The sequence below is a fragment of the Cyanistes caeruleus genome, chromosome 14 (assembly GCF_971803275.1).
Source record: "Cyanistes caeruleus chromosome 14, bCyaCae1.hap1.1, whole genome shotgun sequence".
Taxonomy (NCBI): domain Eukaryota; kingdom Metazoa; phylum Chordata; class Aves; order Passeriformes; family Paridae; genus Cyanistes; species Cyanistes caeruleus.
In genome coordinates this window covers 4,108,297-4,340,112 of record NC_141714.1, presented here as the reverse complement: position 1 = coordinate 4,340,112, position 231,816 = coordinate 4,108,297, and the positions used below count along the sequence as shown (strand labels likewise).

General features: G+C 52.2%; 11 protein-coding genes and 6 long non-coding RNA genes across 27 annotated transcripts; 10 read left to right on the top strand and 7 right to left on the bottom strand.

Annotated features, from left to right (window-relative positions):
* Window positions 1–1,790: 1,790 nt before the first annotated feature.
* LOC147650514 (uncharacterized) lies at window positions 1,791–8,203 on the top strand. Its single transcript, XR_015276287.1, has 2 exons — window positions 1,791–2,296; window positions 3,245–8,203. It is a non-coding gene; the product is annotated as an uncharacterized LOC147650514 (long non-coding RNA).
* A 2,725-nt stretch (window positions 8,204–10,928) lies between these two features.
* LOC147650513 (uncharacterized) lies at window positions 10,929–12,072 on the top strand. Its single transcript, XR_015276286.1, has 2 exons — window positions 10,929–11,347; window positions 11,726–12,072. It is a non-coding gene; the product is annotated as an uncharacterized LOC147650513 (long non-coding RNA).
* Window positions 12,073–16,213: 4,141 nt separating this feature from the next.
* Window positions 16,214–19,812, bottom strand: LOC111929204 (uncharacterized). 2 transcript variants are annotated; one of them, XR_015276284.1, is made up of 3 exons: window positions 19,749–19,812; window positions 17,328–18,639; window positions 16,214–16,890 (listed from the first exon to the last, which is right to left on the bottom strand). It is a non-coding gene; the product is annotated as an uncharacterized LOC111929204 (long non-coding RNA). The 2 variants fall into 2 exon arrangements; XR_015276285.1 differs by lacking the exon at window positions 16,214–16,890 and adding an exon at window positions 18,744–18,825 and having other exon boundaries at window positions 17,138–18,639; window positions 19,749–19,811.
* Window positions 19,813–24,225: 4,413 nt separating this feature from the next.
* On the bottom strand, window positions 24,226–33,551 carry DNAAF6 (dynein axonemal assembly factor 6). Of its 2 annotated transcripts, none has more exons than XM_086850271.1 (7): window positions 33,484–33,551; window positions 32,321–32,438; window positions 30,567–30,630; window positions 29,379–29,484; window positions 27,423–27,519; window positions 26,521–26,606; window positions 24,226–25,030 (listed from the first exon to the last, which is right to left on the bottom strand). In XM_086850271.1, exons 2-7 carry the CDS (start codon window positions 32,423–32,425, stop codon window positions 24,895–24,897), a joined length of 594 nt encoding a protein of 197 aa, XP_086706397.1. In that variant the 5' UTR covers window positions 32,426–32,438; window positions 33,484–33,551; the 3' UTR covers window positions 24,226–24,894. The 2 variants fall into 2 exon arrangements, with proteins under 2 accessions (XP_086706397.1, XP_023782474.1); XM_023926706.2 differs by having other exon boundaries at window positions 32,953–33,485.
* A 76-nt stretch (window positions 33,552–33,627) lies between these two features.
* On the top strand, window positions 33,628–40,408 carry LOC111929199 (uncharacterized). The gene is made up of 12 exons (XM_086851000.1): window positions 33,628–34,021; window positions 34,870–35,255; window positions 35,487–35,597; window positions 36,045–36,182; window positions 36,364–36,459; window positions 36,879–36,987; window positions 37,104–37,248; window positions 37,649–37,698; window positions 37,821–37,955; window positions 38,342–38,453; window positions 38,975–39,041; window positions 40,187–40,408. Exons 1-12 carry the CDS (start codon window positions 33,726–33,728, stop codon window positions 40,276–40,278), a joined length of 1,737 nt encoding a protein of 578 aa, XP_086707126.1. The 5' UTR covers window positions 33,628–33,725; the 3' UTR covers window positions 40,279–40,408.
* A 1,164-nt stretch (window positions 40,409–41,572) lies between these two features.
* On the top strand, window positions 41,573–48,570 carry RBM41 (RNA binding motif protein 41). 3 transcript variants are annotated; one of them, XM_086851002.1, is made up of 8 exons: window positions 41,573–41,814; window positions 42,147–42,320; window positions 42,972–43,088; window positions 43,197–43,389; window positions 45,461–45,665; window positions 46,598–46,974; window positions 47,542–47,689; window positions 48,185–48,570. In XM_086851002.1, the coding sequence occupies exons 2-8, from the start codon at window positions 42,313–42,315 to the stop codon at window positions 48,340–48,342; spliced, it is 1,206 nt and encodes a 401-aa protein (XP_086707128.1). In that variant the 5' UTR covers window positions 41,573–41,814; window positions 42,147–42,312; the 3' UTR covers window positions 48,343–48,570. The 3 variants fall into 3 exon arrangements, with proteins under 3 accessions (XP_086707128.1, XP_023782467.2, XP_023782466.2); XM_023926699.2 differs by lacking the exons at window positions 41,573–41,814; window positions 42,147–42,320 and adding an exon at window positions 42,453–42,543; XM_023926698.2 differs by lacking the exons at window positions 41,573–41,814; window positions 42,147–42,320 and having other exon boundaries at window positions 42,826–43,088.
* A 225-nt stretch (window positions 48,571–48,795) lies between these two features.
* Window positions 48,796–54,907, bottom strand: LOC111929189 (uncharacterized). 2 transcript variants are annotated; one of them, XM_086850998.1, is made up of 12 exons: window positions 54,517–54,907; window positions 53,283–53,668; window positions 52,941–53,051; window positions 52,356–52,493; window positions 52,079–52,174; window positions 51,551–51,659; window positions 51,290–51,434; window positions 50,840–50,889; window positions 50,583–50,717; window positions 49,791–49,902; window positions 49,319–49,385; window positions 48,796–49,011 (listed from the first exon to the last, which is right to left on the bottom strand). In XM_086850998.1, exons 1-12 carry the CDS (start codon window positions 54,810–54,812, stop codon window positions 48,920–48,922), a joined length of 1,737 nt encoding a protein of 578 aa, XP_086707124.1. In that variant the 5' UTR covers window positions 54,813–54,907; the 3' UTR covers window positions 48,796–48,919. The 2 variants fall into 2 exon arrangements, with proteins under 2 accessions (XP_086707124.1, XP_086707125.1); XM_086850999.1 differs by lacking the exon at window positions 54,517–54,907 and adding an exon at window positions 53,886–53,961.
* Window positions 54,908–66,849: 11,942 nt separating this feature from the next.
* CLDN2 (claudin 2) lies at window positions 66,850–69,107 on the bottom strand. Its single transcript, XM_023918144.2, has one exon. The coding sequence runs from the start codon at window positions 67,984–67,986 to the stop codon at window positions 67,291–67,293; it is 696 nt and encodes a 231-aa protein (XP_023773912.1). The 5' UTR covers window positions 67,987–69,107; the 3' UTR covers window positions 66,850–67,290.
* Window positions 69,093–72,102, top strand: RIPPLY1 (ripply transcriptional repressor 1). Its single transcript, XM_086850997.1, has 4 exons — window positions 69,093–70,991; window positions 71,225–71,300; window positions 71,731–71,798; window positions 71,871–72,102. Exons 1-4 carry the CDS (start codon window positions 70,846–70,848, stop codon window positions 72,100–72,102), a joined length of 522 nt encoding a protein of 173 aa, XP_086707123.1. The 5' UTR covers window positions 69,093–70,845.
* Window positions 72,103–72,390: 288 nt separating this feature from the next.
* Window positions 72,391–82,270, top strand: PRRG3 (proline rich and Gla domain 3). 2 transcript variants are annotated; one of them, XM_086850991.1, is made up of 6 exons: window positions 72,417–72,488; window positions 75,602–75,643; window positions 75,847–76,400; window positions 77,298–77,645; window positions 79,314–79,474; window positions 79,967–82,270. In XM_086850991.1, the coding sequence occupies exons 4-6, from the start codon at window positions 77,531–77,533 to the stop codon at window positions 80,504–80,506; spliced, it is 816 nt and encodes a 271-aa protein (XP_086707117.1). In that variant the 5' UTR covers window positions 72,417–72,488; window positions 75,602–75,643; window positions 75,847–76,400; window positions 77,298–77,530; the 3' UTR covers window positions 80,507–82,270. The 2 variants fall into 2 exon arrangements, with proteins under 2 accessions (XP_086707118.1, XP_086707117.1); XM_086850992.1 differs by lacking the exons at window positions 75,847–76,400; window positions 77,298–77,645 and having other exon boundaries at window positions 72,391–72,488.
* Window positions 82,271–83,918: 1,648 nt separating this feature from the next.
* On the top strand, window positions 83,919–93,890 carry LOC111929194 (mitochondrial fission factor homolog B). Of its 2 annotated transcripts, XM_086850994.1 has the most exons (8): window positions 83,919–84,075; window positions 86,637–86,932; window positions 87,440–87,588; window positions 88,316–88,404; window positions 88,983–89,144; window positions 91,509–91,587; window positions 92,011–92,179; window positions 92,279–92,531. In XM_086850994.1, the coding sequence occupies exons 2-7, from the start codon at window positions 86,737–86,739 to the stop codon at window positions 92,140–92,142; spliced, it is 807 nt and encodes a 268-aa protein (XP_086707120.1). In that variant the 5' UTR covers window positions 83,919–84,075; window positions 86,637–86,736; the 3' UTR covers window positions 92,143–92,179; window positions 92,279–92,531. The 2 variants fall into 2 exon arrangements, with proteins under 2 accessions (XP_086707120.1, XP_086707121.1); XM_086850995.1 differs by having other exon boundaries at window positions 83,988–84,075; window positions 92,011–93,890.
* Window positions 84,687–92,690, bottom strand: LOC147650511 (uncharacterized). The gene is made up of 2 exons (XR_015276525.1): window positions 87,752–92,690; window positions 84,687–87,716 (listed from the first exon to the last, which is right to left on the bottom strand). It is a non-coding gene; the product is annotated as an uncharacterized LOC147650511 (long non-coding RNA).
* On the top strand, window positions 92,011–104,523 carry CNGA2 (cyclic nucleotide gated channel subunit alpha 2). 2 transcript variants are annotated; one of them, XM_023926862.2, is made up of 7 exons: window positions 92,011–92,179; window positions 97,091–97,223; window positions 97,388–97,498; window positions 97,995–98,165; window positions 100,386–100,493; window positions 100,869–100,975; window positions 101,632–104,523. In XM_023926862.2, exons 2-7 carry the CDS (start codon window positions 97,135–97,137, stop codon window positions 103,053–103,055), a joined length of 2,010 nt encoding a protein of 669 aa, XP_023782630.2. In that variant the 5' UTR covers window positions 92,011–92,179; window positions 97,091–97,134; the 3' UTR covers window positions 103,056–104,523. The 2 variants fall into 2 exon arrangements, with proteins under 2 accessions (XP_023782630.2, XP_086707116.1); XM_086850990.1 differs by lacking the exons at window positions 92,011–92,179; window positions 97,091–97,223; window positions 97,388–97,498; window positions 97,995–98,165 and adding an exon at window positions 98,578–98,795 and having other exon boundaries at window positions 100,351–100,493.
* Window positions 104,524–104,812: 289 nt separating this feature from the next.
* On the bottom strand, window positions 104,813–128,549 carry LOC111929202 (uncharacterized). 2 transcript variants are annotated; one of them, XR_015276522.1, is made up of 7 exons: window positions 126,753–128,549; window positions 126,145–126,227; window positions 125,094–125,225; window positions 122,687–124,367; window positions 105,400–116,236; window positions 105,126–105,288; window positions 104,813–105,011 (listed from the first exon to the last, which is right to left on the bottom strand). It is a non-coding gene; the product is annotated as an uncharacterized LOC111929202 (long non-coding RNA). The 2 variants fall into 2 exon arrangements; XR_015276523.1 differs by lacking the exons at window positions 104,813–105,011; window positions 105,126–105,288; window positions 105,400–116,236 and having other exon boundaries at window positions 122,733–122,986; window positions 124,220–125,225.
* LOC111929203 (uncharacterized) lies at window positions 106,485–128,628 on the top strand. The gene is made up of 4 exons (XR_015276524.1): window positions 106,485–106,573; window positions 106,799–106,951; window positions 125,382–125,670; window positions 128,543–128,628. It is a non-coding gene; the product is annotated as an uncharacterized LOC111929203 (long non-coding RNA).
* An 18,160-nt stretch (window positions 128,629–146,788) lies between these two features.
* LOC111929298 (zona pellucida sperm-binding protein 3-like) lies at window positions 146,789–150,294 on the top strand. 2 transcript variants are annotated; one of them, XM_086850987.1, is made up of 10 exons: window positions 146,789–147,111; window positions 147,273–147,779; window positions 148,145–148,263; window positions 148,346–148,449; window positions 148,610–148,787; window positions 148,867–148,987; window positions 149,092–149,183; window positions 149,257–149,402; window positions 149,803–149,922; window positions 150,126–150,294. In XM_086850987.1, the coding sequence occupies exons 1-10, from the start codon at window positions 147,040–147,042 to the stop codon at window positions 150,257–150,259; spliced, it is 1,593 nt and encodes a 530-aa protein (XP_086707113.1). In that variant the 5' UTR covers window positions 146,789–147,039; the 3' UTR covers window positions 150,260–150,294. The 2 variants fall into 2 exon arrangements, with proteins under 2 accessions (XP_086707113.1, XP_086707114.1); XM_086850988.1 differs by lacking the exon at window positions 146,789–147,111 and having other exon boundaries at window positions 147,299–147,779.
* Window positions 150,295–175,171: 24,877 nt separating this feature from the next.
* On the bottom strand, window positions 175,172–209,837 carry LOC111929330 (gamma-aminobutyric acid receptor subunit gamma-4). The gene is made up of 9 exons (XM_086850262.1): window positions 209,725–209,837; window positions 204,473–204,621; window positions 204,304–204,371; window positions 186,140–186,360; window positions 185,667–185,749; window positions 184,009–184,146; window positions 182,412–182,564; window positions 179,539–179,741; window positions 175,172–178,421 (listed from the first exon to the last, which is right to left on the bottom strand). The coding sequence occupies exons 1-9, from the start codon at window positions 209,778–209,780 to the stop codon at window positions 178,128–178,130; spliced, it is 1,365 nt and encodes a 454-aa protein (XP_086706388.1). The 5' UTR covers window positions 209,781–209,837; the 3' UTR covers window positions 175,172–178,127.
* Between the last annotated feature and the right edge of the window lie 21,979 nt (window positions 209,838–231,816).

Sequence of the window (231,816 nt, the reverse complement as noted above, 5' to 3'; positions counted from 1 at the left end):
TTTAGCTCTCTTGGAGTCCCTTTAGGCACTGGAAGGGGCTCGAGGGTCTCCTTGGAGCCTTCCCTTGTCCAGGCTGGATACCCCATCTCTCTCAGTGTGTCCTCATAGGATTCTCTGGGCCCTGCCAGGTGCTCTAACCCATGCTGGGATGTGAGACCTGGAGGGCACTGAGTTACATAGTCTTGAAGAGCAAATCCTTTTGCCATTCTTCATGCCACTGACAACATTCAGGGAATGAAGGTCATTTCTCCAGCACAGCTCTCTTCAGGGCAGGTGCTTCCCTGGCCCAGGAGAGGCACTGACCTCTGTTCTCTCTCTCATACGGGGTTTGGATTTTCTGGTGCTGCTAAAAGGAGCTGCAGGGGTTTCTCCTGCTCTCTCTCCCAGCTGTTCAACTAGTGGTAAAACAGAAGCTGCTGGATCTTGAGGAGAGAATGAATAGCTTCAATTCAGGCATGGAAAGGAGATGGAGGCATTTGCTAGAGAGCATCTGACAGCTTGGGGAGAGACGGCAGAGCTGGCTCTGGAGGAGCTGTGGTAATTAGGACCTGTGTTTGCACTCACTGTGTCATTCAGCACCAGGGGTTGCCATATGGAGAGCAGCCCTGTCACTCCAACATCACAGGGCCCTGCAGCTCACTCCCCTCTCCCAGGATGCTGCATCTCCAGGCGGCTGCCTGTTGGGAGCACCGTGGCAGCTCTGTCCTTGCCTGCTGCACGCTGGCACACTCCCAGGGCACCCCTGGGACCCTGCTCTGCTCCCCCTGCACTGCCTCAGGTCCGACAGGAGCGAGGCTGGAGCAGGGTTACCACAGCCCCGGTTTCCTGTGGCAGGGATTGATTCATCCCCCTTCTCCTGGACCCTGTCACTGGCGGAGCCGGCAGTGAAATTACACCTTCTGCTCCACTCCCCCGCATCCCTTACTGTCTCCTGGACAGACTCCACTGCCTGGTGCTATTTTTAGCTCCTGGGAACTCTGATCTTTTTCTTAATGGGACACGTGTACTATGAAACGTGCACTGGCAGATCGCTCCAGCTGCACTGGCGTGAGGAGCTGCCAGGCTGTCTCCCACCTCTCCAGGCATGGGGAGGGAGCAGTGGGACCCATCTCAGCCAGCACCCCTGGCAGGGACCAGGCTGGCATTGCTTTTCCCCCATGGCTCCCTTTACACAGGGTTAGAGCCCCGGCTGTGTCTCCACGCTGCTGGCCATGCCCGGCATTTTCCCACTGTCAGTGGGAATCCTGTCATGGGATGGAGAGGGGTGGGACCACTCTGGTCCCTGCTGGAGGCTGGGGAGGGCATGTCTGGCAGGGAGGTGCTGCAGGGACATTGCTTTGGGGTATCAGAAACCCCCTGGGGCACAGCCAGGCCGAGGTGCACCCCCAGCCCACCATAGGTAAGCTGGGGCCCAGGGCCAGGCTGCTTTTTGATGATGCTGATTTACAGCTGCTGGAGCAGCCATCAGGCTCCTGCAGCACCAGGAGGGCTCTGTCTTCCAGAGATGGAGCAGCAGCTCCTCTTTTCCCACTTGGGGTAAACCAGGGATACAGGAAGATTTGGGTTTCTTTCACTGGGTGCTGCTGGAGTGCTCCAACCTGCCCGAGAACAGAGCACCTCCCTGGAAGTCTCTGGATGCTGAGCCGTGCCAGCGGGGCGGGGAAAAAGGAATACACAAATCAGCCTATTTTATGAAGTACCTAAATTAGGAGGTGGGAGTCTAATTTTAGGCACCTGGTGCTGCCCTTCAGAGCAATGAGTTAAGGACTGCAAGTCCTTCAGTGAGCACTGCCCCTTTCCTGATGCTGCCTGTGTGTCTGGGGCAGGCTCCTGCTGAGATCAGCCCTCGCTGCCAGCCTGGCCCATTGCAGGGGCACTGGAGCTGCTCAGACATGCTGTAATGGACCAGGGACCCCATAAACCCTAAACAAGGACTTTACAGCCTGTTTTGCAACTGAGCCTGGCTGTGACTCAGCAGCAGGGGAAACCGAGGGCTATAACCACCCGGTGCTGAAGGCACATTCACTCTGTCGAGCGTCTCTCTGGAGCTGAGACACTTCCAGCTGAGCTGTGCCATGGTGCTGCTGCAGCAGAGCCAGGCACACCTCGTTAATGCTAATGAATTAAGTATCTCAACACCCAGAGAGGAAAGCAGAGCTGCTGCTGTGCTGGGGATGAAAACAGCACACAAAGATACTGAAGTGAGGAGGGGAGACAGCAGGGGTGGGGGTCTCCACCACCCTCTGCATCCCAGCCAGGGATAGCTGCAGCTCTGGCTCCATGCCACCTGTGGCAGGTCAGACCCTTCCCATGTTTTACGTTCCTCCACGATCCCCTGGAAGCAGATTTGCTGCCCATAACCCAGCAAATTGCCAGACCTGCTGCTGAAGGAGTCCTTCACTTTGTCCTCTCCCATATGACAGCCCCAGAGACACCTGTGGCCACCCTGGGCAGCACAGGGAGCTTGATATCATCTCTGGCAAGACAGAAAGATAAATGGGGACAGCTGGCAGATTGCTGTTTGACAATTGCCCCTTGGAGGACACCTCCTCTGCAGCTCTGCCAGCCTGCTGCTCTCGTTCAAGACTTTCCAATCATTGTAATAGAGTGAAACCTTATTTACTGCCCTTATCCAGCTTCCTAACACGGCCATGGGCACACAGCAGGCATCCTTCCCTCTGTGCTAACAGGAGCCTTAATGGCTCTTCTGCCACAGCACAAATCAACCCCAAATCAACGTGGGCTCTAGGGGAAGGCTGGAAGTGGGGTCAGGAGCAGAGCTGGGCAAAGGAAAGGCAGGAGTGGTGAGGGGTCTGGCCCTGGGCAGGGGGCTGGGGGCTGGGCAGGGTGGGTGCTGGGCTGAAGTGCTGGGATGTGATGGCACATGGCATTCACGTGTTAAATGGTTCAGCTGGGAATGAATGCCAGCAGGGATGGGGAGATGGGGACGCTGCCCCGTGCTGAGCATGCACAAACTCATCACATCACCACCAGCCATTGCTCTGGGGAAGGCTTGGGCACAGCACTGTGTCCATGCCAGGCACTTGGGAAGCCTTGGGATGTGCTCTGTGTCTCAAAGACATGCTGGGACAGAGTGGCTCTCTGTGGCTGGGAATGCTGACTGGGCAGGACCTCATCACCAGGCTGATGCCAGGAGGGTGGGAAACGTGACAGGCAGCACTGCCTGCACCCAGCCCCCTGGACTTTCTCTTAAAATGGGACTCATCAAAGCCTCTCTTTTCAGGAGATGTGGATGGAACTGCAGCAGGGGCAAAGCTGGCAAGTCCCAGTCTCCCATCCCTGCTCTGGTCCCATGTGGGGCCACGCTGATGAGAGTGGAGGTGCCAAGAGGCCCTTGTGTGTCACCACAGCAGGAGGATGGGGACACATCCCACTGGAGCTGCCCACTGGGACAGAAACACTGTCTTGCAAGAGCATCTCGAAGCTGCTGATTTCCTCTGAGGATCTTGGACCAAATCTCTAGAGCGTTAGAAATGCAAGAACATTTCCCTAATCAGCAGCTCCATCAGCACAGGGGTCGCCAGCTCCTCATCAGTTCTGTTTGACGCAGTCTCTCACTTGCCATGCACTAAACCAAGGCTCCAACGAGAGTTCCACCAGGAGAGAAACTTCCCAACAGGAGTCAGGGTGGAAATAGCCATGCAGAGAAACACTGATGCCCCTGTCAGAAGCAGCACCTCTGGCTCTGCTGTTTTGGCACGGGACAAAACTGCTCCAGAGAGGATTAGAAAATTGGTGTTCAGAGGGCAGAGACACCCTGACATCAGCCCCCCAGGAGGGGACCCCCAGCCCAACCCTGTCTGTCTCTGCTGGGGTTATTGATGTGCCAAGGCTCTTCCTAGAGATTCAGGATTCGAACATCAGAGCCGTCTCCGTGGGTTGCCATGGTGATGTGGAGCACTGCCACCTCCCTTCCCTGTCCCTGTGGTGGGACAAGACGGTGCCCAGGCAGAAGAATTCCCTTGGGGCAGGTTTGGGACTCGTTGTGCCTCCTGGGACACCTCTGGGGTGCATCCCCCATCCTCTGTCCCACCATCAGACACAAGCCAGGGCTCAGTGCTGGAGCTGGGGTGGAGAGGGAAGGAGATGCTGGAGTGAGCCGTGTGGTTTTCTTCCATTTCCCTTCATTTCCTTTCTGTGCTTTTCTCTTCTCCTTTCTTGCCCTTCCCAGGCCTGTGGCTGGACCAGCTCCTCTCCCATCAGATGTGCATCAGTGGTGGCAGGAGGAGAGTGTGGTTTGCAGACTTGTGGAGGGGGCCCAGGAAGATAAAATGCTCTGAGGCACCAGAGACTGATTTGTCCCTCAGCCAGCTAACACAGCTGGTTTCCTCCAGGATCCCCCCTCCTCATGTGCTCCAAAATGCAGACACGTTGTGGGCAGATGTGAGCAGAGGGATGGATCCCAGCCTTTGCATTCCATGGGTGCTCCAGAGGGTGTCTGAGATGTGCAGCTGCCCCAGAAGGGGTGTCCTGATGCCACAGGAGATGTCCTGGCAAAGCAGGGAGTGCAGATCCTCATTCCCCCTCCAGGCCAGGGCAGGCGTGGGAGCTGTGTGTGCAAGGAGCTGGGCTGCCTGGGATGTCACCAGTGCCACCAGGGAGCCGCCCTGCCCAGGCTGTCCTGGATTTTGCCTCTCCCCATACTCATCCTTTTCCCTGGCCTGCACTGCCCTGCTTAGGGTGAACCAAAAGCTCCCTGGACCTGCATCTGCTCCATCTTCTCATTCCTGGACCCTCTCTGCTCCCTCCCCTGTCCTGAAAATGCCTCAGAGACCCCAAGACCAAGGCCCTGTGTGAGTGGCCAAGGTGGCATCACCCTGCAGAAGCCGTACTGCAAGATAAGGCAAAAAAGGTTTGGGCTCTGCAGCACGCACCCAGGCTGTGTGAGAAATGCTTTCACAATTGTTGAACATTCAATGCAAACTAGTCACTGAAGGCCAAGGGTTCTTGTAACAAAATAAAAAAGGAAAGCTTTTCTGAAAGCAAGAGCTGATTCATACTGACAGAGATGGCCATCTATTTAGGAAAGCTTAAAACCTCAGAAGCCACCACTTCTGTTGCATCTAGCAGGGTTATAAGCTCTGCTGTAATCTGTCCCTTCAGTGAAAATAACACATTTACAGCAGTCTCCCTAGTCTTGGTGTCTAAACAACCATAAATCCACATGCAGAGAAAGCGTGGTGGTGAAAGCAGACACGATTCAGCCAGGGCTTGACACAGAGTCAGCAGGGAGGGGAGCGGGAGCCAGCACCATCCTGCTCCTGTGATCAACCAAACCCTCCCCAAGCAAACCAGAGCCTGCCCATGGCCTCCCTTACTTTAATCTAGATTGCAATGAATTAAACATGTTTTAATATCAAAAATGAAAGATCAGGGATCAGCAGTAATAAATCCTCCACACTCATTTTCCGTATTAAGCCGGTGTGTACCCAGGGCAAGTGTGATAATTACAGTCACGCAGTGATTTATTTGGAGGAAGGAACCGAAGGCATTCAGATACTGGCATTCTCAGTCTTGGCACATGTTTATGCCCCAGTTCCCTGCCTGCATGATAAATCCCTCCACGGTGGAGGGCCTGGGGGTGGAAGTGCTGGTGGCAGCAGGATTGTGGGTCTGGGGTGTGCGGGGAGCCTCAAGTCTTGTGTGCTCTCTGCCAGTGTGGATCAAAGGGCACACAACAGGCTGAAGGAAAGGTTGTGCTGGGGGCAGAGCGGCCTTGGCCTGTCCCAACAGGAGTTCAGCTGTGCTGAGGGTGGGGTTACACCCCTGACTGAGGCTGCCTCTGCCAGGAGAGGCCCTTCATGCACCTCTGGGGCAAGGGGTCATTAGTGTTTTGGGCTTTCCACACTTCTGCCCCTTGCTCAAGCGCTTTCAGCACAGGGACCCCTACCCTGGGCTGAGGATGTCACTGTCCCCAGCATCATCCCCAGCCAGGGGTGCAGCATCTTCCTGGGCCATTGCCCAGGCTGTGTCTCCAGCACAGCAGGGCCAGCAGTGGGCACCTGCATTTCAGGCCTGCATGTGGCGAGGAAGCCATGGTTACACAATGGATATTTCTATTCTCAGCAGTCATTTTTGGCGTTGCTTTTAACTTTGTCCTGTCTTTTCACCTTTTTGGATAAGAGGCGGCATTTTTTTATTTTTTATTTTTTTTTCTCAGCGTGGCTGTGAATTCTTGTGGGCACTTTGAAGGCTGGAGAGGTCTCTTCTTGCTGGGGAAATGAGGCTGCAGGCTTTGCTCCCCAGCCATTCCAGCCCAGCAGCAGTGAGGCTGTGGGGTGGAATAGGTGTTCCTTGGGTACTGGGGGGGCTTTTTCTGCTGAAAATCTGAAGATTCCCCAGCAGCTGGGTGAGGCTGTGGGCTTGAAAATATAGAGAGGGTGAGGGGTCCTTCAGCTGGGCTTGCAAATATCTGGAAGTTTCATGCCAGTGATTCCACAGCTTAGGGGCTGCCCCTTCCCTTGGCAGCCAGCAACTGCATGTGAAAGGCTTTGTAGATGCCACTGAAATTTCTCCAGGAGGCACAATCCCCTCTGGAAATTTACCCTTGCACTTCGAGGCTTCAAACATCTTTTTCCTTACCCCAGTAAGTAATCCATGGGCACTTGGGCTCTGTGGATCACAAGCAGAAACCCCTCACCCTGAAGGAAGTGGAGGATTTTGACTTCTCTTAACATGGGAAAAGGGGGAACTCAGTGGCTGCTTAAAGGCTGTGAAAACACTCATTCAATCTACATTATAAATGCCTCAGGCTGTGCAGGCTGTCACTGCCCCATGGGGATCAGCACCTCTGATGGCACAGTCCCACCAGCACAAAACACTGCTGGTTCTGATTGTCTTGGAATGTATGTTTGTTCCACCAGGCCTCAGCCTCCAAAATTCCTGCCCAAGGAATTGAAGTTTTAATGTATTCTTCGAGGATTAAATTTCAAGATCTCATAAACACCCACTGAGGCTTGGGGATACACATCTAGAAGCAGAGGATGAGAGTCCAAGAGCTGGTATTTAAAAGTGAATTAATCTGGGATTTTGAGTCAATCCTGCTATATTTAAAAGCCTCATTCTTGAGGGAACACTGCCACAAAAGTACTCTGTCCTCGGTGTTGGTGCTGGCACTCAGTGTGACACCCTTGGGGGTGGAATTCTGGTGTCCCACTACCAGCAGCAAGGACACAACCTGCTCTAAGCACCAGGGAGTCCAAAATATTCCCAGGGGATGAGGGCTACAGCTTCTCCTGACATGGCAATGAAGGATAATAACTTGGCACAATTCCTGCCGAGGGCGAATTGCTTCAAAAGTTCCTGGAGAAAAGCACGATTTAGACAAAATGTTCCCAAGTCTCCTAAAGACCCCACAGGGGAAAGGCAGAACAGCCCATCCTCCTGAGCTGTGCTGCTGCAGCACCTGAAGCTGGATGGTGTCAGGTCCTAAATTAACTTGAGGAGATTTTTTTTTTTCCCTTTCTTGAAGCAGTAGCATCCATAAAGAAGGTGCAGAGAAGCCTTGCCTTTTGGGTAGTGCCTGCAAAGGTCCCCCTGAAGATGTCCTGGCTACTGTTCAGAGCAGGGAGATGCTTTCCCTCAGAGGATGGAGCTGGAAGAAACCTCCCATGGCTGTCCAGTGGAAGAGATTGGGCTTCTTCCAGATTTTAAAATCCTCATGAATTCCCATGACTCCGGCAGCTGGGGCTTACTGGATATCACAAGACCGATGTTTCCAAGGCTGGTAACAGTGGGCATAGCTCTTAAATATCCTTCCATTAAATCACAGTCTCCTTCTGCTTGTTGTGGTAGATGCAGGGCACCTGGCACTGCCAGGAGCCCAAAGGACAGCCCTGCAGCAGCACGGGGAAAGAAGAGGAATACCTGTTTTTAGCCACAGAGCATTTGGGTTTTTTTCTCCTTTGCAGAGATGGGCTGAGAGCAGTGAGAACAGTCCATGGCATTGAACTCCTCATCTAACACCTGAAGTGCTTGCCATCAAAATAGAAACTAATCTGAGATCTGAAGGAAATGGATGGGATTTGGCCTGTCTTTCCAGCACAGAGCCCTGGGCTGGGGATGGCAGGGAAGGGGCTGGGCTGCTGCTCTTGGAGCACCTGCCACATTTGGCTGGGAGCATCTCTCTGTGCCTGTTGACACGCTAAAATAAATGGAGATGCCTTTTGATGTTGCCTTTGAATCGCTACTCTCTCTTCCTTCTTGTCCCCAGGGTATTTTATTGGACTTCATAATAAAGCTGGAGGGGGGGGCAGAAGGGGGAAAGTTCTTTGAGTTTATTGTAAATGAGCAGAATTTTATCATCCCTCTGCTTCCATTTTAAATTTACCCTGTAATCTTATTTACAAGCTGAATACCAAGTGCTGGAGTAATCAGTAGGGGATCAATAACCAAGAGAGGTTCCTTGAGCTGCAACCATTTAAAGGTAATCTGTCCCTTGCACGCAGGGGTGGAAGCTGTTTTTGGGGAGGAAAGGTGCTGCTGGGAGAGCCCAGCCTGGTCCCCTTTATGCAGAAGGAACCAGGACTCTGACAAGCCCCAGTCTTCTCCCTGTGAGCCACCAGCTTGGCCACAAACTGAATCCTCAAGCACAAGCCATGGTTTGGGGGTGGGATGCAGTGAAACCTTCCCCAGTGGACATCCCCTTCAAGGCCTTGAAGTAGGGCAGGGGGACCACAACCACCACCTCTCCTCCTACTCAGCCCAGCATGAGCCAGGAGCGATGCTCCCAAAACAGAGATGTGCTTCTGCCTGGGGAGGCAGGACCAGTCAGCAGAGCCACAGGAACTTTGGGCTGGTGTGCTGGGGAACACATCAGCCCCTGTCTGTTGCTAATTAGCACAACTGCCCTCCCTGGGATCGCTAATCTTATTATTTCTTACTGCGCTCTCTTTTGCATTCGACTTTTTCATTTGCCTGAAGGTGCTGGCAACCCCAGAGCGCTTTAAATTCAAAATAAAGAAATATATCTGCGTTTTAGAAAGGACTGCAGAGAGGACAGAGAGAGAGCTTGCCATCTCTTTGTTACTCTAGTCCAGACCTGGCCAAAATCAAGTGGCTAAATTCAGATGTTACCCCTTGTGTGACCACCCTGAGCAGAGGGGGCAGGACGCGGATACTTGCGCAAGCTGCCTGCTCACTGCCTCCCTTTTCCAGCTCCCACACTGGCTGGGAAAGTGCCTGCTGAGTCCCAGCCTGTTGCTGCCTCACTCTCCTCTTGCTGCCTCCTCCTTACTCAGCAGCAGCATCTCCCCCAGCCCATCCATCACCCCGGATTAGCCATTAGTACAGTCACCCATTCGCGGGGCTGCAGCTCCGACGGATTGTGTTAGCATTCCAGCCACCACAATGGATGGCCTGACATCGAAACCCTTTTGGATCACAGGGAGAAGCAAATCAATTATTTCACTCCCCTGCCTGCTGCCAGCACCCGGGCTGGAGCATGCTCTGATCCCTTAATGGCATTTTGAAACACCGTCAAGAGGATGGTGCATTTCATTTCATCTCCAGTGCCAGGAGGGCGTTATCACAAACCCCTTGGTGGGACAGCCTGTCCCCTGATGCTGCCTGACTGTCCCTGCACCCTCCTCTTCCTCCCAGGGATGCACAACCCGACTCTCTCACACTGCAGGTAGTCCAGCCTCCCAGGCAGGCAGAAGAAAAGGGAGGAATTGTGTGCAAAAAGGGGAAAAAAGCCTTAATTGGAGTGCCCTGTCTCTCAATTCACCTAAAGTGATCGAGTTCCCAGCAGCAGCATAGCTCTTGCTCGCTCCCCTTCTCTCATGTACAAATATAGCACAATAATTGGATGGGGGCTCTTTGCCCTCTCCTTGGCATCTCGTCCTGCGTGGAGCAGGGTCAGGCAGCCAGCACGGCTCGTGGCGCTGGGCAGAGCATCCTCTGAGCACACAGCCACAGCCCCAGACACTCCTCCTGCCTGGGAAACGGGGGGACAGGGCTTCAGTCTCCCCCAGCTCCAAGGAGACACCACACAGCTGGGCTGGGCAGTGGGGAGGGCGTCCTGGCTGCTGGATGAGGGTCACTCTGCATCCAGAGGATCTGATGGTGCTGCATCTTGTGTCCTCCAGTCCCTCCAGCTTTGTCCCAAAGCTGTGACCAGTGGGGTGGGATGAGTGGGAAGGACAATTTCCCTGCCCACTGCCCCAGTTTCTGCAGTGCTGCTGAGAGCACAGCTCTTGCTGGTGGAGCCAGTGCTGGCTGAAGGAACTTCTTGCAGCAGTTCCTTTTCCTGGAGCTGCGTGTAAAGGGAAACAACAGGCTGGGGAATGCTGAGGCTGCTCCCAGTTCCCTTCAGCTTGCATGAGACACAAGTTATTTCAGGACAAACCATCCCATCTCCTGGTTTATGGCACTCATGTTGGAAGTCTTGAGTCCTTTGGGATCAAGAGCAGACACTTTGTCCCCTCCCTGAGCTCTGCTTCCACCCCCATGGAAGAGAAGCAGAGCTCCTCACACAGTCAGGGGACTCTGAGCTGCTCTCTCCTCTGTGTGGTGGCTGTGTGAGCTTTAATGAGACTTTCTCACTTTATAATGATGGACAAAGTGAAGGAATTGCCATAACTGAGCTCATCATCAAGGTGAGCAGTATGGGCTCTGATGTCCTCCTGGGTATCACATCCCAACTCAGCTGCAGCAGTGGGGCTGGGGAGAGCATTCCAATCTTCCTGTGAGCAGCAGGATTGCAGGGCTTTTCTCTGTGCAGGTGTGGAGAAGCAGCCTGAATGGAAGGCACCAGCTAAATATAAACTCTGATTAAAAGATAAGTGATGGTAAGTGGTTTCATTGTTTGGGAGCAAGGACCTCCAAACCATTCACAGGAAACGACTCAACCAGCCTCAGCAGAGCCAGTAATTAAAGGTAACTGTAGCCCAAAGCAGTCACAGCACAAATAAAGCAGGGAATGAAGATTGCACTCCTGTGGTGAGCTGACCTTGGTTGGATGCCAGGTGCCCACCCAGCTGCTCTATCCCTCCCCTCCTAAGCAGGAGAGGGGATGGGATGGGGGTGGGAGGAGAAAATCAGATTAAAAAACCACTCATGGGTCAAGATGAAGGCAGTTTAATAAAGCAAAAGGCTCACACCAGCACCAGCTGAACAACACAGTGGCCTCCTAAAGATCTGTGTGCCAGGGAGCTCATCCTTGGCCATCTCAAGCACCCTGGCAGGCACCAGCAGGGCACCAGCCTGCCTACTGGCACCCCCATGGGGAGGGTGATCCCCAGCCCCTGCACAGAGAGGGAGAGCTGTGATCTGAACCATGCTCAGCCTTACCAGGGCCTGGAGTGGACTGCACTATTGGAATGAGGTGAAAAAAGAGATTTAAGGCAGCAGGAGGCCTCTTGAAGAGCATGAAAGGAATCAACAGTGATGGGATGGGATGGGATGGGATGGGATGGGATGGGATGGGATGGGAAGGGAAGGGAAGGGAAGGGAAGGGAAGGGAAGGGAAGGGAAGGGAAGGGAAGGGAAGGGAAGGGAAGGGAAGGGAAGGGAAGGGAAGGGAAGGGAAGGGAAGGGAAGGGAAGGGAAGGGAAGGGAAGGGAAGGGAAGGGAAGGGAAGGGAAGGGAAGGGAAGGGAAGGGAAGGGAAGGGAAGGGAAGGGAAGGGAAGGGAAGGGAAGGTCTGGCTCTGTGAGCCAGTTAGGCACTCACAGCTCAGGGCTGTCCATGTGTTCCCCTGCCAGGGTCCCAAGGCCTGACACAAGTAGAGCACGTCCACCTGAGCTCCTCTGAAGGCTGATTTGTCACCCTCTCCACTGGTCAGGAGTCCACACAGCTCCTGAGGTACTTTATGAGGAGGGCTGTCCCTTGAAACTCCTCTCCAGAACATCCAGTGGCCTTTATTTGAAAGGCAGCTTTGCTTCTGGTGCAGGCCAAGGAACACCTGGGTTGCAGTAGGTACAATCCCCAGGCATGTGGGACATCAGCACTCACAAAACTGAGCTCTCCAGACCTCTGCCAGCCCTTTTCTACAGAGGTAGCAGCACTGGGCCAGGGAAACTTGGGTTGTAGCACCTCTTCTGTAGAAGCAGGCTGAGAAAATGAGGATTGTTCAGCCTGGACAACCTCTTCAATCTGGAGAATATCCTTCCAGTATCTAAAGGAGCTCCAAGAGAGCTGGAGAGGGACTTTTAACAAGTGAATTGAGTGATAGGAAAGGAGGAATGGCTTTAAACTGATAGAGGGCAGGTTTAGATTGGACATAAGAAAAAAGTGGTTTACAATGAGGGTGAGGCCCTGGCACAGGGTGCCCAGAGGACCTGGGGCTGCCCCATCTCTGGATGTTCAAGGCCAGGTTGGATGGGGCTTGGAGCAACCTGGGATAGTGGAAGGTGTCTCTGCCCATGGCAGGGGGGTGGAATGAGGTGTTCTTTAAGATCCCTTCCAACCCAAACCATTCTATGATTTAATGCACTAACCTCAAGCTTCCTTGAGCCTGTGGGACTTTGCAACTCAATCCCCTGTGTCCTGAGCCATGGTTTGCCTCCTCTCCCTTCTCTGCACTAAAGCTGTACCCTGACATCAGCAAAACTAAGTACCTGTCCAGGAAAGGAAAGCAAGATTGATTTGACTCCAAATGCTGCCAAATGCATAAAGCCAACACACTGGGAAAAATAAGGCAGGCAATTTCATCCTAGTTGCCTTCAGCAACAATGACATTAGGTGTTATTTGATACAAGAGAAGAGCCAATATTTCGAGACTGAAGGGCAATTATTTAAACCTGTGTATTTAGAGGGTCTGGAAGCTGTTCAGAACAGAACTGGAAACAGCTTCTGACTCGGGGTTGTGTGGGCCCAACACTCTTCTTGATGGCTTCACCCTAGTCCAGACTTTGGATTCAAAGAAAACTTGGGACAAAGTTTCCAAAAGCAAAATCCCGATTCTTATCCACAATCCATAACCACCAGCTGGATCAGCATGAAAAGTCAAGTGCTAGAAGGGTTTTGCCAGCCCTGTATTTCCAGCTAGGAGCACAGGAAGAACCCTGCTCACCTCGCTGAGCACAAGCTCTGGAGCCTCAACCTAATAATGTAAATGTCAGTGGCTGAACCTCCAGCCAGCCTTTGTCTCTGGCACAGGAATGCATTACCAGGGCTGTGAAATATTAAATGAGGTGTTAGAGTCAAAAGAACAAAACTACAAATCCAGAGGCTGCTTTCCAATGCCCCCCGGGCTTGGCTCTGGCTGCCTGTGACATAAACAGGGATGGATTTATGGCAAACCCACCCCAGCAGGGGCAGCAGAGCTGGCAGGGGACAGGGGGTGGCTCCTGCACATGCACACCCCCCTGTCCCAGGCAGGGCTGCTGCTGCTCTGGCCCTGGTGATGCTCAGAGCACCCCCAGCTCCCTCCTGCTTCAAACAGGAGCCTGTCAGGATTCCCCACAGAGCCTGGGGCAGAGCAGGGTAATGGATGAAGGCTTCTTAGTGCCAGGCTACTGCTTTTCCCATACATCCACTCCATTTTGGCACGGGAATAGCCAGGAAGCCTCAGCAGGAGGCTGCTGTGGGCGCCTGTGAAAAGCCCCAGTCAGTGCCTTGGTACCTCTGCTGGCACTGAAGCAACTTCACAAAACTGAGCTTCAAAGACCTGAGATCTGCCAGAAGTGAAATAAAGAGACATCCCAGAGAGCAGACAGGGAAACAGGGCAGGTGCAGAGGGGAGAGATACCGCAGGCATGGGAATCCAATTCCATGTTCAGTTGGGAAATGCAGGGCTTTGATGATAACACTGATGGGGTGTCCTCCCTCAGACTGGGATGGTGCTGCAGCTGGAGATGCAGAAAGGCACACATGGGCATGGAGAGGAAAGGATTGACAGAGCCCCAGGTGTTTTACTGGAGAATGTAGGAATTAACACAGCAAAGAACCTGGGAAATTCAAACCACCAGTGCCACACAATGGGCTGAATGTGCCCTGAGCAGCAAACAGAGCTCTGCAGCTGCACCAGCGAGATGTGGCACCCGGGACACTGGGAGCAGCCCTGAGGATCACTCAGCCTCTGAGGCTTTTTAGGAGCTATTTTCACATTTCTCTGCCATTATTCTGTAGGATGTTTAGCCACCACTCTGCCCCAGAGAGGCTCATCCTTTTCTCTTGGCATAACCTCTCAAGTTTTTTGAGGGTAAATTCAGAGTCATGAATCAGGCATCCATCAGGAGGGCAGGACTCCTGGTACATCCATGCCAAGTATTCCAGCCTCACATGGCTCACCAGGAGGAGGTGAGATGAGGACTGATGGAGGCTCCAGTGATGGAGGCAGTGTTCACCAAAGCTGGGTGAGATCTGGCACCCTGTAAAGAAAATCACCTCTCCTTCAGAAGGGGAGAGATGTTTGCAAGGTGGGACTGAGAAATGACTGCCAAAACAGGTCCTGCCACCTTCAAACTCCACCACATCAGCCAGGATCAAAGTGCCAGTGTCCCTGTAATGAGGCACATGGCAGATAAAGTCCATGTTTGCAGAAAAATATTCAAAGCCCAACTGTGTGTACCACCTAATCCCCTTATATCTGTGATTAATCATGATCCCTTGATACTTCTGCTTGCAGGGGCAGAGCATTTTACCTGAGGCTACCACGAAATTGCAATTTCACACCCCGATTCTGACCTCTACTGCCTCTCTGGTGCCCCACTGGGTCAATAAAACCATGCAGCACAGGGGAGTGTGAGGGAGGGGTGTGGTGGGGCAAAGAGCCTACAGGATGGATTCCCTGGGATCACCAGTCACCAGGCATTGAGGAAGCACTGTCCCAGCAACCTTCAACCCCACAGGGTTCCATAGGGGCCCCCATCAAGAAAAGGACCGGCTGATACACGGCCCCAAGAAGCCCCACGACCCCAGAGATGTCCCCACCCCGGAGATCCTCACCTTGCACGCTGCAGGAGGGTGATACCTGCACCTGCAAATCTCAGGAACTTCTGCTCCCAGAGCTGCAAGGGCAGCAGCTTTCAGGCCAGCGAAGAATTTCCAAAGCACAGCACACAGACATCAGGTGCAAAGCTCAGGGCTGGCTGTGACAGTCAGAGCTCTGGGCTGCTGCAGAGCAGAGGCACTACAGCCTGAGCTCTGCTCGCAGGAGAAGAGCTGTGGGTGAAAAGCTCCTTCTGAGATAGGCAGGGCTATTTCCAGTGCTCCTGTCGCAGCTCTCAACTGATGCTGCATCAGCCAGGGCAGCTCCTGTGGCTGAAGGGAGGGAAAGATTTGAGTACCCTTTTTAATTGTAGTGTACACCACGAGTCAGGGCTCTGAATGATGTTAAGAGTGAGGAAAACACAATGATGGGTTGGATTAGATGATCTCCAGAGGTCCTTTCCCACCCTAAAAATTCTGTGATATGGTGATAGTGGCAGGATATTGGGATAGGAATCAGAAATAAACTCCAAGTAGTTTTTCTGTTTGCCCAGATGAATTTACCACAAGAACTGGAGAACTTCACACTGCAGCCCCATCTCAGCCCCTCTGTGTGCACTGTAAGCAGCCCTTAGCAATTGTCTCACTGACTATATATTGTCCCTATTACAGGCTCATGTTGTGCAACTGCTCCTTCTGATTTCTGCCAAGCGTCTTTTAGGATTGATTCCTTCACTTACAAAACCCTCACAAGTATTTTTATCACTAACTCTTTGCACAAAATTATTTCTGCACAAACAGTCCCTGTTCTCTGCTTACAAGTATTGTGCTTTGACTGGAGGGAGGAAGGTCCTGCAGCCTTGACACCTCTCCTTGAACTTGAGAGCAGCACTTCTGAGCAGTGCCAAACTTTCCTCAGCCTAACTAGGTCTGAGAGAGTGAAACCAGTCCTGCCCTTTGTGGCCAGACACTGCTTTGTGATGCTAGCCCAGAGAGAAAGCAAACAGCTTGGACTGTACTGACATAAGTCCTAATGGAATAATTAAATTCAAATAATTCAATTAACACTGCAATTGAGTAACTGCATTTGGAGGACTGCTGGAATTGAGCAATATTTGTATTGTCCCAGCCATGGGGATAGGCACAGTCGCCTTTCAGCAGGCAGAAGGAGACAGATGGTGCTAATAAAGGGCAGAAGATGGATGTGAGGTCACCAGATTAAGTGTGCTTCCTTTTTTTTGGCTAGAGAAGGAAGTCAAACCGCTGTGATCCCGTTGCCTTTAAAAGCCCAAGTAACAGAAATAGAAGAGACGGCAGGATTGCAGGAGTCTGCTTTACCATTAATTACTTTTTATTGAAAGCTCCCAGCCCGCTTGGCTTTGCATCAGCAAGAGGGCAGCTGTGTCCCTGCCCACAGAGCCCCTTATCTTAATGGAGTTCAGACAGCAGCAGCAAGTGGTGAGCTGAGACCTGGGGAGGAATGTCTGCTTCCCTTGGCAACCCGAACCAGCCTGCTGAGCGTCAGGCCAGGAGGCAGCAGACGAGATCTCAGTAAGATAAAGAAGAGACAGGAAAATAAACCGGGGATTTTGGGCTGCCTCACTTGTGCAGGGTGAAGCTGCATGCTGAGATTCCACAGAACAGAGAGCAGGGAGGGGGCTCTGGGTCAGGTAAATGACACCCCCAGTCATCAGCCCAGTTCTGAGGAGTGCCCAAAGTGCCTGGCCCACTCTCCACCAACTCTTCTTCCTTTAAAAAGCAGAAGCAGCATTGCAGGAAATGGAAAAGCCACTGCCTCCACTTACCTGTGAGTACAGGGCTCCAGGTGCTGCGAGTGGATCTTTGGGGCTCAGGCTGATGATCAGCCTTGGGGAACACAGGCATTTCATAATTCAAGGATTAGTCTCAGCCAAACACCGGCTGTAGCTCACAGCTTGCCAATATTTGGAGATGGGGTCTTTCCTGGGAACTCAACTTTATCTTCTAGCCTGAGGTGCTGGGAATGGAAAAGTTAACAGCTTGGTTAACCCCTTCCAGTCTGAGAAATCACTGCAAGCGTGATGTCTATCTCCTCTAGCTACTCTGAGCTGGGCTCTTGGCAGCTCTGTTAGAGTACCACAGATCTGCCTCTCTCTTCCTTCCCCAGAGCAATTGCAGGGTTTCTTTCTTTTTTTCATTCTTATTTTTTATTTAAAATTTCCAACTCCCAGAGCTTTCTAAGCAATTTAAACTTGTTTGGCAGATTTTATTTTTGTAAGAAAGAGGCAGCTGATGCTAGTATGCTGTTTGCAGCTCCTCTGCCCTCCCACTCTCAGCAACATCTGAGCTTGGTGGTTAATTACTATGAGACCTCTCCGCCTCTGTCAGTGTTAGCTGGAATGATGGGTTTACACCATGCATGTCAACAGGCATCTAGATGGAAAATAAACCTACTGATGCTCCCACTGTTGGGGAAACGAGTGTGCTGATTCAGGCATCTCGATCCATGTGGATGACAGGCACATCCTGCTCTGCAGCAGAGCTCTGATCGCTGAGGGCCACGTTAGATCCTCCTGTGTGCACTGCAGGACACATCCATAGAAAACAGGCTTTGGCAACTCAGCTCCTTGCTCTCATTTGAGACAGGCTGTTCACACATGCAAAATTGACTCTGTTTCACTCTTCCCAGGCAGGAAAAGCACAGGACCATCTCCATGTGGGAGAGGTCTGGTGACACCCCCAGCTTCTCTTCCAGCCCTTTCCTCAGGAGGGCACTTGGCCATGGGCATCTCCATTGCCACCCTGCCTCTTGGCTTTGCAGAAGAGGAAACAGAAGCAGGTCTGTTCTTTTGGGCACAGCGTTCTGCTGCAGATCTGTGGCAGAGCAAGGCACAGAACTGAGCTGTGGCTGCTTTTCCTTGAGGGCAATGCAAGTCCGAGAGGGGACAAACACGTCCTTGTGACGGGAAAGCCGCATGATGGTGATGAGTCTGGTCTGACTCATAGCCCAAGAGATGCTGTGATATTCCACCACTGGCCTGCTCTGTCCACCTGCTCTCTGCACTGAGGCAGAGCTGTAGCATTCAAATCCATATTTACTGTAGGGCCTCATTTTCCCACCACAAGAGCAATCCCAAATCAAGGGGGAGGGTTGACCTTGCTCGCTACAGCAGCTCGTCTTCTGGTTAGGTTCTTGCACACAAACTCATTCCCAGCTCTTTCAGGGTTTCTTCAGATGGGCTCAGGCTCTGTGTGCTTTGGTTCTATCAGGTGTTTGGCATCAACCCCATCTCCAGTTCAATCCCCTCCAGTGAGTACCAAAACATTCTGTTCCAAGAGACAAATTCCATGGAAAATTTGCCACACTACCCAGGTGGTACTTTTTTCCCCCCTCTCTGCTAGGGCCTTTAAGCAATTTTCTCTTTCTTTTTTGATCCATATCACCTTTCTCCTGTTTCTGTCCTGTACTCTGTTCTATCACACATCTTTATAGCAAGGAAATCTGTATAACAAATTTGTACAGAAGCGGTTTTTAAGCTGGTCCATGATTCTTCCGAGGAGAGCAATTTCAACAGAAAGGAATTTAGCTTGACAAATGCTGCCCAGGACCTGCCCTGATCATCCTTATGCTGCACTGCACAGCTTTCATTAACTTACAAATGAATTCCTGTTGTGTCTCATGGCTTCCTTCAGATGTTATTATGCCAGCTCCCAAGGACATAAACAATTCTCTTGATTTAAGAAAGTAGGCTGAGATGCTGCTTGGCTGTGGTTTGGGGAGGGGCAACAACATTGGAAAACACATTTTATTCAAGAAAACAAAAATATTAGTTCCAAATAGAAGCAGTGGTCCAATTTAAATAAACTCACTGAGCATAAACTTGGGAACTCGTGATGCAAGAGAGCAGAAATGGGGTTTTCTATTATTTCAGCCATTCTCTTCATTCAGCATCTGTATCACAGCAAGCAGTTAATCACCTTCAGCTCTCTTTTCCAAGCACTGGTTCAAGACAACCTTGCAGAATCTTTGTGAAACTTTTCTCTTCATCCAAGGGATGCCCTACCCCTGGTCTGAAGATAGCACCTGGCTCCAGAATAAGAACAATTCTAATGCCCTCATTTATCTATTTACCTACTGGTAATTTAGATTTGATTTAGAGCAAAAGACTGTGGTATTTATTTTTGTGGGTGGGCTTTTTTTTGGTTTTTTTTAGGGTTGTTTTGTTTTTTTTGTTTTGTTTTGTTTTTTTTAATAAACACAGACTGCTCTAAATAGGGAAAAGGATGGAGGCAAGCATGCATATGCATGTAGGCCTAAAACTAGATGTGACATCCCCTGTTCCAGGTCAGGGCACAGCAATCTGTCACCCAGGCACTGCACACACTGACTCTGCTTACCCAGAAATAGGTGCTGCAAGGACAACACAGAGACTCGGGCTGTTGGGAGCATTTGAGAGGGTTCATGAACTCCTAACACCAATTCCCCTTTCATCTGCTGTTGATAAAAGTAATTGCAATGGGCCAGCTTAGTCTGACCCCCAGAGTGAGACAAGGTTCCCAGCCCAATAAATCTCCATGACCCAAGCGCTCCGGCCCTCTTGGGAACCTCATAGCTATTCCAGGCACAGTCCCCTTCCCACAGCTTCTTTCAGCACAGGATTTTCAGTGCTGGTGACATTCTAAAAAAGGTATCTCATCAGCCCTAAGCTCAGGGTGGCTGTCTGCTCTGAACTTCCCTTTCAACACAGTGGTTTTGAAGAAACTTTGATAATGTCTTTCTTCTCCCGCTTTTGCGCAGTTCACATCACTCCCTCACTTCCAGAGTCTCACTCCACACCCACCATTTAGTTTGCCTTAAACACAGCCCCTGCTCACCTCTTTTCTCACAGAGCTGCTCCTTGCCACTTGACTCTCCCTGGATGGAGCCCTCTGGCTCCCCTGGGCTCAGCTCAGGTGAGAAAAGGTGTAGCTGACTCTCCCAGCTGAAGTCGCTCCCTCATTCCCCTCTATAAACTTGCCAGCTTGCCACAGTGCCCCCCAAGAGCAGCCTGGGGATACAGCTACAGGAATCTGGGTCAGGAGATCCCATCACCAGGGTTCCCAGTCACAGAAACCCCCAGGGCTGATATAAACTCTCATTACCTGGGCCCCTGTGAGGGGTGGAACCCACTCAGAGCTCACCATGTCATTAAACTCAAGAATTGGTGCTTACATTTCTACAGTTCCTAATCTACCACTGTTTGGCAAATGTCTGCCTTGCCCACATCACCTGATGACTTAACAAAATCAGTTATGTTCATCTCCATTCCTATCCTGTTCCTTTTTCCACAGCTGTCCAACATGACAAGAGTTTTCCAGAAGGGGTGTGTGACTCTTTTTCTCTCTGATCGGCAGCTGCAGGAGACAGGTTGCCAAATAGAATCAGAGAATTGCTTCAGTAAATACCACACAGCACTCTTGGCAGTGTTTGCTGGGTTGTGATACCATCAAGTTAAAATGGCATGGTTAAAGAAAATATTGATCAGCATCAGAAGTGAATTTCCAGGCTGCTGGGAGCCACAAAGGAGACACCCAATTACAGAGAGATGGTCTCTAAGGACTGTAGGTGGACAGTATCTGCTATCGTTCTGGCAACTTCCTATGATCTTCTCTTCAGAAATGAGTGTGTGAAGGCAGAGAAAAAAGATGAAAGGGAGGCCTTGAGATGAGAAAGTCCCAAATGATCAAAGATTCATACGGATCGAGAGAAGTGCTCCAAAACCAAAGGCATTCCTGTGTTGCCTGTGTCACTGTTGCCCTGGAGTGGATTTCAGAAACTCCTTTAAGTATTCATCTGGGATGTGGGGACGCACATCAGGAAGCAGAGAGAAACTTTTCAGGCCTTGGGGAAGGCTGAAATTCTGAATGATTCTGGCTTTTTCTGACTTGGTTAATTTCTTCACAACCAGGTTCCACGTGTGGTACTGGCTACATTTGAAGCAAGGCCTCACGAGGCCTCTCAATTCTGTCAGCACTCCTCACACAGCCTGCAGCATCTGCTGCTTTTGTGCTGTGGTCCAGGTTCTGTCCCTGGTGCTCGTGCTTGTGTCCCCTTCCTACCCTCACAGACAGGACACACATCAAGGAAGGACAGAGCTCTTCAGCCAGCACTGATCTGAGTGAGGGAAAATGAATCTCACACTTCACCCTAGTTAAGCACATCCAACAAGGGTCAGATATGTCAACTGCAACCTGCCAGGAGGCTCTGGTGAGAAATGTCCTAATGTGACAACAATCCAGGGAGATAAAGCACTTGGGAAAGGAGACATCAGAGTCCCCTGAAAAGAGCACAGAACAAACAATCATGAGGGAAAGGGAAAAACAGGGATGCTGTTCACCATCCTCTGATGAATTCATCACAATCTGAAAGTGAATTCTGCCCGAAGGAGAAAACAGAATGAAGAGAGACACAAAGAGAGACACCAAGAGACAAATCACCTCCTGTTAGTGAAGATCACAGGAAAAAAATAAACCAGCCCCCAGCATATTCCAGGCACCTTCCCTGGAGCCAGGATCACGGGCAGACAACAATGACTGTCTGTGGCAGCAGCTCCTGAAGGGGATCCCAGAGAACAAGGAGGAATTGTTGCTGCAGGTGCTGCAGACAGAGGGTAAAAGTCTACACCAACACCAGCAGGTTGAAAAGGAGCTGCTCCAGCATGAGGGAGACAGATCTGTCTGTACACGTAGGTACAGCTTAGTCATTTTAGATAAACTTTGTCTGGAGGGAAGGATACACTGATAAAGCAGTGTTTCACACAGTGCAAGAAGTACACAAAGTTTGGATACAGACTTTAAACTGAGCAGCAGAAAAATGAAGTAGTCTTTTAAGACAAATAGGTGGGGTGTATGATGATATCAACAGCAGACCTGGAGGAAGATGAGAATGACAGCCTACAGGTTTAAGGGAATCATTTAAATTCTTGCACTGTCTCAGGTGTTTATAGGAGCAACTCACCTGGGTTTTCTCTTCCTCAAGCTAGGGAATGAGGCAAGTATCTCGGCCCCAGGACAGTAAGTGGACAAAGGGGAATATGAAGAGAGGTGAAATTCAGAGTGTGAGCTGGGCTGTGTATTTTAGCACACCACCATAGTTCTGAGAGAAGGCAGGAACAAGTCAAAATGGGGATGGTGGCTCTGCAACCATCCCTGGAGGACAGAATGTGTGACAAGGTGAGATGAGAACCTGCAGTTTATTGGGATCCTACTGCAAACAAGCCTCTATCTCAGTTCCACATCTCCAGTACCCTCTACTTAACTGCAATACATTTAATCAAGCTGCTTCTTATGGGAACCAAATAAAGCTTGATGATGCTTAATGGCTGGGGCTTAATGGCTGGGTTGTTTAACTGGGCTTATAATTTTGATTAATTAAGATGCTTGCAGGTGCTGGAGTGGCACTTCGGCAGCAGCGTTGATGTTCAGAAGCAAAGGGGGTTCATCTCCTGGAGGCTTTCTGACAGTGCAAAGCTGCCCTCAAGCCTGTGCAGAAAAGGCAGCTCTTGTAGCTGGCAGTAGCCTCCAGATCCCTGGGAATTTTGACAACCCACGAGTCGTTTCAACCAGCTTCCTTTTGGGACAATATATGGAAAAAATCCAAACCCCAAACCTCAAAATTTTGCCTAGGGCAGCCTCTGTGTCCTTGATAGGAAAAAAGTGAGAATGTGAGAGGCTCTCCAGGTGATGATGGTGCTTTCAGGCAGTGAATCCTGCCCAGCAGACTGCCCACCCCCAAAGCAGTGTCCCCACTTTAGTGAAAAGGGCAGTAGAGCTTCTCCTGAGTGGAACACACAAAGTCTGTTTGCTTATGAGTTTATTCCCTGTGATCTTCTGTCCTCACTCTGTGATTTCAGCCTCCCCCTGGCCAGGATATCAACCTTTTCCTATCCAGTGTCACCAACCTGCCAGGTCCCCCTGACCTACAGGAGCCTGGAGGTGGATGCACAGAGTGAGTGGCCAGCAGGTGCAAGAAATCACATTGCAGCCTCCCCCTTAAGCAATAGAAATTTGTACTTCCCTTTCCTATTCTGCAGCTGGCTTTTGTACAGAACATACTTACCTCAGTTTTTTGTCTCTTGAATGCTGATAAAATGCCCTCAGGTTCAAAAATATTTGGAGATAAATTATGATATGGATACCAGTGTGGCATATGCTCATTTCCAGAGGAAACGAAAACACTGGGGAGAGGCACAATGAGCCAGACTCATCACTGTTTTCAGTATCAAACACTGACATTAAATTAAGCAGAACTTGATGATTTAGGCTTAGTAAATTACTACTGCCAATTAAAAAGGCAATATAACCTTGTGGATAGAGCACTGGCGTAGGGCTCAGAAGAGTTGTGGATATACTGAATTAATTTGGACAAATGTTACCTCCACATGCATATAAATACCTTACACTTTTCTTGTAACATGTATAAGAAATGCAAAAATTAAGCAGCATATTGTCTAGGGACCACAAAGACAACCTTTTCCCAAGAAACAGCTTGTTTGGCAAGCACAGGAGGGAAAAACTGAGTCAGGAGGAATGATGTCAGCCTTTTCTCATACATCTACATTGTCCTGCTCAACCACAGCTTTGGAATAAGAGACATTCAGATCTAATTTATGGAAACTTAAGCTGATAGCAATTGGAGTAGCCCCTGAGTGTCACCAGCACATTTCCTAGCTTGTGATGAATCATAACTGAAGTATCTGCTTTCCAGTGCATTAAGGCTAAAGCAGAAGTTGATTAGGATTATTTTGACCCAAGCAATGGTTCACTTTTCAGGGAAGTGGTTGAAATGTCCAGACATCAGCCTAATTTGTCCTGGAGTTATAACACAGTATATTACAAATGTACTGTGACCACACCTTGAAACTCACTGTCAGCATCTGCAATCCATCATGGAGTATCCATCTTCTCATTGCAGCCTGCCACAAATTTAGCTGCATGGGTGTTGTCTGCAGCCTAGCTGGTCAATTATTTTCTTCTATTTCCACCCCAGAAGAATGCAGGACTCAAGGCATTTTGCTCTGAAAGTACTCACAGGCTTTTGGTTGAGTGTACCATTAACGTGCCAGGGTCTGCTTGTCCTCTCCACTTAGATCATTGAGCAAGTATTTCCTGCAGGACTAACAATGTTAAATGAATATATTTGCCCAGCAGCTACTGAAAGAAACACCTTGGTTACCCATCTCTGTATCTCCAGATTGGACCTGAAGGCCAAAGAACAGATTTTGCAGCGTTTCAGCCCTCTGAGAGAAGCTTTGTTATGCAAAATTCCTCTTATCTCAACTTTCACATGATATAGAGAAGGCAGACTCAAAGATAATTGGAACTGTTCCTTAGAACCTCTTATTTTATTAATCAAGAAAGATCAGAAAAATAGGTGGAGGGACAGCAGATGAATAGACAACACTGAACCATAAATTGTCAAAAAACTGTTCAAAAGAGCTGAGATGTTCAGCAATCCAACTATAGCTGGTTAACTTGTTCTGCCAGTATAAAAGAGCCTCAGATGTGGAGGAAGAGAAGAACTTTGATCTTCTCACCAAGAAATAGGCAAGAGAAGATTCTGAACTGGCCCCACTCCCAGCACTGGAGACCGAGCAAGGACATTGGCACATTTCAAGGACACTGCAAGTCTTGAAATGGTACCAAAGCACCAGACTCATTGTCCAGAGCCTCACTGTGCTACTTCTCAGCCACAGCCATACAAAAGGCTTTCTCTGGCTTACAGAACTGAAATCTTCCACTTTCTGATTCACAGGGTCTGTGTCAGACTGAAGGAAGCACAAAGTTAACCAGAGCAGTGTAAGAGCCAGACAGCATCAGCTGTTAGAACCTGTGGGTACTGTGTTCCTCCTGACTCATTTCTCCAGAGACATTCCCCTGGACTGTTCAAGGGAAAAAAAATCTACTATTTCAGAACAAGCTGGGTTTCCAAAAGACTTCAAACTAAAACATTACTTTTTGCAAACTTTCTCTATCCATCTCTCTATCCATCAGAAAAATTCATGAAATCAAACTTCCTTGATACTCTCAAGGTGACTTCCAAGATCTCCTCTTCAGAGAGAAAACGAGCTCTACCCTCCTTGCTGTTCACAGGGTAGGGGAGGTGCAGCAGCAGCTTCCTGTAAAAGAGGACACAGAGAATGTCAGTGCCTCAGATCAGGTGAGCAGTTGAGATGTCATTGCAAGTTACTCCTGCAATTCCTCAGTCAGTATGCCAGGGAATGTTATTCCAACAGATCTCCTTATTGTCACAGGTTGTGGGGCTCCTGCAATACCTCACACACAGCAAGACTGACCCTGAATAATTTCCATCACTTAAAAGCAGCTTGGCTTAGAAGCAGGCCCAGAACTACAGAGCTGGAAGCAGTTGCTTTGAGTTTTCCTACCCATCTGTGTGAGAACAAAGTTTTTCAGTATGTAGAACTGGACATCTTGATTGTTTCCTTCATACTGAGCAGACTTGCACTTATATTTGTGAAAGCAGCACTGGTTCAAGCTGTACCCAAGCAACCATCAGATTTATGGTGAACTTTTTATTTGCTATGCTTGTGACTAGAGACAGCTGGGTACTGAGGATATAATGGCAGATCTGAGTCACCAAAAAGATAGAATTGCAAAAGGAAAAGGATGCTGAGGTTTTCCTACATCTGCAGCATTGCATTAAGCTACTTCTTTTACTGCCCACAGGTTCGGCAAGTCGTTAGCTGAGCAATTATTTCTCCCAATTTTCCAGTTTCAAAACTAATATTCCCAAACCTTCTTCCACTCCTGTTGCATCCTTGGGTGAAAACCAAGCACAGGGTAACTGACTCTGCCTGGTTTTGGCAGAGAAAAATGGCTTTTCTATAGTTAGTCTACTGGGGACTTATTTAGGCCTTAATCCACAGCCTGCACCTTGAATTTATCTGCAGAAGGCCATTCACATATAGATCTTCCCACATCCCATTCAGTGCAGCAAGTCAGCCCAGGGAGGATTAAGGTTTCTTATGAAAGCAGTCTTTGTGAAGGAGGACTTTGAGCAAAACAGACATGGGAATTATCTGGAAATCTCAGGCAGGGGAATAGCACACTGAGGGAGAGATGGAGGAAGACTGAGAAATCCAAGAGTGTATCAGTCAGTTGATTATCTTGTAGGCTTGAAACAGCCCTACAAAAAAAAAAATCAAAGGAAATCTCTTTAGGAAACCTTGTAACATTTCCATCTCTGCATCTGTGCTTGGATATGTCCATAATTTGGCTTTCAGCTACTGAAAATTCATCTGCACTTTTTTACCATCTTCAGCCATATACATTTGTACAAATTAGTGCTTAGGCATACTAGACTAAGTCTTTCAAGACCTTGGTCAGCTTTTTTCCAGATGTTTTGATCCCTTGAAGCCTTGTTCTTTAAATAGCCAAAATCTGTCCTAAAGCTTTTTACTGGACAATATTCAAAGCCAGCAGATTGTACACCTATGAATGGACTATGCTCATGAATATTTATTTTTCATGAGCAGTTAATAGTACGATCTTTAGCTTTGCTTTCCACACAGACTGCAGTTAAAAGCTTGGCTAAACCCCATTTCAAACAGGATATTAACTGTACTTCTATCAATTGTGCTACACTTACTTTTTGGGAGTTCGAAGGTCAAGAACCTTGTCCTGGATGTCTAATGTGATGTCTGAGTACTTTGTCTCTGGCAGCTTGATTTTAATCTGAAATGATGGGCAGAGGTAAAGCTGTGATTACATATGTTGCCCTAAAAGCCATAAAATATCTCATTTTCATGAATATTTCAATGGTAGTATCAAAGAGCAACGTTTTGAGTAGGTAATTTGTATCAGAGAAAATACGACAGTGATAATGACTGCTTTCAATAGCTTAGTGATGTGTATTGATATCCTATTCTCTTCCAGATCCTGAGCTGCTAATGTGCTTGACAGGTGTTCAACATCCAGCAGAAGCCTCAGGGTTTGTGTATTGCAGGGACAGTTTGCTTCTGCTAGAAAGATAACATAGCAATTCTACCTGTCCTGGAGCTCAGAAACCAGGGAGGTCTTTGATTATATAATGATGAGGCAGGATCTGATAGCTGGAACCTTAAAGCTATCAGCATTGTAGCATTCTGCTAGCCCACACACCTTGTAAAAAATGCAGGAAGATGAAAAATATCTTCTTCCCAGTCCCTCTCCTCACCAAAACTGTGTCCAAGATGAAACTTCATCTTAGAGCTACATTTTATTCCCTATAAGTTTATATGGGGCATATGCATTTGCACAGATTCCCTTGAGTACACTTGTCCTTGAGGAGATACAAGAGTTCCTCAGGTCAGCAAGTACAAATCTACAAATGGAATCTTCTTGTGTGCCATCTCCACAATCTTCTTGTGGAGAATCACAAGAAAATGCTACAGGAGGTCAAAGGCAGCAGTAGAGCTTGGTGTTTACATTCTGTCCCTCAAAAAGCAGGGAAGATGGAAAAGGGCAGAGGAAGAGCACAAAGGAGGGATCAGAGCTCCAGGCTCAGCTCACCACTATATCTTCACAGCAGGCAGTGGAGGGGTCTTTCCCAGTCATCCCAAAGAAGACATCCTCTGTTCCCACATGCTGCTTGAATGAAATCTCATACCTGCCAAAGAGAAGTCACTGCCTCGTAATACTGGAGCAGGGGCAGGAGATTAAAGGAGACTGTGATTCTCAGAGGACTGAAAATCCTCCTCACCCTGTCTCTCCTCCTCTGCAGGCTCCCTTTAAGGCTCCAATCCATCTGCACTGGGTTTCTGTTCAGAGCCATGACCGAGACAGCTGGAAGACAGGTGGAGATCATCCACTCCACCTCCCAAAGCACTCACCATGCTGCCTCTGCTTCCCTAACCAGCCTTTGCAGGAGCAGGAAATGCTCCCTAAGTGGACACGATGCTTATCAACCAGTCAAACACCCCAAACCCCTGGGAATGGATCTGAAAAGGGGGATGTCTATTACATGTGCTCTGCTCTGTCCTTTAGGATATTCTTGCAGCCTAAGCATAATGCTCTAAGCCAGATTGTAGTTGTTTTGCATTCAGCCAACATTTATTTTCTTCTTCGCATCTACAAAATGTAGCATCACGTATTCCCTTGCTCTTGGTAATTAATGAACGAGGAAATGAAAACTGAATTTGTATTTATAACATATGCTACTCCTACTAAGTTCAGCAAAATTACTGGGGTGGATCACTTGTCTAAGCTATTAGAAAGTCTTTCATATCTCCAGTGTGCATCTGCATATGTAATAATTCCTAAGTCAATGACAAATGTGTCTAATAGCTCTGGATGCACCTCTGTAGCCATCTGTTTTCCTTTTAGGACATTTTCTTTGCTTCATTTGATGAACTATTAGAAAAGACTTGTACTCTCTCTTCATCTGTACAACATGGGGCACAACTGCTTGAGGCTGGAGAAGCACTGCAGAGGGGAAGGGTCAAAGGATGGCACGAGAAAATCTTCTTTGTGCCCACAATAGAGAGAGAGTGTGTGTCCTGTACCTGACAAGTGGCCATTTCAAGGACAATTGTGCGTGAGGGTGAAATCCAAATAATTTTCAGAAAGGCTGAGTCCCTGTTCAGGTGGGTCTCAGTCCCGTGTTTAACTGGGAAATTGAAAACCTCATTTTCAGAAAGGCTGAGTCCCTGTTCAGGTGGGTCTCAGTCCTGTGTTTAACTGGGAAATTGAAAACCTCATGTCCTGACTTACCTGCAGGAAAAAGTGAAGATTCTGGTGCACAATGTGCAGCTCCATGGGCTACAGTCCATCTGCTGCAGTATTTAACACTTCAGGACATGGCATTGAAACATTGATTGGAAATGCAAAAGCTGCTTTTATGGACTGTCCCTCAGGGCTTTCTGACCTCTACAAACTACAATTTACATGCCTGATTTCAAGAATATTTTTGCTACTGTTTTTCTATGAGCAAGGGAAAAGGCTCTGGTTTTAAGTTGTGCTTTGACAGACTAAGATTGAATGACAAGATTTAAGAGCTCAAAATTGCCTGCACACAGCTTTTCTTCCTGCAGTACTATTTGTCTCTAAAGAGCTTAAATCTTTGAAATGCAAATATACATTGGAGTACTTTATGAATTTATGAGTATGGAGAAATGGATGCATCTCAGTTGCAGCAGGAAAAAGCAGGTATTTCACACAAATGGCATATTTTAAAGTTAATAAATCATTTTTCTGACCTACTTCCCCTTCTAATCCCACTTTATACAAGTAACTGACACTGCACATAAACTTATGATGGGAAAAACCAACACTATGTTTCTGTTCTGAGATGAGAAGATTTCAAGAGAGGGGTTAAAACCACTCCTCACATGTTGCTTTAGATGCAACACTGATATCTTTCCTTTCTTCTTGCACGACACAAGCCTTTCAGCTGGCTGTAGATGCTGTTCAACTCTCATTTCCATTAATGCTATGTAAAGCCCACACAGGCAGTCTCAGTTCTCTTACTCTGGCTTTTCTCTAGGGTCCCAGGTATCATCAAATTCAGATCCTTCTGGGACCTCCTCTGTATTCCAAATGGTTTTCTTGTTTTCAGATTTCACTTGAAAAGTACCTGTAAGTGAGGAGAAAAATCACAGTGACACATTTTGAAATGTCTCTGTTCCTCAAGGCTTGCTGAAAGCTTAGAATATTTTTCAAGAATGAAAAAAATAAAGAAGAAAAGCCATTTCTAAAGCCTAGAAAAGTATTTCTAGGCTTTAGAAAAGTCTTTGCATTAAAAGCATTCTAGGTAATGATTATAGTCTTCTTCACCTCACTATCTTATGAATGAGGATTTACAGACAAAGAATGTTTTCCTTTCTTAAATCTCCTTTACCCAACCTCTATTTCCTGGAAATCCTCCTTTCTGGCATATAATATCTAGCACTTCAAAATCAGTAAAGAGTAGAGAGATGAAATACTAATCTTCCAGAAGCCCCCTGACATGAGATTTTCAGTGAGCAGAGTCATTCACAAAAGGACCACCTCCTCACACAGAAATCCAGTTCTTCCCATTTGGCACAGTCCAGACAAGGTGTTTAAGACATATGAAAGTTTATTGGCAGAATAATATGGTTAATGTCTGTCCTGCATGGAAAAATATTATTTTAGCAAGCTGGTAAATGTGAAACTTGAAGTTTTTTAGAGTATAATCTCTGGTTATTGCTGGAATCCTGAGCAAAAATAAGCTATTATATTTGCCACAGTTCTTTTCCTGCAAAACTCACCCTGGCCCTTGTTGGCCTTTCTTAGGGCTCTTAACTAAACTGCTCAATCATGTGACAGCATCAGCTCCAAAAAACTTAACATTAACCTTGCCAAGTCTTTGCCAAAACTGTCTTTCTCTCTTTCCTGAATACTTATATGGAGCTTGTGCTGCTCAGTTATGATCCCTGCAGCCCCTGGCTGTGCCCTGAGCTGTTCTCATCTCCACTGGAGGCTGCTCTGGCATTACCCTTTCTGCTTCTCTTTGCATGTTTTAAGAGTTAAGCTTTCAGGAAAGGAATAATTTTACAGTGTGATTGTGAGAAATGTCATGCTTTGCCCATCTCAAAGGTCAGTGACCACTCTTTTATTGCAGTGGTATCTTACTACAGCTGCTGCAGTCTGCTGACGTGAGACTGAATGCCAAAACACACAAATACTCCTCCTTACTGGTGGTTTCTTTCTTTACTGGTCCAACACTCCCAGGAGTCATGGAACCAACAGAACAGCGTGGCTGCAGAGAAAGGCAAGAACATCTTAAATCAATTTTTATAGAGCCAAGCTCGGTTACAACCATAATGTCAGTAAATACAACACATTATCTAAGGTCAAACAAATCCCCAATAGAACTGAAGAAACATTATCCCACAGTTTGATGACTGAACCACTGAATATTCTCTTTTCTTCACTCTCACAAAGCAGAAAGTGACCTTGACACACAGGGTTTAAGCAGGACTCACAGAAGCCCAGTAATATAGACAGATGTGCTTTGTGAGTTTTGGTTTCCATGGCATTTTGGCAGAATTTCCATGCTTTGCCTGCCATGAAAATATTACAGGAAACCAAGGGTGCTACATGAAAGCCCCATCACAGCATTTGGATTCCTTTTTACAGTAGAGATCATGAGGCAACAACATTTTCCTCTAATTATGAATCAATTTAGTGCTAATAGGCCAATGTGAGGAATTTCTCTATATATGAAGATTCCTCGGTTCAATAAAAGTGCCTCATATGCACAGAGCATTAAATTAAATCAAAATAAAGATTTCAATTTACCCAGATTTACTCAGACTTAATTGACATCCCTCATGGCAATTTTCCATTTCTGTCTCTGAAGTGTCATTCATTTTATTAATAAGATGTAAACAAATTATTTTTAAAATCAGGATGTTTACTGCAGAGATGTACAGCCATAATGCAGGGTTTAAAAGGCAGGCATTAAACAGCTGGAGGATAGTTGGAGTGTGAAGGACCACATCTATAACCCACTGAAAGAAAACTTCAAGGGACAGGCACACCTTTTATCCCAAATATTAATTGCAGTGCCACTACTGGGGCTGGCCAGCTCTTTGTTGATTTGGAGGAACACTCAGGCATTTTCCATTTTTCTTATCTGTTTTTTTTTTTATCCATAATATGATCTTTTCAAAATCCTGAGAGACTTGGCAAAGTTTTGGGATTTCACAGAGGCCTTCTACATTGTTGGCACCTGTGGGGCTCCTGGCAATATTTCTTCCCAGCACACAGGCAGGCCTAGATAAAAGCAGGTGTTGCATGTTGCAGGAATAATGTATGTTCTCCAAACACTGGGATTTTCATCCGCTGCTGAGAGGAATTGATATAAAAGAATACATTTGGATATTTCTCTCATTATTCATTCAGATTATACACCTTAGAGTGACTGTTCAACTTTCCCTATTTTACAACCACCAAAATACCTACTGTACTTCAGTGATCAATTATCTCTAGTTTTCAATGCCTGACATATACAATTAATACACTCAGTTGCCTCTGGATATTTTGGTCCTTAATCAGAAGTTGAGCAGCAATTTTTTCCCCTCCTATCTGGCTGCAATTGCCTTCATCTCCAGCAGAGTTCAGGGAAATGTAGGTGGAAGGCTGAAGTATCTAAAGCTCTTTCAACTACACGTTCTCATTTCCTTCAGGCTGAAAAACTAAACCTCCCTCCTATGTTGTGCTCACAATGTTTTCTTGTTTTCCTGGGGCATCTTGCTCATTATCTCCCTCAAGAGCTTGTTACTCAGAAAGTATCCTCGAGCTGTTTCAGTCAGTCCAAAACTTTCTAAGATTTTCATCCTGTTTCTACTCACTCTGGAGAAAAAGAGATTTGCTTTTCCTTAATTAACAGCATAAGGCTATGGTACAATATGTAAAAAAAGCAGCAACTCTTATGAAAGGCTCACCACATCATCGTCATCATCATTATCATCATCCTCTTCTGGAGCATCACGGAGCAGTTTGGCAAGGCTCTGCAGAGAAGAGCCTGAGAACACGCTGTCAATATCCATACCCACTGCTCACCTATACGGAAAAACAAGTGACAGATGAAGCAGGAACCAAATGTGCTTGGAACAGCCTGTAAAGCACAATTTTCCTGCTGTGTGTTTGGGAAGGAAAAGTTTAGCCAAGTTCCTGTATGTGTGATGACAAAACATGGAAAATGGAACATAAAATCAAAGAATATGCTGAGCTGGGATGGACCCATCAGGATCTGCGAGTCCAACTCCTGGCCCTGTGCAGGACAGCCCGAGTCCCACCATGTGCCTGGGAGCGTTGTCCAAATGCTCTTTACACTGTCAGCCCTGGGGCTGTGACCACTTCCCTGGCATCCTGTTCCAGTGCCCGACCACCCTCCGAGAGAAGAATCTTCCCAGATATCCAACCTAAACTCCCGCTGCGAGAGCTCGAGCTGCTGCTCCCTCGGGCCCCGTCATCCCGAGGGAACAATACCCAGCCTTTTCCCTCTGTGCCCGGACTATGGACCGATTGCTCAGCTGCCTTTTGTAGCAAGCACAGCTCGAGCCTTACGAGCGACCTGGCAGAACTCTTCCTAAAGTCCTCCCCGGCCATCGGACCGGCCCGGCTCCAGGCGCAGGTGGGGGAGAAGGGACCCGCACTGACAAATCCTCGTCACCGCGTCCCCGCTGTCGGGCGGCTCCGGCCCGGTGTACCCTCCCTGTACCGCACCCCTGTCCCGGTGTCCCCTGTCCCGGTGTCCCCTGTCCCGGTATCCCCTGTCCCGGTGTCCCCTGTCCCGGTGTCCCCTGTCCCGGTGTCCCTGTCCCGGTGTCCCCTGTCCCGGTGTCCCTGTCCCGGTGTCCCCTGTCTCGCACCCCTGTCCCGGTGTCCCCTGTCCCGGTGTCCCTGTCCCGGTATCCCCTGTCCCGTTGTCCCCTGTTCCGGTGTCCCCTGTCCCGCACCCCTGTCCCGGTATCCCCTGTCCCGGTGTCCCCTGTCCCGGTGTTCCCTGTCCCGGTGTCCCCTGTCCCGGTGTCCCTGTCCCGGTGTCCCTGTCCCGGTGTCCCCTGTCCCGGTGTCCCCTGTCCCGGTGTCTCCTGTCTCGCACCCCGGCCCCGCGGCCGCGTCCCCCGTCCCCACAGCAACGCGGACACGCCCCGCCCCTCACGCCCCAACAGCCAATCGCAGCCGAGCGCCCGCGAGTGGCGGCCGCACTGACCAATGGGTGCCGAGGGCGGGAAGGAGCGGGGCAGGGCGGGGCCCGGTGGCGTCATCGCGCCGCGCGCGGTCGCGGAGCCGCCGCCGCGCCTGCCGGAGCTCGGCCCGCGCCGCCGCCGCCGCCGCCGCGCCATGAGCCAGTTCAGCTTCGGGGCGGCCGCGCCCGGCGGCGCCTTCAGCCTGGGCGCGCCCAGAGCCGCCGCCACCACCGCGGCCACCAGCGGCTTCTCCTTCTCCGCGCCCGCGCCCGCCGCCGCCGCCTCCACCGCCTTCAGCTTCGGCAGCGCGGCGCCGGCGGCGGGCGGCAGCCAGCCCGCCGGGCTCTTCTCCTTCAGCAGGCCGGGCGCGGCCGTGCAGCCCTCCGGCTTCAGCTTCGGCTCGGCCCCCGCGGCCCCCGCGGCCCCGGCAGCCGCCGCCTTCCCGCTGGGGTGAGAGCCGGGCCCGGGCGGGGCGCGGGCAGCGGCAGCGAGCGAGGGAGGGAGGGAGCGAGGGAGGGAGGGAGGGAGCGGGGGCTGTCGGTGCTGGGCCGGGGCTCCGCCGGCCATTCTGCAGGGAACGAGCCTTGGCTCTTGGGCCCGGCACTTCCCAGCGCCCTGCAGCGATCGCCGCGCTGGGCAGGGGCTCAGCGAGCCCTGGCACCTGGCCTGGCCGGTGTTTTCATGGGGCAGCTCCTACACGTGCTGGGAAGCAGATGTTCCACGTTTCCGTCTGCAGCTGGGCTGGACACGCGTGCACAAAGAAACGCTAAAGCTCCGCCGCCGAATAGAAAACGTCTTGTTCTGTCTGACCCCAATCTGGAGTGCTCGGAAGGTTTTCTCGGCACTTTGGCAGGGATTTGTCGTTAAGGAAAGGCTGCGAGTTCTGGAGTGCTTCTGCAGAGCTGCCGCTGTCAAAGCGTGCCAGATGGCAGCTGTGGGAAGGGAGCTCAAATGGGGACGAGCAGGAAAAAGCCAGCCTTGTGTAGAGAGAACAAAAAAGGCTGATTGTGAGCTGAGAGAAGGAGCAGCTTCACGTATGCTGCCATAAAATGTCCTGGGATGCCTGGGTGGCTGGCTGGAGGTAATGGAGGGAGAGTCAGTAGAAAGAGGAGGGATGGCAGGTGACAGCAGCTGGATGGAGTCTGTTGTCAGAATTGGGACACAGTTCTGGCCTGGCTGGCTGTGCATGCCTTTGAAAGGAGGTTTCTGCTGTCAGCAAATGGTCAGGGAGAAGACCAGCTGTGGACGTGAGTGGACGTGTGCCTCAAGCAGATTGGCTTCTTTTCTTTTTTCCCTAGGACAAACACCCCAAAAGTGAACTTTGGAGCCAGCGCTGTCACTTCAGCTCCTGGAATCACGGGGGGCTTTTCTTTTAGCGCCCCTGTTGCAACCAGCACACCCTCGAGTCAGGCAGCAGCCCCGTCCGGCTTTTCCTTTGGCTCTGCTGGCACCAGCAGCACCAGCACGGCTCCGTCTGGGACGACAGGAGGCTTCACCTTCTCCAGTGGCACCACGACTCAGGCGGGAACAGCCGGCTTCAGCATCGGCACCGCGGCTCCGCCGGCAACGTCCGCGGGGCTGACCTTTGGCACGGCCCCTGCGGCTGCTGCCACCACCAGCACGGCCACCCTGGGAGCGGCCACCCCGTCAGCAGCGCCCTTCAGCCTCGGGGGGCAGCCCACAGGTGGGGGAGCAGCCTCGGGGGGCAGCTGGGGGCTGGGAGCCTTTGGCATGGGGATATCTGAGGGTGGAGTGGAGCTCTGCAGCCTCTGCCTTCTGCTGGGGCACAGTGGAGCCAGGGGCTGGAGCCAGAGCTGTTTCTGATGGGCCTGTCCAGGGTCTGCAGTGGTGGGGAGCAATTGCTCTTCAGCCTGGAGGAAGAAAATCCATCTTTTCCTTTTGCTCCTGCTTCCAGGTCTAACCTTTGGGGCACTGCCTTCAACAGCAGCCACCAGCACAACCACGGCAACGCTGACCACAAGTACCAGCCAGGCACCCACCCTGTCCTTTGGAACCAAGCTTGGAGGTAGGAAGCTGTTCTAGGAAACAATTCCTCAAGGCTTTGGGAAATCCTCCTGGCAGCATTTGACTATTGGAAGTAGACAAATGCACTGGGGTGTGGGAAGGGGCCAGAAGCATTTGTTCCTGTGCGTTTGCCCTGGCAGGGGTGACCTGTGGCAGCTCCTAGAGCCACTGGACAGTGTGTCCTGTGTTTCTGATTGTGTCCCACATGCCAGATTCTGTTCTGTGCTTGTTTGGGCAGCACAGTGGAAGGGAGGCACAGTCTTGAAGGGCACACTGTGAAAGACGGCGAGGGGAGGGAGAACAGGAGGAAAAGGAGGTTCAAATGCTGACATTGCCAAGAACCAGGTGTGGCTGGGCAGTTTGTGTCAGCCTCCCAGCAGGGTTGTTGTGCGGTGGCTGGGAGCTCAGTGTGCTCTGCCTGTACACATGGAGCTGTTTGTCTCTGCAGTCACATCCACAGCTGCCACCACGGCCTCCACCACCAGCACCACCTCAGTGCTGGGCTCCACGGGGACCTCGTTGTTTGCATCGGTGGTCACTTCTTCAGCCCCGGCCTCCTCCTCCTCCTCCACCACAGGCCTCTCACGTGAGTCTCTCCGGGCAGGTTTGCCCCTGGGGCACTAAAGGAGCAGGTGCCTGCTGCTCCCTGTGGCTGCTGGAGCTGCTGCTGCTGCAGTGGGAGGGGGGAGCAGGCTGGGCACAACTTGTCCAAGGGGCCCTGCATTTCATGCCTTATGCAACCTGTTAATGGTGTCTTCTCTTTACAGTTGGTGCCACTTCCACGGGGACAGCCAGCCTGGGGACACTGGGCTTTGGATTGAAAGTTCCTGGAACAACAGCTGCCACAACAAGCACTGCCACTGGTAGGAAGGAGATGCTGAAAGTGGCTGAAGAGAAGGGAGCCTGACTTGGGAGAATAGCAGCAGAGCAGTTCTGATTTGTAAAGCCCTCAAGTAACTAAAAATGACACAGTCTGTCTGTGATCCTTTTCCATCTCTTTGTGAAAACCTAGAAGTTCTCTCATCTGCTGCAAAGGTGCAGGGGAGGAACTGGCTGTGCTGGTAGTTCTTGGTTCTACCAGGAGAACCGAGGGGATTGACAAGGGTGTGGGCAAGGGATGTTTTCATTCCCTTCTTGACAGAGCTGGGATTTGCTGTTGCTCCCTTCAGAGGGATCTACTGCAGCTCCTACAGCCATGGGCAGTGTACCCTGGAGCTGTTCTCTGTTTGTGAGGTACCAGGTGTGTCCTCTCCTGTTGCTTGACTTGAATCTCTTCTTCCAGGGACTACTTCTGCTTCTGGCTTTCCTTTGAATCTGAAGCCATTGACTACGACTGGTGCCATTGGAGCTGTGACCTCCACAGCTGCCATAACCACAACCACCACAACCAGGTGCGTGTTTTGTTACCACTGACCACTTGCTGCCTGTTCATGCTGGCATCTGGAGGAGGAAGGGGAAATAAATGAGTGTTGTGGTGTTTCTCTTTCCTGACCTTGCTCCCTCTCAGTGCCCCCCCAGTGATGACTTATGCCCAGCTGGAGAGTTTGATAAACAAGTGGAGCCTGGAACTGGAAGACCAAGAGAAGCACTTCCTCCATCAAGCTACACAGGTCAATGCCTGGGACCGGATGCTGATAGAGAATGGGGAGAAGGTGAGGTGACCTCCAGTGGAACCTCGTTCTGCTTGCTCAGGTCCTTAAAGGCCTCTGTTATAGATGCAACAACCATCGAGGGGGATTTCCTGCTTGTGAAAGAAATAGGTGTGAACTCTACCCGAGTGCTTTTCACAGTCTCTCTGTGTGTCTGTTCTGGCCTTTAGGCCTTGGGGCTTGGAAATGTGTTCTGTGACTTTGCTCTGTGATACCAAGTTCTCTCAGGGGGATCATTCCAAGCTGAACCTGCCTTATTCCATCTTTGGCCTGTCAATCTTTATGTAACCGTCTCTTGTTTCCAGTAGAACTTGCATGGTGCTGCTTTCTCCCTCACACCTCTCTTCTTTGGGAAGCTGACTTCTTGGTGTTCAGGCTGTAATGAAGTGTCTTCTGTTTCCAGATCACTTCGTTACACAGAGAAGTGGAGAAGGTGAAGGTTGATCAGAAGAGGTAGGAGACTCTGAGCGCTTGAAGTGATTGAATTTCTTCTCTGCGCTGTCCTGCCTGCTTGTGTGACAGCTCTGCCATGTGTGCAACATGAAAGGGAAGCAGTTGGCATTTTCTCTTTGCAGACTGGATCAGGAGCTCGACTTCATTCTGTCCCAGCAGAAAGAGCTGGAGGACTTGCTGACCCCTCTGGAGGAGTCTGTGAAGGAGCAGAGCGGCACCATCTACCTGCAGCACGCCGATGAGGAACGGGAGAGGACGTGAGGCACAAATCTGCTGGGGATGGGGGATGAGGGATGAGCCCTGTCCTGTGGTCATAGCAGTCAGCAGGAGATAGAGTTGGGATGGGTGTCGGGATTGAACCATGAGTGCCTGCTGTCAGATATTTAATCTTGTTTTACACATGGCAACATAGATTTTACTCATAGTCTTCCACACTCTTGTTTGTCTGTCCCCATGTGTCAATCAAGGGAGACAAGCCTTGGGAGTCCCTTCCTGTGGGTGATGGAGCTTCTCTGGCTGCTGTTCCCAGGTCTCTGACAGCCTTGGCTGCAGATGCTCATTCTCATTGCCCATAGTTGATGTGACTGCAGGTCTTCAAAGCTCTCTTCAAACATTCTGATCTTGCTTCCCATGTGCTCTGCAGCTACAAACTGGCTGAAAACATCGATGCTCAGCTGAAGCGCATGGCACAAGATCTGAAGGACATCATTGATCACTTGAACACATCAGGAGGCCCAGCAGACACGAGTGACCCGGTAAATGCAAGCTATTTTATATTGCTGAAGAGGCAAGGGATATTGAAATAATTCTAACTTTTCATTTGTCCCCATGTGGATACTCCACTCATATTTTGTACTGTTTTTATATCCTCATAAAACAAGATCTGAATAACCAGCTCTTTCTGATATCTATTAAATTGATTTTGATGCTCCTTATGGCTTTACTGAGAAGCTTTTATTCAGTAAAAAATTCCCTTTGGTATTGGAGACTGAGCTTTTCTGCATTCATTTTAAATTTTGCCACTCTATGCCTAAGGTGATGAATGTTCTGCTGGTTCCTAGGTCTACATTAAAATAAGCCAAAGCCACAGACATATCAGCTGAACTGTGCAGGTTTTTTGCTGGTATGGAGAAGCAAAGTAGCAGGGTTGCTGCACACACTTCCCTGGCAAAGTGGCTGCTGCCTTAGGGAAGCTGTGCAAGGAGAAACTTGCCTTTGACTCCTCTTGGTGTTTATGCATTCTCACAACTGACTTGCACCTTCTCTCTCTGCTCAGCTTCAGCAGATCTGTAAAATTTTGAATGCACACATGGATTCCCTGCAGTGGATTGACCAGAACTCAGGTGAGATTTATCCTGCAGCCTTTTGGGAATGTGAGTGGAAAGCAGGAGCATGTTTGTGGGTGTTGTTCATCCCTGAATTCCTGAAGGTGCCTGAGGAATCTTCCTCTTCACCTTCAGTGGCACTGTCCCCTCTGGTCTTGAATTCTCCTGATGTGCCTGGTTAGAGGCCTCTGATGAGAAGTTAGTCCTGGCAATGGATATGTTTTACCAAAAAAAGCCTTCCTTAAATGCATCAGTGCATAGCAGAGAACTTGAAAACCTTATTACTCATTCTGTCAGACTGATGTTATAGTTCAGTTTCTAAAAGAGTGTGGGGTTTGCCTGTTATGCAGGAAGGTTGGTGAGGTGAAGTGTGTGTGTTCAGTGGTATCACCCTACCCGCTCTGAAAACGGGAAGGCACATCAGGTAAGATGGAGCAGCCTACATTGATCTGCAGGTGGGGTAACTAGAGGAATAATGTGGGAATTTCACAGCCTCAATAGCTGGAGATCCAATTCAAAGCAGGAGATGCACTCCGGAGTGGACACTTGACAGTGGAGTCATACTAAAAAAAGACAGAAAGAAGGAACTTTTCTCCCTGGGAGTGCCTCCTGGTGAAGTGTTGTGGAATTTTGTGCCATTTGGATTTTAACTGGTAGCAGCCACACGGGGGCACGGTAGAATAAAGCAGCTCTCCTCTCAGCTGCCCTAGAGTGCACTGCCTGGCTACAGTGCAGTGAAATGGTCACAGCTTCTTGTGTGAAAGCAGGCCTACTGTTCTCCATGCTCACATAGAATTATTGGCTTAGGTCAGGGTCTAAGTAGGTGTTTTCTTTCAGAACACTTATGCTAAGCTCCACATTCCAAACATGCCTTTTTCCAGAAATCTTGTACACCTTCTGTGCCACCTGAATTCTTTACAGAATGTGTGTGAAAATAGCTGTTTCCTTTAAATTTTCCTAGAAAGGAGACACATTTTCCTCCCTGTTCATTCAATAATGAAAAAGGTCTCTTATTTGGCAATGCTTTGGGTTGAGTTTTCCTCCTCCTTTGTCCACTGTTGAATCTGAGTGACTGTCAATGAGAAAAAGTTTTTCTTTCTACAGGCAAAAGTGTGCAGGGTTGTGTTCTGGGCTGTGACATTAATCCCTTGTTTCTCCCACAGCTGTGCTGCAGAGAAAGGTGGAAGAGGTGACAAAAGTCTGTGAGAGTCGCCGCAAGGAGCAGGAGCGCAGCTTTCGGATCGCATTTGATTGAAACGCTCCCAAGTGCAAAGGATGAACATAAAGCCTCCACAGAAAACAACAGAGGTGTTTGGGAACTGAGGACTGAAATGATGACCTGGCTTTGTTTCTTTTCTTACAATAAAATGTGCTGTTTGTTCAAAGGCAGTCTTTGTGGTGTTGGACTGGGTTTCACCTGCTCCTGTAAGAAACTGGATGAAGTTTGTGCAGGAAGGGTGTGTGCTTTGTGCTCCAGCTGTGCCTGCAGACTGGTGAGGTAACAGAAGTGCTGCCCTGGAGGGCTCTGCATGGTTTTGAACGGCCTTGTTTTGGTAGGGGGGGTGGCTGGAGGTGTGCCTTCTGGGAGAAGCTGCCAGAAGCTTCCACCATGTCCAGCAGAAGCAGACACCAAAAGATGGACAAGTCACTGCCCAAGGCAGGGCCAGTTAGGAAAGGTGACAATGCTTCCGTGGAACAGTTTTAAGAAGAAAGAAAACAAAACAAAAAAAACATGGCACAGTTGTAATTGTGGCCAGAGAAGTGCAGGGTGAAAACCTGTGTGAGAAATAAGGTCATTGGACAAGGAGGGAGGGCGAAGAGCTGTTCCAGGTGCTGGCCCTGAAATTCCTCTGCAGCCTGTGATGAGAACCATGCTGAAGCAGCTGTGCCCTGCAGCCCACAGAGGACCACGGGGATGCAGAGATCCACCTGCAGCCCATGGAGGTGCCCTTGCCAGAGCCAGGGGCATGCCTGAGAGGAGGCTGTGAGCCCTAGAGGTGCCCTGCTCCCAGGCTGGAGCATTCTGTCCTTGAAGGACGCCGTGGCAGAGTGCCCCACACTGCAGCACTTGGAGGGGGGCTGCTGCCTGTGCGATGGGCTCACGCTGCAGCAGTTTGCAGAGAGCTGGTGCTGGTGAGATGGACTCAGATCAGAGAAGTTCAGAGAGAACTGTCCCCCGTGGGAAGGACCCCGCGGTGTCCCTGACATCGGGAAAAGCACGGCAACCGAGCACAACCCCATTCCCGGCGCTGCTGGGGCAGGAGGGATGGGTGTGGGAAGCTGTTTCTCAGGGGTGATTTTACTTCCCATTATCCTGCTCTGCTTTAGTTAGTAATAAATTTGTATCTCTTAAGTTGAGCCTGTTTTGCCCGTGATTTGACGAGAGACCTCTTCTTATCTCAACCCTTGAGCCCTGCATTAAATTTTCCCTCCTCTTTAACTGCAGAGGGGAGCGAGTGTCTTTGGGGGATGCCTGCCATGCTTGCTTGCCAAGGCGGACCTCGAGGGCCGCTCTCTCCCCGGCTCCGGGCCGTTCTCCCCGGTCAGGGCCCCTCTCTCCCCGGCTCCGGGCCCCTCTTCCCCCGGCTCCGGGCCGCTCCCCCCCCGGCTCCGGGCCCCTCTCTCCCCGGCTCCGGGCCCCTCTCTCCCCGGCTCCGGGCCCCTCTCTCCCCGGCTCCGGGCCGTTCTCCCCCCAGCTCCGGGCCGCTCCCCCCCCGGCTCCGGGCCGCTCTCCCCCCGGCTCAGGGCCGCTCTCTCCCCGGCTCCGGGCCGCTCTCCCCGACTTCAGGCCGCTCTCCCCAGCTCCGGGCCGCTCTCCCCCCGGCTCAGGGCCGCTTCCCCCGGCTCCGGGCCGCTCTCCCCCCGGCTCCGGGCCGCTCTCCCCCCAGCTCCGGGCCGCTCTCCCCCCGGCTCAGGGCCGCTTCCCCCGGCTCCGGGCCGCTCTCCCCCGGCTCAGGGCCGCTCTCCCCCCTGCTCAGGGCCGCTCTCCGCCCGGCTCAGGGCCGCTCTCCCCCGGCTCAGGGCCGCTCTCCCCCGGCTCAGGGCCGCTCCCCCCCGGCTCAGGGCCGCTCTCCCTGACTTCAGGCCGCTCTCCCCGGCCAAGGCCGCTCTCCCCGACTTCAGGCCGCTCTCCCGCTGCTCAGGGCCCCTCTCCCCCCGGCTCCGGGCCGCTCTCCCCGGCTCCGGGCCGCTTCCCCCGGCTCCGGGCCGCTCCCCCCCGCTCCTTCCGGGGGCGGCTCCCGGCGCACCGCGGGCGCTGCCGGGGCTTGGAGTGCGGAGCGGCGGGGCCATGCGCCGGTGAGCGGGGGATCCGCGGGTCCCCGGGGTCCCCAGACTGCCCTCACGGGCTCGGCCACTCCGCCGGTCACGGCCCGGGCCCGGTGCCACCCCCAGCCCCCTTTGCGGGCGGCCCGGAGCGGCTCCGGGCCCGGAGCGGGAGCGCGGCACGGCACGGCCCGGGTCCGGGTCCGGGTCCGGGTCCGGGGATGGGTGGATTTGTGGTCTGTCTGCTCCTGAGCAGGTGACCCCGGAAAGGGAAGAGCGCTGCGGAAATTCAGTTTCTCTTCAGCGTCGCGGTTTCATTTCTTTTTTCCTTCCCTGACTCATTTTAAACTGGCAGTGTCTGTCTAGATGCTGATGCAGGACGATTTCGGTCAATAAAAAATGACTGCATGTGATTTTGAAGTAAATCAACAACCCCCCCACCATTACAAAAACACCCGAAGACTTCTTGGGGTACTTTAATGTTCTCAGAGTAGCCCCAAATCTGTTGACTTTTCTAATGACGTTAAAGGGAGCTTTGGTCACGTAGTTTTGGTTTCTTTTTTTTTTTTTTAAATCCTGTAAAAACCGCCCAAGAGGTGGCGAGGCTGTAGCAAGGATGTGTTTTGAGCAGTGTTTCCTCTGTTGCCTTACTGACCGTGCCTGTGCTGTGGTTGTGTGCCCCAGGGTGAACAGCAGCCTGTCCAGTGATGAACTTCTCCTGGAAGACTTGGAGACGGAAGGAGAGAGGCAGCTGAAAAGCCTCCTCCATCACCAACTTGACACCTCTGTCTCCATCGAGCAGTAAGTCCTGATCTGGCCGAGGTGTGGTTTGAGAGAGACCAGCCCCTTCCTGTCCCCCAGTTCCTCAGTGCTGAGCTCTTTGTGCTGTTGTGTTGCTTTGGCTCACAGGTGCAAGTCAAAGCGGAGATGCTTTGCCCCTGCAGCTTTTTACAAACCTTTTGGGGAAGAGGCTGCGGGGGCTTTGACCCTGTCGCAGTTCCAGGCCCTGCAGGAGAGTGACAAAGAAACCTCCTCTCTCCGGGAGCTGGGGCTCTCCGACTCGGAGATTCTGCTCTGGAAGAACCAGGCTTCAGCAAGGAAGGTGGGCATGCTTCTCTAACCAGGTCAGGTTCCTCTGATCCTGTGGCACTCTGGTAGATAATTCCAGTCCTCTGTAAGCCATTGGTAAATAATGGCCACTCCTTGTTATCCCTTTAGCCCAGCATGATCCTGCATTTCTGCTGGCCTCTTTTCTTGGGCGGAATGGTCAGTGTTCAAAGATGTGCTGGAGACAGGAGTGTGTCCTTTGGAACACAGCAGGACATGAGTGTATTCCTGCATCTGTCTTGATCTCAAACAAACCATGTCACCTGTTTATACCTGTGTATGAAGGATTTAAATGCCAGAAGAGAAAAAGGAGAAAATATTTCAAAGCACCTCAACATCCTCCTTTGAGTATCCTGATATATCCCTGGATCCCATTACTGATTTGAGACGGCTGTTTGTAGGGACTCTACTCTTCAGGAGCCCTGGGACAGCCATGTGGAAATAGTGCAGAGCTGTCAGGCAGAGTGTGTGGTGGCTCCTCCCCAGGTGCTCTTCCAGCAGGTTTTTCCCCTTTCCCCACCTTCACCCTTTCTTTTTCACACTCCAGAGACAAGAGGTTTTTGTGGTTGTCCCATGTCAGGTGCACTGGAGTGTCCTGCTTTTTAATTTGCCAAATTAGAAAATGCAAAACAGGACTTGGGCTGATCTTGGCTTCCCTCTGCCTCCTCTTCCTGAGTGATAGCTGTGTGCAGGAGAGAGTTGTCTGTGGTAATCTGGGGTTTGCCTTTTTTTCAGCTGAAATCATTACTTGCTTTGGTGTTTAAATGCAAATCCAACCCTGCTGTGGCCTGATTAAAGCTTGGTGTAGAGAGGGGTGGTGTTAATTTAAGAATGAAAATCAATGTCATCAGTACCAGCTGTTATATTTAGTATGAAATGAATTCTGGGATGTTCAGAAAAAATTATTTGTATGGAAAACACTACTCTGACAGAAAAAAAATGGTAACATCAGGGTATATCTTCTACAGGTTCTGAGAGAAGAATATTTAGGGAGAAGGCCTAAGTCAGATGTGCAGCTTTGGAGGTGGAGGGCCTGAGTGAACAATTCCACCATGGGTGATGAATAATGTCAGCTGAGACAGGGAGAGCTTCAGATGGCCTGGGGAGCTCTTGGTGAAGTACTGAGTGCAGATTTCTGTTATTTTCCGCTGCTAAGTGGCAGCTTTTTTGAAAACAAAGTACAACAAATGATTTCTGGGAATTGCTTTTCCGTATAAACAGCCTTTTATGCCTCAGGGAAGCTGTGAAATGGTGAATGGAAGGAGCTGTGCAGATGTGGGGCAGAGGTACCATGGGAAACTGTTAGGTTGTGCTCAGTGCAGGGAGAAAGCCTGGTTTCTTACCCAAGGCAGAAGGATCTGCCACAGTAATTCTCAAACTGAATTTGAGAACAGAAAATCCACCCACAGCCCCATAAAAGCGTGTTCTTTGTCTTCTGATCGAGGTGGATGGGGGAGCAGAAGTGCCCTTGCAGCAGCTGGGCTGTGCCTCTGTGCTTTGGCAGCATGGAGTGGCCTGTGCAGTGAGGTTTGTTTACCCAGGGATGCTCCCTCCTGGCAGCTGAGCTGTGAGGGCTGTGCTGCAGTTCCTGTGTGGTTTCTGGAAGGTTGCTCAGTAGTGTTTGTCAGGGTTTAGTCCTCAGCATAAACCTCTCCTCAGGTGCCAAGCAGCAGCTGGGGGGTCCACTTTTCAGCAAGTAAGGTTCTCAGGTCATAGACTAAGAGCTTGGTGGAAACTTGAGCTCAGGGATGCTGTAGGTGTGGGGAGACAATTGCCAGAGGATGGTTGTGCAGTCTCTGAAGGTGGCTGTGGAAAATGGCTGTAGCTGTCAGAGGGAGACAGGCCAGGGAGAGGAAGGCAGCACAGACAGCTGATGAGAAAGGAGCTGTTTCTCCACTTCCCTCAAGAACTGAGCTTGCTGCGTGCTTGTATTTGTCCTACCCTCGCAGTGACTTGGTGCCCTGGGGGATGGCTCCCACTTGCACCCACTTGCAGGGCTGGGGCTGTGACTCCCTCTGAGGAGGAGGCCCATGCCATTGCTGAGCCAAGCCGTGCTTGTTTTGCAGGGCTGTGGGCTGGGGGCAGCCCCGGAGGCCACGCAGGAGCGGCTCCATGCCATCCAGGAGAAGCTGCAGGAGCGGCAGCGCATCCTGGCGCTGCCGCAGAGGTTTGCGGGCAGCAAGCAGCTGAGCCGGCGGGAGATGGAGATCGAGAACGCCCTTTTCCAGGGAACAGACCGGCACTCCTTCCTCCGGGCCCTCTACCACGAAGGTTCGTGGGCTCAGGGCTCTTCCTGCCTGGGCTCTGGCACACAGAGCCAGCCTGTGTGGGAGCCCAACACATTTCTGTCTGGCCTTCTGTCCCTGAAGATGTGGTTCTGCTTTGGTACTCCGTGGGAGGAGATATTTTCCTCTCTTACAGCAGCAGGCAGAGAGTTGGTTCTGTGAAGGGTTTAATATAGAGGCTTTTAAAGTCCATTTCTGGAGAGCGTGGATCTCCTTGATGTGTTGCATGTGGTGCAGAGCAGCTTGGGGTGTGGGAGAGGAGCTGGGGTGATGCTTTGGTAGAGCCTCAAGGTCTGAGTTACACAAAGTACCTGTGTGGCACTGGAGATTGTTCCTTCCCTGAGGAAACTGCAGGGGGTGAAGGAAGCAAAGGCACAGAGCAGGTAAGAGGAGGAATGGATTGTGAAATCCTAATCCCTGAAAAGGAATTGGATCCAGTTGAAGGCTGGGAGATGCTGCTCTCACATTTGTCCTCCTTTCCATTAAAGAGAATTAAAAGAGATCATTGATCAGTCCATGTCATGGACCTTCTTTTAACCCAGGAGATTAATCTGATGTCCTTGAAAGCAACCTCATAGTGGTACAGGTAGGCAGCATGGCCCATCCTGCATGCACATGCAGGAGGAGGAAGATGTGGTGAAGGAGTCACTAGAAAGTGCTGAAATGTGGTTGCAGATAAGCAATTGAGAGCATCTTTGAAGAAAAGCTCTGATGTAGCACAGGTGGAGCTGCTACTCTCTGCAGGTTCATCCTGAGCTGGGGAACCAGCACTTGCTGGAGCTGCTCTTGTTTTGAACAACCTGCAGGGCCTGGCCACAGAGGCTGGGGTGAAACAGGGTTTGTCTCTTCTGTGTCTTGCAGTCTGTGTGTTTTCCAGGTTATTGGTGATAGTTACCATGTTTCTCTGTTATGAATTAGATGACACTCAGAAGAGGGCAACAGATGAAAAGGACCCCATGGTTCATCTGGAGAGTGTTTACCAAGAGCTGCTGAGCAAGAAGTGCCCAGAAAAAGTCCAGTCTGCTACAAGTGACCCCTGCTTGTCCCCTTCCCCAACCCTGCAGAGGGCTACAACTGAGGAGTCATCACTTCCAGACCAGGAGGAGCAAGCAGAACAGGCAGCAGGTCCCAGTGTTTCTGCAACAAAGCCCCACCAGTCCCCTCCAAGGCCTGTGGTTATTAAAGAGCCAGTTGAGTTTGTCCCAGAAGAGGAGATCCTCAAGAACCGCCTCTCAGAGGAAGAACTCCGGAACATACCCAGGTTCTCATCCTACCATCCAGGGGAGCCCAGCAAGGTAAGCTGAGCCGAACCAGGGTTTATCCTTGCTCAGCAGGATGCCCTGAAGCTGTGGCAGTAGGCAAAGGCTCCTCTTTGTTGTTGTCTTGAAGTTGCTCAGCTGATCCTCCAGGCCGGGGGGAGAGCAGCCTCTGCTCTGGGGGGAAAAGGTCTCTGGACTCTGCTGGGAGGTCACCAGCCTGGCAAAGAGTTGTACTTGTGAGCACAGCCCTCCCTGGCTCCAGCAGGTCACCTGTCAAGATGTGCTCTGGCTGAAGTCTGCTGTCACCTTACTCAAACTGTGCCTATCTCGTAGCTGGAGATTATTTAGTTTATAAATAAACTGAATAAACGTAACTGTTTTATAATAAAATGAACCTGTCAGTGCTTGATGCAGGTAAGCAGGGTGATGCCTTGAGTTCAGAGCTGCCTTTCTCTGTACACCTACCTGTCCTTTAAATGCCACCATTAGCATGTGGGTGTGAGGGTTGAACTAATTCACACTGTGGAGCTGTACAGACTTGGGACCAGGCTGAGGACTGTCTTTGCATGGCAAAGGCTGGCTGACCCTCTGTCTCTGTTACAGGTGCTGTATTTGAAGAACCTGGCTCCCCGTGTGACAGTGAAGGACCTGGTGGCTTTGTTTGCTCGGTTCCAGAAGGAGGACAGCCCACTGATCCAGTTCCGCCTCCTGAGCGGCCGGATGAGGGATCAGGCCTTCATCACCTTCCCTGGTGAGTTGCTGCCTCGTGCCTCTCAGTTCTTCCCTGACTCCCAAAGGTGTCACATCCTCCTGCAGGGCACTGTGCTGCTGACAAGCCTGCCTTTCAAGGAGAAGCTGGGGAGTTCACTCCCTTCTCTTCCTATTGTGCCATGGTCCTTTCCTTGGGTTGGAAAGGTTGCTCAGTGATGTTTGTCAGGGTTTAGTCCTCAGCATAAACCTCTCCTTGGGTGCCAAGCAGCAGCTGGGGGGTCCACTTTTCAGCAAATAAGGTTCTCAGGGACATAGACTAAGAGCTTGGTGGAAACTTAATCTCGGGGATGCATCTCCCAGGGCAGAAGCGACGTGGTCTGTCACGTGCAGTGTTCATTCAGCATGTCAGTGTGGCTGCAGGATCCCCTCGCTGCACTAGAGCAGGCTGAGTGGCCATCAGATGGGAGCACCCATGGGAACACTCTGTGCCAGCACCTGCTGGGTGCCCTGTGCCCACTGTCCCCTCTCGTTGCAGACACGGAGTCAGCCCAGAGCGCCCTGCGGCTGCTGAACGGCTACAAGCTGCAGGGGAAGCCCCTGGTGATTGCTTTTGGGAAAAGCAGGAAGCATTTGTCGGAGGCTGACTCTGCCATCCCCAGCTCCTCTGCTGCAGAGAACGCTCCTGCCACCTGAGGGATGGAGAACCAGCAGCCTTGTGGATGTCAGTGAGCTGCAGGAAATCTGTGGTTGAACGTGGGACAGGGAAGGACAGGTGGGAGCCAACGTGCAGGTCCAGTAATCTCAGAGTGGGGAAGAGAGAGCAAGGGCCTGGGCTCTTCTTGAGAGACAGGCACTGCCTGTACACTGTTGTGGCAAGGAGGGAGGGAAGAGGCCAGGTAAATAAATGCACTTATTGTGGTATTTCCTTAGTGTGTGTTTATTGATGCTTATAGTCCACAAGTCTTCTAGAGTCCAGTGTGCTGCACCCTGCTGCTACTGGACTGTGTCCACACACTGCCATGAGCCCTCCAAAGCAGCATTTGTGCAGCTCACCAGCCTGCAGGCAGATAAAGCACGGAGACCACACTTCCCCAGAGACTTCAGGCACTGTCTTAACTTATCCTGACCAACACAACAAAGACTGTATTTGGAACAAACAACACATTTTATTACAAGAAAAGCAACAAAACCAGGTCATGATTTCAGAGCTCTAACACCTCTGTTGTTTTTTGTGGAGGCTTTATGTTCATCCTTTGCACTTGGGAGCGTTTCAATCAAATGCGATCCGAAAGCTGCGCTCCTGCTCCTTGCGGCGACTCTCACAGACTTTTGTCACCTCTTCCACCTTTCTCTGCAGCACAGCTGTGGGAGAAACAAGGGATTAATGTCACAGCCCAGAACACAACCCTGCAGAGTTTTGCTTGCAGGAGAAAGAAAAACATCTAAGTGGGGCTTTTTTGGTAAAACACCAGCAGATGCCAGGACTAACTTCTCATCAGAGGCCTCTAATCAGGCACATCAGGAGAATTCAAGACCAGAGGGGACAGTGCCACTGAAGGTGAAGAGGAAGATTCCTCAGACACCTTCAGGAATTCAGGGATGAACAACACCCACAAACATGCTCCTGCTTTCCACTCACATTCCCAAAAGGCTGCAGGATAAATCTCACCTGAGTTCTGGTCAATCCACTGCAGGGAATCCATGTGTGCATTCAAAATTTTACAGATCTGCTGAAGCTGAGCAGAGAGAGAAGGTGCAAGTCAGTTGTGAGAATGCATAAAAACCAAGAGGAGTCAAAGGCAAGTTTCTCCTTGCACAGCTTCCCTAAGGCAGCAGCCACTTTGCCAGGGAAGTGTGTGCAGCAACCCTGCTACTTTGCTTCTCCATACCAGCAAAAAACCTGCACAGTTCAGCTGATATGTCTGTGGCTTTGGCTTATTTTAATGTAGACTTAGGAACCAGCAGAACATTCATCACCTTAGGCATGGAGTGGCAAAATTTAAAATGAATGCAGAAAAGCTCAGTCTCCAATACCGAAGGGAGTTTTTTACTGAGAAAAAAGCTGCTGAGTACAGCCATAAGGAGCATCAAGATCAATACAATATAAATGATAAAAAATAAAAGTATAAGCTTGCAATTACCGGGTCACTCGTGTCTGCTGGGCCTCTTGTTGTGTTCAAGTGCTCTGTGATGTCCTTCAGATCTTGTGCCATGCGCTTCAGCTGAGCATCGATGTTTTCAGCCAGTTTGTAGCTGCAGAGCACACGGGAAGCAAGATCAGAATGTTTGAAGAGAGCTTTGAAGACCTGCTTGCAGTAACACCAACTATGGGCAATGAGAATGAGCTTCCACATCTGCAGCCAAGGCTGGCAGAGAGCTGGGAACAGCAGCCAGAGAAGCTCCATCACCCAGAGGAAGGGACTCCCAAGGCTTGTCTCCCTTGATCTACAGCCATTCAAGAAAGTAGAGAACTTCTGGAAGGTTTTGTGGGAACTGAAGGAAGCAGCAACCCTGGATTCAAGATTCCTTATCTCTTGAACCAGACAAACACTGCCTTTACCCTGCTATGATGCATCACCAAAGGCCTACGAGGAAGCTCATGCCACGCATAGTTCCCTCTGTTCTCACCACTTCTGTCACTCAAGAATCATTAATTTTCTGAGATTATGCCAAAATTAGTTACCTCTTCCCAGACAGCTGATTACACCAATATACAAAGAACTTTTCAAGCTAATTCAAGGGCTTCCACTCACTGTTCTAGTTTCTAATGAGCAAAATCTATGTTGCCATGAGTAAAACAAGATTAAATATCTGACAGCAGGCACTCATGGTTCAATCCAGACACCCATCCCAACTCTATCTCCTGCTGACTGCTATGACCACAGGACAGAGCTCATCCCTCATCCCCCATCCCCAGCAGATTTGTGCCTCACGTCCTCTCCCGTTCCTCATCGGCGTGCTGCAGGTAGATGGTGCCGCTCTGCTCCTTCACAGACTCCTCCAGAGGGGTCAGCAAGTCCTCCAGCTCTTTCTGCTGGGACAGAATGAAGTCGAGCTCCTGATCCAGTCTGCAAAGAGAAAATGCCAACTGCTTCCCTTTCATGTTGCACACATGGCAGAGCTGTCACACAAGCAGGCAGGACAGCGCAGAGAAGAAATTCAACCACTTCAAGCGCTCAGAGTCTCCTACCTCTTCTGATCAACCTTCACCTTCTCCACTTCTCTGTGTAACGAAGTGATCTGGAAACAGAAGACACTTCATTACAGCCTGAACACCAAGAAGTCAGCTTCCCAAAGAAGAGAGGTGTGAGGGAGAAAGCAGCACCATGCAAGTTCTACTGGAAACAAGAGACGGTTACATAAAGATTGACAGGCCAAAGATGGAATAAGGCAGGTTCAGCTTGGAATGATCCCCCTGAGAGAACTTGGTATCACAGAGCAAAGTCACAGAACACATTTCCAAGCCCCAAGGCCTAAAGGCCAGAACAGACACACAGAGAGACTGTGAAAAGCACTCGGGTAGAGTTCACACCTATTTCTTTCACAAGCAGAGAGTCCCCCTCGATGGTTGTTGCATCTATAACAGAGGCCTTTAAGGACCTGAGCAAGCAGAACGAGGTTCCACTGGAGGTCACCTCACCTTCTCCCCATTCTCTATCAGCATCCGGTCCCAGGCATTGACCTGTGTAGCTTGATGGAGGAAGTGCTTCTCTTGGTCTTCCAGTTCCAGGCTCCACTTGTTTATCAAACTCTCCAGCTGGGCATAAGTCATCACTGGGGGGGCACTGAGAGGGAGCAAGGTCAGGAAAGAGAAACACCACAACACTCATTTATTTCCCCTTCCTCCTCCAGATGCCAGCATGAACAGGCAGCAAGTGGTCAGTGGTAACAAAACACGCACCTGGTTGTGGTGGTTGTGGTTATGGCAGCTGTGGAGGTCACAGCTCCAATGGCACTAGTCGTAGTCAATGGCTTCAGATTCAAAGGAAAGCCAGAAGCAGAAGTAGTCCCTGGAAGAAGAGATTCAAGTCAAGCAACAGGAGAGGACACACCTGGTACCTCACAAACAGAGAACAGCTCCAGGGTACACTGCCCATGGCTGTAGGAGCTGCAGTAGATCCCTCTGAAGGGAGCAACAGCAAATCCCAGCTCTGTCAAGAAGGGAATGAAAACATCCCTTGCCCACACCCTTGTCAATCCCCTCGGTTCTCCTGGTAGAACCAAGAACTACCAGCACAGCCAGTTCCTCCCCTGCACCTTTGCAGCAGATGAGAGAACTTCTAGGTTTTCACAAAGAGATGGAAAAGGATCACAGACAGACTGTGTCATTTTTAGTTACTTGAGGGCTTTACAAATCAGAACTGCTCTGCTGCTATTCTCCCAAGTCAGGCTCCCTTCTCTTCAGCCACTTTCAGCATCTCCTCCCTACCAGTGGCAGTGCTTGTTGTGGCAGCTGTTGTTCCAGGAACTTTCAATCCAAAGCCCAGTGTCCCCAGGCTGGCTGTCCCCGTGGAAGTGGCACCAACTGTAAAGAGAAGACACCATTAACAGGTTGCATAAGGCATGAAATGCAGGGCCCCTTGGACAAGTTGTGCCCAGCCTGCTCCCCCCTCCCACTGCAGCAGCAGCAGCTCCAGCAGCCACAGGGAGCAGCAGCCACCTGCTCCTTTAGTGCCCCAGGGACAAACCTGCCTGGAGAGACTCACGTGAGAGGCCTGTGGTGGAGGAGGAGGAGGAGGCCGGGGCTGAAGAAGTGGCCACCGATGCAAACAACGAGGTCCCCGTGGAGCCCAGCACTGAGGTGGTGCTGGTGGTGGAGGCCGTGGTGGCAGCTGTGGATGTGACTGCAGAGACAAACAGCTCCATGTGTACAGGCAGAGCACACTGAGCTCCCAGCCACCGCACAACAACCCTGCTGGGAGGCTGACACAAACTGCCCAGCCACACCTGGTTCTTGGCAATGTCAGCATTTGAACCTCCTTTTCCTCCTGTTCTCCCTCCCCTCGCTGTCTTTCACAGTGTGCCCTTCAAGACTGTGCCTCCCTTCCACTGTGCTGCCCAAACAAGCACAGAACAGAATCTGGCATGTGGGACGCAATCAGAAACACAGGACACACTGTCCAGTGGCTCTAGGAGCTGCCACAGGTCACCCCTGCCAGGGCAAACGCACAGGAACAAATGCTTCTGGCCCCTCCCCACACCCCAGTGCATTTGTCTACTTCCAATAGCCAAATGCTGCCAGGAGGATTTCCCAAAGCCTTGAGGAATTGTTTCCTAGAACAGCTTCCTACCTCCAAGCTTGGTTCCAAAGGACAGGGTGGGTGCCTGGCTGGTACTTGTGGTCAGCGTTGCCGTGGTTGTGCTGGTGGCTGCTGTTGAAGGCAGTGCCCCAAAGGTTAGACCTGGAAGCAGGAGCAAAAGGAAAAGATGGATTTTCTTCCTCCAGGCTGAAGAGCAATTGCTCCCCACCACTGCAGACCCTGGACAGGCCCATCAGAAACAGCTCTGGCTCCAGCCCCTGGCTCCACTGTGCCCCAGCAGAAGGCAGAGGCTGCAGAGCTCCACTCCACCCTCAGATATCCCCATGCCAAAGGCTCCCAGCCCCCAGCTGCTCCCCCAGGCTGCTCCCCCACCTGTGGGCTGCCCCCCGAGGCTGAAGGGCGCTGCTGACGGGGTGGCCGCTCCCAGGGTGGCCGTGCTGGTGGTGGCAGCAGCCGCAGGGGCCGTGCCAAAAGTCAGCCCTGCGGACGTTGCCGGCGGAGCCGCGGTGCCGATGCTGAAGCCGGCTGTTCCCGCCTGAGTCGTGGTGCCACTGGAGAAGGTGAAGCCTCCTGTCGTCCCAGACGGAGCCGTGCTGGTGCTGCTGGTGCCAGCAGAGCCAAAGGAAAAGCCGGACGGGGCTGCTGCCTGACTCGAGGGTGTGCTGGTTGCAACAGGGGCGCTAAAAGAAAAGCCCCCCGTGATTCCAGGAGCTGAAGTGACAGCGCTGGCTCCAAAGTTCACTTTTGGGGTGTTTGTCCTAGGGAAAAAAGAAAAGAAGCCAATCTGCTTGAGGCACACGTCCACTCACGTCCACAGCTGGTCTTCTCCCTGACCATTTGCTGACAGCAGAAACCTCCTTTCAAAGGCATGCACAGCCAGCCAGGCCAGAATTGTGTCCCAATTCTGACAACAGACTCCATCCAGCTGCTGTCACCTGCCATCCCTCCTCTTTCTACTGACTCTCCCTCCATTACCTCCAGCCAGCCACCCAGGCATCCCAGGACATTTTATGGCAGCATACGTGAAGCTGCTCCTTCTCTCAGCTCACAATCAGCCTTTTTTGTTCTCTCTACACACGGCTGGCTTTTTCCTGCTCGTCCCCATTTGAGCTCCCTTCCCACAGCTGCCATCTGGCACGCTTTGACAGCGGCAGCTCTGCAGAAGCACTCCAGAACTCGCAGCCTTTCCTTAACGACAGATCCCTGCCAAAGTGCCGAGAAAACCTTCCGAGCACTCCAGATTGGGGTCAGACAGAACAAGACGTTTTCTATTCGGCGGCGGAGCTTTAGCGTTTCTTTGTGCACGCGTGTCCAGCCCAGCTGCAGACGGAAACGTGGAACATCTGCTTCCCAGCACGTGTAGGAGCTGCCCCATGTAAACACCGGCCAGGCCAGGTGCCAGGGCTCGCTGAGCCCCTGCCCAGCGCGGCGATCGCTGCAGGGCGCTGGGAAGTGCCGGGCCCAAGAGCCAAGGCTCGTTCCCTGCAGAATGGCCGGCGGAGCCCTGGCCCAGCACCGACAGCCCCCGCTCCCTCGCTCCCTCCCTCGCTCCCTCCCTCGCTCGCTCGCTGCCGCTGCCCGCGCCCCGCCCGGGCCCGGCTCTCACCCCAGCGGGAAGGCGGCGGCTGCCGGGGCCGCGGGGGCCGCGGGGGCCGAGCCGAAGCTGAAGCCGGAGGGCTGCACGGCCGCGCCCGGCCTGCTGAAGGAGAAGAGCCCGGCGGGCTGGCTGCCGCCCGCCGCCGGCGCCGCGCTGCCGAAGCTGAAGGCGGTGGAGGCGGCGGCGGCGGGCGCGGGCGCGGAGAAGGAGAAGCCGCTGGTGGCCGCGGTGGTGGCGGCGGCTCTGGGCGCGCCCAGGCTGAAGGCGCCGCCGGGCGCGGCCGCCCCGAAGCTGAACTGGCTCATGGCGCGGCGGCGGCGGCGGCGGCGCGGGCCGAGCTCCGGCAGGCGCGGCGGCGGCTCCGCGACCGCGCGCGGCGCGATGACGCCACCGGGCCCCGCCCTGCCCCGCGCCTTCCCGCCCTCGGCACCCATTGGTCAGTGCGGCCGCCACTCGCGGGCTCTCGGCTGCGATTGGTTGTTGGGGCGTGAGGGGCGGGGCATGTCCGCGTTGCTGTGGGGACGGGGGACGCGGCCGCGGGGCGGGACTGGGGACACCGGGACAGGGGACACGGGACAGGGGACACGGGACAGGGGACACCGGGACAGGGGACACGGGACAGGGGACACCGGGACAGGGGTGTGGGACTGGGGACACCGGGACAGGGACACCGGGACAGGGACACCGGGACGGGTGCGGGACTCGGGACACGAAGTCCCTCGCCTTCAGCACCAGACCGAGGGTGCGGGACAAGGGACACGTACCTGTCAGTACAGGTCTCATTGAAACAGGCAATATTAAATTAGGAACTTTTTTTCAATGTCTGCTTTCTTTGATCACTGCCTGACCTCTTTTTTCCTGTTTAAAACAACATCCTTTCATTCCAGAGGAATCTGCCCGTTTAAATTAGATCATTTCTGGGGAATTGGGTGGGTTTTAGTTAAAGGTGTTGATTGACTTACATTCCAATGTAACACTCCTAATAGAAAAATAAATTTCTTGTTGAGAGCTCCTGACATGTTGCAGAACAAGAAGCTTTAATTCCTTACTTAATTTCAGCTCAAATGCTAAGTGGAAAGAACTGCTGGAGTTTGGACAATTATCTGGATATTACTGAAGGAAAATTCTTTTCTCTGATCAACAAATTCCAGGGTGCAACCAGTTCATATGGCTCAATGGCTGTTAGCTGTTGAAGTTCAGCATTCCATAAAGCCAGATAAGATAGCCTTTATCACTAAGTCAAAAGGAAATCAGCTGGCTGTGGAGGCCAAGAAATAAGTTTTTATAACCTAGAAACTAGATAATAAAGGCTCTTTTCAACAGAGAAAGAAGCAATGTCAAAGTTATCAGCATTGTCTGAGGATGGAGACTTAGGAATGTGTTTGGCAGTTCAGTGAAAACACCTGTGCAGTAGAAAAATGATAGTTACATTTCTGTTTTAAACTCCTACCTACCGGATTTTTACCTTGTGCTTCAGGACACCAACACAAATGAACAATGGTGCCTAGAGAGAACTCCTAACACGGTTTCCATGTAACTCCTGACTGTGCTGGTGCCTTCCCTTGGAATCAGCTGTTCCTACTGGTCTGTGCTGCACACAAGGGTTACACTGCATTTCTCTGTGCACTCTTGTGGGACTACCCCACCTTCTCAGGCGCCCTTGGGTCAGAGATACCAGGCTCTGCAAGTAGAACCAGTGCTGAGGACTATGCTCCATCGAGGTTGGAGGTATCAACAAGGTCAAATTGACCTGCATTCCATATCAAAATCACTCCTGTGGAGAAAAAAAAAGACAGGTTATTGTCACAGGAACTCGTGTCTGGGAGGAACACAAGGCCCAGTGTATGGACATTGGAAGCAAGGACAGGTTACACAGGAAAATTAGGGAGCTGCTGTTCACCATTGCAGGGAGAAAATTCATGTGGTCAGAGCTTGATTGGTGTTCAAGCTTGCCAGCACTGTGAAGCACAGCAAAAAGGACTTATTAAAACATATTAACAACAAAAGGAGGATCAGAGATAACATCGGTCTGCACTTGATGAGGTCAGACACCTCACAGATAGGGACATGGACAAAGCAGAGATGTTTAATGCCTTCTTCACCTCTGTCATTAACATCAGTGATGGGCCCTGGGACCCCCAGAGCTCTGTGTTGGAGGACTGTGATTAGGGGCAGGATAAGCTCCCAGACAAAACTCAACTTGTTTGAGGCTTGCTGCTCCAGCTGGATGCACATAAATCTATGGGGCACCTTGGGGTTCGTCCCAGGGTACTGAAAATGCTGGGCCTGTCATCACACAGTCTCTCTCCATTATTTTTCAAGTCTTGGGAGCCTGGAGAGGTCCCTGCAGACTGGAAGCTGGCCAAAGTCCTAGTTTTCAAGACAGGCAAGAAGGAAGACCCTGGTAATTACAGCCCTGTCAGTCTCACTTCAGTGCCCAGTAAAAGAGAGTTATTTTTCTGGCCATTACTGAAAAACACTTGAGAGACAACACAATCTTTTTGTTTCCAGCAAGGAGCAGGTTTCTGGCTGAGTAAATTTCTCAGGATAAGCCTCTCATTATTTTTAAGTTTCGGGATGGGGGGAGGGTGAGAGCTGAGTATATTTATACATGTATGTGTGTTTGTGTTTCCAGCTGCTCTCTTTGATGCTGCAGGAACCCTTGCTGCCCGTGTCCTGGCAGAAGGAGGTGACCTGCTCCCACACGGTGGCACTGCTGGCCTGGCTGTGTCCCACACGTGTCCCCAGTGCCTGCCCAGGGAAGGGTCCTGGGAACAGCCCAGTGGACCTTGGCATCTCACAGAATGACAGAATCGTGGCCCTCTGCAGCTGCTTGGTGAATCACAGACAGATCTGGGTCACCTTCTGCTCCTCCTTGCAGGATTTTGGGGAAGGGGAAAGGCACCGGGTTACACCAGCACTGAAAACACTGTGTGGTGAGAACAGTCCAGCCAAACACCTCCTGTTGCTCCTGCTTTCCCTGCCTCAGCTCCTCCCCAGACCCCTCTTGTTTCTCCTCACTGCTGCCATGCTGAAACACTTTTTCCAAATATAAGCTCTCTGCACCTCCAAGCTCCATCCACACCTTTGCCCTCTAACCCTGTTCATCTCTCCCAACACCTCTATAACTCCTCCACACTCTTTTTTCCTCCCATGCTTTTGTTTGTGCCCACATTCCTGTCCTCTTTGCCCAGTGCTGCATTTGAGGCCTGGGCCAGAGCACAGACTTGTAGGAAGGCCTTTCCTTTCCTGAAGTCAGGAAAACGGGTCAGGTACACAGGGCTCCGTCAGGTGCAAGGTCTGGTTGTGTTTGTGGACAAACAGCACGGACCTTGCAGGACCAGCATGGCTCTTCTGTGGCCATGCTGGACTCTCCTTGTGGCTCACACCCTGTCTGGCTCGGCTGTGGCGCTGAGCTTTGGGCCCTTCTACGCCATGAGGCACTCGGGCACCCATCGCTCCGATCAGCCCACGCAGCTGCTAAACTGGGTCCCTGCCTGTGTTTTCCTCTTGAGCGTGACTGTTTGTTAAATAATGTAGCAACACGAGGTTCCTTGAACTCGATTTATCCTGGGGTGTAGCCATGGGAACAGCCGGCGGGGCGGTGGGGCCGTCAGATCTGCTGCAAGGCTCCGGGTTAGCCTGGCTGAGCTCCTTCAGCTGATGCTGTCCTGCCTGGCAGCTTCGCTTGTTCAGGCTTGTTTTCTTAGACTCTTCTTTAGCCAGCAGCATGACTGGGCTTTAAACCTGGGAAATGTCGAGGATGATGGGGAGTTTGGAGGAAGATGAGGAGTTTGGGAGCAGCCAGATGTGACAAAGAGGAGCAGTTGCACCCAAAAGATGCTGCAACTCACTGTGCTGCCTGCAGTATACGGCTCTTGGGAAGAAAATAAGGATGAGTGCAAGTAGTTCAACGCTGTTCAAGCCTGTGCTTATTTCCAGTGCAGAAGCATCTTGAATCAAACCTGATTTCCTCCTTTATACCATAAAATGATGGGCTCCAAGGAGCTGAGGAGATGCCACCCTTACAGTCACATATTCCCTGTTCCTCCTGAAGTGCACTCTCTCACCCAGGCCATGGGTATGGAGGAGAGGGTGCCGGGGTGGCCAGCACATCATCACTTCTTTGACTCAAACACTTCATTTTACCTGGAAAGGCATGAGACCATGTGACAGAAACCAGTGCTCAGGTGGTATCACCAAACATGTGCTGCGTGTGTTGCCTGAGAGTCAGTGTTGAGCAACACATTGATGTGGACAGACAGTGCCCCATCCTGCATGGTGAGGATTGTGCCATGTCATTTCCCCCAGGGATACACTTACACCTTACCACAGAAAGGACTTTCTCTGTTGATATTGGAGGCAGAAAGGACATGTCTGTACAGCTGTGGGGTTTTTTTTGCAGTCTGTAGGACCTGTGTCTGATACCATTCCTGATATCTTGCTTGGTTGAATCCTGTTTTGTTTCCAGCTCATCTTTCAAGATTTCAGAGCTGTTTCTTTGACCTCTCTTGACATTTTCAGATTGTGCCGTTTACTGTGTTTTCAGGTCAGTGCTGCAGGTGGGAACACTTGAGATTGAAGGTAGCTCCCTTATCTCCCTCCATTCATGGTTTGAAAGCAGCTTTTCTTACCTTCATTCTTGTTTGGTGTTTTGCTTCTGACATCTCTCCAGCTGGTCCTCAAACCCCAGGCCTACACCCCAATTAAATTCAATTTTCAATAGAGCTGTTCAATGTAGGACATTGAATCTGTACCAGGATATTGCAATGAGCCAAAGTTATACTTTACCAGTGTTTGGGATGCTTGCACCAGTTTTTATGGTTGCATGAAATATGGTTTCTGAAGTACAAAATAGCAAAATAGCCAATGATCTTGGGAGCATCCATGCTTCTGACCATTCTAGGAAGTTTTATCCCAAAAGCCAATCATCCCTTGAAGCATCTACCCTGGGCGGGTGAAAACACAGACCTTTATTTTCTTCTCCAAAGCTGCTTCTAAAGCAGGAAATGTCCACACCTCCTTCAGACTTGATCTCAATGTTCTTCACGGCACATATGTGTAATCTTAGCTGCTGCTGCTCCTCCTCTTTGCATCTTTTTTTATTCCCGCCCATTTAAGTAGCTCTATGATCTGAACTTTATCCCTAACATACTTGACCTTATTTTTCAGAAGATTATTCACAGACATCCTGAGAGCTTTTCATGGCATGTGTCAAGCCCTTGGGCTAAAAGCTGTCTCCTGATTTATTCTTGCCACCCAGGGAAAGGAGAACATGTTTGAGTGATTGTCATGGTTTAACCCCAGTCGGCAACTCAGCCCCACGCAGCTGCTCTCTCCCTCCCCGCCAGTGGGATGGGGGAGAGAATTGGAAAAGTAAAAGTGAGAAAACCTGTGGGTTTAGATAAAGGCAGTTTAATAACTAAAGCAAAAGTCGTGTATGCAAGCAAAGCTAAGCAAGGAATTCATCCAGTGCCTCCCATGGCAGGCAGGAGTTCCAGGAAGGCAGGGCTCTGTGACATGTAACAGTGACTTGGGAAGCCAAACTCAGAATGCCTTCCCTTCTCCCCCAGCTTTATGTGCTGAGGGTGGTGCCACACGCTCTGGGGTACCCCTGTGGTCAGCTGGGACCAGCTGTCCTGGCCGTGTCCCCCAGCTCCTTGTGCCCCCCGAGCTCCTCAGTGGTGAGGGTGAGGAGCAGGAAAGGCCCTGGCTGTGTGTAATCCCTGCTCAGTGATAACTCAAACATCCCTGTGTTACCAGCCCTGTTTCCTGCACAGAGCCAAACCCAGCCCCACAGCAGCTGCTGTCAAGGAAATTAAGTCTGCCCAGCCAAGCCCAGCACGGTGATGTACAGAAAACAGACACTCAGGCGTTAGTGAGAGGAATGGGCTTTGCTGAATGAGGAGGTGGTGAGGAAAGGCCAGCTTTGATGCAAGCATCCATCAGCAGAGATCTGTGAGCCTACGGAAGCGTTCAACAGCCTGTGAACAGTTAGCAGGCTTCATATTCTCACCTCTCTATGTCTGACATCAGCAACAAGATAAAAATATATGCTTCTTACAGCAATACATGGGTCTTTTGGCATTTCTTGAGCTGATTTGTTTTCCCCAGTGTGAGGAAATAACGCACAAAGTAGTTCTGTGATGGAGCGTTTCCTAAATGGATGTAGCTTGGCAAACTGCAGCTACTAATTTTCCTTAGATAAGCTGGTATCAGAGTAGCTGGGTTTGAAATCTGGCACTTCTCTTCTGCATCTTTCAAAGCTCTCTCAAGGATGCCTGTGCCAGGAGTTGCTGCCAGAGGAGTTTGGAGGGATTAAGTTGTGTAGTGGATATAAACAATTATTGGAGGTGGTCAGAAAGGCATCTTCAGAGATAAGGATTGTTTGGCAAAGCCTTCTGCTCCCAGAGCTCTCAGTGTCCACTGTGCCAGCACTGTGCTGTGCCCCATGAAGTCCTGGGGCTGCAGCCAGCAGCCCTGGCAAGGCTTGGGGGGGACCCAGCCTGTCCTGCCCTTGGTCCCAGCATTGCACAGGGGGTGAGCAGGAGCAGGCAGCAGTGCAAGGGACCAGGGAAGAGCAGTGTTGTTTCCCCTCAGCTCACACTGCTGAAGGCACTGTGGCTCTCTTCATCCCATCACTGAGCTGGGAGCTTTAGTCCTGCATTTCCTGAGCAGCCTCTGCTTTGCAAAGATCTTCCATGGGAAAGGGCAGCTGCACTCGGGGACAGCTGAGGGTAAACCTGTCTCCCCACACAGGACAGGGCTGCCTTTGCACTGTGGTTTGTGCTGCTTATTCCCTTTTATTCCTCATGAGGATTTTACTCAGCACTGAGGCTGGGTGGATTAGCTGCCTCTGCCTGTGACCTGTGAGGTAAAACATACCTGTTTTCAGCTGCAGAATCCCAGGCAGAAATCAGCCCTGTGGGACTCTGGTCACCCTAGCACAGCAGGGAGATGGGATTCCCTGAGCTTTGGGACGGAGGCCAGAACCCTCAGCAAGACCCTTGCTTGTGAGCAGGCCCTGGGTGTCAGCTACAGGGACAGCTCTGCCCTGACAGGTGGAAATTTATTGTGTGTTAACAGGATCCTGGCAGCTCTCTGGGCTGGGCTATGGGGACTTTGTTCTGGGAGCTGCTTCCAGGGGTTTTGTCCTGCCCCTTGCTGAGAATGCCCCTGGACCCAAAGCCTGCTCTCCTTGCCATGAAAACAAGGAGCTAATTGTTTTTCTCCCTGATATCTCTTCCCTGCTGCCTCCCTGGGCAGCACAGAGATGGAGCCAGCCTTGCCCCGGCCAGCAGCCAGGCCTGGGGTGGAACATTCTGCCAGTTCACAGTCTGAAAACATTAAAATAAAGGGTGTTTGGGAAGGGCAGAAGGCTGAAGAGGAGATGTTCAGTCGTGGGAGGATCAGAGGCTCCCAGTGCTCTGTGAGATGCGTGCCTGTCTTCTGTGGCAGCTGGGGAAGAATCAGAGGTAAAGAGCAGAGCCCTAATTCCCATAAAAGTGTACTGGAATAGTTCAAAGAGTAAGGGAGCATCACAGTGGATCCAGGGATAGATGAGGTCTGCCCTTAGCTCTGTAATGCCTACAGAGTCTCTGGGCTTTTCTGTGCTCTGAAAAATTGTGCCCACTGCCTCAAAAGGAAAGGGCTAAACATTTGGGTAATGAAAATGCATCTGTTGGAGAAATCTTAGGAGCACTTGCCAGGTAGAGCTGGTGCTGTGGGACTTTGCTCCAGTGACCTGAGAAACCTAGAGAGACAGCTTTTCTGGGAAAGCGAGTTGGAGGCAATAATGCTGCTTCTGACGTGAGTCTTGTTCTGCTTTCAGCCTTTTTTAGCAGGCTGGACATCCCAGAAATAGGGGGTGTTGTAAGTTCTGTGAAAAAAGACACCTGACTTGAGGAAAGATTAGTTTGCCAGTGTGGGAAAAACTTCATCCAAAGCACACAGTGAAATCCTGAGTAGAGATAAAAGGCAACCCCAAAGCTGGTGAAGCCCCCCTGGTTTCTCTGCTTATGGGGTGATTTGTTCCTTCCAGACTCATGGTGCCTAGCAGAGAGCCTGAAGGGGCTCAGCTGTGCCTGGGGTCTGATCATCTTCTAGGTACGAACCTTTGTTAGCAGCTGCCAGAACACTGGTGCCCTTGAGCATGGAGGTGACAGGATGGCAGGGAATGCTTGGCACGACTGCAAAGGTGGTTGCAGCTCTGTTTGTCCGTGTTTGGGATCCTCTGGTCTTCCCCTCTCCTGTCCAGCGTGGTGCTGTGGAACCATCACTTGGTAGTGGAGCTGTTGAGGGTGCAGAACAATTTATCTGCAATTCTCTAAACCAGTTCTCCAAAGCAGATTTGGGCAGATTTTGGAGATGGAGTATGTTTTCCCTAATATTTCTGTACAATCTGTGGAAGAGGTTGTGTTTGTACCACTATAAAAATATGTCTTGCTCACTGAATTGGTGACTACAAAGCCTTTTTTTTTTTGCTACTACAGATTGCATGTACCTGAGGTTTGCTGTACATGAGATCACTAACCTGAAGCTCCTCCAGTAGAGATTAGACTCAAATTATTATGGAACAATCTGATTGTGATGTTAATGCAGTGCCTGGAAGATCAAACCTCCGTGTCCTCTCCATGGGTATCAGGTTTTGTGAGATAAGCACCTTTTATAACTCTCCTGATAGATTCCTGAGCTGTTGTTCAAAGAGGAAGTGCTTTCTAGTAATCTCCTTCGGTGCACCCAAAGGCCTCTGTCCCCTGCAGTGTCATGGAGTTCATTCTGCCCTGTTTCCCTCATATCTTTCTTTCAAGACAGGAAGATCCTTTAAAGTGCCTTTAAAAACAGGTCTCTGGGCAGCTGTGGAAACCTGTGAGTTGTGCAGCACTTTTTCCCCTGATAGAAGGTGTTTTCCAAAGAGGAGCTTGTTTCTCACCTCCATTGCAAGGTCTCCCACCAGGACCAGAAGAGCCAGGCACCAACAGCCCGTGTTGTCTGCCCTGACTCCAGACAGAGCCATCCCATGCTTTGGAGGCAAAATGGGAATGCAACTGCCAGCTGAGCACCACAGATGCCCAAAGGTGAATCCATGAGGCTCTTTCCCGGGCTCAGGGGCATGGTTGGGGTGGGGAATGCCTCTCCCATTCGTACCAGTGTGTGACTTGAGCCCAGGCTGGGAGTCAGGATTTGGGCTTTCTGGGAGCAGTCCCTTCAGTTGTGAATCCTCTGCTGCTCCAGAAAAGGCTGCTGCAAAGTCATGGGCAATCTTCCATATCTGCCCTGGCTTGCTGAGGGGAGAGGAGGCTCTGACATGGTGTGGGAGGCAGCTGGGAGTGTGCTGTGGCTGGGGAGAGGGTGGAGGAATGTGCTGGCCCTTTCCAAGTGCCTTGGCCCATCAGGAACTTGGCCTGAATTTCCTTCCCCCTCCCATCTCTCCTATCTGAGCAATTCCTGGGGGCTGTGGGCAGAGATGGGCCCTCCCAGCACATGGCCTGATACTCCTCAGAGAGCTTGCATGGATTATTTGCTGCTGCTTCAGGTCAGCTGTGCTAGGCAGAGATGAGATGCAGGTTGGGAATATCAGAAGGAGCTCTGCTTGCTTGGAGGGCTCCAGAGAGGCAGGGGGTGTCTGATCCTGGTGGGTCTAGGGCAAACCTGTGCCTTTTTTTACCTGGACATCCCTGCCCAGTGCTCTGCGCAAAAAGAGGCTCTGCTTGCACCTGGGGCAGTGCTTGGTGGGCAGGGGCTGGATGCAGGGGCCTTGGAGAAGGGCTGTGCTGTTCCCTCTTTGGAAGAAGAAGTTGTGACTTGTTGCATGTTGCTCGTGACCAGCTGATGAGGTTGCAGTCCCTGATCCCAGGTTGGCATGGACTGAGTGTTTATAGTACCTCTATTGCTTTTGAAGATAAGGGCACATTAGTATTTTATTGCCCCGTTCCTTCCACTGAGGCATCATCCAGAGTGAGAAGAGGAGAGGGGAAGGACTCATTTCCTTATGACAGGGGATTAGTCACTGCAGCCTGGCCCTCCAGTGAGGGCTGCAAAGCTCCCCCACTTCACCACACCAGCCTGCAAGGTGAGGGCTTGAGATGGAGTGAGCTCTTCCCCACCCAGCCCTCTTCCCACCCCTGCTTTCCCCCTGGCTGCCCATCTTGCCCTGAGCTTGGCTGTGCTCCCCTGTGCCTTTCCTGCAGGGAATCCTGGAGCACCCTCAGCTATTGCCACTGAGCTGGTGAGGGGCAAGAGGCCATTGAGGGGCTGGCTCTGTGCTGTGCTGGCTGGCTGAGCTCCATCCCTTCACTCAGCTCTCCATCAGCAGAACTGCCCCCCGGGGCAGTCTGGGCTCCTGTTCTCCCTGTCCCTAGGCTGGGCTACATCCAGGCTGCCCTCAAGAACCTGGTTTATCAATAATGAGGAACATGGCTATTGCGTGATGCAGAGATAACCACTGCCACCACATCTGTGCACCCAGTGTCCTCCCCTCCCCTTCCCCATCCTCCTTCCCAAGTGGAAAATCTGTGTCAACCTGCCTTGCCCTGTAGCCAAGTTTCACATCTTTGGGTGCATTCACATTGAAGGCCAGGGCATCTGGAGGGGAGAAATGTTCTCCTCCCTGAACCAACCCACAGCTTAGTGCAGGAGCTCTCCTGTGGCAGGGCTGGAGGCAGGGGGGCCTGAGGAAAGGCTGGTCCCTGTTCCAGTGTGATGGGTGCTTCTGCACCCGAGCTCTGAGCTCTGCCTGCCTCTGCCTGTGGCAGCTGCCTTTCTCCTTCTGGGGGAAGCTTCCCTTCTGCTCCTTGAATTAAAGCATTAATAAGCCCAGCACCAATCAAGCTCTGAGCATTTCAAATGCCCCTTTGTTTAATTAGCACAGCCTCTGCCCGCAGACAGGGGTGGGAGGTGAGGGGTAAGGACCCAGTGCCCAGAAATTCCTCCTCTTTAAGGTGTGACCTTTTGTGCCAACTATTTTCTCTCCCACTCTCTCCACCAGCTGCCCATAAAAAAAAACAACTCATTTATGGCCACAGGACCCTCAGAACTTGCAGCATCTCCTGGGGGGTTGCAGCCAGCAGGTTAAGCCCCAGGGTACTCTTTTCCCCAGGGCGGGAATAAATAACTCAGCTGGTCCAGGGTTGATGCTGTGCTTTGTGTTTTGTCCCTTGGCTGTGGAAATGGGGTCGCTGGCCTTTGCCTTGAGATCCACCCTGGTCCCTCCAGCGAGCGTCACCCTGGGGATGGGTCCCCATGTGGCTCCTTGCTCTCTGAGGAGGGGAGAAAGCATGACCCAATGTTATCAGGAGTGTGCTAACCCCACGGCAAACACGATTTCACTGGTGCAAGGGTGATGGTTGTGACGTTTAAGTGGAGAACACGGTCCCTTCCTCTCCATGACCTAATCTAAATTGCTTTATGAAGGGTCAGCAGGTAGACCAAGGCCTCCTGCTCTTTGGGGTCAAGAAGCCAGGGCAAGGTGGTCTCCGGGTGGCCCTGTGCTGTGGCACAGCAGAGCAGGGGCTCTCTCACATGGGGCAGTGGTACATCAGATGGATTCAAATGTTCTTGCTCCCTGGTGGGCTGTGGGGCTGGGCTGCCCGCACCTCTTGTCCTGCCATGCCCTGGCACGTGCCCAGCATCACCCAGTGCCACCAGCAGCCCGTGTGGATGCCACGCTGCTGTTCCTGTGCAGGGCTGCAGCCACGCAGCCTCCACAGCCTTGGCTCCTGCCTGCCCATCCCTTGCAGCTTTCCAGTGTCTCACTGGTGGCATTTTTCTCCCAAAACAGACCTTTCAAGGACCTCGGGGCTCAGGACCTGCCTGTGAGGCCTCTCTGCAGCTGAGTTGGGCTGCTCAGACTCTGCCATAGCCAGGAACGGCCTCTAGTCCCAGGGAGCATGTTTGCCCCGGGGGTGCCAGTGCTCACTGGAATGGGGATGTGGGAATGCCAGCCCTCCCCACCACTTGGGAACTTGGATGTGCCACACACAGCGGCAATGAATCCCCCCGTGGGCACCCCAGTCTCATCACCCCTGAAGTCCTTGAAGCAAGGACTGTGGGGCAGAGGGAAGGTGCTGCCAGCTATTATCCCACAGGAAGTTCTGCTTGTCCCTGCTGGCACCCTGGCAGTAGTGGTGCATGGCAACCTCCCAGCGTGGTGCCCAGGGACAAACTGTGCCGGGGAGTGGCCCTCCTCCCCCCTAGCAGTGCTCCCACCTGGGCAACAAAGCCATCAGCTGTGGGGTGGGGGAGGCAGGCCAGAACAAGGGCCAGGGGCACCTTTTACATCTTGGCCCCCTCTCCAGCCCCTCTGCTGGCCCCTCGGTGCCAGAGAAAAGCTCGGATACAGTCTGGCTAGAAAGACATATTTATTGCGACATCGGTTTGCAACCAGCACTCAGCAGAGACTCCAGACCCACGCACGTGCCCTTGACCCTGCTGTGATGCCTCCACGGCCAGCGGGCCAGTCCCTGGGGCAACAAGCCCACTCCCCTTTCCAGGCAGGTTCACTGGGGCTGCAGGCTGGGGTCCCCCCGTGCCAGGTCCTGCGTGCTGGCAGCACGGAGTAAAGAACAGAAGCCGGATTCAGGGTCCTTCATCAATGTAAGCCACCAGCTGGGATCTCCAAGCAGTCACAAGGCTCTCAGAATCCCAGGGAGAGAGCGGGGTCAGCCCCCCAAGCACATGAGAGGGCTGAGCACGGGCGATGCTCTTACCGCGTTCCCTCGGTGCCAGCCCGGACGCTCTGGGGAGAGCAGGGAGAGGAGCCAGCCTGGTTCCCACCTGCGGCCACTACACGTATCCTGTCAGGTTGTAGGAACTGACTTCACTCTTGGTCTTCTGCACCTGGCTGGCAGAGGGCTGGTCTCTCTTGCTGGCCAGCAGCTGGGGCTGGTAGGCGCTGGAGTAGGCGGCCGTCGTGTCCCGGGCAGGGCAGGAGGCGCAGAGAATGAAGCCGCCGATGAGGGAGAGGAGGGAGGAGATGATGCCGAGATAAAGAGCCTCCCCGAGCTCAAACTTCATGCTGTCGGGGATGACGGGGTTGCGGAAATCCCGCAGCACCACGTGGATGTTCCACACCAGCGGGATGAAGCAGAGCAGCCCCCCGAGCACAAAAACTGCGCCGCCCGCCACCGCCACCCGGTCCTTGCCCGGCGAGCCCTGGCTGAAGACGGTGCACCTCATGCCCACGACAGAGAGCAGGCAGGCGAGGGAGGACACGGCACAGGAGCTCACCATGAGGGCTTGGGCCGCCTGGACGTCGGCGGGCAGGTTGAGTAGGGAGCTGTAGATGTCGCACTGGGTGATGCCCGTGCTGTACGTGGCGCACTCCATCCACAGCCCCTTGGTGAAGCTGACGGCCGTCACGATGCTGGAGCCGATGTAGGAGCTGCTCTTCCAGCTGGGCAGCAGCGTGGCCGTCAGCGTGCCGATGTAGCCCAGGAAGGCCACGGTGTAGCCCAGCAGCTGGAGCCCCATGGACACCATGGTGAGGGCTGGCTGTCACCTCTGTCACCTAGCCGGGGCTCGCAGCTTGTCGCCCAGGTCCCTCCCGTGTGCTCACGTTCCCATGGCCCTGCGAGAGGCTCCGCTCGCAGCGCTGCAGCTCCACCCCGCTCCCGGGGGTGCCGGTTTTGTGCGGGGTGGGAGCCGCGGGGAGGTTACCTGCGAGAGTGGAAAGCAATCCCTCCTCGATTAACGATTGACCCGAGCCCGTGGAGGAGCGCCAGGCGCCCTTTCACCTCCGCTATCTCCCCAGGCAGGCTCCAGAGGCAGAGCAGCGCTGCCCAGGAAGGACGCCAAAGCCCTCCCCTGCACTGACGCCGCGGGCAGGGATGGAGAGCCGGCTGCTGGTGCGGGAAAAGTGCCCACTGCCTTCCTCGAGGTCCCTTGTCTTCTGGGACGCCTCGAACTGAGGAAGCCAAAGAGCTATGGCTGCACCATCTTACTTAGGACCTGCTGGAGGTGACTTCGGGTGCTGAACCCAAAGCTCCCTCAGCTGAGGAAAGGAGATGGCACCTCGTCCCCATCTGCATGGGGCTCACCCAAGGCATCTGCAGTGACCCACGGCCCACCCCGAGCTGCTGAGGTTCCTCTGGGAGAACGGGACATGGCTACCTGAGATTGAACCATGGATATCACCCTTTCCATGCTGCTGGGGACAAGGATGGAGAGGGATGTCCATGACAGTGACACCTGCATCCCCAGGAGAGCCTGGAGGCCCGCAGAGGGCAGGATTACATCAGGGCTGGCATCTCTGGGATGCTTCCTGGAAGCATGCCAGCCAAGCGGGGTGACCTGTCCTGTGGAGGGGTGAGCAGTTCGGGGTGCAGCTCACGCTGGGTTTTTGTGCCAATGCCAGCTCCCACCCACAGCCCTGTACATAGGCAGGGGGGTTGGCAGAGGTGGTGGAGAGGGTTGGTTTGTTTTTCCTCTGCTTTGTTTAAAAATTCCTCCTCCTGTGGCGCCTTGCGAAACCAGACTGAGCCCCGGCACCGCGGCCAGTGGCCTCCCTCACCCTGGGAACGCTCCTGGCTGAGCGTGCTGCCACCACCCAGGGCCTCTGCTCCCGTCCCCACCGCTGCCACCTCAAATGTTTGGCACCAAAGCTTCCCAGCTTTCCATCCCCTCTCCTGTGCTCTAACCAAGACCTCCCACGCCATCTCGGCTGCTGGAAAAGAAACACCTGGGGTGCTCAGGGTGCTCAGGGTGCCGGCAGAAAGGTGCGGGAGGGAGCTCTGCGGTACTTACGGAGGTGGCTGGAGATGCAGGGTGGGACCCAGGGTGGCTGCAGCCAGGGGTCACCCAGGACTGGAGGCAGCTGCTCGGGGCAGGGTGAGCAGCCAGGGCCCCAGTCCAGGGGATCAGGGGCTGCAGTTGTTTGGCTACAGCTTTGCACAATCCACCTGCAAATCTCCGCCTGGATCAGAGGCTTATTGCAGATCGCAATTAAACCCTTTGGGTGTCGGGAAGGACTGAGGAGCCGGGGTACCTTGATTTGCTTGCTGTCTATGAATTATCGGGGTAGATTCACCAAATGGGTTCAGGTTTGAGGCTTGCTGTCATCCTTCTGGACCACCTTAGTGGCTGGCAGGTGGTTGTGCTAATATCCATGTGTCCACTCTGGGCTGTGCTGCCTGTATTGGGGTACGAGGGGCAGTGAAACACCAGCAGGTTGAGCTCCCCACTCCTCAGAGCCAGCCTGAGCTTTTGGTTTACTCTTCCTGGCCCTGCTTGTCCTCCACGGGGTTTGTTGTTGTAAGACTGCTGGTCCAAATGAGGAGCAAATGGGGAAGGTAATGAGAGCTGTGCTGGGCCCGTGCCCCCTCCTGCTCGCCGGCTGCCACAGATGGAGAGGGGCAGGGAGGGCCTCTGGTGACAAATTGTGCTTGGAGCTGAGCGGGGTTCGGCCAGCCTTTGGACAGCGGTGTTTGGATGCTGACAGCAGAGCTACAGCAGGGACCATTTGCTATTTTCTTTCCTCGTCCCAAACTGAAACTCTCCCAGGAGCAGGAGGTGACCAGTCTGCCAGTGGCACTGTTCTTCGAGTGCTTGGGCAGGAGCAGTGGGCAGGGATGGGATGAGCGGTCCTGCTGGGGCCAGGGGGTGCATCAGCCTTGTATCCTCACATCGAGGAGCTTTTCTGTACCTCCTGGTGTGGTCTGCATCTCAAAAACTCAAAGGAGACGGCAGGGAGCACTGGCAAGCGCGTGCTCTCCCATCTGTGGAAATGGGATCTGGCAGCTCCCTAGGGTGATGGGCCGTGGATGCCTGAGCAAGACCACTGCCCTGATAGTGCCTGGGGTCCATCCCTGCCACGTCTCCCCTCCCTGTCTGCTCTCGAGCCTCTCTCGAGTTGTCAGCTACCTCCTGGTGGCTCTGTGCTTGCCACCACTTTGAACCATCACTGTCCTCCTTGTGCCCTTTGTGCTGTTCCCATCCCAAGCCCACCCAACTGTCCCCATGGCATGCCCAACACACAGTCCCATCCCATACCTGTTGCGCTATCCCAATCCCATACCCATCATGCTGCCCCACCATTTCCCATCCCTTTCCCATCTCCACCACCTCCCTTATGCAAATGGCTACAAAGAGCACTTAATCATCCTTGTTAATTGTCTCTACCCTCCCCTGTTCCCCCCCGGGGATTTTCTCACAAATGGTGTCCAAATTTTCCCTTTTGTGTTTTGCTTTTCCACCAGAGATCGCAGTGCCTCCGCCCCCAGCCTCCCCCCGGCCCTCTGTTTACACAACTGGGACAAATTTCACACCGCTGTCCCCGCAGCCCCAGCCCCTCGCTCCCCTGCCCCGAGGAATTCGTGAGTCACGGCCGAGGCAGAGCTATAAATGTGTCCCCACCAAGGGTCTGCAGTGTCACAAGGGACGGTGTCTTGTGCCACCATGCAAGCTGCTGCCTGTTGCCCGAGTGCCCACGGGCCCCGGGTGCCTGTGGCCAGCGCCCGCCCACCGCTGGGCCCGGAGCAAGGGGCAAGGTACTGGGTGCTGCCGGGGGGTGTGGAAGGTGGGATGGGGAAGCTCCAGCTGGGTTTGGGTGAGGGCTGCGGTGCTGGGGACGCCTCTGATCCCAGCGGGCACCGGTGGGACGGAGGGTGGCGGCACCCGGGCAGGGCTGGTGGGGCGGGTGAGGCTGTGGTGTAGGGGAGCAAGGCAAAGGGCAGCGGGCCAAGCTGAGGGGCTGTGGCGCTGAACCCGCTCTCTCTGCTAGAGCCCTTCCTCTCTGGAGACCGTGGCTGCCCCGAGCTCAGGAGGGACCCGCGACGCGGCGAGGGGAGATGGACCCTGTGAGTTTGGCACTCCCTGCTGTGTCTGTCCCCATGCCCGTGAGGTTGGGGTCCCTGTTGGCAGCCTCTCGCCCCAGCGGCCGTCCCCACGGCGGTGCCGTGTCCCCGTCCCCTGGAGCCTGTCCCCGCTCCCCACGCAGCCATGGGGCAGGGCCGGGCTGGCCCCCCCGGGCCACAGCAGCTCCTCACGGGAGCCTGAAAGGGGCGCCTGTTCCCAGGCTGGGCGGGCATTCCTCAGGGGGTTAGTGGGATGCCTGGGCACCAGCTCTTGAGCACGGGGGAGAGATTACACTGGCAAAAAGCCTGTCAGGAGGGTGTGGGGGTAGATGCCAGCGGCATGGGTGCTGTGAGCGCCCCAACACAGGGCCAGGGGAGGGGGGGGTTTGTGGCTGTGTGGGGTTCCCAACACTACCCGGCTGTGTCTCCCCAGGCTCGGGCTCGGGCAGCGGAGGGGGACGGCGGTCCCAAAGCGCTGGCGTTCTTCCAGCACCCGGTCAGGTACGTGCCCGGGCACCAGGGCTCCGGGAGGGCGCGGCGGGCGAGGGGCTCACCCCGGCTCTCCCCACGCAGGCTCCTCTGGCCCAAGTCCAAGGCCTTTGACCACCTGTACAGCGTGGGGGAGAAGCTGCTCGAGAACTTCCCGGTGCAGGCCACCCTCTTCTTTTATGAGGACTCGGGAAACGAGGAGGAGGAAGAAGAAGAAGAAGAAGAAGAGGGGGATGATGAAGAGGAGGCGACAGGGGATGTGACCGCGGGACACCCGCGCTATGCTGGCAGCTCCGGCCCCAGCAGAACGGTGTGAGGCAATAGGCAGGGGAAGGCAGACCGCGCTGCGTGCGGCAGCGGGGCCAGACCCGCCTGTAGCTCCGGCCAACTCCCGGGGCCGCCCCCGGGCCGCGCCTGCACTCCGCGGGACCACGGCGGAGCTCAGGACTACGACTCCCAGCAGCCACCGCGGCGCCGCCCGGCAGCCGCAGCCCGCTCTGATTGGCTGCCGAGCCATCCCGAGCTGGGGGAGGAGCGTGTGGCCCCGCCCCCAACCCCACGGCGAGGGGAAGGCGGTGCGCGCGGGCCGGGGAGGGGCGCGATTGGCCGAGGGGATGGAGGGGGCGTGTCGGGGGCGGGGCTTTCCCTCCCCTGCCCGTCGGCGGGAGGGAGCGGCTGCGGCGGGCGCGGGGCCGCCATGAGGTACCGGCGGGGATGGGGTGCGGCAGCGGGGCCGGGGGGAGGAAAGCGGAGCCGGGGGACCGCGGCTGCGGGGCTGGAGCGGGAGGGAAGGGGCTGGTGCCGCGGATGGGGGGAGCCGGGAGCCCTGGGACTGGCGCGGTGTGTCTGGGCGCGTGGCGAACAGCAGAACGGAGCAGAGGAGGAGGACGTGTCGGTGGGGCGGAGGGTGGGGCTGGAAACCCCCGCATGGCCGGGGAGGTGGGCTGGGGGGACACCCGCTGCGGGGTGACAGGCGACATTGGGGTCCCAGTTGTGGGGTGCCAGGTGAGCTAGGGGACCCCGCTGTGGGGTGACAGGCTGGGGTGCTCTGCCCTGGGGTCACAGGTGAGTGGGGGTCCCTGTTGTGGGGTGACAGGTAGGCAGGGGGTCCCTGTTGTGGGGTGACAAGTGAGCTGGGGGTCTCGGCTGTGGGGTGACAGGCTTGAGGGCTCTGCCAAGGGGTGGCACTGAACGCTGAGGGGGGAGCAGAAAGCCCCAGCACACCTGGGCAGGTGAGCTGGGGGTCCCTGCTGCAGGGTGACAGGTGAGCTGGGGGTCCCTGCTGCAGGGTGACAGGTGAGCTGGGGGTCCCTGCTGCAGGGTGACAGGTGAGCTGGGGGTCCCTGCCGTGGGGTGGCTCTGGAAGCAGAGCGCAGTGGGGATAATTCCGAGTTGGGTTTGGGCACAGAGGGGCTGGGCTGGGGGCTGCCAGGGCAGTGTGAGGACCAGCCTAGGAGAAGGGTGGCGAGTGAAAGCTGTTTTGGGAGGGCGAGGCTTCCTGTCCTGTCAAGTGTAGCCGGTGTAGCCTCTTCTCCTCGCCGTGGATCTTGGCACGGAAAACCCCCAATATTGCTGGGATCCAGCTGAGCCGCTGGCACTGTGGCTACGTGATGCTGGCACAGTCAGCATCCTCCCTGCACGCCGTGGCGCGTCACTGGGGGCTGTGGATGTCCCCGACCCCTACCTGTGCCCCCTCCAGCCTGTCAAGGAGGTGCCACCTCCCATTGTGGACCCCCAGGTCCCCTCGGGGTCCCTGGGGCACCGGCTCCACGCACACACCGTGTTTTCCCGGCACGATTTCCTCCTTTGGCATCAGTGACGGGAGCGGGGGCGGAGATGGGGGAGCCTGGGGGAGACACAAATGTGCGACTGCAGCATCCTCACTCCCATGGCTGCATCCCTCGCGCCTCCTCACGGTTGCCTTAGCAACCTCCTATCGATGGGGTATTTATAGAGGATGGGAAGCCAGAGGGGGGGATCGGGAATGGGTGGGCGTCTGCTAGGTCAGCCTCCGGCTTCAGGCTTCTCTCTGCTTGTGTAGGGGCAGGAGGGATGCTGCTCCCCTTGGTGTCAGCGTGTGCAATGCTCCAGCTTTTCCTGCTTGCTGGAGCCAGGGGAGGTGGCCAGGAATTTGCATGTGGAAATAAAAATAAGCTTCTGGGGCGTCTGCCCCTCCCACCAGCATTGCTTGTGCTTGGAAGCTTATGTGCACCTCCCTGATTGTGACACTGGGTGCATTGACACAGATACATGGAAGACAGTAAAGGAGTGTAAATGAAATTAAACAACATTAAATTTGTTGCCTGATGTGTGACGTGAGAATATCCTTCTTTCTGTGTCTTTGTTCTCCTGTCCATCAGAGGGGGAGAGTGCCTGTAACAACGAGGGTTTGTGTGGAAACTGTGGCATGTTCTGTGTGCTGTGATTTCTTTTATCCTGGGGCTTTGGGTCTCTTTGTAAAAACTGATGACAGCAGAAGTGGGTCAGGTGGTCTCTGCTCAGAGCCTGTGGGGGAGTTCATGGATCCAGAGGCCTCTCACATCCCCCAGAAGGGCTCAGAGAAGCGGGATTGGGCTGCTGGGCACTGGAGGCAGCAGATCCCTCCCATATACTTCTGGTGCTCTGTTGCTTTCCCTTGCTCTTGCTTCAGCTTTAGACTGAGGTTTGCAATCTGAGCTTCCCAAACTGTTGGGAAGAGGCTGCTTTTTCTCTCTGGACACAGCTCCAGGCTTGCATGCCCTCTTGCCGCTTTACGGTGCAGGAGCCTTGGAAAGCACAGCAAACCTGATGTTGGCAGGGAGAGGTGCTCCATTTACTGGAAGGTGGCTGTTGTGAGGTGTGCTGGTGTGCAGCATCAGCCCTTCTGTGTGCCTGCCTTTTATGTGAAAGGAGAGCTGTGATTCCAGCCCTGCTGACCCTGTGAACAGCTCTGTGCTGTTCCTGACCTCACTCCAGCAGAGCAGATCCAAGTGCTTTTGGAATAACTGGGTAACTAAAGTCCTGGGCCTGAGACCAGCATGTGGTTTAGTTCCTGCTCTTTCTAACCATGCTTGCTCCTTCATCTGCAATAAATCCATGTAGGAGCTGGGTAGTCCTGTCCTCTCTGTCTCCTGAGTGTCACATGCAGCAATGGTCAGCCCAGGGCAGTCTGATCTATGAGCATGGGAAACAGGCAGAAATCCTCTGCTTCTGCACGGCTTTGTTTAACTTCTCTGGGGTTTTGTTTAGTTCAGTTTTGCTTTTGAAGCACAAAAGGTGCTTGTCCAGCTGGAGAGCTGTTCTGGATGTGCAGGGAGCTCTGTCACTCTTGCTGCTGCCCTTAGCTTGGCCCAACAACCAGATTGTGGGTAGGAGTTGCAGAAGTGAGAACTGGCACGTCTGTGAAGTTGCTCTAAAATAAGATGATTGCTTCACCTGTATCCATCAATCTCTTGTGGAAGGAAAGAGCACCAGGCTTCTCCCAGCAGTCTGACATGCAGTTCATCTCATTTGCTGGTGAGAAATGGGGTCTATCCTTCATCCAGTTTTTCCCTTCCTAATTCGCTGGTCTGCAAGGGTCCTGCTTCTCCCTGGGACCTGCCCCAGCACTCTGGGAGCTGAGGGTGTCCTGAGCCCCTCCAGGCAGGTGAAGAGCAGGGAGGCAGCTGGAATCCTTGGCTCTCTGCAGGGGCACTGCTCAGCTGGGATCTGTTGTGGGTCCACCACTCAGTACCATGCTTTCTGCATGAATCTGATCCTGGGCGATGGAGGTTTGGACTTTGAAACTGGACTGGAAATTTAAGCAGTCAGTGACTCTCCTGTTTTCTTCCCTGCAGGTAGGCAGGAGCCCCCCTTGGCCGAGTGAGGCAGCATGGCAAGTAAGTGCTCCCTAGGCGAGATGGAGAGGTGGCGGTGATGTTGGAGGAGAGAAGGGGGATGTTTGACAGCCACCTCTCAAGAAAGGGGTGCCTCTGCATTTTGTGGGGTGTTATCCTTTGTGGGGAGCAGCTGCCATCGGCTGTTGGCCCTGGGTGAGATCTGGGGTCCGGCCTGACTTGTGCTTCTCTCTCCCCTCTGCAAGGTGGGAGTCGAGAGGAGGTGCTGAAGGTCTGATCTCTCCGGGACTACCCGGAGGCTGCAGCATTTCTGCCTCTGTGTGGTGCAGGACAGGCCTCCCCAGGGCTCTCTGTCTGCACTGACATCTCTCATCCACAGTGCCCCTCATGTCCATGACTGGCACCCTGCTACTGCCCACCCTGGGGGCCACACTGCCTTGTGTGACCGGTGGCACCGTGGCTCTGTGTTCTGTGGAAGCTGCTGAGCTCAGCCCCACCCTGAGCTCTCTGTGGCACACCCAGAGCAGTGCTGGGCCAGCACTAAAGATGGGCTGAGACTGGCAAGGCTGCACAGAGGGGTGTGTGGTCTGTCCAGAGCCTCCCTCCTCGCTCTCCTGGGCAGCCTGCACGGAGGCTCCGTGCCCTGGTGTGATGGGAGCATAAGGAGAACAGCAGTAATGAAGGGGGAGATGGAGAGATCTGTCTGGCATCTTGGGATTTGCTCGGAGTGTCACCAGAGCCAGCTGTGAAGGTGGAGGCAGGAGCCACGCTGGGGAGGAGGAGGACCCAGGGATGACAGGTATGCCTTCCTTCATCATCTGTGCTGTGCTTGGTGCGGGAGGGAGCAGAGAACTTCAGGCAGTGTTTTTAAAAGGCTGCTTTAAATCTTCAGTTAATAAGGAGGGTGCCCAGCTGGGTCCCTGCCTTTCTCCACTGCTGCCTTTTCTCCTTCCCAGAGCTCAGGTGCTGGCTCACCAGCATTTCCTGATGGTGGGAGGTGTCCCCTGTGGTGGCAGTGTCCCCTGCCAAGCTGTCCCCTTCATGGTGACCCTGATGTGCAGGAGGGGATGTGGGCAGGTTGTCCACCACACGCTCCCTGCCATCCCTGGCTGTTCCTCTGCAGGCACAGCCACAGTGCTTCCCCAGGGAAGCAGCCCCAGGGTGTCTTCCCCAAGCAGGGCACCTGAGACATGGGGTGGTGTCCAGCAGGGGCCAGCAGCACCCCAGGAAACCCAGCAGGGATGAGGTGAACCCAGCCCTTGCTCCTGCTTCCCCTGCCTAAAGCTCTGATCTTTCCTGAGCACCGGTTCTCCAGCTGGTGTGGGGAGGCTTGGAGAGGCACAGGGGATCAGCACTGAGGCTGCTGGGCAGTGGCAGGTCCCTTCAGCCCTGTGGTTTGGGGACAGGACCTGCTTGGCTGTCTGCTCTTCATGTCACCTGGGGATCCAGTAGAGATGAGAGGCTCATTTCCTGTAGGCCAGTGGTTTTCCTGCTCTGGTCCTGAGCCACGTGGGAGCTCTTTGCACTTTCAAGGCGAGAGAGCAGTGACTCAGTTTCTGCTCTCCTGCCATTTCCATGTCCCTGTGGGAAATTGCATGTGGGGAAAAACACACACCTCTGTCACAGCATGCTTGCAGTTGGGACAGTGCTTGTGATACCTGCCTGCCTGTGTGTCTGTTTTTATTTCCTACCTTAGTGGCCAGCTCAGCATGGCAAAGCAGGGAAAGGTGACTGCTTTCTGCAGGGATGGAAAACACTGACAGTGAGATCTGCAGGCAAGCTTGTTGCTCTAAGATGTGCTGAGGAAGTTGAATCTGAGTCTCAGGCTCAAGTGCCAAGGAGGGGAGAGTTTTTACCACGGCCTGATCAAGGTGGGAGGCAAAGGAGGTGAGGCCAGACTTCTCCAGCAAAGTGCAGGACATTTGCAGAATGAATGTTGTCTTTGTAAAAATTCATCTCCTTCTGGAAAGGCTCAAGACAAGGCCAGCCTGCCAACCTGTTCCCTCTCCAGCCAGGATAGGCCTCCTCAACTGTGAAAGCCAAGGCAAGCTGATCCCTGCCCTTCTGCAAGATGCCTTCTGTGCCTCTTGAAAATGCTTTTTTGGTTGTTCTTGTAAAAAAAAAAATGGTTTGCATAATAAAGTCGATTCTGTGGGAAGATCTGTGACTCACATCATTCATGCTGCTCTTCATTCACACCTCAGTGGTTCAGCCCTCTGCAAACTCTCACAGAAGCAAGGCATTAATAAATCACAAGGGGAAAATGCATCTACACAGCACAAAAGCAGCTCAGTGCTTCCAAGCCCAGGATGGTGTAGCACAGTAGTAGTTGTTTCTTACACCATGATCTTGTCCCTGTTGATATTTCCAAATGCTCTCACAAATACCTTGCTGTATTGTTTCAGCAGCAGGATATATGGAAGGTAAAGCAGAAGGAAGCTTGCCTTTCTCCCTGGGAAAAGGCTCCTAAGGAAAGAAGTTGGTGGCTTTTCACTGACTGTTTTGCTTCTGCAGCCAGTATTCTGTTATCACCTAGCTGGTCAGATGGGAGATTCTATCCCCCTGCCTCCTTTGATGCTGCTGCTGTGTGAATGGGTTCACCTTGTTGATCCAGTGGAAAACTGAGCCTGAAGGAGGTAAATAAGTTCCTGTGGATCACCCAGCTGAACTGATTCATCTTCCCAAGGGAAGCAGCAGGATTTTGTGGCTTGGTGGGAAGAGCTGGAAGCAGCCTACAGCTGAGTGTGTTGAACTGTGTTGTGGAAATGCTCATTCATGAAATGTGTGTTTGGATCCTGGAAGAATCATGTTTTGTATTAAGTTCCTGCCCTCTGAGCAGTTTCTTTGCCTCCTGTGCTGCTGCAGGTCCTGGCAGGTGATTGTCTCCTGCACCCTGTGGAGGTGTCCCTCCTGCAGGATATGGGGGAGAGGCTTTGATGTCTCTCTTGCAGGGAGGAAGGTGCAAGCCTGCTCCGTCTGGCTTCAGGATTGCATGTGCTGTGGGAAGACTTGAGGAGTCTCCCAGGCTTTGGGAGCAGAGGAAAACTTGTGAGGCCTCTGCACCAAAAAGTGGGGATGAGAATGTGATGCTGTGTGAGGAGAGGTTGCTCAGGCCCCTGACTCATAATCCCCTGCGCTGTTCCTGTGTTTTGGGGACGTTTTCCCTTGTTATCCTGGGCCTGGGAGAAGTCAATGTTTCTCTGGTGCCTGAACACAGTCCTTGATGCCACTTGAGCAGCTGGCAGCAGGGACACCAGCTTCCAGCAGGCTGTCGTGTTGAGCTGTGGGCTGTGAGTCCCTCTCGGTGCTGGCCCCATGTCCTGGCAGAGCTCTGTGTCCCAGCCCTGTGAGATCTCCCTTGCCCTGCAGCAAAGGGGTAGAAAGATGAAATCCATCAGTGGCAGAAGGTTGGAAACAAATATTTTTTGAGCCTTTTGTCTCTTCCTCAGTTGTCCTGTGTGGCTGTAGCTGCTGCTTCTGATGTCTCTAGCACCTCAGCCCTGACAGGAGGGCTCCTGGTGCCATATGGGCAAACCCCAAGAGTCCTGTGCCCCTTTGGCTGTCCTACCTGCTGTCCTACCTGATTGCAGCCCTGGGTTTTTGGTGTTGGGGATGCACGTAGTGTCAGGAATTGGGGTCGGGAAGCTTGGCTGGGCAGAGGCCGGGTGTGGGGTTGTTCCTGCTCAGCATGTCTCTGCCTTGTGTGTTGCAGTGTTCTTGGGGGCCAGGAATGCCCACTCACTCCTGAAACGCTTTCCCAGAGCCAATGGCTTCCTGGAGGAGATCCGGCAGGGCACCATCGAGCGGGAGTGCATCGAGGAGGTCTGCAGCTACGAGGAGGTCAAGGAGGTGTTTGAGAACAAGGAGAAGACGGTGTGTTTGTCCTGCACTGCTTCCCAGGGCTTGTGGGAGGGCTCACACCTCAGCAGGCTGGAGACAGAAGGAAAGCACAAGGGGAACAGCCTCTCCTGTTCCCTTTGTCCTCTTCTGGCTGCAGGCAGCACGTTGTGGCCTCACTTCCCAGCATGGCTTTCCCTTCCCAGGCAATGGCCTCACCTTGCTTTACCAGGACACCCTGCTCACAGCTGCAGCTGGTGCTCCCATGGCATGTGTGGCAAATCTGTGCTGTTGTCCATTATTCTCTAGGCTGGGCTTGGTGTGGAATAAATTTTTCCCTGCTTGACATGGGGGCTGTTGAGGGACGTTCTCAGGACCTTTGGTGTTGCCTCAAGTTGAAGGGGTGGGGGACATCCAAAATGCTGCCCTTTTTGTGGGCCTGGGGAGGGCAGAGATTATTGCTGGTGGTGGTTGGGGTCCCTCTCCCACCTGCAGCACGTGATGGTTGTTTCTCTGTTCCCATCACAGATGGAGTTTTGGAAAGGCTACACCAGCTCTGTGTACTCTGTCAAGGACCCCGGGCACAGCACGGAGCGCTCTGACGCTATGTACGTGGTGGTGCCCCTCTTGGGGGTGGCTCTTCTCATAGTCATCGCCCTGTTCATCATCTGGAGGTGCCAGCTGCAAAAGGCCACCCGCCACCGCCCTTCCTATGCCCAGAACCGTTACCTGGCCAGCCGGACGGGCCGCAGCCTCCCCAGGGTCATGGTGTACCGGGAGCGGTCGCAGAGCCAAGGGGAGACCCAGTACCAGCGGGAAGCCAGCAACCGGGGGGCTGGGGACGGCAGAGCCGGGGGCACCCCCCAGCCAGACGGCACCCTCTGCCCACCAGAGCATTCTGTCTCCGTCCTCTCCAGACTGTCCAGTGCCACCCCCCCGCCTTCCTACGAGGAGGTGACGGGCCACCCGGAGAGCAGCAGCAGCGGCGAGGAGACCAGCGTCTCCTACAGTGACCCTCCACCCAAGTATGAAGAGATCGTGGCCACGGCCCCTGCCGCGGGCAAATAGCGGGTCTGCCTCCCTCCTGCCTCTTCACACACTCACACTCACCCAGCCACCCTCTCTTCGCCATGCCTGGGACCTCCTTCAGGTGTCTGTCAGGCCCCCATCTCACCTGTACAATCTGGTGCCATCACACAATAGCCTTACCCTCCTAACCAAAAATAGCTGTCCCCAGGTGGGGTGAGGCAGGGCTGTGGGATGGCTCTGGAGCCAGCCAGCCACCTCCTGCCCCTCACTCCCCACTCACGTAAGTGCTGTAGCAGCTGGAGCAGAGCAGCAGCTTGTTCCTGGCTCAATGCAGGGGTCTCCCCACAGTGCATTTGATTTCCTCACTTCCCCCTCAAACGGACATAACGTTTCCCACGATTAGAGCAGCCTTGCTGCCTCCCTGGGCTGCTGCTCAGCCTCACCCCATGTCCTCACTGGGCTCTGTTCTACTGCTCAGGGCTCTGATTAGGTGATGGAGACGCAGGATTGATGTGGCAGACTTTTGTCCATCCCCTCAGTTGGTGGGGCCAGCTCTGTGGGGAGATGGTGCTTCCCCCATGTGGATTTGTTGCCAAGTGGGAGTGGGAAGCCCGGTCCACACTGTGGTGCCTGTAGTGGTATTTGCTGTGTGGAGATCAGGGAGGGACAGGAAGGTGCTCTGTGATCTCCTAGATCTCTTTGGAAAGGGAGAAAGGGCTTGTGGTGGTCTTGTACTTGAGGTAAGTGACTTTGGAGTAGCAGGGCCTTTATCCTGGTGCTCTCTGCTTTCCCCCTGCGGGTGCTGAGCAGCTGGAGGTCTGGCTGCTGCAGAGCTGGCCAAGGGGGTTGTCTCTGACCCCAGCCAAATGTGGTCTCATGGCTTTAAGTGATGGGGATCCAACTCTCTCCTGGAGTGTGGCCTATCCTGTGTCTGCCCCAGAGCTGAGAGCCTGCACACAGGCCAAACCTCCCCTCTCCCTAGCCCAAACCTCTCTGCCCTGCCTGGCCCCTCTCTCTGGGGCTCTTTGTCCTCCAGAGCAGGTAAAGTGGGATGCAAGACCCCACTCTCCGCCTGACCTCTTGGGTGGGCTGAGTGTTTGGTGTCCAGGGCTGTGGCACGGAAGTCCAGCTGACAGGGGAGGGAGCCACAAGGCCACACTTTGACAGTCAGGAGCAGGGCCAAGCCCTGCTCGGGTGGTTGTGTTGCCAGGGCAGGGCAGAGCCAGGTGCTTTGCTGTGGGATCAGCATCCTCTTAACCCCGGGCAGCTGCCTGTAGGGTCCAGGCAATGGGGCTATCCTTTCCCAGTCATGTCTGATGGATTAATACAAGGGTTGTGCTCCAAGCCCCCAGAAGCAGCCCAGGAACTCCCAGCACTGCCACCACCCGGTGTTCACCCAGCACCAGTCTCTCCACCAGCACAAAAAGGCTATTGTCCATCCATCAGTGGCCTGCATCCCGCCCGGCCCCAGTGATGCTCTCGCAGCTGGTGCCCTCAGCCCAGAGCTGAGGCGTGCCCAGCGTGGCTGCTCCTGGGGCAGGACATGCTGGCACCTTGTCTGTCCCCTCCCCAGCCTTAGCAGATCGGGGTTATGGGGAGACCTGACAGTGAGCGTCAGGGCCAGAGCCTGGAGAACACCAGAGGGAGACACAAGGGTGCTCTGCATCCTCTGTCTTTGATGCTCTGTCATTATCCCTGCAGTTTGTATTCTGTAAAACTTGGTATATTTCTGTGCAAAAAAAAAAAAAAAAAAAAAAGAAAAAAAAGAAAAAAAAAAGTATTTATTAAAAAACCCTCACTGTCTGAGTGGCACAGAGTGGCTTTTTCCCACAAAGGGTGTTGTGGAGGACAGTGACACCAATGACCCCTACCACAGCTGCAGGACCGTCCCCAGTGAGGATGGGAGCGTCTGGGAGTGAACCCCATAGATCCAACCGGAGCCCTGAACTTCACCCGGGCATGTGGTATACTCTGAGAAACCTGAAGGGTGTCCTGTGAGCCCTGAGCTGTCAGCAGGTGAGATGCAGAAAGGTTTTCTGAGGGTCTTTGAGGGGATTGAGGCGCACAGGTTGTCCTGCTGTCCTCCGTGTGCTCCTAAGCCCCTTAGATAATCCCCTTTAAATAGCAAGACTAGGGCAGCGGGGGATTTATTTTAAGTCCTTTCAAACCCGGATTTTACGGTCAGGTCTTGGGCCGTGTCCCCATTCAGAAGTGTTTAAAAGTGCCGTTAATCCCAAAGGGATCATTTTATCTCTGCAGAGGTTAGCTCCGGCACAGGGCGGCCCGGGGCTGCGCTGGCCCGGGGCTGCGGGGAGCGGGGCTTGCCCGCTGAACTCCCGGGGATGGCGACACGGGGAAGCTCCTGGTTCTGGCCCTGGAGAGAGCAATGCCTGTGCTCGGGCACGCGGCTGAGCAGGGCTGGGGACAGGAGGGCTCCCGGGGGAGCGTTAATTACCGGCGGCGGCGTTAAACGAGGGGCGACCGGCCGGACACCGGGGGCAGGGCCGGACACCGGGGGTAGGGCTCATTACCGGGGGCAGGGATGGACACCGGGGGCAGGGATGGACACCGGGGGCAGGGATGGACACCGGGGGCAGGGCCGGACACCGGGGGCAGGGCCGGACACCGGGGGTAGGGCCGGACACCGGGGGCAGGGCTCATTACCGGGGGTAGGGATGGACACCGGGGGTAGGAATGGACACCGGGGGCAGGGATGGACACCGGGGGTAGGAATGGACACCGGGGGCCGGGCTCATTACCGGGGGGGCGGGTTAATTACCGAGGGGGCCGGGCTCATTACCGGGGGGCCGGGTTAATTACCGGGGGGCCGGGTTAATTACCGGGGGGCCGGGCTCATTACCGGGGGGCCGGGTTCATTACCGGGGGCCGGGTTCATTACCGGGGGCCGGGCTCATTACCGGGGGGCCGGGTTCATTACCGGGGGGCCGGGTTAATTACCGAGGGGGCCGGGTTAATTACCGGGGGGCCGGGTTAATTACCGAGGGGGCCGGGTTAATTACCGGGGGGCCGGGTTAATTACCGGGGGGCCGGGCTCATTACCGGGGGGCCGGGTTAATTACCGGGGGCCGGGCTCATTACCGGGGGCCGGGCTCATTACCGGGGGCCGGGTTAATTACCGGGGGGCCGGGCTCATTACCGGGGGGCCGGGTTAATTACCGGGGGCCGGGCTCATTACCGGGGGCCGGGCTCATTACCGGGGGCCGGGCTCATTACCGGGGGGCCGGGCTCATTACCGGGGGGCTGGGTTAATTACCGGGGGCCGGGCTCATTACCGGGGGGCCGGGTTCATTACCGCGGGGCCGGGTTAATTACCGGGGGGCCGGGTTAATTACCGGGGGGCCGGGTTAATTACCGAGGGGGCCGGGTTAATTACCGGGGGGCCGGGTTAATTACCGAGGGGGCCGGGTTAATTACCGAGGGGGCCGGGTTAATTACCGGGGGCCGGGCTCATTACCGGGGGCCGGGCTCATTACCGGGGGGCCGGGTTCATTACCGGGGGCCGGGCTGTCCCCTCCGGCACCGCCCGGTCCCGGCAGCGGGCGCGGCTGTTTACGGGTCAGACGAGTTGCGTCGGTCTGCGAAGAAAAGTAAGTGTCCGTGCCCGTGTCCGTGCCCATGTCATGTCCGTGCCCGTGTCCGTGCCCATGTCATGTCCGTGTCCGGCCCGCAGTGTCCCCTTGTCCCCTCGCACGGCCGGGGCTCTGCGGGCGGCGGGAGCCGGGACAGGGCCGGGCTGTCCCCACCGGGAGGGTGCGGGGCCCCCTGTGCCCTCCCCGGCCGGGTCCCCTCCCGTGTGTCCCATCGGGCTCCCCCCGAGCCGGCCGAGGGAGCCGTTCCCTCCCGCTGCCCCTCTCCGGGCCGGGACAGGGCGGGCAGAGCTGCGGGCAAACCCACATTGCTCCCTCCTGCTGCCCCCCCGAACGGGGCTGCTGGACCCCCCTGCTCCCCTCCTGCCTTGGCCTGGGCTGGACCGGGACACGGACAGGGAGCTTGTGGAGTTTCCCTCCCCGGGGCAGGTTTTCCTGGCTTGCAGGATTTAAACCTACTCGGGTTTAGTGAGCCGGAAATTCCCTGTCACTGCAAATCCAAGGAGAAGTGCCAAAGCAAAGGCTGAGCCTCTCCAGGCGAGTGGGGGGTGCTTGGCAAGAGCTCGAAAAAGCCCTAAAGAAAGTTAAAGGAGGAAATCCAGCCACTTAAGCATTTTGTTCTTACGAGTTTTGACAGCTGATTTTTTTTTTTTTTTTTTTTCCTTTCTTAATAGCTTAGTCTCAGAGTCTGCTTCTCACCCTCTCCCATCCCTCTGTTCCTTGGGAGCTGCAGTGGTTTCACAGGTGATTAGAAAATGAACAGATCTGCCCTCTCCAGATTTTCTGTTATTAATATATGCTAGCTTCTCAGAGCTGGGAATGTAACACAGAGTGTTCTCTCCTCTGGAGCACCAAAAATGTGAAGGAGAAACCTGCTGGTCTCCTGGCTGGGGGTCTGATGCAGGTTTCTTTTTGGGACCATCCCAGGAATTACTGTCCTGTTTCCAAGTAGGGGGGATGCCTTCAAAAATGCACTTTCTTTGTGGTTTTGGGAGAAGCAGGAATGTGTCTGTGTGTGTGTGTGTGTTGTGAGACCCATGGGTTGGGTCTGGGCAGGGTGATGGGGATGGTGTGGGGTCCCTCGGGGTCCCCAGCAGTGCCTCCAGGACGGACCCAGTGCAGGGACAGGGATGCAGTGTCTGCAAGGCTGGAAGCTGGGAGTCACCACTGCTGATGCTGGGCAAATCCCTGTGTGATGGAAAGGTTTTTAATGACAGAGGAGGAGGGAGCAGCACGAGGTGAGCACTGGAAGTGCTGGTTGTGGCAGGTGCAGAGCTGGTTCTGCCACCCTCCTGTACCCAGTGTCAAGGCCTGGCAGCTGCAGGGGACAGGTCCCATGATCCTTCCCCAGGGATTTCTTTCAGCTCCTCTACCCTGGGTGAAATCCTAAAGGGTTTGAGGGGTTCCAAAGTGCCCTGAGGAGAAGCAGTGAGGGGGCTGGTGGGCAGCCCAGGCTGCTGCTGGCCCCTCTAAGGGTGGGGATTTTTTCCTATAAGCAAAGAGGGACCTTTTTGGGCACGGTGAGGTCAAAAGTTGACAGCAAGGAGGGTGCAGGGGTGCTGTATGTGCATGTTTGGAGTGCCTGGGTAGCACTGGGGTAAGGCTTGGGTCTTCCAGCCTCAGCACCTCTTGCTTGTTGGGGTTTTCTCCTCAGCTGCAGCTTTTTGGGAAAGAATAAAGAGTGCATATGCTGGGAGCCAGGAAGAAGACTTTTGGGCTTCTCTCCCAAAAGTGTCCATTGATTGCCTTCTGCTTGTGTGGCTTGGTGAAATCCTAGGGACATTGTGGCCCCTGAGCACTTCTGAAAACCCTGGGACTTGGCAAAAGGGAAACTGAGGCACAGGGCCATTGTGTGTCCTGAGAGCTGCCAAGCCCCAGGCAGTGTCTGTGTCCCATGGCCTGTCCTGCTGTCAGCTGCTCCCAGGAGCAGTGAGAACTGGGGGCTGTGTCCCTCCTTGCTGCGGGTCCCCACCTGGAGAAAGCCGAGCTGGGGGCTCTGCTCCAAGCTGAGGAAGGGTTGTGTGGTTTTCCTTCCCCTCTGGCAGGGTGGTTCAGCATCTGGCAGCTCTGCTCAGGGCAAAGTCCATCCTTGGCTGGATGTGGGTCACCCAAGGAGAGCTGGATCATCGGGAAAATGGGGTATGGACCTGGGGATACTGCAGTGAATGGAAAAAAACAGCACCAAAGCCTTTCCTGTGGTAGCCCAACAAAAAAAATTTGTTTTGCTTTTAGAAAACCTCATTTTTCCTCAAAGGTGTGTATGAACACAAAAACGTGATCCCAGCCCTCCAAAAACGTCACTTCTGGATGGAAAATAACTTTTTCACTAGTTTCTAGGGCACACTGAACTGTGTGCTGAGCACTTTCCTTGCTATCAGTTGAGGCAGTGGGTGATCAGCTCATATGTGGCTCCCCAGGACACTTCCAGCCTTGTCCCTGCCAGCTGGGTGCTGTGGGACACCCCCTTGTCCCAGACAGCTCCTGCAGGGTCTCTTTTCTGGGCTGGTTTTGCCACTTTTTGTTTAAGCTGTCTTACAGCATGTTGTGTTGGCCCTGTGCAGGTGCAAGAAGAGCTGCCCCTGCTGTCACCTTTGGAAGTGCCACTCCTGTTGCCACTTTCTTTCCCTCTGTGTGAAACCCCATCTGAGGACACCTGCAAAGATGTGGCCGCTTTGGGGACTGGACCTGAACCGCGTCCGCTGTGACCTGCTCTTCACAGAAGCCATCAACCAAAGGATGCAGGTTCCCAACAGGCTGAAGGTGGCAGAGAGCAGCAGCCCTGGGGACAGGAGGACAGTGGCAGAGGATGTCCCTGCATCCTTCCGGATGCACATTCCCGATAGGATTTCTCTGGCAGGTAAAGCCCTGCTTTTGAAGGTTGGTGAGGCACTACAAGGGAGCAGCACCCCCTTATAAACCCCCCTTTCACTTGCTTTGCTGGAGGAGAGGATGGGGGCAGATAATGCAGGCACTTTTCTCCAGGAATGTAGGGCAGGATGGTGGATGGCTTGGGAAGAGGTGGGCAGAGGTCACCAACAGCAGTCCAGAGGGGCCTTAGTTCCAAATCCAGGTGAGGGGCAGAATGTGGAGGCATCTCCCTCCATGTCTCTTCCAGTTCCCTCTCGGCCTTTGGTAGGGTCCCTGCTTTGGGATGCAGGACATTTGGCCCTGTCTTTGACAGACACTTCTGAAACCTTGCTGTCCTGAAGGAGTGGCTCTGCCTCTCTGGGCTGTCCAGAATTCCCAGGGATTGTTTGTCCATCTGGCACTAAACACAAGCTTGACTTTCCACGTGGGTGCATCTCTCTTCTCCCTCCTGAGGCCATTCAGGTTGGCTTAATTCTTCTCTCTCTCCTTTCTGTAGAGATACCAGACACCAGTTTGAGGCCAGTCCTGTTGACCCAGCCAAGGAAGGTCCCCCCTGTTGTGGTGCACGTGTCCCCAGACCCCTCTGGGGACCTCCCTTTCCTGCCCTCAGCCAGCAGAGCCAGCGCCCAGCGACGCAAACGACCGGTACAGTACGGGCAGGGACTGGGGTGGGGAATGGGAGCAATCCCAAGTTTGGGGTTCTCCAGGTGGCTGTTAGCATCCCAAGCCAGGATTCTTCTTCCAGGAGGCCCTAGGAGGGAGGGGTAGGGGTGCTGGGATCTCTTTCTGACCCAGAACCAGTGCACACCTGGGTGCTGGGACCTGGATCCAACCACATCTCTTGCTGCATTTTGTGGGCAGGGGATAGGCTAAGGTAGGTGCAGTCCCACCACTGGCTGCTGCTGCTACTTTTTAAGTCCTTTTTCCACCTGTTTTCTTCTTCTTGATGAAGTCATACTTCATCATGAGGCAGAGTTGGTTCATCACAGCAGTGTAAAGGGTTCTGGGGTCATGGCCAAAAGCACATTTTAACCTTGTGTGAGACTCTTTCAAAGAGAGGTCCCAGGCACGGGCAGGCAATAACTCCAAAGGCTGGAGCTGCTGTTCTGCCTCCTCAAGTGCTTTAACCTCCCTGAAATTTGAGAGCTGATCCTGGATGGGTTAGGTTCAGGGGTTTTGATCTGGCTGGAGTTCAGATCAGCAGGCTGGGGATGCTCTGTCTGCTCTGAGCATGTCTCCCCACCTGCACCAGCATCAGGTCACCAGGCTGGGGCTCCTGTGGTGCTGCACCCCTGAGTGGGAGCACTCAGGTGCACAGGGCACCAGGCTGGGCTCAGCCCCAGGATAACGTGGTTGTGTTTGGTTCCCACAGGGCCATCACAGCAGCAGGTCACGGAGGGACAGGACCCCGAGTGACTGTGCCCATCTGGCCTTGCACAGCCCAGGACAGCACCATGAGGGGTGAGCACGGGCACAGAGTCACCCAGGGTGGGTGGGGAGCAGCATCTTCTCTCACTGGGCTGTTTGGAGGCTCTCTGGTGTTGGTGTCCTGAGAGGGGCGTGGGGGGATCCATCAGAGAAGTGCAGTGCCTGGCAAGTCCTGCTCATCCTTGAGAGGAACATGGCCTTTGGTGCCAGAGATGTTTGTGCAGGGCAGCTTTGAAGGCAGCTGTGCTGTTGCCCAGGCCCATGGGCTCGAGCTCATGGCCTTGGGCTCGAGTCTCTGCAGTGGGGACATTGTCTCTGAGCTGGTCCTGGAGCAGGGACTGCTGTTCCACATGAAGTCCAGAGCTGTCCTGGGTGGCAGGAGAGCAGCGTGGCACAGCCATGGTTGGCTTTGCAGGAATCAGGTGGCTGCCTCTGAGTCTGGGGGCTGCTGGAGAGGGTTCTCCCAGCTGTTGCCATCGGGGTCTGGGCGCCAGTGGCGTTGCCCAGAGATGCTTGGAGCTGCTGAAGGGATGAGGGGCAGTGCCTGGTGCCAGGCTGTGCCCTGTTGTGCCAGACCAGGGAGTAACAGGCGTGATTCTGTGTGTACCCAGGCCGCACTCGTGTCCCCTGCCTGCTCCCAGTGCCCCACTCCCCCTCCTCACAGAGGCAGGCAGGATCTACTCCATGCAGAACATCTTCCAGACCATGTACCTCCTGGGCCAGGTGCTCTTCCACCGAGTCCAGGACTCTCTGCGAGACCCAGCACCATCCAGGTGACTTTGGCTTGTCCTGAGCCAGCTCTCTGTCACTCTGCAAGGACTGGCCTGTGCCTTGCTGAGGCATGAGCCAGGCACGAGCTCTGTAAGCTGTGGGCTGCAGGATGGCCCTGCATGGCTGCCTTGGACTTTCTTTCTCACCTGTCCTGTCTGCCAGCTCTGGGTGCCAGGCCTTGGTGCACCTCACTAACCCAGCCAGGCTTGAGTCTGCTCAGCTTTAGCACCAGTCCCCTGGGCACCCTGAGTGACCCTGTGCTGCTGTGGCATTCTGGGGCTTTGCTGCTAAGCAAGGACTAATTTTTCTAGTGCTTTCATAGCTTGTTGGAGAGGGGTTTGTGAAGAGAATCAAAATCCAGAGCAAACAGCCTGTCCCAGGTGCTGTCCCTGAGAGCCTCTCCTGCAGGCTCCCAGCAGCTTTGGCTGTGTTTTGGTCACTCTTAAGCAGCCTTTCCTTGAGCTCATCCCACAGCCAGTGTCCCTGGCCAGGTTGTGGTGTCCCTTTGTGCTCCCTGGAGCAGGTGTGCAGTGGCCTCAGTCCCTCCAGATGTGCTGCAGGAACCACTTCCACCACCCTTATCTGTGCCACTGCAGTAAATTCTCTTTGTTCAAAGACATCCTTGCAGCCTTAAGGTGTCCCCACTGCTCTAAGGCTGCTGAGCACCTGGAGCAACAAGTAAATACTGCCCATTCTCCTTGAGCAAAGCCTTCAGGCAGAAAGGGAGGAGAACCAGCATCCATCATCCACCATCCATCACATCCTGCCTTCCCTCCCCAGCTGGCTTCTGCTTGCTGATAATCCAGAGTGATGTCTCTGATGTCTCTGCTCTTAAAAACTGTAGGCTGAGGCTGTCTTCAAACATCATTTTAATTTCTTAATGACCAAGAGATCTGGTTAGTGGCTGTAAAAGACTTTCTCCCTCCTCCCTCCAGCAGTGGGGGGCATTCAGGCTGTGGTAGCCTGCAGAGCTGCTGTGATGCAGTGGGGTGACTCTGGGGCTTCTCCCCAGGTATTGATCTCCCTTTGAAACACCTCTTCCTAGTATTTCACATCCCTTCAGATTCAGACATCCCTTCAGTATGACAGCTTTGTACCCCTGTGCAACAATGAAATAAACAAAAAGACTGTGCTGACTTGTTTGTCCTGAAATTTTAGTCAAGTCTGGTCTCAGACAGAGACTGGGATATCTGGCTCACAGTGACCTCTAGAAGGGTATGAGTCACCAAAAGGCAATTTCCAGTCTCTACTTTAAAGGGTGTTCACCTGTATCAACTGGGATTTTGAGTCAAAAGCTGCAGGATGTGTCCTTTTTTCATGGTTCTCTACTGGGGAAAATTGCATTTTCTTTCTGTTGTGACTGTCATTTTACACTGCAGCTACATTTTGTGGAGGTATTATCTCACAAATGGAGTTTCAGGCGGGGATTCAGTAAATCTCCACATCCTCTTCTGGCTTGTCTTCAGTGAGATCAGCATCATGTTGCAAACAGGGATAAACACCCTCTCCTCCCCAGGGCCTCCAAGGAGTGGGGTTAGGTGCTTGTTAACCCTTACAGGATCAGTGAGTGCCTGTGTGAGTTATTAGAATGCACATTGGAGTTTTGGTTGTAGAATAGCTGATTTTGGGCTAGCCTATGATGTCAGGAATTTATCTTTTTCTCACTGTGGATCTGCTTTATTTTGTGACTCAGTGGTGTGGCCCCTGCAGTGAGGCTGTGCCTCCAGGGACTGCCCTGGAGATCAGCGGTCTGTGCTGCCTCTGCCAGTGCAGGAGCTCGTTCCAGTGGGGGCCCCTGTGTTTCCAGGGAGGGAACAAACTGGTGAACGTCTGGGTTGCTTGTTTATGTTTCAAATTGCAGGTAAAATTGCTACAAGAGCAAAAAGTGGTATCTCCCTCCAGCTGATGGCAGCTTCCTCACCTGCTGATGTAAATGGGATCACCCCTCCATTTCAGCACTGGTCCTGTGGTACCTATTTACCTGATTGGCTCTAAAGATGTTTTATCCAGCCCTCAGTGATTTCCTGTGACTACAGAGGCTTAGTAGATATGTTTTCTCTCTGTTGCACCTCTAAAGAAATACAAGCATGTGTTTTTTGTTGCCTGTCTTGGCACGTGCTGTCTGTTTGTCCTGATCACTTTGGGTGCATGCTGGAGGGGTACCAATGTGCATGCTGGGGGTTAAGAACAGGTGAGTGGATGCTCATCTGTGGGTGCTGTGCTGGTGCTGTTTGCTTTCTCCTGGTGCAGCACAGCCTGGGGAGGCACTCCCTGCGTGGCTCAGCTGGCCGTGGCAGCGCTGCATTTGTGGGGAGGCACCCCACGAGCAGGGCTTGTCCACCTGCATCTCTGCTTTCCTTTCCCAGCTCCCAGGAGCCTGGCCTCGCTGCAGAGAGCGCCTTGGAGGAGGCCGGGGTGACGGAGGTGGCAGTGATGAGAAGGCAGGTGAGATGGGGGTGAAGGGCTGTGAATCTTCTCTGGGAGAGCCACAGGGGGTGGGTGAGGAGGCTCCAGGGGCAGTCGCTCAGTCCTGGTGGGCTGGTGCTGTCAGACTGGTCCTGCCTTAAGGAGAGGCAAGAGAGGACTTACACATGTGTTGATCCATCGAGCTCCTACCCCGAGGGGCTGAAGGGCTGCAGGACACAGCCAGACCCCTCTGGTGGCAGTGAGAGGGGCTCAGATGCTCTCTGAGGGGAAGAATCCTTTTGGGAAGCAGGCCTGAGGTGCTGCTGCCGCTCCTCCCACACAAAGGTGGGAAAAGCTGCTGCTTTAGAAAAGGAGGGCCTGAAGGAGGCAGCAGCTCCCATCTTTTCCATCCCTGTCCCACGCTTCTGGGGTGCTGACAGTGCCCCACTGCTTCCCTTGCAGCTGGCGAGGATCTCGGGGAGGCTGCGCGTGCTGGAGGAGCAGTGCCATGCCTGGAGACAGAAGGAGGCCCTGGTGTACTCGGTGATGATCTCTGCCTGCCTCTTCAACACGTGGCTCTGGCTGAGGAGATGATGGCCCGTGCCCAGCCTCCCCTGCTCACCCTGGCACGGTGGGTGAGGGCAGGGAGAGGAGCATTTCTCGTGTACTTGCCAGCAGTGGAGCTCTTCTTTTCTTGACTGGGACTCCTTTTTGCACTGTGGGCCCTCAGGAATCTGTGTCCTTCAGGCCATGATGACAGTGAAGGTGTGAGAAGCTGCTGCAAAGAGCTGAGTGGTGGCTGACACAGGAGGTGTCTGTTCTGTGCAGCTGCCCTCAGGCTGCCAGAGGAGATGCAAACCCGAGGTGTTGGGTGTTTGTGGACGTGGGGTCCTGTTACAGCCATAGCCTGTGGTGGGCCTGGTCCCCTGGCCACATCCCACCTTGGAGATCTCAACTCTGACCCCTTAAAAGTTCTCAGCTGACTGCTGTGGTCTATTCCTCATTTTCTGTAGAGTGACTGAGTGTTTCTAAACTTCCTCTGGGTTTTCTTTTCTTCCTTGTGCAGCTGCTGTTTGGTGGAGGTGACACTGCCAGGTCTCCTGTGCCACAGCCCCTCTTCCAGGAGTGGAGCTGGAGGGGTCGGGAGCTCCCATCCCTGCAGCCACAGCAGCTTTGCAGATGCTCAGATCCAAAGTGGCTGTAAGAGCCTTGCTGACATCTGGGCTTATCCAGGGGCTCGGTTCTTTCCCAGAGAGATTTACGTGGGAAATCTCCCCATGGTGGCTCTCTGGATTATAAAACCCCATATCAACAGGGATAGCATCAAACAGGTGAGGGAAAATAGGTATTTGTTAGGCTTCCTGTGGCAAAGGGGTGTGGAGGGGTCTCTCCCAGGTCTTGCTGCCAAGCTGAAACTTCAGTGGTGGTGAAAGAACATGAGTGAGGGAAATTCCTGACCCAGATGCTCTTTAGCTGTAAACAAGCTCTGTTCAACAGCTCTTCTGTTTGTTTCCTTCTCTAGAGTTTAGTAAGACTTGATTCTGAGGTGACTTTGAGATGTTTCTGGTGGTTCATCCAGCACATCTGCTGGAGTTGTGCATGCAGGCCCTGGGGGCAGGTTTTGGCAAGGCTTAACAGGACCTCTGTGTGTCACCTATACCTAATTATAGCTGGATCTACATGTCATCCAGATGTCCCAGTAGCTTATTTACAGACATCAGTGCTCAGGTGTTTTCTGCTTGACACCGCATCAAGCGTCCGTGACTGTAAATCTGGCAGCTGGACAGTGATTAATAAATAACTGTCCCAAAGTAATTGCAGGTCTGAACCTGTGGCTGATTGCTGAGCTGAGGAGAGCGCTGGGATTTATTTCAGACGAGAGCCAGGGTGGTGGGGTGGGCTTGGTGTGCTGTGCTGTGCCAGGGGGGATGTGCAGGATGGGTGGCTCCTGTGGCTTGTGGCTCAGGGATGGGGTCAGGGTCACCAGAGGACCTTACACAACTGTTATGTATAAGGGGGTGGGAGTCGTGCCAGGAAATGAGGTAAATTGTCTGCTTTCTCTCCTTGGAGAGGTGTTAACGTGTTTTGGAGGAAGCTTGTGTTTGGGGTTTATTTTAAGCTGTATTTTAGGGTGAGAAGGGATGACTTTGGGAGGGCACACCACCTTCAAAGTGTGGCTTGAAGGTGTTTGGAGGAGAGATGGTCAAACTGGATATGTTCTCATGGGCTAGTTCCTGGCAGGTTCTGGAAGATACGACTTCTATGTAAGGTGTAAATTCCGGTGTAAATCTGGAAACACGGAGCACAAAATGCATATTTTAATAAACTCTGTGTGTTCTGGACATGTTTCTTTTCTGTGGAGTCTGATCCTGATGTGGCAGTAAGTGGGAACAGGTAAGGTTTGGCAGCAGGACTGTGACCTGTGGGTGTCTGAGTCCCAGCTGCCCTGGCTGAGGGGGAATCTTGAGTAAAAAAGCTTCTGGTTAATGCTGTCCCTGTTGGAGTGTGATATTTGTATTTCCTTTTTTCTCTTCCTTGCCTCCTCCTCCTCCTGGCTGCTTTGTCCCAAGGCAGCACACGTGGCAGAGCTGGGTGTCCCCAGGGACCACTTCCACAATGAGGTGCACAGCAAATAAAGTGTTTTGTGCACCGTGGTGCTCGAGGGAGCAGCTCCTGGAGCTCCCGTGTTGCTTTTGGAGGCAGCTGCAGGCAGGTGGCAAAGAGAGAGTTGGAAGGGGGACATGCTGCTGCCAGTGCTCCTGGTGAGCTGTCACCTGCAGTCTGTGATGTGGGGACAAGAGCAGGGTGACAGCCTGTGCTGCTGGGTGCTCACCCAGGAGCCGCAGCCCCAGCCAAGGCGGAGAAATTCTGTTCCTTCCTTTGGACTCCCTGCTGCCTGGGTGCTCAGTGAGACCAGGAGTGGAATTTAAGGCTTTGAAGGGGAGAGTAGAAGGTAAACCTTTGATAGCAAAGATAAAAGAGGCTCCTGGTGCTGGTGCTTTTCACATCAGCCCTGCACAAGGTGGAGGACTCCATGTCAGGGATGGATCCAGCCTCAGCCACTGCACATGGTTACATCCTGGAGGGAGAGGATAAAAACTGACCTCTTCCTTATTGCCTTGGGGATGCAGATTTTTTTGCTAACTGGGTATTAGAATGACTTCCTGAACAAAATAAGAGGGCAGAAATTGGTGAAATGTGCATTTCATGGTCACCTTCAGGCTCTGCAGCTCTCTTTGATGGGACTCCAGAGCAGCACTTTTGGTCCCCTGTTCTGCCAGCAGGAGAAGAGGTAAGTGGACGTGAGGGCGTTAAAATGTGTTTACTTTTTCCAGTTTTCCATCCTAGCAGTAGCTGTGGCACAGCCTCTGAAGCAGGGAGACAATCACCATCTTTTCTTTTCCCCAGGACAGGGGCTGGGAGGGGAACCCAGGAGCATCCCCTGGTGTGGCAGGACCTGAGCCCATCTGGGGGTGCCTGTCCCTGGGTGCACAGCGACCCTTCAGCCAGGAGATTTGGGGGTCACTGGGCACAGAGCTGCTCGGGAGGGCTGTGATCTCCAGCTGTCCTGGAGTTGTCTGGGCTCCCTCCAGCCCCCGAGGGTGGGGGGAGAAGGGAACACGTGCACAGGGAAATGGAGCATCCCCGAGCAACACCTTTCCCTCCTCCCCTTTCATCCCCAGACACAAGGCTGGCTGCTGTCAGCTCCTCTGGAGTGCGCCTTGCTGCTCAGGGCAGCGGGGATGCTCCGGGGATGGGCGGTGACAGCCACCCCGGTGTGTGTGTGTGTGCTGTCCCCTGCTGCCCAGCCACCTCCGCCTGCCCTGCCCTGCCCGGCTGCTCTCAAAGCCGCAGCGCTCCGGGGACAGCCCGGCCGGCTCCTGGGGCAGGGATGCTCCCCAGCCAGCCCTGCCAGCCCGCCTGAGGCAGCGGCACAGCCCGCAAGGATTCGGGGGACGCCGCGGCTGTAAGTGGACGCTGGTGGCTTCTCGGAGTGGCACCGCTGCCCTGGGGAGGTGGGGAAGGGAGGGGAGGGCAGGCAAGGCAGGTTAGGCAGGAGCGGGGGAGGTTAGGTTAGGTTAGGTTAGGCAGTAGTGGGATGGGTTAGGCAGGACTGGGATGGGTTAGGTTAGGCAGGAGTGGGGTAGGTTAGGCAGGAGTGGGATGGGTTAGGTTAGGCAGGAGTGGGGTAGGTTAGGCAGGACTGGGATGGGTTAGGTTAGGCAGGACTGGGGTAGGTTAGGTTAGGCAGGAGTGGGGTAGGTTAGGTTAGGCAGGACTGGGGTAGGTTAGGCAGGAGTGGGATGGGTTAGGTTAGGCAGGACTGGGGTAGGTTAGGCAGGAGTGGGATGGGTTAGGTTAGGCAGGACTGGGGTAGGTTAGGCAGGAGTAGGATGGGTTAGGTTAGGCAGGAGTGGGGTGGGTTAGGTTAGGCAGAAGTGGGGTAGGTTAGGTTAGGCAGTAGTGGGATGGGTTAGGCAGGACTGGGATGGGTTAGGTTAGGCAGGAGTGGGGTAGGTTAGGCAGGACTGGGATGGGTTAGGTTAGGCAGGACTGGGGATAGGTTAGGCAGGAGTGGGGTAGGTTAGGTTAGGCAGGAGTGGGGTAGGTTAGGCAGGAGTGGGGTAGGTTAGGCAGGAGTGGGGTAGGTTAGGCAGGAGTGGGGTAGGTTAGGCAGGACTGGGGTAGGTTAGGCAGGAGTGGAGTAGATTAGGTTAGGCAGGAGTGGGTTAGGTTAGGCAGGACTGGGATAGGTTAGGTTAGGCAGGAGTGGGGTAGGTTAGGCAGGAGTGGGATGGGTTAGGTTAGGCAGGAGTGGGGTAGGTTAGGTTAGGCAGGACTGGGGTAGGTTAGGCAGGACTGGGGTAGGTTAGGCAGGACTGGGGTAGGTTAGGCAGGACTGGGGTAGGTTAGGCAGGACTGGCGTAGGTTAGGCAGGAGTGGAGTAGATTAGGTTAGGCAGGAGTGGGTTAGGTTAGGCAAGGGGGATGTAGGAAAGAGGGGGTAGGCAAGGCAAGGAAAGGAAGAGGTAGAAAAGGTAAGATAAGAGAAGCCAGGCGAGGCAACCCAAAGCAAGGCAAAGGAGGGGTAGGAAGGATAAGGGAGGGGAAAGCAAGGTAAAGGAGGGGTTGGACTGGGAAAAGCAAGGCAAGGGAGGGGCAGGCAGGGCAGGGAAAAGGAGGAGTACACGAGGAGAGGAATGGGAAGGGGAAGGCCAGGCAGCAGAAAGCAAGGAGAGTAGGAAAGGCAAAGGAGAGATGGGAAAAAACAGGGAAGAGAAGGAAAAATAGGTATTCCTCTGGCAATGAATGAGGAGCCTGGACGATGAGGAGAGCATCTTTCACGGCCCCAGGCAGCTGTGGGATGTCTTGGAGAGAACAAAATGCCCTGCAGCACTCCTCCTGCAGGTGCTGGGAAACATGGTGTGGGCCCACACTGCGGGATTTGACCCTCTCTTCCCACGCCGTGCTGGATTTCTGTGTTCAAACCACATGATGTGTCCTGCATGTGTTTTCCTGTGGCTGTTTTGTGCTTTTTGCAGGTCCCTGGGGTAGGGTGAGTGCCTGTGGTCTCCTCACCCTGAGGATGCTGGCGAGGAGCAATGGTCTGCACAGCTCCCCAGCCAACCACCAGCCCAAGGGTGACACGGAGGGGACAGGGCTCAGCACCAGCAGGTCAGGCTGGTCCCTGCTTTGGTTGAGGTTTGGGCAGGGGAGGGAAAGGCCTGGCACGGGGTTTGTGGTGCCCAGTCTCTGCTGCCAGGTTCCTCCAGTGTGCCTGGCAGTGGCAGTGCCGAGGTGGCACAGTGTGGATGTGATCCCCCTTCTCCCCACTGCAGGACCTGCTCAGCCCAGGATGACACCAGCTCAGAGCCGCACAGAGGAGCCAGCCTGGATGGGGGGGAGCAGAGGGCTGACCACGCTTTCCAAGGCCAGGGAGCCTTGGCCAGGTACTTGTGTGTGCCACTGGCATGGGGTGAGCCTTTCGTGCCTGGCCTTGACACTGGGGCCTTCTGTGGGGTCAGGATCCCCTTCTGCTGTGTGGAATTCGTGAGATGCAGGAATGAGTGTCTGTGAATGCTGCTCTCTGTGCCCCAGTGGCCATGGAGAGGGTTTTGGTAGGGGATGGCTTCACCCCCCTGGGCTCAGAGGCTCCTTTCCCTGCAGGCAGCCTCCCTCTGCCTCAGCCACAGACTCCTTATATTCCTGTGGCAATGACAGCAGGCCTGGGGCAGAAGTTGTGGAACTCTATCAGGGTGGTCTCTATTGCTTGTGTATTTTTTGGTCCCACATCATCACTAAAAGGGGTAAAAAAAGACATTCTAGTGCTTGGAAGGGAGCTGCAAGAGTTTCCTTCTCAGCTGTAGCTCCCCTGATGACTCTGAAGCTTTTGCTTTGTCCTTGCTCTGTTAACAACTCCTGTGTCTGTCTCCCTGGCCTGTCCAGGATAGTCCAGCTGGTGCTGGTGCTCAGGAGCTGGGCCAACAAGAGCCTGCAGGAGGAGCAGCAGAGGCCAGACCCCTTCCTGGAGCGTTTTCAAGGCCCCGAGCTCCTGACAGTGGCTGCAGGTGCTGGCGATGAACTTGAGGATGAGGAGGATGAGAAGGTTAACAAAAGGTAGGATCCCTTTCCTGCGGTCCCAGCTGGAGCTGGGGGCTGCCAGTGGGGATGGGAAAGAAGGAAGTGGAGTGGGTGGGAAGGGTCCCTCCTGCCCCTGTCTTGGCAGCCAGCCTGGCTCTGCTGGGCTGTTTTGCTGACACACAGGACCTGGTGGTCTGTCCCTGTGGAAGAGACCTGGCCTGTCCCTCAGCCATGGGGTCTTCTCTCTCCTGGTCCATGCCTTGGTGGGAAACACGTCAGACCTCCCCAGTTTCATACCAGTCCCACACTAGGGCTGTGTTTGGAGCCAGCCCTGGCTCTGTGATAAGATGCACCTGCAGCTTGTGCATATGAGGGGCTGGACACAAGCCAAGGGATGCAGGACTCCACCCAGCAACCACTGCATCCCACCCAGGAGCCACAAATCTGTGGGATTTGCCAGCCTCATTCATCATCTTCGGGATGAAAGGAGTGTGTTTGCTGCCTGTGTCCCCACAAAGAGCAGCTTTCTGAAAAGGCTCTTTCAAATGCAGCCCTTTCATCTCCTCAGCTCACACTCCTGGTGAGAAGCAATAACCTGGCTTTTCTTCTGCTGGCTAATTAGAGGGCAAAGCTCACAGACTGCTCTGGACCCTACCATTATACATGGTAATTAAAACACCGAGAAATAATTGTTTTATGTAGGAGAAAAATAATCTGAGCCTTGTATCTGGAAGAAAATACTGTGAGGTTAAGGGGAGCTTGTTCATGACTAGAAGGAGCTGAAGTGTTCTGTGAAAGGGCTGCTCAGTGCCAGTGTCTTCTGGGGATACAGGGGGAACTTCTGGAGTTTTCTGGGTCCTCAGCTCCATAAGTAAGAAGAGCCCCAAGTCTGGTAATCCCACATGTGTGCTGCTGCCCATGGCCATGGCAGGTTCCACGGCTCCAGGCCTGAGTGCAAAGCCTTTGGGAAGAGGCAGATGATTATTCCCTCTTCCTGGGTTAACCCAGAGCCCTGTATTTCCAGCCCTGGCCCTGCTCTCAGTGCAATACCAGTGATTCTGGCCACTGTCATGGCATCACTGGTGATTTAAAGCTGAAGTTACTAACATCATTAACAGCTTCACAGTTTATTAGTGGCTGTGGATGCTACAGCTGTCTGGGCTGGCTGTAGGTGAGTCAGAGCTTCCCCTGTGTGTATGCAGTGCTGTATGCCCTATGGAGCAGGGTGCCTCTCTTGAAAAACAAATGTTCAACTTGCACTTTCTGGTTAAAAACAAACCCTTTTAATGGGGAGGCCAGATCAGCACTTGTCTGTGGGTGCATGGAGGGTGAACATGAGGGACTGGGGCTGGCTTTGTGCCCAGTGCCAGTCCCCACACTCCAGGCACTGCCTGTACTCCAGGGAAAGGAGACTTCCAGGCAGGGCTTCTGCCTTTGAAGCTGCCAAAATAATGGGGTGGGCATGGGCAATCTGTTGGCAAATGGGTTGTTTTTTTTCCCCTATCACTGGAGGGAGTTTTGCATCTTCAAAAGCTGGAGGGAGGGAGGGAAGGAAGGAGGGAGAGGGTGTTTTGCCCCACCAGGCTGCAGCAGCTATAAGCCTATCAGCCCAGCCACAGAGTTTCTCTTCCCCAGTGAATCTGGCAACAGGAGCACACACTTCTTATCTCAGAGTCCCAAGACGAGCAGGATCAAACACTTGGGAGCAGTTCAAAGGCTGGAGCCTGGGCTGTGCAGACTGCAGGAGGCACAGGAGGCAGTCCTGCCATGCCAGCTGCCCCCAGGGCTGCTGCTCTGGGGCTTGGGCAGCCCCTCCTGGTGCTGCCACTGATCTGCAGCACACTTCCCTTCCTGCTCCACTTAATCTCCTCCTCAGGTCTGCCTGGCACCGCTCCCTCCCTCACCTGGGAGAAGGAAAGTCATGTCACGTCTCAAGAACTTTTCTGATCACCCTCTTCCATTCATCTGTTCCTGGCTCTGCAGCCACTGGGGTGCTGTGTCATGTGGGCCACCTGCTTTTCCTCACCATCCCACAGACTCCACTTCTGCTGCTTTCCCGGCTCAGTTTAAGGGATAAAGGAACTTAAACAGTGCTGGCATTTGGCACTGCTGGGAATGGTTTTGGCTTTGACTGGCACCCAAACAGCTCTGTTCGAGGCAGTGCGGTGCAAGGGGTGAAGGGTGTGGCTCTGATGCTTCCTTCCAACCCTGTTTTCCACAGACACTGCCAGCTCTGTCTCCTCTCTCTGCTTCCAGGAGGAAATGGCAGTTCTTTGTGGTGGACCCTGCAGGGGACAGGTATTACCACTGGCTGGCTGTGATTGCAGTTCCTGTCCTCTATAACTGGTGCTTGCTCGTAGCCAGGTGAGCTGGGAGGTTCTTGGGGCTCCTCTGACCCTCCTGGTCACCTGGTTGTTGTGGCTCAGCCAGGACCAAGCTGACACTCATGGTGCTGGGGCTGGTGGGCACTGAAAGAGACCCTCCACTGTGAGTTCTGGCCCAGCTGGAAAGGGCTGTGGTTGCAGGGTCACTTGGGAGGTGGTTTCAAGATGTTGCTTTCATCAAGGGAGGGCAGATTTTTCAGAGCAGGGAGTTTTAACTCCTAGAAGAGGAGCGTGCCCAGTGGCCAAGCTCTGTTGCAGAGCTGGGTACCTCAGGATCAGCCTATATCAAACTGTAATAATTAGAGAAGGTGTGGGGATTTGTGGCCTCACACCCTGTTTGATGGTCTTCCTCCAGGGCTTGCTTCACTGACCTGCAAAAGACCTATTTTGTGCTGTGGCTGGTGTTGGATTACATCTCAGATGCTCTCTACCTCGGGGACACAGTGATCCGCCTGCACACAGGTGAGCAGGAGCAGCATCCTGGCCTTCCTTTCATCCCTTAAAAGTGGAGATGAGCTGCAAGGGACAGGCCTAATCCATCCAGTCCCATTAGAAGGAGGGTTTTGCCTACCTTGGCGTTCACTTGTACGAAGCAGTCTCCAGAGAAAGAATCTAATTAGAAGATCTGAGAAATGGAGCAAGTTTCAATATGAAAGATTAATCATCCCAGCTTTCAACTTCACCTTTGAATAATTGTACAAAATTACCTGCATTACTATTAGTATTCAGGCGTAGTTGAAGGTCTGTATCTCTGATTTTGCATCAGTTCAGCTAATGAATTATCTGCATGGAAAAATGGTAGAATTTAATGTTCTCGGAAGGCAGCACTTGGCTGAACGTTTGCTGTCAGAACTGCAATAATTCATGATCTGGAGGATGGAAACCTTTGTGTTCCTTTTTCCTTGTGGCAACGGACTAAATCCCTGAGTGATATCTTTGGGTGGCTTTTGCCAGATGAAGGCCTTGAGTGGTAACAAACTGAGTAGAGCAGGAACTGGTAATATTTGGGTGACCCTGTGTATTTATGCATATCACAGACTATTGCTCAGGTGCTCACAAAACCTGAAGAGGTGCCAAACTTAAACCAAGATAATCCAAGATAATTTGCTTCTCTTTAGGATTCTTGGAACAGGGCCTCCTGGTTAAGGACCTGAAGAAGTTACGGGATAACTACATCCACACGCTCCAGTTCAAGCTGGATGTTCTCTCCACCCTGCCCACAGACCTGGCCTATTTTTTGGTGGGATTGCACTGCCCCGAGCTGCGTTTTAACAGGCTGCTGCGCTTCTCCCGCATGTTTGAGTTCTTTGATAGGACCGAGACCAGAACCAGCCACCCCAACATCTTCCGCATCAGCAACTTGGTTCTTTACATCCTGATTATCATCCACTGGAATGCCTGCATTTACTATGCCATCTCCAAGGCCATAGGCTTCGGGGAGGACAGCTGGGTCTATCCCAATGTCACAGACCCTGAGTACGGCTCTCTGACCCGGGAGTACATCTACTGCCTTTACTGGTCTACGCTGACTCTGACCACCATCGGGGAGACGCCTCCCCCCGTGCGGGATGAAGAGTACCTCTTTGTGATCTTCGATTTCCTCATCGGCGTCCTCATCTTCGCCACCATCGTGGGGAACGTGGGCTCCATGATATCCAACATGAACGCCACCAGGGCGGAGTTCCAGGCCAAAGTCGATTCCATCAAGCACTACATGCAGTTCCGCAAGGTGAGCAAAGACCTGGAAACCAAAGTCATCAAGTGGTTCGACTACCTGTGGACCAACAAGAAGGCAGTAGACGAACAGGAGGTCCTCAAGAACCTCCCTGATAAGTTGAGGGCAGAGATTGCCATCAACGTTCACCTGGAGACACTGAAGAAGGTGAGGATTTTCCAGAACTGCGAGGCAGGGCTGCTGGTGGAGCTGGTGCTGAAGCTTCGCCCTCAGGTGTTCAGCCCGGGGGATTACGTGTGCCGCAAAGGGGACATCGGGAAGGAGATGTACATCATCAAGGAGGGCAAGCTGGCCGTGGTGGCGGATGATGGGATGACACAGTACGCTTTGCTCACTGCAGGGGGCTGCTTTGGTGAGATCAGCATCCTCAACATCAAAGGGAGCAAAATGGGCAACAGGCGCACAGCCAACATCCGCAGCTTGGGCTACTCTGATCTCTTCTGCCTGTCAAAGGAAGATCTCATGGAAGCAATCACAGAGTACCCTGATGCCAAAAGGATCTTGGAGGAGCGTGGCAGGGAGATCCTAATCAAGGAAGGGCTGCTGGATGAGTCAGCTGCAGAGGAAAGCACAGAAGGGAAGAGCGTGGAGGAGAGGCTGGACAGGGTGGCCTCGAACCTGGACACGCTGCACACCCGCTTGGGCCGGCTCCTGACTGAGTACAACGATGCCCAGATGAAGCTCAAGCAGCGCATCACTGCTCTGGAGTCCAAGATGAGGCAGGAGGAAGTGGAGGATTTCTTCTCTGATAGCTCAGACAGTCTGTTTGAGGATGAGGAGAAAGCTTCACCTGGTGGGATGCAGTGAGGGGGAACAGAGTCAGCTGGATGATGTCTGACCTTGTGCTGAGGCAGTGTTTGCTGTTTCACAAGGCAGACCCTGTGGCTGCCTTGCCAGGTCCTTGGCGCTGCTGCTGGCACTGCCTTGATGGCAGCCCCTGAGGTGGCTCCAAAACAGGGGATTGCCCTGGCTCCTCCTCTGACCTGTCACTTGTTTCATTGCCTTTTGGGCCAGCCTTTGTAACTCACTTCAGGTAATCAGTCCACACTGAGTGTCTGCAAAGACTGCCCAGTCTGCACCCAGAAACTCTTTACTCACAGTCCCCAAACTCAGCTAGAACAGGCCAAACTGTGCTTCTGGCATCTGCAAAGGGAGAGGCTTGTCTGGGTCACTGTCACTGCCCTGATCCCCACCCTTGCTGAGGCTGGGCACTGAGCTGCCAGGGTCTGCATCCTCTGCCTCCTGCCTGCCTCTCTCTTCTGTTATTTGGTGCTGTCAGGGGACACCTGGTGCAGGTGCTTTGGTGCCTTGAGCCCTGCACCCTCCTGGGAACAGCATTCCCAAGGCTGTGGAAGCAGTGTGATCCCCATCTGGGTTGTGGATGTCTTGGGTGACAAGGGCTGTGCAGGGCTGGAACTGCTACAAATCAGACAGAGAGAGTCTCTCTCCTCCATCCAACGACAGCAGATGTGCCAGGAGAGGTTTGACTGGAATGACGTTTCTAAGGAACAAAGCCATGGTGGGAGACAGCTGTGCCCGTATTTGCTCTGCTGTGGGTAGCTCAGAGAGAGTGCAGAACACATTTATTTTCTTGGGCAGAGCGTTTTCTTGTACCCAGTGGGAGTTTTGGGGGTTTGCAGGCTGCAGAGGCCCCTGCCTTCTGGAGGAGAGATGAGTGGCACAGCCACAGGGACATGTGTGAGGGTGCAAACATGGTCCCACTGCGAGTGCCAGCAAAGCTCTGCCAGTCTGTGCTGCAGCCCTGGTGGCTCCACGGTGTGAGCAGCTTGGTGGAGAGGGGAACAGCGCAGGAACAGCCCCCAAACCCCTGCAAGCAGCAGCAGTGCAAGCAGCAGTGTCACCCATGCCTTGGGGTACAGGGCAGGTGCTGGGACTGGAGGAGGACTCCTCATTTCTTGGTTCTGGGCCTGTGACCCCAGTGCACCTGTGAGGTGTTGGGCTGGTACCAAGCAGGAGAGTATTTGGTGGAGAAGGAAATTCATGTTCTCTGTCAACCTGAGCCAAGAGTTTGGCTGAAATGATGGGAGGACACATTGGGAAATATCAACCCAGAAGGGTTCATAGTGGAAAACTGAGGATATTGCCTTTGTTCTTTCTTTCTTTCCAATCTAAAACTGCCTCTGCATTTCATATGAATGTTTTCCATTCAAAAATAAAGGCCTTGTTTTTGGGATTGTGGGGGTAGGAATGGTTACATTACCAAAATTAGTTGTTGGGGTAAGAATAAAAGATTTTTTGCCATCTCTGAATTAAACTGTACATGTGCTGGGTTTGTTTTTGGTTTTTTTCCCTTTTATGACCAAGATGCTCTTGGCTGAAGTTGGTGTAGTTGCAGTTCTGCTACTCCTTATAATGCCACGAGCCACGGCTCCCAGAGTCCCCTTTTTCTGGGAATATTGATCATGGAATTGCAGCTTCCTCTTTGCAGGGCCGGCCCTAAACCGCCCTTCCCCTCTGCACCTCCGGTTCTCCTCCCGCACCTCCCGTTCCCTCCGCACCCCCCGGCGCTGCGGATGCGGCGGGCGGGCAGCAGAGGGCGCTGTGAGCCGCGGAACCGCCGCGCCCGCGCGGGACCCTCGGGCCGGGCCCTCAGAGAGGGCAGGGGGACGTCGGTGGCACATCCCCGTGTGGGGGGACCTCGGTGTGACACCCCCGGGCTGGGGGGACCCTCAGTGTGACATTTCCGTGTCGGGGGACCTCGGTATGACACCCCCGGGCTGGGGGGACCTCGGTGTGGCATTTCTGTGTGGGGGGACCTCAGTGTGACACCCCCGGGCTGGGGGACCTCCGTGGCACATCCCCGTGTGGGGGGACCTCGGTGAGACATTTCCGTGTGGGGGGACCTCGGTATGACACCCCCGTGTGGGGGGACCTCGGTGAGACATTTCCGTGTGGGGGGACCTCGGTGTGACACCCCCGGACTGGGGGGACCTCAGTGCCACACGCCCTGCGGGAGAGGGGACCCTCATTGCGGGACCCTGGGTGTGGGACCCTCATTGAGGGACCCTCATTGGGGACCCTGGGTGTGGGACCCTCATTGCGGGACCCTCATTGAGGGACCCTCATTGCGGGACCCTGGGTGTGGGACCCTCATTGCGGGACCCTCATTGCGGGACCCTGGGTGCGGGACCCTCATTGCGGGACCCTGGGTGCGGAACCCTCATTGGGGACCCTGGGTGCCGGACCCTCATTGGGGACCCTGGGTGCGGGACCCTCATTGGGGACCCTGGGTGCGGGACCCTCATTCGGGACCCTGGGTGCCGGACCCTCATTCGGGACCCTGGGTGCGGGCTCCCGGCCCACCGGCGCGGAAAGCCGAGCCTTTGCCAAGGCCACCCCGAGAGTCTCTCGATGCCTTTTCCTCCGCCCCGCAGCTGCTCCGGCTCCGCGGGCTCTGCTCCATCGCTGCCCCGGCCCGGCACAGGACAGCTCTGGGACAGCTCTGGGACAGCTCTGGGACAGCTCTGGGACAGCTCTGGGACAGCTCTGGGACAGCTCTGGGACAGCTCTGGGACAGCTCTGGGAGCTCTGCCCTGCTCCCAGGGATGGGCAGAAAAACCAATCAAGCCCCCTCCCTCCTCCAGTTTTAATCCGAGATAATAATGCACTCGGGAAATTTTAAGCCTTCAGACAAATGACCCCAGGGGATGGCTTTGTGAATTCAGAGCAGATCCCGCTTGCTTCCTCAAGGCGGCCAGCCAGGAAATCATGGATTGATGAACCGCTTGACGGGCCTGCTAATGAAATTAGCAGCAGCTCCATGATTTTTTTTCCAGTGAGCAGGACAGGCAGATGTTGGAGGGAAGAACACAATGGCACAGCTGCACTTGCAGGCTGCCTGAATTCCCGGCAGAGCGGACATGGGGCTCAGCAGATCCAGCTTTGGCTGCTGCCCATTTTACAGGTGCTTTCCCTAAGGCTCCCCTGGAGATGGGGAGCAGAGGCATCCAGGAGGAAAACCCCAGTGTAAGGGTCTGCTCAGCGCCCTGCAGAGATGTGGTGCCACAATGCATTGAGCTGCCTTGTCCATACATTATTAATAATTTCCTTCTTTTAGCTCTCTCCAAAGATAGCTTCTGTTCTACAGGGGGCTTTCTCATCTGTGCATTGTGGATAGGAGACATCAAATGTGGAGCAAATATTTTGACTTTGGGAGAGGTTGTGCCACAAGAAAATGTGTAATTCACCAGGCAGCCACCCATCAGAGCAGGGATCTGCAGCAGATGTTTTCTGCTATCAAAGGATGCATCTTCAGACCTGGCCTGCCTGTAACAGAGCTGCAGGAAAAGGCCTGGGATGCTCAGGTGAATCAGCCATAACTGCACTGTGCCACACTGGGTTTCCCTCCCCTGTGAGTATTGCTTCCAGGAATGAAATGATCGTCACTGGATGATACCCAGAAAAAGCTCTCATCCACCTCTGGGAAGTGCAAATACCCATTTCACAGCTGGGGAAAATGGAGAGAGCCTGCCAGGACACAGTGGTGATAACTGCTGCCTCCCAGCTGCCTGCTTTTTGTTTTTCTTCAGGTGTTCATGAGGAGGAGATTTTGGTGGTGAGCGAGCCCCCAGATAACCCAGATAACCTCTGCTTAGGCTGTGGACAGTAAGGCTGCAATACAGGAGACCATCTGGCTTTGCCCACTCTCCAGAGCTAAGTCAGGTCAGCAAGCTGCAAACAAGGTTCGTGTGAGTTTGGACCAGTGGATTTAGGGACTGCAGAGAGGGTCTGGCCCTGAGCCCAGGGTCTGGCACGAAGCCTGAAGCACAGCAGGCTCAGCCTGGTGAGATCTGTGTGCCAGGGGAATGGTGTGGAGCTCAGGGGCAAGGTCCAGTCTTGCTCTGTCGTCCTGACCACACAGTGACTCTCCTACGGGCTGGCTGGACACAAATGTCTTGAAAATCAGGAAAGTTTGGAGGCATCTCCAAACCCTCCAGCATGGGCCTCTTTTAGAGCTCCCTAGACAGCTTTTCTTCCTTCAGCTCCTGCCTCCTCTGCACCCAGGGGAACCAGGGCTGCTGCTGGTGCTGCTATCCCAGGAGTGAGGCACTGAATGCAGAGGGCTGCTGCAAATGAGATTCCACCCGTTCTCAAGGGGCTGGCATGTGGAGGTGGTGTAGAAGGTCACCAGCCTCCCATGCAGCTGTTTCCCGGAGGGGGAAATATCTTGCTCAGGCTCCTTTGCATTCAGGAGCTCTGAAATCAATCAAGTCAGGGACACAATCTGCTTCTCCTGCAGGTAGGAGTGAGGTTCCAGAGGAAAGGCTCTGCACCCTGCTTGTTCTTGTGGTCTACGGCTGATGCTGGATGTGCCGTGCCCTGGGGCTGCTCTTGGGAAATGGCTGGGGAAGGCATGAACCCTGCCAGAGCACTGCTGGTGCTGGGCAATCTGGGCTTCCTTTGCAGCCCCAGGTGAGTGTCAGGGGAGCTCTCTGAGGCGTGGTCCCCTCTTTGGAAGGCACAGTTCATGTGTCCAGTGCCTAGCATGTCCCAGTCCTGTCCTGTGCAGCCAAAGCCCTCTGTCACCCCATCCTCATTTGGGGTCCCGGTGTGGTGTGGGGACTGCCACCATCCCCACGAGCACATCTCCCAGCCAAAGAGCGGCACAGCCAAAGTGGATGAAGGCTGCAGCCCCTTGTGGGTGGCAGGAGGCTGCACACCATGCAGGTCCAGGCCAGCCTGCCTGAGCTCCTGTGCTGGCTGCTGGCTCGCTCCCCTCCTTCTCTCCTGTTCAAAATACCATGATGCTGCCTCTTTTCTTGGGTAAACAAGCAGAAGTACCTGTTCCTTCCTGAATCCAAGCGTGTGTTGCCATGACAGCAGCTCAGGGTGATGACTGAGCAGGAGGTGAAGCCATCTCAACCACCTCCCTTGGAGGGATGGAATGGAAGATCCTGGGATGCCTTCCCAACAGCCCTTCTCCCCCTGACCCACAAGTCTGGGGTTTCTGAGGGTGAAGGCTTCCTTGTCCCATGGTGGGGCTCTCCCTGGTGCTCTCCTCAGCCCAGCCCTGCATGCTCCTAAACGTTGCCATTTGGTCTTGGCCACATGTCATATTACATCTTCTGGACTGGAGAGTGGAGGGGAAATACAGGAGAGGATTTAGGTTTATCCTTTTTGGAGCCAGCTAAAGTCTGTCACAGAGAGTGAATCCCTCCTGCCTGCTTGCCTGGATGGATTACCTGCAGTCGTAGTAGGATCTTTGATCTCCTCCAGCGCTGTGATCCCCAGCTGTGGTGTGGGATGGGGGCAGGGATGCTGTGAAGTGACCACACTGTGTCTGGCTGTGCTCTGGGAAGAGCTGCCTGAGTGCTGGGAGAGGCAGGATGGTCTGCAAGGGCTTGGCTGCTCGCTGGGGAGTATGGGAGAGGAAGCAGAGCACAAGGAGCCTGAGCTGTGCCTGCAGTGCCCACAGAGCTCAGAGGAAGCACTGAAAACACCACAGGCAGAGGATGGAGAACCCCCAGGGTCTATGCCCATGATGTGGGTGCAAACCTCACTGAGGAGGCTGCCAGGGCAGTTTTAAAAATGAGAAGGTACTTTGTCACTTCTCTGAGAAGCTTTTGGAGCATATTCAGAGCACAAGTCCTTTCCTGCAGGTTCTTGTTTGCTTCTAAGTCCTTGGATGGGGATGATGCAGTTGAGAACTCTGCTTGCTTGGTACTCCAGGCCATGGTGGCATCTGCTTGCTGTGTGAGGTCAGAAGGACAGGGAGCAAGCTTTCAGTTAGTTTCTGTCTCTTCTATGATCCCATGAGGACAGCTGTCAGTAGCTGTGCGACACAGAGGGATGGAGAGATGATGGAATGGGTAATGAAGAGCAAGAAGAGAGTGACAGTTTTTTACCTCATGAGCGGCTGTGGATGCTTCTGAGTCTGCTCCCAGCTCTGTCTCTGGCACAGCACTGTCTGGATGCTCCTCACTTGGCTCGTCTCTTGAGATGCAAAGCTTTTCCCCTGTGGGAAGTGAGGATTCGGCAGCCACCTTCCCCTCCAGACAGACCCACGCTAGCCAGGCTTAGGCAACCCCAGCTCCTGTTGGGTCATGAGCATCTTCATCTTCATAGAGCTGTAGAATGGCCGGGATTAACCTTAAAGACTAGTTGGTTTCAACTCTGCTGCTGGAGACAGGGACCCTTAGACCAGGTTGCCCAGAGCTCCATCCAGCCTGGACTTGAGCACTTCCAGGGATGGGGCAGCCACAGATTCTCTGGTGCCAGTCCCTCACCACCCTTACAGAAAAAAAATTCTTGCTAATAGCTAATCTAAACCTACTCTCAGTTTGAATCCATTCTCATCAATTTTCTGCCAAGAGACACCTGGCCACAGCAGACACCTGAGACCCTGGTGATGGCCCCCATCTTTCCCATTCCCACGGGAGTGACAGGCACCAACTTTGGTTTCAAAAACCATCTTGTTCCATGGTGGGCAGAGCAGGTGAGCTGGAAGTTGTCTGGATTTTCTGGCCCCAGGCACCCTGTGAGTCCTGCACGTACCTGAGTCACAAAGACAAACATCTCGTGTGTGTTGGTGCACTGATGTGAAGGTCAGAGGGTTCTGCAAGCAGTGACCTTTGAGAGCCTCACTAAAGAAATACATCCTGACTGTGTTCCCCCGCCATTTCTGGGGGGCTGTCTGCCTGCTGTCAGCCAGCCTTAAAAATACATGGGGCATGTCAAGGGAGGATTCACATGGAGCTGAGGGAATGGGAATCTTGGAGATTTCTCTGCTAAAGAAAAGACACAGTGTTTTAGGGATGGTGACTCGTAGAAGAAGGTTGTTAGAGCTGAGGAATCTTCCCCGTGCAGGAAATCACAGGGAGCAAGGATGCACTTGCCTGCAGCACTGCAGTCTTGCTGTCCTCTGTTCTCTTCCAGGCTCTTCATCCCTCCCTCCCTGCCCTGACTTGGTCCGGGGAGTTTTTGAGTGCCACATGAATCGATACTTTTAATTAGCTGCCATTCCTCATCTCTGCTTTATTGCTTGGATAAGCAAATTAAAAGTGAGAATGCTGTGGTGAACTGTTACCCTGGGTGGGCTGTGAGCACAGGCTGTTTCTTGCCCCTGGAAGCCCTGAGATGCTGCCAATCACTGGGCCAGGGGGTCAGAGGAGTTGCAAAGGAGGGCACCAGAGGAGATGGAGAAATGCCTGGCTTGTTTGGGCTGCTGGGGAAAGCTGGATGAAGTCTCTACTTGAGATGAGGGATCTGGGGCTAACCAGCTCTGTGCTGGCTGGCCAATCTCCTCTGTATCCTCATGGTGGGAAAACCCTCTGGACTGAAAAGGTGAAGCTGTCCTGGGTACACAGAGGGGCTTTGCCAGGGCTGAGCAGCCTCACGCTGGGGCAGAATTTGGGGGACTGTCAGGCTTGTGCCAGCCCCCAGGATGGTACCTGTCACATCTGTCCCCAGGAGCAGCCTGGGGAAGGCTGCAGGAGGTGAAGCAGACAGGGATGGACCTGTGCATCAGGTTGGGGTGGGGCTGAGCTTTTCCTTGCAATCAGATACCCTGAACTCATTCCCCCTCCAGGAGATGGTGAAGGACAGAGATGTGTTAGCTCAGCTGGGGGGTGTTACCTACCAAAATACACCCTCTTATGCCAAATCCAGAATTTATCGTTTGTCCAATTAAAAGTTTTAACAATCTAACCAAAAATGCAATGAACAGCTGTTGTTATTATTAGTCCAGTTAAAATGCTACTAGCACTGACAGCCCATTGATTGTGCAATCAATAACTAACAAATGCCATCAGCAGGGCTGCAGTTGGAGCTGCTGTGTGAGCCAGAGCCAGGATTTCCCCTGTGCCCCTGGGCTCCCCCAGGTACCTTGGGCTCCAGAAGGGACAAGAAGCCATCACCCTTCTCAGCCTTTTGCCAGGAGCACTGTGCCATTCACCATGGGGGTTTCTTCTTCCTCTTGGAATCCACTTGGGACAGGTTTTATGTATTTTTCAACAGGCTTTTTGCTCATCTCACTCTTCACTGGTCTGCAAGTTCATGTGGCATCTGACTTGACTGACTCTGTTCCCTTGCACACCCATGGGACAGCTCCTGTTACCCCTGAGGGGAATTCTGTTCAGCTCACAAGTTTGCATTGCCGTCCCTGAGATGTGGGGATCTCTGCCCATATCTTCAAGACTCAGGATTGTAATGCTGCCTCTGCAGCTTATTCTGGGGCTTTAGGGGGTTCACCCTTCCTCAGCTTTTAAATCATTTATTTATACCATGATTTTGAGCAATTATATGATAGTGAACTCCACAGTGAGCCCATTGTCCCTCTTACCTTGTCTCTGGTGCCCAGGTCCAGGTCACCGCCCTGAGGTATCCCAGAGCCACTCTTCACACCCTCAGTGAAATAAATCTGGGTTTCTGGGAGCCCAGGCAGGGCTCATGCCTGCCTTCCAGCACCTCAGAAAAGGAAGTGTAAATTATTACACTTAACGCTGTGTGCTGATGCAATTCTTCTTGGAGCTGATGCTGCCATGTGCATGGTTTTTGGTCATCCAGCTGCAGTCCCTGCTTGGGTGCTGCAGTCCCTGCTTGGGTGCTGCCGTCCAGAAGGACTGGCAGGAGCAGAACAAGTTCCTTGTGGAGTTTCTTCACCATTCTCGGGGCTGGAGGAGGACCAGGACCTCCGTGACCAGGGTCTCCTGCCAGCTCTGCAGCCAGTAGGTGACACAGAGCCATGTCCTGCTCCAGACAAGGCTTTGCCATCTCCTGATGCTCTCCCCTGCCTGCTCACCTGGGACACAGGGAGTCTGACTCCTCTTCAAGCTTCTGTGATCCCTGTGTACCTCACCTTTATCTGGCTGCCCATAAATTTGGGGCTGTTCTGTACCCTCTTACCCAATGTTTGCTTTGAGCTCTCCTGCTGCGGCCACCTGCGTTTCCCTGGCTGTAACATGGTTTGTAAGACTTCTCCTGTGCCAAGTTCTGCCTTGCTGGTGCTCTCTGGTGTCTGATAGTGCGCTAGCCTTGAAGGGAAAACTCCATTAGGGGAATTAAAAATGTTGAATGTAAAACCTTGAATGTAGCTGGGAGGCAAAATGTGGTCTGACAGATCCTCTGGCTTGTCAGAGCCTCTGAGTGATGGGCGCCAGTGGGCTGCTGTCTGTGAGAATGACCTTTAGGGAAAGACAAATTGAGACAAAATGTCTCATGAAAAAAACAACCAAACCAGCAGTTTATGGAAATCTTTCTCCTGCACAGCAATGGCAAAGGTTCCCTGTAAGCTGGCCTTGGCTTGATTGCTTTCTGTCAGGCACAGAGAGCTTGTGCTGCCTGGGGGAGCTCAGGCTGACAGACCTGTTTGCATGGAGGCTGTTATTCCTCTTCCTTCTCCAGCCTCAGTCTTGGACCAGGAGGATGGTGAGGCTCTGCTGCTGGCAGACCTCAGGCTGAGGTGTTTCCCACCTGCTCACCAGCACAGCTCATGTTGTCTCCAGAGCCCAGGACACTTTTCAGCTGCCACCTTCAAGCCCAGCTCTGGCCTGGACTGGGGAGTGCTCCAGTGACCCCCAGCTGCTGATGGAGTTCTGTGCACTGACCCACTGGACTCATCCTCTGGCTGCAGCACAGGATGTTCTGCACTGCTCTCTGCCATGGCAGCTCATGACTTTGCTGTGCAGCAGATGAGTTGTATTGATGCTGCTAACGTTCTCTGTAGATCAGAGGAATTACCAGAAGAATATGTGATGAGGCTAATTAAGGCTGAGTAGCCCTTTCCCCTTCCCCTTCCCCTTCCCCTTCCCCTTCCCCTTCCCCTTCCCCTTCCCCTTCCCCTTCCCCTTCCCCTTCCCCTTCCCCTTCCCCTTCCCCTCCCCTCCCCTCCCGGCTGCTGCAGCAGTTGGGTCAGACAAGGCACTTTTGGCAAATCTTGGAAGGATTTCCCCACCCTGTGGGAGCTGCACTTGTGCAGGAAAGCTGGATGTGACTTATGACAACATTTAACACAGCCTGAGCTCGGGCAGCAGGAGAGGGAAGAGCTGCTGGGACCAGCTCACTGAAGGTGAGATGTGTCTGGCAAAGTGAGACTTGTGTCCTGGGGCTGTGGATTTCTTCCACTGCAGCACATGCTGACACTGGAGGTGCCAACAGGCTCAGAATGGGAAAAGGAAATGGGAAAATGAGCTGTGTGCTGGCTGATGGGGAAGGAAGAGAATCTGCACAGAGTCAGGCAGGATCTGGCTCCCCTCACCTGTGCTGATGCTGGGGATGGGACAAGGAGACATGAAAAGAGGGGGCTGGTGAGTGCCCACTGCTGTGCAGGCTGCTGAAGCCTGGCTGGAGCATCCCTGCAGGACAGGGACTGAGCACAGGCACCCTCACCCATCCTGGCCCCAGTTTTTGTGCCTGGGAGCCAGCCAGAGAGCACCAAGCAGGACTGTGGGGAAACTCCTGCTTGGGAAGTGCAGCGTGCACCTTCAAATGCCAGCAGCTGGCAAAGAGCATGGGAGTAATTTCAACTTGAAGTTCTGGGCTGTGGTTTTACACTGGAATACCCAGAGCCTGAGCATCACATCCCTTTTTCCTTTTCTTCCCAAGAACCCAACAGGACTTCTTAAATAAGGATGTGCCCTTGCAGCCTCCCTGTTATTGTCCTTTTTCTGTAAAAACAATTTCTGTTTGAATTGCTGGGACTGCAGTGTGGAGACACTTTTACTGGGGGCATGAATCTTCTTCAGTCTCTGTCTGCCATGAATGGCTGTTTCCTCATCTCTCTCTTTTGTGGCTTTGTCAGAAGGACAAAAAGTGCTTTTTGCATCAGTGTCTTTGCATGTTTCTTGCCCAAGCAGGGGAAATGTGGAGGTTCAGGCAGAGAAATGGAGAGAGAGCAGCTTTTCTGCCCCTCAGCTGCTTTAGGCCATGAGGTTCAGCCCTGAGATTTCTACTGCACGAGGCTTTTGGGACTCAGGACACAGCAGTGCTGTGCATGGATCATATCCTACAGGTCAGGCTCCAGTGCAAACCCCTAAGCTTTTCTGGCAATGATTGCCCTGAGGTGTATCTGTTCCCACTCAGGGGTGTCAGGTTTGGCAGTTCCCTTGGCTGTATTTCCATGGAGCTGCATGTTCCCCCCTCAGCCTTTACCGCTGCTCCACGTTCTACTCTTGGTGAGTTCAGGATCTGGGGATTCCCTGAGGTTTTCTGAGGCCTCAGTCTCATTCAGACTGGTCTCTCAGACGCTTTTCCAGGTGGTTCCACACTCTGTGTGTGTCCCTGCTTAGCTCTGCCTGGAGGGCAGGGTGCTTTATAGCTACAAACCATCCTTAGGAAAGCTGGGTTTACCTTTGTGAGGGTCTCAGCCCTGCCAAGCCCTGGGGAGGGGTGTCTGGGCAGTCTGGGCATCCATTACCTTAAACTCTGAAAAGTGGCTGTCTGCTGAGTAGGGAGGGGCTTTATTTCCCTGCTCTGAGACAGAAAATCCTTCTCCTTCACCTTGTTGTGCTTGCCACAGCATGGCACACATTAAGGATAATGAGTTAACCAGCCAGGGTAAGTGATGGGGCTTTGTTCTTGGCCTCTCTTTTCCCCAGTTCACCTTTCGAGACATGAAAGGTGAAAACAAAACCAGAGCAGCTTCGAGGGCACACCTTCATCCTGCCCCTTATTCTCAGTCTTTTTTTGCCCCCTCCATTCATCTGCCTTTCCTTGTTCCCTGCTCTGCTGTGATCCGGCAGCCAGTGCGGAGCACTGAGGCCGCTGACACGGATGCCCTTATCTCCAAGGGTATGGCTGGTGTTTGGGATTCAGAGGCAGCTTCAGGACAGAGACCTGACTAATCTCCTCAGATAAGGTGTGTCACAGCAGGAGCTGCAGGGTGGAAGGTCTGACACCACAGCTCCGGTGCCTGGTTTATATTTAACTCCCTCCCAGGAGCGGTGGAGGGGATGTTCCAGCCCTGCCAAGGGGGGTTGCTTGTGGACAGAAAGCAGCTCTGTGTGCCAGGCTGCTCATGTCCCAGCTGGGTGGGCACTGCAGGCTGCCCAGCAGTTCCCTGCCTCGTGTTCCTCCTCACTAGGGAAGGGGAAATGTGGATAAAAGGGGCTGAAATGGCTGCACATTGTAAACCAGGACAGGTGTCCTGCAGTAAATCGAGTGACAGGCAGGAATAGGCACAAAAGAATGAGATGGATAGATAGGAACGAGGGATCAATAATCTGAGCCTAAAGATAGCAAGAGAGATGCACTGAGGGCTGTTGACAGAGAAATAGATGTTGGAGCCAGAAAGATCCTCGAGTAAGAGAAACATCAAGTGAGAGAAGGGTCATTTTAAGTGCACTTCACTGCTGGGCCAGGATTAGCCCTCACATTAAGTTGTAATGCTTCTTTTTGCCCCTCCTTGTTTTAAACCCCCTGAGTGGTGGGATGGGAGCAGCTCCACTCCTGCCAGTGGGTTCAGACCTCCATGGTAGAGTCAGTTCATGTCATGTTTTGGAATAATCCTTTCTCAGGCACCACTGTAGCCAGGGAAAGGCTGCTTGGAGCAATTTCATGGAGCCAGCCTGCAAAACTGCTGCTCTTACAGACTCTTGTTCAAATCTGTGTGCTCTGTACTCGTATATTGGATTTAAATCAACTTAGCTGTTATTGAGACCAGCTTTTCTCTGGACCCTTCATCTACAAGGAGTGGATTCTGGAAAAGGAAAAAGGTGTAAACCAAGCAGCATTGGGGTGCTGAGGTTCAGAGTGTCCTGGAGGAGCCAGCCTGACACAGGGAAGTTAATGGGAGGGGATTTTGGTGGGGTGAGGAGTAACAGCATCCAGGTGTTGATCCCTGGCAGATGGACTTGTTGCACTAGGCCTGCATTTGGTTTGTTTTTCACCAAGCTGACGATCAGTGAGTTTGTTATAGAGTCCCTGTGGTGTCCTGTCCTCATGGGATCCTGCTCCCCAGGTTCCCAGCACAGCTCTCTGCCCCAGAGCCTGCTGACTTTGAGAAAGTCTTGAACTCTGGAATTGCTTTACCTCTTTGTCCTGGGTTGCAGTATATTCTATCACCATCCTCATGTACTGTTGAAACCAGGTGAGGCAGTGCTCCCTGCCTCCCCCCCCCCCCGGGCTACCTTCTGTTAATGGGCCCATCAATGCCCTGCCCCATGACTCATAGATAACTTCCCCCTGTATTGTCCCCTGTTAATGGGCCCACCACTGCCTTGCTGCATGACTCAGAGATAACTTCCTCCTGGACTGTTTTCTGTTAATGGCTCATCAAGGCCTTATCTCATGACTCACCATCCCATTGTGAGATGCTCCTCCCCTTGGGAGGAGCCAAGCATTCCATACTGGATATAAGCTGAGAATTCGAACACCACAGCAGCCCTTACCTACGGGACTTCCAGAGGACAGGAGCTACTGCTGGACTTTCAGCTGAAGACCAGACCCCCTTTCTTCCAGAGGATCACGCTTCAACAAGACCACCTCATCTGGACGACTACCATCACCCTAACAGGGTTCCAGGCTGTATTCTGACTCTGTCAGTGTTTTTGATATTATTGCATTTATTCTTTTTATCATTTTCCTATTAAATTATAATTCTGACTTGCGATCTCTCACTGGTTTGATTTCAAACTAGTACATATTTTGGCGCCCAACGTGGGGCATTAACCTGAGAGAAAGTCAGAATTGCAATTTCATATTAACAGAAACCTATCCACCATGGTGGTTGGCTTGTCTATATGGGTACTGTATCTTGCTCTCTATATTTTCCCTCACATGGGGAACTACTTGCCTGTTGTATTGCTCCTGTTGAGACCAGGGAATGGTATGAGAATTGCTTTATTGGTTTATTATGCTTATGGCATGATAACCTGTGAGGCAATGAATACCATTCGGAATATATACTCAATTTTGTTTGCTTGTCCTAGTCTGGGCTGCTACATCTGGGACCTTCTCAACAATCGCACCCTGCCCTTGGTGGGAAGAGTGGAGAGTGGTTTCTTCCAGCCTTTCAGGTCAGGCACAGCAGTTTTTAAAAATATTGAGTTCTCTCTGGATGCCAAGGACAGCCTAGTCTTGCTGTTTTGTTTTCTCTGCATGGCCTGCACCATGTACACCATGCTTAGAAACAAAGCACTGTTTGGTGTGGTACAGCGTCTTCTTGAGGAGGAAGAGAAAAGAACCAAGAGCAGAGCAACAGCATCCATGACCACACAGACTGCCACAGAGGAGAAAGGAACCAAGAGCAAAGCCACAGCGTCCGTGTCTACGCAGACTGCCACAGAGGAGAAAGAAACCAAGAGCAAAGCAACAGCATCCGTGTCCACTCAGACTGCCACAGAGGAGAAAGGAACCAAGAGCAAAACAACAGCGTCCATGTCTACGCAGACTACCACAGAGGAGAAAGGAACCAAAAGGGCCATGAGCACCTCCACACAAACAGTCACCGAACCAGAGCAGCCTAAACCGGTAGAAGTTGCCCCCATTCAGAAAAAGAAATCAAAAAGCAAATCAGTCCGCATAGTGACTGATGAGGGTGAGGCAGGACCTTCACACGCAGCGGAGGAGACAGAACCAGAGATTATCACTCGCTCTCTATCCCTAGGTGAGCTGCGTGACCTGCGGAGGGAATTCACCCGCCAGACGAACGAGTCCATCCTAACCTGGCTGCTCCGCATCTGGGACGCTGCAGCAAACGACACCATCCTGGATGGAAGTGAGGCCAGGCAACTGGGATCGCTGTCCCGGGATGTGGTCATTGACCAGGGGATTGGGAGAACCCAAGAAACTCTCAGCCTCTGGAGGCGACTGCTGACAAGTGTAAGGGACAGATACCTCTGCAAAGAAGACCTCCAGGTGCACCAGGGAAAATGGAGCACAATGGAACAGGGTATCCGATGCCTGAGGGAGTTGGCTGTGCTGGAGATCATTTTTGCAGAAGATGAGAGATTTCCTAAGAGCCCAGATGGTGTCCAATGCACGTCACAGATGTGGCTGAGATTTGCACGGCTTGGACCAGAGATGTACTCCCGTTACCTGGCAACACTGCAATGGAGGGAAGGTGAGGACAGGGTGGGTGTCCTGGCCAATAAACTAAGAATCTACGAGGACACTGTCACTGCCCCGTTTCGCACCCATGTCTCATCTGTGGAAACAAGGCTGGCTGAGCAAGTCCGGAGCTTGATTGAAGAGGGCCATCAGAAACTAAAAAAGGAACTTAAGGAAGAAATTTACCACGTCTCCCCAGAACCAACAAGAGTCTCTGCTATTAGGAGTAGGCATTCCCCAGCCAGGGAGAAAGGATACACTCCACGAGGTAACCTCTGGTTTTTTCTCCAGGAGCATGGAGAAGACATGAGGAAGTGGGATGGAAAACCCACCTCCTCCTTAGCAGCCCGGGTACGTGAACTAAAAAGAGGGACAACTACCACAAGGAGCTCATCTAGAGCCAGCGCCGCTCCGGTCTCTCGTGGCCAGAACATCAGAAGGTATAGAAATGATGATATGAGTGATCCTCTTGAAGGGACATCAAGAGCATATTCACCGGAGGAGAGCAACGTGCACCATGACCAGGATTAGAGGGTCCCTGCCTCTAGCCAGGTAGAGGAGAGGGACAACCGGATCTATTGGACAGTGTGGATCCGATGGCCTGGCACATCTGACCCACAAAGATATACGGCTTTGGTTGATACCGGCGCTCAATGCACTCTAATGCCATCAAGGTATGTGGGAGCGGAACCCATTTCTATTTCTGGGGTGACAGGGGGATCCCAGGAGCTCACGGTACTGGAAGCTGAAGTGAGTTTAACTGGGAATGAGTGGCAGAAACACCCCATCGTGACTGGTCCAGAGGCCCCATGCATCCTCGGCATAGATTACCTCAGGAACGGGTACTTCAAAGACCCAAAAGGTTATCGCTGGGCTTTTGGGATAGCTGCTCTAGAGACAGAAGGCATCAGACAACTGAGTACCTTGCCTGGTCTCTCAGACAACCCTTCTGCTGTGGGACTACTGAGAGTTGAAGAACAACAGGTACCAATTGCCAGAGCAACAGTGCACCGTCGGCAATACCGCACCGACAGAGACTCTGTGGTCCCCATCCATACGATGATTCGTGAGCTGGAGAGCCAAGGGGTGGTCAGCAAGGCTCGTTCACCCTTTAACAGCCCCATATGGCCAGTGCGTAAGTCCAGTGGAGAATGGAGACTGACGGTGGATTACCGTGGACTGAATGAAGTCACGCCACCACTGAGTGCAGCCGTACCAGACATGCTGGAGCTTCAGTATGAGCTGGAATCCAAGGCAGCAAAGTGGTACGCGACCATTGATATTGCAAATGCGTTTTTCTCCATTCCTCTGGCAGCAGAGTGCAGGCCTCAGTTTGCCTTCACCTGGAGGGGTGTGCAGTATACCTGGAACCGATTGCCCCAGGGGTGGAAGCACAGTCCTACTATCTGCCATGGACTGATCCAGACTGTGCTAGAAAAGGGTGAGGCTCCAGAACACCTGCAGTACATTGATGACATCATTGTGTGGGGGAACACGGCAGCAGAAGTATTTGAGAAGGGACAGAAGATCATCCAGATTCTCCTGAAGGCTGGTTTTGCCATCAAGAGGAGCAAAGTCAAGGGACCTGCCCGGGAGATCCAGTTCCTGGGGGTAAAGTGGCAAGATGGACGGCGTCAGATTCCCACTGAAGTCATCAATAAGATCACTGCGATGTCTCCACCGACCAACAAGAAGGAAACACAAGCTTTCCTAGGTGCCATAGGCTTTTGGAGAATGCACATTCCTGAATATAGCCAGATTGTGAGCCCTCTCTACCTGGTTACCCGCAAGAAGAACAATTTCCATTGGGGCCCTGAACAGCAACAAGCTTTCGCCCAGATCAAGCAGGAAATCGCTCATGCGGTAGCCCTTGGTCCAGTCAGAACGGGGCCAGAAGTGAAAAACGTGCTCTACTCTGCAGCCGGGAACAATGGTCTGTCCTGGAGCCTTTGGCAGAAGGTGCCTGGTGAGACTCGGGGTCGACCACTGGGATTCTGGAGCCGAAGCTACAGAGGATCCGAGGCCAACTACACCCCAACAGAGAAGGAAATTTTGGCCGCCTATGAAGGAGTCCAAGCTGCCTCAGAGGTCATTGGTACTGAAGCGCAGCTGCTTCTGGCACCCCGACTGCCGGTGCTGGGGTGGATGTTCAAGGGAAAGATTCCTTCCACGCATCATGCCACCGATGCTACTTGGAGCAAATGGATTGCCCTCATTACACAGCGTGCCCGTATTGGAAACCTGAACCGCCCTGGGATTCTGGAAATTATAACAAACTGGCCTGAAGGTGAGACTTTTGGATTATCTTCTGAAGAAGAGGAGCAAGTGACACGTGCTGAGGAAGCCCCACCATATAATGAGCTACCGGAGAGTGAAAGACGATATGCCCTCTTCACCGATGGTTCCTGCCGAATTGTAAGCACTAACCGGAAATGGAAAGCTGCTGTATGGAGCCCCACACGACGAGTTGCACAAGCTACCGAGGGAGAGGGTGGATCGAGTCAGGTCGCAGAACTTAAAGCTGTCCAGCTGGCTTTAGATATTGCTGAAAGAGAGAAGTGGCCGAGGCTCTATCTCTACACTGACTCCTGGATGGTAGCTAATGCTCTGTGGGGATGGCTGGATCGATGGAGAAAAGCCAACTGGCAGCGCAGAGGGAAACCCATCTGGGCCGCTGAGATTTGGCAGGACATCGCCGCTCGGGTGGAGAAGCTGATCGTGAAGGTTCGACACGTGGATGCTCATGTACCCAAAAGTCGGGCTAATGAAGAGCACCGTAACAATGAGCAGGTGGATCGAGCTGCCAAGGTGAAAATATCACAGGTGGATCTGGACTGGCAGCACAAGGGAGAATTATTTTTAGCTCGTTGGGCCCATGATGCCTCTGGTCATCAGGGACGAGATGCAACGTACCGATGGGCTCGTGAGCGAGGGGTGGACCTTACTATGGACAGCATCTCACAGGTTATCCACAACTGCGAGACCTGCGCTGCAATCAAACAGGCCAAGCGGGTAAAGCCTCTGTGGTACGGTGGAAGATGGTCCAAGTACAGGTATGGGGAAGCCTGGCAAATTGACTACATCACCCTTCCCCAAACCCGCCAAGGCAAGCGCTACGTGTTGACCATGGTGGAAGCAACCACTGGATGGCTGGAGACATACCCTGTGCCTCATGCTACTGCCCGGAACACCATCTTGGGCCTGGAAAAGCAAGTCCTTTGGAGACATGGCACCCCTGAGAGAATCGAGTCAGACAACGGGACGCATTTCAAGAACAGCCTCGTAAGTACTTGGGCCAGAGAACATGGAATTGAATGGATCTATCATATCCCTTATCATGCACCAGCTGCTGGGAAAGTTGAACGGTGCAATGGACTACTCAAGACTACCCTAAAAGCACTTGGTGGAGGAACCTTCAAAAATTGGGAAGTGAACTTAGCAAAGGCCACCTGGATGGTTAACACCAGAGGATCCATCAATCGAGCTGGTCCTGCCCAGTCTGAACCCTTGCACACGGTGGATGGAGATAAAGTCCCTGTGGTACACATGAGAGGTATGTTAGGAAAGACTGTTTGGATTAATCCCACCTCAGGCAAGAGCAAACCTATCCGTGGGATTGTCTTCGCTCAAGGACCTGGTTGCACTTGGTGGGTAATGCGGAAAGATGGGGAAACACGATGTGTGCCACAAGGAGACCTCATTTTAAGTGAGAACTGTGTGTAAGGTTCCATTGTATATATATATATATGTGTGTGTGTGTGTGTGGAGTTTAAGGAAGGTACTGATTTGGAATTATGTAGATGGTAATAGAATAAGGGGTGGATTATGTCCTGGGTTGCAGTATATTCTATCACCATCCTCATGTACTGTTGAAACCAGGTGAGGCAGTGCTCCCTGCCTCCCCCCCCCCCCGGGCTACCTTCTGTTAATGGGCCCATCAATGCCCTGCCCCATGACTCATAGATAACTTCCCCCTGTATTGTCCCCTGTTAATGGGCCCACCACTGCCTTGCTGCATGACTCAGAGATAACTTCCTCCTGGACTGTTTTCTGTTAATGGCTCATCAAGGCCTTATCTCATGACTCACCATCCCATTGTGAGATGCTCCTCCCCTTGGGAGGAGCCAAGCATTCCATACTGGATATAAGCTGAGAATTCGAACACCACAGCAGCCCTTACCTACGGGACTTCCAGAGGACAGGAGCTACTGCTGGACTTTCAGCTGAAGACCAGACCCCCTTTCTTCCAGAGGATCACGCTTCAACAAGACCACCTCATCTGGACGACTACCATCACCCTAACAGGGTTCCAGGCTGTATTCTGACTCTGTCAGTGTTTTTGATATTATTGCATTTATTCTTTTTATCATTTTCCTATTAAATTATAATTCTGACTTGCGATCTCTCACTGGTTTGATTTCAAACTAGTACACTCTTAAAAAACACTGGTCTGAGCAATGAGCAAAAGAGTTCAGCAGCTTCATAGCAGCTGTTGATTTCTTCTTGTTTTATTAATTAGGCAAGCTACTCCCCACCTCCCTCCTTCTTTGCAGGCATTTGATGAAAACCTGTGAAGCCACTCATGGTAGAGGAGTCCACACCTTCCCTTCCTGGCCTGGGAGGCTCAGGCAGAGTGGGCATCTCCCTCTGGGGTCAGGGTCCCTGGAGCCCTGCAGCCCAGCTGGCATCTCTGAAAAGCAAGGAGGACTCGGAGGGGTTCATCCTCCCCAAACCTGACACGAAAACAGAGCGGGCCAGACATAAATGCAGAGCCTGAGGGGGGTGATTTATCTGAGGATGGCTCAGATACCACCCCCAGGAAGGTGTCTCTGCTCGGTGGTAAGAGCAGGGGATGGGAAGAGCTGCGAGGGGGGGATGAGTCCTGTGCCCCCTGGGAGCTGCCCCCCTCCCCTGCCATCTCCAGTTCATCACAGCACAGCCCTTCCCCAGGGAAGGGTCCATGCCCAGGGCACTTTGTTTGACAGCCTGGCAGTGATCAGCGTGCTGGAGCCATTTATCAGCCCCAATGCATATTTAATGCCCGAGTGGTGAGCAGGGCTGGAGTGGTGTTTGCTGACAGGCGAGCTGGGGAGCTCTGCCGCGGCCCTTAACGCTCCTGCATTAATTATGACAGGATAAATAATTCACAGGGCTAATAACAAAGGCTTGTTTTTAATGGTTATGGAAATCCCAGCTTGCTGCTAGAAGCGGGGGTGAGAAAGCAATGTCTGGCTCTGCTTCTGAGCCAGGAGGACGGCAGAGCACAGGGGGGTGCTGGGGCTGCTGTGCTGGTGACATTTTGGGGGGATCTGTACCCCTTGCTGGCCCAGGGACCTAAAGACTCTTCCCAGCACCTGCCAAGTGTGTGTGGAAAGCCCTGGGGGATGAGAGGATGAAGCATCAGCTTCTCCTGTGGGCCCAGGCACCTGTTTTCCTGCTGCTGATGCTGAGGGGCAGTTTGGCAGGCAGCTTCTTCCCCCCTGCTCCCTGAACACCCTGCTCAGGCTGGGACTGAACATCTCTTCCTCTCCTCCATAACCCTGCTCCTGCTTCCCCTCCCTTCTGCCACTTGGTGCCAAAGCTTGTCCAGTCCTGCAGGAAGGGTGAGCACCCTGAGCTCCGCAAGGCAGATCCTTCAGGAATCCTCCCCTGGGAGAGGCAGCTCCTGCTCGGCCCCTGCCTGGAGCTCCTCTGCCTACCCTTCAGGTCATTCATTTCTCCCTTCTCTCTCCCCATAACTTGCTCTTTCACTTCCTCAGTCATAAATATGGATGTTTTCATGTACCACTATCGTCCTTCATCTTAAATAGCTTCCCCCCTCCTCCCTGGTGTTTGGCCTCCAGGTGTATTTATAGACAAAAAAAAAAAAAAAAAAAAAAAAATCACATCACTGCCAGTTTGCTTTATCAAGGCTGAGCAAGCTCTGTTCTTCTACAATGCTTTTATACCATGTGTCCTCCACTCACCAGCTCATTCAGGTGCCCTTCTCTGCTCCTTTTGAACCCTCCTGAATGTGCAGAGCCTTCTGATGAGTGATCCTGGGCAAATAATTTTACTTTTCTTGTCTGATGAGTGATCCTGGGCAAATAATTTTACTTTTCTTGGCTTCCTTACCTATAGAGAGAAGACAGTGCCCATCCTGTGGCATGGGGTGCTACAGGAAGTACAGGAGATTTCTCCTTCCAGCCCAGTCCTTTGATGTGGGCTCACTTCAGTATTCTGTGCATTTACATCTCAACAGAAACATGAAGAGCAGAGACACCAGAGACACAGGACCATCAGTCGTGTCCCAGACCACTGCAGGCAGCTCAGAATAGCTGAGCAATCCACATGGGCATCCAGAGTGGGCTGGATGGTGATAACTCACCCACACATCACCAAACATGTCCTGACAGGAGCCTAAAACCAGGGGGAGAAGTCATGACAAAAATGTTTTCCAGTGAAAACAGCAGCAGCTGGAGGCTTGTGTGGTGCCACCATCTGTTGAGGCTGAGGGGGTTTCCTGAGTGTCTGAGAAGACATTTAGACCCCATAGACATTTTTTTCCTCCTCAGGTGCTCTGTCACACTCAGAATTTATCAAAGCTTTCCTGGACTCATTGATGTAGATAATTTTCCTCCTTGGCCAGTCCCATGGACGAGACCTTGCTGGGCAGTGGAAACAGCTGCTCCTAACCCCCAGCTCCTGAGCCCTGCACGTTGTGCTCCCCATTCCCCTCCCAGAGGGCTCCAAGCTGTCCCAGCTGGCTGCTGGGCTGTGCAGCTCCACCTGCTCCTCCTGGCCCCAGAGCAGCTCCAAAGCCACCAGGTCACAAATGAGACACCGGGATGGGTCACAAACCTGCCTTGCAGGGAGCTCTGCTGGCACCTTCCCTCCAGCCTCATTCCTCCTATTCCAGGACTCACTTTTGGCTCCTTTTGGGTCCTCCCACATGTTCCTGCTTTGGTCACCATCTCTCAGGGAGCACCAGTGCTAAGACCAGAGAGAGGAAACTACTTTAATCCCTTTGCCTTTCCCTTTCAAGACCGGTGCCACGTTAACCTGGGAGGATAAACCCAGTGTGTTTTAGCCATTTTCCTCCTGTGTCTGTGCTGCTGATCATCCTTTCTTCCTGCTCCTGCCTCACAGACCCATCTACTGAGATGGCAGAAGGAACAGAGTGCATCTAAAAATGGATAAACAAACACCCTCGGACTGCTCCCAGCCAAGACAAGAGGCATTTCAGAGCAGCCCAGGACAGCCTCGAGCACTGGCTCTGTTGACACAGGAGAATGCAGCAGATTTCACGTGGAAAGCGGCTGTTTCAAGAGAGGAGTGCAGCACAGCTCAGAAGTGCTTATGTCTGAGGAGTCGATGTTTACACAGGGGAATAGCACGCTCACCTTGCTGTTAGAGCACAAAACAAATGTTTGCCCAGGTAAGTGCAGATCCCGGGCTCAGGTTTCACTTTGGGTGTGTAGCTGTGGAGCACACACACAGGGAGGCACTGTCTGAGCAAGTATTGCAGGTTAATTGTCCTGCTCTGGATGTCTGAGAGCAAACCAGCAGCTTGAGAGCTGCTCCCAGTCTCTTCCTGGGCAGCTGCAGTGCCAGCGGGGCAGGCTGAGGGGCTGGGTCTGGCCAGCTGCGTTCACAACCAAGGCTGGGCTGGGGGAGGCAGGGCTTAAACTAATTTCTCAAGAATTAAGAGCCATAGAGTGTTCGCTGGTGAAAAACTGCTTTTAATACTCTTATTAGACAAATTCTCCTTCCCTCTCTTATCCTTGTTCCAAGAGGACTTGGTGAAGAAGAACCCTGATGGATTTCCTCTCCATTCCAGTTTCATCAAACGGACACCTTTTCACATTTCCACCATTTCCCCAGCCTTTGGAGAAAGTTTTGGGGCCATTACCTGGGTTTAATCACTGTTGTTCCATGGGAATGTGGCAGCTCGATCCTTGTTTCCAGCACTGGTGAGACATGGCCACAGGTGCTCTGATGGTTAAAGGAGATACATCCATAAATATCTGCTCCTACATTTTGCTGCTCAGATCCTGCTCTTGCCATGGCAGAGAGCAGCTCTGGTGACTGAGAGCTCCTCCCGTGGTACTGGGGGAGAAAAGAGGAGGAGACTGGAAAGTGGGGTGGCTCCCGCTGGGCTGGTGGATGTGTGGGGTAAGGACAGGCAGTGGGGATGTGTCCTGGGGAGATGCTGCACTGCTGAGGAAAGGGCTCATGCTGGGAGTGCTGTGACAGGGTGGACAGACTCCTCATTGCATTACAGCCACTGTTTGAACTTCAGAGCAGGCATCTCTAGAGATTAGGTATCAGGAAATGCTCCCTGTGAGGGTGGGCAGGCCCTGGCACAGGGTGCCCAGAGCAGCTGGGGCTGCCCCAGCCCTGGAAGTGTCCAAGGCCAGGTTGGATGGAGCTTGGAGCAATTTGGGGTAGTGGAAGGTGTCCCTGCCCATGGCAGGGGGAAGAAATGAGATGATCTTGAAGGTCCTTTCCAACCCAAACCATTCATGTGATTCCATGATTTTAGGCTGCCAACAGGAAAGGAATCAGCTCTTTTCTGTCATGGGAGATGGCAGGAACAAAAGGAACCAAAGAGCTCCATGGGAACTGGAGGGTGTCACAAGGCATCTCCTTGGTCCTACATGTGGCAGTTGCTGAGGTCCTTTGTGAAGCAGCACCTTCCAGGGGCTGAAAGCCTGGCTCCACTCTGCCAGAAGCCTCTCTCCTTCGTGGCAATGCCTGGGAGGCATGTGGGCAGCGGGGTCAGTGTGTGTGGGCTTTTGTTGCAGCACACTTTGGTAACTGTGGGGATCAGCCTCTTGCCAGACACTCTGAGCAGGGCTGCTGCTGTGCTTCCTGTGCTGGAGCCCGTGGGCCGGCGAGGAGGAGGCAAACCAAAATATTTATACCAGAAAATGTGCACTTTTTTTTGAGCTGAAGCTTGGGCAGCATCCCAGCCCGTCCATATGGGCTTGTAGACGTTGCTTACCTGATTGCTTTCTCTCTTGGGGACAGATGATGAGGCTGCTTGGTTGCAGAGGGGGAGGCAGGCAGCTCCTGTGGCCTCTGTCTGTGGGCATGGGGGCTTCAGTGGCTGTGACTGCTCTTCCTGTCCCCTGTGCCCCCGTGTCCCTGGCTGGAGCCCTCCTTGCCCGTGGGAGGTGGCAGTGACCCGTCTCCCCAGGTTTGGGGAGAGGCCCCTGGGCTCGCTCTGCTGCTGCCCGAGTTCCCATTCCCCAAACCCTCGCTGTGAAAGCTCAACCCACTGGGCATTTCTGCTGGCCTGAGAGCTGTGCAAGGGCTTGAGGGCTGGGCTGGAGAGCAGGGCACGTGTGGAGAGCAGGCAGAGCTCAGTGTGTGTCCACTGAGCCCTCGCACCCAGGCACAGAGGAGTGGGCAGAGGTTCTGTAGCACCTTCTCAGCGCCTGGGATGCTGCTGTGGGGCTGTGTCCTCTTCCCTGTGGCTGGGACAAGGGGAAGTGCAACAGTCCCAATTCCAAGCACAATTCCCAGTGCAGCAGCTGGGCTGGAAATGCGGTGTCATTAATAAAACTGTGGGAGAACGGGTGTGTGGCTGTGCTGACCCGAGCCTTTGGCTGCCTGGGCTGCAGAGGCTGGCAGCATCCTGACCCTCCTCGGGCTGTGGCAGAGATGCTGGGTCTCTTTGGAGTGCCCCTGGTGTTGTTTGACCTCCCTCCCTGCTCTCTGAGGTGTGGCTCAGCCCTGGGAGCACAGGCAGGAGGCAGTCCCCTTCCCACGAGCGTGGGGGGCTCATTTTGTGATTACACTGTGGAATGGTGGTGTTAAATCTTCCAGCCTGTCCACTGGAGATGGTCCCTTTCATCCTGTCTCTGACAAGATTTAGGATGGTCACGGATAACTGGCTCTCATCATGGCTGTGCTCATAAATCCTTCTGTTTTCCCCTTTCTGGCAGGCTCTGCTGTCCCCCACGCAGTGGCCACTCTCCGGCTCCAGCCCTGCGTGATGTCCCCTGCTCCCCTCGTCCCGTGGTCCCTGCACAGCCCTGCTGCCCCTCACTTCCACGTGCCACTGACTCTCGTGCCCTTGGTGTCTCCTGTTCCTCCTGCAGCAGGGTCAGGCTCCCAGGGCTGCCTGGGAAATTCTCCCTCTTGTTATTTGTAGGGTTTCCATTGCCCCCCACACTTTCACCTGATGTGCAAAGCTGAGGAATTCCCTGGTGCCACAGCTCCCCTCCTGCCAGGGCATGATTCAGCCCTTCCTCATGCCTTGGGCTTTTGAATGACATCTGTTACTTTCTTTTAATTCCCAGCTCACTTTTGACATGTTTTTGGCTCTGGCTGCCCAGCAGTATTGATCAGACTTTTTATGGAGTGAGTGTTCCTTCTGTCTTTAGTTCTCATGCAAAACACATTTCTGTGGTACAAGAGGTGTGCAATTAAAAGAAACTGAGGAAGAGAAAAGAAAAGAAAAGAAAAGAAAAGAAAAGAAAAGAAAAGAAAAGAAAAGAAAAGAAAGAAAAGAAAAGAAAAGAAAAGAAAAGAAAAGAAAAGAAAAGAAAAGAAAAGAAAAGAAAAGAGAAAAAGAAAAGAAAGAAAAAAGAAAAAAAATAAAAAAATAAAAGAAAAAAGAAAAAAGAAAGAAAGGAAAAGAAAAGAGGAAACAAAAAATGGGGGAAGGGAAGGGAAGGGAAGGGAAGGGAAGGGAAGGGAAGGGAAGGGAAGGGAAGGGAAGGGAAGGGAAGGGAAGGGAAGGGAAGGGAAGGGAAGGGAAGGGAAGGGAAGGGAAGGGAAGGGAAGGGAAGGGAAGGGAAGGGAAGGGAAGGGAAGGGAAGGGAAGGGAAGGGAAGGGAAGGGAAGGGAAGGGAAGGGAAGGGAAGGGAAGGGAAGGGAAGGGAAGGGAAGGGAAGGGAAGGGCTGCCACATAACACCAGACTTCATGTCCTGCTCCTCTAATTGCCTGTGAGCAGAGATAGCAAATAAAAATTCTTCAAGGCTTCTCATTTCATTTTTAAGAGCTCAGCTTTTTGCCGACCTCTGGCCTGAAACACAGGCTGATAAAGGTTTCTTTTGGATATATAGAAAATACCACAATGGTTTCATCACCCCTTGAGAGCATGGTAACCCCACTCCTTTCTTTTCTCTAGGAAGGCAGTAGCAGTGGGATTAGTGATCTGCCACTGCCACAGGCACTGGCTGTGTGCAAAGAACATTACAGATTTGTGTAGGGGATGACTGGTTTCAGTTCCTGGGCCTTGGGAATTAATGGTAGCAGTAAAACCATGGAGCCCTTCCAAGAGCCTCCATGTGCTTCTCCATCCACGGACCAGCCAGAGCTGAAAGAGGGTGTGAAGGGGGTACTGAAGGGGTAGAATTGAAAGGCGTCACTGTAGAAAACACCAGAAAACACCCAGAGCTTTATGAAAGCAGCAGGGGTGGATTGGCACTGGCTGCTCCCTACAGACCACAGCAGGGTCTGGAGCTCAGGGTGACTGAAGGTGAAACAGCCACAAAGCAAACAGAATTGTTTCAAAGGGACACCAGGAGGGGAAATGCAGATTTCTATAGCCAATACTTTGGGATACTGCCCTGGGAGTGAGACCAGCCCCGGCAGAGATGTGGATGCAAAATGCAACAGAGGAGGAGCCTGTGAAGGCTCCTGAGCATCAGATATGGTGTCTCCAGGTGAGGAAATCCCAGGAGCTGCTGTGGGGCAGACCTCCCTCCCTGGCCTTCATGGAAAACAGTCTCCTCTGCTGGGCTCACAGCCACTCCTGCCCAAATATTTGCATCTGGGGTAGGGACACCTGCCAGCCAAACTGGGCTTGGCCTGAGCAGCTCTCTGTAGTGGCCAAACAGCCCCAGGAGATGGAGCTGGGCTGGCTCACCATCTGTCAGAGCTGGTGGCAGGGCTGTGACGGCAGCACCAAGGGGAGCTGAGCCTTGTGCCTGCACTGGGGCACCGGGGCTGTGTCCCCCATCAGCTGTGCCAGGCCGTGGGGCAGCAGGGACACCCCTGCACCAGCAGCAGCACAGGCAGAGAGGCAGCAGCTCCTGGCAGCGCTGCTGGCCCTGGCCATGGCTGGCTGGGCAGGGGCTGCTGGCCATGCCAGGCTGAAAACGGAGAGGAGTGCTGCCTTCTGTGGGTGCCAGTTTGGAAGGAGAGCTGTGATCCCAGGCCAGTTTTCCAGTCCATTTGGTTTCTCTGTGGCTTGATGGGGACATTAAATGGCAGGCATCATGTGCTAAGCCTGGACACCTCATGCCTGTGTGGAGAGGCTTCTGATGGGCAGTTGTCAGGCACGGACACAGGGATGACCATTAGCAGATCTGACTGTGGCTGTAGAGAGGAGTCTCCCTGCAGGACAAACACTGTTCCCTGCAGGAGCTCGTGGTCCAGTCCTTCCTCAGCCCTGGGCTTCAGACAGAGGATTTGATTTGTGGACTGCAGCAGTCAGGGAATAAAATGCTTCTGCAGCCAGGCTGTGCCTCACTGAGCTCCAGGTGGGCACATCCCATCCCCAGGATGCTGGGGAGCATCCCAGGGACAGCAGAGCAAGGACTGCCTGTCTCTGCTGTGCCCCAGTCCAGGCCCAGGATCTGTCTGCTCCCAGCAATTGAACTTTAAACAGGGTATGTTGCCTGTTCATTGACTAGATTTCAAATAAGATCACCACAGGTCTTAAGCAGAGTTTCCTAAATTAATCTCCTGAACATAATAATCAGAGAAAGCCTTGTTTCTGCAAGGCTGTACCTTACACTCTTTAGGAGGTGAGTGGCAGCAGCTGTCACTGAATAATCGTTCTCATTAACTCATCTTTGTACCTTTCCTTTACCTGATGAAACCCTCTCTCCAAAACACAGCCTTGAGGGCTGCTGAAAAACAAAGCAGACAAACAGGGAGAGACAGGGCCAGGGAGGCTGGAAACTCATCCACCTCCTCCTCCCATAGAGACAATTTAGAGGGAGAACATGCCCCAGCTCCTGTTCCCTGCTGGGCCTGGGAGGAGGGACCGTGCCAGCTGCAGGAGCTCCTGGGGCATGGCCCATATCTCCCATCCCTTCATCCTTCCCCCTGCTGCCAGGGCTGCCAGGGACCTCATTACCACTGCCTCTGCACTTCCACACCCTGGTGAAAAACTGCCTGCATCACCTGGGGTTGCTTTCTTCAGAGAGCACTTGTGAATCTAATGTGAGCTCCATTTGCAGGATACGCTGTTTGGTGATGATTTTTGTAATCCCACAAGCCAAAGCCACTGGGAGGGCACTCCCAGACTCTGGTCCCAGCTGTGGGTCAGCAGGTCTGGGCTGTAGCCTTGTCTCTGATAGTGGTTTCAGTGGTATAAATGCTGTGGGATCCCAAGGCCCCTTCTGCAGACTGCAGAGACCATGGTTAGAGATGCCACCAAGTGAGCAACCACGAGAAAATAATTTCAAGTCAAGGGTTTCAGGCTCAGATCTCAAAGTTATTTCCTGAATCCAGGTTTTAGCATGCTCAGTGTGGCACTGGGGTCTGTCAGGCATCTGGGAGCTGTCCCTGCCCCTGTGCCTTCACTTCAGAACAGCCTTTCTTTGCCTCCTGCCATCCCCAAACCCTGAGCTCCTCCAAGTCCAGCGTGCAAAGGAGGGAATTGCATTGATGCCTTAAAGAACCTCGAAATAAAACAACACACTCTGGAGATAATATTAGTGCAGGAGGGAATATAAATGCTGGTCTTTATTGGAGGGCTCCAGGGGCAAACATGGAAAATGCCCACAAAATGCCCACCCCCTCCCACGGGGTGAATACAGTTTTATAAGTTTAGCAAATCAGCATAATTGACAAAAATCACCAATTAAGAGCACAAGTGGTGATGCAATTCCACACTCCCCACCCCAGCTCAGGCCCCTTCTAAACCCTCCCCCCTCAGAAGGGACTAAACTTTCATGGTGTTTTCTTTTCATCAACTTTGTTGATGAAAATGTGTCTCGAAGAGCTGTTATCCATCCTTGGTTCTCAGAAAGAACCGAGTTAGGATAGGGACTCTGGAATGTGTTTTGTCTTTCTGCTTAGGAAAAAGGTGGGGGAAAGTACTGGGAAAGCTAGCCACAGGTACAACAATAGGCTACAGAGCTGAAAATATATGTGTAAAGAATACAGAGAACATAGAAAAGAAAAAAAGGCAAGAAATCATTTGGCATCAGCATGTAGTGTACATCCATCTCTGCCTGCAAACAGAGAAATACTCAGGAAAGCAGATGCAGAGAGAGGCCAGGGCAGGAAGGAGGAGTCCTTCCCCTGAGGCACCAGGGCTCCAGGCAGCGCAGGGAAGGTGAGAGAGATGCAGCACTCAAGGATGAAGGAGAAGTGATGGAGAGAGCAAAGGGCTGTGGGTGCTGGAGGAAGCCCTGCCAGGTCTGTGGGACAGCGCTGGGACAGAAGCTGTGAGGTTCTGGTGCCTGCCCCTCTCTGCCAGCCCTCAGCTTTTCAGAGAAGCAGGATCCCTGGGAGCCCATGGTGACCTGAGGAGCTCTCTGCCTCCTGCTCTTGGCACAGCATTTCCCCAGGACATTGACCAGTTGTGACTTTTATTTGACCAATGGTCTGGTGCTGACAAGGAGCATACGGCCAGGGCTGGAGCAGCAGCAGGAGCCATAGATTATCCCTAATTGCCTGCAACAGATGAAGCTGACCTTCAGAGAACACAGCCATGAATCTTCACACAATGCTGTGAGTGCCATGTGGATTTACTGCCCGCTGGATTTAAAGCTCCACCAACTCTCTGCTGCTGTTGCAAGAGAAGAAGAAGGGCCAGAAGGATCTGCTGTGCAAAGCCCTGATTGACAGGACACAAGTCAGGAGCATACCTGAGCTTTCAGATGTGTTTTCCCTTGCAAGCTGATCACAGCTAGTGGACAAGAGGGAGAGTGAGACAGATGGACACGGAATAGCAATGTTTTCTGTAGCCTTCTCTGGAGAAAGTTAATCTTCTCTGTTAGACCAGGAACATCATTAAAGAGTGCTACAGGAGCCTGTTTGTTTGGTTTGGTTTTTTTTTGGTGGTGTTGATGCCTTTATAACTCAGCTTGGGTGAAGGCAGAGCAGCTTCCAAACAGGTGTGAGAAGCTGAGCAGGAGGGTCTGGGTTGTTAAGGGGAAAGTGCCCTACAAACCTTGCAGTGCTCCATCACTGAGGCAGCGGGGACCAGCTGAGCTGGAAGCAAATGCCACTTCCAGAGTGACCTGAAGGATCCCAAAGCTCTTGCTGCCTTTGAAGCAGGGTTCTGTGCTCCTGCCAGGACAGAGGGAGATGGCACAGCCTCTGCCTTTCCCTAACCTCACCCTCGGGGTGGCTGGGAGTGCTGGGCAAGGCTGCCTGTGGCTCCAGGGCTCAAGCTGTGTGGAGAGGGATGAGAAATCAGATCTGCAGGGTTGTTCTGTGTGGTTTTCACTTCTGCAGTGCCAGTAGTGACCGAGCACACGTTGCTGATTTGGGAGGATTCCTATCAGATGCTTGGTCGCTCTGAATCAGCAAGGCTGTGCTGATATGTACCCACTGCAGCCTGGCCCCTCCTGCAGACTCTCTGTTGTGCTCAGTGCCAGATAAGAACCGAGATACAAATGGAAAAGAGAAGGGAAAACCAACCAAATGAAAAAGCTTTGCTGCCTGAGAGCAGCCCTGTGAGTATCAGCCAGTTTCTTTGTGGGCAAAGCCAGAAGCCCAGCCAGGGCTGGTTTGACTAGTTCAGCATTTCCAGAGAAGAGCCAGGGTGTTTGTGTCACTTAGAGCCTGGGAGAGGCATCTCACAGGGCTGCCAGGGCCAGGACAGTGGGTGACAAGAGGGGACAGTGTGTCAATAGGGGACAAACCAGTATCTGAGCTGCAGCTTGAGCACTACAGTCTCTCTGGGAGCTGAGTGTGCAAGTGGCTCCCTTGCTCCTGCCCTGCTGTGTCTTGATGTTCTTGTCTCCTCTCTGCTCTTTCTTGGGGCAGGAACAGATCCCATGGAATAAGAGAGAGAAGCTCTGGCCCTGCTGTGTCAATGCACTGACAAAACACATCTCCTGAGGAGGGGAGGCAGGGTTTCCAGAGCACTGCTGGCTTTGCTCCTGGGCAGAGCCAGCTTCTGCCTGGCAGCTCCATCGTTTGCCAGATGCAGAGGGTTGGGGAGGGAGAGGAGATGCAGAGTGACAGGTCGACCCTCTGGGTGGCATCTGAAGCAAGAAGGCAACCACAGACAGGCAAGGAAACCTTGGGGTGATCTGCAGTGCTGGAGGGTCTTCTTACGGCAGGAGGTCACCTCCCCAGTCTCTCTCACCATGGGGTGCCCCACAAGTTGCCTCAAGACACTTGTGGAGCTGTTGGGGGGTGATTTTGATGGCCTCTGAAGCAGTGTTTCAGCTGATGTGCCCAGATGTGCCCTGTGGACTTTCCCACTCACTCCTGCGTTCCCATTCCCACCTCAGCTCAGCAGGGCCCAAAGCCACCCCATTTCCATGGTCTTTGCTGCAGCAGGCTCACTGCTGGGCTGTCCTCCTGCCCTTCCTGAGCCCATCCTCCTCCCTGACCCTGCATCACTCCTGGCCCTTCCCATCCTGAGCCAGCACAGGCAGGACCTGCAGGATGCAAGGGCTGAATCCTCCCTGGCTTCTGAAATCCAGGACCTGCAGGACCCAAGGGCTGAATCCTCCCTGGCTTCTGAAATCCAGGACCTGCAGGACCCAAGGGCTGAATCCTCCCTGGCTTCTGAAATCCAGGACCTGCAGGACCCAAGGGCTGAATCCTCCCTGGCTTCTGAAATCCAGCTCCGTGTCACCAGAGCCCTTTTTGCCACCACCCCTGCTGTGTTGCACAGTGAATTGTCCACAGAAGAAGATCACAATCCCTTTGGCACCTTCAAAAGGCCTGTCCAAATCTTGGGTTCTTCTGCAAATTGCCTCATTATAGAAGTTTCAGCACTGGCTGCTGCTTATGTATATTTTTTTTTCCCAGACTTTCTGCAGGTCTATACAAAAACTTCCTATTATAAATATGAATTCAGTTGGGGACTTCTGGGTTAAATCCTTCAAGTGGTGGTTGTTTTACTTCTTCCACTTGGGATTTCTGGAAGAATGCAGTACTTAGCACACATTTAAATTACAGAGAAGTGCAGGAAACATTGCAATCTTTTCTACCTCTATTTCATTAACGTCTTTGCTCTCTGAAGGACTGGCAGCCTCATAAGAGAGCAGATTTTTCCAATACAGGGTCCTGTTGTCATGCTTGTCAGGAAACCCCACCAAATCTCAGAGGCTGACTGCTTTTACATATTACAGCCTAAATATTGATATTTTTTATTAATATTGGTGGCCCTAGCTGCCTTTTCATTAATTTCTTCCACTTTCAATTGACCCTTGGTTTTCTCCTCCTTGATCTTGCTAAAGAGTTGCCGAGTTCAAGACAGACAAGAAGCTACTGGAGAGGGTCAAAAGTTGTACTTCAGGTTTTCCTGAAGAGTGTCCCTGCTAAGCAAGCACAGCAGAGGAAGGTTGGGAGGGAGGGAGGGAGGGAGGGAGGGAGGGAGGGAGGGAGGGAGGGAGGGAGGGAGGGAGGGAGGGAGGGAGGGAGGGACGGAGGGAGGGAGGGAGGGAGGGAGGGAGGGAGGGAGAGCATGTCTAAGTGAGAGGTTTCTGTTTTGGTGGGGATGGAAGTCCACTGGAGGTGATGACTGATTGGGAGTTACCCTGCATCTTCAATGATCTGCCCTCTTTTTCAAAACATATAAAATACCAAACTCAGCAGCCTTGGCCAAAGCAATTGGTCCTGGAAGCAGTAACTAATTCTGCTTCCATTATTGGAGGGGGATGAGCCAGCCCAGAGCACAACCACAGCACAACCATAGCTGCTGTGCCCTGATGGGTTTGGGGAGATCAGGCTTTGCAGCAGAGTTAAAAGGGAAATATTGATAACCCAAACTATTCAGGGAGAAGCAAAACGGGTGCAGCCACTCCCTCCCCGTGCTGGGGGTGATGCCCAGGCTCTGAGATCACTCTGGGCTGGCAAAGTGCAAGGTTTGGCTTCTCCTCCTTGTGCCCACTGCTCTGTTCCTCACACATGTGGGATGGCTGTGCTGCTGCTGCCTCTCCCAGGGGCTCACCCACGCACAGCTTGGCACGTACTCTCCGAGACAGAGGAAAGGATGGAGGAGCAGGGGGAGGTGAGAGGAGGGGAGGTTGAGAAGTTTTCCAATTTGGAAAATTGTTCTAAAGCTAAAAAATGGAAAGCTAAAATCCCCCACTGGGAAACCCCTTGGAGGATATTAGAAAACGAGGCTGAGTAGTTTCTTTGGATCCTGTGGAATTTAACACAGATTTGTCATCTAGCTGTCAAACCCACTAGAAATGTCTCACTCTCTATTAATAGTTTCATAGATTTTAGAGATTTTCCAGCTCAAAAGACCATTCTGTTCATCTCTTCTTGCATAAAATTGGCTATTCCTGTATTAAGCCCATCCACCCTGGTCAAACAGAAGCTTATCTTTCCAAAAGATCTCCACTGAGATTTAAACACTTCCAGGCACAGAGAATCCATCATGTACCTGGTGAATTCTTGCAGAGGCTAATTGCTCCCACAATTAACCATGCCTTTCTGAACATCTCCAGCCTTCCAGCAGCAGCCTTTGATCCTGCAGGGGCTCAGTTGGGTTAAAGAGCTCTTAATTGTGAGGTTCCCCCTCTGGGGACTTGTTCACCCCAGCAGCTCTTAGTCTGTGGCCTGCTGACCTGTGGGACTTTCCTCAAGGACCCTGGGAGCAGCTGGCGTGTCAGGAGGCTTCAATCAATTGTGCAAGGGTCACCACCAGAAAAACAGCAGAGGAAAGAGCTGAGACTGTTGATTTCTGGCTGTTTGGAGAACTCAGAGTGGAGTTGTTGCAGTGTCTGCACTCGTGTGGCAAGGTGTGGGAGCTGCTGGTGGAGGTGATGCAGTGCTGGAGTGCTCCTCCTTGCTGTTTTCCAGAGAACAAAATGCAGAGGGTTGTGCCAAAGCCCATAACTAAGGGCCAATAAAACCTTCCCTGTGCTGCCATGGCTTCTCCAGGGGGCTTGTTCCAGCTGCATCCCAGGAAGCTGATTTAGAATTGTTACAGCGACTGGGACGTTTTTATGAGGTGCTGCTTTCACACCCCACTGCTTGGGAAGCCCAAGCTGCCTTAATTAAGGACCAGGAGGGACAAAGCTACAGGCACTGGGCTGAGCAGCACCCATGGCCCAGCTCCCACAGCGATGGGTGCTGGTCTGGGAGCCCCTGCCAGCCCAGCTCTGCCCCGAGGGGCCCAAGGGCAGGGCTGCTCCCTGTGGAGGGGACAAAGAACACGTTTGTAGTGCAGAATTCTTTTTCAGGCCTCATCTTCTCCAAGGCTGTGGAGCGTTGTGCTGGTTCTCCCGGGGGATAATCTGTCAGGAGACAAATCTCTCTCCTGCACCGGCCTGCGCTGCTCAGCGATTGTCCTTGGAGAATAAGCGGTCTGGATGGATGGCTCCAGCAAAAGTGAGACCCAGCAGTAAATGAACTCAGCTATGGGCTGGAGTGGAGCTGCTCAGCCTTTTGGTTTGATGTAGCAGCTGTATTTCCTCCAGATTAAAACATATTCCACTCTCGGCCGTACCTCTACCTGTTCTGCCAGTGGAGTGCTGGAACTCACAGAAATCTGAGCGTGGCCTGTAATTAATACATGATAACTAAATTTAACTAAATTTAACTAAATTTAATTAAATTTCCTGAGACAAGCAGCCCAGACAGGCATGTCCCATGAACAGCTGGTGACAGAAATTTGTATTTTTCAGAAGGAGAAGCAAATCTAATTGGTCCTTTCTGATGGAGGACTTCACAAATTGCACAATTTCCAAATGCTCTTTAGTCATTAACCCTAATTACTGGATCTAAGTACACAAAATTTACATTTGCAGCTGGGAGAGCAGGAAATCTCGATATTTAAATAAATATATAGACATGCCAATTTCACCAGCTCTTCTTCTCCCCACTGAAGGCTGTGTGATGGGAAAGGCACAAAGTCCAAGAGGCTCGATGTGTGTGACACAATGGTTTCTAACTGCCAGGCAGGTGTGAGCCGCAGAGCAGTAATGAAGCATCTTCTTTTAGTTTATTAAGAGCAGGTTAGAGGTGATGTGATAATGGTCTGGAAGTGCCTGCAGCCAGGGGCAGCCTCAGAGAGGCTCTTTAATCTCTCAGACCAGAGCATCGTGAGAGTTAGCCAGGATAAAAGGTTAAAGGTAAGGCACGCAGCGTGGGTTTAATTACCCAGAGGAACAGCTCCCCAAGGTGGTGTGTGCTGCTCTCAGACAGAATTTTTTGGGAGGAGTGATGCAGAACCGGGGTCTGGATCCTGCAGGGAGCCCCAGGAAGCAGCTCCAGGTGCTTGCCCCCAGTGAGCCATCAGGGCAGAGCAGTGTGTTTATCTGGGAGCTCAGCTCCATTCCCAGGCTTCCAAGTGGCACTGGCACCATGGATATTTGCCCCAGGGTTCTGGACAACTTCATTTCAGCTCAGCAGTGATGTGTGGCTCACAACGAGTCCTGGGAATTTATGTTAGCCTGGGAAGAGCTGGTGAGTCAGGAGGCAGGCAGCCATTAATTCCCAGTAATGCCTCAGACTGAGTTCATTACTGTTATCAGAAGATGAAATGATGTGAAAAGTAGATTTATTTATTTTTCTGAGGCTGATGCAGTTTGCTTTTGGAAGGCACCGTGCTCTGGGGAAAAGCAGCGCCAGTGCATTGGCAAGAGAGGAGCCTGAATCCTCTTGCAGCAGTTTGTTCAACACAGAAATGTTTGCTGTGTGTTTGAAACAAGAGGTTGCATCAAGGTCACTCCAGTGAGACTCAGCTTTGCAATCCCTGTGAAAGGAGAGCTCTTGCTGTCCTCAGAGATCTTTTTTTTACTCAACTCCTCATGGAAAGGGCAGGGCTCGCAAGCTCTGGCAGGATGAATAAAAGGTTTTCAGAATGGGCACTCTTACAAAGTGTCCTGCTATAAAGAACTGCTATAAAGAAACTGAATCTGTTCCAGAAAGTATCTCTCTCTTTCTCACATGCTCCCTCCAGGTCCAGCCCTTGCCTTTGCTTGGTTGCTGGGGGGGGACTTTGTGGTTGCAGAGGTGATTCAGGTCTGTTCTTCCAGCACCAGACCCTCAGGGTGCCAAGGAGGAAATGGAGAACTAATCCATTTGAAAATCTTTTAGCAGCTTACATTAACATTAATCTGGCAGTTGCCATAAAACCTTCAGGAGCTGTCCTCACTGAGTGCTTCCCTTCTCTTTTTCAGCCTCACAGGGAGGATGCATGGACGGTGAGACCAGCGCTGTGTCCCACTGCCTTCCCAACACAAACAGCACTGGCAGCACAGTTTAATTCCTCTGCTCCCTGTGCTGTCCCACTGGGCTCAGGAAGTCAATCTTGGGTTGAATTTCATGTCATTCCAGCAACCCAACAGAGGCAGAGGGTGTCATGGTCACCCTACATTTCTTAATCAGTGCTCTGTTGATGGCACAAGCAGCCCGGGATGGACTGAGCTCAGGATAGCAGTGGTGGTGTTCTTACGGTGACAGGGGCCCTGGATTAATTCAAACACTGCCAGCACTGAAGGAGACACAAAAGCACCCATCCATGCTGCAGGCTGAGCAAATAAAGAAACTGATTGCTGGAAAGTTTTATGAGGCTAATAAACAACATCATAATAAATGGCCATGAATATTTCATGGCGGGTGTAGTGCTGATATGATGTGCCATAGAGGAGTGATGGGGTTTTTCAACATTCAGATGCAAATGGGGAATGTGTTCTATATTTTGCAGGTTTCTCCCCAGACACGCTGTGTTTTCTAAAAATCAGATTGACTGGGAGCGTTTGATATGAGAAACAACTTCAGGGCTCTGGTTAGAGTCAAAGAAAAGCACAGGCAGTATCAGAGGATTGTCGGTGCTAAAGATGAAAAAATCCCACGCAGATCAAGCAGCCCCTAAACATCGGGGGAAGGTAGGTAGGAATTACCAAAGGCAAATCACGCTCTGTGCTACCCTTGGAGCTGGGAGCTGAGCTCCCCACCCAGCAACAGCAGCCCCTCTGCTGGGGACAGCACAGCCCCTGGGAGAGGAGATCAAAGCGAGGGACCAAGTCCTCCTGCCTCACTCACTGCTTGGGGGCAGGGGTTTGAGCTTGCCAGGGGCAGACAGTGAAAGAATTCCCTTTCTGCAAGGCACCAGGGATTTTTGAGTTCCACCCAAACTTGCATATGGGATGGTGGGGGTGGTTTGAGAGATGCCTTTGTTCAAGGGCATGGACAGACATACCTGGCCTGAAGCCTCCACCTGAACAGGTTCCTCTGCAGGGACACTCAGCCCCTGGGCAGGATGGGCTGTGTCAGCCCCACGCTTTGTCCCACAGCCAGAGGAAGCTGCATTTCTTGGGGTTTGTCTCCTGCTCTCTGCTGGCACGTGCTCCTGCCTGAGCAGGTCCAGGGCTTGGCACTGGCACTCGTTAGCCAAAGATCTGCACAGAGGGGCACACGCGAGTGCTGGCAGCTGCCGAGGCCAAGTCCCAGTCTGTGCCTGGATAAAACACCAAGGGGAGCACTGATAGCCCCCTGCTTTCTTCCTGCATCTCCCTCAACCTCTGCTGGTACACCCTGGCCTGCTGCTCCTCACAAGCACCTTTCCTACTTGTCCTGCCTCCTTCTGTGTTAATGAATTCTGTCAGGTCCCCAGACATCTATTAAAATGCAATGCACGTTGCAGATTCACAAGTTTGGATGGTGCAGGGACAGTTTCTAACAAGCCACCTGCCTCCTGTCCTGTTTGGCTGTGAAAGGAGAGGTGGGACTGAAGGGAAGCAGCCTTTGCAGGGGCCTGGCTGGGCAGAGGAACAGGTATGGAGCTGGAGGAGACAGCCTGCAGGCTCAGATCCATCAGCCATGGGATAAACTTGGCTGTTTTCACCCATTGCTGCAGCTCTCTGCTTCTTTTTTCCCATTTCTGAGGCGGAGTGAGGAGCACACCCATCCTCCTGTGAGAAACATTGCTGAGGAGGACATGCACCTCAAAATGGCAAGAGCCAACAAATTTCCAGCTACTGCCACTTGCAGAGCTGGTTTGTCTCCCAGCACGGGCTGGGAACCATCCCTCCTGACACCTGTGTCCTTCTGGGGACATCAGTACAGACACCCCAGCAGGGACTGGGCTATTTCTCCTGTCTGCTTTGCAAGTTGCCAGTGAACCCAGAGTGTTTCCTTTGGATTTCTCACTCCTCCTTGTGCTGCTGAGCTGGTGGCACCAGTGGCACTTACCCTGGTTCCTTGCACCCACAATGGTTGCTCTATGGTTTTGCCCTCCATGCTGCATTGCTGGGCCTGGATGATCCAGAACCTTATTACTTCCAGGCTTTTCAAGGCCTTGTCCCAATTTCCTGACCCTTGCAACCAAGATGAGTCCCAAGCAGCCAGGCTGGGACTCAGCAGCCACACACAGATGTGGAAGCTGCTCTGCAGAGCCCTGTTCTCACCAACACATCGATGAATGAACAGGCCACAGCCCCCAGATGTGTTTGGCCAGCTGGCATCTCAGTGGAGGTGGGCCCATCAAATGGAAAATGCCTTTTCAAAAAATAAAAAAAAAAAGGAAAGAAAGAGGAAAAAAATTAGAAAAAAGAATAAAAATGCCCTTGTTTTAAAATCTGCACCTGAGTGATGCTGTGAGCTAATTTTTCCCAAAATGGGTGTTGTCAGTTGATGAAAACTCTCCCACAAAGATGTTAAGCTCGCTTTCTGGATCAGAAGTATTTCTTCTTGGAGAGTGCTGATGAGATTGTGCCTTGATCAGCCAAAGTGGGGCTGATTCGAATGTGCTTTACTACAAAGCAGTCATTACATTTCTCCTTAGGATTCAAACAAACATTTCCTCCATATTTCAGCTGTTCTGAACTGGCTTTGCAAGGACCCCTCCAGGCATTTGCTTAGGAACTGGTGAAATTACCCTGCCTAATGGCCTCCAGAAGTTGAGTTACCCAAGCATAAACGGTGCCACGGAGATCCCAGGAGCTGTGTGAAGCAAATGGTACATTGGCTTCTGTGTCAGTCTCAAGGTAGCAGCTGAAGCATAAACTGGGGATGGAAAAAGGACTTAATATGCTCACACACACACCTTGTTGTTTTGTTTCGGGCTCTTTTTGTCCATTAATTTGACACTGCTTCTCCTGGGAAGAGCGTGGATGGGAGAAGTGGTGTTTGCCCATTTGTTCCATCTGCTCTGCTCACACCTCGGGGCAGGAGGGCTGGGGCTGCCTTCAGCAAGTGCCATCCTGAGTGACCAAGGGCAATGGACGGGGACCAGCCATGTGTGCAAGCGTGGTCAGACCCTCCTGGGGCCTCTCTGACTGCAGCACCCTGCAGCAGAAGAGCCTCAGGCTCCTTGCTTGCTGCAGACAGGAGCAGGAATCATCATTGCAGCCAGGAAGGATGAATCCCACTAACTGCTCTGTGAGGTGTTTCCTTCTTGTGAAAACTGGTGGGATGAAACCCACAGATATTGCCCATATAAATGCCTGCCTTTGGATTTCTCACTCCTCCTCGTGGTGCTGCTGAGCTGGTGGCACCAGTGGCACTTCCCCTGGTGCCTTGCACCCACAATGGTTGCTCTATGGTTTTGCCCTCCATGCTGCATTGCTGGGCCTGGATGATCCAGAGCTTTGTTACTTCCAGTTTTTCAGGGCCTTGTCCCAATTTCCTGACCCCTATGACCAAGATGAGTCCCAAGCAGCCAGGTGAGGACTCAGCACTGGACTGACAGTGTCTGTCTGTGTGTCTGCTGCAAGCAGGGGGAAGAGCTGCCTTGGGGCTGGCTGTGAGCTCTGCTCTCCTCTGCCAAGGTTGAGTTCAGCTGCCATCAGGTGCAGTGATGATGTCAGTGGGCAGCTCTCGGGGAGGAGGTGTGTATCAGTGCCACTGCTGAGAGCTTTTATTTGTCACACTGTCATTTACCTGAGCAGAGCAGGCACGTGCTGCCACGCACGTGAAGGGGGAAGCGTGATGGAGTGTCATTAGAACAAGGTCTGGCTGATTGGGAGCTCCATCACCAAACATCTTGTGAAAAACGAGCTTCACATACTTTTATACAGAATTTAAAAGTTTAATAGAAAGACAATTAGGAGATAAAAATAAAGTATACAGATACGGCCGGGCGTCTCTGCATTCACCTTACTAACAAAGGATTGTCCCTTAAAAACAGAACCCTACTACATATCCATAAATTCTCATACATATTCATACATTCTTCTTAAGTTTTTTGATGTTCCTTTGTTTAGTTTTTTACCTTGCCCCCTTCCCAATAGATCAATCTTCTTGGTGCCACTGGGTTTTACATCCTCTAATAAGGATGCAATAAATTCTTCTCTTGGGGGTCTTGGAGGACAAGATAATCTTAAGAATGTGTGTGGGGGGTGTCTCTGACTATCTTTTCAGTCTCTGGGTTATATAAACAAAAGTAGTTTGAGCTTTAATATCATGTTATAGCCTAACATATATGTGTATTATTCCACTATTTCTTAATTTCATCGATAACTGAAATAAAAGAAACTATATTAATACAACAAAGTTTTCTAACCTTATACATATTCAGTATAATATTTGTGAAAAGCCAATAATATAATATGCACTTATAACAACCTGTATCTTGCTGCTGCATTGGTTTACTCAAATCACCCTGAGTTATTGCAGACCTCTGAGGTTTACCCTCTGTATGTTTACTGTGGCCAGCTGGAAAAGCACACGTTTTTCACTTGTCCTGTGTTGAGCACTAATTAAGTTCTTCTCTTCTAAAAGCATTTTGGGATGAAATAATTAACAGGCAGGTAAGCCACCACCAGTGTGGAACCTTGTGGAGCTGTTTCCACTTCCCCTGGACCTTTCCTCTCTCTCATCCCATTTCTCCTGCTTTCCTCGCAGTTTATGAGCTGGTAAATCACATTCAGGTCCCTGCTTTGCTCTGCACGTAAGCAGTGGTGTGATCCAGTGGAATAAATGTGTGTGGTGGGAATGCCTTTAGCAAAGCACACCCTGTGTCCCCCCAGCCTTGAGACCACACAGCTCATGGCTTTATTATTTATCCTGGTGAGCTGTCCTCGAAGCTGAGAACCTGGCCTCATGCATGTCCCTGAATTACTGCACCAAAGCTGTGGAAGGACCTGAGTTTCAGCACTGACTGATATGAATAGGTCTGCCTGCAGCTAAAAATAGAAAGCACGGGGCAGGCTTCCAGGCAGAGCTGTAGTAAATTCTAATACAAGGTGGCTCAGCAGCAGCTCCTGTGGCAAAGCTTCCTCCCAGGCAGTGGGGAAGGCTGTGGTGTGTGCTCAAGCCAATATTAGACAACAGTTTCCCTATGGGAAACAACTTGTGAGCTGCAAAGACCAACAATGAGTTTCAAAGCTTTTTTTTCCCCTGGTGCTGGGGTGCCCAGCTCTGCAGGAATGACTCCTTGGCTCCGTGCCTCAGTTTCCCCTCTGCAGGGGACTCTGGGTGCTGCAGGAGATGCAGTTTGGCTGCAGGGGACTCTGGGTGCTGCAGGAGATGCAGTTTGGCTGCAGGGGACTCTGGGTGCTGCAGGAGATGCAGTTTGGCTGCACAGGTTCTGGGTGCTGCAGGAGATGCGGTTTGGCTGCACGGATTTCTGGCTCTCTCTGCAGCAGTGAAGCTGCAGCTCCAGGGCAGATGTGCAGCCCCCAGCCCTGGGAGCCTGTTCTGCTCCACCACCACCCCTGGTGCTCTGGTTTCTCCTCCTCCACTGAAGTGTTGGCTCATTTCCCCGCTCTCCAGGCCAGCAGGAAGAGGCACAGATCTCAGCTCTGCTGCCCAGCTCAGTGGCCTTGCTGGCAATCAAGTGTTTCCTCCTCGCAGGACCGTGGCTTTTGGAACTCTGTGCAACTCATTCATCACGGGAAGTTATTTCTCTGTTCATTAGGGCTCATGTGCTGTGAAAATCTGTCCCCCCAGCGTCCCCGTGCCATCAGTCATGACAATGGCCCGTCACAGCCGCGCTGTCTCAGTGAGTGGCTCATTGTCCCCGTGCTGGGGCATATGGTCTCCTGCCTTGCTGCTGCCCCACACACGGGCTTCTGCACGGGGAGCAGCTGTGGAGAGGCTCAGTGGAGCTCCCGAGGGTCAGCCGAGTGTAATATCCGTGAGGAAGAGCACGAGGAGGCAGCGCAGGGCCGGCTCTCCGGAGCATGGCCCGGGAGCAGCGGCGCAGAAACGCGCCTGGGGTGGAGGCCAGCAGCAGGGCAGCAGGACAGGGCTCAGGGAGGGCTCCTGCTGGGCTCAGCTGTGTTTGTACAAAATGAAAGGGCTGTGATCTTTGCCTCCTGGGCAGAGCACTGCTCCTGCATCCACCTGAGTGGCCCCTTGGTGCAGGACGAGGCCGCTCTGGAGCTGGAGGCACCTTTCAGGGTGGAAGAGCTCTTGGGGCTGTTGCACCAACCACGGAGTGACCCACAGGGCTGGGACCTTCCCCTGCAAAGGTGCTGAGCTGTTCCAGAGGCTGAGAAATCCATGCTGGAGAGGGAAAGCGTGGGATGGGGCTGTGCAAAGCTCTTTGGGATCCTGGATCCTTCAGTCTGGAAAAGCACTAATGGTGCTTTGGGAGCAGGCACCCATCCCTGGAGACCTGGGTCCCACAGAGGTTGGGCAGATCAAATCCTGGGTTTCCAGGGCCATTCCTGATGTTGGGACAGGCAATGAGGCTGTGGGAAGCAGGAACATCCCCTCCCATCCCCCTGGATCCTTCTGGATGCAGGAACATCCTCTCACATCCCTCTGTATCTCTCTGGAGCCCCCCAGGCAGCCCCATCCCCCTGGATAAAACATTCCAGGGCAGCTTCAGGATGAGCCAGGCAGGGACCTGCCCCATTCCTGTGGAATTCATGGAGAGGCCTGGAGAAGTTTTCTGTGTCCCATCATTTATTCATCATCCCTAAAAACACCTGGGACAATGCCAGGACACCGGGATGGTGCCAGAGGGTGATGTGGGAATGTGGGACTGACATTATGGATGCTGCAGGGGACAGCAGGACCTGATGTGAGACCTTCTCTCAGGAACTCGGGCCAGGTCAGAGCTTGGCTCATCCCCTACAAGTGACCCGAGTGGGTCCCCTCATCCCAAACCCATCCCACAGATCCTGGAAGAGAGAGGTAAATGCTCCAGCCCCGTTTCCCGGTAAAAAACCCCAGCAGGAATAAATCCCGAGGCCAAAATCCCTCCGAGCTCCCCCATCCCTGTGGATGAGGAGGGGGAATTCCCCGGGAATTCCCGCAGGGCACGGGGATGCCCTGGCCGGGCGATGGCACTGAGTGTCCCCAGGGCCATTGCTGATCAGGGCCACTGTCACCCTCCGTGCCCACCAGCGGCGGTGTCAATCAGCGCAATTAACATTCACAGGCTAATTAATCTCTGGATTCCTCCTGCCGGCTCTGCCCCTCTGCTCTCCATGCAGATGAACTCGTTACGGTGCCCTCATTAGCCAGGCGCAATTCCAGGGAAATCGGGCACGGGAGGATCCCAAAGCGCCCGGGAGGGGTTGGCACATCCCCAGTTCTGAATGCACCGCCTGGATTTTGGGGAATTCCCGGGAAGATCAGGGGGGAGATGTCCGGGAGAGCCTCGCTGGCCAAAATGGGCTCCGGCTGAGGGAGTCAGGGGGACACGGATGGCACTGATGCCACCGCAGCCGTGCAGGACATGGGACAAACGGGACAATTCCCGGCTGCAGGGGGAGGGAATCACCCTCGGGAGGGATGGGGCCAGCTGCATCCCAGCTGGATCCCGTTATCCCGAGTGGGATGCCCAGCTGGATCCCGTTATCCCGGGTGGGATGCCCAGCTGGATCCCGTTATCCCGAGTGGGATGCCCAGCTGGATCCCGTTATCCCGAGTGGGATGCCCAGCTGGGTCCCGTTATCCCGAGTGGGATGCCCAGCTGGATCCCGTTATCCCGAGTGGGATGCCCAGCTGGATCCCGTTATCCCGAGTGGGATGCCCAGCTGGATCCCGTTATCCCTGCGGGGGGAATCCCCCGGGATGCTCCCATAAAAAGCTCCCGACAGCTCCCTTTTCCACGCGCTGCTTCTCCTGGGGCCAGGATGGGGTTTGGGAGCAGCTTTGGGGTCGCTCTGCTTTGCTGGGTGTTGGCTCTGGCCGCATCCTCCGATCCCTGGGGTTTTCCCCCGAGGAGCTCCGGGACGTGGCGGCTGCGGGGTGACTCCTCCCGGAGCCGTGTCCCCGGCGTGTCGCAGCCCTGGGCGCGGGTGGATCTGTCGCAGCTGCGGGCGCTGTCCCCGCGGCCCGCGGTGGCCGTGCGCTGCCGGGAGGGGCAGCTGGCGGTCACCGTGCGCAGGGACCTCTTTGGCACCGGGCGCCCGGTGCGGGCGGCGGAGCTGAGCCTGGGCACGGCCTCCTGCCCGCCCGTGTCCCCAAACCCCGCCCAGGCCTTTGTCACCTTCGTGGCCGCGCTGCACGAGTGTGGCAGCAGCCTGCAGGTGAGTGAGTGCCACCGCGCCCGGCTGTCACCCCTAGGGGTGCCCTGGTGCAGCTGCTGGCGGGTCTGGGGTGAGGAGTGCCTGGAGCAGGGGTGGATTTTGGGGTACGGGTATCCTGGCCGAGGCACACACTCTGCAGAGGGTTTGGATGCAGGAATTTATGGGATAATGGGTCCTGAGGTGAGGTGCCCAAGTCCTGGAGGCTCTGTGGCCTCCTTCAGGCTGTTGCATTGTTGGGATGCCAGCACAAAGCTCTGTGGTGTCCCCTAGGACTGGGAATTGTGGCCTCTGTGTCCCAGGACAATCCCTGCTGGTGCCAAGTTTATTTTCCTGATTTTTTTCCCTCTCCCAAACCCTCCTTCCAGGTGACCCCAGACTCCCTGATCTACAGAACCACCCTGTTCTACAAGCCCACCCGTGTTGGCAACCCCCTTATCGTGAGGACCACCCCAGCCGAGGTCCCCATTGAGTGTCACTACCCCAGGTGAGTGCTGGGGGTGTCCCCATGCTGCCATGGCCCTGAGGTGCCGGTGCCACCCCAGGTAATTCCCACTGCTTCCATTTAGGAGGAGCAACGTGAGCAGCGGTGCCGTGCACCCCACGTGGGCCCCGTTCCACGCCACGGCGGCGGCAGAGGAGCAGCTCCAGTTCTCCCTGCGCCTCATGGACGGTGGGTGCAGCCCTGGTGGCCTCGTGTCCCTCAGGTCCCTGTTCCATGTAGCTCCTGGGAGCCCCAGTGGAGCCACATCCACCCCACGGGGGTTCCCGCACATTCCCACGCTCCTGGGAGCTCCCCAGAGTGACCCCATTCCCTGGGATCTGCATTCCAGATGACTGGAGCAGAGAGAGGCTCTCCAATGGCTTCCAGCTTGGGGACAGCCTCCGCTTCCAGGCCGATGTCACCTCGGAGGGCCACGTGCCCCTGCGGCTCTTTGTGGATCAGTGCGTGGCCACCGCGACCCCCGACAGGAGCTCGTCCCCCCGCTACGCCTTCATCGACCTGGGCGGGTGAGGCTGGGCTCTGGGGCTGGCTGGAGAATCCCAGATTGCTGTGGAGGCTCCTGAGTGATTCCCAGCCTTTCTCCAGGTGTCTGGTGGACAGCAGGGCAGAGGACACCGGCTCAGCCTTCGTGTCCCCGCGGCCCCGGCTGGAGTCGCTGCGGTTCTTGGTGGATGCCTTCAAATTTGCCGGAGACGCTGGGAATTTGGTGAGCTGTTGTTTCCACCCCTCTTCCTTTCTTGGCTTTTTCTCCATGGAAAAAAGCCCTAAAATCTCCATGATTAATGAATTTCCCTCGATTTCCCCTGCCAGCTCTACATCAGCTGCCACCTGCGGGTGTCCCCGGCAGCTCAAGCCCCGAATCCCTGGAATAAAGCCTGTTCCTTCAGCAAAGCCAGCGGCCTGTGAGTGTCCCTGGTGCAGGGAGGGGACCTGCCCCAGCCTGCAGCAGGGGGGTCACAGGTGACTCTGTTCCAGGTGGGCACCTTTGGAGGGCACTGCAGCCATCTGCAGCTGCTGTGACACCGGCAGCTGTCCCTCTCCTGGAGGAGATTCCCGGGAATTCCGCGCTCCGGCCACGCGGATGGGCAGGCGTGTGAGGAGGGACGGCCCTGGCCAGAGAGGTGTGTCCCAAAGGTGTCCCCAGGGCCCCTCGGGTTTGGGGGCTGGGTTTTTGGCACAGCTGAAGGACAATCCTGGCTCCTCTCCAGTGTCCTTAGGGATTTTTAAAAGGAAAGAGGGGAGTTCTGGGGGGATATTGGGAAATGCCATTGTTCATTCCTGGAAGTGACCCCAGGCCAGGCTGGAGCCACCTGGGGTAGTGGGGAGGTGTCCTTGCTCATGGCACTGGATGGGCTTTGAGGTCCTTTCCATCCTAAACCATTCCATTATTCTATCCCAGCTGTGTCCTTGCATTTAAAGCCCCTGGCATTCTGCTCTTCTGGTGTCCATCTTCCTGTAATTCCCAAATTCCAGCCCAAGCAGGAATTCCCTCATCTGGATACTCACTCCCTCTTTTTCCAGGTGGGCCCTCAGGGCCGACTGAGGCCGATGTGTCCGTGGGACCCCTGCTAATCCTGGAGCCAGCTCAGGGATTAATGAGCCCCTCTGGAAGTGCAGGACCAGCTGGGAACACCCACCAGGGTAGGGGTCAGTGTGGGGTCCCTGTGGGGTTGTGTCTCCAGGCCTTGCCTGGGGGCTGATCCCACTGTGAATTCCCAGTGATTTCACAGAGGGACTTTCTGGAACGAGCTGCCTTATGGGCTCCTTCCCAAAGATTCCCAAGGATTGGATGGAGGCTGGGAAGCCAATAAATGAGTGTTGACTGGGGGTTTTGTCTCTTCCAGGTGCTGCTGGTGGAATTCCTGTGGTGATCCAGGGGCTCCTGCTGACGGCAGCCACTCTGCTGAGCCTGACTGCCCTGGGAATGCTCCTGGCAATGTGCAGGAAAAGGCTCTGTCCTCTGGGAATGTCCCAGTGATCCCAATCCCAATAAAGAGTGAAGCATTTCTGTCACATCCTGGTGTTCTCTGTGGGGTGGGAGGGGCCCCAGGCAGCTTTGGATGGGAATCCATCTTCCAGGAAAAGGGGGTGGGATTGGGGATGTGGAGCTGCTGCCACCTGGAAGCGATTCCCAAACCCCCAAGCGCTTGGATTTAAGAGATACAGGTGGATTTTCCAAAGGTTGTATCCATTGAAAGGAATCCTAAACAAATCAAGGTGTGGCTCCTATTTTAGGGATTTATTGGTGTTCTAAATTACTTCCTGATTGCAGAATTCCTGTCTTCCCTTCTTTATCCAGTAGGATGCAGGAATTATTCTCCATGATCCCTTGGAGGATGCAAGGGCAGCTGTAATTCTGGGGTTTTTCGTTGGTTTTAGTGCTGAGTTTGTCTTCTCTGCAAGGGAAAACTGGGAAAACCTCAGGGATGGTAAAGGACTAGAGGTGCTTCTGTTTTGCAGGGGTTGGATGGGAATGAGTTTCATTGTTTTTATGGAATGTGAGAGGTCTGGGATGAGCACAGCAATGGGATCACATTCCTTGGGCCCTGGTTAGAGCTGGAAACTCTTCCTGGAGCACTCCCAAACCTGGGGATCCCATTTCAGGGCAGCTGCAGCTGCTGTGGGTTCTGAGGACATGTGGGAGGGGAGGAAAGGGTTCCCTTCTTGGGGATGGGTGCTCTCCACACCTCTGCTCTCCTCTTCCCCTGTTTTTTTTCTCCAGAGAGCTTCTGGAACATCTGGGACTGTTGCTGTCCCAGTGCAAAGAGCAGCCTGGTTGGGTAAGCGCTAAATCCTCCTGTAGTTTGGTGGTGTGGGCTTGGTCCATCCTTTGAGGCCATCTCTGCTGCATGCAGGTGGAAGGCAGGACTGAGATTTGCACACCTAAATCTGCTGATTACAACTTTCCATGAGCTAACCACCAGCTCAGCTCCACCTGAGTGATCTCTGGCTCTTCTGTGGCAAAATTGGCACCATCAGTAGGGTGGCAGATTCAATTACTGGCATGGAATAAGATCATCTCCAGGACTTTCTGAGGGATTGAGTGTTCAAAAATTGGTGTAATTGGAATAAAGATAGAGGAACAGCTAAACTGCATGAGAGAGAAACTGAGAAATGGCAAAGAAAAAGGGAATAATATGCAAGATGTTGTAAATGTGTTTGGAAGCAGCGTGTCTTTGTAAGGAATACAAAGAAAAGGAAATGAGACTGTTACAAGATGAGTTTGAACAAAGAAAAGTGACAAAAAGAGATGTTATTCTCTGTGAATAGAACAATTGCAGAAACAACTGGGGTGGGGGAAGGGAAAAAGAGTAGAGGACAAACTAGAATTTATGATCTGATGTATTAGGATCCATTAGTGAATTGCATCCCCAGAAGACTGGGATGGAGGATATATGGAAGGACCCTGCCTGGGAATTTAGGGATGAGAGTAGTGAAGAGAGTGAATTAGGTGAATTGTAGTTTAAGGGGGCTTCTCTTATTGATATTGGAGTGTCCCCTGGACCTCGAGGGGCTGACCAAAGAAATACCACCAGAACCATCCTGTGGGACCTGCTTCAACTGGATAATTTGCAAGAAAAATATGGTCAGAAGCATGGCAAGAGTGGAACTGGATCCTTGTGGTGTGTCTCTGACTAGGGGAGATAGTATGAAATGCAAGGTGGAGCAGAGGCAGCTTTTGGGGTGTTTTTAACAAGGGAACCAGATTCTAACAATGAATCACATTCCATCACACACTGAGCAGCTTGCTGTGAAAGGGAGTAGACCCCTGGGAATGAGACAAACCACTGCTATCCCCAAATGTTCATTGAGCAGCTTTTAACCCTGTCTCAGCTCCCACAGACCCCCAGGCCTTGAAGGGGGAATCCCTGCTCTTTTAGAACTCTATCCCATTGTGAAAAGAGACCAAGCAAAAGCCAAAAAGACCAAAATCTCCACAAAAGTGTAGCTGAGCATCACATTAATGCTGTGTGGCTTCACTAGAAGGGGATAACCAGTTTGGGGTCTCCTCACTGAGACTTGTCCTATTTTTCCAGGACCCACACTAGGTTATACCAAAATCCCAAAACACAGCCATAAGACCCAGGTCTAGTTTATTCACCAACAAGCCTGATCACATGGGGTGAAAACCCCCAGATCTTTTATTTATACAAATCAATCTGGTAATGGCTGTAATCATGTTTAAGCCTGTCACTGCAATGCACTCAATCGAAAAAGCAAGCCCTAATTCTACAAATTTAGAAGTCCCACCCATTAATGTGGATTTTGCAGAGGGAAATGTAAGCACAAGGTGTGAAAGACAATGCCCCAAAAATGAAGTGGACATTTACTTGCTTAATTTTTAGTGTGGTTCCTTGAAAAAGGGGGGGGCATAGATCTAACCAGGCTGGGAGCTGTTCAGTGAGTGTTACATCAGAGGAATACATGGAAAAAGAAATAGTACCAGATATAATTTATCTGTTTATCCTGGAGATACAGTTTAATTTAAACTAGGATTGTTTATATTGGCACAGCAAAAACTACCTTAACCCAAATGATGGTTACTACCTCTTGGACCTGTTAAAATCTTATTTTCTGAATTTGAGCCCAATGGTATTAAAAAGCCAGCAGCAAGTGATCCTTAATCCATAACAGAACCTCAGGCCCATGGAACTGTCACTGCAGTTTAATCTCTGCATTTAAACCTACCTGCTTGGCATTCCTAAATACACCTGTACAGGGTTGCACAGGTGAGCCTCACCTCTCCAAAACGAGCCCAGAAAGGTGTGACTGGCATCCCAGGAACAGGATTAGGAGTATTAAATAAACAGCCTGCATACTGTAGGTTTGGCAAATAAATTAAGCTTGGAAACAAGTGATTTGTGTGAGCAGGAGCACCTGTTAGAATCTTCTTTGTTGGTCTTAGGAACTGGTCAATGGGTCTTGGCTGGTGTATTGTCTAAATGGCAAAGATTTCAGGAAAAAGATCCCCAGATAATTGTAAATGCACTTGGCAGCACTCAGAATAATGTTTCTGTAGCTCTCAGCTGTATCCCAGCTCAGCTGCAGGTGCAATCCACTACAGCAATAAGGGAAGGTGATGAGGGCACCTTACCCACTGAGTTTCAAAAGGTAATTTGGGTAAATAATTTCAACTCAAAAAGTATTTCAAAAACACTTTAATTCAGAAAGTGTTTCTGTTCTTGGTGGCATCTACAAAAACTTCCCTTATAACCCCTCCAGCAGTAGGGCCACAGCTTTTGTGTTAGCTCTATGCAATGTTTAATGATTGGAACTGATGATTTTAGAGGTGTTTTCCAACCTAAATGACTGTATAAACCAAATCATGGTGTTGGGATTGAATCAGCATGGAATTGTACTCTGTTAGAACCAGGAGCATGGGCCCAGCTAAATGTGAACAAATGGTGAACTGTCACTGCTGCCACATGTGTTGTGCAGAAACAACAAGGATTTATCTGTGAGTGTAATGCTGTTAACCTCAGACATTTGTCTTGACACCAAACAAAATGTTTGTCTTTTTGAAATACATCCCAGAGAGACCTCAGAGACTCTACTTGGATGTGTTGGGCATGGATGTGTTTGCATGAGAGCTCTTTGTGATTCTCTGTTTATAGAGAGTATGCACAATCCCTCAAATATCTGTAGCTTTTATTAAAATTATGGGATGCAACTTTAACTATGCAGTCACAACCCACCATGTCACTGTGAGAGTGATGAAAGATGGGAAGCATCAGTGGTGAGAAAATCTGCTCAGGTGGTCACCAACAGCCATGGGGCTATGAATGAGGTGTTCCACCTAATTGTAGTCTTGTTAATAATTATAGTTTTGTGTTCACTGTTATATTTTTGTTTATATGTCAAATTACTGCTTATCAAAGTATAAGAGCTATGAGTGGATGTGTGGGTATTGAGGGATCAGCTAATCTGGCATATTATCTTATTTACCAGCCTATTACCCACTCAGTAAATTGACTTCTAGCTCAGATCTGCCTCAGTGACCCCTGACTCCTCTCCTGTAACATGAGGGGTGATGTTCATTGAGTTGAAGGCACACTGTGGGATTTTAAGTCATTTTTTTTCCTGTTCTGTTCCATTTTTCTCCCCCTTGCTGAAAATCTTCTCTGTCTGTTGGTTCATCTCACTTTCCAGCTTGCCATGAGTGGGATGGGTTGGATTTGTGTTCAGTGGCTTTGGGGTCAGTGTTAGCTCACTGAGAGGGGACACTGAGAGGTTTTCAGCACTAAACCCAGGCAGGAGCTGGCATTACACTCGTTTTACCTGGTGCCTTCTAGGTCTGGAATGGGGAGAACAGGAGGAATGGGCTGTGAGGTGGAGCCACTTCCAGATGTGCTGGAGTTAGAGATGCAGTGGTTGTTGTGGTTTGCAGCTGGGGCAGGGCAGGAGCTGGCAGTGCAGAGCCAAAAAAGAACCCAGACACACCTGGGTGTCCAGACTGGGTGTGCTGCATCTTTAATGTGCTTGTGCCCACACTTCTAGGAACTCTACAGAAGAACAACTCTGATCCCATAAAAATTAATGGACTTTAAGTCTCTCAGTCCTTCTGGTGGCATTGAAGACTTCTGCCCGTGTTGTAAGCTCAAAGAAGAGCTGCCATTCTGGGGCTTGAAAGTGGCATCTAAGGGACAGTCATGGGGCATTTAGGGACAAAACCAAGCTTGAACCAGCTGTGAAGATAGCCAAGAGCTGGGAGCTGAGTCCTGCTGCCTGTGTGTGCAGATCAGCATTGGATTAGACAGTGGCCTGGCTTGTTTGCCTCTCTGATGATACCAAATGACTTCTTGGCCCCCTGCCTCACCTGGGGGAAAACAGCTGAATAAATGGAGATATGCAGGTGATCTGCACTACAGGGACTTGTTTCCTGTCTTGTGGCCTTTGTTTTTGTTTTTTTTTTCACTGCTGAACTCAGAGAGGATTTGGATATTTGACTCTCCCCAGCCTGCTGGCCTTGGCAGGAAGGTTTTAACTTCTCAGCACTGAATAAGGTAACTGTGAGAGTGTGGATGCTTCAGCCAGCTGGGATGAGGAGCTGATTCATTACTCAGTAGAGCCATTGAGAAGCTGGAAATGGGATGTGATTTGTACTCAGGGCCAGTGCTGGCTTGCTGGGATGAATTCTGTTCGAACCATCACCTGTGAGTGCAGCCTTCCCTCCCCTTTGCATCCACTGGGATCCTCACTGCTGCTCCCCCCATTTCCCTTCCCTGCCCACACAGGATTAGCCAGCCCAGATATAATCTCTTCATCCCTGCTGAACTGCCGAGAAATCCTGTGCCAGCTGTTTTTGAGAGGGGGAAAAAAAAGAAAAAAAAAAAAAAGCCAGCTCTTTTCCAATTTACAAAACTTAGAGAGGGGGGGAGGGAGGAAACGTGGGGTGGGGAGGAAGCGGGGAGAATAATCGGGCAATTCCCGGCAGCCTCGATGGCAGCTCTTCAGCAATTACGGGGACTCAGCAGCACCCTTATCACAGCACGTTGTGGGAGATTAGCCGTCTGCTCAGCCGGCAATTAGAGCTGGGGAGATGGGAAATGGGAAGCTGCCACTTGGCTCTGACTCTGCAGCGCCTGTTTCGCTTCTCCAAGGCAGGCACTGGAGGGAGGGCTGGGAGCATCAGTGGGGAGGATGAAATGGGAGCTGCCTTCCCTGTGCTGGGAGAGAGGCTTGTGGACAGGGTGGCTGGAAGGGAATAAAGGTTCTGCTTTGCTTTCTTTCACAGTTTTTCTGGTCCTGTGTTTCACCCTGTTGTAACTTTGCCTCTGTTTTTGTTTTCAGCTTTGGGGAGCTTTGCTCGCGGATGCTGTCTGTGAACTCACAGTGCTGAGGGTTTGTGTGCCAGCTTCATTTGCACGGGAAAAATGCTGGACTGGGAGAGAGATTTGTCTCTGCCTGGGCCAGGCACCTCCTGTGAGATCCTGCTCGGGTCAGAAGGGTGCATCTTTTGGTGTCTTTGCCACTGAAGAGGTTAATGAACACGTGCTGTGCTGGGGTGCAGCGCAGGACTCGAACGATAAAATATCCTTTAGCCTCAGTTGCTTTGGTGGCTGCTGGTGTTTGGTGTGCACACACTGGCCCAAATGAGAGGGTGGCAAACCCTCCTCTCTGGCCTCCACAGAGCTCTGTGGGGTTTAGTGCTGCACCAGGGCAGTGCAGGGACGCCTGCCCAGCTCCTCTCTTGGGGTTTGGAGTCTCAAATAATGGCAAGGCAAGGAAAGGGCTGGGACAGGGAGGCAAAGACAGGTCCCTGCTGCTCCCTTCAGCCCTGCTTGCATCCCCAGGCACCAGAGACTCGGCATGGCCCAGGCTGATGGGTCTGTGCTGTGGGTTTAGCAGCCACCCCTGTCCTGCTGAGCAGGTCCCCTGATCCTGGGGACAGCCACCTGCTTTTCCATGGCTTTAACCCTGCTGCTGTGGAGGGCTGTGGCAGCTGCTCACAGGAATGCTTGGCACTGTGGAGCCACTGATGGAGTGGGTGCCACCAGGTTCCTCTGTCCTGTGGGCTCAGCAGGAGCCTCACACTTTGGAATGAATTTTGGGATTTTTAAATGTTTTTTTCTATTATTATTATTTTATTTTTTGTTGTTCCCCTTGCTGATTTATCTCCTGAGTTTTCTAGGCCAGCTGTCCTCCTTTATTATCCTCACGCTACCTATTTATCTCGCCTGTCCCCTCTCCTCCCCGCTTCCCTGCCGTGTCCGTGGCTGAGCTCCTGCCCGCCAGCCACAACCAGCTCCTGCTGGAGCCTCATCATCCCGACAGCCAGGGCCAGCTCAGCACGGTCCCCTCGCTGTCCCCATGGCTGGAAGGTGCCCCAGCACCTCAGCCAGTCTGTCCCCACTCTGCCTGTGTGCTGTCCCCAGCCCTGCTGCCACCCACGCTCCTCTGCCACCCCCAGGGCCAGGTCCAGGGCAGTGCTGGCCCCGAGGGACACTGCAGAGCATCCTCCCTGAGACCCCCTGGATGAGGGCACTGTGGTGCTAGACGTGGCTGTGGTGGGGACAGAGCCACCTGTTTGCTCCAAATGTAGATAATAATAATAAAAATACTAATAACATTCTGCAGTTTTGTCTCTTGTTCTGGGCGTCCTCTCTTCAGAGAGATGGGTGAGATGGAGGAGATGAAAGTCCTGGACAAGAGAGGCTGCGGGTATGAGGCAGAGCCCAGCCAACAACAGCAACAACAAAAAAATACTCCCCAAAAAACCAAATACCCCAACAAACAAAAAAACCTAAAAAAACCCCACCCCACCCCAGAACAAACCAACCAACCAAAACAGAACAAAAAGTCAAAGTAAACACTCAACCAAAAAGTCCCCCCCCCAACCCAACAAAAAACCCAAACCCAGCCAAAAAACCCCAGAAACACAACCAAACCACGAAAAAGTCAGTCTCTTTTAGCTGCAGTTATTATAAACACAGCCTTTGCAGCACCTTGCTTTAGTTCAGCCCTTGCTTCCCCTCCTGCTGCCCTCCAGCCTCTGTGCCCAGCCATGAACAAACCAGATGGAGCCTTCAGTCAGAGGATGACAATGGAAGTAGGTGTAGGAAACCCTGCACCAAAATATCCTGTGTATAATTTTATTCCCTCTTATCCCACATGCCAGCTCTATCCCACAGCAGAGCTCTCATCTGAAATCAGACATGCTGAGCAGAAATAGCCTGGTGCTTCAGAGATGTGCCTTCAGAGCCTGGAGAGAAACTAACCCTTCATTGCCCACAGCTGCAGGACACAGCTGTGCCTCAGCCTGGCCTTTTCCAGATCCATGTTGTGCCTGTTGGGGAGCTTCTGGGGAGCCCCAGGCTTGCATGTGAAGTGTGCCAGGACAGCAGCACAGCAGGATGCCAGGGAAGGGCCAGAGGGCTGCTGCAGGTGAGATGTTGTAGTTACAAGCTCCAGGGCTCTGCAAAGCCACAGCTCTGCCTCCAGATGTGCAGAACGTCACCAGCCCCTCTGGCAAGGCGAGCAGGAAGGAAATTGAGATTGAACTGTGCTTTCCCAGTCACAGTGACTCCTTCTCCATCATTCCTGGCACTGTCAGACCGTGTCACGATCCTCCTGACAAGCTTTTGGGGTAAAGGCAAGGAAAAGCGAGTAGTCAGATTTCTTTTAACTTCTGGAAGCAACAGGAAGGTGGCAGAGCCTTTGATGCCTCGTTCAGCTTAGCAGGCAGAGATGTTCCAAATGGCTCTGAGTCAGCACAGCTGGAGAGCTTTATGAGCCACATGTGGAGTGTTCAGTGAGGCCCTCAGTGGAGAGCACAAAGGGCTGGAGGAGGTGTCCCACCTGCCTGGAGACTTAGAGAGGTACAGGAGGCTTAATCAGAGTGAATCCCTCTGTGGGGGGGGGAAAAAAATAAAACATCAACAAAAGCTGTTTGGCAAAGGCCCTACCTGGTGGTTTGAAAATGTGGATTCCTGCCTTGGGTGGGCAGGGAGGGTGTGGGAACTCCTGAAGCATTTGGAGATAAGAATTGTCCATCAAGAAAAGGACAGTCCAAACCAAAAAGATCTGGAGGGGAAGCTGATGTTCTGCAGGGCTGGTAGAAGTAGAGAACAGGGTAACTGTGCTCCTACCTCCCAAAACAGAAGCAAATTTGGGGTCTGGAGGGAGAGCAAAAGAGAGCTGGAGAGGGATTTTTGACAAGGAATAACTTTAAGATGAAGGAGGGTAGATTTAGATCAGATATTGGGAAGAAATTCTTCCCTGTAAGGCTGGGGAGGCCCTGGCACAGGTTGTCCAAAAAAGGTGTGGCTGCCCCTGGATCCCTGACAGTGTCCAAGGTGAGGCTGGATGGGGCTTGGATCAAGCTGGGGCAGTGGAAATTGTCCCTGCCCACGGCAGGGAAGTTGGACCAAACAGTCTTCAAGGTTCCTTCCAACCCAAACCATTCTGTGATTGTCTAAACCCTTAGGTTAGGCTGTGCAAATGAACCATTCCAGTGGGCAAATTATCCAGCATTCTTGTGGGACCTGATCTTATCTGGGCTGCTACACAGGAGAGAAAAAAACTCAGGAGAAAAAACAAAGTCAATGGAAAGTGTCTCATGCAATGCAGAAAGCAGAACCTGCATCTTTTTTTTGATGGAAGAAGGTGCCTCCATCTCTGTCCTCAGGGCCCAATTCCATCTCCAGAAAATAGGCTAAGTGCACCAATGAAGACATCATTTTTCAGGACCCTTGCACAAGATGGCCTAGTAAAATTGTTTTTTTTAAGACAGCCAAACTTTTGGAGAGAGAGGTAGAAAATTTTATATTAGCAAGGCACTGCAGAGGCTGTGGGTGACTGCACTGTTTGATGCTATTGTGCTGGGCTCGGGGCTGAAAGGGGCTGGTAACCTCGAGAAGGATTAAAGGGAACATGGAAAGGAAAACCCTGAATTTGGATTAAAGACGTTTAAAAGTCTCTGGTATCAGCGAGCTCTTTTCTCCAGGAGAGATTAGGAGTGCAGCTTCTCTCGACAGTTCTGTTAATCTGGTCTCCATGGAAACAGGATGATGTTAGTGGTGACACACTCCCCTAAATGGCTTCTCAGCAGCTGTGTTAAGGAGGGAGATTGCCTTTGCTTTGTCACCCAAATCTGGTTAGTGTGTCCCCTCTCAGTCCCTGGCAGCTGCTGCTGGGGGAATTTTGCTGCTGGTTTTGTGCTGGTGGGACCTGCACCAGTGCCCCAGCGCTGCAGAGATTTTGCTGGAGAATTCACAGGCTCCACAGCGAACCCAACCAGCCCAGAAAAAGCCACAAACTTTCACACAATCACGTTTGTGCTGGTGCTCCTGAACGGGCCAAGCTGTGGCTGCTTTGCAAGCGTCTCCCACCCTCCTACAGTGGCCAGGGTGACCGAGTGACCTCCTTGTTGTGACACCTGTGCAGGAGCCTGGGGTCTGCTGCACTGACCACTCCTGGACTCATACATGGACAAGGAATTGAGCAAGAGGCTGGGAAATTTGCCAAGTCTTAAAGCAAACCCAACCTTGCAGTAAACACAGAGCTGGGGCAGCTTTGCTCCTGACAGTGCAGGGGACAGGAGAAAAGCCTGTCCCAGGGATTTGCCTCTAAATGCAACCTGGACGTGCTAATGTGGCCATCCAGGCTGGGGGTGAAACGGTGGGTGGCTTGTAAATGTTCCCTGCAACTTTCTAAATCCCTTTTCATCCTGAGTCACACGCAGAAGAGCGTGGGTGAGTGAGAGTAGGCAGAGGGAGAGGGGTGGTGGGGCTGCATGAATTTGGATATGCACATCAGCTATCAAACACAGTGCAAAATTGCTGTGAAAGCAATGAAAAAAGATAAATTTCGTGTCACAGTCTTCAGATGATGAGCTACTGCTGTTATTGCTTTCTGTGTTAGTGGAGTTAAAGTGGGACTCGAGATTAGTAAGGAGTCTGCTGCACCTCTCCTCTTCCTAACTCTTCCCTCTTCCTCTCCCCACTGCTCCACAGGTGCATTTCCCAGGGGATCTCAGCCCGGTGTGGGGGACTGCTGCTGCCTCTGGTCCTTTCAGACCAGTCATGGCTTTGGCTAAAGAAAGCTGAAACAAAGAAAACAGAATGTAGCTGACCTTTATGTCTGTCTGACTCCAGCTCATGCTTCAAAAACATTTTATGCCATCAGCTAATTCCACCTAGACCTGGAACTGTGTACTTAAAAACATCATGAAACTGAAGAGTCGATGGAGAGACCTTATCAGTGGCCCTGTTGGCTTCACTGTGGGCTCAGCCCTAAGTCAGACCTGAGATTTTCATCCCAGAAACTCCACAGCAATTCCAGCTTCCCTTGCCCACTGGGGCCACCTGGAATTGTGCCAGAGCAAGTTCCTGGGTGTTCCCTGTAAATCCCATTGCTTCTCCAGCCTGTGTGACAGTTTTCACAGAAAACAAGTCTAGTCCAAACAACCACTTCAGATTTAATCTATGAATGGTGACTTGAAATAAAATCCAGCTGTAGCAGCCCAGTGCACCTTACAGCAGGAAGCCCTGGCCTGGCTGTGAGTGACAGGGCTCTGCACACCTGCCCAGGTGGCCTTTTCCCAGCTAGAGAGCCCTGGGGAGGGGTCCTGCAGCCTCGTGTATCATTTAAAGAATCATTCTAGTCCAGAAAGCAGGCAGCAGCTCCCGTGTGGGCTATACCTCGGCAGTCATAACTCATCCCAGTTTATAAATGAGATGCTTTTCCTGGACTGCCAGGTCCCAGTGACATCTACAAGGCAAGCTGTGATCTCTGTGGCCTGTGAATCATCTCTGATAATGGAGATCCTGCTGCCTGACTCCTATTTTTGTCAGCTGTACGGCACCAGAGTTTGTGGATGCACCCAGAGAGAGCTCCCTGGTGCTACGACCAAGGAAATGATTTCTTCCCCCTGGAGCAGAGCCCTGGTGGAGATCACCTGGGAGGGATGCTCTTAAGGACAGAACAAGGTGGTGCTGTTCACCTTTGCTTTCCCTGAGAGGTATTCCTACCTCCCTGACCCAGCCTGGGGAAGATTCAGCATTTTTCTTCCTCTCATCTCACATTCATGCCTTTTCTTAGCATCAAGGCCGTATTAAGTCTGAATTTCCCCCTCTCTTGCCCTTGGAACTGTTCAGTGCCTGGCCCATGTGCAATAGCCTCCAGCAATGAGGGGAAAACTTTGGGTCTCAGCATCTCCTGCTTCTCCCTCTGGAGCATCAGCATCCTGGCCTCCGTCCCTGGAACTGGTTCAGAGCCCAGATAAATCTGCTTTGTGCACCAGTGTCCTCTTTACTGTGGTCACAGGAGTGTTGCCCTTTGTCAAAGTGAACATCAAAAACTGTGGGAATCAGTAATGGGCATGGGCTGCACCTGGGAGGGTGAGAGCCTTTGCTGGGAGCAGCACTCAGGTGATGATGCTGGAGGCACTGGCTGCTGGCTGAAGTGTCTTGGGTGCTCTGCCTGCCTCCAGCCCAGCCGTCTGGCACAGCTGACAGGGTGCTGTTTCCTCACTCTGCATCTCCTTTGCAGCCAGGATAACAACAACACCTTGTGGGGGTGAGGGATGGCATTTGTCATCCACTCGCCTGCAAGCTCCCTGGGGAGGCCTGTCAATAAGTGAGGGGCTGTGATTCAGCAGCCACTGGAGGAGATGCAGCTGCCACCGTGTCCATTTCATGATCCCCTCAAAAGCCTGGAGTCTTTATTTGATTTGTGCTTTTGCATTAAGTTTTCAAGAGCCCCCTCCACAAGAGGAGCAGGGCAAGGCGACCTGCTGTGCCTTGGGAGGGTGGGATGGATGGTGTGGAAGGGACTGTGGTGACAATGCAGCCCCTGGGAGTGATTGCAGGCTCCACCACAGCAGCCTCCCTCCTTTATTGATGTGCACCTGCTTTTGTGTTTCTCTCCCCTTCTGTTTGCTCTGGTGGGTTTTCCTGATGCCTGATATTGCTGGGCAGAGAGAGGAAGTAAAAGAAAATGTTCAGGCCAGGACTGTGGAGAAACAAGCTGTGTTATCAAGGTAGCAACACTTCTGCATCCCAGATCCAGAGATGGGACTAATATGAGAGTGAGTGGTCAGAGCAAAAAGCACAACAGTGTTCACCTCGAGGCTCTGAGCAGAAAATTGCAGCTTGGATTTAGGTTCAGGTTGCTGAACTTTACTCATTTAATTCCCCCGGTGCTCTGGGACTTGATTGGCAGTCATGGTGGGACATGCTGAGGTGAAGGTCCTTTCCTGTTTCTGGATGAAACCACAGAACTGAAGCAGCTCTGCTTTCTGTAGGATTTCTGTGGTCTGCCCTCTGCTAAAATAGCCTTACTGATTTTGTCTCTGGGAGGGTGCTTGTCTGTCCCTTGTGGTGGGTTACACGGTGCTCAGCAGGGCTGCCCATTTCCACGGTGGTGTTTTGTGGGAAGGGGAATCAGCTGGTCCCAGGGTGGTGAGCAGTAACCACAGGAGCAGGTCTGCCCTAGGACATCCTGCTGACTCCATGTGGGCCCAGCAGCAGCAACACTGAGTTCCACTACTGGCTCAGAGCCACCTGAACGTCAATTCCGTGATGTCTCTGCAGCCTGGTGAGTGACAGCCCCCTCTGTGCCCTGCCTGTGAGTGTGGAAACATCCACAGAGGCACCACAGGCTTCTTCTGAGGCACAGCCAGCGTGGAGCAAAGATCCCTCAGCCAGGGGGAGATCTGCAGATCTCCCTGCTTCTAATGAAGCCTGGTGGCCACTCAGCCCCTTCTGCTTTCAAGTCAACAAATTAAAAAAAAAAAAAAAAAAAAAGCAAAAAGCAAAGAGGAGGAGAAAAAGACAGAATGATATATTTTTGTTCACTCTCCTTCTTCATTCCTTTGAGCCATTTTTAACCCAAGCTAATTCAGCTGGAAATATTAATAACCCTATAAGGACGCCACCTCCTTGTAATGAAGTGTAAAGGTCACTTCTGCTCAAATCACACAACTCTTTCATTTTGTTCTCTGCAAGGAACAGCTCCTCTCTTTAATTATTCAGTTTGCTTTTATATTGCAGCCGCTGCTCTCTTGTCTCTAATCTCTGACACTTCCCCATTACACAAGTCCCCAGGAGGCTGGGCCGTGTCACCTGCTGGGTCACCACCAGCGCCTGGATGCTGTCAGCAGCTCTTGGGATCTGCCTGCTGGGGGGAAGGAGAGGCTGGATGTGGAGAAGAAGAGCTGACTCTTGGGTTTCAGTGTTGTTTCTTTGATGGTGTGAGCTGGCTGGTGTTTCTTCAGGGTGTGGGCTTTACAAAATATGTTAATTTTTGGTTGAGTTGAATCCTCGTGTGTGAGGTTGATGAGGTGGACAGGAGAAAGGCTGGAGGGGACTTGGGGCATCTCTGTCCTGGTTTTCCTGATGGGTGGGTGGAGGTGGGAGGCTGTGGGATGAGAAGTGACCTCTGTGTGGTCACTCCTCACTGAGGAACTGCTTGTGAAGCCCTAAGATGAAGCAAAACCTCTCAGATCAGTGCAATGTCCCCATTCTCAGATGTCCCTTGGGCCATGATGGCCACAGCCAGGGAGAAGAGAGGGAGAAATCACAGCATCCTCCTGCAAAAGTGAGGATTTCTCCTGGGACAGCCCATAGCAGTCACCAGCACACAATGGGAAAGGGATTTGGGGAAAGCTGTTCTCTAGGGATGAATTTGGGGTCACATGGAAGTTCTCCCTGGACAGATGCCCAGGAAAGGGCTGGGGAACAGGGCAGTAGGACCATGCTGGTCAGCCTGGAGAAGGGAAGGCTCAAGGGACACTAAAGGAGCTCCAAAACAGCTTGAGAGGGGATTTAGACAAGGATTTTCAGTGATGGGACAAGGGGTAATGGCTTTAAATTAACAGAGGGCAGGTTTGGATTAGATTTTAGGAAGAAATTCTTTCCTGTGAGGGTGGGGAGGCCCCAGCACAGGTTGTCCAGAGAAACTCTGGCTGCTCTTGCATCCCTGGAAGTGTTCAAGGCCACGTTGGATGGGGCTTGGAGCAAGCTGGGATAGTGACAAGTGTCCCTGCCCATGGCAGAAGGGTTGGACTAGATCATTTTTAAGGTCCCTCCCAACCCAAATAATTCTGTGATTCTACGATTTCAGTGGCTGAGGTGATTATTCCACTAATTATTACTGTGGGATCCTAAATAATTAATAACCATAATTAATTGTCTGGACCCAAGGGAGCAGAAACAACTTTTGTGGTGGCTGTAACCCCTCCCTCCCTCGAGCACTGCTCACTCCAGAACCTCTCTGCAGTGTTTTATCTCCCTGAATGTTTAAATGACTTGAGCAATTTGGGGTTTCCTCTGTTTCCCCATGGGACTCCTCACTCTCTGCTCTAATTATAACACCACAGCAGCTGTTAATGCCCACAAACAAACACAGGTCCTCGGTAGCTGCAATGAGTTAAGGTTTATATAATCATGTGAAGATCTGAGAGCTGAAAAGCCTTTCTCTGTGCACTGCATTAATCATTTAGAAGGAGCCTGACTGATGATTTTTGCATGTGTGTGTGGCTGTTTCCTTTTTTCCCCTGTGGAGTCCAGCTGTTGCTGGCTCCTCGTGGTGTGCTCAACACCAACCAAACCATTGCCAAAGCCACAGAGGCTTCTGGAAACTTCTGTTCACATTCATCTGCAGATTCAAGCAGGCCATGGGCTGTGCTGGTAATGAAGAAACATACCTGGCCCTCTGATGAGGATGTGGAGAAGTTTTGCTGGTTAATGGTAGGACAGTGGTAGAAGAAGCCTCACATTGAAAGGACAGAACTGACAGGGTCATTTCCAAATTATAGCTGGCAAATGAAGCACAGAGGCATGGGAAGTCTAATCAAGAGCATGGCACTGATCATCTCTTTGGCCAAGCATGGAGACATCCTTTTCCAAGCTGTGCTGGTGCCAGGGGTTCTGCCTCTCATTGCCCCTCTTGGTCATGCTTTGGGAGCAAAGGCATCGTGGTAAAATCAAGCGACCAATTTAAATGTTGAAGCTGTTTTCTGTGATATTGCCTGAACACCAGGCAGCCATCCCTCACACAACTGACACCAGGAACTGCTGCCCACAGTTTTTGTACCAGCATCATCCCTCACTGCCTTCCCTGCTGTGCCAGTGGAGCATTAACAGCAGTGCGAGATGCAGGAGCACAGCCTGGACTGGGGCAGGGTTTGCTCTGTGTGCAGCCCCAGCTGACAGGCTTGTATGACCTCATATCTATAAAAGCTGATCTTAAATGTTCATTTGAAAACCTCACGTGGACATAAAACCCAGAGTTCAAAAGTTGCAACTTTTCAGACACAGGGGAGGGAAAAAAAAATAGCTGTGAGGTTTTAGGTTAAAATGCAGAAACATTGGGCTGTGCTTTTGCAGATGTGATTTCCATGCTGCCACCATCAGTGGCGGGGACAGTTCAGCACCTCTGCTGCCACCATCCTCCTTCCCAGCCCCTAAGCATGGCTCAAAGTAATGAGATTTAAGGATGTGAGAAAGTCCTGGAAGAGCTAAGGAAAGATAATCACGGCTAGTGAGCTGGCAGTGAGGGAAGAGGCTGAAAGTGGCAGGGGGCTATGGACTGGGTGGTGGAAATTCCACTTTCCAGAGTCAACATTAAGGCAAATCAAGTCTTCTGGCTGAAGATGTGGCTGCTTTAATAATGCAGACATTGGAATTAGGAAGAGGAGCTAAGACAAGGGGACTTGCTGGGATGTGTAAGTAGCAATGCTGTGGGTAATTGCTGTCCCAGCCCCGTTTATTTGAAAGAATCTTGAGAGGAATGACAGATTTGTCTTTACAAACAAGCTGTGGGTCTGCTGGTAGGTAAAACTAGCACTGAGAGATAAAGAAACGATGGGAAGAATTCCACTGATTGATGAATGGAAAAAAGATATTTGCCTTTACAAACAAACTGTAGGTTTGCTGATAAATGAAATTAGATATTGGAATATGAAAAGAACAATGGGAAAACACCATAAATTCCATAAGAATTAGAAATTAAGAGGGAGGGTTGTGCATTAGAAGGGAATATTAGATATCAGGTGTTCTGGGAAGCCTGGACCTCTCAGGTACCTCAGCCAATGGGGAAAGAGAGAAGGGACATGCAGTTGGGAAATTGGGATAAAAAGGAGGCTGCATCCTCCAAAAATTTGAGACACCCCAGGGGAATGCCCCATGGCCTCTCCCTTTGTTCGAATAAAGTAAAAGGACTCCTCTGTCTCCTCTTTGGACATGAACCTCTGGTGTTTGTGGAGTAATTTTCCTGACAGTCTCTGCAGATACCAGCAGGAATTCATGGGTAACCGCGTGTGCTGGAGCCTTCTGGCCCCAGCTAAAGGCACTGCAATTCAGGGAAAAATCAGCCAGCTTTTTCTCCTGGCCTTCCTCAATGCCCCAGCTGCCTGTCCTGCCCTGAGGTGGATGCTCTGAGCTGCACAGGGACAGCCCTCACCTGGGTGCAGGCGCTGAGCTCTGGCTTAGCTGGAACAGATGGCACCACCTGACAAATGCAGCCTTTCCAGCACTTCCCTGCTCCTTTCTGCCGCAAATTGAGGCCTTAAAAAGGATTGATGGTGCTAACAACAACCTCATCCAGGAGGACTTTTGGAGGGATTAATGACTAGTCGCTGGGGAAAGGTTTAATGGTCCAAAGAGATCAGCAGTCTCAAGCCAGTTTATTAATCAGCTAAGGCCATTTCCACTAAAAGGCTCAGCCTGGGGAGGGAGAGGAGGCGAGGGGTGGCAGTGATCCATCTCTGCACAGAGATGGAATAATGTAACAACAAACAAACAAATAACCAAGCCAGAAAAAGTGAGTGGATTCCTGGAATCCAGCACACAAACTCACCGCTCTTCCTTTGGTGTGGACTAGGATTCAGCAAGGAAATGCAAAGAGAAAAGGGAGCGATGGCCTTGCTTTGTTTCCTCCTGATTCACTGCAGCCCACCTCATGCTCTCGTGGCTGCAGCAGCTCCTGAGCAAGCCCATGGGCTCCCAGCCAGCTGTGTCTGCAGCAGTGCCCACTGCACATCCCTACACCCTGTGCTGTGGCCTGGGCAGTTGAGGACTGCTGTTGTGAGAGGAAATTTATTTCTGACACCTTGTTCAGAGATCATTTTTCTGCCCTGGAGCATGAAAACTGAGGTTCTTATTATTTTTATCACAGCAAGTCAAAGTGCAGGAGCTATTCTTATTTCTAATCCTACTCTGATTCCTTCCGAGCTGCTGCATTTGCTTTGATTACTTTTTCCAGTTATAGCTAAAATCAAATTTGCACTGTAATAATCTGCCCTTACAATAAGCAATCCCTGAGATGAGGAGATGAGGGTCCTGCCAGGGACCTTCTCCCATTTCTGGGTGCAGGAAAAGCTTGGTTGTCTCCTGGCTGCCCTGGATTGTGTGGAGGAAAAGCCAAATGTCTCAGTTTATTTATTTCTTCTTCACTTGAGACCCCCTTAGGGGTCATCTGTAGCTGGATTGGTATAATGTAATTTTCTGGGGCCCAGTGAGGGAGAACAGTAGGGTTTCTGGTGAAGGAGACCTGCTCCCAGGTACTGGAGCTTTCTGGAGCAATTTTCCATTGCCTCCATGCCGTGGGACTGCAGGGCCAGGCCTGGGTCTGGGAAATGTTACAGCAAGCTGCTGTGGGTGGCTTGGGGTCAGGAGGCCTTTTAATTGCTTCAAAGTGAGGTCCTTGTGCTTTATCCTGACAGAGGTTGTTTTAGGCCATCAACAAAGAGTCTGATCTTCTGAGGAGAGCTCTGGCTTTGCTCTGGAATCTGATCACAGTGAGAAGTTGTTTCTGTTCAGATACATTTTTAGGTGGCTGAAAATCATATTATTTTTGGATTTTATTTATTTTATTTTTTATTTTTAATTTTTTTAATTTTCACCTCTGTGCTTGTTCCATCCAAAGTCATGTACTACATGTGAGGTCAGGTGACTTACCTGCATTCATCAGCTGCCTTTTGGAGTAAAACCTCTTCTAAAGTCACATCCTGCTTTTCTTCCTTCTTCCTGCCAGCTCATGTATCAGCCAAATGAATTTCTGCTCCCTTGGGACACTGCTCCTGGAGAGCCTGGACCTCTGGGTGGCCCAAGATGGTAAAAGCCAGCACGGTCCATACATTCCAGAGCTCCAGCAATCCAGGTCTCTCCTCTTCACTTGGTATTTTCAAGAGTTAAAAAGACAAACCAACCCTCCTGGAGAGGAGCTGAGACAATCAGCAGGTGAAAGCTGTCACTGCAAGAGGTATTTGGTGTCAAAAAATGGTTTTCTGTGTGTATATGGCTTAGGGAACAAAGAGGCTGAGCAACCTCCTGTGTCTTTGGATGGTTTTTGCACATCACTTAATATCAATTTTCCAGTTTACAAGGGCAGTAGCCTCACTGTAAGGAGTGCCAGAGCAGAAAGGAGGTGGCAGACACCAGGGATGAGCTGAGTCCTTTCTTTTCTAGCTGGCATTGCTTTTCTAGACTGCCATGCCAAGACCTCACTGCTTTTCCTTCCTCTTTTCACAGGTGGGATGGTTTATGGACCCAGTTCTCTGCACTTTTGGATTCCAAGACTTCCAGACTAGATATTTCTATTGCTTTAGCTAATGAAAGATGGGGATGGTTTCAACCTGCCAATTTTTCCCCTAATATATACATATACACTGCTAGTGAATTTGAATTCAAATCCTAAACACTGTGGGAGTGTTGGTCACCTCTGGGTCCACATGGAATGGTGACCCTATAACCCCTAAACCCAGCAACATTTATTAATGGCTTATCTGAAGTCCCTGTAGCAAACATTTCAGTCCCTTCAGGCAGGGAGAAGTGGGTTACTTTGTGAATATCAATGCAGATCAAATAAAACATATCTCAAGGACAAATGTATCTGTTCTGAAAATTTGGCCAAAGAAATCAGAAATGGTTCTTTAAAATACAGCAGCCCAGAGCAAGTTTTTATCTTCCTTTTTGAGCAGTGAAAGTTGATGATCAAGCTATAATTTGAAATATGTGGTATGATACAGCAAAACCAATGCCACTGAAATTACCTTGCAGTTTGAACACACACTGATCTGAAGATTTGACAAAAACATTTCCTTTGTTCTACAGACATGAGACCATTTTCCTTCCTTTTATGTGTAGCACCCCTGGATTGTTCTGCACTGATCAAAACTGCTCTGGTGTTCTCTTTGATTAATCCACTTGTTTGGTTTATTTCGTTTGGGTTTTATTTTTATTTTTATTTTTATTTTTATTTTTGTTGGTTTGGTGTTCCTTTTTTGGGGATGGTAGGTGGGTAAGATCTTCTTGGGCATGATGGGAAAGGGACAGTTAATTTATGTCATGGATTTGGCATAACTGGGCCATCAATCTCAGCAGAGCATGTACAAGGTGTCGGAAGCAGAGAGACACAAAGATCCGGTTGCTGCTTTCTTCCTTTTCTTATGTGAAATGAAAGCCAAAAAAAAAAAAATAAAGCAGGAATAGATACCTTCTGGTTCCAGGCTTCATGGAGCAATCCTGGGGCTGTCAGCAATGCTGCAAAGGGAGAGGGGAAGGAGGGAAGATGATGACTCACAAGAAGTTTCCCTGTCTGTTACGATTTTGCTTCGTCGTTTTGTGTTCTCTGGATGACTTAGGGAGAGACGCTTTTCCCGCATCTCTAATTTGCTGCCAGATGAATATATTGAGTAGCAGGATATTGAGAAGTCATGGGAAACTAATGAGAAATGCCTGAATGAACTCAGCATGTTCCTCCACGCGGCTGTTAGGCTTTAATATCCCAGCGGTGCTGGGCAGAGGGGCCACAGGGGCTGTGCAGTTCCTTTTGCTCTGTGGTTTAGTGCCAAAAAGGGACAAGGAGTAATGGTTTTGAACTAAAAAATGGAGAGTTCAGACTAGACACAAGGACAAATTTTTTAAATAATGAGAGTGGTGAAAACCTGGCATAGGTTGCTCAGGTAGAAGCTCCATCTCTGAGAACGTCCCAGGTCAGGTTCTGAGGCTCTGAGCAACCTGATCTAGATGAACATTTCCCTGCTCATTGCAGGGAAGTTGGACTAGATTGAATTTAAAGATTCCTCCTAATCCAAACTATTTTTCAATTCTATGTTTCTATGTGTTTGGCCAATGTGTGGTCTTGGAAATTCAGTCACCTAGAATTGTTATTGTAGCTGTTATTTGGTGGTGTGACAGTTCTGGCCGACTAAAAACCCTTACTACAGCTTTTCCTTCTCACACATTGTCCTGGCTTCCTTCTCTGAGCTCTGTTGGATGCTGGGGTGGCCTGGCTGTGACAGAGAGCCTGGTTGGTGAAGGATATTCCTCAAGGAATGGCAAGGACCACAGCAGATACTGAGCATTTTTGGGATGCTGACTATAAACTCTTGGACAGGGGTTCCTTGTCTTCCTGACCTGCTGAATTTCTGCTGCTATATATGTTCTTTGAGGTTACTGGGAATTTCTGTGGCTAAAATGGGAGGAGACTATCGGCCTTAAAACGTGTTTCAGAGCTGCCTGAACCTGGCCCAGCAGTCAGTATGGCAAAGGACATTTTCCTGGACTGCATGATCTTGAAAAGCAGATTGCAGTGAGGGACTGAATTGCTGCCACGGGGATTTTTTGACCAGATCTAAAGTTATTTCTCCAGGAAGAGCAATATACACCAGGAAAGTGGTACTCCAGTCCCAGATGGGCAGCCTTGCCTTCAGCTCATCTCTGATTCAGGTAGTGTTTTACCCTGAGGAGATGAAAACACCCAGAGAAGCAGAATAATGTGAAGGAGACATCTGTGTTTCACCACACTTTTGGCAAGGGGATGTGGCAGCAAAAGTTCCTGGGGAGGTTTGTCAGGGTCAGTAACACTCCAGAGATGCAAATCAGCCCAATGGCAGCCTGGCAATGACTCAACCTTTCCCTGCAGCCTGTTTCTGCCCATGTGTGTGATACAGGCTGCTGCAAAGATGGGTTTCATTTTTACAGATTTATCACCTTCCTTGGGCCTTTCATGCAGCAGAATGATGAAAGGCAGGAATCTTATGGCAGCTGAATAAAAGTCATATCCCAGCACCTGTGACAATGTCCCTGGTTTGTTTTTCCAAGGAGTCCATGAAAGATCATGGGGACACCCGTGGCTGCCACCTCCTGTCCACAGTGGCTGCTTTCTCTCAGGGCTCTTCAGACATCCATGGCACGTGCATCATCCCAAAACCTCACCCAGGGGCAGCCAGCACGCGCCCTGGGGGTTTCACAACACGTACAGCCCATGTTGGTAAGATGGTTCTGTGCCTCTTGAGCCCAGCAAAGCGTGGTGTGAGCACGGGAGAGGGGCTGCAGAGCCATCCAGCAGCCAGGCTGGGGCACTTCCCTCAGAGATGGCTCTGCCACCTCACTCCAAACTTGCCTGCCTTGATGTGTCCCATCCTGTGCCTTGTGAAGGAGGTCCTCAAGAGCCTTGAGTTCTCTCAGATAAATGGCTCAGCTCAGAGCACTGTGGCCTGATGTTCCTGAAGCTGCTCATCCTAATTAACAGGCATTTCCTGAGTCCCTTTTATACCACTCCAGCAGCCCAAGTGGGCTTTAAAGAGAATGGAAATTACCCCATGGAGCGCTCTCCCTGGAGATGTTGCTATGCCGACCTGCTCAGAGCAATTATTGAGGCTTCCTACCTCTCCTCTATCCTGCATTGTTCTTTCTGTCATAGAGGCTCAGAAGTGTGCCTGGGACAGAGAGGGCCCAGACTCTATTTAATTTACTTTTTCTGGAAGATGTGGGTAGAAGGGGAAGAAAACAAGTAGAGAGGGGTAAAATCATGTCAAGTGCCACCAACAAAAAAACAACCTGAAAGACATGAGAGTCCTTCTGACAGAAAATTGAGTCAATTTTCTCATGCACAATCCTTTAAAAAAATAAAAAAATAAAAGAAATATTTTTTCCTTTTTTTTTAAATGTTTTTTTTATTGGAGGTCTGCAGGCAGTAGAGCATTTCCCCTGGGTTTCCTCACCCACTCTGATGAGAACACTGTGAGGCAAGGTGTGTTCTACCCCAGCCCTTCACAGCAGGTGCCTCCTGCCCCTCATGGGCTGCCAGAGTGGGTGATGGAGCCATTTCTCCATGAGGAGAGGCAGCTCCCATCCTGTACAGGCAGGAGTGTTTGTGTCTCCCCTGAGGCACGCAGCTTGGAGCATTTTTGGCTATCCTCCTTAAATTCAGTCTTCCCAAGGCTTACAAATCTGAGGCATTAGGAGGAAGACAAGTCATAATGAATGTGTATTAGGAATATAAAAAGTAACGACTTAATATAACTTTCTCTTCTGCCCTTCCCTCCCCCTTCATGACCTCATGTTTTTAACATTTTGGGAACTGCTAAATCTTGGAGGGACACAGAGTGTGCTAGGGAGAGGTGGGGGTGCTCCATTTGTGGCCTGGTGCCAAGCCAGTCTCTCCCCAGGGCACTCAGAAAGCAGCACCTTCCCTCCCTGTGCCTCAACAAACAGCAATGCCTCCCCTGGCACCCAAAAGTGGGGCAGGAAAGGGGGAAAAAATGATTAAAACGTTAAAGTGCAGCAGATGTGGCTGTGTGGGCCCAGGGACAAGGGGGTGGCTCGTGAGCCAGGCCTTCTCCAGAGCTGGGGCTATCCTTTGGGTTGTGGTGGCTCCAAAAGCAGGAGTGGGGATATAGAAAGGCTGAAATAAAGCCCACCAAACATCACTGCCAAATTCCCTCCACCCCAAGACACTTGGGGGAGCATCAGTTATTTTATTTACAATGGCATCAGGCTGAGGGGAACAAGCAAGGCCTTCTCCTGCTTTACAAACGACGGCTTTAAATGGCTGAGGCTGCTCCTGAGCAGTGCTGACCTGAAGCAACTTCTGCCTTTCTTAAAGAAAAACAACAAACCCAAAAATATCCACCGCCCATCAAAAATATCAGTGACGCCTTTTCCCTACTTTCCAACAAGATAATTTTCTGTGGGGAAATAAATAAATTCACCAGCTCCAGTAACCCCATCAGGAGGGGGACAGGGGATAACTTTTACCCTTCTCACAAGGTGTAGACAGACAGTGGTGAGGATGGGCAGTGTATAATGTTGTTTATTATGTATAATAAGAAGCATCCAGAAATCTCAGTCAAGGACCAAGCCCCAGAGTGCCAGCCCCAGTACAAACACACAGTAACAGAATCCCTGTCCTGAAGAGCATACAGGCTAAAAATGGTTCCTTATCTGGCATAATTTGGAGGGGAAGAGTAGGAATTGGAGGTGAAGAAATGAAAAATCAACCTTTTTCCTGATTTCCTTTTATATTCCAAACAAAGGCCACAAGACATAAATGCTGAGATCATAATTTCCAGTCCCCATCATTAGATACTGAGATAGTAGAGTGATAGAATCATAGAATCATTTAGGTTGGAAAAGACCTTTTATGATCAATTTGTCCAAATGTAAATCTAACACTGCCAAGAACTCCATTAAACCATCTCCCCAAGTAACATCTCCACATCTTTTAAACACCTCCTGGGATGGTGACTCCACCACTGCCCTGGGCAGCCTCTTCCACAGCCTGACCACCCTTCCAATGAAGACATTTTCCCTAATATCCAATATTCCCTAATTCCCTAATATCCCTAAACCTTCCCTGGCACAACTACAGCATATTTTATCCTGTTTCTCGTTACCTGGGAGAAGAGACCACCCCTCATCACACCCTCCTCTCAGGGAGTTCTAGAGGGCAATAAGGTCCCCCCTGAGCCTCCTTTTCTCCAGGCTGAGCCCTCCCAGCTCTCTCAGCTTCCCCTCATCACCTTGTGCTCCAGACCTTTCCCCATCCCTGTTCCAAAGCTGTCTGCAGGAGCTGAGGTGTGGGCTCCCCAGTGCCCCAGCTCACTGCCCTGCTCCTGCTGGCCTGGGATGTGTTTGTGTTCACCACGGCAGGGGGATGTGCAGGGGTGGGAATGTGACTTGCTGGTCCCTGGGAAGGGAGGCAGGAGGTGAGGGAAGCCCAGTGCCCACTTGGCTGGTGAGGCTGGCAGGATGAAGCTCCTCCACCACATTCCTGGGAAGTGGAGAATTTTGAAACCTCCATGGGAGGAGGAGGCAGCAGAGCCACCCAGGTGGTTTGAAACAACCCAAGTGCTCTGCAGCAGCCCTGGTGCCTCTGTCCTCCCTGCCCAGAGCAGCACAGCTCAGCCCCGTGGTGCTGGTCTGTGTCTAATGCCAGCCTGGGAGGGCACAGAGGGGCTCAACTCCCAGGGCCACGCTGAGCAGGGCAACTCATGGCTACTGGATGTCTCTGTGCCCTGCGTTCCCTCCTGAAAAGCATTTCATAAGGAAACTGGAGCCTTGTAAAGTAATTTCAAAAGAATGGCAGATTTTTCTTTTTTGGCTTTTCTTAGCTTCCCTTTTTTTTTTTTCTGAGATACTATAGAAAATTAAAAACATGATTGAATTTGTGCATGCCTTTATTTATTGTGCTATGGATGATGGGCACAGATTTCCCTAAGCCAAAAAGCCCCCTCCCTCCTCCTTCCCCAGCCTTAGTAATCAGCTTCCTTGTGCTCCAGCCCACGCTAGACTATTTTCCTCTGTCAAATCCTCCATCATTGGTTAAACTGCCTAGGTGTGTGTTGGCTTTATCTTTTGTTGGTGAAATCTAACAATCTTTTCAGTCTACTTTGTCCGAGTCCCTGTCATCCTCTTAGGTTTTTGTACACCCCGTTTCTCTCCTGGCTGATTTTGTAAAAGGTCTCATTTCAACAAGTTGCTGCTCTCAGGGCTGAAGTCTGTTCTTCATGTCTGCCCATGATAATCATGTGTGTTCACCAAGAGCTTCCAAGCCACAGCAAATTGCAGCCATTTGGGCACCGTTGCACATTGTTAATTTTTCCATTCCACCTTCCCTTTCTCAGCTGCACTTCTTCCTCATTTTGCTGCCTGGGTTCAGAGCAGCCTCCACTGCCTGCACACCTTCCAAGCCACCATCCTGTTGAGGAGATATCTGGCACAGACCCTGGTTTGCCACCGGGGCGTCCCCTCCCACACACCCCCTGACAGCTGCCTTCCCAAATGTGAGGACGTGCTTCACTCAGAGTCTGCCGTGTGAGCCAGTTTTAATCTAGGATGCTCTTTCCTTTTGGCTCCCCACAGAGATCACAGGACCCTGTTTAATCCAGTTCCCTGTCGGTGTAGGGCTGAGTCATAGGAGGTTTTTCTGTTGCTACATCTAATAACGCTTTGCTACTGGGAGCAGAGCATCAACCAGCTTGGCTGGGAGTCGGCACTGTCACCCAGCAGCTTCCCTTGTCTGCAAGTTGTTTTGATTCTTTTCTTAGACTTCTCCCTCTCTGTGTCTTTCTCTCTAAAACATTAATTTCCTCTAATTAGAGCCTCCTTAACAATTCTTTTTTCCCCCCCTCTCCTCAGTTAATTTCCTCTAATTAGAACCTCCTTAATAATTCTTTTGCTAAATCAATTTCCTCAGTTAGAACCGCCCGCCACAATTTCTTTCCTCCCTTTCAAAAGCTGTCGGAGTAGCTAAGCAAATTATGCTTCTGAGTAACCTTTATCTCTTACTTGGTATTTTAAAAGAACTGTAACAGGTTAGACAGGCACAATTTCCCCTTTCAGAGCTCTGCTGGTCTGACCCTATTAGGTTATACTTAGCTGAGTGTTGTACTATTGTATACTTAATAAGATGCTCTAGCTGTTCATCTGGAACCCAGGTAAGGCTGCATTTGTGAATGAATTAAACATGACACTTCCTTATTCAGATCAGTGTCAAAATCCGTCTTTAAACCAGATCAAACTGCTCTCCAATAATATGTAAAATCTCCTGCCCCCGTTAGCTGACCTGTGAGCCAGCCTTTCCTAACTTTTCCTCTGCAGCCATGCCGGCTTTCTTCTCCTGGCAAGCCTTTTAAGTTCTAATTTTTTTCTAAAACATGCTGTTTTTAAAAAAAGATCTTTTCTGTTTCTAATTTACACAGTAAGTAACTATTAACGGCCCACTGCTTTTCACAATCATGCTGTGGGCCACATCAGCAGCTGGTGTAAATGGGGAGGCAGCCAGTTGACACAATATGGACCCTGGGCCTGAGTTTCCTCTTCTTTATTATGCAGTTTCTCCCCAGCTGAAACTGTGCATTTCTCCATCTCTTTAAGATGGGACCATCTCGCTACGCTTGTCCTTCTTAAAATCCACCAAGGACAACTCACTCCACTTCCTGACTTCATGAGGAAACAGGCTAAGTGATGATGGCAGCTGGGAGGGGCCATCCAGTTAGAGTGAAAACTCTTGCTTTATGCAATTATGAAAAAAAAAAAAATAAAGAAGGGAACACATCTGAGCTGCAGGAATTCACAGCAGCTGGGTGTGTTCCCTTCCCTGTACCCCTTCCTCAGGTTGGCTCCGATGACCCAGCGCAGATCTGGTGGCATCAATGAGAGTCACTGCGTGGGACAGCACTGCCCCTCTGATTCACAGCCCGAAGAAAAACACCTCACAACAGGCTCAGGAGGCTTCTCCTGGCCTTTCTCACCAGGACTTCCTCCCTCTTTTGGCTGTGCAGAGCCTGCTCCGAGTCCTGGTCACACAGCAGGAATGTCACCGTGGGCCCTGAAGAGTCTGCTCCAGTAAGGCAGGTGGGCCCTTCCAGCTTGTGAAGTGCTTTTCATCAGCATCTGATGGCAATCAGCAGTGCCTCAGTGGGTGGGTGTCCTGGAGTGATCCGTGAGGAATGCTTCATAGAGACTCTGCGGGGAGCTGGGGGAGGCTTGCAGCAACTTCATCCTCGTCAGTGCCACCATCAGATGTCTGGGCAGGCCCAAAACGTTTTAGCCAAGCCCAGCTACTGTGGGAAAGCTGAACTGCTGTCCTGTTCCACACTATTTCCTTCTGACCTTTCCGGGCTTCTAGCACCCCACAAAGTCTGTTCTGGTGGAAGTGGTGCAGAAGTCCTAAGATGTATTTTATTTCCTTTGCAGTCTTAATAATTATGCAGAAAACTCCATTTGCCACCACTTCCCTTGAAATTTCGGAGTAGGATTGGATGGAGAAATGAAACGCATTAAGGGTTTTTGTTTTTGACAAAATCCCTAATGCCTGAGATGGGAATAGGATGTTTTTGGGTAATCTTACAAGGAGTACAGTGCTGGTGGTGTTGGAGAGAAGGTTGTCTGGGGAAGGGTAGATTCTCTAAAAAGATATGTTAGAAGGCTAAAAAAAAGCTGTTTGGTTCTTCTCAGAAGAGATGAGAGAGCAGGAAGAGGGAATCACCAGGTCGGGTTGTTCAGACTGACAGCTGACTACAACAGGAGAGACGCTGTTCTCTCTCTATCTGTGCTCCTTGAGAAGCCCCTCTTGCTGGTGCCCAGTCTGTCCCAGCTGAGGACAAAGAAGGGCTAGAGATAGAGATAGGCAATCCAGTAGACGATGTTGAAGAGCAGGAAGGCGGTGGGGAAGAAGACGCGGGAGTAGGAGTCCAGGCGGGATATGTGGATGCGGACCCTCCCCTCCCGCCACATTCCCGTCTGGCAGTCCTCGATGCAGCAAAAGAACCTCTCACATTCCTTTCCCTCCAGGCACGGGGAGCCGGGGTCGTCATCCTCATCCTCCTCTATCTCCGGGGGCCAGTGCATGATGTGGTTGATGTTGATGGTGGTGAAGGTTGGCATCACCTGTGCACCGGCAGGTGGCTGTGAGGGGGAGAGGGGGGAGGGTTAAAGGGGTGGAAAAAGCAACAAAACATGTTCTGGACACCAACCCCCACCCAACTGGCAGTAGATCAGATCATCATGGGTACAGTTCAATGGAGAGGGATGACTGATCATCCCCAGTCTCTGCACCTGGTTGTGAATCACCACATTTGCCTACTGGGGGAACTGGCAGCTCCCTGCCTGAGTGTTCTTCCTGGCACCCCAGGGCACAGCCCTACTCAGCAAAGGTCTGATTGCACCGATTCCCCATCTGTGCCAATAATAGTCAGTGCAGAACACGACCTGTTCGATCTGTTCTGGCCAATTCCCTCATTTCCCTCAGCTCAGCCGTCTCTGAGGACACAGCACACAGCCCAGATGTGTCTGCTGGTTGCTGCCAGCTCCTGGAGAAAAGCTGAGGAAAGGCTGTGTGTGGCTCCTTTTAGCCCATCATGACCCTCGTGGAAGAGCTCTGGCCTGGGATATGAGGGTGGGGGGTTTTGAGGGATATGGGGGATGTGCTGGGAAATGAGCCTGGCCCAGGAGAGACCTGTTTCTGTTTCAGTTCTGCCCCAGTTCAGAGGCCTCTTTCAGCTCGTGGGTCAGAAGTACCTGCCATCAGCTCGGGCAGATCTCATGATAGAGGATGAGGATGAGGAGAATGATGACCACTGTCCCCATAAGGGGTTCACTACCACACACTCAGGATGTCTTCTGGTGGAAGGCCACACAAAAAAGGTTGGTTTCTGCATCTCTGTGACCTAAGATACCTCTGTAATCCAGAGATCAAACTGACACAGGTGTCTTAAAGTGGCATTTACATTCAGCCACGTGAGTCATTCTAAGCTGTTCTGATAAGCTCTCCAGCAATTCTGAAGAGAGCACAGGGTGCCTAGCTCTGTCAGGGGTCTCCTTGTTTTAAGGGAGCCTCAGCTGCTTTTTCTGGTTGTGCCTCACCTCTCAGACCCAGCACAGACAGTGGTCTGAAGACTGGCTGAACTCAGTCTGGCTCAGGCACTAAACCACAGCAGCAGTTTCCAACGCAGGCTCAGGAAGGATATTTTTAAATAGCCTGGGGTTGTAAGGGCATCCAGCTCTGCTGGCCCCTCTGACCTACCAGCCTGGCTTTCCTGTGGCTGTGCTCCAGCGGTTTCTTGTTTCCCACCAGGTAGTTGAGCGTGGCGTACTCCATGAGAGCGGCGAAGACGAAGATGAAGCACACAGAGACGAAGAGGTCCATGGCTGTGATGTAGGAAACACGGGGGAGGTGCTTGCGGGAGATGGTGCTCAGGGTGGTCATGGTGAGCACAGTGGTGATACCTGGGAGAGAAAACAGCTGGCTTGAGTAGTGACAAGGAGCACTTCTGTCTCTTACACCCATCCACCCCTCATTTTCCATCTGCTCTGGTTGTTTGGTCCTATTTTGGCTCTGCTCATCCACACTGTGGTCTTGAGGAGCCCTCTGCCAATGCTCTGTGAAAAAGAATGATGTTCAAAGCTCAGGTATGGCACAGACTGTCAATGTGGACTGGTGAATGAGCGGAAGACTCAGACTCTGCCTAAGGCTGGGCTGGTCAGGCAGGGTTTCCCTCACCTCCTGTCCTCCATGTGCCTCAGCACAGCTTCTAGAAGGATCTGATCCATAATCTTCCCAGGCACTCAGGGGAGGCTGACAGTTCTGTAGTTCCTGGGGTCCTCCTGTCTAGCCTTTGAGAAAAGGGGTGCAATATTTCCCCTTTTCTGCCATGACCTTTCAAGTATCATGGAGAATGGCTTGGAAACCACATCAGCCATGCTCTGGGGTGTATCTTGTCAGTTCCATAGACTTATGGATATTCAGGCTTTTCAGGTGGTCTCAAAGCTGATCTTCTCTTGCAGTGAGAGGGACTTTGCTGCTCCAGTCCCCACCACTGTGGCAGTCCATCCACTGTGGAATGTGGGGAGAGAGGCTGCCAGTGAAGGCTGAGGCAAAAAAGTACCTCAGCCTCCTTCTTGTCCACTTCTACCAGTTTGCCAGTGGTATTCAACCTGCTTTGACCTTCCCTTTCTGGCTGACAAACCTGGAGAAGCCCCTGTGAGTATCCTCTGCATCCCTAACGCCATCCCTACACAACTGGGCAGTGTCCCTGTACTCCTCCCAGGATACCTGTCCCTGCTTCCACTGCCTGTGCATTTCCTTCTCGCCCTTTAGTCTGACCAGAAGCTCTTGACACATCCATGCTGGTCTCTTGCCTTCCTTTCCTGATTTCCTACACTTGGGGATTGAGAACCCTTGTGCTCTTTGGAAAAGGTCCTGAAAAATTTGCCAGTGCTGTTCTGCTCCCTGGTCACCAGGCTGCCCTGTAGTAGATACCTGCCACAAGGTTCCCTTTGTTTCCTTGGTCCCATTCCTACCCATAAATTTTCAATCTGCTCCTGGCTATTCTTCAGAGACAGCTCTTCACAATCGATCCATTCCTTGATGCAGAGGGCAAGTATCACGTAGGAGGTGATAAGGAATTTCTTTTGACATGAGTGGGGCCTGGAATTGGTTTTGCAGAAGCAGTAATGCTCACGTTTCTGCCTCCAATGATGAAGTGTCGGGAGCCAGCAAAGGATCAGCTACAGGAGTTGGTATTGTGATCTCCTCTGCTGATTTTCAGGATGTGGGGAAGAAGCAGGAAGTCCACCTGCTTCTCCTTCTCTAGCATCCACCTAAATCCACTTGCCACCCTTTCCTGAGGTCACCTCAGTGGCTCTGGGGGTGAGCAAGGAAAAAGATTTTCATGTTTTCCTGCCATACTTGCATTAGGAGATGGGATGTGACTTCCCATATTTTTGAAGTGCCAGTGGAACTGGTCCAGTGTACATCTCCCTAATGTAGGCTGGCAGCCTCAAAATGTGCTGGGGATCACTTTTATTAAGTACAGCAGGAGCTGTGGAGAGAATACAATATTCTTCATGGGCTGTAGTCCCCTCCCATAGAGACTGGCCCCTCTCCTGGGGAAACTTGCCTTTGGTTTTTGAGACAGTCACTAGAACCATGCACATTTTATTCTCGTTGTACTTTCCTTTACCAGCCACAGACTATGGCACACCCTCACCTTCACTGGAGATGACACCCTCCTCCTCCTCCTCTGTCCATGAGCACCAAACTAATTAATTTGAGAGGGAGGTGGGGAGGCATGGCCATCATGGATGGGCTCTGAATAGCTGATGGCCCCTCCTCTCCTCTCCACAGAGACCTGCAAGCAGGGCTGGGAATGCTACCTCCAATTAAAGGCAAAGTCAGCGGGGCTGATAGGAAGGACAGAGCTGGGAATCACAGCTTGCTGCAAAATGCAGATGCAGCCAAAGCGTATTAAAGACTCTGAAAGATCTCCCCAGCACCTATCAGAGCAGCATTCAATCAACAGAGGTGATTCTCCTGCCTCAAGGAGCAGTTTGCTGAGAAAAATCTAAACAATAGGCAGAGCTACTCTCTGGGTCCTGTGGGGTGACTGACAGAAGAAGGTTGTACCTACAGAGCTTCCAGCTCCTGCCAGAGCCTGGGGCTCTGTGGGTGCAGCCAAGCAACTCTGCCCATTGACCCTACAACCTTCCTGTCAGCAGCCCTACACAGAAGCCTTGAAAAGTTGTGAAGAAACGTGGAAAATGTGCAGTGCTTTGGGCAGCACTGCAATGCCACAGCTCAGCCCCTCCCTCTCCCTTTTGGTGCATGAGATTATCCCATTGCCAGCTTGGAAAAGGCTGTACTTGTGTTTCAGATGAAGCCATGAGAGTGAGATGCTCTCCTGAGATAATCCAGCAGCCCAAGCCAGCACAGCTGGAGGTTTGGTTGAGCTGTGGCGTGTTACACACAGGAAGCTGAAGGAGGGGAATATTCTCTGGTAAACTCAAAAATGCCAGAAAATGGCAAAGTGCTTCAGGAGATTTTGTAGCCCAACACTGCCAGTCTGCTTGCCTGGCATAGTTTGACAAGCATCAGACATGCATCATCCTGTCTCTTACCCAGAGATGTCCTGGCTGGCGTGGAGTCTCTCTTGATCCAGAAGGAAACCCAGGAAAGAACAACAGTCAGGATGCAGGGAATGTAGGTCTGAATGGCAAAGTAACCCATACGTCTGCTTAGGTCAAAAGACACTGTCATCACCATGTACTCCCCTAGGAAAAAACAACAGAGACATTGGAATCGTAACATGGGGCTTCCTAGAGCAGGAAAAGGAGCAAAGCTTTAGAATTTGGAGTTTCTGATGAGGTTTTCTCATTAAGTGCCTGTCCATCTGTTTTTGTAGCTGCCCAGATTGCTAACTTCACGTGGCTGGCTGGGTAGGTTTGGTGACTCGCTGGTTTTGGGGCTGGTTGGATTCTGTGGCTACCTGGCTGGCTCTGTAGCTGAGCTGCTTGATGTCTTTGTGACTAATTTCAGAGCTGACTTTGTGGTTCCCAACTGGCTGTTTGCCTGGCTGCCCATATGGCCAGCAGGCTGCATTCCTACTGGCCTGGCTAGGGACACTGAAAAGCACAGAGTCTGGAAAAGTTTCAGGGAAGGAACTGCAGGCAGCATTTATCTTCAGCTGATTGCTGTGAGGGTTTCTTTTCTATAGAAGCTCTTTGGCTGTAACAGGCTGCATGGCCTGGCTTGCTAACCAACTACCTGAGCTGTGACAAAGGAGGTGTCCTTCAATCACTTCCATTGAGAGTCTGGTTCTGCCTCTGGGAAAGGCATGTGCTGCTGTACATCCTAATTGCTCATTTGGCAACTTACAGTGGCAGTTCTTTCTTTTTTCAGAGGCTCACAGTGAATATTGGAAGAAAGCCACCTGACAGCTCTGGGGTTAAGATGGAACTTGCAAGCAATTACCAAAAAAAGAGAATTACAAGCATCAGAGGGCTGCTGGTGCATTCAAGACACTTTCACTTCTTGTCCCAGTTTGTGCTGCCTTTCTACCCTGGCTGCCACTGTTGAGAGCAGCAGCTTCCTGCAGAGTGGGAGAAGCACTGCTCCTTGCAGTTTCAGAGGGCTTAAAAGTATGAGCTCACTCCACCTTCAGGAATCCAGAGGCTTTCCTCAGTTGTTTTGTGGGAAGGAAAGGGGATGTGAGCTATTATGAGGAGGAGGAGGAGCTGAAGGGCTTCCATTATTTAGTTTCTTCACACATGCAGCCTTGTCCCTGTCTCTTAAAGCACAGCTCAAGTGTTCATCAGCCTGACACAAGTTTACAGAAGGAAAGATCAAGACCTGTGAGTTGTGATTTCTCCACCCCCGTTCCAGTCGTAAGTAGCACCCAGAGATTATACAGTGTGCACACACTGCAACAAGAAGGGATTCAAGTTCCCTCTCCTCTCCCTCCTGACTCTAGGGATAGCTTCATTTACATCACCACTGTCACCCCACAGTTCACAGATCTCAGTGGTTCTGGCCTCTCCTTGCTCCATCTTCTCCTCACCCTTCACCCCTATCACTTCTGCTCCCTCTAGCCAAGGTCCAATCCTTCATTTTTAGGTTTTTTTCCCTCTGACCATGCTGTTGTTCCATCCCCACTCCTTTGCCTCCCACTAGGCCTCCAGCACAGGTGCTCCTGTGGGCTGCCTGCCCTTGTCTCACCTGCCCCAGTCCTGAGGACTTCCGAGGTGTTCCTCAGCCCCGTGAAGTCGAACTGGTAGAGCCTCCAGGTGCGCTGGTCAGAGACCTCGATGGAGTAGCGTCTCCAGCGATAGACAATCTCCTCCCGAGGGTATCCATCTGGGAAAATCCATCCACAGGCATCAGTGGAAGAGCATGCCAGGTACCCCCACCTCGGGCACCACCCTGACTGCAGGAGCACTGGCACCTCACCAGGGCTGTTCTGCAAACATGAACCCTTCGGGCAGGTGTTTCTGGTGGGGACTGCATCTCCCCTCGTGGCCTTCAGATCCTGGGGATGGGGAAGGCACAGAAACAGAGCCTTTCTAAGGACTGCACTGCTGGGAATGAGATGTGGGCTGGCCCAAGAGGACTCTGCTGGTTTGAGGAAGAGCTTCTCAGAGGGTGGCAGAGCAATGTGCCCAGGGAAGCTGTGGAGTCTTTCTTCCATGATTCTGGAGGCAAAACTCTGGATTCAGAGCCCCACCTGGCTGCATTCCTGTGTGACCTGCTCTAGGTGACTCTGCCTGTCCGTGGGACTGTTCTGGATGATCTCCAAAGGCCCCTTCCAGCCCCGAGTGTTCTGCGGTTCTGTGACTCCACCAGCCTGAAATCTTGAAGGGTTTTAGCTCCCTGGGGCTGCTGGCACCTCATGACTGCAATCCTAGGCTTGAGTACACAGGAATACAAAGCTGCCAGCATGGTTCTGGCTGCTCTGTGCGCTCCCTGTACCTCTTGCCCTTGGGGCTGATCTGTGGAAAAGAAGGGGCGCGCTCCCCATGGAGAAGAAAACCTGGCCCTGCAGGCTGCAGCACAGCTTCTCCTGCCTCTGGCTTTCTTGATAAAGAAACAAGCCTGCTGCGAAGCAGGGACCCAGGAGTAAGGCCCTTGGAGGAGGATGGAGTAAGAGCTTGGCAGCTAACTAACAGCATGTTTCTAATTATCAAGCGTGTACGGCATGCACCATTAATTAGCAAAGAATGGGGAGTGGTGGGACATGAAGGGATGAGATCTCCTCAGCATGCTGCCTCCTTCTGAAGCACCTCAGAGCTCGGAGCTGCATCTCTTCTGGGGCAGGGGAAGCAGGAGAATCCGAGCTCAGATGATTAAATCAGATTTCCCACCCACGCACAAGGACAGAGATCTCTTGGTGCAGAAAGGCTCCCTGCAAAATTACCAGAGGAGATGTGATAACATGGGAAGGCCTCTCTGCTGAAGAGTCTGGAGGAGTAGTGGCTGAGAGGGGAGGTCTGAGCAACCCTCCTTTGGAGCAGAACGTTTGCAGACCTCACTCAGAGGAGAAGGGGGAAGACACAAGGCAGGACGGGTGCCATTTGTCCATCAGAATATATCTCTGTTCTGTCTGGAGTGACCAGAAGGTCCGTAAAATAACCTCCTCCAACCATGCACCCCAGTTAAGGAGAAACTCAGAGATGTTGTGAACCTGTCCCTGATGAACTTTGCTAGCCCAGGAGTGGGAGGAAGCTTCAGGCCATGAAGGGTAATGGCTGAGGAAGGGTGCCATAGAAATTAGGTGAAAAAACGTAGCTAAAAGGGAGGATGGTAATACAGAAAAGTATTACTCCACTGAGGTTTCTCTGCTCACCTTCTAAAGCTATCTTAAAAATATGTGTACTCACAACTGGAAAAAACCAAAGGGCAGGAGTGGGTGTCCATTGGGAAATTCTGCAGCTGGAGCAGACATTCAGCCTCGATTGTCAGCCTGAGACAGGGAGAGAGAGAAAGAGATTTTGAGCTGGTGGGGATGGTTTGATTCCAACACCTAAATGTGACAGAGGCATTCTCACTTCCCTGAGAACTAATTTGCTGAAGATCAGTCTGTTTGCAGGAACATTCCAAACCAAAAATATATGTTTGGATATTTTCAAGGTGAGGAAAAACATCTAAGTTTCACCTTCAAAAAGCCCTTCTGTTTAGTCAACTTTTCAGATTCGTTTATGGAAGTGAGAAGTTATGGGAACAAAGAGCCAAATGTTTATTAACAGAATAAAATAGCTGGACTGACCAAGACAACATTATAAAGGATTTTAATTTAGGGAACCACTTGACCATCTCTTTGTTCCCTCCCCTCAGCAGAGCCTGCTGGATGTACCTGAGGGTGTAGAGCACTTTTCCGTCATTCCAGATGCGGAGGAGCTGATTAGGAGTGGTTATCCAGTGGGAATCAGCCCGTTTGGAGTTCCTAAAGAAGGTGTCAGGGATCCAGATGCGGCTCACCATGTTGGTGTTCAGAGTCAGCGCCTTCAAGGTGCTGTTGAACCGCAGGCGCCGGTCGTACCACGTCTGAGCAAAGAAGATGTCAATGGTGTATTCCTGGGAAAGACAAGGAAGAGTGGGATGTTCTGAGAGGGATTCAGGCCAGGCAGAGCCTGCTCCTCTGGCTTGCAGGCAGGCACAGCCAGGAAATTTATTTTCTCAGTCTGGGAGCAGGTGTTGGTGACCACTGACACCTTTCCAGGCTCAGCTCATGGCCAGCACATCCATGGCACACTTAGGAAGAGCCAAAGACACTCTGTTTACTGGTGGGCTGACCCTGGAGAACCAGAACCATACAAAGAAGACCTTGGGCTTCCTCTTGGCAGCTCAACTCAATGCTCCTTTTAAGCACAGGCATGAAGTGTGGACGTTGGCTGAATCCAGCCTTAAGTTCAGCTACACCTTTCTATCACAGGTGGGAAAGCTGCTCACCAGCTTAGCAGAGAAGGCAAGCAGAAAGTTCTTTCTGTTATTTATTGAGGTACAGCCCAGCCCTGTTCCACACACCTAATTTGTACACAGAGCAATAGTAGTGCTGTGCATAAATCCAGCGACAATCCACCCCCTGCTACAGGACTTACACTGCAAAGGGTTCATAGAAAAACCCAGAGCACCCTGGGTCCTTGGGTGGATACCCCTTGCTGGAGAGTAGAAAAGAAAGCTGGGGCTGCATGGTCTCAGCTCTGGGTGCAACCAGTTAAAAATCCTGTCTTTCGCTGACAGAAAAGAGAATTTCCACCACAATAAGGGCCTTCAGTTTTGGTAAGACAGTGTGTCCTAGCTCATGGATAACTGGCAGTCCTGGGAGGCAGCTCCTGCCTGGGTTGGACTGGCAGTAGCCCACACCATTAGCCCACCACTCTGCTGCTCGCTGCTGCAAGTCAGTTTGCTCCTTAAACTCTTTTCCAGCCTGCCTGAGAAGGTGCTAATTAATGCCACGCAGGAACAAGTCTGGCACTCAGCAGCTGTCTGAACCAGACCCCAGATCCAGTTCCACCAGTGTGTGCTGCAGTCAGTCACCTGCTCCTGATAGCTCCTGACGTGATCTTTGGTCCCTTCCACTCCTCTTGAACCTGCATGACCCCCATCCCTCCCTCTCTTTTGTGTGCAGAGACGAGGAAAGTCTGACTTTGCCATCCCTCCCTCTCATTCTCCTCCTCCCTCTATTGATTTATCTCGGTGGAATTTTTATGACTGCAGCACATCCTCCCCTCGCTGCTGGTTCCGAGCCGGCTCCTCCAGCTGAAATAGCTGCAGCACTCCCTTGGACAGCGTGTCCTGCTGGGGATGGGCAGGGCAGAGCATGGGTCCCACTTCATCCTCCTCATCCTCACTCCCCTGGCAGCCAACAGTGAGGAGCCATGGGTCCCCAGCATGTCCCATGCAGAGGAATGAGATGGTGAGGGAAGAGCTGCTGCTGCCAGACAGCCCAGTCACTCTCTAGGACAATGCTGCACCCCATTGGACATGGGGATCAGCAAAGGTGACAGGGTCCTAAGGGATGGCTGAGTGGGGAGAATGGGGACATGTGCAGCACCTTCAGAGGGGTGGCTTTGCCTCTACAGTTCATTCAAAACAGATGTGAGCAGACACAGAGCTAAGGACAGCAGCAGCCCTCACAGCCAATGCTCCTCACTGCCCAGACCCAGGGGGTTGGGAGAGCCCATCCCAGCACCTGAATGTGCTGGATCACACCGGGTACTGCTTGCATTTAGGGTGTGTGGTGATGGAGACATGTAAAAATGTGAAATAAAAGTAGCATTGGCACAGTGTTGGGGCCAAAATAGCACGATATTTGACATATTCTCCCCCATCACTGCACACCCCGTTTGAGTTCAGATGAGTTTACATAGCTCCTCCTAAGTAATATCTCTGGTGTAGGAGAAAGCAACCAGAAATGCAGTGATAAATTCATCTTAGATGTCATTATCAGTGTTTAACTCCCAACTGGAGTCACTGATGACATCTCACTTCTGGGCTGGCTGCTCTGTTATGTCCTGCTGTAAAGTTCAGCACTCAAGTCTGGGATAATCAATGGTAACACTCTGGAAGACTAGAGGGTCAGCTATCCCAGGGGCTTAGCATTTGTTGTGAAGCCCAGCTTTTCAGGAGGGATCAGCATTAAAGAGCTCCTCTTGTGCCATTCATAGCCAGCCTTTGGAAAAGGTGTGGTCACAAGTCATTCAGCTCTTCTGAAAAATTGGAGCTGTTATTGTCACTGTCCTGTGGTTTGATCTAATTTCAGTGGCTATTATTAGCACAGCTATTCACGAGGCAGAACTTAGTAGCTGAGCTGGCTCCCTTGCCTCCCTGTAGGGAGCCCATTGGGAAATTTTGGCATATACAAATGTATTTTCTTTCAGAATTATCTGAGGCAAGATTTATACAAAAGTGCTCTGGCCTTTGGGAGGACTTTTACCCTTCCAACTTCCTCCCCCACGCTGCTGAGTGAGTGAGCAGCTGTGTGGCTGAGCTGCCCACTGGGGTTAAACCACTACAGCTCCTGAGGAATTCAGCAGCTGTTCCCATCAGGAATCCCCATTCTGATGCTGAGGAGCTTTGCATGGCTGGGGTTCTGCACTGGTCAGCTGGGGGACGGTGCTCAGACCCTTCCCTGGGCATTACTGAGATCCCACTCAGCTGTAGGCATCTGCCAAGGTGATTAAAACAGGAGGTGTTTGCCCATGGGTTTCCTACAGCCCTTTACAGTCCTTAGAGGGAGGGCAGGGACTTCTGGAGGGAGATCTCAATATGCAGCAGTCCAGGTTGTCTTGTGGAAATAACCTCTTACTCCTCCTGACCTTGGAAGAGTCCACTGATGGAAGCAGAGCAGCTGGAGTTTGGATGAGCTCAGCCTGTAAAGCTCAGGGCACTGTTTCACCATCTCCTGCAGCCCTCTAGTTTTTCTCCACCCCTGACACTCAGCCATCAGAAAGAGACTTCTCAATGCCTCGATTTCCCCTGTGGAAAAGGGTTATTGTAAAATACGCCTCCACCATTACTGCACCATCTGCTGTGCAGCACATGGAGGTTGCTAACTTCTCTGTGAAAGCACAGGCATTTTTAGTGTTTTTAACAGAAGGAGCTAACGAAGTAAGGAGGAATTGCTTTAACAGTTTGGCCACACCATTTGGATCACACGTGGGGTAGCACACACACGTTGGCACGCATGCAATATTACGTCAAATTTCAGTCATGAAATAATAAATCAAACTCCACGTAGGGCAAACCCTGAGGGCTGCCTACCCTAAATACTGCCACGTGAGTTTACCCCGTGCTCAGGGACGCCCTGCAGCGTTGCCTGTGCTGGCTGAGTGTGCTCATGTCCAACCCAGCCTTTCAGCACGTCCCTGCTGGCCCCTGGTCGCTGTCACCACCTGGCACTGCAGCACATCCCTGATCAGCCCTGGTTTTCCTCATGTGGGCAGCACAGATGCTGGTGGAAATGCAGCTCCAAGAGAATGGCATAGCCTGAAAACATTTAATGGAAAGAGTGCTGCTCGGTAAAAGAACATTTGTGAGAAATAAAAGGATGGGGAGCTGGCAGGGGTGTTTCGTATTGGAAGAAAAAAATAACAACAGAAAGATTTTATTGCGCTCTCAAACCCTTTCATTTTTCAAAAGCTATGAGTTTGCCGTGGAAAAAGTCATTTCTAAGAAAACCCTAAATATTTTCAGTCCAAAAGAAAAGAAATCAGCCTGACCCCAGCACAAGAGCTGGCTTGTGTGCTACCCTAGGGCCTGCTCCTTGGGTTATTGCAGGATGGGGAATCAGCCCATATTTCCAGTCAAATTTGACTTTAGGAACTCTGCTCTGGACCAAGTTCCACCCTGGGTTCAGAGCAAATATAATTTTGGGCTACTGAGTTTCAGAACAACAGCTTAAACTCACAGGGTTTGCATGACAAGGTTTGAAGTGAAGAGTGTGTATTTTCAGGTTACTTTACACACCAAATAAATACAGCTGGTCTCTCCCAAAACATCCTTTTCTAATGGCTTTTATCAAGTTTGGGTGTTCAGTTCAGCTGGCCCCTCTCCAGGGTGCAATTAGTGGGATCCAGAGGGAATGGGACCCTGTGGCTCCTCTGTTCCATCTATGAGCTTCGTTCTCTGTGTTAAGAGCTCAGTTTCTGTCAAATTCCAAAGACAGGAGCAAAGCCATGAGATGAACATGTTTTAGATGGCCTCCTAAATTAGGATAAAATGAAGGATTTAAATGTGGTTTTTGCAACTTCACTTGTATTCAACAGCAACAAGAAAACCTGTGAACAGAGGGCTCAGAGACCTGGAAACACCTTCCTCAATTTTCCTCTGCTGGAGAAGTGGTTTAGTCTCTTCCAACTCAGAATACTCTGTGAAAAATCCTAAATAACAGTGGGGCTGAGAGATTAATATCCTAGACTGTTGCTTTCTAGCTTTCATTGTTCTGATATTTGTTTTTACTCATCGAGCTCCCTTCCCTCTTCACCTCCAAGGAAATCCCTCACTGCAGTCCAATAAAGCAGGCTGCTTTCCTGGGAAGCAGGGACAGCATTTCAGGTGCTCTGACGTGAATGTGATGTGTCCATGCTGCCAATCACGCAGCCAAGCAAAGCAAATATTACAGGCAAACTCTTAGGGATGCTGCAATTCAGGAAATTCCCAGAAGCTCTTTCTTGGAGGAGACCCAGGAATGGGGTGTTTTTCTTTGAAGGGCTGATAGGACAGTCTGTGCAGATCAAGGGAAGCCAGGAATCCTCTCCTCCAGTCTCCCTCTTCTGCAAAACAGGGTCCCCCCTTCAGACACAGCTGTGCTCATCATGTTCTGTGCCCCACAGCCCTGCCCAGGTGAGCATTTTCTTTTACAGGACACCCCACTTGCCCTCCCAGCCTGCAAACATCCCAGACAAATCCAGGGTTGCACCACACATCTGTCTCCACATCCCAGGGAACACTTTCAACAAGAGTAAAAAGTCTGGGGATGGCTTCAAGACTAAGTAAATGACCTACATAAGATCACTGTATTTTAGGATAATCTTGGCATCTGAATGCACCACTTCTTGTCCCCACAGCTGGTGGGCAGGAATGTGATTCTAGGTGTGACATGTGTGAGCACAGCCAGCAGAGGGGACAGGCAGCAACAGCACGTGCTGTGCCCAACACCAACCACTCCAGGGCCTGGCTGGGCTTCTCCCAGCTCTCCATCAGCAGCGTGGGACCTGTGGCCACCTCCGTGTTCCTGCTCTGGGCGAGATCTGTCTCTCCAACACAAAGACCAAAAGAATGTGATATAAGTCTAATTCCACTTCCGAAGTCCTCTTCCCTCCAAATCAGACCCCAGAGTGATTTCTGGACGTGCTGCTGGAGTGACCAGGGGAGCTCTCAAGGACAGCAGGAGCAGAGCTGTGATGATCTGTGTTTTCAAGGTGACACACTGAACTTCCCATCTGTTTCACTTCTGCAGCAACACCGGCAGTGCTGTCCTTGCCTGAATGTCTTTTGCCTCTGTCCAGGGAATCTCAGTTGAAACAGAGTTCTTTTTATAATACAAACATGCTATTAAAAACCATCTCCCTGTCCTCTGCTCGTGCCAGGAGCTGTCAAACAAGTCATGCTATAAATGCTGCTGTGTCCATTGCAAACTCCCCCAGTCACAGCTTGCTCACCCCTGGAGCTGGCAGATGGGAACTGGACAGTCTTTCAAAGCTGTGCTGCCTTCTCAGATCCCTGTCTGCCTGTTCCCCCTCACCTCTGCTCGTTCCTGCTGCCAGGGATGTGTGGGTGGGGACATCTAAAAGGCAGGTTTGACACCCCTGACAGCCAGCCACCCCAAATCCTTTCTTCAGAGATGTTCCCTTGTACCATCTCTTCCTGCCCTGCAGTGATGTTATCTCCACCCATGCAGCCCTGGGGTGCCTGTTCCTCTTTCCATGGGAACATGGGCTGGCACAGGGAGCCTCTCCCCGGGAGCCCGAGGGGCACAAGCCCCACACGTGTGTGTTTTAGCATCTGTTAACAGCCCTTCCCCAGAGGACCCAGGAAAGTCCTTGAGGCGAGACATGACATCAGCCAGACTCTGCAGAAGCACAAGTCTGTCTGCACTGTCCCTGATGAGGTTATTACTGAAAAGGCAGAGCTGTGGACACGGGATGCTCGATGCAGATGGGGCAGAATTGATTAAAGGGGAAGGAACTGAACACTTCACTGAAATATTATGCAAAGCACCTCAGGGAAGGAGCCACCTCCTTTTAGCTTGATTTTTTTCCTCCGCTCTCAGGACAGGACATGCTGTGGGTGCAAAGCTATGTGGGAGCACCTTCTGATGCAAGCAAAGATGCAGCCCAGTTTCCACAACCTCTGGAAAATACCTGGGCAGAGCAAAGCTGGGTTTGTCCAAAGTCTCCTCTTCATGTCACACCTCACTGCTAAATGCTTAACTGCTCCCTGCAATGTTTGGGATTAAAGGAACTTTGTGCAGGAAGAAGAGAGCAGGTGGGGAAGGAGAGGAGGTGAGGATGGAAGCACATAGGATAATTGGAGGAGAATATCTTGCACTTTGAGCAGGTGCTCTTGTTCATTTTTCCTTCTGGATCGTGGGGTGTTTGAGGAGATGAAAGGAAATTTCCTTGGGAAGGGCTGGAGGACAAACCTCACTGCATGAGATTAACTCCCTGAGATCGCTCCCCCAGAACAGCTCGATGATTCAGATGAGAAGCTGGAATTTCTTTAATTGCCTTTCCCATTCCCATGCCACCCACTGTGACTAAAAGGAACCACTGGGATGGGCAGTCCAATACCCAGTCCCCAGGAGTGGGGAGGGAGCAGGGGCTGCAGCCCTGCTCCGTGAGAACCACTCACCACCAACAGGCACCACTTGGAGCTCTGTCAAACCACCTTTGCTGGCAGCACGTGGAGAGAGAGGCTGGAGGATCAGAACTGGCTCTGAGAAAGCACCCATGGTATGGAAATACCTGCACTGGCCAGGAGAAAAAACACTTGTATAAATCCCTGTCTAATTCTCACCCTCGTGGGTAAAAAAAGGACATTCAAAACATCTGAGAAAGTTCTGGTTTCACAAAAGGGGAGCAGATTGTGCCCTCTGCAGAGATCCTCACTCCTGACCCTGTTTTCTCCTGGCTCCAGATGAAGATGGGAACAGTGTACTCTGCTTCACTAACTCTTTCAAGGAAATCTGTTTCATGTTGTCTCTCATGCCCCCTCGCTGTGCTTACCACCTCTCTCTTCCTGCCCTGCCAGTTCCTTGATATTCCTTTTCTCTGCCTCATTTTGTTTTTCCTTTTGCAGTTCTTCTCAAGCCACCACACAATCACAGCCCAGCCCTAATGAGATTTCAAGGGAGCACCAGGCTGTGGAAAGCAACTGGGAGAAACGAATCAGGTTACAGAAAAAGAACAATTTCTCTCTGCCTGCCCTGTTGGGTCCTGGGAGGGCAAAGCAGCTGGAGTGCAGCTGCAGAAGGGTTACCAGGCCAGCTGATTCTCCTCTCCAGGCAGATATCCACACTTCAGGCCACGTGGGGAGGTCATCTGGCAGTCAGGTCAGCGCTCCTGGGCAAGCAGGACCTGCAGAGCTCTGCTCCTGAGGGCTGCTCACTTCCCACAGCACCTGGTGGGTGCAAGCAACTCTCCTGAGAAACGAGGGATCGATATTCCCAGTCATTTTTTTCCATCTCCCAACAGTTTTGTACAGTCTCTGCCTACTGTAGGTGCCTCCTGTGAGACTCAACCACTTGACCTTCCCCAGTTCCCCTCAATGACTTTAGAACATCTTTGGGAAGTGGTGAAAAAGATAAAGGCTCTGTTTTCTACACAGTGGTGTAAGAAATACTCTGACAGGTCTTGTATGTCCCAGAATCATACACAGAAAGAAACAAAACAATTTGGGATCTTTGGCTTAGTCCAAAGCTCGCAGGAGCTGGACAGCACATCTTTAACTGCTCCTTACCAAATTCCAGCACTTGGACTTGGCTTTGGCTTTTTGTGAGAGCAGCAATACCGAGGTATTTTCATCCCTCCTCTTGCTGATCCAGAGAGAGGAACCAGGGTCCATTTTGCCTTCTCACCAGGTCCAGATTCATGTGAGAAACTGCAATCCCTGGACATGCCAGATCATGGAAGGAAAAGGTTTATCTTGAATGTTCCAGGTTCCTCTGCCTTCAGCTTTTCTTTTCAAGACCCAAATGATCTGATCATTTATCAGTTATCATTTTAACTGCACCCCTATGGCTGTAGGAACAACCAACCTAACTCCCTGAAGTTTTCCCCACTCCTCTACCCTGCTGCTCTGCTTCCCCTCCTTGCCTTTCCAACACTACTAAGGTGGTTTTGGGTGTCTGTGGAGGAGAGTGACAGACTAAAGGCCACAGTCTGCTGTGGGAGGCATCACAGGTGGCAGATCTGGAGGGAGGGAGAACCTGATTGAGGGGAACTGTTGGAAACAAAGCTTCCAACATTTGGAGAATCCCTGCTCTGACCTCCCCTGTTCCCCAGCCACATGGAGACAAGGTGTTCCCCCACCCACGCTCCCAAGTGTTTTGGTTCACACCTCCCACAGGCATCTGCCTGGGGGGAGCCTTTACCACCACCTGCAATTCTCCTGTTGAGCAAAGCTGATCAGATGGAGCCATTCCAGGCCAGCTGCAGGTCAGGGAACAAATCCTCACCACGAAGCTCTCTGCACGTGGGGACACACAGGGCTTATGCCAGGGTCCCCAGCCATCATGCCCCTTTATTCCCCCACCCCCAGTGCCCCAGGCAGCCAGCATGACCCCTCTGGGGCTTTGAGAAGCTGGGAGTTGGTGGGGCAGTCAGCAGCACTGGTGGGAAATGGCTGCAGCATCCCCCTGCCCGCTCACTGACCATATCCCACCTCAGACACCGAGCTGGAGCCACGGAGACACCAAGGCAGGCTGTGGAGACATGGGGGGATTTGAGGAGAAGCAAAGCCCCAGGAAGGCTCACGCTGGCTTCTCGCTTCTAATTTGTACCAAGGGCAATTAAACCCTTCCTGTGCATGGAGATGGGATCCAATAATGGGAATATTCCGCCCCTAGCACTGAGGCATGAAGAGGTCCTTGAAGCATATTGATTGTGGTCACCCACAACCACTGAATTCTGAGAAATGGTCTCCATTTTGTGACACATTTATAGCAGGCAGATTTCACAACAGCCTTTTAAGGGAAATGGTAGGATGGTTTCATCTGGGAATGCAGGAAATAAATAGAACTGATTTCTACTGGGAAAAAAAAAAAGAAAAGAAGTTTTGCTCAAAATAAATTAAAATTGTCAAACCCTAAAATGAATTACCTCAACCTTATAATTTCATTCAAAAACTTATTTTTCTTCAGTAAGCGAACAAAATCTTTCGTTTTGCCCTTATCTAGTTGATGCACTTCACTTTGACGTTTATTTCCAAATACTCATTTTCTTGCTTTACTTACGCAGGACAGGATTTATCACCATATGAAGAGCAAATCAAAACAATCTGATGAAACTAAATGTAAATGTTTTGATTGTCCCTGAACCCATTTCTCCTTGAAAATGCTGAAGAATTCTGGCTATTTGTCCCAAGTGGGAGGGGAGAATGAGCCTATCCTTCCTATGATGCTGCTGTTTGCCTTAGACCAGAAACCTTGGCCTCAAACCCTGCCCTCTGATCACCTCTTTGACTCTATTCTCACACACCTGAAATATCCCATCCTCTCCTGCAGAGACATCTAAAGCCTTCAGCTCAGATAAATCAACTCTGTCTTAAAAATAATTCAGCCCAGCGAGTGACAGCTATTGGTAGAGCTCAGAGTCTATATATCTTTCAAATTTGACACAGCAGCGCTCTCCCTTTGACTTGGAAGAATCAATTTAATGAGGGTCAGAGCACAGATCAGTGCCTGGATGGCACAGAGGCCTCCTGCCCTGTCCTTGGGCACAGCCTGGGGATCCTCAGGATGCCTGTGGTTGGAACCAGCCCTGCTCTGCAGCCCCACCAGTGCAGCGGGCAAAGCTGCATTCCCCCCGTGCAGCACTGCAGCCCCTGCATCACGGCAAAACCTGCTTCAGTGCCCTGCCAAACGGAGAGCCAGCAGCCAGGGTGGGCAGAGGCATCGCTCCAGACCCGCTAAGGGTCCCCCAAGGAGACTGCCCTGGTCACTGGAAGTGTCCCTGTGACCCTTCAACGAGCAGGAAGCTCCGGAAACCTCTGGAAAGTGGGACCAGGTGCAGCTGCTGTGACCCCAGGCTGCAGGAAGGGTTTTCTGTGGATAAAAGTGAGAAATTAATGCTCTCGGGTCAGGTAGAGCCAGCACGGCGTTTCCTTGGGAGGCACCCACTGGAAGCATCCTTCCCAGGCTGCCTGCAAAGGTTCAGGGTGAACAAATCCCTTCTGCATTCAGCCCAGCTGAAGAAATGCGAGTTTTCTCCAAAGGCTGGCACAAAATGAATGAGGGATTGAGTCATTCCTGCCAGCAGAAGGGCGGAAATGGGATCCGTGAAGGAATTTACGAGAGCCGATTACTTCATTATGGATGTTGATTTATCCCGTGTTGCCCGAGGGCCAGAGGCTGCCCGAGCTGTGGGCTGCGAGAGGCACCTGTGTGCCAGGACTGATGCTGCAGTTTAAGAAACCTTTAAGTACAGCCACACTCCCCATTTAGCACCAGGCTGCGAGCACAGATGTTAATTAACTTTAGGGCTTTGCTCTCCAGAAACGTCTCCGAGGAAAAGCACTTTTCCTGCCCCCAGGAGGCCACTGTCCAGATTTTCGTGTTTTATTTAGCTCCAAATTTCAGATGCAAACCTCCAGCTTTTCACTCCCCTTCCCTGATAACAGACTCCTTGAGTTTTCTGCACAGCCTGTAAATAAAATACCAACATGGATGTCTCACAGAAAATATCTGGAGGGGATTAGTGTATGTTCTGGATAATAAAAGGAGCTGGCTGAATTATTCATAGTGAATAAATCAGCTCTTTTCCGTTTTGGAAGCAAACTTCAACACTTCCAGAAGCTCCTGGGATACGTTTAGGATGGGAGCAACTTATTTTTTTCATTAGACCTTTTGTTGCAGGCCATGCTTTGTCCCAGAAGTCACAAGTGGTTGGTGTCATTCCCCAGGGGCCTCGGGGCAGGGGGTTTTATATGGAAAGACAAACTTCTCCTGAGGAAAGCTGCTGCCCTTCCTGAACCTGGCCTTACTGCTGTGCGAACACCAGCATGAGGGACAGTGCCTGCTCCTGAGCATCCCGGAATCAGGAGATGTGAGCACTCTCCAAGCACACGAGTATTTGTGAAGACGTAATAAATGCGGCACCGGCAGCTCCGAGCCATCACTCAGGCACGGAAAATAACACGGCAGAAAAAGCACTGGGGGCTGTTAGTGAACACTACCCATTTCCCAAGACTTGAAATGTCTGTGATACACATCAGGGGCCAAAACCCCAGCTAGCCCATGAGTGTGTCCTGCAGAACCTCACCGGATTTGTGCTGATGACCAACTCTCGCTGCACAGCGGGCAGGCCAAGGAGAGCCCGCAATCCTTGGCAGAGCACTGCAGCGTGCTTTAGGCATTGCAATCCACCCTAAAGTGGGTGCATCTGGGCTATTGCCTCCCAGACAGATGATTTGTGAAGGATTTTTAAGTCCTTTCAGTTGAGAAGTGCTGTGCAACTGCTGGAACCTATTATTATCAGGAAAGGAGGGGGGAGGTAGCAAATTTCCTTTACCTATAGGCTTATCTTGTGCTCCAGAGGAACACAGTCGAGCATTTTAAACAGCGTGCCATTTTCAATTCATTTCCTTCCTACTTATTCCAAAGCAGCCAAAGCTAAGTATAATCAAGACTTAAGTGTTCCTCAGAGCCAGACAATTATTGCTGGTCTTGGTTTCCCCATCTTTTGGAGAGAACGGAAGGCATTAACCCAAGCCTTGCAGCGGGACGCTCACACGAGCTGCCTTCCAACACAACGCTTTTTGGGATGTGGCTCAGCTTCCCCGGCCTCCAGCTGCCCCAGGGCTCTGCACAAGGGTGGCTTAGCTCCTGTAGAGCCCTGCTCCCCTCTCGGGGGGCTCTGTTTCAGCTGCTCACAAGCAGCTGCTGCCTCGCTGCGCTCTCCGATAAGGCGGCATCGGCGCGGATTTCGCTCCGAGAGCCAGCAGCTCCGAGTGTGGAGCAGCAATCCTTGGAAAAGGGCTCTGCAGACACCCACTGCCTCCCTGCCCCGCTCAGCCATCTCCCCACGAGCAGAGATGAAGTGCCCGAGGTCCCCAAGCTCTCTCTGTCACATCAGCCCCCTTCCTAAGCACTACCTCTTGTCGGCTTTAACTACGAAAGCCAAGCCTCCCCTCCCTGCCTCCTCGGGATTTACATGAAAGGAGTCAGTGGGGACTTCTCCTCCTTCGTGCTGGGCTTATACTTCTAAATTATAAAGTGTGTCAAATGAGGATTTAATTTATATTTAACAAGACAATGTTTGTAAATTAATTATTCATCAGCTGATAACGAATAAACATTTCCCTCTTCTCTCCCTCCCCCTTTTTCACAGTGTTTCCACAAATGCACCCTACGTGCAAATCTATTAAACGCTTTCTGCAGTACTCCAGATGTGGGAAAATATGTTCTTCACCCTCAATTTCGTGAGTGTGTTGCATGGTAACTAATGTAGCCAAGCAGAGCATTATGAATTTAATAGCGTGCAGCATCTCCTTCCTAGAGAGGCAAGGGGGGAGTAGCCAACACTTGTATTTGGATGTATCACCCTCTCCAGGTTCCAGCCCCCCACTCACAGGCAGAGATAAGAAAACAATTTGCTGTAACAATTGAGATAGGAGCTCAGAAACCCTGCTGGAAATCACAGGCACTTCTGAGACAGCAGAATCTGGTCCCTGGTGAATGACAGAGGCCAGTTTTACTCTTTCCATCTTTATTATCATTAAGTAATGAGATTGAGGAGCAGAAGAGCTGCTGTCATTCTGTTCTGCTACAAAATTTGGCACACAAGGGCATCTCCTCACACACAGCAAACATCAGCACCCAAACTAGCCCTTGACTGCAGTGCCTCTGATCCCAGACACCTGAAGCAGGTAACCCTGGCTGACTGAAATGTCTCCATTCACCTCTGCCAGGAGGCTACCACAGTGTTCATGCTCTCAGTCTTTGGCTCCTCCAGCCTCACTCCCAGTTTTGTGTAAGAAAGGAAGAAAAGGACATTCAGCTTTGGCATCTGGGAGGAATCTGAGAAGCTCTGGGCAAGACTTGCTCCATCCCTGAGCTCAGAACAGAAGCACTTCTCCCCCTCTCAGCCATACTGTCCCTCATGGACACGTCAGGGACATCCTCAGGGCTGGAAGACACTCAGCCCCAATAGCTGGCACTCGCTTTACTTCTACAGCATCATTTCCTGAGAGTTAAGCATCCCTAAAGGAAGGTGATCCAGAGCTCTAGGTGCCCTTGACACCAGTTAAAGCTATAATCTATAGCAATAAAGCCATTACAAAACAAAACCAGGAGCAAATCCCTCCAGCAAACAACCAGTCAGCGAAAAATTTGCACCCAAAGTCTCTTCCCTCGCTCCACGCTGCCACAGCCCTCCCTGGCACCTCTTCCCACAAGCATGCTTGGAGGATGGAGGTGGGTCTTTGCATCAGGCTGAGCTGCTGATAAGCCAGGGACACCTCAGTGCTGTGTTAATGGGAATCTAAGTGGGCATGCAGCTCCACCACACAGCTTGGAAAGCTGCAGCACCATGGGTGATTTGGCTCCAGGGGCTGCTGGCCAGGGCTCAGTAGTGGCCAGAGCTCTGGAGGGGCTCGTGGCCCAGTGAACCCTTCCCCTGATGGTGTAAACACAGCTTCCCATTGCTCTGAGAAGTGCCAAGAGCCCCAGTCCCACCCACAGATTCTTGGGCTTGGGGAGGAAATCCCAGTCCACGCAGAGATTGGAATAAAGAGATCTGGTGGTCCCACTTTTCCTCCTGTCCCACTTCTTACTGAACCATCTTCTAGCCCTGTTTCTGGTCACTGCCACGTTTTGCTTGGAGAGCACAGAGGGTCCTTTCCCCAGGGAAGAGAGAATAAAATCTGCTCAGCCACCTAACCGGGAAACAAGACTGCCATTCTGGTGTACAAAAGATATCAGGAAATCACTTTACATTTCTGCCTGCTCCAAACCTGCCCACCTTCTGCTGACTCCTGAATGTTAATGTTATTTATGACAAGTGATTGATGAGGGAGACGCAGAATTCACACCCAGCACAGGGCATTTTCAAATCACCTATTCATTTTTAAGGACCGGAATCAGTTTTGTATCCTGACATGATTTATCATTTGGGGGCTGGGCAGTGGCTATGCAGGGCCAGCTTCCAATCCCTGACAGAGCACCAGCAGGATGAAGACAACAGTGAGTCATTAACCCTTTGGGGGTGAGTAGGGGAGCACAGGAGACCAGTATTTAAACCAGATTGCTGAAGTTGAAGCCTTCTACTCCAGCAGCATGCCGGGCCATCCTGGAGCCCTCAGCTGCAGATTTATAGGCCACAGTGGTCCAAGCTAACAGCCACAGTGATGCTGCTGTGTCTCTTAAAAGCAGAACTTGGTTTTTTGTCTTCTACACAGTCTATGTGAGAGAGAAATATTTACGTAAGGCGCTGTCATGGCAATGCACCTAAAAGAGATCAATGGGACATTTCCCCTCCAGTGGACCTTCCAGCCTACACAAGCCTCTCTGTCTGTGGCAGAGTGAAATGTCACCGTGGGCTCAAGAGAGATCTAGCTCTGAGACAAATTCTAGCTCCCTTTCCTTGGAAATGTGCATTTCCTCAGGTTGTGTATGGGAAGAAGGCGAGATGAGGCACATGGGATGGGCCTGGCAGCTGGGAGAGGGCAGAGGGTCTCGGGCTGGGAGAACAGGGACAGAGTGGGAATGACATGTCCCCAGCAAACACCATCTATCATATGTTTGATGCCAGCCTGCCAGGGGCTGGCACGACCCACAGAACAACTTAATTCACTGCATCAGCATGGAAAAGCAAACAAACACAAAACAACTGGGCAAAGCAGCCAAGTCTGGAGGTGACACTGTGACAGCTTTGTCACTGCCCTTTCCTCTTGTTTCAGGAGACCACGTAGCAGGATGCAGCCTCCCATGAGCAGGGGGAAGTCTACAGAGTACAGAGAGCAGAAATCTGAGGCTGTGAGACCTGGGTCTAGCTGTCCTCAGTACCTTTAACACCACCTTAATCTCATGGGAAAAGGTGTCAAAGTTCAAGGGCATCACAGGTTCACGCTTAAGAAGGAACAAGGGAACAAGGAATGAGAGATACCCCTAGAGAGTCTGCTTGGGGTGTCCTACAGAGGTGTCTCAAGATGACAGGGGACTGCTGGGACCCCGCAGGGAGCCCTGGACTGGCAGCACCAAGGCACAAAACCCCTTAAAATTGTTCACACCGAGCAGTTTCCTCACTGCCTGCACAGCTCCTGGCCATGCCATTCCCACAAACAGCAATCCCTTCCTCAGGTGGGAAGGCTGCAGATGGGTGGATCAGCCCCATGGCAGCAGTTTCCCCATCAGCCCTGCAGATGCTGGCAATTCCGAGTGCCAGCTGCCCCAGGGGTCCTGTGCACTTGTGGAACCCCATTTCACAAAGAGAAAAAGCTTCTGCTGACTCTTAGAAAGAGCTAAATGCATGGGTTGAGCCCTTCCACATGATTTCCTGGTCTCTAGTAAGGGCTGAGTTCACACAACAGCTTTTCCCCCTGGTGGGGGTGGCTGTTGTCACTGCCTGGCATCTTGATTTCCCAAAAATACCAGAGATACTGAATGTGCTTGAAGCTCCTGTACCTGCAGCCATTTTTGGCTGGTGTTAGCCCAGCAGATCCAAAATCCTGAAAGCCTGGGATGGACGTACGTACGTTCTCACATCCCCATCACCATGGCATAAGCTGTGTTTCTTAGGAAACCAGCCTAGCAGCAGTATCCCTGTTTAGGAGGAAAGATGAACTCTGGATGCAGACTGGATTTTAGAAACCACTCTCTGCTGCTACCACCTGCATGGCTCTGCAGTGCTCCCGTGACAGCGAGGGCAGCAGAGCTTCCAGCAGGTCTGGAAAAGGGTGATGGAAGCAGATGAGAGGGAAAGAGAAGGATGAGGGTGTGCTCTGGGTTTTGTGTGGGTTTCTTGGCACATCCTTGGGCAGCTCAAAGCAGGTGGAACAGGCAAGCTTGTGCTGTACCTGCAGGAGGGGTGAGCACCCCCAGCCCCTGCACTGCTGCTCTTGTGTCACTTTGGCTTCACGGCCACACACCCCAAGGGCTGGAGGGGCTCGTGCTGGCAGCCAGGGGTGACATCCACACAGCTCAGTGGTTCCTCTCCTCGAGACCAGGCACGCTTGGAACAATGCAAGGAAATTCTGAGCCTGGAGGCCGTCCCTGCTGGGCCTCCTGATGGTGCCCTCATTGGGCTGGGTGCCCATCTGGTGGCCTGTGAGCAGGAGCTGCTCGGGGGCACATCCTCGGTGGGGGCCAGCCAGAAGGGCTGCCTCAAAATGCTCCTCGGACTGGAACTGGTACTACAGCTACTGTACCATCCCTCCATCCCCAGAGGGGTTTGTTCCTTGGAGATTTTGTACTTTGGAAACTAAAAATAAGGTGCCCATCCTAGGAACTTGGTTTTTTTTGTTTGTTTTTTTTTGTTTGTTTTTTTCAGTTTAAAGGGACTGGTTTTGTTCCTTCTCTGTTTTGCATTGAGAGAAATAAGAAAAGCCAAATTGTCCTGGCTGTCCCTTGCCTTGTCCCCTCCACCTCACTGCACAGTGGACTGAAGAAGTCTTTCAAAACCTGACAGTCAGTCAGATTTGTTCCTTGCTAGAAAAGGGGAAAAAGCTGACTTTCCAGGGAAAATAATAATAATAATGGAAGTTTCCTGTGAAAATTAAATAGTCAACAGTTGCTCTCTGGATCAAAGAGTGTCTCTGTTAAGTGTTTTCACAGCTCCCTTGGTACAGCTGGGTCCTGAGCCGTGAGGAGAAATCCTGCTAGTGGCATCATCTTCTGTGCTGTGGAGATGCTGGACCAGAGGCACCTCTGCTTTCCCCTTGCTCAGCACCACAGGCCAGGCCTGGGCACCCGAGATTCACACTGCCATCTCCAGCTACCTCTCTCAGTCCTGCTGGAAACATGCTGCCCTGGTTCAACCCTGCCCTAAGTACCCTGGTGCTCACACACTTCCCAGGGAGGAGAGGGCAAAGCCACCGGGCAGAAGTGTTGGACAGCAGAGAGCAAAGAGCAGCATCATCCCGCTCCTGAGGCATGGGAGGGTTGCTGAGCTCACCCAGGGCGCTTGAGGACCTCGCTCCTAACCAGGGATGGTGCTCAGGTCTTTCCAGCTCCCAGCAGGTCAGAGCACCTCTTGCTAAAGGAGAGGAAAATTCTTCTCAAGCCAGCATTGAGTTCACACCACGTCTAGCCAGCATGACACAAGTGCCACAGCGCTGGGCCAGGCCTGTTGGGTCTTTATTTATCAGTAACGGGGCTGCAGGTAGGCAAACCTCGAGCTTTTTATCCAGCATCAGCCTCAGGACAAGGTGAGACACGAAAGATGTTGAGAGCTCATGCCATTACGACAGCAGCCAAAATTCTCTTGGTTACAAGGCCTCTGTGAAAACTTTCTAGCCAATAGGGTAATGTTAAAAGCTTACAAGCATTTGCTTAAGCCAATCATTAAAATTACACGCACACTTTGCCTCTAACAATATTTGCTCGTTGTAGTTTAATGGATAAAGCTTCATTATTAAACTTACATTTTTCTTGCTTACCATTTTTTCTAAGGCCTATCTCTACACCACTCAGAACCACGGCCTTATTGTTTCCTGCCTTTGCATATCTGTATTCTTGGATTGCTCTATTCTGAGATCTGCCTTCACACAGCTTCTGAGAGTTTTCTACCTTTTCTATCTCCCGTGCAGGCCCTGCCGTGGGGAGGGGGCACCGGGACCCCCAGGCACGCGAGCACTCACCATCTGGATGACAGACACGGGCCCGATGCTGTTCACGTAGATATCCACATCAATGAACGTGGGCTTGACTGGAAAGACAAGAAAACAGGCACCATCAGCATGGAAAACACGAGGCACAGACGGGCCAGGTCACCACCCGAGGCCACAGGGAGCTCCAGGGGACACTTACTGCCAATGTCAGGCCTCAGCTTGTTGTCATAGTTCTTGAGCAGCGAGTTGAGGATCTGCGTGGCATCAGTCTCCTGTGCCTTGGGCGTGAGGACCCAGGTTTTATTGATGCTGAGGTAATCATAATCATATTCCTCTGTGCTCTCACACCTGGAGAGGAGAGACAAAGGGCAGGGACATGTCTGTGGCAGCTCTCTGGCACTGCCTGGGAGCAGGGGCACAGCTGTGTTTCAGAGATACCGAAGGAGGAGGAGGCAGCACGGGCAAAAGGCAGAGCACGAGGAGCTCAGGGATGTCCCCTCAGCCACACTGCTAAGAAGACACAACTCACCTGGCACCTTTGCTCACTTCAGGGTCACCAGACATGCAGGGGCCTTGCCACCAGTGGGGAAGACTAGCATAGAGTGCTCCACCTCCTCCTTAGCTCCCTTTGGAGACACGCTGCTCATCCTCAAGGCGTGGGAGCCAGTCCCTGCTTTCCCTGCCTTCCTGCTCATCCCACCCAGCAGCTCCTGCTGCCAGAGCTGCCTGTTAACCTCAAATACCTCCACTACTCTGCCTGCTGCTGACACCTGAAGCAGGCTTCCTCTGAGGAGAGAGGCAGTGACAAAACAGCGTTTTTGGGGGGCAAAGCATTTGCAGGAAATTTCAGAGAAAAGAGGCCCTAACACTACCAGGCATCGTGCACGTCTGGCATGCCTGGAGCCCAGCCATCTGCCCTGCACAGATCCCTGGAAATTAAAGCCTTATGCAAACTCCTCTGCCTCCAGGCCAAGACCTGCCACAACCCATTCCCTGCGCTCACCAACCCTTCCTCCCCAGCCTGTGGCGTGAGCTCCCGTTTAAAGATGTCCCATCTTCCCCATCTCCCAGTTCCAAGCCGGCCGAGGAAAGCTCGTATCCATCCTCCTTCGGACACGATCCACTTAGCAACAGCTTCTCTCACTGCCTTTCAAACCTGCCCTCTCTAAACCTTCGGCACTCCTCCCTTCTCCTCAAGGAGTTTTCCTAAACCGTCTAATTAGATTAGGTCCGGACGGTCACCCGGGCAATTCTAACCACCTGCCGCCGCTCCGGGCGGCTCATTCCCAAGGCTGTCCCCGGAATGACACAGCCATATGTGGGAGAGGATGCTCCGCTGCGGGCACAGCCCCCTCGACGTCTGCCATGTCAGAGTGTCACCTGCTCCGGCGCCAGGGAGGGTCTGGCAGGGGGAGGTGACACTTCCCAGCTCCGAGGTGCCATCGGGCATCTCCAGCGCCTGCGGAGCACAGCCCGGCCGAGGCGCTCGGAGGGGGCGAAAACGCATTAAATCGGCACGTTGCGGCCGATTTATCAGACGCTCCTCTTTCAGAACCCCAGACAAGACTCGCTTTTTAAAACTCTTTGCATCTCCGGCTGCGGGACGCGTCCCCCGCCGAGGCCCGGGCTGCGCGCAGCCGGCCGCCTGCCGCCGCGCATTAGGTGTTGCTACATCAGCTCATTGTTCCCTGGCTGACTGCGCTGCACTTGGGAACGATGCTTGGGGAGCGTTTGGCAGCGCTGTCAGGATGCGCTTCCCCAGCCGAGCAGCGCTCTGGCCGCCCCGAGGCCAGCGGGAGCCTGCGGCAGCCGGCAGCTGCAGGAGGCACCGGGAGCCCCCCGAGCCCAGCCCAGAGCGGCACGGGGCTGAAACCCGGGGCTGGCCCCCTCCTGACACATACACAGAGGGATGAGTGCCCGCAGTACAGCCCGGGGTGACGGACAGCAATCCGAGCTGCTTTTCCGAGCTGCCAGGGCTTTGGGTGATGCAGGCTGCCTCCGGCAAAGTGGCAACAGCTACACCGAGGCATTTTCTCCCTGTTCCCTTGACCTTACTTCAAGTCACCTGCCAGCACTGAACTTGGCACATCCCCCTGCCCTGCCAAAAATCCTGGTCCTCTGAGAAACTGTAAGGCCACTGCAGAGTTTGAAACATCCTTTTGGGGGCTGAGCAAACCCTGGCTGAGCTTACCCTGCTCTCAGTCTTCTGCTTTCCCCACATTTAGTGTCACTGATTAACACCCCAAGGCTTGGGTAGCATTTCCAGGGAGTCACATCCCTATTAGGGATGCAAGGACACTACCAAAAATATGCTTTTTGCTAATGCAGCTAATCCTAGTCGACTAAACCATACTAAGCCATCTTAGCATAAGCAAGCCAGCTTTTACTGGAGAAAATATGCTTTTTCTGAGTGCCTGTGCACACACAGACACACATCAACCCTTGCTGGTCGAGAGTGTAACTCTCGTGCCACCCTATTCAAGCCACTGTCTCCTCCCCGTTCTCTCTTCTTGGTGGCCCTACTTTAAACTGAGAAGGGAAAAGCCCAAGATCTATTGCAGAGGAGAGGCATTAAGGTGACATGTGCATCCCCCCTCCAGCTGCTAATGGAAATGTCACACTGCAGACCTGCAGAGATCCCCAACGTGCCGTGAACACTTGCTGGCCTGGCAGCTCCATCTCCAGGCACAAAGTGACTGGCTTGGTGACAGGGGACAGCCAGTTCTCATATGTCTCTGTGCAGCCAGGGGGAAAGGCAGAGCTGTGTTTCCTCACCTCTGCTTGTTGAGATGTCAGAACACCCTCCTCAGAGCCGGGCCATGGGGCTGGGACACAGCCTCAGTGTGGGCAGGGGGTGACAGCAGGGCAGAACTGGGGGCGTCACAAGGAAATCCCTGGTCTTGACAGAGGAGCTGTGGCCAAGGCAGCTCCCGCTGGTGCCCCGAGCAGGAGGCTGGCACGGCAGGGAGGTGTCCTTTCGCATGTGCTCACATGTATGGATGAGGTTGGACAATTCTCCCTGGGCAAGCCGTGGCATTACAGCAGGACAGAGCCGAGCCTCGGCTCCCTGATCCCCTTTTACTCAAGCAGACACCTGTTCGGCCGAGGCTTCCAAACACACTGCTGGGGAAAGTCACCTGAAGAGCTGCTGGCTGGCTCCCTCCCCCAGCGCACAAGCTGTCTGGCAAGGTGTTCCCTTGGCAGGAGGAGGGTGAGAGCAACATGTGCCACGAGCCCTTGAAGACACCTCTGCTCCTTGCCTGCCGGGGCAGCTGGCGGCGCTTGCCTGGGATGCACACCCGCAATTATTCACGAGCTGGTGGTGGCCCTGAGGCAGGAGCCTCCCAGCGCAGATGCAGATCCCCGGGCTGTGTCCAGCCCTGCTGCAAACACAGCTGAAAGCCTTCCCTGCTCCCAAGGAAAAGAGAGCAGCAAAATGCAAGAACAACATTTCCCATGGTTGAAAAGCACCGTGGTCAATTCTAATTACCACATCACGTCCTTCTAATGTGTCCTTCTAGTCACCCATCCCGACGCCTCCTAGGGCTGTAGGCACAGGGGTGTTGAGGCAGATGACTCTGAATTAGAAGCAGGCAGAGGATTTAAAGACAGGGGCCTCTAACTGCCTCTTACCCCTCTCACATGTCTTCCTACCTCTGACAACACCCTCCATGGAGCCCCAGTGGTCCAATCTGCACAGTTTCAACCACCTGCCAAGCCCAGCATCTGCTGTGGTGCTGTTCAGGGATCCTGCCCTCAGGGCTCAGAGTTGGCTGCCCTGGTCCCAGCTGAGGCAGTGCCCTGGGAAATGCTGGGGAATGAGTCTCTGTGCTGGGGGGACCTGAATCACCTGGCAAAAAGCATCCAGCCTGCTCCAGCACCAGGGGAAGAGTCTTGCTGCTTGCACCAGGAGAAGAGCTCACATACACAGCTCTGTTCACATGAACAGAGCTCCCCACCCCAGCACCTACCATGAGGGAAGAGGAGATTCACCCTCCACAACTGCATCCAGGTTCATTTTTATGCAGTGAATGCAGAGCAAGACCCTGATGTAACTTGCTCTTTTTCTCCTCTCCCACTCCATCATGCCCACCCCCCACAAGCTCCACTGCTCCTGGCAAAGCAGGGCTCAGGGCAGAGGCAGACTTGAGGCACCGGGCAGAAGAGAGGCCAGGCCAGCTATGGGGTGAACATTCCTGCTCAAGGGTATGTGAACGCATGATTTAATTGCTCCTCCGTGTGATGTTGCAGCTTACAAGCCATCCTCTCGAAACGCAGGGCTCGTGGCAATGCACTGCAGGGACGGTGGGGCACAGGAACCGGGACCACCACGGGTCCATCACCCCTCCAGTGCCCCCTGGCACCCGCACGGATCTCCTCCCGAGGGGTTTTGTGCCGGGGCACGGGAGAGGCTGGGTGTCAGGGCACGAGCAGCGGGGCAGCTCTTGCTCCTCCACCCTGGGAAGGGCAAGCCACGCCGGAGCACGGCAGGGATGGACTTGGTGCCCACCGCCGGGGTCGGGAAGCCCTGGCAGGGCAGACCATTAGTAGCAGGATTCATGCTCCCCGTCCCTGACTGCATCTGTAATGGGATTTGATCGGCTTTAAGGCGGCTTATTCTGCCAATTAGCTTCAGCCAGTAAAATCCCTCTTCCCCCAAGCCCTGGGGGTAACAATCTGCTGACAACATGTTCTTTCCCCATCTAGCCATTAAACTCATCAGCAGGGCTAGGAATTGTAAAAAAAAAAAAAAAAAAAAAAAAAAAAAGGGAAAAAAAAAAAGGAAAAAGAAACTTGAAACCCCCCTTGTGCGTGGGCCCTTTCACCGCTGTTTACAGAAAAGCAGAAAAGCGCTACGAACGGCTGGCCCTGGGAAAGCGCTGCCACCTGCCCGGCCCGGCTCGGGGCACCGGGCTGGCCTCGGGCTCCCCGCGGCAGCCAGAGCCGCCACCTGCGGCCAACCTGTGGAGCAGGGCAGGAGCCCTCCGTGCCCTCCCGCTGCCAGGCTGCACGCCCTGCGGGGGCCCATGGAGTGAGAGGGGGGCTCCTTCCCACCCAGCCCGGCTCCACGTGGAAACGCGCCGGTGATGGATGGAGCTCCTCGGAGGCGCCGAGCTCTCTCCGCTCCTGCTCCGGGCAGCCCCGGAAGGGGCTCGGCCCCCGGCAGGATTAGCCAGCGGGGTGATGGCCGGTGGAGAACGGGATGTCCTCTCCATCCCGGCATGCGGAGGGGAAACCCGGGGCGCAGAGGACACTCGGCGCTGCCGCGACGGGACCCGCTGGAAGGAACAGCCGGGGGCACGGGGGTGCCCAAATCCCCGCTGGAGCCGGCGTGGGGAGAGGCGCTGCCACTCCAACCCCCTCCCCTCCCACTGTCCCGACGGGTAAACTGAGGCGGGGAGGGGGCGTCCCGGTCGGCGGGGCTGTGTGTGTGTGTGTGGGGGGACTCACCTGGCGCGCAGGACCGGCCCGAGGGCCAGGCAGAGCAGCAGCACCGTCCCGGGCATCTCTGCGAGGCGAGCAGCGGCCCGGGGGGCGGCGGCGGCCGTGAGCCCGCCCGGCGGGGCTCAGCGCGGGGCCGGGCCGGGGGCGGCTCCGGGGCCCCCCCGCTGCCCGCAGCACCGCGCTCCGGCCCCGCCGCCGCCCCGCGCTCCGCGCCGCCGCCCGCGCTCCGCAAACTTGGGCATCTCTTCTCCGGTCGGCGGCGGGGAGGGGCTGGCAGCGGCTCCTGCCTCCCCGCGCAGGGGCCGGCCTCCCCCGCAGCCCCGGGGCTGAGCGCCGGCGGGGGGGCGCCGAGAGGCACCCGCGCATCTGCCGGAGCCGCGCTGCCGCTCGGGGAGCGAGCATCGTCAGCTGGTGCGAGGAGCTCTCGCTCCCCCTCTGCCTAACAAGGCGTTTGATTTCTCTTAATACTCGCCTTTTTTTTTTTCTTTTTTTTTTCTTCTTTTTTTTTTTTTTTTTTTTTTTTTTCCCTTCCCATGCACAACTGTTGGGGTGTTTGTCTAAAAAAAGAAAGAGTGGGTAATTATTGCTAAATTACGCAAGGCGTCAGGCCCCGCTGGGCTGAGCTGGCAGCGAGATGCAGCCGGGAGAGGGTCCTTTCCCACCTGTTGGGGCTGCTGTCCCGCAAAAACAGCCAGGAGGGTGTGTGGGGAGGAGCTGTGGGACAGCTGGGGGCTCCCAGCCTATCTCTCTCTGCCTTCAGGCTTTGCCAAGATGTACCCGGGCATTTCTTTACTCTGCCCACGTCCTGGCAAACAGGAGTAACAGATTCCTTCCTGGGGAGCTCTGAGCGAGAGTTGCTCGGAACAAACTTTGTGACACCTACACGAGGTACAATAATTGTCCCTTGTTGTTTAGTTACAGGCTGGGGTGCAGGAGCTGGTCCCCAGAGAGGCCTGGTCCTGCATCTCCTGCAGGTCTGGTAATTCTGATGGCAAATCCAGCTCCTCTGGACTGGAGTGGGATCATCCCTTTTATTGAGAGTTGACTCTGACTCCTGGGCCTGGCACAGCCTTCCCCACACCGGCAGGGGCAAATCACCCCTCTGCTCTCCTTCTGCAGCATCCTCCTGCTGCTGCCCCGTTTGTTCAGGGCAGGGAGATCCCCGTTCCCCAGCGCCTCCCAGCCAGGACCAGCCATGGGGATCCCACAGGGGCACGACCAGGCAGTGACAGCACAGCTGGGGGGGTTTCTGAGGCTCTGTCCCTTCCTGATTGCTGTAATGATCATGAGTGTGAGATCTGAGCGGCCCCAGAGCCACAAGAGGCAGCTGCAGGCATCAGGGCTCCGAGATGGCATTTCCCTGGAACGGTGCAGCTACAGATGATGTTGCTTTACTTCATGCAAAGAAGTCGGCTCTGGATGGCAGAGTTTACAGGAAGCACATGTCAAAAGAGTAAATAATGAATATCAAAGCAGCAGTGAAGGTGGAAAGAGCTCTTTAAGCTTCAAAGCAAGCCACTGGATTGTTCCAGAAGTTCTTCAGGGATCCAGATGAAGCTGAAGTTGGGAAAGGTGCAAGAATAGCTGCAGGGAAGATGGAGCTGTCAAGGATTCTGGTCCCGAGCAGACCACAGAAAATCCAGGGGTTCATATATGTGCTCTCAGCTCCCCCTCAAGACGCAGGATGTGAAGTGGTACGTGGGGAAATTCCCAGGACTGATTTCTTCTGACTGCCCCGTTCTGCTACTTGAGAACTGAGAGATCTGGGTAGGGCTGTGCTCAGAGCAGTGGAGATGGGCTGGGAAATGTCAGGGAATCACAGCATCCCCTCAGGATGCTGTCTTGGGGACACCTTCCAGGCAGTTTTATGCACCAGGAGCTTCCAAGCACTTCTCCTCTCTGGTCTTCTTCATTTCCAGGAGTTTCATTTTGTAGCTGGTGCTGAGTCTTTCCCTGGAACCAAGGATAAGAACAAAGACTGTTGATGGTGTTGGAGAGCAAGGCTCTTGCTCTTTTCAAGCAAACACCTTATTTATCAGCAGCACAAGCTTGGCTGGGGAGAAATCTATTTCAAATTCACCATGATTGGTTCTGACCAGGAAAACCACCCTCAGTCCAAACGCTGAGAAGGACAAAATGTCCTGCTCTTATGTTTTGGGAGGGAGCAAACCCTATTTTCCACTTTGAAGAGACATTTGTTTTGAGGTCTACTGTCATGGGATTCGAAACTTAAACAGGAGATGCAATGTTTTATTCAAGATGTTTTTTATCCCTTCTGGTATTTCAGTTTAACCAGCAAACTAATAAAACCTATTATTTACAGAGTCCTCATGAGCCCAGAGCCTGGGGGGCCAAGCTGCCACAGCAAATGAGGGTTTGGTTGTGCAGTCCTCCTGCAGGATTTAGCTCTGGGAGACAAGGAGACAATTCCAGCCCTGGCCCAAGGATCCCAAACCTTGCAGGGATGGCAGTGCTCTCGGAGGGATGAGCCTGGGCACATCTGCAGCCCTTTCCAAACCCCTCTGTGCTCTCTCAGAGCCCCTTTTTTGGGTGTGTACTGCCTGCTCCAGTGCTGGGGGTGTGTTTGGGGCTCAGGCTGGAGCAGCAGGGGAAGGCAGGAGGCAAAAAATAAAAGGCTCTGCCTCCTCTTGCCCGTGCAAAGGGCTGGTCACTGCTTGCCTCAGGAGACTGCTCTTCTTCCAGGCTACATCAGAGGAAAAGCTGATACAAGTGGGGAAAAGTATCATCCCAAGGTGTTCAGGAGCTCATTTCTGAGGAAGCTCAGGCCCTTGGCATTTGCACAGTCTCCCTCAGACAGGTATGTCTCTCTGAGGGTGGAGGAGCGTGTGCTGCAGGAGCCCAGGCAGAGACAGATCCCGAGGGCTCTGCAGGGGCAGGGCAGGACTGAGAGCACTGCTGGCAGAGCTGGGCACTCCAGGACAAGGAGCTGCCAGGGCATTGGCAGGCAGCAGTGCCAGGGCCATGCAGCAGACTGCTCTGAAGGGCTGCACGGAGGTGAGCTCGCCTTCCCCTCCTCCCTCGCTCTCCACGTCATACGGCTGAGGACAGAGCACAGTTAGAGCCACTGTCCTTGATGCTCTCTGTCCTCCTGGCAATGAACTGGTCCTTGAGCTGTCACCGAGCCAGAGCATCCCCCAGGAGCAGGCAGGGTCAGGCCAAGCCCTCTCCCCACGGCCAGGGCTGTGTGCTGTGGCACAAGGCAGGGGCTGGTCACTCTCCTGCAGCAGCACCCATGAGGATGAGAGCTCTGGCAGGCCTGGATGGGAGTGGGCAGGCACAGCTGAGAGAAGCTGGTTACAGGCTCCCTCTGCAAAACTCGGAGGATGAAAAACCCTGCACAAGGCTCAGCCCTGTTCTCTGACTTGGGGCATGTCCTGCACAGCAGAAACATTTGTTTACTCTACCAGGGCATTTGTTCAACATAACCCAGGTTTTGTCTTTTTCAGGCTCGCCAGGCACAGCAGCAGATGCTGTATCTGGGCTCACATGACATCAATAACAGCTTCAGCTGGGCTCTGCCTCCCCACCTTTATGGACAGCAATGATAGATGAAGCAGACAGGGCACAGTTCGGTTTTTAGGTGCTGGAGTGAACCTGCAGTGCTGACAGATTGAAAAAATGTGTTTGGAGCCTGAACAAATGTGACGTGAATATTTTCCAAGGAGAGTGAAGGGTGTGGGAGGACAGCCCAGGCCGTAGCAGGAGCTGGTGCAAGCTGTCCCGGGGGTGACGAGAGCGTTGACGGGAGCGAGAACTTTACCTCCATCCTCTGCTGCTGCGTCAGGCCTGAAGGAGTCTCTACTTTCCTTCCATTGCAGGCAGTCCCTCCTCAAAATTAGTTTCTCAGTGGAAAGAGATCACCAAATGCGAGGTGATCTGATCCTGTGTGTCAGAAGAGCTCTTGCTGTCACCCTGGGGATGGGAAAGGTGCCACTTGCTGCGCTTTCATGGCTCTGCTTTTCTAAAACCCTCCCCAGCCCAGGGCTTAACATGTTACAGTTCTCCTAGGGATTGAGATGCAAAAGGAGAAAATGTACCTGGGAAAGCTGGTCACTGCTTGCCTCTCTTGCCACTCTTGGGAAGGGGAAGAGAATTGACAGAAAAAGGGGGGGAAATCTCAGCAAACTGAGCACCAGGTGTTTCAATACTTTTATCGAGTGGAATTTATGGCTATGCCATCTGTACATCTGATGTGACACGTTCAGCACAGGACCATGAGCTGGTAGTTTAGACCCCAGAATAACTCCCATCCTTATTTCAAATACTGTGCAACTGCTGACACAAACTTTGGGGACATGCAGCTGCGGGAACAGGAACAGCTGCTGCTCTTCACTGTAGAAACGTGGCTGCTTCTGGATGGAGGTGCACTACTCCTTGTCACCCCATGCCACAAGGGTTCAGGGAAGGGGAAAAGCAGCCAGGAAGGTCACGGATCCAACAAAAACTGTCACTGGGATGCAAACTGTGTTTGGCACAGTGAATCCTGCTTGGTTTTGCTCAACAGCTGGGTAAAACTTGGGGCTCTCCAGAGGACAGGCTGGGATTCAGAGCAGAGCCAACACGTGGAAGGTGGTGCTGACCATCAAAACCCTGCGGCCAGCAGTGACTCTGCCTGGCCCTTCCTCTGCTGCAGCCCTGAGGGAACTTTTGAAGCCACATCAGCACCTGCTGACCCCGAAGGATTTAAGCAAAGGAGAGAGGGAGGCACGGTTGCCTTTTGTTGTTAATGCCTGTATGCATTTCTGCCCAGGGGCGTGGGGATTTCAATGCCTTCTCTCTACACTGGCCCAGGAATGTTTATACACCAGTAAATAATGGGAATTGCTCATCTGTGTCCGAGTGTGGATGTTCAATTACAGCCCTCTCCTGCAGCTGATCCGAGCCCTGCGCTCCGCTTTCCTCTCGCCCCGGCTCTGCGGTTTGCTGGCAGTTTGACATTTTGTCAGCCTGAGGATAAAGCAGGACTGTTGACAAGCGGAGAAAACAGGGAAAGGAGCTTTCCTCCCCGAGCTGAGGCAGAGCACAGTCCCTCCTGTTGCAGGTGCTGCCTGATCTGGGGTCCCAGGAGCTGTTCCTTGCTGTCTGTGATGGGTCTGACTCTGAAGATCTCTGACAGTTGCCTGCAGCAAGCCCATTTTTTCACGCCTCTTTCCTTCTTGGGAGTTCTTAGACGTTTTCCAGGCCTCTTTCATTTCCTCCTGCGTGAAGCTCCAGTGTCTCCTGTGCAAGAGAAGGAAACGCTTTTCCCTCTCAAATGCCTGAAAGCAGGGATGTGTTTTGGAGGGGCTGTTTTTTGTTGTTTTTTTAGGGAGGCAGTGCTTGGGACTGTGGCACTGTGGCCCTGAGTGCCACCCCAGCAGGGCTTCATCAGCAAGAGCTCAGCAGGGAGCTGGGAGCAGGCTTGGCAGACCCAGAGGCACTTTGCCCACCCAGTGTGGGGCTCCCCAGCACCCCCAGGGCAGGGGCAGCGCTGCTCCTTCCCTGCAGCAGAGGCAGATCCTCTTGCACCCCTGCCCCAAAGCATCATTCATGCAGGGAGAAGGGAGCATGTGCTGCTGTTATCCACTCCCAGATGGGGGAATCAATGGGACTGCCTCTTCTTCCACGCCCTCTTGGTCCAGGTGGGACACAGCAGCACGGCTGAACCCTACAGCAGCCCCAGGAGCCCCACCATGGTCCTGCCATCAGGGTGCTGTCCCACTGCCAGCCTGAGTGCATGGCACAGCTGCTCTCTGTCCATTGCTGGCCCTGGTTTGCACCTTTCCCCCAACACTGCATCCCCAGTGCTCCTCAGTCCGTGCTCCCAGGACTTCATGGAGAAATGCCAGCACTGCTCTGTTCCTCAGCTCTAGGATGAAACACTGACCTAGAACAACCCTGTGCTGCCCAGGGCTGTGCTGCTGTGGCTGCTGGGCACACAGGTACCCCAGCTCCAGCATCTTCCTTCCCACCCAAAAGCATGGAAACCCAGACCCCATCCACCAACAGCCAGTGCTGCCGTGTCCAGCGCCCCTCTCCCCTGTGGTTTCCCCTTCCATGGCAGCCCCTGTGCCTGCAGCAATCAGAGGCAGCTGAAGTGCAGAGGAGCCGACACCGTGAGCTGCCCTGCAGCTCCTGCGCTCCCAGAGCCAGCGGAGCAGAAACGCCTCACGCGGAGCGCCTCTCCGAGAGAGGGATGCTGGCACTAGGATCTGGCAATTGCCAGCACGTCAGGGAAGGAGAGATCGTCTCCTAATACTCTCTAAGCTCCAATCTTAATCTTGTTCATTGCTGTTAAGTCTCAGAGAAATCGGGACGATGCGTTGAAAGGAGGCAAAATAAAAAGATTCAAGAGGAGGCTGAAGTCTCTTCAGAAAACTGAAGAGAAATAATCTTCAAAGGTTCCCACGAGCCTGTGCTCCTCAGCCTGGAAAAGCAGAACAGATAAACACTGAGCCTTTCTGGAGCTGTTTTTCAGTCTGGTATTTTCTAGGAGGAGACAGAAGCGTTAAGGCTGGAATATCAGAGAGCAGTTATGGGATCTCAGCACACAGGGTTCCTTCCACCCCTTCCCTGGGCTCTCTTCTGCCTGCCAGGCTCAGGTCCCCGAGGCAGAGCCTGGTTCCCATTTCCCCACGGGGCTGAGGGCAGCACAGGAGGGGCTGGGTGTTTTTTCCTGCTGACACCCTCCAGGTGGGTCTGCAGCCCCTTTCCACTGCTCAACCTGCAAGGGTGATCCAGTCAGAGGGAACACCCGCAAAGAATCCGGGGGGATGACAGGAGTTACCTCGGGCTGCTGGCCTCTGCCTGGGTCCCATCATCAGGGCAAGGAGCCAGGGCAGAGCAGCACCTTGTTCCTGCCACCCTGCCCGGGGCTGCCTCACCCCTCTGCATCCCTGAAACCCAGCACCCTCTTATCCCAAACAAGGGACACCCATGGACACACTCCCTTCCCTTGATATCCTCCCCGAAGGCCTGGGAGGTTCCTACAGCAGGAGCTGCTTTCAGGCTGCACTTGTCACTGCTGGCTGAGCTGCTGCTGCTGCTGCTGCTGCTGAATCCCTTCCTCCAAACTCACTTTTAGCCTCCCTGACAGCCCAAGGCAGCACGTGCTGCCATTTAAAAAGGCCTGGCTGTGAAAGGTGCTGCCTTTTCACCTTGCAAAATGTGCTTGTGTTTGGAGGAGAACAAGGATCATCCATGGCATGCTCCAAAGGGAGAAAATGGGGCACAAACCCCTCTGTGCCCAGCCCCGGGGGTTTGCAGGGCAGAGATGGAGATGAGCTGAGCCAGATGCTGTCTGTGCAGGTTGGGTGGGGTGTAAAGAAGGTGCTGCAGGCTGGGGGACGGTCTGTCTGCAGGCTCCTGGCCAGAGCCCGTGTCAGGGAGGCAGAGAGTGCTGACTCCCCAGGCAGCTCTGCCAGCTCCAGCCTTTGCAGCAAATTTTACCTTTGTCATTGCCCATGTGCTTGGTGGACAGGGGACTCCTGTCTTCCAGCAGGATGTTAGAAAATGCCTTTCAACTGCAGTAAAAATCACCCTCCTCTCCCCCCCACCCCCCCAAAAAAAATAGAGTAAGCCATAATTACACCCACGCAGCTCTCCACACTGCTTCACCCCCTCTCAGAAAGGCACCCGCATCTACAGAGTGGATATGTTGATTAAAAGTCCCCCAAAATGAATAGATCAAGAGAAATCTTCCATACCCCTGCAGCAAGGGTGAAGTGCTTTTTAATTAAGGACAAAGACATGCAAATGTCCTGAATCATCACAAGCAAATAGCAAAATAGCACCTGTCAGAATATTAAAAAACAAGCACTCAGCATTCCCTTGTGATCAGCTTGAAGGAGGCCTTGAGTTTAAAAAAAAAAAAAAAAAAAAAAAAGTAATTCCACTGAGAGTTGAAAAACATAATAGACTGGGAGTGAGCAAAGGATATGGCTCAAAAAAATTCCAGGTGGGGATGACTTGGTGGTGGTTTTGGCTGGTGAGTGTGTTGGGGTGACCCTCAGCAGGGCCTGGTCCATCCCTAGCCCCAGTACAGCCTGGCCACTGCTGACCTGGCCATCACCAGCCAAGCCCCTTTTCCTCCATGTGCCAGCTCCTTGCCACCACCCTGCTAAAATCTGTAATTACGAGCACTCAAATAACCCCAGTCAGCTGGGCAAACACAACGTGATGCATTCTGAAGTGTTTGCTGGAGGAGCAGCCTCGGGGGCTGCTCCAGCGCCATCCCCTCGCCCCTGTCACAGCTGCCCGTGCTGGAGGGGGGGATTTCAGCCCTTGTGGGTAATGAAGGTGGCAGGCTGCTGCATCCCAGAGCCCTGTGACAGCACCCCACCTTCTCCTCGTGTGGGCTCGTTTGTGTGGCAGCCCAGGAACGTGCAAGGAAGAGCCCTGGATGTGCCCAGAGCCTTTATTAGCAGGATTGGTTACGGGGAAAACTGGCTGGAATGGGTCCCTGAGTGCCAGGGCTGCTGGGGAGAGCAGGCAGGTGCTTTTTTCCTGGCTGACACCCTCCAGGTGGGTCTGCAGCCCCTTTCCACTGCTGCAGACAGTGGATCAGTGATCATTTCCTGATCAGGGCAGGAAATTTTCTTTCCTAGAACAGGGTTAAAGAGGGAGGCTTGAGGAATCTTTTTGCCTTTTGGGTGTTTTTACTGCCACCAGTGCTGGTTTTATGGAAGCCCACGGGTGCCTAGGTCCCACAGCAGCTGTGGCAGGACGTGGTGCTGTGAGGAGCCCCCAGCCTCCCCTTGGGCCTCCTTGGCTGCAGCCCAGAGCAGTGGCCTTGGTGACACCGTGCTGTCCCCAGGGCTGTCCCAGAGCCAGCAGGGAGGAGGAGTGGGGAAGGCAATGAAAGGATGGAGTGTTGGGAAGGACAGCGAGAGCCAGCACAGCCCAGCAGCAGCGACAAAGGGCTGTGAAGGGAAGGCAGAGTGAAAGGGAAATGCCTGGAATAATAAGTGACGGACGGATGCCTTTGAAGGGGACTCGGATATCTCGGGTCTCCCGCCTGACCTACTTAAAGGCAGCGAAATCTGATGAAGGAGCAACCCCCAGCTCTAAATATAAACTTCTCTTGATTTAAATTCCTTCCCTCTGGCACCCAGGGGTGGGGCTGGTTGGCAGCTGGAGGCAGGGTGTGAATTCCAGAGGTCCTGGGCACCTTTTCTGGTGAGGAAAACCAGAGGGATTGGCACTGGCAGTGCGTGTTTTCCCAAGTCATGAGCACAGCAGAGCTGCCCATGGGGATTGGCAGGAGGCACAAGTGAGAAAACCCTGCTCATCAGGACCCAGAAGTCAGGGGACCTTCATTAGCTCCTTGTATACACATGATTTGCGTGCTGAGATTTTTTTCATTTCAATTGAACCGCAAATCTGGTGCACAGCAGAGTCCTGGGGCGTCAAATTAATTGGCAAATATAGGCAGAATTTGGCAAATTAGTTTAAATGAGAAGAAAAACAAACAAAACCACACTCCAAGCAAAACCCTTTGCAATCAAAATACTTTTTTCCTACCTGTTTTGAAATAAAATGCTTTGCTTAAGAATGCCAAAATGTTTCATTGATCTGTGTTCTAAATTAAATGTTTCAAGTTTTTCCACTTCAGCACACCATTGTTCATTTAAAACCTAACTTTATTTAAATAAAAGAATAGAAAAAGAACCACTCTTTTGGTTTGAACAACATACTGAAACGACAAGATGAATTTTTTTCATTTCTCCTCTTTCACTGGAAAGCCATATTAAAAACAAAAAAAAAAATTGATTCAATATGAACCAAATTTAATCCATTCCTCACTTTGCTCCAAAGCAATTTTCCTATCTGCAAATAAAAATAAAAACAAACTGGGGCTTCTGGGGCTCCAGGTCTTCCCATTGCCATGTGGGGAGCAAGGTGGGCTTGGTGGGAATTCCCAGCAGATCAGAGCAAGATTCAGTCTGGATTTATCAAGAGCTTTCATCAAACCCTCAAGGCTCCCTAAGGACATAAAATTTCCAGCTCATAGACTCTGGGGCTGAATTAGCTATTTAGGAACCTTCATATGCTTTATTCAACTTCCTTGCTTAAATGGCAAAAATGTATGTGGGATTAGGAAAGAAAAACAATTAAATTAAAAACAAAGTCATTACCGAAAGCCAGCGAGTCTCTCAGTACCCCCATCAGAAGGAAATGAGTTTTCTCCCTTCGTGGAGACAGGCCCTGTTAATTCTCTTGGCAAGATCTCCCATGTTAAAGCAACAAGGCAAATGTTTACTTTGACTTCTCAACGGCGTTTGTGAACCCTGGGGGGGCTAAAAAAATAAAGAGAGAGAGAGAAATTCTCTTAATCTGAAATGCTCTACACGTTAATTTTTGCAAAGCTCAGATTTAGGGTCAAATTCAAACTGACAGAGTCTCCTTGAAGTAGGAGGAGGGGCAGGAGATAATATTGGGTGAAGAGAAGAGAAAGATGAGACAGGCAAAGTGGATTTCATTTTTTTTTTAATTTTTTTTTTTTAAGCTTGCAGGGAGATACTAAGCCCAATAATCAGACAAGAAAGGCAACGAGCAGCTATCAAAGCAGCAGCCGTTTTAAGAGCTGTGCTCATCTGAAAGCGACTCTTGGTTCTTGTGAAAACTGCCGCCTTAACAGCTGTCCCAATTAGAGCCAGCCGGAAATTTCCCAAGAAACCCACGGGTTTTGTCAGAAAATAATTCGCTGAGTCTGAAATGCTCCGAGCTGGCTGAACTTTTGTTGAATGGGAAAAGCTGGGCTCCAACTGGGTCCGGTGCTCAGCTGCCGGGTTTGCGCTCCGAGCGGCAGCGCTGACGGAAAAGTCAATTTTGCTGAGCAGCTGCAGGCACCAGGAAGAGCCTGGTTGCCATAATTTATGTTTGGGATTTGCTTGGAGTTGGAAGGGGGGGGGGGGGTAAGAAAAAAAAAAAAAAAAGAGATAAAAAAGGCAACTGAGTTCCTTATAAATTTGAGCTCGAGCCAGCCAAGTTTGCTCATGCCATGGTCCCATATGCCTGACCTGTTTTAGGATCTTGGCGGCTGGATCTGTGAGGGCAAAAATAAACCGGCCCCAGAGTGCTGTGGAGAGGCCACAATGCTGAAATCCCTCTGCCAGAGGATGGCTGTGCCCATGGCTGCGTGACAATGGGGGCACTGGGTCTCCTGGGGTCTCTCCTTCCCCAGCAGAAACATCCTGATGCCACTTCCTTCTCTTGGCTTTATCCTGGTTTTATTTTTCAATGATGGTGAAAGCAGTAGCTACAGTTACTTGGAGTTTTTTTCAGCTACATCTTTGAAAACTGATGTGTTGCCACTGGATGCATCATCAGATTTTTTTTTTTAATTTTTTTTTTTTCAGCTGTTTCACTGCATCAGAAACTTATTAAAAGAAGGAAAAAGTCATCAAGACTTAGTCTAGGAGAATCTGTGCAACATTTCTCATGGAGAGAATTTAGCTACCCATATTTAAATTGTGTTAAAAAAGAAAAAGTTACCAGGCAGAACAACAATCCAGGCTCCCCTCGACCACCTTCCAAGGGGCTATGAGGAGCAGCCAAGGCCAGAAGAGCCCCTGAATCAAACTGGACCTGCTTTTGGGGGAAAAAAAGCTGTTAATGCTCTGTGTGACTCCTGACCAGCAGGGAAAAGCCTTTCTGTGGGTGGTGATGATTAATTACTAATGATAATTAACCTACAGCAACAGTGGCACTCAGAAACTAGAGCAAAGGCACACATCCCATCATGTGTGGCTCTGAATGAAAACAGAGCCTCTGCCCCAGAGGGATTTCTTTTTAAAAATGCCTAGAAATGATGAGTGACATAACTGGAGCTTTTCCTCTTTGGAGCGCTCCCCAGGGCGGGCGCAGAGCCCTGTGCAGGTACCACCCTCCCTTCCCATGCTGCTGCCTGTGGCTCCTGGAGGGGCTCTGCTGCTTCACCAGGCACCTCCCAGGGGCATTCTTGGGGTTTCCTGTGCTCCAAGCCTGCCCAAACCCATGTGCTCCATCCCCAGTCCCATCTGGAGTCCATGCCTTCGCCCTGCAGGAGCAATACCAGCACTACCCAGAGTGCTGCCGCTTAGCTCGACAGAGAAGCATGGAGCTGGAGCTTCAGATCGGCCCCCAAAGTGATGCTAAGGGCCCTCAGAAGCTAGGGGAGGGGGGAAAAAAAAGCATCTGCCACATTCTTCATTTCATCTCACAAAGCTGTGAGATCCCACCCCTCTCACTGCCTATCCCTGCTGACAGCCGTGCTTCCTACAGAGCAAATGGGCTTGAAACTCCGTGATCAAAGTCATTTGCATTGACTTCCATGGCCTGGTTTCCCTGCCTGCATTCTTGTCCCTGTAGCTGCTCTGCCCCTCTGAAGCAGGAGTGCAGCTTTGTTGCCTCTTTGGGGTTTTGCTGCGTCCCTGTTTCCTCCCCAGAGGAATGTCAGATTTACCTGCAGCACCAGCAGCACCAGCAGCACCTGCAGCACCCGCAGCACCATCAGCACCTGCAGCACCATCAGCACCATCAGCACCTGCAGCACCATCAGCACCTGCAGCACCATGAGCACCATCAGCACCTGCAGCACCAACAGCACCTGCAGCACCCGCAGCACCTGCAGCACCATCAGCACCATCAGCACCCGCAGCACCATCAACACCTGCAGCACCTGCAGCACCTGCAGCACCTGCAGCACCAGCAGCACCTGCAGCACCCGCAGCACCTGCAGCACCTGCAGCACCAGCAGCACCTGCAGCACCTGCAGCACCTGCAGCACCTGCAGCACCAGCAGCACCTGCAGCACCCGCAGCACCTGCAGCACCTGCAGCACCATCAGCACCCACAGCACCATCAGCACCTGCAGCACCAGCAGCACCATCAGCACCTGCAGCACCCGCAGCACCAGCAGCACCTGCAGCACCTGCAGCACCATCAACACCTGCAGCACCTGCAGCACCAGCAGCACCTGCAGCACCCGCAGCACCTGCAGCACCTGCAGCACCATCAGCACCTGCAGCACCAGCAGCACCAGCAGCACCTGCAGCACCAACAGCACCTGCAGCACCCGCAGCACCCGCAGCACCTGCAGCACCAACAGCACCTGCAGCACCCGCAGCACCTGCAGCACCTGCAGCACCCGCAGCACCCGCAGCACCCGCAGCACCTGCAGCACCAGCAGCACCTGCAGCACCATCAACACCTGCAGCACCAGCAGCACCTGCAGCACCTGCAGCACCCGCAGCACCATCAGCACCAGCAGCACCTGCAGCACCATCAGCACCAGCAGCACCTGCAGCACCTGCAGCACCTGCAGCACCATCAGCACCTGCAGCACCTGCAGCACCTGCAGCACCATCAGCACGTGCACTCTGAGCCTTGGTCTGTCCCAGGCTCCTGGCAGAGGGGGATGTTTCCCCACACAATGTCCCAGCCAGTTTCTCCTCTCTGCTCCCTCCCAGGTGACACTGGCAGCTCACCCCTCCCTGGGCTGTGTCCCACCAGGCAGGACTCGCCCAGCACCTCGTGCCCAATGGAACATCTCAGGCAGAGAGCTCAGCCCCTCCCTGGCCGGTTCCCCAGTGGGTGGCAGCTGGTGTCCCCAGCCCTGTCACTCCCCACAGGGCTGCCTGTGCTCTCTGTCCTGCTCATAAAAGGACTGGAGCAGCATCTTGCACTCTGGGAGGAAAGGAGGTCTCCATGGCAGCTAGCACGACAGGAAGACTGTGCAAGAAACTTGATTTTTTTTAAATTTTTTTTTTCCCCCCCTTACAGAAAATGCTTCTATTTTTGACAAAAGGCCTTTTTGAGGTATGAAACCTCTTATGAAACTTCTCCCACATCAGTGCTTTACATAAACTATTTTGCTGTAGTTGTGTTATTCATTGCACGCATTTCACACCAGCATGAACCAGTTTTCCTCCGGAGGGCGAAAGGAGAGCCTGGCTGTGGGACAGGGCACCCTGGAAAGCCACATCCTCTGCAGGTCACCTCGTGCAAGCCATGCCTGTCACAGACAGCACTTCTGCCCGCTGTGACTCCTCCAAGCAAGGCAGGCAGAGGAGAAAAGGGTCTCACAGCACGAACAAGAGCTTCAGCCATGTGTTAATGGGTGGAACATGGTTCACGGGCCAGGAAGATCCCACAGGTGCGCCCCTGTCACGGCCTCTGCCAAGGTGAGCGGCGCTGATGGTCCCAGAGAGCCCGTGGGCTCATAAGGATGTACAGGGGGAAGAGTCCATTCACTGCACTGCTCTCTCAGATGGTTCTTTTATTTTCCTCTGAGCCTGAGATGTCAGGGCTGCTAGCAGACAGTTTGTTTCACAACGAATGTACAGTGATAGGTCAGGGGAACAAGCGAAAATGCCACCTTTGAGGGGAATTAGATCATTAAAATGTCACAGTAATATCTTGGGAAGCCAACTGGAGATTCCAGCTACAGTTTCTTGCTCCCTCTGCTAGGAAAAATAAATAACACCTGCCAAGCCAGCCCAGGCCTTGGTTTTATAGAGATTACTATTTTTTGAGTCACCATTGTTTCACACCACTCTGCCAGCAAGAAAGTAATGATCTCATTTTACATTGACACCGAGTCTGATTTTGGGGAAGTAAAAGCTTTTCTCCAAACCTGGGCTAAAAAGAATAAACAGAGTGCTCTGGGAATAGTAGCACAGAAGGGAAACCTATGGACCACTCAGCCTCCCAGCACATCATTAAATTAATGACAGCGACTTGACTCTCTGGGTTTTTCTGTTCTCCCCCTCCACGCTGCTATTTCTTGCCATCCAGGTGCCCTAGAGATTTTCAGCCTCTCATCCCATCATGAGAAGCAGCATTTTCCATTGAGAAATGTCGTGGTCTAGGGCTGTTTGCAGCTCTGAACTGTCTTGATTGGAGCCTGCGGGGGATTTCTCAGTGCTCAGCTCCCCAGCCGTGTAATGGAAGGAATAATCCTTATCTCCAGCATGTGCCCTTAGCACCAAGGAACTCTGCACTGCTCTCAGCAGCCATTGTCCTCCTCAGAAATTTCCTTCCCAAGAAAATAAGGCAGGAGGTCTGCACAGTAACAGCACATTTTAGAAGAGGCCACGGCAGGTAAAGCCAGGTTCTCGCTGTGCCTCTTTTCCCATCTTCCCAGAGGAGATGCCAAGGAAAGGAGCAGGTGCAGGGACACTTCTTCCCTTTCCAGAACCCTCCATGTTTCAGTCAGCTCTCATGAGTTACCCTTGTCCTCTCATCTATTTGTTTTCCAGGCTCTCACTCCCCTCTCTCCCTTGGCAGGGCTGGGATTTGCTTCCCACGGCAGCTCAGGATGGAGAAGTGGAGCCAGAAAAGCCTTTGCTGTCAGGTTCCCTTATCTGGGCAGCCAGTCACAGGACAGCTGATGGCAGCAGCCACCAGCACCACCAGCACTGCTGCCTTTCTGCAGCTCTGTCCCCGCTGCACCGCCAGCCAGAGCTCCCCGAAACCCAGAGCCCTCCAGCCCTCGGAGGAGCGACCCCTCAGCTCTCCCCCTGCGCTGTGCCTCGCTGCACAATTGTTCTAACAGGTTTCCAAGCCCTTGGTTTACCTTCTGCCACCATTCAGGTGTTTGTTCCGTGGGAGCAAAGCAGAGCAAGGACAGCGAGAGTGGCAGGCAGCGAGGGGCAGGTGACAGCTTCACCCGTGAGCACACGGCAAAGCAAAGCTACCTGGGCTTTTGTTTGGCAACACCAATCTGCTCCAGGTGAGATAATAACCACAAATGCACAGGGCTGGGGTGCACAGGATGAGGAGGGAGCAGCTATTGTGGCTGCCTGAATGGTTTGACTGCTGGCAGAGAGAACCACTTTTGTCCACTGATTTTTATTTCCTTGCACATTTACTTTACTGGTCACCTTTTGTGTTTCCCCCTCGCATCCCTGCCTCCAACATCAAATTATTGTCTTTGGAGGATATTTCCAGAACTTCCAGAACTTTCCAGAACTGGCAAGGCCAGGAAAGTGCAATTCCAAGCAAGGGCTTTGCTGATCTGAACCCCCGCTTCTAAAGGGGACGTGAACCCTGCCCTGGGGTCTGACTGTGCTTGTTGAATTCTCCCTGGCAGATTTTTAGCTCTTTGCCTGATCCTTTTGATGAGCCATTTTCAGCATGTCAGGCACAAATTAACCATGGGGTTCATCTGCCTCCAGAGTGATCTCTGTGCCACAGAGTGAGCCAGCCAAGCCCCAGCCAGACCTTTGCTGCCTTGGATCGGGACGATTTTTTAATCAGCAGAATCGCAGATGGAGAATAAATGAAAATCTTCCCCCCCGCAAAAAAAAACCCAAATTAATATTTATTTATGCTAAATATGCTAAAATTCACTGTCCCTTTTGTTGACAGCACGTTCATGCATCAGGAGGGTTGTGATTGTTTTGGTTTCCCTGGCCAGGAAAGAAGCTGGGAAGATTTGGAGTCATGCCACACGAGCAGGTTCAAGGCAGGGAGGCACCTGAGAACCAGAATATATTCACAACTGGGGCTTTGATTCTCTAATCCTCCTGGTGTTCACGTGCAGGGGAGAGAGGGATTGTTTAACTTTGAAACTCCAGAACGGCCTTGTATCCATAAAGGTTTTAGAGAGAGCTTGCAACACAGCAGGAGCTGGGGATTAAGCTCTAAATCCATGTTTTGTCCCTGAAAAGCTGTGCTGATCACTAATAAAGTGAACTCTGCTCTCAAGAAATATTTATCTACATCTTTAGAACCCCCTGCATGGGAGCTGGGCGTGACTGGCAGGCAGCAGTGGAGAGCAGGACAAGGGAAGTCCTTCAGCTTGAGCCTGGAGAGCCCCAGCTGAGCAGAGCAAGGGCAAAGAGAGGGGGGAAAAGCCTCAGCAGAAGTGTGACAGCATCAGCAGCAGCCCCAGCAGAGCAGGGGAGCTGGCTCAGGGCAGAGGGACAGCACCTCCAGGCACTGCCACTGCCCCCGTGTAGCTCTCATCTGTCCCCCAGCTGCAGAAACCTCGTCCTGTCGGGTGGCAATTCCCTTTCAGCAGGCTCCTATCATGCCCTAACTTTTAGCTTTCATATTTTTCAGATTCTGCACTGCCTAGGTGTAGTTTTGAGCTTCATATTCAGTGTCAGTGAGCTCTCTTCACAGAGTAGTAGACAAAACAATTCCTTTTCCAGCTCGGTACCAAGATCAGTCGTTACAAGTTTCAGGCCCAAAAGCAGAAACAACGCTGGGCTGAAGAGAGAAAACACAAAGGATGGGACTTCATACCCTGAAACAGTCACTGGGCAATTAACCCTGACATGAAAACGGACCAAAACTATAAAAATATGAGATCTTGTGACCACTCATCAATGGTCATTTTTTTGACCATTTTTAGGTCCATCCTGGGGGAGCCCTGGTGTGGCCCAGGCTCTTGCAGCACCCAAGGTGTGTCCTTCAAGGCCTTTCAATAAATCCCTGCTTTGTTCTTAACTCTGTCCAGCCTCTGTTCTAGGTCAGCCTTCTCCAGGGATCACCTACAAAACACAGAACTGCCCAAACCCAGCTCTGATCTCCTGCAGCTCTTCCCAGGAGGTGAGGAAGGCCTGGAGTGCTCAGGTTGTGACTCTGCAGCCCATCAGAGCCAGGGGAGGGCTGAGCTCTCCCCAGAGCTGGGGCTACACTCAGCTCCTGCCCTGGGGACTTCTTTTGGCTGGGATGCCACAGCCTTGGCTCCCTCAGCCCCCATGGCTGAGATATTGAAGATATTGAGATATTGGCCTAGTGGAAGGTGTCCCTGCCCACAGGGATTGACATGAGGTGACCTTTCAGGTCCCTCCCAACCCAAACCATTCTGTGATGCTTTAAAATAGTGCATGAAATCCCAGTGTATTTTTGTGTGAGGCACGGGATGGACAGAGAAGCAAAGGTTGAACTTCTCTTGTAATGAAAGCATGCACAGAGACATCAAATGTGAGGGAAAACCATAGCCCCCAAACCAAAATAAAGTGGGGGCTTTATTCCACAATTAAAACAAGAAACTCCTTTCTGTGGCCACAGATGAGTCCAAGACCAAATCACAGTACAATCCATCAAGAGTTATTATAATCAGAGATTTTCAGTCCAAAGGGACCAACAATGATCCTTTAGTCCAACTCCACTTCGAGACTGACCAAAAGTGAAAATAATTATTCAGGGCATTGTCCAAACAACTCTCAAACACTGGCAGGCTTGGGGCACCCACCAGCTCCCCAGGAAGGCTGTTCCAGTGCTGGACCACTTTCTCTGGAAAGATAATTTAACATGATTAAACATAAGGATGTGGCTCCTGCAGGCAAGGGCCACAGACTGCTGGGGGCTGGGAGAGTGCTCTGCTGAGGATCTGTGAGATGCTTGAGAGGGAAAGAGAGCCCAGGCTCACAGAAAGCATCTGATGTGCTGTTTGAGTGCTGTCAGGAATCAGACACTCTTTAGATAAGGCTTTGGGCTCTCCCAGTTTGGTGCCTGCAGACTGGGAGCCCAGCAAACACTTGCAGTGACGCTGGGTTAATTTTAGGAATACCTTCATTTACTCCTTTGCATAGCAGGACAACATGTTTTCAGCAAACGACTTATTTCCTTTAATTAAATGCAATTTCTAGGCACCTAAAGTGGTGCAAAAATTCAGTTCAAATTCCCTGAATAGCTTCTGCCACCAAAAGAAGCAGCAACTGCTCTGAAGGTTTGAGAAAAATCACATGGAGAAGGGCTGGAGCAACTCAAACCCCCTCCTTTCCCTCTTTTTCCAAAATGTTTCTATTTCAGGCACTTCCTCTGTACACCAGGGACCAGCTCCTTGTGAGCCCAAGGAGCACAGCCCCAGTTTGCTGCTCTGAGTTCCCTCCTCACCACCACACTCCCTCCTGCTGGGGGCATCTCTCTCCTTAGCCAGGGCTGGTGCAATTCCCAGAAGGGCTTTGAGGATGCTGGAGCCTGGAGCAGCCCAGGACAGTTCCAGCTCTGCCCATCCCTGCACCAGCAGCAATCCTCTGCAGATACCCCTCAGCCTCAGCCAAATGTTCTCCCCCTGCTGCACCTGGGCTGGGCATTTCTGCACCCCCACCTGGGTTTCATAAGGTCACAGAATGGTTTGGGTTGGAGGGGACCTCAGAGACCATCTAGACCCACCAGGACCACTTTCCACCACACCAGCTTGCTCCAAGCCCTTTGAACAATTAATTTCCTCCCATTACCCATCCCCTTTCCCTCCCTCCCCAAACCCCCAGTTGCAGCTGAGCTTAAACAGTTTCTTTTATCACCTGCCTTGAAGAAAATGACATTTTCTGTGCAACAGTTTAAGTGCCAGGAGGCTGTTTTAGCTTTGGAGGGAAGTTCCCCCAAGTGGCCACCCTGTTCCAAGCAAAGGAGGAGACACAGCACTTCAGGGGGACATATAAATTATATCCATGATGTATCTACAGAGATGTAGCCTTGGATAAAGGCTGCAATCCAGATCCTGGTGACAACAATGCACCAGGTTCTCCTTTCACAGTGTCACTGGCCAAACAGCTGCACTCCCAGGCCTTGCATGTCCCCTTGCACAAGGTCTAGGGGGCTACACAATCAAAGAATCAGAGCATTGGCTGGATCCAGATGCCAAATGCTGTGTGTTGCCTTTTGTGGGATGCCTTTGGGTCCAGGCTGAGCTTCTCTTGGAAAGGAAATCATCTCCTTTCCTTTCTCGGAGAGGAGATCAGCCTCTGCTGATTTTACACAGCCTCTCCAAACGGGGAATCTTTCTGCAGAAGCCCAGGGCTTCCTGTCTGGAAACATCCCCCCACAACCCCAGCCCAGACTAACTTGTATCCAGAGGGAATCATCATTGCTGTCTGATTTCCAGAGAAGCCACAAGCACTCATAATCACAGCTCCAAACAAGCATGTTGATATCCAGCTCTGAATGAACATCTCGGCTTCCAGAGTATTTTCACTAATATAGTACACATTGACCCAAATTTTGGGAGCAGAGAGGCTCATTGATTCAGACTAGGTAGAGCACAGCACACTTGTGGGGGATGCATTTGAAACTAATTAGAAATTGCTGCCATCAGAGCTGCTTCTGTCCCTCTTCATTCCCTCCCCCAACATGAAAATTGCCTTACTGGACTTTGTCTCCTCACAGGGAAAGGATCACTTCTCTCCAGGGCTGGGTTTGGGGAGCAAAGCAGCATTAGCACATTCTGCTTGTGTTTAACTCCCATTATTTTGTAGTGTGCTTCATGAAACCTTAATTTTTTTTTCTAAAAGTATTTTCTGCAACTAAATTTCCCTCCATTTTCTTCAGGCAATAAATGAATTTTGTTTACAAAGTACTTCAACAAGGCTTGAAATTTCATTTATGGAAAATGGGCCTCAGACGTCCGAGGCATTTGAAACCATGCTGAAATATGGCAATTTCAGGCACTTACCTGTCTCCTTCCTGCAAGCCTCCAAATCAAAAGTTACCATGACGACGAAGCCCACTCTCAGTCCGGCAGAATAAATTGGTTTTACGTGACGTCATTATTAGCCAGGACCCGAAAAAATTACGCAAATGAGGTCCCCAGACAACAGGACTGCAAAATGCCCAAACAAGCAGCACAACAATTACCCTCAAAACTTAGCGAGGGAAGGAAAATGTCACCCAGCTCCCCGGAGATAATTCTGTGAAAATTCTGCTGTAAAAAGCACCAAACGCTGACCTCCTCTCCGAAGGAGACCTGGGACACCTGGACTTGATTTCCACCCTGAATTTTCCACCCAGTGGGCTGCTGATCCCAGCAGACAGGCAGTGGTGTTCCCAGTGGGATGCTGAGCTCCCTGGAGCTTGGTTTTCATGGCATGCAAACCATGCACTGCCTGCATGGCAGCCCCAAAGGGAGAGGAGAGGCTGCTGGGGGGGAAATGCAGCTTGTGGCCACCCTGAGCTCCTCATGGCCAGCACATGACGTGCCCTGGGGCATCCTGACCCCGAGCAGGCAACTCTGCACAGCTCTCTGCTCCTTACCTGGGACATCTGTGGTGACAGAGCCCCACCCCAGGGCTTTTTCACCGATAAATCAAACGTCCCCACATCTCCAGGACTGGGAAAGTTGCTTAGAGATGCTTCCCTTTATAACACTGCCATCCCTGGGAGTGCCCAAGGGCAGGTTGGATGGAGCTCTGAGCAACCTGCTCCACTGGAGGGTGTTACTGCCCTCAGTGTGGGGTTGGAATGAGGGAATCCTAAAGGTCCCCTCCAACCCCGAGCACCCTGTGACAGCCAGGGCCAGGTGAGCCCAACCCTCTCCCCACAGGGAGGGTGAGTGAGGCTCCCCAGTCCCAGCTGATTGAGAGTTCACACTTGACAAGGACTCCGTTCTGTCAGCTGCTGCTCTCCAGAGGAGGGAGGGGGAGTCACTCAGCAATGAGTGGTTATAGATGGTTATTCAAGCATAATAAATCCTCCTTATCAATCCTGTCTCGCCACCCCTCCTGATTTATGCTGGGTGTAATAAGGCAGTAAGAAGGCAAAGGCTGGTTTTACAGGCAAACTGGGGATTACAGTCAGCCATAGATGGTGAAAAATTCACTGTAGCAAAGAGAAATCATAAGAGGAGCCTAAGCAGCTTCCTTTGGATGCTGGGAGATGGGCTGCTGAGTTATGGTCATTTCCAGTGCAGGGCTGGGCTGATGTATGGCTGAGCTGGGGTCAGACCATGGACTTACTGCTCCCAGGATTCTGGGGCAAGTCTACAGCCTGCATCCACTGAGAAAATTGTGTGTTGACTTCAGAGGAGTTTTATATGTTATACTGATTTCTGTATCTCTTTTAAAACCAGACTGCTGCCTGTTTTTGTTTTTATTTCTGGTTATTATTTTATTTTTATATTTTATAATATATATATATAAATATATAATAAATATTTTTATATAATTTATATATTTATATATATTTATAGAAATAGTTTAATTTTTATTTTTTGTTTTTATTTCTGGTTATTATTTTATTTTTATATTTTATAATATATAGAGAGAAATATAGAATAAATATTTTATTTTATTAAAATATTTTATATATTTATATTAAAATATTTTTATTTTTGCTTTTATTTCTGGTTATTATTTTATTTTTATATTTTATATATATAAATAT

Bases quoted from the DNA above. Each gene is read 5' to 3' on its own strand.
- DNAAF6 (XM_086850271.1), bottom strand. From the start codon at position 32,425: ATGGATATTGACAGCGTGTTCTCAGGCTCTTCTCTGCAGAGCCTTGCC. The intron at 30,631-32,320 runs GTGAGCCTTTCA...CTTTCTCTGCAG, and splicing joins ATGATGATGACGATGATGTG to CCACGCTGTTCTGTTGGTTC. The intron at 26,607-27,422 runs GTGAGCTGAGCC...CCATCATTTCAG, and splicing joins CCTGCTGTGAAGATATAGTG to ATTAAAATCAAGCTGCCAGA.
- LOC111929199 (XM_086851000.1), top strand. From the start codon at position 33,726: ATGAGCCAGTTCAGCTTCGGGGCGGCCGCGCCCGGCGGCGCCTTCAGC. The intron at 38,454-38,974 runs GTAAATGCAAGC...CTCTCTGCTCAG, and splicing joins CAGCAGACACGAGTGACCCG to CTTCAGCAGATCTGTAAAAT. The intron at 39,042-40,186 runs GTGAGATTTATC...TTTCTCCCACAG, and splicing joins GTGGATTGACCAGAACTCAG to CTGTGCTGCAGAGAAAGGTG.
- RBM41 (XM_023926698.2), top strand. From the start codon at position 42,904: ATGTGTTTTGAGCAGTGTTTCCTCTGTTGCCTTACTGACCGTGCCTGT. The intron at 43,089-43,196 runs GTAAGTCCTGAT...TTTGGCTCACAG, and splicing joins ACCTCTGTCTCCATCGAGCA to GTGCAAGTCAAAGCGGAGAT. The intron at 46,975-47,541 runs GTAAGCTGAGCC...TCTCTGTTACAG, and splicing joins ATCCAGGGGAGCCCAGCAAG to GTGCTGTATTTGAAGAACCT.
- LOC111929189 (XM_086850998.1), bottom strand. From the start codon at position 54,812: ATGAGCCAGTTCAGCTTCGGGGCGGCCGCGCCCGGCGGCGCCTTCAGC. The intron at 52,175-52,355 runs GTGAGTCTCTCC...TTCTCTTTACAG, and splicing joins CTCCACCACAGGCCTCTCAC to TTGGTGCCACTTCCACGGGG. The intron at 50,718-50,839 runs GTAGGAGACTCT...TTCTCTTTGCAG, and splicing joins GTGAAGGTTGATCAGAAGAG to ACTGGATCAGGAGCTCGACT.
- CLDN2 (XM_023918144.2), bottom strand. From the start codon at position 67,986: ATGGTGTCCATGGGGCTCCAGCTGCTGGGCTACACCGTGGCCTTCCTG.
- RIPPLY1 (XM_086850997.1), top strand. From the start codon at position 70,846: ATGTGTCCCCACCAAGGGTCTGCAGTGTCACAAGGGACGGTGTCTTGT. The intron at 70,992-71,224 runs GTACTGGGTGCT...TCTCTCTGCTAG, and splicing joins GGCCCGGAGCAAGGGGCAAG to AGCCCTTCCTCTCTGGAGAC. The intron at 71,799-71,870 runs GTACGTGCCCGG...CTCCCCACGCAG, and splicing joins TTCTTCCAGCACCCGGTCAG to GCTCCTCTGGCCCAAGTCCA.
- PRRG3 (XM_086850991.1), top strand. From the start codon at position 77,531: ATGAATGTTGTCTTTGTAAAAATTCATCTCCTTCTGGAAAGGCTCAAG. The intron at 77,646-79,313 runs GCAAGCTGATCC...TGTGTGTTGCAG, and splicing joins CCTCAACTGTGAAAGCCAAG to TGTTCTTGGGGGCCAGGAAT. The intron at 79,475-79,966 runs GTGTGTTTGTCC...TTCCCATCACAG, and splicing joins TTGAGAACAAGGAGAAGACG to ATGGAGTTTTGGAAAGGCTA.
- LOC111929194 (XM_086850995.1), top strand. From the start codon at position 86,737: ATGTGGCCGCTTTGGGGACTGGACCTGAACCGCGTCCGCTGTGACCTG. The intron at 88,405-88,982 runs GTGAGCACGGGC...GTGTGTACCCAG, and splicing joins CCAGGACAGCACCATGAGGG to GCCGCACTCGTGTCCCCTGC. The intron at 91,588-92,010 runs GTGAGATGGGGG...CTTCCCTTGCAG, and splicing joins TGGCAGTGATGAGAAGGCAG to CTGGCGAGGATCTCGGGGAG.
- CNGA2 (XM_023926862.2), top strand. From the start codon at position 97,135: ATGCTGGCGAGGAGCAATGGTCTGCACAGCTCCCCAGCCAACCACCAG. The intron at 98,166-100,385 runs GTAGGATCCCTT...CTCTGCTTCCAG, and splicing joins GATGAGAAGGTTAACAAAAG to GAGGAAATGGCAGTTCTTTG. The intron at 100,494-100,868 runs GTGAGCTGGGAG...GTCTTCCTCCAG, and splicing joins TGGTGCTTGCTCGTAGCCAG to GGCTTGCTTCACTGACCTGC.
- LOC111929298 (XM_086850987.1), top strand. From the start codon at position 147,040: ATGGGGCCAGCTGCATCCCAGCTGGATCCCGTTATCCCGAGTGGGATG. The intron at 149,403-149,802 runs GTGTGTCCCAAA...CTCTTTTTCCAG, and splicing joins GGACGGCCCTGGCCAGAGAG to GTGGGCCCTCAGGGCCGACT. The intron at 149,923-150,125 runs GTAGGGGTCAGT...TGTCTCTTCCAG, and splicing joins AGCTGGGAACACCCACCAGG to GTGCTGCTGGTGGAATTCCT.
- LOC111929330 (XM_086850262.1), bottom strand. From the start codon at position 209,780: ATGCCCGGGACGGTGCTGCTGCTCTGCCTGGCCCTCGGGCCGGTCCTG. The intron at 182,565-184,008 runs GTGAGACAAGGG...GTTTTTTCCTAG, and splicing joins AGTCCTCAGGACTGGGGCAG to GGGAGTACATGGTGATGACA. The intron at 178,422-179,538 runs GTAGGTCAGAGG...TCCCCCTCACAG, and splicing joins GCCACAGGAAAGCCAGGCTG to CCACCTGCCGGTGCACAGGT.